We start from the raw sequence: 288,358 nt of genomic DNA on the forward strand, positions 1-288,358 counted from the left end.
AAACAAAATCATCGGGGCTGTTTTCGAGAAAATTAAACTTTTAAAAATTGGTATATGACAGGTACCGTTATTTTTGGTGCAAAAAAATTAATTCTGAAAACCCCTTTTCTTTTGGAGAGTCTCTAAAAAATGCTACATAACAAGTTTGATGTTTAGGCTGTAGCTCCTTACAGATAGACAGACAGGCGGACTTCCGGGACCCACTTTTTATGCACTCTCTATTATAGTAATGTCATGTCTGATTCAATCAGACTGATTGTTATCTCTACTTTTTTTTTGTATACGAATGCATACTTGATATAATAGTAGGTACCTAGACTGAGGGAAAAAACGCAACGTAAAATGTTCAACATTGATTTAATGTTGAAAAAATTAACATGAAACTTCTTTAAAATAAAATTGAAACAACGTAAGAATTTTTTTTATTTTTGTCGGACTTCAGCTTTTATTGCATTTTATCACTCTAATTTTCAACAGTGAGATAGCACGTTGGTAAAGCATTCGCCTAGTAACCCTAGAGTTGTATGTTCGATCATCAGCGGCTGCCCATTTTTTCTTTTTTTTTTTTTTAATAAATTAATGTTTTTTTTTTAAGTTAAAACAACTTTGATTTAAAGATGTTTTTTTAACGGTAACCCACTTTAAACTAACGATGTTCTACTTTGATTTTAAAATTTTCGTCTTCAACGCAAAATCATTCCGAAAAATAGTTGAATCAACGTGGTTTTCGTTGATTTTAAGTTGTTTTTTAAATCAGTGTATGTATATTAGGGTGTGTCAAAATGCTAAAGTATGGAATTTTCAAATGTAATAGCTTTTAAAAGTTGCATTACTTATTAAAAATAACTCCTGCGTTTACAATTTTCATTTTAATTAATATCTTTGGCTCGCTCAAAATATTGGAAGAAATCGAAGAAATTTAAATTTTTAGAGATTTTTTAAATATATGTTTTTTTTTTTTAATTGTGCCGTTTGAATACAAAAACAAATATATTAAATATATATCTTTATAAGAAAAAACTTTTAAGCTTATATTTGTTGGAATTGAACACTTAGTAAAGAAGCTGCGAAATAATATGCGAAAAAAAAAAATCATTTTCTCATATAAAATCGTTTTTTTGTTAACAACTTCAACCGATTTGAGCGAGCCAAAGACGAATGATTTTATAATTTTTTTTTTACATATTATTAAACCTCAAACCCTTATAAAACTTTTGACCACTATTACATTGCAAAATTAGGGTAATTTTTTTCGGTCATACAAAAATGACACACCCTAATGTATATTGCAAGTAAAAATGGGGTTAAGCATTATACAAATACATAGAGATTATTTAGGGACTCTTTTTGGGCTAGTGACCGAAGGCATAAGTTCAAATTAAAAACTAAACATAAGCATTCAAATCGTTAACCCACTTGAATTTTAGGAGGTCGACATACTGCATTCGTCATATTTTTTGCTGCTTAATATTTTCATTTAATTTAAGTTTGGTACCAGTTGCTTACAGCTCGAAATTCAAATTTGGAAAATTAGTATTTATTCGTAGTAAAAGTTGTCACAAAGTATTTTCCAGTCATTGATAACAGATATTTAATATCAAATCTTTCCCATACTATAGCAAAATATTTCTTAAATTAATGTTCGTACATAAATGTCCGATAAATCAAAATTTAACTTTTGTTTTTTTTTTGACAAAATGAAATTCTCCCATATTTGTTGAAATATATGTAATTAATAAACAATTAAACCAAACAGTTAACCCCACCTCTAAGCGTTAAATACTATTAAATAATATATCTATCGTTTTAACTAAAATGGATTGCCTAATTAAAATCAACTATTTATGACCCAAAATTAATGGGCCCGATGTAATCTTAATGCTTTTCGATTATATATGGCGTAATTGATTACATCATAAAGGGTGCAGTTTATTTGTGTGTATTTTACTCAATCAAACAAATTGAATTGAGTCATCATTATCACCATTGAAACTATGTGTATCTTAAATTGTTAAGCTCAATTCCATATGCAACAAAATTATTATTCAAAGAGAATTATGGTTTTACTATTAAAACTAATAAAAAGTCAAACAAATATGTTTCAATATACTAAAATACCGATATGAAGGAAACACAAACAAATAAATAAAACAAACAGGAACTGGATTGAATATCAAACGGATATCGGTGCCAGACGGGAAAAACAAAGAAGAGTTTGTGCAATGCAAAAGTACTTCGATTTATTCAAATTTCCTTGTGGTCGAACTAAATAAATTGTGATGCAGGGGCGGATTTGTCATATGGCAAAATAAAGTCATTCAAGAGCCCTTCATAAATTTGTATGTTTTTTTAATTTGTATTCTTTTATTAGTGTGAGTTTTTTTTAAATTACATTTCAAAAATCAACAAAATCATAAAATAAATCTAACACCAGTGAACTCGAAAGACAAGTGGACCTTCAAATCACTTAGCAACCGATTTTTTTAACTGGCAAATGTAGAAAATAAATAGTTTTATATGGTTACAACAATAAGTAGATCTACGAAATCCATGAATGAGGCTGTAAAATTAATAAAAAATAAAATGCACGACTGGGTCGCACGTACTTGCTCTTGTAGTTCACAGTATCTTTATCTTAAATATCTATTGGAAATTTAAGATTTTGTAGAAAAAAAAAATCAAAAGTTTAAAAATTAAATTAATTTTTTTTTTTCAAAAATGTTCTTAAAAATATTTTTTTTTAACATTTTATACTTAATGATCTCTATTAATTTTAAATAAAATAACTAATGCTTTGATGAGATATATGGACTTAAAAAATATGTCAATTTTTGAAAAACGGCAACGCCATATTTCCGTTCTCCGCATTTTTTGAAAAAAACTAAAAACGCAGTTTTGTTAGAATCAATAAGTCTATTACGTATACCAAATTTAATAAAAATCGTTAGAGCCATTTTCGAGAAAATTGTAGTACCTCGAAAACGTTATATGGGAGATATGCATTAAAAAGGAGATAGTAAAAAAATAAAAAAAATGGGTCTAGGGAATAACGTAAATATCATCTGTACCAAGTTTCAAGCAAATCCATCCATCCGTTTAGGCCCTAGCTCGATGTACAGATGGATGCACAGACGCACATACGCACAGACGCACAGACGCACAGACCGACGGACGGCATGACGAAAACCACTTTTTTGATTGAGGTTTTGATTAAAACCTCAATTTTTTTTTCTACACGAAACCAATACTTGCCCTATAGATACGGTGACCATATTTCTGGAAGCGAAACCCGGGACAGATGAACAATTCGTTGGATCGTTTTGAAAATATTGATTTTTCAAAAAAATTAAATTTTTTTAAATGAGTTTTCATAATTTTTCCTTATTTTGATATCAAGATTTCCAAAACGATTTTATAGGAGCGTTTTTGTTGAAATCATTTAAGTCGTTTACGAAATTAGAAATCAAGAAAATGGTTTTATAATAATATCTGTTAATAACTTCTAAAAAATATTTTTTTAATCAAAATCGGGAGAGCTGTTTTTTAACATTTTAATTTTATTTTAAATGATTTTGAAATTGTATGATCTTTAACACAACTTTTAACATGTCCTTAAAAGTTTTGAAACTTATCTGGGTTCTTTACTCTTCCATATGTTGTTCTTTAATCAAAAACATTTTACCTGGTGTAGCAACCTGACAAACAGAAGCTGGAACTAAATAATTGACGAACATTAAAAAAAAACTAAAGCCTATAGTCTATACACTGAGCCAAAAAACAATGTAAAATCAATCGAAACCACTTTTAATCAATGGAAAATCACTACATTTTTATCCTATTGTGGAAAATGATTGAATCAAAGTAGCACACTTTAAATCTAAGTTGTTCACACATTAAAAAAAATAAAAAAAAGTAAAACTGGCATCTGCTGGGGATCGAACCTGCTATACCTGGGTTGACAAGCTTGTGCTTTACAACTGTGCCATCTCTCTTATAAAAATTGATGGGACAAACTGTAAGTTAACCATAGGACGATTTTTAAAAAATTAATTAATATATTTTTCACCATTGATTCAATGTAGAACGGATTAAAAATTACTATGCTTTTTTTCTCTGGGTGTAGGCGAAACGAAAATTTTCATACAGAACCAGCACAAAATTTTGCTTTTCGTTGCACAATACGCAGCTTAGGTAACGAAATTCTCACCTGTTCTAGAATATATGGAGATTTTTTAATCGTTTGTCACTCCAATTTATTTATCCCGGCAATTTTTTGGGCAGCAAAAATTTTTTGACTTTGGAGACTTAGAAAAATTTTCGTTTTGCTTCAGCAGCGTACTAGGCTTAATATCCGAAAAATTAGAAAAATTTTAATTTCCAGCCACTGTTTTCTTGTTTTCCCTACAAAGTATTTAAAATATTGAATACAAAAATCAGAGAATGTCCAAATACGGGACAATCACGGGGCAAATTACAAAATACGGGACACTTATACGTCCCTGGTTTCTTAAATAAAAACCCGGGACAAGCTGTAGAAATACGGGACAGCCCCGGGTAAACCGGGACGGATGGTCACCGTACCTATAGAGCAAGTAAAAAAAATTTAGGAAATCATACTAAAGACATAGAGGCAGGATATTTTTGTAATATAATTTTAATCTTCGTGAACATAGGTACATAAATTCAAAAACATAACTTCGGTCTTTCATAACTTCGGTTTTTCGTAACTTCGGTTTTGCGTAACTTTGACGCCCGTAACTCTGTCGCACATAACTCTGGTATTAGTAACTCCTTTACCATTTCGTTGAATATGGTTACAACAATAAGTAGATCTACGAAATCCATGAATTAAGCTGTAAAATTAATAAAAAAAAAAACTGTAGGAAATACTAAAGACATAGAGGTAGGATATTTTTGTAATATAATTTTACTCTTTGTGAACATACATAAATTGAAAAACATATTTCCAGGAATTTGAAAAAAGTGATTTCTTTTCTAAGTATTTTTGCTTTCAATAGCTTAGATACCAAATAGAAGGAAAAAAGATGATAGGTCAGTTTAATGCAAGTTTCTCATGAATTAGTATAAATATTTGTTGTGCCCTTATTTCAACCCTTTTCTACCACTGTCACGCTCTTCACCTCTTGGCTTTGTACTTTTCTGATAATATCTTCTCTTGTTCATAATATCTGAGTTCATCTGTCATAATTTTAGCAGAATCATTGTATTTGATACTTATTTATGCATTAATCTACTATTTTGAAATTATTTAACTAAATTTTAAAATTTTGTATTTTTAATTTTTTATTTGTCATGTTTATTTGAAAAAAAAAAAAAAAATCTTTTGTGTAAAATTTACACACTATCCAAAGGATATTTTTCATAAATATTTAGTCAAGTGGCAAATGTATTATTTATCTAAAATAGAGAAGGACAAAGAGTAGGAATATTATTTTTACAGAATGCAATTTGTGTACAGGAAAATTGAAATTGATTTGGATGAGTGCGTTTTGAATTGTGTACAACCTAGAACTAAAACATAAATGGAAGGTGTTTAAAAACTGTTGCATTCGGGTCAGTAAATATTAATATTTTGAACACAAAAGTTTATGTGACATTAAATCTAGTTTGCAGTTTAGTATTTATCATATATTCAATATATTGCTTATTTTAGATGGTTTGTTGATTTGTTGTCTAGTATTTTAACCCTCTACCGCATACTAACCCATATATGGTTTATCGATTTCATATCGATTTATTCTTGTTATATTGCACCAAATGTCAAAAAGAAAAAACTGTAATAAAACTATGTCTATTTTTTTATAATAAACTGGTTTTTATTATCGGTAAGAAAGTCGTGATTCTGAAATAAACTCATTGTTTCAAGAGCATGTCTAAAGTGCAAATCAGTGAATAAAAGTGTGAACTTTTCAAGTCTTTTTTTATAAGAAACAAGTAAGTTGCATCCAATTAAAAATAAGTTTCGTATGAATTTATTATACTTTTATATGTTTAAGAAGTTTGTTTTTTGTTTTTTTAATAATTTTTGTTTTTTTTTGCGTTTTTTCCAAAACACCATATATGGGTTATCATGCGTTGGCGACTTACATTACTGATTTTTGTGGGAATTTTTTTGTTTTTTGTAAAATGAATTGGAAGACTTTCTATAGAAAAAATAAGTGTGTTAATGCTAAAACTGGTGATGGCTTTCGAAGTGATGACGATCTAGCTTCAGATTGTGGCCCTTTTTAACATCAAACAAGCCATCTCCGAGCACTTTTGCAAATCTGTAACACCTAAAATGTCACGAAAAAGATGATGCCCTTCAGCTTTGGCATGTGATCAAAGCAGAGATGGAACAAAACAAAGCTGAGGGAGTTATATACAAGTCACGGAAGTCCAGCCCCATCTAATCCCGAAACTCCAATTCATTCACAACAAACAAGGGCAAAAGCCGTTGAATTCAGTACTAACTGAAAACAGCGACCATATCCCTGAATGGCAAACAAAAACACCAATATATCAAATTTCGGGACTGAAAACGTATTGTGTACATGTAGAAAATGAAGGGGTTTTTCTGCAACAATGATAAAAGAAAGAGTTTGAATAAATTCCATGAATAAGGAAAGTCCAATGTAATAAAAACATATTTTACAAAACATACCTTGAATGCATACTAAACCATATATGGGTTATTAATTGTTTGCTGAAAATTGACTTGCTGCATACTAACCCATATATGAGTTATGTTTCTAAAAATTTATATATATGTAAAAAAATAAAAAATTTTATGTAATACCTTTTTTCAATCCCTAATAAAGCTAAAAAATTTAAAAAAAAAATTTTATTTCATTTCGTTCATAATTCATGCAGTAGAGGGTTAAAAGCAAGCATTGCTTTGCAAGTCCAGCTAGTTTAACTGAATTCTTTTAGGCGTAGTGATTTAAAGTAAGTATTGTTTTTTTTAGTACTCGACGTTATTTTTACTTGCTCTATAAAGTATGGTTTCGTGTAAAAAAAAATTCGATTTTAACCAAACTAATATTAAAATGGGAAAGTTAAAAAAAAGTGTTTTTTTTTGTTTTTTTTTAATACATATCTCATCTAGAACTTGTACCTCCCATATAAATGTTTCGATTTTTTTGCATTGTTCTCGAAATCGACTCTAACGATTTCGATTAAATTTAGTGTGAGTACCTAATGGTCTAAGGACATTTTGCATTTCGTGATGTATTTCGTCTGGCAGGGCCGATTTTATTTAAACTTTACAGATAGATATTTCTTATCGTTCTAAACGATTTTAAAAACTAAAATAAAAAAAAAAAAAATAAAAAATGAACGATATAAAAAATTAAATTTCTTTTAAAATTTTTTTCTGATAAACACAATCGATTAATCACTGTAATAGTTTTTAGACTTATTTTTTAAACAGAGCGGAGACACATCGATTCTAGTTAATTCAAGTGTGCTGAATTAAGTTGTGGCGACCAATTTAAAAATTCGACTTAGGTTTTCGAGATATTTGGAAAATAAAATCTTAGGTCGGGACTTTTAAAATACTGATAATTTCAAATAATTAAGTTTTTTAGGCAGTTTTTAGTTTAGAGAAAAGCTATTCCCGTATATAGCTATACGTTTAACACTATTCCGACCTAGATTTTTATGTTTCGGTCGCTTACGAAGCATTTTTTAAACAAAAACTTCACTTTTTCATGTTTTTTTTTTTAATTTTTTTTATTTTCTTGACTTTCAAAGCCTTTAACATGGATGCAATTTGAGTTTAACATTAATTCGGGATATTTTATATTATTGACATAGCATAGTATTCCAAAAATTAATACTATACTGCAAATTTCACAAAGTTCAGTAATGAACATCAGCGTACTAAGCTAAAAAAAGGTATAAGAAGCCCCGTTTGATATAAACAATTTCAGTCAATAAAATTATTCACAAAGTTAAATTTTGTCAGCTAGGCTGCCATATTGAATAAATTCCAATCCTCCATTAATTTGGAGTAGATTAGTTTCATTTGAAAAACTAATTATTATTTCTATTCGCAATTCATCATAAGCTAATCTTCGATTAAATTGCATTAAAAGAATTTTAAAAGAAAAAAAAAAACTTAATTGCATTTTATTTCGATAAAGATACGTTAATCCTCTACTCTACTTTGGATAATAAAGAAGAAAAAAAAAAGAATTAAATAAAAGTGCGACATGCAAATTGTCATCAAGTTTCGAAATTTAGTCAATTTCTGTACTTTTCCCCATTTTTTTCTTTTCTTCTACTTTCTCTCAACCAACCAAATGGTTTGTATTTATACCAAATACTTCATCTAAAAGAATGTGACGACTTAAAAATGTCCTCGACAAAAGTTTCACGTTCCAAAAGGTCGAGGAAATTTTTATAAAACAAAAAAAAAAAAAAAAAAAAAAAACTAAAAAGTCCTACACAATCGTAGGATCTTTGTCGCTTCCGAATAAAGTTTTTCCCATTTGTATCTTCATTTTCATCTCGAACACATAAATCCTTCAATAGGACTAGTATAAGGATATTAATTCCAATTGATGATAGTTTTTCTTTTTCTTTATTTGCTTTCTCTTTTACTATTTGAAGAGAAATTTGTTGTATTATCTTAGACTTATATGTAGCAAGGACAAATGGGAAGTTTTGTTTGGTTTTTGTTTTATAGCCTTCAGGGGAGTCATCACTATATAAAGTGATGTCCCCTTGGGCGTGTTACCAGGACATTTAATGCGTCTCAGTTTTCATTTCTATTCATTAAATGTATAATTTATGCAACGACAATAAGCTTGAGTTAATTGCTTTCAGCGTTGTCCGTTTAAGCCATGTATGATAGTTTTTTTTTTTTTTTTGTGCAAGCTTGCAAGTTGCATCAGATTGTGTGTATCCTTGCAAAGGGTCATTCGTGACAAATTCAAAAGCCGTCGTGTACACTCCTTCTTTTGTCCTTCTCTGTAGACAAATAGCCAATGGACGAGACACAATGGTGGTATCCGTCGGTCGTCGTCATCATTTTTTTTTTTTCTATGGAATAACTTTGTATTGCTTTGAAATCCTTGCAGCAAAACTGTTATCCTGCCTTCTGGACTTAAAGTCCTTTTCTAAGTAGTCCACTGCCACATTATCATGCACTAAGGGAAGTGCATTAAAATTGAGACATTGTTGTTTGCTAGTCACTCTCCGTTCTGACTCAATTCCCGAAAGAGGTGTCCTTTCACAATTTTTGTTCTATTTTGTGTGTTTGTGTCTGGAAAGTAGATATTTTATTCTCATTTGCATTGCAATTTAAAAGTCTATATCTCAGTCACGTAGGTATATTCTGAATGAAACAAAAAAAAAAAAAAAAAAAAAAAATAGATGAAAAAAGGCAGAGAAGAATGGTCGTCTTCATTTTCGTGGTGATAATGGGAATTTTATGAAAAATGCCTCACGTGATTGGAATTGTTTTGAAAGTAAATATACCTTCAATTGGATGGATTTCCCGTTTTTCTTTTTGTGTGAAAAAGAACATAAATTAAATTTGATTTGTTTGTTTATGTTTTTTCTTTATTGTGTGTATATTTAAGTCACCATTATTTAATTTAACATTTGAATATATAAAATATTTTAAATTGAAAATTGTTTTTTTATTGTATTGATTTGGGGAGTTAAAACACATTCTTTCGAAAGTTCGCTTGGAAGATATCTTTATTTCAAAAAAACGTAAATTGTCAAAAATATGAGTTTTCGAATACCTAGATATGGCTAATAAACCGTCAATGTTACTGAAAATGTTTTTGAGATTGATCTTTTTCAATGACTTATAAGTAAGTTAAACGAAACGAAATTTTCCAAATAAAAGTAATAAAAATAGCACACTGAAATCTTGAACCAAAATTCTCCACTTTTTTTTCCACGAAGATTCACAGAAACGTCAAAGGGTGAAAAAAAATTTGAAAAACTGGATTGACGAACTGCTATAGATTTTAATAATACCTAGAACCTATAAAAAAGTTGAGACATTTTACATATTGAATTTTTTTATCTCCAAGTTGTGCTGAATATACATTAGGGTGGACCAAAAAAAAATCACTTCTTCATTATTTTAATTTGCCCTACCGATAACTTGTTTTCTCGACACAAAATAATGCTACCCTAATTTCTTCAGAATTTTTCGATGATGTTTAGGGGTTGCGCGCACCCCTTTATTAAAAAAAATAAGCTCTTTTAGTTTTTAATTTTTTATATAAAGCTTAAATAATTTTTTAATCGAAAAGCTGTTTGAGTTAAAAGTATTGAGTATCAATAGATCTACACCGAAAAAAAAAACCAATATCAATTTAACATTTCTTAAATATCAGCCGAAAATGCTCTATAAAATGTGTTTTATGATATTTAAAATGTTAAAATAACATTTTTATTATCAGAATGATATTTAAATGTCACATTTTGTAATTTTTTTTGATATTTTATTATCATTTTTTCATATCAATTTCTCATTCCAAATTATTAAAAAATATTAAATACAAAATTCTTAATGTGTACTAATTTAAGGGCGCTTTGTGTTTTTTCGAAGTAAAATGTATGATTCACTGAGAAAATTTGATCGGCACTAAGATTTTACTTCACATAGTTTGGGAGAAAATAACAAAACAATTATATCACCTATATAATAGAAAAAATAATATCACCACTATTTTGTAAAGAATATTCCCTTTCAGTAATGTTTTGAAAAAAGAAAGAAAATTCTTAAAATAATAAAAATAATAAAAAAGAAAAGAAAAGAAATAGGTTTCATTATAACAAACTAAAACGTGAAATCTAGTCAAGATTAATATTTTAATTGTCAAAGTGAAATTTTCACTATCCACTTAAATTTAAAAAAATGTCAAAATGATATTTTAATTGTCAAAGTGAAATTTTCACTGTCCCACCTGAAATTAAAAAATGTCAAAATGATATGATAAAATATCAAAATTGATATTTTAATTGTTGGACGACTTTTGTCACTGAAAAATGTTAATTTGATAGCTGTTATTATCAAATTTTTTTTTCGGTGTACTTACCTCAATTTTTCGTTTTTTCAAAAAAAAAAAAATATTTTTGACTGATTCCCAGGTGTTAGAAGTCGAAATTAGTGATAAGTGCTGGGAAAAAAGCCTTGAAACTATGTTTTACTGTTTCTTATAACGGTTCAAATTATTTTTATCGTATTCCTCATCAAATTTACTATAAAAACCGTGCTTTTATATTGCTCAATTCTTCTTAAATTGATAAAAGAAAAATAATTTTTAAAAAAGATCGTACCAAAACAAGTGAAGGAAAAATGGGGGAGGGTACTATATCTTAGTCGCCGAGATTTGATAGCGGTATTTTGTAGAGGAGTTAAATACGATCATTTTTTACTATGGGAGGGGTGGTCTATCTGCCTCCGTTTAGACGGTAATGGCAATTTTCTAAAAAATGACTTTAAATAATAAAAACAAAATATTAAAAAACAATGGCAACACTTACAGTTATGAATTATACCTTTTTCAAAAGCTAGAACTGTACACTTTATTCTAATTTTGAAGTAAAGTTATTTCAGTCAATTGTTTTTGAAATAATCGATTTAAAAGTAAAAAATTTGGGAAAAAAGTTTAAAAAACACATTAATTACTATTTTTGTCAAGATTGGGGATTACAATCCAAAAAATGGCTGATAAAATAAAGTGTCACAATTGATTCCTTATCAAATACTGAAGTCCATATGTTTTAATACTTTCTAGTTTTTGAGAAAATTGAAAAATAAAAAAAAAAATCTTTTTTATCAGACCTACAACTCGAGATCGTAGTTCTGGTTCCACGAAATTTTATTTTGAAAACTATCCATATTTTTTAATGATGTTGTTGTTAATGCAGCGCCTTATAATATTGAATATCGGATATGTTTTTTGATAGTAGCAAAATATCGAAAATCGATTTTTTTTTTATTTTTCAACTTTCTCAAAAACTAGAAAGTATTAAAACATATGGACTTCAGTATTTGATAAGGAATCAATTTCAAATACAAGGCCTTTTCTGCAGAAGATTGAGTTTCGAATAATTCAATTCAATTCAATTCAATTTTGTTTTATTGAACATACTATATACAATTGACTTAAGCTTAACTTATTTCTAATAAGATACATTGATTGATATAAAATTTGTTGGCACATATGGGGCCTAACCTTATACAATGGATAAAAGATAAAATATATATAAATATAGTACATGAATAGGCTTAATTTTACAAGTCTGCTGACTAGGTTATCCTCGGGGTGTTCCGTCCCGGTTGTCCAGTTGTGGTATTGATAATGGTGGGTTGGGTGGTATGGCATTTAGCCGCGGTAGTAGGCCGATTGCGTATCGGCGTAAAAGTAAACTACTTCCTCGTTGTCGGTTGGGATTATGTGTTCATCCAGAATATCCAAAGCACAAAGGTATCTGGGTTCGGGATGTCGTTGTTGGGTTCTCATGCTTCTCATCAGCTGATTGGGGTGGTTGGCGATGCTTCCGACAAGTTTCTTTGCAGATTGCAGCAGATACTTTTCCAACGTCATGATGTTTGCTTCCTCGTAAAGTCGCTCGTTGCTGTAGTATTTTTGTCGCTGTCGATCGAAGTAAAGTCCGGTGCAGATCCTCAGGATTTTCCTCTCAAAAATTTGAAGTTCCTTCATGGCTGTCTTGGAATAATATACCATACCGGAAAGCTATAGGCGATGACAGGTCGTAGAAGCTGCTTGTAGATCAGGAGTTTCGTTGGTTGGCTTAATCCGTTTCTTCTCTTCATCAGGGGGTGAAGGCGATGGAAGGCGTAGTTGGCTTTTTTCAGGACAGACCTAGAGTGAAGGTTGAACCTCAGGAGCTCGTTAAAGTTGATCCCTAAATACTTCGCGTTGCGTTTGGCTGCCAATTTAGTACCATCAGGTAGTGTAAGTGTGATGCTCCTACAGTTTGCAGCTGACCGAATGCTTCGTCCTCCTGTTCGTCTAAAGCACAGTAATTCCGATTTGGATGAGTTGATCCGGATACCCCATTTACTGTAGAACTCATACGAGTTTCGAATAATGTGTTTAATATCTATGGCGAATACCATTAAAAATAGTCCAAAAAATGTTATTTTATCACACAAATTTTAGTCAAAATTATTAGAGCCATTTTTGAACAAAAATCAGCTTTTGGTTTCCTTATTTTTAGTCCAAAAAAATTTAAATTTCCTCCTTCCATAATTCAATTCCATTGTTTGAACTATGGCATCATCAATCCAGAGTAAGCATCATTTATTATTTTTTATTACACGTCCCTTTTCTAAGGTATCTTTCCTTGGAAAGCCCCACCCTAGCTCTTTTGTACTTGAATTTGCTGAGAAATCAGGAATTGGAAATGCAGTTGTTTAAGGCAAAAACAATTTTTGTTTATGACAAGATGAGAGTTACTTTCTAGTCTCGTTGACTCCCTAGTAAAATTTCCTCTACTTTGTCAAGGGTGGTGAGCTCTAGCATCTAACGCATGTCGGATGTTTAAGCCACTCTGAAATAATTTTTAAATTGTATGCAAACCTCTTTAAAAAAAAAAAAACAAAACTCTTTAAGACTTTTAAGCTATATTATAAAATATCCAAAGAATGACATATCTATAAGACTTTTATTCTATTAGCATTTATTTCAAAATTGAATACTTTCTTTACTTGGACTGTGCAGGGACATATAAAGCCCATAACACTCAATTTTTATTTTTAGAACTTTTGACTCATTTGATAAATTTTATTTCAAATGTCTCTAAAAATCATAGTTCTAAATTTATTTTTACTTTCTCAAAATATTTTACATATTTTCTTGAAATAAATATCAAGTATGTATGTACTTGAAAAAATGAACATCTAAATTTAAATCCCCATCATGCATATTTGCATTTCTGTTTCACTTGGTTTCATTTCCTAATTGGTCGCATAAAAGTTGCCTTTTAAAAATAAACTTCATACCTTCTAAAATGTAATTAACACACTTTAGAGGCTGAAACCAAAAATATATTCATGGCTCGTAAAATATATTTGGCCTTCACCCAAAAAATATAAAAATAAAAATTCTGAACAAAACTAAATTGATTTGACCATGGAAATAAAACTCTTTCATATTAAATTGACAAAAAGTCCCAAAAACTGTTTTGTCGCCAGCATGTCTACATAGCAAAATCATGTTCCCTTTTTTTTTTTTTCAAAAATTTTTCTACAAATACAATCCAAGGTATTAAACAAAAAGAAAACAAAAAAAAAACTTTTTTAAACTTACTTTTTGAAATAATAAAATAGAAAAAAAACACATCTCCCGCTTACTTACGTGCTGACAGAAACTACTTTGTATCCATATTAAGTATAAAAAGGTTACTCATACGCCACAGTGTCAACTTTAACATTTCTACTTTCCGATATCTTCTTTTGTGGTTTACTTTCTTCTTTGTCTGAAGATTTTTTTTTTCTTCTCTAAGTTTGACAAATGACGTGATAAATTTGAATATTTTCTTTCAATTCACTTTTAGGAAACACAAACTTCTCACGCCCATTCAATTTTGGGGGAAAGAAGGAAGAGTGTGCTTGACCACCATATTCAAGTGGGGTAAGCCGAAAATGTGTGTACCGTCGCCAAAAATATACTTTTTCTTTGGTCAGTGTATTTTTAAGATAACGAAAGTGGATTGTGTGTTTTTTTTTTTCTATATTTTGTGTTCATAGTAAAAATAAAAATATATACAAAAAAAAAAAAAACACCCACCCATTAAATTGAGTGAAAAACAAACACACTCTTTAAACGGCGAGTAAATATGTTTTTCATTTAAAATTTCATCTCAATGTAGAGTAATAAATTGCACTTAATGGGATGTTTGTTTTTAAAAATTTAATTTTTTCTCATGTTTTTGGTTCTTTTTTTTTTGGGAAAAAAGCTATAATAAAAGAATAAACATTTATTGTTGGAACAGAAAAAAAAAATAAATACAAAATAAAAACGTAGTAGATTATAACAAACTGTGTGTCATTAATATTTATTTTCCGATTTATTATGATGGAGAGAGAGAGGCAGAGCTGATCATCATCATCATCGGGAGAGAGCGCACTGTGCTGGGATACTTTACTCAATGGGATTGCGTGGTATTCTAACATAATATGTCCGTGAAATTGTGAACATTTGCGTTCGTATTTTTATTGATAAATTGTGTGTAATAAATTCTGTGTTTTTATTATATTGTTGTCGTCATTGTTGGAAATTAAGCTCAAACAACGTGACTAATGGCGCAACGAGAGATTAAACCGAAAATGAAATGAGAAAACCGTATATTTGCCAGCCATTTAATTTACATAACTTTTAAATATGTCTTTCGTTGACTTAAGGATTTAAAATTAAAAATTCTGTATGCGATGCAGAAATTAAATAAAATAAAATCAATTTTTGCAGGAGATAAAAAATATAATTGGATGAAAAGTTTTAATGAATTCAGCTGTGAAAATCTGCTTTTATTATATCCAATTATACAAAAAAAAAAAAAAGTTTTCAATAAGGAAAGACAAATAATTTAAAATAAATAATAATTGTTCGCAACACGGGTCTATTTTTGGTACAAGTAATTTATTTCGTTAGAGATGCGTTACAAAAAATGTCAAAAATACCGGAATTTTCCAGTTTTTGGTTTTGAAGGTATTAAAGACTACTTGTTGTTGAAAAAAAAAACGATGTATAACGGCCTTAAATTCAATAAAATATTTTGTCTATTCTTTTTCTTTTTATGTGACTAAACCCACAGTGTAACAGTTGTAGAATGCACCATGAACGTTTCGTTAATCGTAAAAATGAAGATCTTGAGGTCAAAAAAATTGGTCCCATTCTGTCATTCGGTTTCTTTCTCGTACCATTTCCTACAAACTTTGTAGTTTTTTTAAGTTGAAAACCAATGGAAACTGACAAGTAACAGAAATGGAAATGTTTGTTTTTCTCGAAAACAGCTCTAACGATTTTGATTAAATAAAATACGTAGACTTTGGCAAATAAATTGCTATTTTTAGAATAAAAAATATTTTTTTTTGAAAAGTCATTTTTTTTTAACACTTTAATGAATTTTCTTTAAATTTTGTTTTAATAGGTATATTGTGAATTTTGTTTTGAAAATTGTTATGTTCTATGTATGGCATATGCATGACTTAAATGGCTCCAACAATTTTCGAAAAAAAAGTCCAAAAAATATTTAAAAAAGAAATAGCATACTTTGTTTTGAGGTTTAACAAATTTAAAAAGGTGTTTTTATAATGTTTTTTTTTTATAAAATTAAAGCCTTCAATGTGTGCTTTAAAAAGCTTTGAGCAACTTCACCAACCAATTCAAGTATTTTCTTTGAAAGCATAACTCAGTTAAGGTCTGTGTTTCGTTACTAAGATATCACTTAAAAAATAAACTCCGCGTACAGCTAAATTAAATACATACATAATTCAACTTAAAATGACAAATGTTCCTTTTTTTTAAAGAAGAGCAACCTTCTTAAATCATATAAGCAGGTTAAACGAAACGAAATTTTAAAAATAAAAATATTAAAAATATAGCACACTGAAATCTTGTACAACAAAATTGCATGCGAACTATTTTTCCGGTCGTGAAGCAAAATTCTCCACTATTTTCTCCACGAAGATTCACAGAAATGTCCACGGGTGAAACAAAAATTGAAAACTGGATTGACGAAGTGCTAAAGATTTTAATAATACTTCAAAAATATGTTGTGACTTTTTTTTTTTAATGAAAAAAAAAAAAAAAAAAATATTATGTTTAAAAAACATAGGTTTCTCAAATTAATCTCTTGAACGATAAATTTGATTTTAAAAAATTTTATGGCACTTTTTTCGATACGAGTGATAAGTTTGAAGTACATATTTTCATTTCTTGTATAAAAACGAATTTGTATTATATGTATGATAAATATTGTCGTTTTTTAGAAAATATTAATCATCCCTCAAAAACGAAATTAAAACAAATTATCACCACATTCTCAAAAGAACAATAAAATTCAAATAATTTGAAAAAAAAAAAAAATAAGAAAATTATAATATGCGAAAGTTTTTCAAAAGTTTTCATTGAAATCAGTTAAATCGATAACGAAAAATAAAAAAAGAGTTTTTTTTATAAGTACCTACCTACCTTTTCTTTATTATTCAAAATTTATTATACTTTAAATAGGTAAGTATCTGCTAAGCCAAGGCCATTAATAAAAGTTCAAAAAATGTTATTTTATCACAAAATTTTTGTTTTATATTTCACACACAAATTTTAATCAATTTTTGAAAAAAAAGAGGTTGTCTGTAAAGCCGGTTTACGAACGATGATTTTACGTGATAACGTCGTCAGAAAACAGGTGGTGTGGTTTTGTTTAAAATTAGTCAATTGAAGAGTTTACTTTTTTTTTAAACAATCATAATTTACAAGAAAAAGCTAAAAAAAAATACCTTTTTTATTTTCTCATTATATTAATTTTTTTATTTTAAAAGCTTACAAAAAAAATTATGCAATTTAAAAGCCAAATATTTCTTATTAAGAATAAAACCATTTTTAAAATTTTTACAATGCGCAAAAAGTATAAAAATAATTTATTGAAAACAATCACTTTCATCAAAAAAAGCAAAGAAAACATGAATTTGTATCTTCTCCCGTTATTAATTCCATCCAAAAATTTGTATACCATCTGAAAGCTTATTGCCTTAGCTCAAAATATAAATATCGATCAGGTCTATGAGACATCTACAAAAGAAGCTAGAATTTTTTGAACTCGATCAAATTTTAATTAAAAAAAGCAAAAAAAAACATTTATTTTTATGTTCTCAAGCTATGGAATCAATTTTTTTACTTGACAACCTATAAAAAATTGTATACCATGTGAAAGCTTATTTCACCTTTCAAATGACGTATCAATCTCATTTCAAAGATGCCTACAAGAGAAGTTAGAATTTTTTAAAGTCAACCATGTCAAATTTCCAGACTGAGATTACGGTACTTCCCACACTGGTGGCTGTTCGGGGGACAACAGATCTCCACTGGTGTTTTGAGGTTATTCGCAAGTTTCTTGATTTAACATTGTGTAGCTTGTAGTTAGTCTACCGTTATGTGTGATATACCAAATGAAAGGTAATTGTATCAGGATGCTCATAAAAGTTTAACAAAATTTCTATCTGCTCTTGGTCAAAAGTTATAACCTGTTGAATTCTAAAATTTTATTTTACCGTTATCTCAAAATTGTGTTCACGAAAATGATTGAAACTTCACACACATTTAGTTGTGGTCATGGTCTATCATTACTCCATATACTTTATTCCTGTATCTATTAAAGAAAAAAAAGATACAAATAAAAAACGATGAAAATCGGTTAAAAACGGTCAAAAAAACGTGTTTTTTAAAAATTTGTTTCTTTTCCGTTATTTAGTCAAAACTCACTAAATGATTCCAAGTTTTTGCACATGTATGCATAAAAAACAAGGTGTTTTTCAAAAAATACAAATTTCGAAACGCAGAGTGTTGGAAAAAAATCCGTATCAGACGCCTAATTTTTTTTTTTTTTTTTCATCTTTCACCTGGCATCTTTAGAATTATCAAAAAAAATTTCCTCTATCCAAAATCATCATTTTGTCATAGCCCAAACCCTAGTCTCGTTGACTCCTTTGTAAAATTTCCTCTACTTTTTCAAGGGTGGTGAGGTCTAGCTTATCCATTTGATACTATGTGAGAAGTTAAAAAGATAAAAGAACTCTAATTGTACTTTATTTCATAAGTATCAATGAATCGAAGTATCTTATTAGCTGTGAAATAATTTGTTTAAATTTTTAAATTTGATTTTCAAATGTACAACACGCGCATCATACTTGAAGAATAACTACACGTATCAAAAAAAAAAAATTTTTTAAATATGTTGGCAAAGATACAAAAATTAAAATATGAAATCTCAGAAAACAATTTCGTGTTATAAATGACATCTAAAAACAACCACTGCCGAGGCCACTGCAAAATCTTTTCTCATCTCTCTAAGTTTTAATTTTTTTTTTTTTACCAATAATCATAAACATATTTTATTTTTCTCTGCCATCATACTGACGTTTAGAAAAAAAATATTCAAATAAGCAAAAATCTAAACAATTTTTAACAGAAAATATAGATCAAGTTCAAAAATCAAAGTACTTTGTATATAATTTTCTCTCAGAAAAACCAAAAGATTATATATTTTAGCACTGCAGAGTGTAACCCCCCGCCAACTACAACAACTATCTGAATAGGCTTACGCGCCATGGGGCTTTGCAGATGAAAAAGAATCTCTCAAAGTGCTATGTTTATTTTAATTGGATTGAAATATTTGTTATTTTTAATTTACCAGAATGGATTTTTTTTTTTTTTTTCAAAGATTTGTGTTAAAAGGCAGATGAAATCCAAGAATAATATTGAAACAATTTGGTTGTCATCAAAATCAAAACAAACAACAAAAACGAAAAACCTATAGTCTATAGAGATTGTGTTTAAACATTTCAAGCGGCAGCGTGCTCTCCTCCTTATACAATTGGTTTTTACTTTTTCACCCACGAAATGTTTGTTTGATGACATTTGAATAAGAAATAAATGAAAATGAGAAAAAAAAAAGATAAATTGCAGAGAGTTTTTGGACATTTGCCAGGATTTTGAACTTTATTTAAGAACAAGAAGATGCAAATCAAATTTGATTGAGATTTAAATTGTGTTTTTAAGGACCTTGACCTGATTTTATATAGTTATTTTTTTTTCTGAAATATTAAATTCTTGTGACCAATAATTCGTAATAAAAATAATAACCCAAGATATGCTTACAAACTGTTATTGATTTTGATGGGAATAGTTCAGGGGAAACGGTTCAATGAAAAATTTTAACACCTTGTTTGATATTACGCAATTTTGACAGTTCAATTTCTACACAATTAAGATTATTATCATGCTTAGCAGCTTTAAAGCTAACATATGGTGTTTTGAAATTAGGAACGGTCAGTGTTCTTTGATCCTGTTTTTGTTTACCTTATTGAACGAAAAACAGACCGAAATTTTGTCGAAATTAAGATATTTTGTATGTGATATTAATAATTTTAGAAATGATTTTCAAAAACGAAAAAAATAGCGGAAAAAAACTGTGATTTGTTTTTATTAATTTGGATTGACTTTATCTCATTGCAAAACTATCGTGTTGAAAAAAAAGTGGTTGTCGGACGCTAATTTTACGTGATAATGTTCAAAGAAAACTGGTTGTTTATTATTAACAAAAAAAATGATTTAAAAATAATTTTTGTTTCAACTTACTTGTTAAAAACTTTATAAGATAATAAAACCATCTCATAGTTAAGACTTGACATACATATATATATCAGAAAGCTTACAAACAAATTATAACGCTAAATATTTCTTTCAAAGGATAAAACCATACTTTAATTTTTAAAATGCCTAAACAATAATTTATTAAAAACAATATTTTTTTATGAAAAAAGTGAAAGAAACACTTCCATCACCCAAAAAAAACATTTTTTTTTATATTACAACCTATAATAAATTTTATACTATCTGAAAGCCTATTGTTTCAGCTCAAAATATTCTCATCAACCTTCCTGTACGATATCTACAAAGAGAGCTATAATTTTTTGAACCTAATCAATTTTCGATTTTTTTTTTATATGACAACCTACAATAAATTTCGTATCATCTTAAAGCTTATTATTTCACCTTCAATCATATCTGGACGATGTCTACAAAAAAAGTAAGAATTTTTTAAAGCCAACCATGTCAAAATTTCAAAATGAGATTACGGTCATCGGCAACAGATTTCCACAGGTGTTTTGATAAAAATAAAAACGGCTAAAAACGAATTTTTTAAATTCGTACCTATAATAACCACTTCGCCAAAGGACTTTCATAACTTGGTTTTGAAATTTTCTAGAATTTTTTCAATACCTTTGTCAACCTTACAATAAATTTATCTATCAATTATTAAAAAAAATTCATCTTTCTACAACGTCTCGTTTAGAAAATCGCCATTTTTTGCAATTTCGTTTTGCCCCTATTTACCCTATTTAACAATTGAATTTTTAAAAATTCTTCATTTGTATTCCCTTTTTACTCCAGTCAAAGCGTTATTTGACCTTGCGCACAGAGGCACTGTCAGTTTTTATTTCATGGATCGATAGGGGTATATTTAAAAGGCTTAAAAACAATTTCTCACCACCTGATCATTCTTTTTAGCGGAGTTATTCACAAAAATGCATTTTTTGGGATATTTTACTTCTAAGCTAATATCTTTGCTCCAGATTGTCGTAGACCAAAAAATAAACATACATTCTCTTCCTTATAATATTTTCTATCGTTATATGTAATTTCATTGTATTTGAGTGAGTAAATATAAAATGGCAGCCATTTAAAGTCAAATTCTTGTTGTTAAAAAACACATTTTTGTCATTATTTCGAAAAAAGCTTATGTCATGATTGACATTTTTCTAACCCTGTTCATGTCCTGCATTTTAAAGAAAAAATGAGCTCTTTATCACCAAAGATGGCCGAGCAATTGATAAATGAACGCATGCAAAACCGGTGTGAAAACACCCAAAAATATCGTTTTTTGGGAATAACTCGACTTCAGAATGTCCTACGGCAAAAATAAAGCAATGAATTGTTCGTTACAACATTTTCTATCAATTTAGTGCACATTCTTTTTGTTGAAACAAATATAAAATAAGTAATATTAAGTCAAAGTCGTTTTTTTTGTTTAGCAAACTCTTGCCTTATTATTTTGCAAACGGTTTAAGTATTGGCTAATAAAATATTATTGCAGTCCTTTAAATTATCTACAATTCAAAAAAAATTATTAGCATTGTAAAAATAAACTCACAATATTTCGAAAAAAAGAGCAACGAACGTTAATTTTTTTTAATGTTCAAATGTTACTGCTTTAGGCAAGTTAGGTGTTGCGAAAACGCAACGTAATGCCTTCATCTTAGCTAACAAGCAGGTTAATCATATAAATTACGTCAGCATTATTTTAGAATATAATTTGAACCCTTACATTTCCTTCAGTTGCCATGATTTAGAAAAAAATCCTCAAAATATACAAATACTCGAACTTATTACAATATGGGGAACTTAGTACAATATGGGGAAATAATGGTTTTCGGAAAATTATTATCAAATGCTATGAAACACTAACGCATTATGGAAACTTTACCTTGTTTCCAAAATCTACAAAAAGGATAGATAGATAGGGTGTCCGTTATTACCCAAAGTGATGCTTTCGGGGGGGGGGACACCATCTAGGGTCATACTTTACCCATACAAATTTCTATGGGAAATTTTTAACTCATACATCAAATTTTTTCTCTCGAGTTAAATCATCAACACATTTTTTTTTAAACATTTTATTTCGGTTTTTGAAATTATTAGCTGTTTTCGTAGTTTTTGCTTTTACGTTTTATTTTATTATTCTTAAAGTACACCTCCTATCACACAATTTTTGATGCAGTTTTATTGGCTTTTAATTCTTTTCAAATATTGCATTCAAAAATCTTTGTATAAATCAAAAATTTGAATTTTTTAAATTTTTATTTGAAATTTTTGCCGTTTTTATACTTACGTTTAAATTTATTTTTCTCGAACTACAAAAGATTTGTTTATAATATTGTTAATGAATTTTGTTTAACATTTATCCACCTAAAAAATGACATAAAAAATATTATTATTATATAATTGCAAATAAAAAATATATAGTATTTTATTATATTTATTTATAATTTTAATTTTTTACATTAATTTTAATATATTTTTATTTAATTTTTTTTGCAAAATTCCCATTAATTAGGCCCTAAACTTTCGATCTAGGGGGTGTCTCCCCCGAAAACATCACTTTGGGAAATAACGGACACCCTAATGTGGTATCTACATACTGTCGAAAAAGTACTATAGATTTGGATTTTATACGTAAAATCCAAATCTATAGTACTTTTTCGACAGTGTGTAGATACCACATTAGAGTGTCCGTTATTTAAGGTAAGGAACGAAGCATGAGAAATTCATTTTTGGAATTGAGGTACATTTCACAGTCATGTACATATATGTATCTGTGTAAATATATTCAACAAAAAAATAAGTTTCTTTTTAAAGCAACATCAGTTTCACAAATTAAAAAAAAAACTAAAAACAAATTTAATATTTAATCCGCCAAAATATGTTATGAATATAAAATAGCGTCCTCTTTAGCATATATCGTATTGATTGAATCAACACAACAAAAGTGTCCGCTTAAATTAAATCCAACCATTTTTCCTGTTTTAAGAATAAAAAAATAAAATTTAACCTATAGAAATTATTGCATATAAAGCATTGATTTCCTGTATTCTTCTTGGTTTATACATTATTTGCACTTTTGCTGCTTCTGTGGTTTTTCACTATTTCCGATCCAGTATTTAATAAAAAGAAAAAAAAAATTACAAAAATCATCAATTTGTCAATATCACAAGTTCCATCAGATAGATAATTACCTAACCGCAGGACAATATTCACACCGATTGTTATAAATTACAGGATACGGATATTAATAGCACATTTTCACTACCAACCAAACACACACAATGATAACTATGCATTAAGTGGGTATTGTTGTTTTGGACTTTTTAAAATTCCAATTAATATGACAATAACGCGAGCGTATACTCATTAATGAAACAATTTTCAATTAAACTCACAAAGAGCTAAGTGGTGATTAAATAGATAATTGTATAGTGAAAGCTCAAACTTTGGTGAAATGAAAACGAGATATTTTCATTCAGTTCAATTATTTTTCGACCAAGGATCTGTAAATGAAATATTAGTTTTTTTTTTTCGAACACGAATTCTGTAAATTTATTTTTGAATCATGTTAAAAAATAGAAAAAAAAAATCAAATTCTTTGTGTTATCGTTAAAGAAATCCTTATTTTGGACAAAAGCGTTACTCAGGTAACGCTGAATAAAATTTTTAAAAAGAATCTTGCTTGAGGGAGTTTTAAAACGAGTTGCAAAGTTCAGCGAAAATAAAAACTGTTTCAGTAAATAAGAAAACTAACTATCGCAGTCATAAAATTACCCATAAAATGCATTTGGAGGGAGAAAAACCTCATCAAAATTTCACTTTAAAAACCAATTATTGTATTTTCTCTTTCTGTCTCTTTTTCTTTTCAAAAATAAAACTATTTATTTATCTTAAAAATTCAGAAACAACAGTTTAAAAAAAAAAAATAACCAAATTCCCTAGACCCTTCTTCGAAAAAAAGAACCCCAACAACAACGATTATTTTAGAGTAGGAGCCATAAATAAAAATTAAATTCCCCTAAAAAGTTGACAACGAAACAGTAGGATAAAGTTTTGTGTACAATGGCGGCTAACAGGAGCACACTTACTTTTATACACAACACAACAGGATATAATTATTCAAAATATAAACGCTAAAGGCGAAAAATTTTCATTTCGTTTGCATTTACTATGCAGAAAAGTGATATTGCAAAAATTTTAATAACACTTTGGATTCCTATGCCATCAGCATCCACTAGAAGTTGTAGAAGAGAATGAAACAATTTTTGGTAATAGGGGAACGATGTCGCCATATCGCCATCGTCGTCGTCTTCATCGTGTTGGTTGGTGTTTGGACAAAATTTATTTGGCGAAGGGATTATAATAAATTTAATTAAACAGCACTTCAGAGAAATGGTAGGGAAAAATCTATTAAAATACGAATAATGGAAGACAGAATAACTTATCAAGATGAGTTTGGATATCAATTGATTGTTGGTTGGCTTTTGTATTTTAATAGTTAAAGAATCTTTTAAATAGGGTAAATGAAGTATCAATTTAATGAAATAATATTTGAAGAAATCTTACCTTTGTGTTTCTTGTAGCAATAGAGTCAGTACCTATATTGTTTCATAAGAATCCTTTCAGCAGGGGTATTTTCAATTTGAATATAATAATAAATAGACTACTGAGAATTCCAATAGCAGTTTAAATTCAAAATTTCTACTGTTACCGGTGGAAATCGTGTTTAGAAGTATGAGCCAAAGTTGTAAAAATATCAATTAAATAAAATGCACGACTGGGTCGCACGAACTTGCTCTTAGAGTTAAAGTTGCTTAAATTTTTAAGACTTTTTATATAGAAATTTGGAAAAAAAAAAACAAAATTCGTTTTTTTTTTAAATAAAATAAAATCTGAAATTAAATTGCCCTCCAAAACAAGTATGCAGTTTTGATTGATATATTAACATGCATTTTTAGAAAAAAAATTTTCAAAATCGTTACAGCCGTTTTTTAAAAAACTAATTTTTTGTAAATATTTTTTTGGAAAAAAAGTTTTAAAATAATATTGGTATGTCATTTGGTAGAAATCACTAATCAACATCTAAAAACAAAATTTCAAAAAAGTTCAATGTCCCGTTTTCGAAAATTTGATTTTTCAAAAAAAAATTTTCAAAATTTTTTTAAAAATCCAAAAATTATTTTTTTCAAAATTTTATTTTTGGCTTATATTTAAATTATATAAATGCTTCTCCACAAGAATAAGCAGTTTCGGAGATAATCGGATTTGAAAAAAACGGTTCTATGGCAGGTACCGTTAATAATGATTTTCAAAAAAAAATTTTTTCATTGAAAGATAGACCCTAGCTTAAAACTAACATTTGAATTTTTTAAACAAAATCGTTAGAGCCGTTTTCGAGATATTTCAATTTTACTAAAATCGGTATATGACAAGTACCGTTATTTTTGGTCCAAAAAAATTAATTCCAAAAACCCCTCTGGATAGTCACAGAATAACGCTACATACCAAGTTTGACATTAATCGGTCCATCCGTTTAGGCTGTAGCTCCTTATACAGACAGACAGACAGACTGACAGACTGACAGACTGACAGACTGACAGACAGACTGACAGACAGACGGACTTCCGGGACCCACTTTTTTGGCATTGTCTACCATCGTAATGTCATGGAAAAATGTTATCTCAACTTTTTTTTTTGTACGAATGCATAACTTGATATATAGTACCTATATCGCAAGTAAAAAATGCATTTGAAATTAAAAAAAAAATATTTATTGCAAATAAAAAAAAAATGGATTAAAAACAATACTTTTAGCAACTGGAAAATATTTGCATTAAAAAAAATATTTGCTGTTACTAAAATTATTTTGTTTTAAAAAAAATGTTATTGCAACTAAAAAACATTTGCATTGAAAATAAATTGTTTATTGCAAATAAAAACATTTTACATTAAAAAAAAAAACATTTTATGCTTTGAAAAAAAAAAAAAATAAAATGCACGGCTGGGTCGCACGTACTTGCTCTTGTAGTTCAAAGTATCTTTATCTTAAATATCTTTTGGAAATCTTAGATTTTTTAAGTGTCGAGAAAAAAAAAATAAAAAAAAAACATCGAAAGTTAAAAAAATTCAATTAAAGTTTTGTTTTCCACAACTTTTTTTTTTAACTTTTTTTACATTTTACTCTTCAAAATGATATCTGTAAATTTTAAATAAAATTGACTTATGCTTTGATAAAATATATGAACCTTAAAAAATAAAGTCAATTTTTGAAAAACGGCAACGCCATATTTCAGTTCTCCGCATTTTTTGAGAAAAACTAAAAACGCAGATTTGTTAGAATCAATAAGACTATTACGCACACCAAATTTTATCTAAATCTTTAGAGTCGTTTTCGAGAAAATTGCAATACCTCGAAAACGTTATATGGGAGATATGCGTTAAAAAGGAGATATTAAAAAAATAAAAAAAACTGACCTAGGAAATTACGTAAAAATCATCTGTACCAAGTTTCAAGCAAATCCATCCATCCGTTTAGGCCCTAGCTCGATGTACAGATGGACGCACATACGCACAGACCGACGGACGGCATGACGAAAACCACTTTTTTGATCTTCTCCATGATCGTAATGTTGGTTTTGATTAAAACCTCGATTTTTTTTTCTACACGAAACCAATACTTGCCCTATAGAGCAAGTAAAAAAAAAATCAATGCAAAATGTGTGCACTTAATATATTTTTATTAATATTCGTTGAATATGTTAAAATTTTGACTATTTGGCCTTGCATTAGGTTCAATATTATAGTTGAATTAGCTAATGTATGCTCAAATAGACAAAATTGTAAGAAATTCCACGAATATTAACAAAAAAATATTTAATGTACACATTTTGCATTAATTTTTGAGGTGATAACGTCTTATAAATCGATGAACCATGGCAGCATACACGATAAAGTGACGCTATTTTCTCCTGTTCTGAATGACATTTTTAGCAGTGCATCATAAATTGCAATGAAAAATAACAAATAAACTATGTATTAGAGATACAAAAATCTCCTATATAACTTATTTGAAAGGTAATAATCTGAAAAGTGAATACTAACAAAGGATTTTAAATCTTCAATCACTAAATAGTTTAATTTTTTTTAATCGATAGATAAATTTATTGTTAGGCTGAAAAAGGTATTTAAAATTTTTTAAAACAAAAACATGTGGTAGACCTTTGACAAAGTGATGATTACCTATAGGTATGAAAAGAAAAAAATGTCGTCAAATACGGATTTTTTTTATCTGAAAACACCTACTTTTTTAGGGGTTCTTTTGAGTGGTTTTTTATTTTTAGCAATTTTTCGGAGATTTTAAAAAATCTTAAGCTAAGAAGACATATTGGTATTAATCATTAGCGCCTGTGTGTGTAAATTGGAATTTTAAAATGATTTTTGACTGAATAACGGAAAAAAAAGTTTTTTTTTGCCCAAAGGTTTTTGGTTGTTTTTTTTTTCTTTAACAGATAAATGAATTAAATTTGTACTATAGATAGAGAATAGGCCGGACTATATTTGTACAACATTTCAATTAGTTTCGTATTCACACTTTTGAGATAACGGTAACACGTTAATCTAGAGCAAATAAAAATTTGATTTTAATTTATTGAGCATGCTGGTTGGCTTTAAAAAATGTTTACTTTTTTTTAGGCATTATACAGATATGATTGAAGCATCATATTTAAGCTGAAATAATAAGCTTTTAGATGATATAAAATTTATTATAGGTTGTTATATAAAAAAATTGATTTTCTTGTTTATTTTTATGAAAATAGCTCTTGTTGTAGATGTTGTACAGGCATGATCGTTGTGAATATTTTGAGCTGAAACAATAGGCAGATTGTATACAATTTATTTATTTTAGTGGATTTTTGGGTGATAGAAAAAAAAACATGTTCATGATTGTTTTTAATAAACTATTTTGATACCTTTTGCGCATTGCGATTTGCGAAAATGTAAGTATGGTTTTATTCTTTGGAAGAAATATTAAGCTTTTTAATTGTATATTTATTTGTAAGCTTTTCATATAAAAAACTAATATACGAGAAAATAAAAACGTATTTTTTAGCTTTTTCTTTAGTACATGTAAAATAGTACATAAAATCAACAAATAAAAAAAAATTGTTACACTCATGAAGCTTGGCAAAAAGTTTGCTTTTGGGATAAGAACCAATGATAAAAAAGGCTATACAAAAAAGTGGGGTGGATTAGTGTTTTTTGGTGGACAAGAAGTGTTTTTTCGTGGGTGAAGCTCAAAAATATAGTGAAACAAATTGTTTCTGAAATATCATCATATGACACATGTTTTAAGGTATTTTTTGATGCTGAATCTAATGACATAAAAATAAAGTCAATATACGATTGCTCTAAGAAAAGTTATTGTTGATTTTTTTTTGACCCCAAAAGGTAAAATATAACCGAACCCATGTGAAAAACATGCTACACGAATAAAAATTCGGGATAAAGGTTTTATATAAAGCAGGGACAAAGGATTCATAAAATTCTTAAAAATATTTTTGGTGAAAGGGTGTTTTTTTGATGGGTTAAGTTGTGTGTGAGAAAGTTGTCATAACAGCTGACTTAAATTGTATTAATTTTTAAAACTTGGTGAAAAAGTTTTCGTTGGTATAAGAATTAAGAATCTATAAAGTGTACAAAGTTATTTTGAGTGAAAGGGTGTTTTTTTTAGAAATGATAAAATTCGGAATTAGTACCTCAAAAAGTGGGAAATAATTGTTGCAATAATAAAAATTGGTGAAAATGTTTCATTTATAGCAGAAACCAAGAACCCAAACAGTCTATACAAATATTTTAGGTGATAGGTTGTTTTTTTTTTGGGAAATAAGAAAAATCCGCGATAAGTCAGCAATTATGTTACTTTTAAGATTAGAAACAAGTCTATGTTTTTTTTTAGTGAAAACAAAAATGATGGGTCACCCTAATGAAATATGGTAAAAATAATGAATTTGGGATGGAAAGCAAGAATAAAGAGTTTTCATAAAAAAAAATTTAGGTGAAAGGGTGTTTTTTTTCGAAGAGACAGTAAAATCTGTAATTGGTCCCAAAAACCCAATTTATTCCAACGCCAACGCAAGCTCGTTACAAGTCTTGCCTTGTTTCCATTTTGTTAATCCTGCTTTTCAAAATTTCTAATGTTTTTATTTTAAAAATTACTGCCCTTAGCTTGAACTTATAGTTTTATGTTAAGTTAAAATAAATCTACCTTATTCCATCTTCTTTGGTGAAATTGAGCTGAAAATAATGTAATCAAACTGGATTATACAAAAAAATCTCTTAAAAATATCTACCTCAATGATTATTACATGAAAATTCTTCAAAGTAAAGTCCTTAAACACAAAAACTTCAGTCTTTCAAATAATATCTTTTTTTTTAACACTTACAATAACGAAAAATAAAACTTTTACCAAAAATAAAGTCATAATGATTTTAATTTTTAAATTTTTTTCTCTCTATCTACCTTTCCGTAGTCCTGATTTTATCCTTCCACTTTAACGTAGACTCTTCTTTTTATCTATTTCATTGCAGGATACACAGTCTAGTAGATGAAACATTTTGCGGTGTTGTATTGTGGCCATGTTCTACTAGCCAAACCCGCTGAACACAAAAAAAAGGATAAACTTTGCTAACAAAAAAAAAAAATACAAAACAAAATCTGTGCAGAACATAACCGTGTCCTTTGCCAACTATTAGCTATCCTTCCTTCCACCACCCATATCGCCGCCGGTCTCCGTTGTGTCGATTTACCTAAAGAACATTGTTACCTTGTTCTATGCCGTTAATGAGCAAGGTGCACTTCATAGTCGGTCGTGTACAAGCTTAACTATATATAAATGGGCTTCAACGGTCCACCGATGATGTCGTCCTCTTCGTCGCCCTCATGCCATTCACATAACTTCTATACAAGTGTTACGGGCAAAGTTTGATGTTTTTTTTTTCGTTACTATTTTTCCCCTTTAAAAGTTACACAACTATCGCTTTGTGCTAATTTTCTTTTTTTTTTATATATATATTTTCCCAACAATTTTCCATTGCTGATGATGATGATGGGAAATTGTTATTAAATTAAAATTGTGAAATAAAAAAAAAAATTACAAAAAAAAAAAAAAAACACTCAGTCCCCACAGCAATGAGTGTGATAATTGAGTGTAAATAAAGTGCAAATGTTTTAATGGCGTTACTGAGTTGCCTTTGAAAAATTCAATAAAACGAAAAAATAAAAATATCCTTTGCTGCAGCAAACGACGACAACAACGACACACATCAGAGCAACCCATAGAAATAACGCCGACGACGACGACAGCGACGAGAACGACACTTTGTTTCCGGTTCCTGTGTATTCGATTTTAATTCGATTACATCAGTAACGAATTTAGGGATATTGTCGGTCGGCGGCACTACATTGAGTTGAGGTGAAAAAGTGTCATCCTCATCGTGGATTGAGTAACTGCTGCTGCTGTTGCTCGAGCAGACAGAACAACACACCAACCATCATCACGACGACGACGACGACAAAATACGCCTGGGAATTTCATCAAATTTAGCTGTGAGAATACTTTTTTTTTTTCCCTGATTCATATGAAAAGGTAAGTGGGAACATTTTTTTTCCTATTTGATTTTTTTTTATATATATTTCTTAAAGCCCAATGGGTTATTTTAAAATTCAATTGAATATACATAAATTATTCAAATATTTAGGGTATAGTGTTTGCTTAAAAGGAATAATTGAATACGTACTTTTTTTTTGCATTGAATTGAAATTTGCAGAATTATTTATTGCCATAGGGGATTTTATTTCATACATTTTAATCGGCGGCAGTGGGAATGTATGGCAGATTGAGTTCTAAATAGATAACAATGGTAATGGTTTTGAAATTTAAAAAAGGGATTTTTTTTTCAAATTTAATTTAATAAAATTAAAAATTTATTTTATTAAATTTGATAATTTTTAAATTTTTAGCAGGTAATTTAATTTTTCAATTAGAAATGTTTTTTTTTTTTTCAAACCATTTTTTCGGTTTAATTTTTTTCTCAAAACAGGGATGTTTTGCTGTTACTATGAACAGGATAAAAAGCATTATTTTGTTATAATATTGATTTCCAGTTTTTTGATGATCTCATAACAGTTAGGTAAATCGAGTGAAACTAAACCAAAAATAATAAAATGCACGACTGGGTCGCACGAACTTGCTCTTGGAGTTAAAGTTGCTTAAATTTTTAAGACTTTTTATATAGAAATTTAGAAAAAAAATAAAATTCGTTTAAAAAAAAAATAAAATAAAATGTGAAATTGAATTGCCCTCCAAAACAAGTATGCAGTTTTGATTGATATATTAACGTGCATTTTAAGAAAAAAAATTTTCAAAATCGTTAGAGCCGTTTTTTAAAAAAACAATTTTTTATAAATAATTTTTTGGAAAAAAAGTTTGAAAATAAAATTGGTATGCCATTTTGTAGAAATCACTAATCAACATCTAAAAACAAAATTTCAAAAAAATTCAATGTCCCGTTTTCGAAAAATTGATTTTTCAAAAAAAAATTTTCAAAATTTTTTTAAAAATCCAAAAATTATTTTTTTTAAAATTTTATTTTTGGTTTATATTTAAATTATATAAATGCTTCTTCACAAAAAGTTTTGTTGAAATCGAATAAGAACTTTCGGAGATATTCGAATTAACAAAAAAATGGTTCTATGGCAGGTACCGTTAATAATGATTTTCGAAAAAAAATTTTTTCATTGAAATATAGACCTTAGCTCAAAACTAACATTTGAATTTTTTAAACAAAATCGTTAGAGCCGTTTTCGAGATATTTTAATTTTACTAAAATCGGTATATGACAAGTACCGTTATTTTTGGTCCAAAAAAATTTATTCCAAAAACCCCTCTGAAAAGTCGCCAAATAACGCTACATACCAAGTTTGACATTAATCGGTCCATCCGTTTAGGCTGTAGGTTCTTATACAGACAGACAGACAGACAGACAGACAGACTGACAGACAGACAGACAGACAGACAGACAGACGGACTTCCGGGACCCACTTTTTTGGCATTGTCTACCATCGTAATGTCATGGAAAAATGTTATCTCAACTTTTTTTTTTGTACGAATGCATAACTTGAATACGAATGCATATGTTTTGAATACTACTTTTTTTTTTTTTAAAGATGAATAACTATACTACACAAATGAGAAATTTCAAAAAAAAAAAAAAAAAAAACAAAAATTGTGAGAACTGGACTTATGTTGTTTCTGAAATAAACGATTCAATTTATTGGTTATCGAATTTTATATTCTCGGTTAAAATTTGTCTGAGGTTTTTTGACCCTTTGGGGTACCAGGTCAGCTAAAAGATCATTCAAGGCAAAACATTAAAAAAAAATATCTCATTACATCTATTGGACATTGACGCTTATCGTGCTTTTTGATTTTATCCATAAAAGCAGAAAATCTTGATCTTGTTCAGCCATGGAGGATTTAATCAGCGAATTTGCCTAAAGAGAAGGAAAGTACTACTTTGATAAGTTTTAGTGCAATGAAACTTATTGAAATAAGTGTTTTAGTTAAAAAAAAGCTTTTTAGGCTGTGTCCAAGTCTAGGAGATAAAGGGGGCTCCTTAAAAAAAAAAATTGGATACAGGGCCCCCAAAGGGCTAGCTACGCCACTGAATAAAATGCCCCCGAACTGTCAAACATCAGGAGTTTTAGCCCTTTAAGATTAATAATAATTTTCATGAGAGTACAAATTTTTTTAAATTAATGTAACCGTATCTTTTTCTTGAAAATAGTCATATTAGAGAGTTAAAAAAAAAATAATTGAAAGCTTATAATCTGTGACTTTGTCCCAATTTATTCACACTTCATTAAATTTAAAGCCATTTAATGAAGGAAATTTAAAATTTTTTATACGATTTGACAGATTTCGAATTTTTAATGAGACTTTAAATATAGTGGAGAGTGAATAAATTGGGCCTAAATAAAATGCGAATTTACCATTTAGAACAGAAAATTTAAAATTTCTATGCGATTTGATAGTATTCTTATTTTTGAAGGACACCTTAAATATAAGTTGGGCTTATATCCAAATATGATGCATCACGCATCCTCTTATACCTCTTATCAAAAATAAATTTTCATTTTTTGTTGATTAGGTATTTTGTTTGTTTTAAAAATGAAAAAATGTGTCTAATTCATTTAGTATATTAACCGGATAACATGATTTCTCAGGTCCAATTTTATATTTTGAAGACCCTTATTAGGCCACTTCTTGTTGAGAAACCGTATTTTGTACGGAAAATAGTCGGTGCCACACCAACCAATAATTCCACAGAAAAGTAAAGCAAAATTAAAAAAAAAACTTGAATTAAGGTTTGGCTATCTTTACTTTATAGTTGGCACCTCCGATTTTTGTACCAATTATTGGCACCCTTCATGCAATATAGCATTTCACAAAAACTACTATGCCCAGGAACAAAAATCATGTTTTTTTCATAATCTGTATCAATTCTCTACAATTCTGTATTTTTATTTAGGTCTATTTAATTCTCAGTTCCTTTTAATTAGTAAAAAAGTAAAGCCGTTCTTAGTTCATGAAAAAAGTGCAAAAAATACGGTGTTCCTAAGGACACTGAATTTGGTAACTGTCCGTTTTTGATTATTTTTTGAGTTTTTGGATTTTTTTAGTTTAAATATATAATAAATTAAATATTTTTAATTGTTTATTATATGAAAAATATGCTCAAATTAATTAAAAAGGGGTGTCAATAATTGGTCCCATATAAAGTAGTGGTTTTATTATTGGCAGGGGGTTGCCAATAATGCGTGCTTTGGGACATCAATCGTTGGCACTGCCAATAATTGTACCTTTAAGACTGCCAATAATTACACCGTGTATCCGTTACAAGTTTAAAAAGAGCTCAAAAGGATTGATAGATTTGCCAAAAACTCCTTACAGACAAATTGTACGTGATTTCCTAGCCCGTTTTTATTTTATTTTAATATCTTGTTCTTAACGGATATCTCCTATATAAAGTTTTAGAGATATTGCAATTTTCTCGAAAACGGCTCCAACGATTTCGATTAAATTTGGCGTACGCAATGTTCTAAAAAAATTCTAACAAAAAAGCGTGTTTAGGTTTTCTCAAAAAAATTGTACAGCAGAAATATAACGTTTGTCTTTTTTGCGAAAATGACATAATTTTTAGTTAAATCTAAACTTAAAAAAAATTTAACTTCCAAAAATTATCTAAGATAAAGGTATGTAATTGTAATGTAAGTCGTACATTTTATTTACTTTTTTTTTTTTTAATTGCGTTAAATGAAGATTTTTTGCTATATTAAACTGTTTTTAACTAAACTTTGATAAAAACTATCATGAAAAACACTTGTATTTCTTTCAATTACGCTATTTTACTTTGCATTGTTACAAAAACAATAATTGTAATTTAGAAATTTAAAAATAATAGCGGACTGGCCCAAAAGTTAAATATTTTATTTTTAAAAGGGTTCGAACACCGAAAATTAAGTTTTGAAAAATCAACAATTATCACAAAAAAAATTTCTCAAAAAGAAATTATTAAAATCTTTCCTAATGGCGGACCGGAAGTGAGTTTTCTAAACTTAATATTTAAACACAAATTTACCCATGAGAACCTTTATACCTTTCGCGAACCCACAACTCTAAGCTTCATTGTAGTAGCAGCCGTAACTCTTCTTCCATCTAATCTGTTAGAAGTGCTTATGTTAGAACACTTTTCGTTCTATAAATAAACTTAAGTTTTTTTTTGCAAACAAAAAAGTCCTCAAATACAAAATTGAATTACGAATTTCCTTTATATCATTTCCTTATTATTTAGTTTGGTTCCATTCTTTGAAGATAATTGCTGTAACCGATTCGTAAGCCCTCAAGCTCAAATAAGTCAATTGGTTTTAACCATACCTATACTAGAATAGGTACACTATGTGTCATTCGATTAGTGTCACAAACTGTTTTCCTTATTTTATGCATAAAAAAGCTTACTTACTATCAAATTGCTCCACATTTTTTGATAGCATATTTCTTTTGGATAAAATCGGAAGCCATTTTGCTTTTTTTTAATTTGATTAACTACGCTATTATTAGTTTCAATCACTAAATTTAGACTTTATTAGACTTATTATAGACTTTATTCACTTTTTTGCTATTTGTTTTTATTTGACACTAATCCATCTTTTGAAACAAATATCTGTCCCTATTCTTTCGACTCAGAGTGTAAAAATCATCAATTTATTCCTTCATGTGTCATCGTCGTTTGGTCATTAAATTCAAATAATAGATACATTTAATAGATACATTATATAGATACTTTACGTCTCTTTGAAATTCTATCGCCTCTTTCCTCCGGAAGGATTATTTCCAATTAGCCGCAACAAGGCCAAATCCGTAAGAGGATTACTTATACACCCCAGAAGCAAATTACCATGCAAATGTTATGTGTCCTTCATATATCCCTTTTGCCTTTCAATATATATGTTAGTTTGTATTGTATAAGATACTTTTGAATAGATTCCTTTGAAATCAGGAAAATGATGTCATCGATTAAGTTAGGTAGGTATACCCAAAAACCTATGCCCTCATATACACAAATGTCACTATTACATGTGCAATTATCATCCTGAATACACCCATTTATGACTCTGCAACAGGATGCAATATTAGAACAAGGACACAATTGTCCAACAATGTTATAATGCAAATCGAAAGTGAATCCTTAAAAAAAACCAAAACATTTATTATAACGCCGTCATCACCTCCTACTCTATTAAGGACACTATTCTGTTCTGTGTAAGGACACATTTTAAGCCTAAATGCACAAAACTGAATGGAACCACATAAAAACTATTACCACCTCTTCACAAATTCGATATTTTTTTTTTATATTTTTATTTGAATCCTTTTTTTTCGGGTGAGGAAGCTGCAACATTTCCAGGGGCTACCCAGCAAGCTTCTATAATATGAATAGAAAAGCCATAGCCTTGAAATCATTTACATATTTTATCTACGCTTGAATGCATTTATATGGAGCTCAGCTTTATGCAGAGCTGATGTTCATCGACCTCCAACAAGGTGCAGATGGAGGCCTCTTGATTCCTATGATGATGGTGGCCTATGGCCCACTCGTTTTCCTATAAGGATAACGATGGTGATGACGACGAACGCCAACGGACGTGCATAGCAGCTAATAGTACATGAACTAGTGGTTAGTGCGGTAGTGGTGGAAACATTATAGAGGCCGCAAAAGCATAGGGGTCTCTCTCGATCTGGCAATGTGTTTTGTATTCATGAGCAAAATGCATTTAGGCCACATTGTTCAACTCCGGAACTTGTGTGTATGTTTGATCAAGTCCTCTTTAGTTATACCTTTCGCATAGGTCAAAAGGTGCAATATTCAGAATGTATGATATACAAGAGAGATATAGGAACTCTTGTTATAAGGAAAAGGGCCTGACTTCTATTTGATTAATGGTCAAAAGGAATGAAACCGAACACAGGACTTTTGGCTTGAAGAAGAGTGAAAAATGGTTTTGTGGATGGTAAAAAGGCTTTTTGTGGTGGTTTTCTTTTTTTTTTTTTATATATATTTTTGTAACTTGAATGAAGTGAAGTAGAAACGAGAATGAAAATGAAAAAAAATAGTAAATGAAGTGGTACATACGAGTAGACACTTGTTTGCTTTGAATATAAACCTAAAGTGTCTATATGCATGAGTTTGGTTGTTAATTCATGCATAAAAGAGTCTTTTCAAATGCATTAAAAAAAAAACATTCGTTTCACTTTTTTTTATCAAAGAAAAATTAAATCGAGTTTTAAAGGATGGGCAAAGCTACATATATATTTGCAAGTATTTGTTAGGAACTTTTCGTTTTAAGGTTATGTATGTATATGCCCAGCAAAGGTTTAAAATTGTATATTAAAATTTACGTGAAAATAAAACTAAAAAACTGTCAAATGTTTTTTATTTTATTTACACAAAAAACCATTTCCGGTAAGGTTTCAAAAAATATTTTCCCTTTAAAAATAATAATGGTTTCACAAATGATAAAAGCCTAGAGATACATCAATATTTAAGCAGAACCCATAACGTCGATAAATAAAAAAGTGTTTTATTTTTATTTTTAATAAAAAATATTTGGATATGATACTCAGGTGTTTACCATCAGTTAACATTCTGTCAAACACTGTTTTATACCTCTGTTATTAATTGACTGAACAAAAAAATAAAAATAAATATTTTTCACAGTTCGAATGAATGAAATGTGTATTGCATAGTTGTTGACCACTGACCTATTTATTTTCGAGAAGTAAATACAATAATAATGGTCCTATATTTTCATTGAACTAGTAACTGATGAAAATATAAAAAAATATCTATGAAATTCACAGAATATAATTTAAAAATGTTCATGATGGAATAGAAATAAATTATAATTTAACTCATTCTAGTAGTTAAAATAAAATAAAGTTGTCAAGAATGGTAAACTATTTACAAAACACAGGTATTGTAATTTTGTTTACCAAAAACAAACTTTCTTTTAAAGTCCGTAAGATAACAACTAACACGTGTATAAGCTCTAAAAATAGTAGGTTTTGATTCTATTAATTTAATGACAAAAAAAAAAATACATTTTTTGTTTCAAAATAGATAAAGATAATCTTTTTCAAACTTCAAAGTTGGAATGTGGTTCCCTAGAGAGAAAATTATTTTTTTTTAAGACCAGAAACAATCTAAACAATTTTCAAAAACCGCTCTAACAATTTTGATAAAAAAATTGTTTCTCTTTACTCTATTTTCTGACGTTCTCGTGAACGACCAACCCGATTTCAACAAAAATACAAAATTGTTTTTCTAATTTTTCTATAATCTTTGTATAAAGCAGAATTTAAAAAAAAAATTAATATGAAGAAAAAAAAATCTAGAGGAGTGAGAAATGGTGTATCCCTTTTCGAAAAATTGATTTTTTTTTGTAGAGAATTATCAAAATTTTTGGTTGGAATTTGAGGCGTGTTTTGGAACAACGTCAGAGAAGTAAAAAAAAAAAAACGATTCTGTAGGTACCGTAAGTAAAAAAAACTTTTTTTCACCAAAAAAAAAAATGCACAAAATGCACAGTAAAGTGCAAATTAAAGTTTAAAGTAGGTAAATAGAAGAAGTCGTTTCTGAGATAATTATTTTTTTTTTTCCAAAATATAGTAAGAAAAAATCCAAAAACTTCTTAAAAAGGGATTCCAAGAAATGATAGAAAACAAAAGTTGGAACTTAATTGACTCATCCATTAAGGTCTTTTAAATCCTTTTAAAGTCAAATAATCAATCAGAATTATAGGACTAGATTTTTACTTCGAATATTCGAATATACACTGCCGGGCAATAGAATAAGTTCACCTTATAAACGACCAAGACAACATTTTTTCTCTTGATTTTTTTGCTATAGATAGATGAGATCAATTTATGAATAACTGCATTTAAGCTATAACATTTCGTTTGAACGTTGTACACGTGTTGGGGCTATGACAAAATGATGATTTTGGGTAGGGAACATTTTTTTTTTTGACAATTCTAAAGGTGCCAGGTGAAAGATGAGAGAAAAAAATATTAAGTGTCTGATAAGGATTTTTTTTTCCAATACTCTGTGTTTCAAAATATGAATTTTTGAAAAACAAATTGTTTTTTAGGGGCATTTTTGGATAATTTTTGATTTCTAGCTATTTTTTGGAGCGCTCAAACTAATAGGACATGTAGGTTTTGGCTTTATGCATACATGTGCAAAAAATTGGAATCGTTTATTGAGTTTTGACTGAATAACGGAAGAAACAAGTTTTTAAAAAACACGTTTTTTTTACCGTTTTTAAGCGATTTTAAACGTTTTGTATTTTTATCTTTTTTTCTTTAATAAATACAGGAATAAAATATAAAAAGTAATGATAGACCATGACCACGACTAAATGTGTGCGAAGTTTCAATCATTTTCGTAAACACAATTTTGATATAACGGTAAAATAAAATTTTAGAATTCAACAGGTTATAACTTTTGGCCAAGAGCAGATAGAAATTTTGTTAAACTTTTATGAGCATCCTGATACAATTACCTTTCATTTGGTATATCACATATAACGGTAGACTAACTACAAGCTACACAATGTTAAATCAAGAAACTTGCGAAAAACCTCAAAAAACCAGTGGAGATCTGTATTGCCCCCCGAACAGCCACCAGTGTGGGAAGTACCGTAATCTCAGTCTGGAAATTCGACATGGTTGACTTTAAAAAATTCTAACTTCTCTTGTAGGCATCTTTGAAATGAGATTGATACGTCATATGAAAGGTGAAATAATAAGCTTTTACATAGTTTAAAATTTTGTATAGGTTGTCAAACAAAAAAATTGATTCCATAGCGTGAGAACATAAATGTTTTTTTTGCTTTTTTTAATGAAATTTGATCGAGTTCAAAAAATTCTAGCTCTTTTTGTAGATGTCTCATAGACCTGATCGATATATATATAAGCTAAGACAATAAGCTTTCAGATGGTATAAAAGTTTTTATAGATTGTTAGGGAAAAAAAATGGAATTAATGACGTGAGAAGATAAAAATTCATGTTTTCTTTGCTTTTTGTGATGAAAATGATTGTTTTCAATAAATTATTTTTATACTTTCTGCGCAAAAAAAATCAAAAATGGTTTTATTCTTTTAAAATGCATAACTTTTTTTTTGTAAGCTTTTAAAATAAAAAAATTAATATAAGGAAAAAATAAAAGAAGGTATTTTTTTTAATTTTTTCTTGTAAATCATGATTGTGTAAAATAAGTAAACACTTCAATTGATTCATTTTAAACAAAAGCACACAACCTGTTTTCTGATGACGTTATCACGTATAAAATCATTGTACGTAAACCGGCTTTACAGACAACCTCTTTTTTTTTTTAAATTCAACAAATATTAAAAGAAATATTTAATGCATAAATTTTGCATTGATTTTTTTTAATAAAATAACGGTGACCTAAATTTGTCTAATCAAGAATTTCGAATTTCGTATCTATTCGTCAAACAGATTTATATGCTTTCACGCAAAACTTGTTACTTTCCGTTAACCGTAAGAATTCCAAGATCCCTATAAAAATCTTGATTTCTAATATATAGATTGTAAACTACTATTAAAATTTGTATCGTAGGTGTAATAAGAAAAATGTTTCAATATCTACTAAGCTTAGAATGTTGACCAAGTATAACCAGAAAATTCCTCTTTTTCTTTAAAAAATACATTAACTTAACTTAAAAAGACTTTAAATTTCCTCCAAAGTCAATCATTCAATATGTTTCACAATTTAGATAAATCTGGTTTACAAAAAAAAAAAAAAAAATAGCATTTTTCAAAATCCATCGAGAGACACTTGATAACAAAACCACAAAGTAATTACAAAACATGAAAGACTTTTTTATTTTCAAATTTTTCAAAACCATTTTTCCCAACTTTATCATGTTTCATCTAAAACCCAACTGTGCATATTGAAAATTTTTATGAAAAGCCAAAATTCCCACAAGCCCCTCGACACTCTCTCTCAACTACTCGATATGAGTCCTTTCGAGTGTTGATTTATGAAGATTATCCCCTGGGAAGGAAGAGAAGGAGAGTACACACACACACGGTACACAGGACCACAAAGAGCGAAAATAATCATTTGTTTCAATTAAACGCGCTGCACACAATCCTTCCATTGTGTTGACAGAGGCAAAGAGTGAACAAAAAAAAACAAGATGAAAAAAGTAGAGGCAAAACAATATAGTACGATGTAATCTGCATGTAAACTACGTATGTTAGTTGCATCCTTTTATACCACAAACAGCTTCCTTTTCAAAGAGGAAAGAGAAAGGAGGGGGGGGGGGTTAGGATATACGCTCCCAGCCTCATGTGCGATTATTATTAATCTTAAAAACGTTTGCACGTATTTCCTATAATAATGGCGTCTATAAGGGAAATTCCATACACACACACACACACACACACACACTCATAGTCACATTGGTAGAGAAAAATGATGATGCCGATGGCGGGCAAGCAACAGGGAAGAAAAAGCAGCAGCAAAAATCACTCATTCGAATATTGCATTTTCGAACGAAGCAAATCGAGTGTATCCACATGAATGCATCCATGCAGTGCAGTAGAAAACCACTGTACTCTCTCCTCTCGATGCAAGATTAAGGATTACTCCAAACGAGAAGCCGCAGTTGGAGAGCGCATAGAGGAGTCTATGAGTCATAGCTAGGAGCCAGGAGGCCACTCGTAGCATCAGCAGCAAAAGCATCAACTTCTGAAAGATTACCATTTCGTTTCGTTTCGTATTTTTTTATGTGTTGATGATTCGTTGGAATTGTTCTATCCGTTCGGCTCGCGCGCCTCGACTTGTTCCTTCCTTCTCTTGTTCGTCCTTGGTAGCTTTAAATTTGCATGAATGCGGCAATTGTTGCGTGATTTCTCGATTTGATCATTTTTGGTGCGGAACATGGTTCATGGACACACGACATGGCATCACATATGGACGTGAAATGTGAAAGAAAACGTGTGGGTGCGAGTGTGGCTACCACCGCACATATCGCATTGAAACTGGGAAGTATAGAACGATTATACAGGATATGTTATATGAATGCTCTCCTCTTTCTATACTACTCGGAAATAGTGATGTGACATGAGGATGTGTTCTATGTGATTTTATTGTAATTTCGTTTTTTTTTTATGCGCCCCGGCTGGTGTAGCTGGATGGTATAACTGGAAGCAACTGGCATTCTATTGATGACACACACAATAATGGGGATTTATGAGCGAAGCATTTTGGGGTTAAAAACACAGTAAAGTTGGGAAGAAATAAAGACGATATGATGATGATAATGATGATAATTGGGGAAGTGAATGGAGCTTAAAGTTGAAAATTGATGAGCCAAATTGAAAGCTGGAAACGTTTGCAGTTAACGTGTTAGTGTTTTGAAATATTGACGTAAATTACCTCTTCATTTACTACACCTGAACCAAAGATTCCAGAACAATTTTTTTAAAATGAGGTATGTATATATAAGAGGAAGCATTGGACGTTAGGCAGAATAACTTTTTCCATTGCAGAAATCCAACTATGTTAGTCTAAAAAGTCTAAAAATCTCTTGGTATAAGCTACACCCTGCCTATATTTTTCAAAAAAAGAAAATAACAAAAGAAATGTTTTAAAAAAGAGGTTGTGTGTAAAGCCGGTTTACGGACGATGATTTTGCGTGATAACGTCGTCAAAAAAGAGGTTGTGTGGTTTTGTTTAAAATGAGTCAATTGAAGAGTTTAATTTTTTCAAACAATCATAATTTACAAGAAAAAGCTAAAAAAAAAATACCTTTTTTATTTTCTCATTATATTAATTTTTTTAATTTAAAAACTTACAAAAAAAAAATATGCAATTTAAAAGCCAAGTATTTCTTCTTTCATTTTTAAATTTTTATAATGCGCAAATAGTATAAAAATAATTTATTGAAAACAATCATTTTCATCAAAAAAAAGCAAAGAAAACATGAATTTTTATATTCTCATGTCATTAATTCCATTTATTTCCCTAACAACCTATAAAAAATTGTATACCATCTGAAACCTTATTGTCTTAGCTTATATTTATTTCCATCAGGTCTATGAGACATCTACAAAAAGAGCTAGAATTTTTTGAACTCGATCAAATTTCATTAAAAAAAGCAAAAAAAACATTTATGTTCTCACGCTATGGAATCAATTTTTTTGTTCGACAACCTATACAAAATTTTGAACCAGGTGAAAGCTTATTATTTCACCTTTCATATGACGTATCAATCTCATTTCAAAGATGCCTACAAGAGAAGTTAGAATTTTTTAAAGTCAACCATGTCGAATTTCCAGACTGAGATTACGGTACTTCCCACACTGGTGGCTGTTCGGGGGGCAACAGATCTCCACTGGTGTTTTGAGGTTTTTCGCAAGTTTCTTGATTTAACATTGTGTAGCTTGTAGTTAGTCTACCGTTATGTGTGATATACCAAATGAAAGGTAATTGTATCAGGATGCTCATAAAAGTCAAAAGTTATAACCTGTTGAATTCTAAAATTTTATTTTACCGTTATCTCAAAATTGTGTTTACGAAAATGATTGAAGCTTCGCACACATATAGTCGTGGTCATGGTCTATCATTACTCAATATATTTTATTCCTGTATCTATTACAAAAAAAAAGGTAAAAATAAAAAACTATAAAAATCGGTTAAAAACGGTAAAAAAACGTGTTTTTTAAAAACTTGTTTCTTCCGTTATTCAGTCAAAACTCACTAAACGATTCCAAGTGTTTGCACATGTATGCATAAGACAAAACCCTTCATGTCCTATAAGTTTGAAAGCTAAAAATCAAAAACTACCAAAAAATACCCCTAAAAAACAAGGTGTTTTTCAAAAATTCATATTCCGAAACGCAGAGTGTTAGAAAAAAATCCGTATCAGACGCCTAATTTTTTTTCCTCATCTTCCACCTGGCATCTTTAGAATTGTCAAAAAAAAATTCCTGTACCTAAAATCATCATTTTGTCATAGCCCCAACACGTGTACAACGTTCAAACAAAATGTTATAGCTTAGTTTAAATTTTTTTTAGAATTTTTCCTTAAATGCAGTTATTCTTAATTTAGTCTCATCTATCTATAACAAAAAAAAGTCAACTCTCTACAACTTTGCGTTTAGATTTTAGCCAAAATTTCATCTTTCCGTTTTACCCTTGTTTACCCTATTAAATGACGGAATTTTTAAAAATCCATCATTTAGATTAAGCTTGAGGTTATTATCTTTCAAATAAGCTATAGAAGACTTTTGTATCTCTAATAGTTTATTTTTAATTTTGAATTGAAATTTTTTGCCGTACTGCGAAAGTGCGAGAGTGTAACGTTAGAAAATGGCGTCACTTTTTTGTGGTGGCTGCCATGGTTCATCGATTTATAAGACGTTATCACGTCAAAAACTAAAAATAAAAAGATGTTGGCAAAACACCAAAAATTAATGGATTAGTCTTTGAATTGCTTTAAAAACTCAAAGAGCATAAAAACCCAAATTAAAAATACTCAATATATAACATAAATATAATTTTTAAATAAATAAATGCATTAACTACACTAGTTTACAAGGCTTTATTGAAGAATAAAAAAAAATGCTTATCTGAAGGTTTTCGGTATGTTGAACTCGAATCCGAAGTGAGAAAAAATAAATCAGCTCCCGTTTTAGAAAAATTACAGTTAGAAAATTAAAATTACTACTTTTGACCTTATTCTTTTATGTAAGGAAAATTGTTTAAACAAAAATCCGACAATTCTGTTCAGATTCATACAAGAATCAGAAAAAGTATAAAAACTAAGTTTTTAAAATAACCTTACAACAACTAAGATCTAAACCTGCTACCTACTTTTGGGCTAATTTGAGTTAGATATACAGTTTGAAAGGTCTACGGAAGGCGCATCATCTGGCATGAAAATATTCTTTTAATTCCACCTGGAATATTTTTGTTCTCACGGAATAACATTTTCCCCTGACTGGTTTTTTGTTCTTCACCAAAATTAAAGTGAAAAAAGAGCTGTTTCGAGCTGTTCAACAAAATTGAGGTTCAATTGCCTTTTGGCCCTTGTACTCCAGTCAAAGCGTCATTTGACCTTGCGCACAGAGGTACTGTCAGTTTTTATTTCATGGATCGATAGGGGTACATTTGAAAGGCTTAAACCCAATTTCTCACCACCTGATCATTCCTTTTAGCGGAATTATTCACAAAAATGCATTTTTTGTGATATATTACTTCTAAGCGAATATCTTTGCTCCAGTTCGTCGTAGACCAAAAAATAAACATGCATTCTCTTCCTTATAATATTTTCTATGGTTGTATATAATTTCATTGTATTAAAATGAGTAACTACAAAATGGCAGCCAGTTAAAGTCAAATTCTAGTTGTTAAAAAACACATTTTCGTTTTTATTTCGAAAAAAGTTTATATTATGGTAAACATTTTTCTAACCCTTAGATAAAGGGTTTAATAAGCAGGGTATTTTTCCCAGAATGTATATTCAGACCGAACTTTCATTAATACTTCTGTTATCCAGACTTGGAAGAAAACTGTAACTTGTATTAAACTAAAATTAATTATATTTTTAATTGCAAATATCAAAAGAGAAAAAGAACTTTTTTATATATAAAAGATGGCTGCAAAATTAAAACTAGGACCTTCCAAGATTTATAGCCATAGACCTTTTTTTGACCTTATTAACCGCCATATATACGAGCTAATCTCATTTCAAGTGAGTGATAAAACTATAAAGTGGTTAATTCTCCGGTTTTGTACAGGATTCATTTCATGAAACATTTAATTTCTTAACAAAGTGTGATGATGCCCAAGGTAGCTACTATCTTCCAAGCTTGCTTAAATTTTAATACACATCTAATAGGTTATAACCTTAACTCTCCTTTCGGACAATTTCAAGGACACACCCTTTACCTAATTCATTGAACATTGAAAACCCGATTATCGTTAAAGGTCAATCTAATAGTAATGTTTTCCATCCCATAAAAATCCCATTAACTATCCCAAACTATATATTATAGCCTTAAAACTAGTGTGTGTAAAAAACATACTTTTTCTTTCTTCATGTTTCTTTATAGTACAAAAAAAAAATGTAGAAAGAAGAAAAAAATACATATTCTCAAACAATTTGTGGTTTTATTGACATTGCCTATACACATATTAGAGAAAGCCTTTCGATATTCTCTATGTTGGCCAATAGAGATACAGATTGATTGAACCTTGAGTAAAGTTATGGAGGCCAAGGGTATATAAAAGATATATGTACAACAAAGGGACAAGACGAGGTCGAAGTCATTGTAAATTGGTTTCAAGCGAACTGTGTTCCAAAACAGGCCGGAAGGAACCTCCAGCTTTGTAAATTTCCGATTTCACTAATACAGTCATACACTATCATACACACACACATGTATTCGTGTGTGTGTATGAAAATGATTTTATTTAAAATTCCATTTCTCTGAAACGGAAGTATGGCGCGGGCTTTTGTGTTGCCCTGTAGAAATTCAGGACACAAAAAAAAATGGAAGGATTTTTTTTACCTCTCCTCCCTTCTTTATATCCTACCAAGTTCTTAGAACTTTCCATTTATAGTAAAAATATGTAAATTCTATGCCTGGCTGGTTGGCATACACGAGATACGAGATATAACATCACACCGAGACCCCGAAGTTCTTCTTTCGAGAATTCAAAATGAGATTCATGGGATAGAGGTATGACGCAGAGACCCAAAGTCCTGAAGCTGAATATAAGGATGTTTTGAATTCCCATTCAAATATTCCAGGCCTGAGAGTGGGGTATAGTGAATCAGTTATACTCAATACTTCTCGTCCTCATACATATATAACTGGCTACGGCTTGGTTGGGGATGGCGTATATTATTGCCTGTTTGTGTAATCGAATATGTGATCGAATGTACCTATGGTTTTGATTTGAATGCATTCAGATAGAGTGTATAACGGGATTTCGTAAGTAGGTATTGGCACATAGAGTCAGAGAGGAATATATAGGCATATTTTATTATCTATTTGTCGAACTGGAAGACAAGAGAGTTTTCAAAATTCAAAAATAATTGTATAGATAGGCTGTTGATTTTTATCCATAGAGACAGACAGACACACACAAATTGTTTGCAATAAAGTCAAAGTTGTACAAGATTGCATGAGGAATTTAAACAGAACACACTCGTTGATAGAGAGAGAATCAATTGCTACTCATGTTTTTGTCTAGATTCTGGGAATATCATAGATATAATAGTAAATTTGGGGGGGAGTGAAAATGAATTTGGAAAATTGACTATAGTTTTCAGATAAATTGTTTTGTTAAAATGTATAACAGCATGGGGCATTTGAATGGAAGATAGTTTGCATTTCGAACAAATTCGAAGTCAAAGGAATTTCAATTATTGAACTGACATATGCTCATACATATGGAAAGTATCATTTTTGGTTTATTAATTCCACTGAGACTGATAATGGAAACTATATATTATTTTTGAAAATTGGTTTATTATTTTTAGAGAGAAACTAGGAGTTTTAGGCAGCATTTGGAAATGAGAAAATTTACTAAAAAATTGTAGGTACTAAAAAAAGAAATATGAATAAGTATCAAATATATGAATTTTGTTTAAAAATTTAATGAGAAAGGTGGAATCTATTACTGTTTGTGAAAAAAAAAATAACAATATCTATTAATGCTTTTATAATTCAATGAAAAGGCATTTTTAAGAATAGAATATAAAGAATTGAGAAAAAATATGAACAAAATAAAGTTCGCTGCTCAGCTCTTTTGTTTAATTAAGGTCAATTGTGGTTGCTTGTTGTGTTATTCCGCTCATATATGTGTTTTAAAATTTTAATCATAGATATAACACAAAACACAGTTAAATATATAATTCTCATTGTTTTTATTACTTTTTAGTCTTGATGATTGATAATGAACCAGGATTTTTAATGATACGATGAACTTTTATGCATGTCAGCATCAAAAGCAACTTTTACTGTCTTTAAATAAATTAAGAGTTTGATTATATATTTTTGCTTGAATTTGTAGGTCCAATATAAAATTAGATATGGTGACAGTTTTAGTTGAAAGCTTTGGGAACGGGTCGTTATTCTGTACCTATTCCAAAATTCTGTATGACCAAAATTCTGTATCTGAAGAAAAAATTCTGTATGAACATAATTCTGTATGCCATTATTCTGCTTTTCTATTATTCTGTATTTCAAAATTCTGTAAATCCAAAATTCTGTTTTTCAAAATTCTGCAAATCCGATATTCTGCTTTTAAAAATTCTGTAATTCTAAATCTCTACATTGAAACATGTCCCTTAAGTAAGCAGAGCAAGTACCCCAAAATTATATCAAGTGCTCCCCTACTTTTGGAAAAACTTAATGTTATGCTAACTCGATTTATAGTTAGCAGAGCAATTAGCAGAAAATGCCTTAAACTGTTAGTAAAAAATTCGGGTTATAATATTTAGGTGCCAAACAAAAATTCAAAAAAAAATTTTTTTTTACAAAAATAATTTTTTTTCTGTGATTTTCGAAAAAAATTTTTTTTTTTAAATTATCTTGAATAATTAAGTGCTTAACTAATTTGAGTTAAGTACAAAATTTTAAAAAAAAATTCCGAGATTTTCCATTAAAAAAACAATATTTTCATTTTCCATACAAATTCATGTTCTATTAACTTGAATTTGTTTTTTTTTTTTTTCAAAAAATTCCAATTTTTCGAAATAATTGGACATAAATAATTGAATGTTCGACTAATTTGAATTAAGCGCTCCATTTTCCGATGAATTTTCCGAGATTTTCATGTTCTGCTGGCTTGAACTTCATTTTTCTCAAAAAATTCAATTTTTTTCGACAAAATTCGAATGGAGTTATTAAGTGCATGACTAATTTGAGTTAAGTACCCTATTTTCCGAAAAGTTTTCTGAGATTGTTCATTAAAAAATTTCATTTCATTTCATGATTTGATATTTTCCATTTTTCTGAATTCATTTTATATCACGATTAACGCATAACACTTAACTTAAGCTGTCGAACGCAAACTGCTTCAAGGTTCTGCATAGAAAATATCAAAAATCTGTACTCCAAAATTCTGTAAATGATAAAAGAAAAATTGTTTTGATAATGAAAAAAGTGCGCACTTTTTTCATTATCAAAACAATTTTTCTTTTATCATTTAAAGAATTTTGGAGTACAGAATTTTGGAAATACAGAATTTTGAAATCCAGAATTTTGTGTTTACAGAATTTTAGAATACAGAATTATGAATTTACAGAATTTTTGAATCCGAATTTTGGCAAATACAGAATTTCGACCCCAACCCGAAAGCTTTATTTCCATGTTGAATCAATTGAGTGTAATTTCTTTTTGAAGTTTTATCATGAAATTTTTAAATTTTATTTATACAAATATGTTGTGTATTTATGTATGTATTTCAACGAATTCATAGTCAATTAAAAATGTAGCAACAGTTTTTCTTCATTTTATTACTCGAAAATAAACAAGTCATTGGACACAACAAATCAATATACATTTTATTCGTTCGAGCTGCGAAATATGTACTATATTTATTTTTAACTTTTTTTTGCAGACAATTAATTACATATATGAATACCACAGTGTTTTACTGATTTTTATCTGATGGTTAACAGCTGAGTATCACATATAAATATTAAAAAAAAACAACAAACAAATATTTTTTTTTATTTATCGACGTTGCATGGTTCCACTTCAATATTGATGTGTCTCTAGGCTTTTATCATTCCTGAAGCCATTATTGTTTTTAAAGGGAAATGTTATTTTGGAAAATCTTTTAATCACTGAAACCTTACTAAAATGTACGACGGAGTCACAAGTGGCTACTTGTTCTTATAAAAAAGTTGCTTAGAATATTGAAACTTTTTTCGTAAAAATTAATTAAAAAATATTTTTTAATTTAATTTTATGAGAAAATTAAAAAATAAAAAAAAAACAATACATAATTTAAATTGGTTTCTAAAATATTAATTATTATTTAAATATTTTGAACTCCAAACAAAGTATGCAATTTAATTTCTAGTCAAACAAGGAATAAAATATTTTGAAATTGTTAGGAAAATAGTTTTTTTTTTATAAATAAAAATTTTCAATAAAAATTTTGATTAAAAATCGAAAAGGAAATACTTATTGATCCATAAAAACAATTTGAAACATTTCATTAGTCCTTTTTTGAGAAGTTGAATTTTTCAAAAAATAAATAAATAAAATTGAATCTTTTTACTAAATCTTTAACTAATGAAACATTTTTTTTTTTAATTTCCAATTTAAGACCATAAAGAAACATGGTTAAAAAAAATTGTCACTGTTGTCGACTTGTAATCTTCTTCTTTTGTATAAATTACAAATTTGTGCCATTTTTGAAGAATGCATTTACTTCCAATTCTCATTCCCGCGTCTGGACACATGTGACCAAGTAAAATATTGTATTTACATTTCGAGAAATTCAAGAATTTTATTTGTTAAGAGACTTCAACACACTTCATAAATTATTTGTTGGCTTTCTGATTTCAATTTATAAAAAAAAAAAACAAAAAAAAAAACAGCTACATTTTAATTTTAAAAATTTTAAACTCTTTCAATTATGCAGAAGCAATTTAAATTGTCTCTGATTTGCATAAACTTACACACATCGTTTCAATTCTTTTACATTTAAACCCTGAATCTGAAAACTTACAGCGAATTATACCATCATTACCTGAATAAATGATTGAAAATAAAAAAATCTCCTTTTCCTTGGTTGTTCGTTTAAATGATATACCTACTTATACCCTGAATCTGAAAACTTACAGCGAATTATTAAATCATTACCTGAATAAATGATTGAAAATAAAAAAATCTCCTTTTTCCAGGTTGTTCGTTTAAGCGATATACCTACATTATACATACCAACAAAATAAATAAATAAAATTTTTAAATGTAAGATAAATTGTGAAAATTCATTGATTTTCCTCAAGAGATAAGCCCAATTAAGCCTTCGAACAACTTCACATACAAAATTCATATCCACTTATTGCACTTTTGCTTCATGGTTTCTACCCGTCAAAGCTTTTTTTTTTGGTTTTGTTGTAAATTCATGGGAAAACACCAGAATCACCCACAACGACACCCATGTAATTCGTCTTGTTGCTTTTTATAGCAAGGATGTCAACGAGAGCTTAACTCCTCTCAATTTGGCGCCAAATACATATAACAACATCGCCATTTTGTTTGTTTGTTTTTGTAACTAGTCTTTTATAAAATAATTAATAAAATTCTTTTCGTTCAGGGCCGTAACGAGAAATAAGAGTGCTCGCAGGGCCCTATGATAAATAGGGCGCCCAGTTTTTATTCGATGTTTTTCTTTAAATATTTATATTTGTCAATATTATATTTAAGATAGACAAAGTCGTCGTTACATTTCTAACATCAAAAGAGGCCCAAGTTATAGCTGGTTTAACTCAGGTTTCTGGCGCCCTTTTTGCTCAAGAATCTTTAAGGCTTTATGAAAAAAAAAACTCTTTTTCTATAATTCATGACAAATTTCAAAAATCAAAAAAAGTTTTGGGGGCTTCCAGGCAAAAGGACCCGTAAGATATTATGGCAGTCCGCCCTGAAAATATTTACATAGCCATGTGTGCATATGATACATATATGAAACCGTTCAATAAAACATATAAAGCGAAATGTTACTGTTTAGAGAGATTAGTGTGGTGCCGGAGAATCCTTTGACGTCGACAGACTTATCGGCTCCACTTGATAGTATTTAAGGGAGCTCAATATATTTTCGACTTCTCTAATAAATGTTTAGGTACAGCCTATTCCGCCATTTAGTTTAACGCAAATGAGGGTTATTCTCTTTTCTCCGTTCCCAAGATCTACTTGAGAGGATATGATGCTTCCAATGCGACTCTCACTTTCGTCTATAATAATCTTTTAAGAAGGGTTTGTAGTTGATTCTTTAAGAAACTCACTGTTGGTACAATTAGACACATCCTTCGTGAGGGCTTTATGTGAAGACGTTATCGTAACATCAACTTAGACTATCCTTAAACTTAAAGGCGGTGACGTTTCCCTAATGTACTCAAACTGTCTCTCTCTCTCTCGCTCTTCTCCTCTCTGTCTAACCCACAAAATAATAAGAACTCGTTATTCATGAAGTTGGCAATGTTCTCTGGAGATGTTTATCCGGGTGGATTTAAGCTGATAAGGCAGCAAAGAGTAGGTTAGTTTTTTGTGTGCTAGGAGCTGATGGCGCGATGACAGGGCCTCTCTGTGCTCTTATGAGGTTTTTGCCATTTTTGAGGCATATCAGTTTTTTTTTCTTCTGTCGTTGCTGCCTTATTTTGGTTGCCTTTTTTTGAGAGGCCAATAAAATATACAATATACACATGGCTTCCAGGACTTTGACGATGACAACGAGCGACGTTGTGTCATTGTCAGGGGGTGTGGATGGATTCTATCATATTATTGCTTTTGCGGAGAGGGGAATTGCGGAAGAATCTTTGAAAAAAAAAAAAAAAAATATTCAAATAAAAGCCAACATGCATGCGGAGCCGAAACACCACACAGTCAATGGCTATAGCTAAAGGCTCTGAAAGCGTAAAAGCCATCGAGGACTATTATACAAGGACTATACGATGATGACGATGAGGACGACGCTAAGTCGAAGAGTCAGTTTATACGAATTGGTTTTTTGTGTTATTGGATTTGCGGGTGGAAATATTATGTCGGCAGCAGAAATGTGTGGTTTCGAGAGATGGGATGGTTTCTTCTGAAGTTGAAGTTTGTTTTTATTTTTGTTTTTGTTGATGTGTGTGTATATGTATATCAGATCTATCGATTAAAGTTAGTCGTTCTGTTTTATTTGATTTTTATTTTTTTTTTACTTTTATTTATTTGGAATTTTGTGGGAAAAATACTTCCACGCCCAAAAAGAAAAAAAAAAAAAAAACACACTCGCAAATGGGCTTGGATTGAGAATTAGAAATGGATAGAAATAAATCACAAATCACCACGAATTGTGGGTGGGTAAAAATGGGTGATCAATTTTATTATTAGATGGTTTTTTTAATTGTACATTGTCTATAGTAACTTTTGTGTTATGAGGCAAAAGGATATTTGCAAATTTGTTACTTTAATGTAACAAAATTATTGATTTTTTGTATTCGGAATTACGTGCTAAATAACTCTCTATAAGGAGTTTTTGCGCCAAATATGGAAAAATATTAAAAGCTTTTAAAGCAAGTATTATTTTGACTAATTCAACTATAGGTACTACCGGCTTGCGCGCATTTTCATCTAAAGTTGAAATAATCAATTATTCCAGTATCTACTTAATTTAAATTTTTTACCGTGGTAATAGTACTGTAGTTAAAATTAAAGCTATTAATTTTTTTGTTGTATATTGTATACGTTTTTTCATAAAATGTCACACTCGTTGCAAAAATATCACACCTGTTACATTTTTGAATTGTTTTACACCTTTTTAAAAATTTATTTTGCGCACTCCATATTGAATTTAAAATTCTTGAAGTCACCGAAACAAGCTAAATTGATTATTTATTGTTACACACTTAATCTTAAGAGTGACGTTCCAAAAAATGCTAGCAAAATGTAGTTTTAAAAATGAATTTAAAACAAAATATATATGGCATTAAAGTTATTATAAATACCACATTTAGTAATAGTACACAAATAAGGAACAAAAACTAAGTAACTGTGTCACACCCGTTACGTTTTTGGTTAATTTGACCATACCACGGTATCTAAATTTATTCAAAATTCTCTTTAAATGTTATAATAATTCATAGCGCATTCATGGTGTTATTTTTATAAGAGTCTTTAAATTATTACTAAAACTGCTTGCGTCTCAGAAGGGTACAACATCAGCTCCGTGAAGCCAGAACTGCGACCTCAAAATTTTTGAACCAAATTTGTCTAATTCGTTTGTCCACCATTTGTCCATGTTTGTCCACCCAAAATTTTCGTTTGTCCACCCTTCAAAAAAATTTTAGAGCAAATTCTTTTTTTTTTATAGGAAGTCTGAAAAATTGTCTAAAACGCTCAAATTTTGAGATAGACGTATAAAACCAACTGCAATCGTTTGTCCACCTCGAGTTCTATATACACACCAAATATTATCGTTTTTCAATTTAAAAAACAAATTTTGCAGTGAAAAATTAAAACTCCCCTAAAATCCCCAAAAATCAATTTTTTATCAAAAATTCAAACCGCTGTCGTTTGTCCACCTCGAGTTCTTTACGTATACCAAAAATCATCGTTTGTCCACCCTCTGTTTAGGAGATATTCCAAAAAGAATTTTTTATAGCAACTCTCAAAAAAGTACGCATACACCACAGTGTACCTCTACTGAAAATTAAAAAGTCCTCAAAAATTATTATTTTTCAAAAATTCAAACGGCAATCGTTTGTCCACCTCGAGAAATGTATACAAACAAAAAATCATCGTTTGTCCACCCTACGTTTAGGAGATATTCAAAAAACAAATTTTGTACTGAAAAATCGAACAAAAATATTACGCATACACCACAGTGAAAATTTCAAAATCCTCAATATACAAAATTTGTTTTTTAAATATCTCCTAAACGTAGGGTGGACAAACGATGATTTTTAGTATACGTGTAGAACTGGACAAACGACAAAAAATTTGAAATTTTGAAAAAAGTCAATTTTTGGAGATTTTTTGGGACTTAAATTGATAAAATTATTTATTGCAAATAAAAAAAAAATTTTCATTGAAAATATATTGATTACTGCAAATACAAAATAATTTTACAAAAAAAAAAAAATTCAATAAAAAATATATGCATTCCATATTTTGTTCCACAATATACGTCGAATTCCTTCCAATTTTGAATACTTTGTGTTATTTAGTTATATTTTTGTAGGCATTTATTTTTTTTTTAACTTACTTATTGCATAATATCTGAAGAATGTTTTGTCAAAATTTCAAATTGATTGAATTTACTGATGAAGGTTATATATCTACTAGTTTTTCAAAGCTTTAAAACATTTTTGCCATATTTACGCTTGCAAAGTCCGTGTCACTTATAACTTTCAAACTGATGCTCCCGGTTCATTTGAAATTATCTGAAACTAAATTAAAAAACAATAGATTTATTTTTTAGAATTGATATGGAATAGTCAAAATTTTGATTTTTGACAAAATGGCGGCTTCCCGAAGAAAAAAACTTTTCTTCAAGAAAAAAATCGAAATATAACTGTCAAAAGCTATGGGGTAAATACGAACATTTAAAGTACTGTAAACTAAACGACAAGTGAACAAGAAAACTTCAAGAGAAACTTTCATGTATAATCAGCGCAACTACATGTTTGTAGAACATTTTTTTTTCTAAATCCTACTGTTTTTGAGATAGAAATGAAAAACCCATTTTTGTGACCTTTGACCCATTATAACAGGTTTAACGGACAGAGGAACTTTTAGGACTTGTCACATATTATTAACTACCTCAAAACCAACCTGTGTAACCAAAAATCAGCGTGTTACGAATTTTTTCATTGAAAAAGTCTATTCTTCCTGGGCTATAATATTTTTCGATCATTTCCTGAAAAATCTATCTAAGATGATCTTGTGAAAATTTTAAACCGATCGATCGGTACAAAGGTTTCGGAAAAACTTTCCTCACTGAATTTTTAAAAATACCGTTTCTAGAAAAACGCGTTTCAAGTTTTGGAATCCATTTCAACTAAGATAAGACGTCTTTACAAATACGCTTATTTCTCACCAACTATTTGCCTGATCAATTTGAAATTTCCAGACAATATTCTTAAGTATATGTAAATACATTCAAAATATGCAAATATATATTTTTTTTACCAAGACTAGAAGTACCATTAGTTTTAGTAAATACATTTTAGTATGTCGTCACAAAAAATCACAAAAACATTACCTTCTTTGGTACGAATTAACCCCTTAAATTTTGCTCCATTAAAACTAACGTTTAAAATTTTAAAGTTTTGATTGCTCTTCATAGCTCAACTCAAATAAATACAAATTAAGAGTCAACATTTCTTGAACGCAGTTTTCGCTATGTTATCTAAATAACGTTCCATCAAACTTGTAAGACCATAAAACTCTTTTACTTCTATTTGCTTATGCCACCAAACAGTATAGTTAAACTACATTTGTCACGTTTCTAACACTCTAACGACTTAATGACTTACCCCAACCAATTTTATTTGTGTCAATTTTTGCCTTTATTGTTAAATAACTGCAAATGTCTTGACAAAAAACAAAATATTGTCTCTTTCACCGCGCATCAAAATTAAACTGTTGAAAATAATGCCTTAATCATAAAAGTCATGTGAATCATGAAATTCATTGAACACGCCATATCTAAGAAAGACGACGACGTCAAAGTCTTTAACCATACGAGAATGAAATACAAACAAAAGGACGGAAACAAAAAAAAAATAAAGCCGACAAACGTGCTCCCAATTCTCGTGCTGAATTTGTGAAAACTCACGTAATTTAATAGTTCCACCCATAAAAATATGCAATTTTTTCAATCAAAAAGGCGTGTTTCCTTGACAAGGATTCCGCATGATAAATATTATGTTTTTTTTTCTCTTTTTCTCTGTGTTTTTTTTTTCTCTCAAACAAACCGAATGACACTATAAAAAGTCTCCGATAACACAAAGCAGTTTTTTTTGGTTCTGTTTTTTTTTTTTTTTTTATTATTTTTGCATTTATAGTTAAACGCTTTTTAGGGTTTATTTTAATTTCGATATATTTTTTGTAGCATGTCAAAATGATTGTTCAACTTTTATGTTATTGTGTTATTACCCCCGGAAATATTGCATGCAAATCAAAATTGCTTTAACGCCACACTCCAGTTGTACTCCTTTTGTTTCTATTCACAAAAATGTGACGTGTTGACAGTTGACCTTAAATGCCAGAGTTTGAGTAAATAATCAGGAAACAATTTATTACTGCAACATTTTGCTTACACAGTGTCAGCAATTACTTTTCAAAACATGACAAGTCCATTTTCAACCTTCTTTTTTTAGTTACCCCCTTAAAAAGCTTAGTTTTTAATATAAAACCTTCATTAACAGGTACTTTAAAAATAGAGTTTGATTTTAAATTGTAGCACTTCCTTCAATAAAAAAGTTTAGGGATATATTTTTTGTTGACTGTCATGTTTTGAAAGCAATCCATTCAATTAGAATATCATTTTGTACATGAAGGATACGCCACTTACAAAATTAGCAATCTATCATTTAAGGTTGATTTCATTTAAGCATGCCCTTTTCTTTATAATTAATGGCTGGCAGTTAGTTAGTAATAATATGTCAGGCTAAACACAAATATAACAACCCTATATTGGACTTGAATTGATGGGTTTAATATTTTTCAATGTGCCAAACGAACAGTTGGCGAAAACCCTTTGGATATTTTTTTTGTTTTTTTTTTTTTTGTAGTCCCCAGGAGAGTGAAGACATCTCAATTATCCTTAATGTTATTATTTTCTTTTTTCTTCTTGGTTCTTTTAGGTTTTTTTATTTTCTTTTGAGCAAGAAGAGTGATGAAGATTATATCAACAAAAAAATATACAGTGCTGTGGAAGTTAAAAGAAATATATAAGAGAAGGAAGTTTTAGTCCTTATAGGGCAAGATTGTAATAAGAATTATATCACAACTTGAAATTTGAACCTTTAAGATGCATCAACTTTGCATTTTAAAAGTAAACACTGTGTACATCCAAATCATTGCTAAGGAAATTAAAAAAAAATCAATCTGATAAACTGAGGTTATTGCTAGAATACGACTGTGAAAAGCCTTTCATTTTTTATTTTTTATCCCAGGGTCTCAAGAAGAAAAATTAAATTAATTGAAATAAGGATTGGTATGGAAGAAATGCTAACATAAAAAAATGCGAACATAAATTAATGATGGATACAAGTTTTTATAATTTACTCCTGACCGCATCGAAAAACAAAATTATTGTTTTTTTTTCTTTTGAAAATGATGAGAGATATCAGGTGTGAAAACTAGTTTTCAGTGTAACTACACTTTATAAACCAACTACCCAAAATGGACATTTTTGTTTGAAGATTTCTAACTGTTGTTTTAAAAAATTAAATTAACACCACAAAAGAGAGAAAAATAAACAAAACAGAGTTTTTTTTTGTTATTTTTTGTGACTTACATATTGATTTTATTAAATTTTTTTTTTTTTTTAAGTTGGGTCTTGTACAAGAAATTATTTTAAATGGAAAAAGAAAAACAATTTCTTAAATAAATATTGTAAGGCCTTGTGTGAATTGTGTTCAAATTTCTACCTCAGTTAAAATTTGACACTAGCGTGGTGAATAAAATGGGATAAAATTGATCGAGCTGGGGAGCAGGTTAAACCGGGTTAAAATTTGACGTTTTTTATGGATGAAAAAGAAGTTTTCTTCTGTTTTTTTTTATCAAATAATTATTGAAATAATAGATGAAAAATTAAGAAAAAACTGAGACTAGCAGAAATACTATACAGTAAAAATGTAGGTTTGAAGTCCGAAATTATCAGTGCAAAATAGAAAATAATAAGTTAAACAGAGTTACTTTAGTTATTTTTAGTGACTTTTTTTTTAACTCTGTAAGTTTAGTTTTGAACGATTAATATTATTTTACTTGGAAAAAGAAAAATATTTTTTGTTTAGGAAATTTCTTAAATCATGAAGGATTGTTTATAAATTTTCGCAGAAAAGTTGGTTAAAAAAAATCCTTTTAACGCAATTCACACAGAAAATGACTTGATTTGAACCCTTATCCAGTCAAACGTCAAATTATAATCGTGGTAGAAATTTAAACCCAAATTTTAATGCAAAACACACACAATGGTGTTTTTTTTTTCATGAAGAGTATTCAAACTGCTGTTTGACATTGAAGTCGAATGGAGACGCAAAATTTTTGGTCGACGATTACCGAATTACAGCATAAACATACTGTGAGTTTTAATATTTCTAGGGGAAATCATTCACCAAAATTTTGCGTCTTAGAAAGGGTACAACAGCATCTAACTGATGAGCCCAACTGTTGTACCTGGGGCGAAACGCGTTTTGGACTACAGGTCATACAAACTTTTCAAATTTAATTTTATTCATAAAGTCCACAAATTTATTTTCATGATTTTAGTTTTTTGTTTTCTTTCTGCTCAAACGTAAAATAAGATTTTACAATATTTTATATTTCTAAATTGTTAAACTTCGGTCTAAATCCTTTATTAATAAATATTTCTTTCTTTTTCAGGTAAGACCCATTACAATATGAAATATTAAAATTGTGACACCAATGTTGTTAAATTTAAAAGTAAGGTATGTACAAATAAAATGTACGACTGGGGTCGCACGTACTTGCTCTTATGATAAAAGTAACTCTAATGTTAAAACTTTTTATTCAAGAAAATTAGGAAAAATTTAAAATGTGATATTTTCAAGAAATATAAAAAATAAAATCGGTTTTTATAATTAATTAAACATCGTTTTAAATGATATTTTACAAAAAAACCAAATATCGTCGGTGAAACCAGAAAAGTGTGTAACTCCAAATTTTCTGAAAATTAGATTTGAATGCCATCTGTTAGACAAAACTAATATCTACCGTTCCTTAAACTCAGAATCCCCTTAAAGTTCATAGTTTTTATTTTATTAGCAAATTAGAAAATGAAAACTCATACAAATGCCTTCAAAACGATTTTGTTTTTTTGCTCTCCTATAAAATTTGCTAAAATGGAGTTACACACTTTTCTGGTTTCACCGACGATATGCTTTTTTATTACTTGTATAAAAAGGTATTTTTAGAAACAAAAAATTCGAAAATGGTTAGAACTGTTTTTTAAAATAATAATTTTTTATATATATAAACATTATCCAACATTTTTCAAAATTTTTCAATAACCCGTTTTCAGAAAATTGATTTTTCAAAAAAAAATTTTGACATATATTTTTTAAAAATCCAAAAATGCGATTTTTGAAAAATTTCTAAAATTTTAATATTATCGGGTAAGTTTTGTACGAAATATTCAGAAACCAAAAAAAAACCTTCTATGACAGGTACCGTTAAAAACGGTACAAAAAATATTTTTTTTAATTTCAAAAGTTGGCTCTTATGTGTAATACATACAATAATAATAATAATACACACAAAAAATTTAATCAAAATAGTTAGAGCCGTTTTTGGAAAAAAAATTCCGTTATATGGCAGGTAGGTAACTTTAGTTTTGGTCATACAAAAAATTTCCATTCCCCCTCTAGGGAATCACCAAAAACTGGTAACTACCAAGTTTTAAGAAAATCACTTCCCTCGTTTAGGCTGTAGCTCGAGGTATATACAGACAGACAGACAGAATTGCCGGACCCACTTTTTTGGCCTTCTCCATCATCGTAATGTCATGTAAAATTGTTATCTCGAGCTCGATTTTTTTACGAATCCTAAACTTGCCCTAAAGTACCTATATCGCAAGTAAAAATTAAAGAGTTTTTAAATTATTCATTCTTATCAAAAATAGTTTGTCATCGTCCTTAAAGAACATACAATTTCCAATAACTGGGCTTTAAATCGTCTACATTGGAACTGAGGTTTTAAAAAAACTAGATGATCTTGGACTCTTAAATGTGTCATATTTAATTAAATGTAAGCTCATATAACATATAACCAGTGGATTAGCAAGTATGTTTCAATAATACCTCAATTGTTAAATTATGGTTTAGAAATAATGATGGAACATATGAACATAGATAGCACATTTATTGATCAGACATAATATAACCTTTCTTTTGTTTTCTGTATTCGGAAGTTTACAGAAATCTCCTACAACTTAGCTTGATTTTCATCTTCTTTAAACCTTTTTGGAATATTTGTGACATTTATTTATATCTCTAGCGTTGAAAAAAGTGTTATTCTTAGCAACATCTTTTATTTATACACAGCACTGTGAGTTCAGATTAAATGAGAAACTTTTTTGTTTTATCATTTTTCTTGGTAAGAAATTGCTAACATGGCTTGAATGCCTAAAATGTGTGTTGTTTCCATTTGGGAATAAGCTTGAACTTCTGAGACATTGGATGAGACGAAAAACCAGTACAAATAAGAGTTAATACAACAAAACAAAAAAAAAAGAAAAGGAAAGGAAAACAAAAACGAAATTAAGATATAGAAAGAAAGAGAGAAAAAGAATGAAATTGTAAAACTGTAAGGACGAAAACATCCACAATATAGTGAAATAGCTCAGTTGGGAATAGACATTTCGTAAACTGATTTAGTCACACAAGAGTCACAAGTCACGTACATGGGAGGTTGTAGTTGAACGGCAGAGTTGCATACGAAATCTACCTATATTCTCATATATACATCCACATACACCACTTCATTCATACTCGTAGAAGAAAAATACGAAATAGGAAGATGAAGAAAAAGTAGAAGAAAAAAAAATGTAAAAGGACATGTTCTTAATTTTCAAGTAGTATCTTCTGAAAGAAGGACACAGAAGCCAGGGCTAAAGGTGAGACATCGTACATTCCTTAAGTGACGATGACGACAGTGACAATGACGATGACGATGAAAACGACAAGAACGACACCATGGACATATTCACGCATGTGACCCAATAAAAATAAAAGTCTATCCTGTCCCTCGATTTTCTATCCATTTTTGTCTGTGATGGTTTTGCTGACAATTTCAAACTGATTAACCTTGAGGGGGCTTCAGATCGATTTTTTTGCTTTGAAGAGTGTGTTCTGTTTTTTTTTCAAATGTTGTCCTTGTTTATTTTGATTAGCATGAGATTTTGTAGAAGGTTATGTTTTGATGTGAATTAAGTTTTTTGAAGGATATTTGGTACTCAGAGCTAGAAAACTGCTAATCAAAATCGATTTGCTTTTGAAGCAGATATAACGTAAGCTTGAAAGGTATTTAATGCAATTGCAAACTCGTTAAGTGTATAAACATGCACACATTGGTAAAGAGTTTAGGCCATATTCAGTGGGAATAAAGACTTAAATGCTTATTCTTTCCGCTCAAAAAGCTTTTTTTTTTATTAAGGTTCTTAGAAAAGAGCTGAAGCAAAAAAAACAAAATAGATCTAAACAATTAAGATGAAATAGACATAAAAATGTAAGACAGTGAATTTGAAAATTCTTTAGATATTCAACTTCTTTTACATGCGATGCGTTAAGAACTATAGTGTAAGCAAAGTTGGGACAAAACAAGAAGCTATTGATAAGCGAGGGACTACCTCATCTCGTTTTGGCGGGAAAAGTTGTTTTCTAAAATAAAAAATGATTGAAAAGAATTCACAAATGGTTAGATTTTTATGTCATTTAAAAATTTGTGTACCTTTTTATTTATTTTATCATTACAAAAATTTTGTTTTTTAACAGCATGAAAAAAGTTAACTAAAATAAACAGGATTTTGTTAAACTATAAAAAAATGGATGCTTTGCTAGGTTTATGGTTTTTTTCAAATGAGGCGCTCAGAACTAAATTGGCCTAACCCACATTTTCAAAAAAATCAAACTGAGTACACAGATCGAACCGCAATAAAACAATTTAAAAATATAAATAAAAATACATTCCCATTTCTTTAAACTCATTTTCTCAAAACGAAATTTTTGGAGTTAGGCCGTTTTGGCGGTGAGCGCCTCAAATATATTTATAAAATATTCCTAAGATATAAAAAAAATTTTAAAAATTCTATTTCTGTTGTTACTCTGGTTTTTTGTCTAACTTAACACAAATCAAAAAATTTACTCATGAAGAATTTTCAAAAAATTTTTATAATTTTGCAATAGATAGGTATTGAAAAATAGAATCAAAATTGTATCCCTTTTTTTTAAGGATTTTTACACCAAATTTTAATATAAAAATCAATTTGTTCTTTCATTTCTATCGGCTCAATTCTTCAATGCGTTTCAAAATCGATTCCCTTCGGTTTTCAAGCTTTCATTATTTTGGATCTTTATTCATGAACTCTAGACATGCCTTACACTATTAAATATATTTTTTGAATGAAGAATCTAAATAGATATGTATATGTATATTAGACGGGCCTATATAACATTATTTAAAAGTTTAGAAAATGTAACTTATTAAGAAAAATGTTACGCATACACCACAGTGAACCAATTTGAAAAAAAAATCTATTATTTATATTTAAGTTTGGTTTTTTGTATGTTCGCTAAACGGCCACACCGACTGACTTATTTTCTTAATTTTTTTTTAAATCAAAGAGGCATAAGAGGAGAAGGTTTAAGGCAACAAAAATTTAAGATTTTATAGGGTAAATAGGGGTAACAACACATTGAAAAAAGAAGCTATTTTCTAAACGGTAAGTCGTAAAGAGTTGACCTTTTTTTTAAATGATAGATAAATTTATTCAATAGTTAAAAAAGGTATTGAAAAAATTCAAAAAAATTTCAAAACCAAGTTGTGAGGGTCTTTTTGCAGTCATAGACCTTCGACAAAAGACTAATTAGAGGTTTGCACAGAAATTTGAGTTACACCATAAGAAAGATATTTAAAAAAAAAATTAGGGGTCTAAAACGGATTTTTTTCATAGGCCCTGTATTTTGAAATAAAAATTTTTGAAAAACAACCTAATTTTTAGGGACATTTTTGAGTAGTCTTTTATTTTTTTGGAATTTTTAAAAGTCTGCAAAAAATCTCAAATTTATAGGAAATATAGGTATTAATCATGCGCATGCATGTACAAACTTTTGAATTTTTAAATCGATTTTTGACCGAATAACGGGAAAAACAATTTTTTTTATTGTCCCAAGTTTTTTGGCCATTTTTAACAGTTTTTTATTTTTATCTTTTTTTCTTCAATAGATAAATGAATGAAATTTACAGTGTAGATAGATAATAGGCAAGACTATATTTGTACTATTTTGTAATGACAAATTTGAAATATCGGTAAAATAAAACTCTATTTTTCAACACGTTACATCTTTTGATCTGGAGATTACAAAAATTTGATTTATCTTTATTGAGCATCCTGATAATATTACCTTTCATTTGATATATCACACATAACGCTACATTCACTACAAGCTTCACAATGGTAAATTAAAAAACTTAAAAAACGTTTTTAACATAGGCCACTTTTTTTAAATTTTAAAAGTGAATATTTTTAAATTAATTGGACGAACTTTTCAAGTTTTGATTTCCTTTTTGTATTGGGAATTATGACAAATTACAAAGTCGAAAATAGAAATAAATACAAGAAATGGCGGAACGAAGTCCGCCGGGTCAGCTAGTATATTTATAAAATATTCTTAAGATATAAAAAAAATTTAAAAAAATTCTATTTCTGTTGTTACTCTGGTTTTTTGTCTAACTTAACACAAATAAAAAAAAATCAAATCAAATCAAAAGATAGGTAGGGGAGAGTGGGGCTAAATGTAACAGGGGTAAGAATTAACAGCTAAAAAAAGCGATGTTCCTTTCAATATTAAGAAACGCGTAAAGGAGAAAAATGCTCAATTTTTGCATATCTACCGGCACATTTTCTTCAGATGAAGATTAGACGACAGGGTGAGAAGTTACACTAGTGGTGCCCAAAAAATGCATGTTTGTAACTTTTTTTTTAAATTTTATTTTTGGTCTACCTCTTTACCCGAAAAAGATAGAGTGCTAAGTGTTTTTTTGTTATATGCAACTGTGTTTTGGCTCAAATTGCGTGTATATGTTATGTCTATATCAGTTTCGCTTTTTTTTTAAATTGATTTTATGTGCCAAATTTCATGCTGGGGCTAGTTGTAACATTTTTCCGGGGCAAGTTGTACCATGTAAAAACCTACCTATACTGAAAAATTGTTTACCTAATATAATTAACAACCCTGAATATGAATGCTTGTAATTGAATTTGTATTTATTTTGAAATTGGAAACACATTTTTGAACCACCACTTGAATTCATAAAGCTTATAAAACAATTTATGAATTCGAATAACTTTTATTTAAGACTACTGTCAAATTTTCTCTGGAAATCTTGGATTTGCTCCACTTTTTACAAATTTGCACCAAAATTTCATGACTGAGGTTTGTTTTTATTGTTATTAATTAAAAATTAATAAATATAAACAAATAAAGGTATTTTTCTCTTATTTTTAGTTCTTGGTACAACCAACCCCGGTATGTGTTACACTTTGCCCCGTATGTGGGGTAAGTTGAAACAACACGATTTTTTTTTTGGAAGCTTTATTTTTCAACATTACCGTTATGTTTTGCTAAATTTGTATGATGGATCTTGGAGCTAAAACATGGGTCTTTAATTCAAAAAAGGTCTGGTTGGCCCACTTTCAAATTTGTAGGAGAACCATCGATTTTAGAAAAAAGTGTTACATTTGGCCCCACTCTCCCCTATTGAAAAATAGAATCAAAATTTTAATATAAAAGAAGTATTTTTACAAGCTTAAATATAAAAAAAATATATTTTTAAAACTTTTTTTTTTAGGATTTTTACACTAAAGTCTGAAAATCTTATATATAAAAATGAGTTCGTTTAGTGTGTGTGGCCGATAAACTAGCGTGTGGCTGGTCCGATTTTGGTAATTTTTTTTTGTTTGAAAGGTATAAATATGTAGATGGTTTGTATCAAAAAAAAATAATACCTTTTCTCGCATCTTTACATAGCTGTCAATTTGTACGAGTAAAAAAACACTCTCGCTTTTTAAAAATTTTAACTAAGCTTAATTTGTAAAGCTTTCAAAATAATTAAAAAAGCCTGATTTTGAGTGAAAGAAATAATTATTCGTCTTGTGACAATAAATCCACATATGGACTGCACAAATAAGATGAATATTCAATATCTGATCCTCATTGAGGACACGTGTTTGATTATTGCGAGTAAAGCATTGGCACAGTTCGGATTGGTTGTTCCAAATCGACCAATGTTTCGAAGTTAAACGATCAACAAAAGTATGTGTATGACACCATTATGCAAGGTGTCATCAATTAGAGTTATGGTTTGTATCTATTATGTATATTTCTCCTATGCGTTTGTTTGTGACCCTACTCCTTCTAAACGACTAGACAGATTTTTCTGAAATATTGTGTGAAATGTATGTGAAAAGGTCCATCCGAGACAGGTTTTGTTTTATAATTGGACCCGGTAGGTGGCGCTGCTGACAAGTTATAGCAAATTCCATATTTTGGGTCGAATAACTGGACAGATTTTTGTGAAATTTTGTGTATGTGATAAAGTATATCCGGTACAAGTTTTGTTTTATAATTTGATCAGGCAGGTGGCACTGTTTTCAAGTTATAGGCAAATTACATAGGTGGGGTTGAATGACTGGACAGATTTTTGTGAAATTTTGTGTTAAGACAAGGTTCATTCGAGACAAGATTTGTTTCATGATTGGACCCAGTAGTTGGCACTGTTGTCAAGTTCTAGGAAAATTGCATATTTTGATTGGACAGATTTTTGTGAATTTTTTTGTGTCGGATAAAATTCATTCGAAACATGCTTTATTTCATAAATTAGACCCGGTAGGTGGCGCTATTGCCGAAGTATGTATAGACAAATTTCATATTTGGAGTCCGAAAGACTTGACAGATTTTTGTGAAAGTTCGTTTGTGTGATAAGGTTCATCCATGTTTTGTAAATTATAATTGTATGCGGTAGGTGGCGCTGTTGTCAAATTATAGACCAATATTCCATGTTTGGAGTCCGAATGGCTGTATAGACTTTTATGATGAGGTTCATTCGAGACAGGTTTTGTTTTATAGTTGGACCTGGTACGTGGCTCTGCTGTCAAGTTATAAGCAAACTCAATATTTGGAGTTCAAAGAGCTCATGTTCAAGGCTAAGAAAAACAAACTCTTAAAAATGTTATTTCCTCAAATAAAATTGTTTAATTTTTTACCACTTAGCTATCTCACAGTTGAAAATTGGTGTGATAAACTGAAACTTAAAATTTGTTTGAGTTGTTTCAACTCCCAATTATTAATACGATTTCCGCATTAATTTAAAATGATTTAATTTTTTTAAGAAAATATTTTAATATTTAGACGTATGCATAGAATTAAGACGGAATCTTTTCACTTTAAGTCGGTTTTTTTTACAATTTACAAAAAAAAGATTGCTACTTTTTGAATTTCCTAAATAGCCAAAAAATATCAAATTTTAATAGCGATTGCAAGCGATTGAAAGGAGTTCGAAACACAAAGATTTTGTTTTTTAAAACATTTTTTTTACTATTTGCACAAATAACCCGTGCCAATAACAGAAAAAAACAGTGGCATGCATACACCATACATATCGCGTGGGAAAGCAAAATTATTGTAACTGCATAGGATCTGTTAAGGACATAGCACCATTTTGCTTTCCGTTAAATATTTATGTTGTTATACCTTAATAATAATATTAATGAAACTTCGTACAATGGTTTGCTTTTTTTAATACTTTATACAATTTTATGTTTGTGCTCCACATATCAAGTTTTGGCCCGATTTTTTTGTATTGGAAAAGGTTAACACATTCAAAAGCCAAAATTGGAAATAAATACTGGAAAAATGCGGAACGAAGTCCGACGGGTCAGCTAGTTTTAATATAAAAATCAATTTGTTCTTTCATTTACAAAATAACAAAACTTTGACTACCTGTACCTATCGGCTCAATTCTTCAATGCGTTTCAAAATTGGTTCCCTAAGGTTTTCAAGCTTCCATTATTTAGCACAGATTCACTTTTTCATGACAATGATACTGTTGGAAGATTTGTCAATTCCTCGCAAGAGGTAGTACCCCTGAAAAAAATCTTGTTATTTATTGATGGATGCTAGGAATCGAACCTAGACCTCTGGTGTCATAAAAATTGCTCCATGGAGTTCCGTATGAGAATTTTACCTCCTGAGAGTTTTAATATTAAAAAAAAAAAAAGAATATATTTGCTTTCTGATATTTTCAGATCTATTCCGATCTCTTTGGATCTTTTAAATTTCTTTTTGTGAGAAAAGGAAAAGTAATTACCTATGTTTTTCCGATCTGTCACAAATAAAAAACATAATTTAAAGAATTATAATTTTCGGATCGTGAGAAGATCGAAAAATGTGAGAAGTATCGATATTTTTCAATTCCCGAATAATACTATACGAACCCTGCTAGTTTTACTGAATTATATTAGATTTGAATAAACTTTGGATCTTTATTCATGAACTCTAGACATGCCTTACACTATTAAATATATTTTTTGAATGAAGAATCTTAATAGATATGTATTTATTAGACTGGCCTATAACATTTTTTTAAAGTTTAGAAAATTTAACTTAAAAATTAAGAAAAATATTACGCATACACCACAGTGAACCAATTTAAAAAAAAAATATTAAAATAAAAACAAGTTTCAATTTTTACCGACTTCCAAAAAGAAGGAGGTATTTAATTCGTCTGTATTTTTGTTTTTTTTTTTTGTGTTTGTTACCTCATAACTTTTGACTAAGTCAACCAATGATAATTCTTTTTGTATTGGATAGCTGGTGGCTGCGTTTCAATTTCGTTCAGTTTTAGCCATGGGAACTATAAGAAAAACCATTAAACCCTGTTTTGATCCATGGAAGTCGGTTTTGTTTTTTGATAAAAAAGATTATTCTTTTATACTGTTCGATACAGTTAGTCTAAATATTTGCTTGAAACCAACTGGAAGCCTACAAATCAAACAACATACATGTTGGTAAGTTATTTTCTTATTTACATTCACTTTATGTTTAAATCCTTAAAATCCTTAGAAAATTGTGTAAGATACAACCTCAATAAGCATCGAAGGGGGTCACTATGACGTATGAGTAACATTTTTATTTTTGAACATTTATTGGATTTGTAAACGTTTGTTTGGTGATTAATTTATCAAGCCAGTTACTTTAAAAAAAAAGTTAATATAAAGTGCGTATTCTTAACTAAACTTTTTTCAATGGAAATTTAAAACTGAAGAGGTTGTTTCAAAGGCTTCACAAAATATCCTGCTATCTTGTCCAGAACATAAATTTATTTTGGTTTGTGTACATTTTAACAAAAGCATTTGACTGTTAGTGCATATCAATCATCATTTAACCCAAAACAAATAACAAAAACCAAATTTCTAACCACAAATAAAGTTTAAACTTATTTGTTCAGAATCTTTACTTTCATCTCAAAATGCGTTCCAAAACATCAAATCAAATTTTCTATGTGTTCATCCTTTTTTTGTATGCACTTGAATCTAACTACCATTTTTGTGTTCCTCGTAAAAACACTTAAGGATCTTTCAACGTCAGTGATGGTTTTTGAATTTCCCCTGTGTGTGTGTGTATGAATGTGTGTAGAAATATATTTATAAAATGCTGTCAAGAACTAGTGATATATATATTTCACATTTATATAAACAAAAATCCACATCCTTGAATAAATTTCCCATTATACCAATACAAAACAACCACTTCAACTTGGTTTTAAAAGTTTTTTCCCCAACATATAAAAACATATACAAATGCAAAGTAATTTGAGCCGATAAATCAAAACAAATATCCTTTTTTGGTGAGTTTTCCAAAATTTCAAGAAGAGACAAAAGATATTTTGAGAGTTTTCTATTGTATGTATGTGTGTGAAGGATTCAAAAACTTAATCCTAAAACTGCATGAAAACAAAACACAAACAAAATCTAGCTAAAGATTAACATACACAAACTTACACATGGTGAACATAGAAAAGAGGGATAAGGTGAATTCCGGCTCCAAGGCACGCCTCATAAAACTCCTTGTCACTCTTAAAAACAATTGCTAAAGGTGTTTTTGGCAACAATAACTTTATGCATAATCTGAAAAACAATGAACGAACACCAGAGCACACATAATCGAGGCAACACAAAAAAAGAAATCACATCAACACACAGAAAATATCATCCTGTGCACATCTATATGACTTGGATATACCCTCTCTCGTTATTAAGTCCTTACAAAAGGATCTATACTTAAACTGCATGAGTGTGCCAAAAATTTTTGTATTTTTTTACTACTTTTTTTTCAACAAAAAAAAAATTTTCTATTTGATGGGCTGATCTGACGGAAAGCCAGGTACACAAAGCTTCCTTCTATACTTTAAAAAGGAACAAAGCAATTTGTTTCGTCATTCTTGCCTCATTTATATTCCTGACACCTTGAATGTCGTTGTTGTCATTATGAGAAGTACAAAATCACCCCTTTCAAAAGGTTCAAAACTGGAATTTTTCCCCAACACTAACATTTCTAGCAGAGGCCATTATTACCCGGAATTGTAATCGCTGTACTTAAAAATCGTTTGTAGTTACTCGTATATATTGTTCTTTGGTCGTTGCCAAGAACCATAGCAGTCAGGAGAGAGGACAATTTAAAGGGAAATTATCGCTTCTGTCATAGAATTTTCGTCCTTTTTTTGTAGGTATAGATTTTGTAAAGAAGAAAACGTAGCCATTTTGTTTGAAGGAAATGTACAGAAATTTACATGGCGCCGAAATAAAGTGACACAACACAACGACGACATGGCCAGACCATGTGCAAGCTTTGAGGTCGAGTTTTGTTAGGTTTCTTGTATATTTTTCTTTTTTTACTTGCGTATTTGGTGGTTTTCATAAGGAAGGAAGGAAGCTTTTTTCATATTGGCAAAAGACTCATGTATTTTGTGAAATTCTCGAAAGAACATCAAGAACATCCTGCTGGTTGTTCGTTTAATTATATTGCTTTTGGCATTCAATGTGAAGAAAGTACCCTCAAAGTCATGAATATGCACTCTGCTGCTTTTTCTATACAAAACATGCACATCACCTGCTGGGAGAGTTGTCCTTTTTCACTTCTGTATTTTCAGCAAAACCTCCCACCGTTGCATCGTCGTGTCCTTGCTAGGTCATATATGGCACAAGGAATTTCATCATGTTAAAGGACTAAGTTCGATGCAATTTATTATGTTGAGGTTATCGTGTATGCTAAATTGGACTGCAAATATACTACTCGTATATACATATCAAGAGAGAGAAGAGGTGTTAATAATATTGTGGCTGAGATTGGAAGTCATTTATAGTTCCTGGAATCACTCTTGTCTCGGTCTCGTGCAATGATGATCCCAACTAACAATTTTACTTCCACAAGGATCTAACGAAGCTGTTTCGATTTTAGAAATATTGCTTGTATACGACCATAGAGAAGCCCATCTGGCCCACCCGAGAAGCTTGATAGGCCTTAGAAGAGTCATATGCAAGTTAATTGGAGAGACTCATAACATGTCTTTAATGCCTTATAGAAACAACCAACATTTGAAATTTGAAAATGTGTATTATTGTTGCAGGCTTTTATTTTTATTTAGAAGCTCTGAACAGACTTGTGGAATGATAGTGAAAGTCTAAACGAGGTATATCCCAAATAGAATAGAGAAAAAAAATATTTTTTTTTTCATTTTTTTTTGTTACCTATTACATTTTATTTTTTCATTTTCTTCTTTGTTTTCCATCCAGACAAGTTTTGCTTCTGAAATTAAATTTCCAAACACAATTATATTAAGAAAAAAACTTTTACTTACTTGACGAATTTTGCTGGATTTGAACCTCGTACATCCTGATTGAAAGTCCGGTACCTTACCCATCGAGCTACTCAGGTATATAATAAAAGAGTTTCAAATTTGGACTAGTTGAAACCAGAACTTTCTAAGGGCTTCGACTGAATTCCTGATGAGTTGCACTATCATAAAGAATATGGTGACCATTTGTGTTTTTTTTTTCAAAGTTATTATTTTTGGTTAGGTATTTTCTGATTTTTTTTATCTTGTAAAAAAATATTTAATAAAGACTTACCTAATAATATAATATTCTGATTGTCAAATCTTATCATTATTGTGAAGATGAAAGAGAATAACTTTTTACTCAAGAACAATTTTTCTGAAGAAGAAAAAAATATCTGAAAAATTCGGTTTTTTTAGACTTTAGAGGTTTCACCCGGATGCCGTCAACTTGCATTTTTCCGAAGCAGAAAAAAAATTTTTATTTTTTTGGGCTTTTGGCTTTTTCTTAAAAATAAGAGAATTAACTTTGTTTTGAACTTAGGTAAAAATCTAAAATGTCTATCAATATTTTATAATTAAATAAGTGGAGAAGATTAAAATCTTGTTTTCCTTTGTTCTCTACTTACTTGAATATTAACTCCAAATTGGTCAGTGAACCATTTTTAATATCACTATTTTAAACCAATTACCGATATGAAAAGATTCACTTTTTTATTTATTTCTTTATAACAATGAATAAAAAAACCAAAAATGGTCACCATAATGGCACTTATCCAAATATTTCTTATTCTCATGAGTTTGCCTGACAGTTTAAAAAATTTAGCTTGTACTCACTTTCACAGGGCTTCTAGAAATAAAATAAGTTCGCTTAGGCAAACTTATAAAATTAAATGCTTTTTACAATGTTTTGCTTGTACTTAAAGGATCTCTACAAATATAAATAAATGTCCCCTAACTTCGCTAAGGCAAACATATAAAACTAAAAGCTTTTCGCGCATGCGCCTGAAATTGAACTTCTTTTTTTCTCATACAGAGATACAAAATAAACATTTATGTAAGTCGTTATTTTTGAAAGTAATATAAAACATACTTTGTAATATTTTCAATCAAAAACAATGATTCAACAATTTTTGAATTCAAATATTAGAATGCAGTAACAATAACACATCTATTTTGTGGAATATTTGTTTAAAAAGGCAAAACCGTTTAATGCGGTTTATTTGAAATTCAACGTAATGTTTTTTTTTATTTAATGAATATCACGACTCATATACTATTGACATACACTCCGCTTCAACTGAATAAGCACACAAATTTTCAAAGCTATTTTGTCCATTTTTTTTTTTTTCGATTCACAAACTAAATACAAGCCCTGTAGAGATAATAGCTGCAAGAAATTAAAAATCTTAACCTCGTGGAAGTAAAATTGTTAGTTGGGATATGCATCAGATGATTGCGATTTTGTTGGGCAGGATGCATAAATTATTATATTTTGGTTTTGGGAGAAATGTTTGATTAATATTTTGTGGTTGGCTGTTTGAGGTTTTATTAAAACATTGCAATTCAGGAGTTTTGAAGGGTTTGAGGTTTTAAGACTTGTATTTAATTAGCAAAATGGTGTCAAAATGGTATTTCCTTAATAAATTAAATTCATATAAAGAAAGTTGGAAATCAATTAATTTTCAATAGAATAAATTACAACAAAACTTTTTCCTGAAAAAAAGTTAGAGGTATGTTAAATCAATAGTATATATAATATAATAATATAAAGTGTCCCGAACGTGTCCCGAATGTGTGTCGAACTTGTCCTGAACGTTGCCCGAATGTCTCCCGAACGTGTACCGAATGTGTCCCAAACGTGTCCCAAACTTGTCCCGAACGTGTCCGAATGGGTCCCGAACATATAGCGAACGTTTTCCGAGTGTGTCCCGAACGTGTACCGAAAGTGTCCCGAACGTGTCCCGAATGTGTCCCGAACGTGTCCCAAATGTGTCCCGAATGTGTCTCGAATGTGTGCCGAACGTGTCCCGATTGTGTCCCGAATGTGTCTCTAATGTGTCCCGAATGTGTCCCGAACGTGTCCCGAATGTGTCCCGAAAGTGTCCCAAATGTGTCCCAAACGTGTCCCAAACTTGTCCCGAACGTGTCCGAATGGGTCCCGAACGTGTAGCGAACGTTTCCTGAGTGTGTCCCGAATGTGTACTGAATGTGTCCCGAACGTGTCCCGAATGTGTCCTGAATGTATCACTTCGGCACATTCCACCTAAATACTATGATTCAGTAACAACTTAAGTATGTATGTAACTTTGGCAATTAAAACAAGTACCCACTTGTGGCCCAGTCTTAAACATTGTTAAAGAGTTTTGCCATCGCTATTTAAAATGTTAAAATTAACCCTCCAACCGTCACGCGATTACAATTGTAGTTTATATAACGTGTCATTGCTTGTATCATTTTTCAACAGTTTTTTTTTTTTTTAACGAACATATTTCTCTTTGGTGACCATATCTACTCAACCTAATAGTCTATTTAATAGACCGGAGCTCCAGAGCAAAAATACATAGAACAAAGTCGTTCTAGAGTTTTTACTGCTGAATATGATTCCAGCCAAAAACGCTACTAAATTCATAACATTAGTTATTAAAGATTTGAATAAATTTTATTTTTGACTTTCTCTGTTTCGTAAATTTCACTCTTACAGAAATATGGTCACCCTAAAGTTTCATTTCAACCTCATCTAGCATGACAGTGTATAATGTTACGTGTATATCAGTTTCAATGGAATTTTAACAAAAAAATCGTTTTAATTCACAAAAATGTATTTGGGTGTGATTACATTCTGATTTTGTTTTTTTTGTTTTTTTTTTTTTTTTTTCATTTTTACTTTGTTGGAAATGCAAGATTGTATCATGAACCAAACTTTTGTTGCAAGGATATACCATATACGTGTGGTGTTGTGGTAAAAGAAATGATTTTAGAGCATATCATTTCAACATTCATTGTGAATTTTTTTTTTTTAATTTTTGAAAGAAAAAAATTGGATACATATACGAAGGATTATTTTTTGTATGGTTACACAATTCGATATCCTTTTGTTTTGTATTTCTTTGTTTTCAAAAATTTTTCTCCTTTTTGTAGAGGAAAAAATCAAAGCGAAGTTTATGAATGAATTGCAGTTGCAGATATATTTATATATCTGATTCTGGTGAATTTATTGATTGTTTTAATATCGATGATATGGAGCCTCTAGTACTTTAAACAAATAGCTATGGGGGTTTCGTGTCTCATTCTAAAAAAAAAAACCGATACGTTAGGGAACCGGGACGAACAGCTTCGATTTTGATGATCTTTTATTTTTAAACGTATAGTGAATTAAAAATACTTTAACCTCTCTATAGGTTAAAATTGACTCTATTGCTGCATTAATTTTATATTTCAGAAATAAATTGATGCCAAAAGATTGTCTAGAAAATTAAAGGAAACAAAAATTTTTGTGAGTGAGTTACAATTTTCCATCGTTTAAGCGATATATGCAATTTTCTCACAAATTGACTTCAAACACAAAAAAAATTATTCGAATACAACGGCAACACCTACAATATTTGAACATACATTTTTTATTAAACTAGAAACTTATTACTATTTGTAAAATTGAGTTAATTGAATGCATCGTTTTAGAAAAACAAGTCATTAAACTCAAAATTTTGAAAAAAAAAAAACGTATTGAAAAATTTTAACATATCGTTTTTAAAACTTTTTCCTAATAAAATATGCACTTACCTCTTTTAAAAAAATTTTTGCCCTTATTAATTTTTATTTGAATTCATAAAAGGAAATATCAATATATGCATTACAGTTTATGAAAAAAATTTAAAAGTATTTCATTTTCGAAGAACATTTTTTATGAAAGTTTTTGAAAAAAAAGGTTCAACATTTAAATACAAATTAACTTTTTCTTCTTATTTTTGAAGTTTTTACCGAAAGTTGGAAGGTCTTATTTGTCAAAATCTTAGAAAAAAAATAAATTATTTCGTTACAAAAATTCAGTTTTCATCAAAAAAAAAATCCAATGAAATTGAAGTAGGTAATTTTTAATTTTTGTTTTAAAACGTTAATATATACCTTTTACCTTTTCCTCTTCGGAATTTAAATAATAATATCTTTGGCCAAAAAATGTTTAAAAATAAATTCATATTTTATTACAAAAAAGTTTGAAGACCATTTTGTCAAAAACTCTTAAATAATTTTAGTGGGTTAAATTTTACAGAAAGGAATGAGCTTTTGGATTTTTTTTAAATGTGTTCGAACCCAAACTATGAAAATCAATGTTAAAAAATGTTTTTTTTTCAGTATTATCGTGTCAAAAACATCACAACTAAGAAATATGAATAGCAAAAAGTTATGTTCCAAAATAATAAATAGCAAAACTAATGTGTTATTCTCATGTTACATGTAAGAAACATACACTGCCTATGACCACCAAAAAAAGTCGGACAACTGAGAAAATAACTTTTTATAGAACAATAATGTATGCTACTTCTTCTAAGCCAAAACACAAAACACTTTCTGGATTAAAATTTTTTATTTTTTGAAGTGAAAACTTCTTTAGTATCGTAGTGATTTGAAACAAGATGAAACGAAAACGCGACACGACTTCAACTTGTTATAACTTTTTTGTTTTAATAGATAGATAAATGAAATTTGTACTGTAGATAGGTAATAATTGTACAAAATTTCAATTAATTTCATATTCAAAATTCGGAGATAACGGTAAAAATGTGTTCTTTTCCAACACTGAGAACATAAAAATAAATGTTTTTTTTGCTTTTTGGATGAAATTTCGTCGAGTTTAAAAAATTCTAGCTCTTTTTGTAGATGTCTCATACACCTGATCGATATATATATTTTGAGCTAAGACAATAAGCTTTCAGATGATATAAAATTTATCTATGTTGTCATATAAAAAACATGGATTTGAAGGTGATAGAATAAAAATAGGTAAATTTGTTCTATTTTTTTTTTCCAAGAAAAATGATTTTTCAAGGTTGCACTTCTACCATGTGTGAATTGCACACATGATTTTTTTTTTTTTCAAAATTATGACCATACCTATATGGTCATTTTTTTGCAAAAAAAAAAAATATGGATTTCAGTCCCTTTTTCGATAAAAAAAATTTAAAATTTGATATTTGACTGTCTTTTTGTACTAATCCAGTAACAAGGCATTATTATCTTTCAATTAAGCCATCGAAACCAAAAAAATTGTTTGATGGAATATTTTTTTTACGAATTTTTAAAGATATGGTACATGAGAGTAACGCTGGTACCGAAAGGGTTAAATATTGTAGGTGTTGCCGATGTGTCAAAATATCGCTTAAATGATGGAAGATTATCACTTACTCCCATATGTTTTTTTTCAATTAAATTTCAAAGTGAATGTTTTGGTACTATTTAATTCAGAAATTGAAGCAAACAAATTGGTTTTGATAAAAAAAATTTAATTTTATTAAAAAAAAAAAAACAAACAATACTGCAACATCGGCAATTTTTAACCTATAGAGGTTAAAGTATTTTTTATTACCGACGTATAAAAAAAAGATCATCAAAATCGGAGAAAATCGGTTTCCTAATAATTTACTTTAGTTACTCCACTATTGTTTCAAAATTGTATTTTAAATTCAAGCCTTATAAAGATAGTAAGATCTTCAAGTTAGTTAAATCAAATGATATTTTTTTCAACTCAATGTTTACAATGTTTAAGGTCAAAATATCATCAGGCTATATGTATAAGAAAAAATCTCTTCCTTTGTAGTTGTAAATTAAAGTAATACATAAATTTAAAAATAACAATCCAGGATATTACTACACATCATACCTACATGTACATTACATAGAGTTACCCACGTACCTACAGATAGATTATATGAAAATTATGTCGTAACACATGGTATCTGTTGTTGCGCCTGTAGCATCACACCATATGTATGTATGTGTGTGCGACCATTTAATTATTCCATTTTAAATATTAAATAATTTATAGCACGTTCATTCCTCATTCCCAAGAACCAACCATTTTTTTTTACAGATTAAAATGTTAAAAAAAAAGAGAATTAATTTAAAATGTATACCACTCTTTTGTTCATCACCAGAATGTGAATGAAATCCATTCATCTGTAATTTAAAGTTACATCAGATCCTTAAAAAAAAAACCATTTAAATTTTTAACATTTTTGCAGAGTGGTTATTGCCATTTGTTCTCAGTTACAACAAAAGCTGTCGTATCCTTTTTTTAATGATTTTTTTTTTTATATATGAGGGCAAATTGAGGGTTCGTACAAAATTAATTTTGAGAATTCATTTACTCGTACATACTCGTATTGTCTAGTTCACATGCTTTTTCAAAACTTTTTGTGTTATGGAATTTTTAGCACCTTTTAAGCAGTGGTAGAGAAATAAATATGAACGTTTTTTAAGGTTTTTTTCTCAGTACCTGTTTTCCTAAAGACACAATTTTGTATGACTCAAAAACAAATTATAGCCGCAATATGCCACCATTTTCACTTTTGCGAAACTAATTTAATATATCAAATTTAAGAAGGTCCTTAGAAACTCATCCTCCAAAACAATTTTTGCGAAACAAAAGTTCGTCAGACAAATTAATAACAAAAATAATAAAACAAATTAATTTTAATATCCACAGTCCACACTAATAAATCCAAAACCATATAAATGCCTGCTAACTAACCAAAAATATATTGCTTGACCATTTGGACTAAAATATTAATTTCCCAATTTTTCAAAATCAATCATCCAAATCGAAACGTGTCGTCCTACCTATTTCATATTAATAACAACAAAAAAAAACTAATAATAAAATTTATTGCATCACCATATTTCGTTATTAATTTTTCCAATCCCATACCAAAAAAAAAAATAACAAAGTGTTTTTGGGGTTTTATGACGATGACGCTCTTGCCAAAGAACCACACGACCAATTGATTTCGGCTTAGAGGCCATATTATCGTGTTGGACCAAACTTTATGGTCATAATATATAATTTTACGACACAAACACTCAAATAGTTTGTTTCAGGGGATTTGAATTTATATACCTATTTACCCCCCCCCCCCCTCCCTTTTACCCCTAGAAACTATTGCCAACATGATTATGGCCGCAAAATTCGATTACTTGCACATTGAAGTGCCAATAAAATTACTAATACCTGTTGGCCATCCCATAAAGGCTAGCTGAAGGCTCTGCCTATTCTATAGACATGAACTGAACACCATATATGAACAAGGGGGGGACATGGCTATTTGGAGATCCATAATAGAAACCATCAGGAACTGATTTGTCGCCTTTTGCCTCCATTGCTCAGGACAACTAAGTCAACAAGTAGTGTACTATTATTCGTGCTCTGAATATAGTTGAGGAGTATAAACCTCGACAATGAAGTGCAATGTTTTGTCCATAAATATTGTGCATCAGTTCCGAATGGATTTATAAGTCCCATTTCGAAGCGAGGCATACAAAAAAAAACACCATCCACTATTACCCCCTGGGGTTTAGTTTTTGGATTCTATAGAACGGAAAATGGGCTTTTTTTTTATTGATATTTTTTTTTGTTTCTTTCGTTCTCTCTGCAGGAAGTCATTATTCTTTGTTGATTTTGACGACATGAGAAATATGTTTGCACAAATTAGAGAACAGCTATAGTTTTTCACTATTTCAATGTCCTTGTTTTGTTGACAAAAAAAAAAAAAAAATAACATAGAGAAAGCCTTTAGATCTACAGGCGGAAAAGTATACTCACAAAAAAAAAATAGGAAAAAACTTAAATAAAGCGCTCTTGGCTTAGAGAAAACAATGACAGAAAGTACGACATGCAGAGAATATATTGCCATGAGCTTCGACTGGACAGAAATAAAAACGAATTAAACCAACCGTGCCAAACTGTAAAATAAACGGCAAATAGCTTTCAACTTAAATTTATTAATTGAAGAAAAAAAGGGAAAAAAAAGAAGAGAAAATTTGTTTGCATTTTAGATTTGCAATTAGGTATAAGCAGGATGGTGGTAAAGTACTTTTTTTCTTTCTTATGTTTAATATAAAAAGTATTGGACCACAGCTTTTATGCTAAAGGTAACTTCACTTTCCAAACTATTACAAATTTTTTGGATTTTTTTCAAGTAATAGATTGGATGACCAGCAAAGCTGAAAAATTATTGTTCTTTTGACCATGAATACAAAGAAAACCATTTGCAACAAAAAGTTTCAATAAAATAAATTTTTTTCGTACTAAGTCAGAATAAAAGTGAGCAAAAAAAACATAGTTAAAGAAAAAAATTAAAAAAAAAAATAGTTTAATGTTTCGTAATGAGCACCGAAACCGAGTAATTAATAAAGACTTTATATAAATGTTGGTTGGGTAATATGTTCAACTTAATGCACAGAGAAAAATATGACCCCCTAAAAACTAACAGATTGCCACATTGTTTTACTGTCCATACATTTTATAAGGAAATATAATTAAAAGCAACGATTAATAAGGTTTTTTTAAGAAGATTTCTTATTATTTTTATAGAGAAAATCTTATTAAAATTTTTTCAACTTGGCACTAGAACAAAAATAGCGATCAATATTTTTATAGCAGGTTGGTTCAGGTGGTAAGGTGGGCGACTAATAATTTGAAGTCTCCGGTTGGATTCGAGGCCTGGTCGTCGTTTTTTTTTTTTTTTTTTTTTTTCTTCAAAACCCTACCCTTTGTACAGCTTCCTTAACTCATTTGAATATAGTGCGCATGGAATACACGGTACAATCATGGTACCTACATGATTTAAGTTGTATACCGATATCGATCTATTTGCGGTTTCAATAACTGACAGAAAAAACATTTCTCATTTTAATCCATTATTTGGTTAAAAATGGTGGTTAGATTGCTTCTACAATTTGATTACAATACCGATAAAGGGCTTATTTTAAAGATAATTTTAAGGTCCATAATTCATTCTTCAAGAATCACCTAAACAAATCAAAAGTTTATCAGTTATTTGAAAAAAAAGTCATTTTGCCCTAACCTTGCGATACAATCCTGATGGATTTTGACCAACTATAAAATTGAATTTAATTAACTCATAGGAATTCATTTGTATATCATTTTTAAGATCATTTTTGTTGTGATTGTGTCTGCTGTTGAAGATTTTTGGTTAAAATGAATAAAAATAGAGAGATTGAATAAAAACAGTAACAACCTCTTTTAAAAGATGGCGGTTGCTCCCAACGCGACGCACACTGGGGCAAGACGATTGAATTCATGGCATTAAATCAGCCCAGCTAGGAACCTGAAATTTCACATGTAGGCCTATGAGACTCTTGCAAAGTGATGTCAATTCAAATTAATACCACGCCCACAAAAACGACCACTTTATAGCTCTTCATTTTTGAATTGATAAACAATTTCTCCTATTTATCAGCATGAAAGTATATGAAAAGGCTAAAAAGGCGTAAGAGTATATTTTTTTGTATTCACATAACTACTTCTTACCTATACCTACTCTTTAATGCAATCTTCATACCTATAGAAAAAATAAATTTTTAAAAACATTTTTTTTTTAAATTTTTTTAAAATTATTTTTGTTTTTTATGAAAACAGTGAACAGTATTCACTTTAAGTTAATCAAAAATATCATTAGCACTATCTTCATCAAAAATGTTAGCTTAGGGGATAATAGCTATATTGTTTTGCTCGTTGTAACAGGATCCGAAGTCAGTTTTACTCGATCACCTTAGGTTTTCTAGTTAATCTCAAAAAGTGTTCCACAGATACCCTCAAAAGAACTTCTTTTTTTGAGGTTATTTTGAAAACCTGAGGTGATGAGGTGAAATGGACTGCAGATTCATTTTCAGCGACCCGACAAAAAAAGATTTATTTAACATAGTCGCACCCTCAAATCAGAACTTTTTTTTGTGTGACTAGGATATTTTTTTAAGGTTATCTCGTAAACTTAAGGTGATGGGGTAAAATGGACTTCGGATTTGGTTTAAGAGACCCAAAACACATGTAATTTATAGGTATATCCGCACCCTTAGGCACAAACAAATTGAAAAAATTAAAAAAAAAAAAAAAAAAAATGGCGGTTCAACTGTACAAAAGTATATACAACACGATAAATACAAAAAACCGGCACGATTTTTGAAAGAACCTCGAAATAGACATACATCGCATATGGAAAACACATAAAATACCTATTACTTTATCGAACCATGTTCATAATTAAAAGTCTATGGATTTAAGAAAATCTCTAAAACAGAACTTTCTAAAAAGAGATCATATAACTTTACTCAAACTTTACACATAATGTACATATATATATATATTTTTTTTTTGTGTTTTATCATAGTTAAATACCCCAAGTTGAAGGCTCCATACTTAGATTAGGATGAAAAACAGCTAATTTTTGTTCTGATTTACAGATTAACAATCAGACTTAAAGATAAATTAATTGTGAAGAAACGGAAGGATCTATATACAAAATTAAAAGCACTTTTTAAAAGAATGGATATTGCTCTATAAGATAACATACAAAAAATAAAGATACTCTCAATTTAGCTTTATGAATTAATTCCAGCTTTTGGGTCTTTCTGCCCCAGTGTGAGACGTCCTATTATCCCAAAAAATTGAACAACACCCGTACACATTTTGAGTAATTTGCCTGGGCTAATATGAAAGGGGAAAAATCAACGTTCCAAACTTGTTAAAAATTAAAAATTGTTTCGGTAAATATTAATTGAAAAATATAGTCCGCTCAAATTAGACTAAATTCCCTGGGAATTTTTGTTTAGAATAGTTCTGAATATATACAGGTGTCTGATATAGAATGGACAACCCTAAAACGGCTGATAGCTACACTTATAATAAATAATAATAAATAATGAAATTTCAAGAACTTTTCAGATGAAAATTTTTTTTTAGAATAGGCCTGATTATGACGATTACAACTCAACTTCAACTTTTTGAATCGTTATACCTAAGTAAACGGTGGGTCTTAGGAAAAAAAAGTCATGACACTTTTTATATATAATAATCTGGTCTACAATTCTTGCATTGAAAATTTTTTGATAAGACTTACTGTTTTGTGACCTTTGACCCCAAGCAAAATTTTTTCCAGGTCTCGGATCGATGAGGACTTTTTAGATAAAATGTATGATGGTGTTTCCAACAATCCTGCCAAATTTCAGCTTGCTGGGAATTAATGTAACCTCGGATGTCTAAATTGACCGGACTAATAGGCTATTTTTTCAAATTTAATTCATCGATAAAAATAAGAATTATAATACATTTTGCAGAAAAAAATATTGAAAATAGGTAAAAAACATAAAAAAGTAAGTTTAAACCAATTTTTGTTAAGATCTAACTATTTTTGTGATAGAGATACAAATATTAAACCAAAAAGTTGCAGTTTTGCATTTTTCTTACCTAATATTTTTGAGTTTATATGCAAGAATGGTTCTTTTTATTATCTACAACTTTTGTAGTTAAGTTTTTTTTTTCGATTCCCACTCCACTTTTTCGCTCACTGTTGTTTATGCAGCTATTAAGGTTGATGGGTGATGACTTTGAAAATAATTAATCTTAACTCTTCATGGTAACTCAAGTTCGGACTGTCAACTGTCATTTGCAAAATTGGTGTCGTTGAATATTGCGTTATACGTATTAGGTAGTAGGGTCTTTTGGTTTTTGAGCGATGTTGTTGCTTCTTCATTGTTGGTGTTAATGACTTTTTAAATTAGTGACTTCTGTCTAACAATTCGGTTGGTGTTTTTGAAAGCATCAGGCCCTGGCTTAATTGGCTGCAGTCTCTTTTGAAACTATGTATTGTTGAAAGGTTGAATGAAGTTACGCAACATGATGTTGGTTCACTGTAGTTCACTCCACAGGGTGCACTTCCTGTATTTCATGCTTTCAGTAATAAAAACTCTTTTTCGAAGTCCTTAGAAGCTAAAAATGTTAAATTTATTTCAACTTTAAAGATATTTCTACCTATCTACCTTAATGCATTTTTAACGCAACCAAATTGCAACCTATTGTCATCCATACACACAAAAGGCTCTTTAAAAAAAAAACTACAAAACACCTCCCTTCATTTTCATTATTAAACTCGTACCTAATGGACACACAACGCCTCTTGAATATTGTTTGTGTCAACTTTTGAAGTTTTCAAAAGACTGAATTTAACAGTGTTGTTGAGTTGTTGTTCTACTATACGAGTACAGAGTTGGTACACACAGTATACACTCCTTCAATCTGTTCATCAAAAGAATTTATATCTTCTCAAAATAAAATAAGAGAAAAAACTAAAGAAAAGAAAAGGAACAAAAAAAGACATCCTTATTCTCTGAACATCTGTTCTTTGTGCAGTGGAGCGCTCTTCTTCTCTAAATTCATGCCCCAACATTATTATTTCCCCGACCACAGCGATGAATCCTTTTTGAATTTTGTTCAAACACGAAACGGAACATAGAGCTGCTGCTCCTGGTGCTGGCTGGTGCTAGTTCTTCTGGTGCAAACAATTTTCCTCTAGTGGTGGTAAACAATTTGTTCTCCTTTCAATGATGGCAACGAGACAAAAAAAAAAAAGTGGAGACGAAATAAAAAAAAGACCAGAAAACAAGTGCGCAGAGAAAGCAGGCGTTCGTTGTTGGTGTTGGCCAAGCAGACAGAACCAAGAAACCGACCGACCCACCAGCAGCCTCAGTTCTATAGCACCCGGCAACATCCTGCAATTAGTTTAAAGTTTGCTCTTATTAAATTCATTGCAAGTGCACATCCTTGCTTCAAGGATGTGGTTTCCAGTGTTGGACGTTGTTATATATGCAATGTGATGGGAACTCCTGCTGATGCGAATGCGAATGGTGCTGATGATGATGATGATGCGACGGACGACCGGTTTGTATGATGCTATGTACAGTGCTTTTGGTTATGGCCCAAAAGAGTATCTCGGTTATGAGGTTATTTCCGCCACTTTGATGTATAATTTCAACTCGGAAGTTCGTGGGTGTATCCTTGACAATGGCGATGTGTAATTTTTTGTTTGCCATCAAAGTTGACATCATTTTTTGCGGTAAAAATTTTTATACGCCAATGCCACAAATATAATGATATTCCAAGCATCACTGTCTAATTAATATTTTAACATTCATGAAGTCACATAATTGTGACTGAGACTCTATTTGGCGAGGAGAGTTATTTTCAAGCTTGGCATGTCAACATCATCAACAACATCAACAAAATCAACAACGACAATAATAACAACAACAGGAGCAGGAGCAGAAAGTAAAGGCAGGCGTAAAATTTATTTATTGCCAACATTCAGGTGCACACACGTGTGACAACATTGCGTGTATTGTCGCTATTACATATTCATGTGACAAAAGGACCTATAAGGATGTTAAATTCCATAAGCCCCCCCAACTACAACAGGCGATGATGGTGAATAAAATTAATATACACTCTGAGTCGGTTAATTGGGGTCATAATTTTTAATGAATAAAAAAAAAATATCCTTGAGAATGGAAGGATTCTTAAATAAAATTCATAACGTCCTCAATCTTATTAAGGATTTTCTAATTAGTTTGGATAATTTTTGTAATATATGTTTTTTTTTACTGTGGCCTTAATCAACTAACCTAGAGTGTAAATTTAACACGAATATGAATGTGTTTGCCGGAAACAGGAGCCATTCAACCTCTTACACGCATCCAACCCCATTTGACTGACTTAATGGAAGACATCAGCAGGTGAAAAGAATGATGGTGTGTGTGGAAACAGTAGGTATACCTATACTCTCAACACATAATCGAAACGAGCGGAATCTACCGGTAGAGCGTCCTGCCATCCTGATGATTTATCTCGTCCTTATTTTGTTCGTTTTATTTTTTTTTTTTATATTATTCATCCGCTTTCATTAAAATCGACCAAGGAAATGGAATTTTTAACGAGATTTATGTATTTTTTTCTTCTTATTTTTTGTTTTGTTGGATTTTTTTTTTTGTTTTTTAATTTAAAATTTTTATTTTCCTTGTGGTGTCACTTGAGTTAATGAGTTTAATTACTTTCACCTATTTGTAAAAAGAGCAGAGTCTGCTGTGGAAGGGTTGTTATATTAAATATATTTTATTTATTTTTTTTTTTTTGTTAATTAAGTGAAAACATTAAAAGAATGATTTATTTTTTTTTTTTTAAGAAAATATAAAAGAAATTTTTTAGCAAGGAAGTGATTTTCTGACTTCTGGTTTTTCTTTTGAATTTGTTTTTATGGAAATGATGTTCTTAAAACCTAGAGGATATAGTTCTTAGAAAAATTTTATTATGTTGAAGTAAAAATGGGAGTTGGTTAAAAAAGTTTTAATTTCTTTTGTTCTTTTGGCATTTTAATTGTTTTTCTTATGTTAATATTTTGGAAAGAAAAAAAAAATGGATTCTGCTGACTGTTGTTTTAAATTTACTTATTTTTGAATTATAAACGTTCTGTGTTATAAAGTCTGTCTTGATGCCTTTTTGGTTTTTTAACTTTTTCAAATGTGACTGTTATTGTGGAAAAAGCTTTCATTAACTCGCAGTTATTTGGTTTTAAACCATATAGCCATATTACGTACAAGCCAACATGGACATATTTCCAATCAAAAGTAAATTTCTAAAATGTTTTCTTTCACTGTTAAATTTAAATAATTCCTTCTTCTATTTATTTCTGATTTTAAGAAAATTTGGGGAGTTATGTATGAATTTTTATTGATTTTGAGCTCTTTCAAAAACAATTTTTTAATTGAAACCAGATAGTGGAAACAATTTTTCATTTAAAAATAATCCAGCATCGAAAATTTGCTCATAAACAAAGTTTAAAGTTTTTTTTATCGGTTTTTTTTTTTTTAATAATTATTATAAATTTTTAATTTACCTAATTTTCAATTAACGGTTTCTCAAACGCTTTTGCATAAATATTTTCACTCAAGTCGATTTAATCGTTGTTTATAAGTAGGAAGTTACTTCGGAATGAAGAAAAGGGTTTTGTAGCACTTCCTGTTAACAAGGGATGAAAATAAAAGAACATTCTTGTACTACATTATTCATTACTTTTAAGTGCTTAGTCGGTTTCTTAATCAGTACGAAAATGTATGAAAGTGCAAACACTACAACGATTAAGTATTAGCCGATCAAAAAGTTTGTTTGATCGAAAAAAAGTTTGTTTTGCTTCACAACTGCCTTCAAACTAAAATATTTCCTAACTAGAAAATTCTATTTATGTGTATAGAGTAGTATGGCGCCCATACAACGCACCCGTATTCAAGAATTGGTCTGACAAGAGAAACATAAAGGATTTTGGTGAAAGGGTGTTTTTTTCGAAGAGACAGTAAAATCTGTAATTGGTCCCAAATAGCCAATGATTCGCGTAAAACGTGTAAGAACTTATTTATAAATGTTTAAATTGTCATCAAAACCATAAATAAAATGAATCCTTGGCTTTTTGGGACCAATTACAGATTTTACTGTCTCTTCGAAAAAAAAAACACCCTTTCACCAAAATTTTTTTTATGAAAACTCTTTATTCTTGCTTTCTATCCCAAAATCAATGTTTTTACCAAATTTCATTAGGGTGACCCATAATTTTTGTTTTCACACAAAAAAACACCCTGTTAACCATGATATTTTTATAGGCACTTAAGATTCTTGTTTCTTATCTTAAAAGTAACATAATTGCTAAATTTCAATAGGGTACCACTAATATTACTCTAGTAATACACACTTTTTCAAATACACCCATATTTTCTTTACTTCTAAAAAAAACACCCTTTCACATAAAAAAAATTTATGGACTTACATTATTCGTAATTTCCATGGGAAAGAGAACATATTTAATGAATTTCGTTAGGGTACCATTTATACCATTGATTTTATCGGACTTATCGCGGATTTTTCCCTATTTCCCAAAAAAACACCCTTTAACCTAAAATATTTATATAGACTGTTTGGGTTCTTGGTTTCTGTTATAAATGAAACATTTTTACCAATTTTCATTGGTGTAATAATTTTTTCCTAGTTTTTGTGGTACTAATTCCGAATTTCATCATTTCTTAAAAAAAAACACCCTTTCACTCAAAATAATTTTTTTACTTTTTATAGATTCTTAATTTTTATACCAACCAAAACTATTTCACCAAGTTTTAAAAATTAATAAAATATAAGTTAGCTGTTATAATACCTTTCTCACACACAACTTAACCTATCAAAAAAACACCCTTTCACCCAAAATATTTTTAAAAATGTTATGAATCCTTTGTCCCTGTTTTATCTTAAACCTTCATCCCAAATTTTGTCAGTGTAACATGTTTTTCACATGGGTTTCGGTTATATTTTACCTGTTGAGGTCAAAAAACAAGCACCCTGGTTTTTAATCGGAAATAACTTTTCTTAGAGCAATCGTATTGACTTTATTTGTATGTCATTAGATTCAGCATCAAAAAATACCTAGAAAACATGGGTCATATGATGATATTCAACAAACAATTTTTTTCAGTATATTTTTGACCTTCACCCCCTCCCTCTTGTCCGCGAAAAAGCACCCTTCCACCCAACTTTTTTGTATAGACTTTTTTTGTACTTTTGTACTGTTCTTATCCCAAAAGCAAACTTTTTGCCAAGTTTCATGAGTGGAACATTTTTTTTTTTATAAATGCCTATTTTACCTGTACTTTGAAGTTAGATCAAAAAATATTACAATTTTAATTAAACAAAACAGGGATTTTGAAAGCAAAAAACAAACAAAAATAAACTCATTTTTTAGAACTGTTGTTTGTTTATTTCTCTCTCTATTTTTGTTTTGTTATTTTTTTTGCTATTAGTGAGGCGGCTTAGCAACAAAATCGTGCACTTTGTGATAAAAGCATGAAATTTATATCGTTGGTAGTTCTCAATATAAGAGTTATTTTGAGATATTAGGCCACCTTGTATTCCATCCAGGAGGGTAGATACAAGAGCTTTTCTGTGTTGCACCCGCATTATTGCATATCATAGTATAGCTAATGAAACCTTTTTATTAATATATAATATATGATTTCGATGTAATTTTAAACGCCCGATCGAATAAAACCAATAGCAATGTGCCTGGACCGTCATGTAAAAAGTTGTTGCACTCTTTATAAATAGTCATTTACTTAAAGAACAAAAGCCAAAATATTACCAAGTACTCCTTGAAAATAAGTGGTAGGCTGATGAAATTTTGTATGCACGTTAACTATACCATAGAAAAAAATAATGAAATATGCTCATCAAAAAAATATTTCGGGTTAAAGGGTTTTTTTTAGTGAGAAAGAACACTTTCGAAATGGTACCATTGCCCCACATGGAAATTTTTTACATTTTTTTGAACCGCATATATATTTTATACATCGTATGAGAATCAAAAATTATCAAAAAATGAATTATATTTACCATGGAATATTGAATTTAATTAAATTGTTAAATTGCTTGCTTGTATTTTTTTATTAAATTTTCATACAAATTAATATTTTGAAGGAGTGAGGTGCAAAAGTAAAAGTATGAAAAATAATTGTGCAGTTTGTGATAAAAGGATCAAATTGATAGGATTGTTAGTACCTGCAATATGTAACCCTCATTTAAAGATATTGGGCCACATAATTCACCTATGAGGATGTTTATAACGATGCACAGAAAGCAATTTAAATGCAATTTTGTGAAATTTGGGATTATTAGATGGCTCGTGTACATCCTCATAGGTGAAATATTGTTTCAAACCTTTTAAAAATTTTATTTCAATAATTTATGTATAATTAAATGTAATTTAAATTTTTCTAAAATATAAAACAATATTTACATTTTAAGTCCTTTATTAATAAATATTTCTTTTTTTTTAGGTAAGACCCATTACAATATGTGATATGAAAAATTGACAGCAGTATTTTTATATCCTTAAAAGTAAGTTATACATTTCAATTATAAATAAGTAAACAACAAACATTTTTTTCAAAATCCTTGTCCATACAAATAATATTTTCTCTATCGACTTTGATAGAAGATAGTTGTGATAAAAAGCAAACATAATCTAAAAACACACAAAACATTCATCAATTTCTCACTGCTTTAAGAGATGCTTCAATTCGATATTATGTTTACATACAATAAAAAAAAAAAAGAACGATGTTGCGAAGTATTGAATGTGAATTGAAAAGTAATATGACATCTATTTGTCATCATGATTTCAATTCGCACTTTAAAAAAAATAAAAACAAATGTTTACCAATAAGACCATTCACCTAATGGGTAGCTTCCGTTAGAGTCTACTTTTTTTTCCTTTTGGTTCTCTTTTTTCTGGGAAAAGACAAAATGCTTTATTTTATCTTTATGACATGATTTAAATTGTTGCAATAAAAATAAAATAAAATAAAATTTAACGAAACAAATAAGTGAAGAAGTAAATTGATGAAAAGTGATTTTTTGTATTAACACGACTCGATTGTTGGCAGTTGGAATCAATCGATAGTGTGATGAGTTTTTGATTGGTTTGCTATCAACACAATGTCTTCATTGACTTTAAATCTTATGAAAATAGATTTTTCTGTATTTTATTGGTGTTGAATTTAATACTAAATAAACAAGTTTGAGTATTTTTTGTAAATGGGGAAAAAATAAAAGATTTTTTTAAGAAAAACTCATTCAACTTAAGGACTCAAGGAATTAAGGCACATAAAACTTGTGATAAAGATCATTGTAAACTTCTTTAGTTATCTAATTTTTTACCACATAAATATAACATATGACATTCATTATGAACATCAACAATGAAAAAGAAACTCTCAAACATATTTCATACATCCTTTAAACTTGTTTATAACACACACAAAAAAAATTCAAATTCAAATATCAAGACTTCAAAAAAAACTATATTACCCCGTTATACGTCCAACGAGAGTATCTAGCTTGACTTTATTTAGACAAATTTATCATACAGTTCCCATGCAATATCTTTCACATGAGAAGCTAAATATGAACATATCAGAAAAAAAAATCTACATACCATCAGTATGACAGGATATACTCGTACTCGTATACACACTCTGGAGACTGGACAAATAAGTTAGCTGCTGCTGGTGCAGTGTGCATGAAGCAAAGGCAACATATTACACACATACTCAACTCAACTACTTGTATATCCTTGGAGACATTTTCATATGTTTTATTATATTAAATTGTGTGGTTGTGCATTTGCAACGAAGGAAACCACAAAACGGGAACGACATCATGGCTTACCGGGGATTCGCCTCAAAGCTGAGGATATATTAAAAAAAAAAATAACGTCTGGAAATATATATGAAAGTTAAGAGTACATCTAATTTGTTTAGTTTTCATTTTTTTGTTGGTAGCTTTTGGAAAAAAAAAAATGGGTGTATATTTTTTCACATTATTATGAATCTCAAGTGTGTACTATAAGTTTATTTACATGTCAGACACAGTTTTTGATAAGAAGCGAATTTATTATAAAGTTAGATTGAAGTCTGTGGCAGTTTGATGGTTAATTTCGAACTGGGGCCAGCTCTTTATTGATTTTTGTAATACATGTTACGTTCATTGTAAACTACCAAAAATTAATCATAAAACGCAAATTACCTATGTACCTACTTGAAAAATTGTTCAAATTCTTCAACACGAAAAAATGTTACGTATACACCACAGTGTCTCGTGAAAAGGGTAATTTATGTCAATAATATAATCTGTAATTCGGGTATTTCTCTATCGATTACACTGGTTTACAAGGGTTTTGTTGCCGAAACAAAAATATACTTTTCTTTTTGAAACAAGATTGATATTGGAATCGATAGCTATTATACCGAAAAAAAATTTGATAATAACAGCTATCAAAGTAACATTTTTCAGTGACAAAAGTCGTCCAACAATTAAAATATCAATTTTGATATTTTATCATGTCATTTTGACATTATTTAATTTCAGGTGGAATAGTGAAAATTGCACTTTGACAATTAAAATATCATTTTGACATTTTTTTAAGTTTAAGTGGATAGTGAAAATTTCACTTTGACAATTAAAATGTCAATGTTGACTAGATTTTACGTTTTAGTTTATTATAATGAAACCTATTTCTTTCCTTTTCATTTTTATTATTTTTATTATTTTAAGAATTTTCTTTCTTTTTTCAAAACATTACTGAAGGGGAATATTCTTTACAAAATAATGGTGATTTTTTCTATTATAGGTGATATAATTGTTTTATTATTTTCTCCCAAACTATGTGAAGTAAAATCTTAGTGCCGATCAAATTTTCTCAGTAAATCATACATTTTACTTCGAAAAAAACACAAAGCGCCTTTAAATTAGACACATTATGAATTTTGTACTTAATATATTTCAATAATTTGGAATGAGAAATTGATATGAAAAAATGATAATAAAATATCAAAAAAAATTTCCAAAATGTGACATTTAAATATCATCTTGATAATAAAAATGTTGTTTTAACATTTTAAATATCATAAAACACAATTTATAGAGCATTTTTGGCTGATATTTAAAAAATGTTAAATTGATATTGGTTTTTTTTTTCGGTGTAGCTATTACAAATATATTAAAGTAATACATACAAACAAAACATGTTGAAAATCTACAACTCAATATACGGACACTTAGAGGTCATAACCGTATTTGATGTTTGAAAAATATTTCTCCAAAATCGGCATGAAAAGCATATAAAATTTTTATGTTGCATATTAGAAAGAAAACAAAAAAATATCCTGATTTGTATATTTCCAATCTTTAACTAAGCTTATTTTTTTGGGCTTTTTTGTTTTTTTTTTTTTTTTTTTATTAGAAAATAAATATAATTTTTATATTTTAATGTCATAAAAAACTAAATTTAAAAAATACTTTTTCCAGGACGTTGAACGTCTTATAGAAGGCTCATTGAACAAAGTGAATATTTTTTTCAATATACCAAAAAAAAAAAAAAAAAATAAGTGTAAAAATTGTAGACAGATACACAAAAAATTTGTATTAAAAAAAATTGGTATCTCATTTTTAAAAGCATTTAAAACAATTTAACGTATTAAAACAAAAATTGAAAAATCCATTAACCAGTTAAAAATAAAAATTTGAATGCAAAAATTAGTTGTTTTTTTTTTAAATTGTATGGTTTCGATATCACTGAGGGAAAAAACAACTTAAAACCAACGAAAACCACGTTGATTCAACTATTTTTCGTAATGATTTTGCGTTGAAGACGAAAATTTTAAAATCAAAGTAGAACATCGTTAGTTTAAAGTGGTTAGAGTGAAAAAATGCAACAAAAGTTGAAGTCGGACAAAAATAAAAAATTTCTTACGTTGTTTCAATTTTATATTGAAGAAGTTTCATGTTAATTTTTTCAACATTAAATCAACGTTGAACATTTTACATTTTACGTTGCGTTTTTTCCCTCAGTGTAGTTAAACACTTCTATAAAAAAATATTGTTGAAATTGAGTTAGTCGTCTAAATAAAAACCAAAAATGAAAAAAATGTATGCCTGATGTTGTAAGTAACGGTTCACAAAATATGGCACCCAAAATTGTTTTTTAAACTTGGGTGAGGGGAAATTAAAATTTTATTTTTTGAGCCAAAGTTAACGGTATGACCAAAAAGCTTGTTTTTTCCAAATCGGCTCTAACGATTTTGATTAAAAAAATCAATAGACTTTGGAAAAAAGGTCCTATGTACTTTTAAATAAAAAAATACTTATATTTTTTTGTACCATTATACAGTAGTCCCTCGATAATGTGGACTAATTAATTAAAACAAGGCGTTTTCGGATTTTAGAGGGATTCACATTACTGGAACTTTTTCCAACTGTCATTTAACTGATTAAAACATTCTTTATAACCAATGAATATTACAGAAAATATCTATTTTAAGCTCAGTCTAAGCATTTATTAAATTCATAAAAAAATCAATAAAATACAAGTAATAAGGAGTACACTCCATTTCAAAAACTGAAAAAAAAAAAAAATCATAAGAACCTTTAAAATCAATCTTTAAAATCAATTCTTCATAAAAAAAACGTAAAAAAAACTTCATAAAAAGATGTAAAATGCTAGCACAAAAATCTCCAGCCTATCCATAACATAACAGTTATGCATTTTTCAGACCTGTACAAAAATTGCGTGCAGGAACGAGAAAAACATGCAAGCTTTTGCAAAGGAAATTCACATTACAGAGTCTAAAAATTTTCGAAATTTACATTATAGAGATGACAATGAAAATTTTTGGCGATTCACATTTTAGAGAAATTCGCATTATCGGTAATTCACATTATCGAGGGACTACTGTAATTAATCAACAAAAATATTTTTGGATTTTTTATTATTTTTTTTTTTTTTTTTGAAAATTTTTCTTTACACAAAACTATTTCAAAAACAAACTACTCTGATGATCTTCAAAGAAAAAAAATCTGGGGGCTTATCGGAATCCCGATTTTCAATGTCTTGTTTTCTGAAATCCCAAAAAAAAATGTTTAAGATCCCGTTTCTAAAGTACCTACTGTTTTTTTTTTTTTAATCGCGCTTATAATAATCTTGTTTAAGCAAACTGGTTGTTTGGGCAAGAGAAATATTTATTATTATGATTAAGTTTCGAATATTCATGTGCAAGTTCCTACAAGTTTATTAAACTCCCGTTTTTATAACCCAGCTTTTGGAATCAACAGAAGGTTATTTTTTTTTTTAATTTAAAAAAAAAACCTTGTGTTGATTCCAAAACTGGGGTTATTAAAAGGGGAACTTAATAAACGGGATGTTAAAAGACGCGATTTTAAAAGCGAGATTTTAAAAAAGCAGGATTTTAAAAAACAGTATTAAAAAAAACCGGATTTTAATGGCAGGAAGTTAAAAACCAGGATTAGAAAATCGGGATACCGAACCCAACCCGATTACGTGTTCTATTTACACCAACAGTTTTTCGATTCGTTACTTTTTATAGGGGTAATTCTTTTACTTTTCTATTTTTTTGTAAGGTTGTTACATCTAATGCTTCTTGTATAATTTCAGCTAATCTCCGAATTTATCACTTTGGCTCACTGATTTGTCTACTTCTGTAGCGAATAAAAAATATCCTTTTTTTCTAGATACCTGATTAACTTTTTTTCTCTTTTGCATAAAAAAATCTCTTCTTTGTTCTTTTTTATTCAGAAATGTCAAATTATTCCAACTGGAAATATTTTGCATTCTTTTTTTTTGTAAATTATTCGGAATGCAGAGAATTAAAACAAACTTAATCCTCAGGACATACCTTTGTATTGTATGTAAGAGTCTTAGCCATTTTCTTCTCTCAAGCAACTACTCAAAAATTCCTTAGCTTTGACACGTTTTCATTTTACAACAAACCTTCTTCCATCATCTTATGATGATTGTGAAATCGTCCTTTTCCCTGAGCAACGATTTTATCGTGTTTTTTTTTACATTTTTGCTTATCATCTACAACACGCCCGTTGTCATACTTTTGCTTATACTGCAAACAATGCTCAAAGGAATGAAACTTTATCCTTTTCCTTTTCCCCCCTCCTCTACTCTTGTAGCTTATTTCATCTCTCACACTCCATTTCTTCTCTTCCAACTATGCAATCCTTTAATTTCTTGCATTTTCTTCCTTCATTTAATGTACAGTAGAACACACCTTTTATGCCTCCGTCTTCTTGGGTTGGTATCTGCACGTTGAAATAGTTAAGGGAACTTGCAAATTCTTAAGACTACTGACTTTTTGAGTGAGAGATCCTTGTTTACGCAAAGGATAAGTTCCTAAACTAACACATTCACACACACACACACATCCAATTCTGGGGTGCTCCTTTTCTAGCATAGAGAATATACCCAGTTTTCCACTTGGAATATCAAGTTGTGATGTTCTTGAAGTGTGTGCGCCCTCTAGCGTCCTCCATCTGTGGGGACAACAATTAAAAACTTTGCAACTTGGCTTTAATTATATAAATTAGTTGGCTAAATGTGAGAAAGTTGATAAAGTAGCACTGTTGTATTTCCTTGAATAGGAAAGATGGAGACAGGAAGGAAATAGTTTTCTCTTCTATTCTTTTCTTCTTATTTGACTTCATCTTTTTTTTATTGTTTGGTGTGTAGGAAAGGAAGAACTCCAGAAATCTGAGGGCAATCTTGAGGAGGAACCTTAAATAAAGATGGTCAAGTAAGATGGCTTGCTGCATTGTTTGATGCACTTTAACTCCATTAAGTTGCTTTATAGAAGAAAAAGGAACTTAATAATGTAAAACTGTTAAACTTTAAAACGATTGATGATCCCAAAAAAGTTTCCTTCCATCTCGTCTCTATAGGTTCGCAGTTGATTGCCAAGTAATTATGGAATATTTATTGCTTGAGAAAGTTTTTCAATATTGTTTGGATGAAGTTGTTATTGGAAAGGACCTACAACCACCACCGCATCGACCATGCTATGCTATAAAAATGCCCGGTTAATGGTTTTTTAATGGTTTATTGGGATTAAAAGCAATCAATAATAATGTCTTGGGTGTAAATTTTGACAGTTCATAATTCTATGAGTTTTTATGGCTTTAGATGAAAATTAATGAAAAAAAAAAAAAAAACATATAAGTTTTGTTGAAGATTTATAAATAAAAATAGTTTCATTATGTATATTCTCTTTATGTAATAAAGGGTTAAAATATTACTTTTAAGATGACGTAATTTTACAATCTCATCTTTGTAAAAGGGATTTTGTAACTGAACACAGAAAAAAGTACATTTTTACTTCTTTTATAGTTCATGGTCATAATTTGTGTTTATGTCCATGTCCATCAACTAGGAGTACCATAACATTTTTACAACATCCGCAGGAGTTTTTTTTTTTTTTTTTGATAGTTTATTAACAAGGACAATATGTCTCGAATATGAAACAGACATTCATGTTTTATAGACATGATAGTTTGATGTTAAAAGGATGCGTTTAAGTTTATCTTTGCAATATTGAAGGATTTACAACTTTGTTGCCGATAGGGTTTACTCGTACCTATCGAAATATTAATGTAGTGTGTAGACTCTTTGTAAAAAAATAAAATGCACGACTGGGTCGCACGTACTTGCTCTTATAGTAAAAAGTACAGAAAAATTAGCTTAACAAAGAATTTTAACGTAGAAATCAGAAAAAAAATATTAAAAAAAAATTATAATACAAATTTCTTCCATTTTTTTAGCCGACTTCCAAAAAGGAGGAAGTTATCAATTCGTCTGTAGTTTTTTTTTACATTAGTTACCTCATAACTTTAGACTAAGTGAACCAATTTCGATAATTTTTTTTTGTATTTAGAAGTTAATGCTTGCAGTGTGGTTCCATTTCGTCTAGTTCCATGGGAAAATTATAAATCCAAGTTTCGATCCATAGGAGTCAGTTTTGTTTTTTTTTTTTTGATAAAAATGATTATTTTTTTGAAAATTTGAAAAAAAAAAACACAATCCTTTTAAATGATAAGAAATATCTGTGTGTCCGGTTAAAATATAATTGGTCCATCCTTCAACGAGATATGCGTAAATACCCAAAATGTCGGTTTTCGCAAAAAATGATGACGCAATATTTCCAATATCCGGATGTTTAGAGAAAAATTAAAACCGCACACGGTTAAAAATTCTGGAGTATTTTTTAATACATTAATAATATTTTTTGTATTGAAAATTGCTTTAATACAAGATTAAAGCAATTTTCAATACAAAAAATATTACATTTTAATACTTCCAAAATATTAAAATTATTTTTAATCTTTTTTGCATTAAATTTCAATATTTAAGTATTAAGTTCACTACTTGTAATACAAAAATGATTGGAAAATAATCTCCGTGGGTTAAATTCTAATCTTGTATTGAATTTTAATGCCGCTGTATTACATTTTAATATAATTGTATTAAAATATAATACATATTTATTAAAAACTAATATAAAAAGTATTAAATTGTAATACGAGAATATTAAATTTTAATCAAACGTCAGCAGCCACAGTACACATAATAAGGTAATATATTCCGAACGCTGGCTGTCAAAATTTGTTTGTCAAAAATGGGCACCAATCTGTCAGGTCGGCCTTTAATTTTTATATTTCAATCGCAGTTAACAGGAAATTTGTTTTTGTTTTAATTTATAAAATGTCATTTGGAAAAATTATAAATTAAAAATAACAAATTTTCATGTGTTTCTTCGCGGAAAATGGTGAATAATTGTTAACAAATAAGTGGTGTGCGTGGTTTTTCGGTTTTTGTGCGGTTTTTGTCGGTAAATAAAAGAAATAAGATTACAGTAGCTGACATTGGTCGCCAAATTGTCATGTTTTGACAATTTGGCGACCAATGTCAGTTTGGAAAAAAAATCCATTGTTTGAGGTACCTTTTCTAAAAAAAAAATTAATTAATAATTGTAAATTTGTACTAATTTGAAAGCGCTTTGTGTTTTTTCGAAGCAAAATACATACATTGCAGGTGAATTTTTATCGGCAATAAGATTTTACATGCCAAAGTTTGTGAAACAGATAAAATAGAGACAATATATCACCATTATTATATTATTTATGATTAATATTTATTTTCAGTACCGAATTTAGGAAAAAAATACATATTATTAACTTTAAATACATTTGGTATTGAATTGAAATATTTTTGTATTATCTTTTAATAAAATTCTTATTAGAAATTAATATGAAAAGATTCAATTTTAATATGCAATAATTGAAATTTAATACACTTGGCATTAAATTCTAATATAAACTCTATAATACAACTATATTACATTTTAATACATTTTTTATTAACTAAAAAATTTTAATATTTTTCTTGTATTAAATTTTAATACATTTCTGGTGTAGACCTATATGTAACCCAAAAAGTATTAAAAAATACTCCAGAATTTTTAACCGTGCAGTTTGTTTAGAATAGCTTAGATCATTATGTACATACACTAGACCGAAAAAAAAACCAATATCAATTTAACATTTTTTAAATATCACCAAAAAATGCTCTATAAAATGTGTTTAATGATAAATAAAACAATATTTTTACTATCAGGATGATATTTAAATATCACATTTTTTATCAATTTATCATATCAATTTTTCATTCTAAATTATTGAAAATTATTGAATAAAAAATTCTTAATGTGTACTAATTTAAAGGCGCTTTGTGTTTTTTCTAAGTAAAATGTGTGATTTACTGATAAAATTTGATAGTCAATAAGATTTTACTTCATATAGTTTAGGAGAAAATAACAAAACAAACAGAAAAAATAATATCACCACTATTTTTTAAAGAATTTACTTTCAGTAATATTTTGTTTGATTTAAAAAAAGAGAGAAAATACCTACTTAAAATAATAAAAATAATAAAAAGAAAGAAATATCGTTATAATAAACTGAAACGTAAAATCTATTCAACATTGATATTTTAATTGTCAAAGTGAAATTTTCACTATCCACCTAAATTTGTCAAAATGATATGATGATCATATCAAAACTGATATTTTAATATTGTCACTCAAAAATGTTAATTAAAATGTACATTAAAACGACATCGTTAAACCATTTTCCAGAAAATTGCAGTAACTCAAAAGGTTTGTATGGGAGTTACACTTATTAAATGATTTATTGAAAAAAATTAACCAACAAAAAATCTTCTGTACCAAATTCAAAGAAAATTGGTCCAAACGTTTAGTCTGCAGCTTCACAGATTTAATTGATAACGCACACAGACGCACCGACACGTACAGACCGACGGACGTCATGACGAAAACCACTTTTTTGGACTTCTCCAATTTTTTTTTATTAAAACCTCGAAATCTTTCTTGACACGAAACCAATTCTTGCCCTATAAAGCAAGTACAAAATGCTATCGAAATTGAAATACATATTAAGGTTGAAAAGGATTTTTGGTATTTGAAGGAAGCGGTGTGATTGATCGCAAACTTATGACGAATCCTCGCAATTGTGCAAAAATCACGCAAACCAACATTTTGCATTTGCAAATTTCACTAATAGACCATTGCCGATGCCTTCAGAAACATTAAAAAGTACAAAAAAAGCATAGTAGGATGAAACCCATTCTAAAAGGAGTTGAATATTATAAAAATGAAAGGAAAAATAAATTACGGGCGAACCAAGTTCGGGAAGTGGATGGGTTGAGTTTTTAATGGTAAAAAATGGTATATCTCGATTTCCGGCAAAACTTCAAGTCCTAAGTTGTAGGTAATAATAAGATCTACAACTTTTGTATCAACAATTTTTTCACATAACCTCAAAATTTATGTGAAAAATTCAAAAAACCGAGTTTTTGGTTTGTTATTTTTATATTTTTAAAAAACAAAAATTTTTCTACGTAATTTGGTGAAAACTTACCTTATTATGTTCCAAATACACTGTAATTTATTTGATTTAAAATATTGATTTGTTCACCTTATTTTGACTTAATACAAAAAAAAAACACCCTAATTTTCAATCGAAAATTCACGTGTCAAAATATCAGCTGTTTTCAAAAAGTTGGTGGGCATTTCGTTCGTCAAAATGTCTATTTTCTGATGGTGTAAAAAAAAATTTACATTAGTATACTATAGAACATGTTCTCGTAAAATGCAAAAAATGCAAAAAGCTTGAATTCGAAAATTTTTTTTTATCATTGTTTACAATTTACACTCAAATTTACTCAAACAACGTAAGATTTCATGTAACATTGATAATTTCAAGGTCAAATCGCGAAATGGAGATTTTCAAAATTAGCAAAAATAGGCTATGGTATTATATACACATATGATACATGATTTCAAGGTATTTTTTAATGCTGATTCCAAAAAATCTAAAATCAAGACAATCTGACGTCTCTGGAAAAAGTTATACCTGTTTTTCATCTGTCAACTCATATTATTATAACAATTGCAAACTTACTGCCGAAAAACCCTTAAAAGTTATGGTAGATGAACCAAATTTTGCATGAAGATTTTAGAATCCATCATTATTAAAAATCAAAACAATCCATTACAAAAAATATATATACCTACGAAATAATGGTATTTTTTGATGGAGGGGCAAATTTTAGGATATGCACTAAAGAAGATTCTTCTTCATCTTAGGAATAAGTGCTAATAGGCTAATTTTTTCATTTTAATCTTTGTTTGGATATTCTTTAACTACCCTCAAAAATCTAAAAAAATCTCATGTCTGCAAGTCCTAATTTTCTTGGTTTGAAGATAAGGTGCAGATTTGAAAAAAATTGAAAAACAACACTTTAGATATTTGTGTCAGATCAACATGAATAAGGTACATTACTTTTCAGGGATGGTCATATTGATTTGTTTGTGGGTTTTGTTGGAATCAGCGTTAAAAAATACCTTGAAATGATATGAGTTATGTTGGCATACATATAAGAATCTAAAGTCTTCTTATTATTTTTTTTAAATCTGCACCTAACTTAGTTTAACCTGGAAAATTAGAACTTGCGGACATGAGATTTTTTTAGATTTTTGACATAAGTTATACAATATCCAAACAAAGATAGAAACAAAAAAATTAGCCTATTAGCACTAATTCCAAGATTGTACCTGGATGTTTTTTAGTGCACATCCCAAAATTTCCCCTTTTCTCAAAAAATACCATTTTGTCATAGATATAAATGTTTTTTTTTGCATTGCATTGTTTTGATTTTTAATGATAATGGATATGAAAACCCTCATGCAAAATATGATTCCGCTACCATTACTTTTAAGGGTTTTTCGGTAGTAAGTTAGCAACTGTTATAATAATATGGGTTGAAAGATGAAAAACAGGTATAACTTTTTTCAGAGACGTCAGATTGCCTTGATTTTAGATTTTTTCAGCATTAAAAAATACCTTGAAATCATGTATCATATGTGTATATAATACCATAGCCTATTTTTGCTAATTTTGAAAATCTCCATTTCGCGATTTGACCTTGAAATCGCGACAAGGGGACTTGAGATTTGTCTAGACTTTTGAGATATGTTATAGAATGGCAAAAGGAAGATATTGAGCAAAAAAAATTTCTACTAACATTCATTCCGAGGTTAAACCCTTATTTGACTGGATTATTGGGTTTTCATTGATTTAACGTTGTTTTATGGTGACTTTTCCCTCAGTGTATGTATGAACATTTTCGTTTCGGTTTAGCAGCATACTAGTCTTAGCAATACATAATTTTTTTTTGCACTAGCACTTTGCACCTAGCATTTATTCAACATTTTGCGTTGTTTGTATGATTTGTTTTGTTTTTTTTTTTTTTTTTGATTTAACATTTTTTATTTTATTTACATAAGTTCCCTAAAAATCGTTCTGACAGTTTACTTGGTTTAAATGGTTATTGCTTTGTTTACAATTTTATTAGATAATATCTATTCCAATATTTTCAAGACTTCAACACTTATTTATCTGAAATCCCAAGAAGGTAAAAACAGAAAGAAAAAAACATAGACATAAATATCTTATGATATCATACTAGATAAAAACAAACCCACATTATGGTAATTAATCAGATAAATCAGTCCCGGTTACACCCCATTTTACTCGTTCTTAAATACACAAGTAGTCATAACTTATAGGTTTGAGTCTCTATCTCTAGGAGTAAAGTATGTACATATCTTCCATATATTAGAGGGAAACATATATGGCCGTAAGCAGTTTAGGCCAAAAAGCATACAAACATCAGCATTATATAGCACAAGTATGTGTATAAGTATCGATTTCAAGACGACCTATCCTATCAAGTGGTGGTGGTAGCGTTATCTTAAGATATCATCCCCCTAAAAAAAAATTCTAACAAAATATCTGATAAACATCTTTCTTAAGGTTAATGCCATCATAATAAACAAATGTTGTTTATCGAAAAGTCGAAGAGAAAAGATGGTAAACATAAACACCAACTTACATACATGCAAAAGTATATCTCAGGACATATTAAACTGGGATACACAGCAAATCGTCATAAATCCTTTCTACTACGGTTGTATCCTTTAAGGCAGTCTCATAAAAGTAATAAAAATCATATGTTTTTATATATTTTTTTCTCTCTCTCTCTCATTTTCCGTCAAGTGCCGAGTGTAAGTGAATGTGAATATTGCTTTAGAATGTAAACAACATAAATTATTTATTTATTTATCTGGAACGATACAAGAAAAAAATGGAAAAAAATCCTTTTGAATCCAGTTATAAATGATGATAATGGCACAAGCTGCGTCCAATTGTCTTTTTAATCTCGAAGAAAGGCAATAAACAGCACCATTTGAACATAAGGTTATACTGTTCTACTGTTAACGTTTACGATAGGACTGTCTTGTTATAGACTGAAGTAAATTCACAGCCAGTTGGCGAGGAAGCCAATTTTTTGAAAATTGAAATGTTTTATTCTTTTTTTTTTTTGTAATCTTATGACCACAAGTTCTATCCTAACCATATATGCAATTTCTTAAGCGCAGATGAAGCAAAATATAAATATTAATAGTTCGATAATTTTATAGGGACAATCATATCGAATAATAGTGCCTTGTTAACAGTCGTCTACAAACAATGCGATGAGGTCGAAATGGATTGTGAAATTTCTGTTGTGCTTACTACGAAATATAAATAAGGGATCTTGAATATTTTCTAAAAGGAAATGTTAAAAAGTTGTTGTTGTATCTGTTTTATTAAAAACTTCAATCTTAAAGATAGAAAAATCATTGTGAAAGATACAGCATATTTTGTTTAAGTATTGTCAAAGTGATCACTGTGGCGTATACGTAATATTTTTTTTCTATACAAAAATGTCTACACCAAAAAAAAAACCAATATCAATTTAACATTTTTTAAATATCAAATTAACATTTTTTAAATATCAGGCAAAAATGCTCTATAAAATGTGTTTTATGATTTTTAAAATGTTAAAACAACATTTTTATTATCAGGATGATATTTAAATGTCACATTTTGGAAATTTTTTTTGATATTTTATTATCATTTTTTCATATCAATTTCTCATTCCAAATTATTGAAAAATATTAAATAAAAAATTATTAATGTGTACTAATTTAAAGGCGCTTTGTGTTTTTTTCGAAGTAAAATGTATGATTTACTGAGAAAATTTGATCGGCACTAAGATTTTACTTCACATAGTTTGGGAGAAAATAACAAAACAATTATATCACCTATAATAGAAAAAATAATATCACCATTATTTTGTAAAGAATATTCCCTTTCAATAATGTTTTGAAAAAAAGAAAGAAAATTCTTAAAATAATAAAATTGAAAAGGAAAGAAATAGGTTTAATTATAATAAACTAAAACGTAAAATCTAGTCAACATTGACATTTTAATTGTCAAAGTGAAATTTTCACTATCCACTTAAACTTAAAAAAATGTCAAAATGATATTTTAATTGTCAAAGTGAAATTTTCACTATTCCACCTGAAATTAAAAAATGTCAAAATATTATGATAAAATATCAAAATTGATATTTTAATTGTTGGACGACTTGCACCCGAACTTGGAGGGGTAAAGACTAGGTACCCTTTAAATATTGTTCAATACAGTGTGAACATTAGAAAAATAGAAGGGGAAATTTTGGCCACATCCAATATGTGGGCGTTCGCAATAGGTGGTCAGTAATTAACACATCGAAAAAAAGAAGTTGTTCAGTTTCTTTCAAGCAAGCGGTGTTAATCTAAAATCGACGATTCAGACGATTCTTATGGAATTTGGAAAGTTGTTTTTTTTTTTTTGTTTTAATATCTCCCTTAGACCGTGTATTTTGTGCAATTTTTGCAAAACGGCACAAACGATATTGATTAAGCTTTGCACACGTAGGTAATACTCACTTAAAGAAATAGCAATGCATTTTTAGTTTTTCTCAAAGATCTCATGTAACTTAATAAAGTGCAACACAATAGTGCATTTAATTTTTTGTAATATTAATATCTTCACTAAAAAGAATCTCGCATATATCGCTTTCGAGGTATTGCGAATTCCTAGAAAATGGCTTCAATAATTTTAGTATGATTTGGTAAACGTAATGCTCCACGTGATTCTAACAAAACTGTATTGCACAACTGATTCGTACAAATATGCTCTAAGAGTTCAAGTTGCTAAATTTTTTAAAACTTTTTAAATATCAAAAAATTTGTAGAACAATTTTTTGTATCAATGTAAAAAAAAAGTCTTAAACACTGAGCCAAAAAACAACGTAAAATCAATCTAAACCACTTTGAATCAATGGAAAATCACTACATTTTTAGCCTAAAGTGGAAAATGATTGAATCAAAGTAGCACACTTTAAATCAAAGTTGTTCACACATTAAATCAAAATTGTTCACACATTAAATCAAAGTTGTTCACACATTAAAAAAATAAAAAAAGTAAAACTGGCATCCGCAGGGGATCGAACCTGCTATACCTGGGTTGACAAGCTTGTGCTTTACCACTGTGCCATCTCACTTATAAAAATTGATGTGACAAACTGTAAGTTAAGCATAGGACGACTTTTTAGAAAATTAATGAATATATTTTTCACCATTGATTCAATGTAGAACGTATTAAAAATTACTATGCGTTTTTTCTCTGGGTGAATGAATTTGAAGTTCAACAAAAGGATGCAATTTGATTCCTTTTTTGAAGATGCATTAAAACAAAACAATTCAAAATTGTTAGAGCCATTAAAAAAAAAACAATTTTTTTACAAATATGTACTTTTTTGAAAAAATAAAATTAATTTTAATAAAATTTTGTAGCAATTAATAAAATCAACGTTTAAAACTAAAATCTCGAAAAAATTCAATGTAATTAAATTTTTTTTTTTAATTCAAAAATTATTTTTTCAAAATTTTATTATTTATTTGAGTGGTTTTGTTTAAATAATGTTCTTGCAATAAAACAAATCGTTTTTGAGAAAATCAGATCCTAAAAAAAATAGTTCATTAAAAGATGGACGTTGTTTAAAAATTAATAATTGATTTTTTTGACCAAAATTGTAAGAGCTGTTTTTGGGAAAATCAAACTTTTTCAAAATTTTATTATGACAAGTACCTACCGGTATTTGTGGTCATAAAAAAAATAATTCCAAAAATCTCCAAAATTACTCAAAATTTGCAACAGAAATTTCTTAAATTTTCTTTTTTTTTTTAATTTTCTAAAACAAAATATGGAAAAAAAATGCGAAGTAGCATTGGATTTCACTCAATCCGAAATAAGCATTGTTATAATGTTCCTGCTACACTTCCGAAGCACAGTACTTTCATCTTCTGTTTTCTGAAGAAAAACTTGTTTCCGTCGGCAATTTATTTTAAGTGACGACCAATTTTTTTTTTTTTGCTCCACACTCTTCAACAAAATTTCAAAAACACCTCCTTTTACTTCTATCAAATTGATTGTCACGTAATTCTTTATTTTACTTTTCAATAAATCTATCGATTGAGACCTGATAAAGTTCTTCTTTTTTCTCAGAATCACAAGATGTAAGAAAAACCTTAAAAAAATGCACATGATGGTATTATACTACATCGTTGCAGGTGGCAATAAAATTTTATTCTCTATCTTTATTCTGAGTCTGACACTTTTGCGACACAAATCCCAGTTCGTGTCCAAAAACTTTTAAATTGCCGCCCGCGTGCACCATTACAAACTACAAAATTTTCTATGATAGAAATTATTCATGTCGAATTGTCGATCCCAAAAGGACCTCTGCAAATTCTTACATTTCTAGAACCTTCACGTATTCACAACGCGAGTTGATTGATAAAATAAAATAATGGAGAACACAAAATTTCGCTTCCAACTGTCACCGAACATGTTCGGATTGCAGATTTTCTTCTTTCAGTACGTTCTCTCTATGACCAACTTCTCACACCCCTTTTTTAGCTTAAGACCTTGAAATCAGAACAAAGAAGAAGTTAGAATTGCACAAAGAAAGGTTCCGGCAATACTGCCTTACAGAAAGTTGTCCATATTGAAGGGAATGATTTTTTTTTGTTTCGTTGGTAAATTGGGATTACACGTAGAAAGTTCTTATCGGTTCGACGACGGCATATTCGGGTAATAAAAATGTTATTCAATAGCTACGAAGTTATGGTAATGGGAAAAGTTATAATAGAGATGATGTTGTAAAATTGTACTCCCCAACTGGCTTATGTACGGTAGACGTGCAGGCAAGTTGCGAGAAGCGAGAAAAGTTTTTGGTGTTTGCTTCGCCAGTTTGTTGTTTGACATAACCCCCAAAATGTGGTCTGATGGTCGAGTTTGGTTTGAATGTAGAAGTAACAACCAAATTATGTGTTTCAACTTCTCTATTGTTTTTCGGAAACAAAACTTTTTTTTTTTCTAGGGCAACATAATTTTGACCTGGAATTATATATTCAAGGAAAAGGTGGAGGGAAAAAAACAAAAATGAATGTTTTCTTGTAAACAGAATTTAAATTTGTTCTACTCCTCTGAGGATTTTTAGATCTAATGGAGAAAATAATGTAATGTCCAAATATTCTACGCAATATATTGATGTAAATATAACTAAATGAGAAGCTTAATTTCTAGAGTTTTTCGAGAATTGTCGCTTCAATTTTTAATAACACCATCAAGAAGCTAAGCTATAAAACTTCATGTACAGACGCATCGAGATTTGACCATTTTAGATTCCATGTGGAAGAGTATAGATAAAGGATTTTTCTATATTGCCCCTAGGTATGAAACTTAGCTTCTTCAATTTGTCTACCGCAGATAAGTTTGCTCAAATAAGTTTGATTAAATCCGATTTTCAGTGACGGAAACGGAATTGTTCAATATTCCAATTAATTCGCCTTTTTGGCAAACACCAATGATTTAAAAAAGTCAAGAGGACGTTAAAATCACTATTTAAGTTCAAGACATTGGACGCCCAATTAAAAAAAAGAGGTTGTCAGAAAACAGGTTGTGTGGTTTTGTTTAAAATGAGTCAATTGAAGAGTTTACTTTTTCAAACAATCATAATTAACAAGAAAAAGCTAAAAAAAAAATACCTTTTTTATTTTCTCATTATATTAATTATTTTTATTTTAAAAGCTTACAAAAAAAATATGCAATTTAAAAGCTAAGTATTTCTTCTTTTATTTTTAATTTTTTATAATGCGCAGAGTATAAAAATAATTTATTGAAAGCAATCATTTTCATAAAAAAAAGCAAAGAAAACATGAATTTTTATCTTCTCACGTCATTAATTCCATTTTTTTCCCTAACAACCTGAATTCCAAAATTTTATTTTACCATTATTTCAAAATTGTGTTTTTAAAAATGTTTGAAATTTCGCACGCATATAGTCCTGGCTTTATTCTATTATTATCAACCCTTCATATACTTTATTTCTCTATCTGTTTAACAAAAAAAGATAAAAATCAAAACGGATCGGTTAAAAACGCTCAAAAAACCTGTTTTTATTTAACTTATTTTTCCTGTTATTCAGTCAAAAATTTTAGAACACTAATTTTTTGCACATGTTTGCAAATAGCCCAGGCCTACATGTCCTATAAATTCGAGATTTTTGAACGCTCCAAAAAAAAGCTAAAAATAAAAAAACTACCCAAAAATACCCCTAAAAAATAGGTGTTTTTCAAAAATTCATATTTCGAAAATTCATATTGGAAAAAAATCCGTATTAGACGCCTAATTTCTTTTTCCCCATCTTTCATTTAACATCTTTAGAATTGTCAAAAAATATTTCCCCTTCCCATAATCATCATTTTGTCATAGCCCTAACACGTGTGCAACGTTTAAACAAAACGTTATAGCTTAGTTTCAATTTTTTTTTTTTAATTTTTCTTAAATGCAGTTATTCTTAAATTAATCTCATCTATCTATAGCAAACAAATCAATTCTCTACGACTTCGCGTTTATATTTTAGCCCAAATTTCATCTTTCCGTTTTACCCCTGTTTACCCTATTAAATGTCGGAATTTTTAAAAATCCTTCAAATGTATTTAACTTTAGGTTATTATCTTTCAAATAAGCTATAGAAGATTTTTGTATCTCTAATAGTTTATTTTTAATTTTTGAATTGAAATTTGTGCCGCACTGCGAAAGTGCGAGAGTGGAACGCTAGAAAATGGCGTCACTTTTTTGTGGTGGCTGCCATGGTTCATCGATTTATAAGACGTTATCACGTCAAAAAAAAAAACGACTTGGTCGCACGTACTTGCTCTTATCGTAAAAGTAACTGATGTTACAGCTTTTTATTGAACAAAATAAGGACAAATGCATGTATTCACTTCTTTAAAGAATTTCATAAGATGTATCTAATGTAAAAAAGAACCAAACTTGTTTTTATAATTATTTAAACACAGTTTTAACTGATCTTTTCTACAAATCCAAGTATTCCATTTGAATTGTTATACAAAAGGGAACTTTTAGAAAAAAACGTTGAAAATCGTTAGAGTCGTGTTTTTTTTTTAAATAATGCATATAAACATTTTAAGAAAATAATATATTCAACACATTAAAACGAAATTTATTTTTCAAAAAAAAATGTTTTAATATTTTTTAAAAATCAAAAATTGTGTTTTTGAAAATTTTGTAAAATTTTTATACAACGATTACTTTAACGTTTCTAAATTTGACCTTTAGTACCTTATATGTATTTATATTGCAAGTAAAATCACTTCGTCTCAACAAAGTGTATGCTTTAATCTTTTTTTGAAAATCGCTGTAGGTACCTATTTTTTCACGATTTTGGCAACATGGCTAAGCTTTTAATGATCAATTTTGAAGGCGATTTTTTTCTCTTTTTTTAGACTTTGTACCGTACTTTGGAAATAAAAAATATTATTTGAATGGTTATTAACGGTACCTTATATAGATCTTGATTTAAATATTTGACTTTCTCGATTAGGTATAACAGAAAATTTGTTAAAAAATATTCAGTTAACTTAAGAAATGTTATAATTTATAAAAAAAAAATAAAAATGCGAACTTTAAAAAATGTTTAATTTTATTTTAAAGTCAATTTAATTAAAACAAAATTATGATTGTTTTAAATACTTAAATTTTTATATGCGATTTAATATTTCCTTTTCAGTGGAATAAAAACTATTTATTTTTTAAATACGACTGTAACGATTTTAAAATAAGTTTTTTTTTCTAAAAATTCATTCTTAATGTAATGTTTCGAGGTTAAAACAGTTCAAAGGTAGGTTTTTGTAATTTTAAAACGATTTCTTTTGTATTTTTTTAAGTATAAATATATTAAATTTCTTATGAAATAAAATTAAAAATATTGTTTTTAGCCCAGGGAAATTAGTAATTTAAATCGCATTTTTCGCGGGACAAAATTTTTTTCATGGAATGTGTTCGGGTGGTTGTCCTTATCATAAAAGTCAATTTGTTGGGAAAATTGGAGGTTGGGAACAGCCGCCATCTTGGAAAAGAGATTGGTAGCGTTTTTATTGAATAGCTCCATTGTTATTCATTTTAACAGAAAATGACAAAGGTAGGACTTATTAACAATAAAATTATCTAAACAATGATATACAAAACAATTCCGTGAGTTGATTAAATAAAATTTTATAGTTGGTCAAAGTGCGGGTTTGTTTCGCAAGGTTGGGACAAAATGACATTTTTTCATATATCTGACGAACTTTTGATTTGTTTGGATAATTCTTCAAGAATGAATTATAGTACTTATAATTACCTATAAAATGAGCCCACAATCGTTATTGTAACCATCGTATTGTAGAAGTAATCTAACTCCGAAACTCTCCATGTACTAGTCAAAAGTGAGAAAAAAGCTAGTTTTTTGCTAGTAGGCCGAGAAAATTTTGGGAGTAGAGGTATAACCAAAATATAAGTACGCAGTTTTGTTGCCATACTCGTGTTAATGTCGATTTCAAAGGTCAGACAACTCTAATTTTGGGCTTTATACGGTTTTTGGGGGGTTAAATAACGTAAGGTTTCTAGTTAACGTGAATGGGCTAAATTTATACTATTTGAAATTATAAATATACAAGCTGATTCCCTATTATTTTTCCTAAATCTAGACACCCCAATCTTGAGGATGTGACCAATAGAACTCAAGATATAAGCCGTTTATACGATTATGTTTTAGAGGCTTTTTTGTTTCGATTTTTGTTTGTTTATTTGAATTGAAAAGCCTGATATGGTTAGTTAAAAAACCTTACATCGTGAGTTCTATTAACCCCATAGCCGAGATTAAGGTGTCCAGATTTAGGAAAAATAATAGAGCATCAGCTTGTATATTTATAATTTCAAATAGTATAAATTTAGCCCATTCACGTTAACTGGAAAACTTACGTTATTTAACCCCCCAAAAACCGTATAAAGCCCAAAATTAGAGTTGTCAGACCTTTGAAATCGACATTAACACGAGTATGGCAGCAAAACTGCGTACTTATATTTTGGTTATACCTCTACTCCTAAAATTTTCTCGGCCTACTAGCAAAAAACTAGCTTTTTTCTCACTTTTGACTAGTACATGGAGAGTTTCGGAGTTAGATTACTTCTACAATACGATGGTTACAATAACGATTGTGGGCTCATTTTATAGGTAATTATAAGTAATATAATTCATTCTTGAAGAATTATCCAAACAAATCAAAAGTTCGTCAGATATATGAAAAAATGTCATTTTGTCCCAACCTTGCGAAACAAACCCGCACTTTGACCAACTATAAAATTTTATTTAATCAACTCACGGAATTGTTTTGTATATCATTGTTTAGATAATTTTATTGTTAATAAGTCCTACCTTTGTCATTTTCTGTTAAAATGAATAACAATGGAGCTATTCAATAAAAACGCTACCAATCTCTTTTCCAAGATGGCGGCTGTTCCCAACCTCCAATTTTCCCAACAAATTGACTTTTATGATAAGGACAACCACCCGAACACATTCCATGAAAAAAATTTTGTCCCGCGAAAAATGCGATTTCATGCCCATATTTTGACTAATTGCCCTGAGCTATTTATGAATTTTTAAAAAGCTATTATAATCTTAAAATTTATATCATTAAACCAAGTACGTGCGACCATGCTGTGCATTTTATATTTAACTAACTGGTGCAATATCAGACTTTTGCAGTACCACTAAGTAGTTTTTGAATGAAATATTTGGTAGGTATAACTTTAACCAATATAAGTTTGAAATAAAATCTTTGCATTGCTTTGCAGGAACGTTTTTAAAAATATTTTTAAAAAAATGCATGTCTTGCTTCATGTTCAAATAAATTGAAATTTAAAACACAGTGTGTGTATTAAGAGAATTTTTTTTTGATAAATTTAACAATATTCAAATATATGCGTTAATATAAATTTTTTATTTAATCGACATTATAATGTAGTTATGCTCATGAATAGTTTACGAAAAAAAAAAAAAATCTGCCAGATAAATCAGATTAAATTAAGTTTAATGAGACTGATGGCAACTAGTACCCGCAAAATAGTAATTAATTTAAATTGCTTTTCCACCTTAAAACCAAAGCTTAATTTGAAAACAAACCAAACAAAAACAAAAAATAAAAACAATAAATTTGCATAAAATAACTAAATACAAATTAAGTTTATATAGTAGATATGGTATCATGAATATAATGGTTCTACTCCCTGTCATTGAATTATAATTTAGCAAGAGCAACACAAATTTGCTTCTAGCGGCCGCAAAAACTAATGCAATTTATGCAATCCATTATCTTCCCAAAAAATACTCCTCCAAAACCACACACAAAACTACAGAGATACTAATTTTTTTTTTCATTTAGTTTCTAATTAAGTGGTTGATAGTGTTAGATAATCATATAGTTGGTAAACATTTTAATCGTTTAAAATTTAAATGGATAATTTAGCTGACGCCTTTCCAAGTTTTTTGTTTTTTTTTTTTTCCTTTTGTCTCTATATAAAATGTGGTTTGGCCTGGAATATTGCTGGCTAATGCAAAATTCATCGCTTGCATGACTTTAACCTCCTACACAATGTTATCATCATTATTCGCATAATCAACCAAAACACGACCAAAATAACATTTACGCCCGAGAGAGTTATGAGAAATTTCAGCTCCAGCCAAGCCAAAACCAAAACCTAACCTGAATCCGGATCCAGTGGTCAATGCATTAACATGCTGTGCTTTATTTAGTGGGAAATACCTACTCCTGTTATCAGGTGGTGGTGTGCTTCGTAACTTAATTTTATGGCTTGATTTTGAATGTGTTTTGAATTATTATCAAAGTTATAATGTTGCTGTCAATTTTTATATTCAGTGCATTATTGATGAAAATGACATAAATTATGAGATATTAGGGTGGTAAAATGTGCCAGGGATGATTTAAAAACAAAATTAAATAAATAGGAACATCCATATAGCTTAATCATATTTTGTAGATATAGTCTTTGAATGCTGTATATGAAATTTTAACAGATTTGAAAAGAACACCTTCGAAAACATACAGTGACGAGCAAAAGTGGTCAAATGTTTTGCCTTTTTTGAAAAAGTTGTTTAAAACTTAGTGTTCTTTACATAAAGTAAATCGTTTTTATTTTATTATTTTTCTATATTATGCCACCATTAATTTTCCTGATTAAAATTTTAAAAAATGCTTCATTGTCCAAAAATGGAGAGTATCATATTGGTATTTGGACTTGACCAATTCTGCTCGTTTTGGAAAAAGTCTTTTGTTTCAATATATTGAGTGTACTAGAATTAATTTTTACCACTTTTAACCACTTTTAACAATGCCTCGAGATAGGATCTATCAATCTGTGAAGAAATAATTTTAAAATTCGGTCGTATTTCAGCTTAATGGAAAGCTCAAAGCTCATCGCTTTTAGACTTGTGTTTTTTTACTGCGCTTACAATTTCTTCAAAAATTTCAACAGATTTTCAGCCAAAATGGGTCAGGGCCTTATGCTGACTACGCAACTGTCTTAAATTTCTGATTTCCGAAGCAATATTTGACAATTTTAAAGGTTTTGGTGGGGTCTTCATGTAATTGAAAAATGATATCACACGACACGGAGTCTTCTTTTGCCAAAAAACTTGGTAAATTGTTTTGTTTTATATCAGGATAGGTTCGCTTGTTCATTATTTTTTCAAAATTAGCTAGCAATCCACAAGATAACACCGGAAAATATTCTTGAGTCCATAATAATTTATGTCCGTTCTATAAACTTGATAGTGCTGAAATGTTTTTTCCAGTTTTGGATAGTAACTAGATTTGCATTCTATTTCTTCTGTGTTCTCGTCAATCCAATCTACTTTTCCCATTGGTTATTGATTCCTTTTTGTGGTTATAGTTAAAGTTTTAGTAAAAATTCATCTAACCTAACGATTTTTGACTTGAAAAAAGGTTTGTTGATGTTCTGTTTGAGTTTTTGGGGGGAGTTCCCGACCTTTGATAAAATTTGAAGATATGATGGAGAGGAAAATCTATCCTGATATAAAACGGTACAATTTAACAAGTTTTTTTTGGCAAAAGAAGACTCCGTGTCGTGTGATATCATTTTTCAACTACATGAAGACCCCACCAAAACCTTTAAAATTGTCAAATATTGCTTCGGAAATCAGAAATTTAAGACAGTTGCGTAGTCAGCATAAGGCCCTGACCCATTTTGGCTGAAAATCTGTTGAAATTTTTGAAGAAATTGTAAGCGCAGTAAAAAAACACAAGTCTAAAAGCGATGAGCTTTGAGCTTTCCATTAAGCTGAAATACGACCGAATTTTAAAATTATTTCTTCACAGATTGATAGATCCTATCTCTAGGCATTGTTAAAAGTGGTTAAAAGTGGTAAAAATTAATTCTAGTACACTCAATATATTGAAACAAAAGACTTTTTCCAAAACGAGCAGAATTGGTCAAGTCCAAATACCAATATGATACTCTCCATTTTTGGACAATGAAGCACTTTTTAAAATTTTAATCAGGAAAACAAATGCTGGCATAGTATAGAAAAATAATAAAATAAAAACGATTTAATTCATGTAAAGAACACTAAGTTTAAACAACTTTCTCAAAAAAGGCAAAACATTTGACCACTTTTGCTCGTCACTGTATGTAAGACTGCATGCCTAAGTTAAAAAAAATGCAATTTAGCGTATACGGCACTAAAATACGATGAAATGTTTTTAAAACCATTAATTCTTTTGTTTTGCAGCTTAAAAAAACAATTTAGCCTCGTAAAAAACTAATCCCACAGCTAAATAGGACGGTAAACTTTTCGCATTTTATCCTCGGCTAAATATAACCCAATTAAATAACCATATAGGTAACTTAAAATTGGAGACTTTGAAAATTTAAATAAAAAATTAGGATATTTTATAGACCGCACCCCATTTTGAATCTCAAGAATCAAAACCTTGTTCTTCTAAGACTCTTTTAAAATTTTCAAGACTTTCGTTTCATAATATTGGGGAAAAAATTTAACATGATTTCACCCATGAAGTGAAGTTTTGCCTTAAAATAAATAGTTTGGAATACTTAAAAAAAAAAAATCCGTTGACACTTTTGAATCTATGTGATTTTCGATCTTGAATTCGTCAAATTTTTAATTTTTCATTCTTAAATCATTATTAAGACGCAAAAGTGAGCAAGTTTTATATTTCTGAAATTCGAAAAGGGAGAGATTTTTTTGTAATTTCGTAAACTTGTTTTTATCTTTCAAAGTCTCCAATTTTAAGTTATACGGTATTTAATTCGTATCAATTTCAAAAGAGACAATGTTGATCGAATTAAAAATAATTTTTTGAGAAAAAATCCCAAAGTTTTTTTTTAACATTTTTGAAAGTGATTTATTTAACAATACAAATATTACGACCTTAATGTTTAAAAGCTGAAAAAAATATACCTAAAAACTTTAAAAATCGAAAAAAAAATGATGCAAAAATTTTCTTGTTTTCGTCCCTCCCCTTATTTTTTAAACATTAACTTTGGATTCCAATTTTTTCAACATTATTAGTAACAACTTTAAAACCGGGGAAAACTTTCAAAAATTCAATCATCGAAAAATATGTATCTACTTTAGGGTGGACCAAAAAAATCATTTCTTCATTATTTTAATTTGCTCTACCCATAACTTGTTTTCTCGACACAAAATAATGCTACCCTAATTTTTTCAGATTTTTTCGATGATGTTTAGGGGTTGCGCGCACCCCTTTTATAAAAAAAATAAGCTCTTTTAGTTTTTATTTTTTTTATAGCTTAAATAATTTTTTAATCGAAAAGCTGTTTTAGTAGAAAGTATTGAGTTTCAATAGATCTACTTACATCAATTTTTCTTTTTTCAAAAAAAAATATTTTTGACTAACTACCAGGCGTTAGAAGTCGAAATTACTGATAAATGCTGGGAAAAAAGCCTTAAAACTAAGTTTTACTGTTTTTTATAACTGTTAAAATTATTTTTATCGTATTCCTCATCAAATTTACTATAAAAACAGTGCTTTTATATTGTTCAATTCTTCTTAAATTGATAAAAGAAAAATAATTTTTACAAAAGATCGTACCAAAACAAGTGAAGGAAAAATGGGGGAGGGTACTATATCTTGGGCGCCGAGATTTGATAACGGTATTTTGTAGAGGAGTTGAATACGATCATTTTTTACTATGGGAGAGGTGGTCTATCTGGCTCCGTTTAGGTGGGAATGGCAATTTTCTAAAAAATGAATTTAAATAATAAAAAAAATATTAAAAAACAATGGCAACACTTACAGTTATGAATGATACTTTTTTCAAAAGCTAGAACTGTACACTTTATTCTAATTTTAAAGTGTAGTTATTTCAATCAATTGTTTTTGAAATAATCGATTTAAAAGTAAAAAATTGGGAAAAAAAGTTTAAAAAAACACATTAAATATTATTTTTGTCAAGATTGTGGATTACAATACAAAAAATGGCTGATAAAATTAAGTGTCACAATTGATTCCTTATCAAAGTCCACATGTTTGAACGCTTCCTAGTTTTTGAGAAAATTGAAAAATAAAAAAAATTCTTTTTTCAATAATTTTAACCGTTATAAAAAACAGTAAAACTTAGTTTTAAGGCTTTTTTCCCAGCATTTATCAGTAATTTCGACTTCTAACGCCTGGTAGTTAGTCAAAAATATTTTTTTTTGAAAAAAGAAAAATTGATGTAAGTAGATCTATTGAAACTCAATACTTTTTACTCAAACAGCTTTTCGATTAAAAAATTATTTAAGCTATAAAAAAATAAAAACTAAAAGAGCTTATTTTTTTTATAAAAGGGGTGCGCGCAACCCCTAAACATCATCGAAAAATTCTGAAAAAATTAGGGTAGCATTTTTTTGTGTCGAGAAAACAAGTTATCAGTAGAGCAAATCAAAATAATGAAAAATAATTTTTTTGGTCCACCCTAATCTACATATGTAGGTAAAAAAAAACGAATTTTTACCCCTAAAACATCCATTTTCGAAAATTTTTCGAAAAAAATTTTAAAACGTTCCGGAACTAATCAGGAATAATTTCAAGGGATTTGAGTGTGCTAGTTACGTAGTTTTATTAGGCTTAATGTCTGATAACACTGGTCTGCAAGGAAATCCTCCTTTAAATAAAACTATACTTTTCTAAAGGATTACGAGTCCGAAGTCAGAATTGTACGAGCACGTCACGTTTTTTTTAGATATTCCTGTTAGAAAATCTCAAAAACCCATTTTTTTTGCTGTTTTCGAAGAAATATTTTGGCATTATGTAATCTTTTTCAATTAAAATTAATACGGTTTATAAAAGAACTTATTTTATTCTTTCAAATTCAGTTCCAATCTTCTCGCTTTTCTTCTCCGAGATATCTTAATTTAAGCAAGTTTAGTAGGTTTGACATATCTTACCATTAAGAAACTGATATCTAAAAATTAATATATCTTTTTCTCTAGAACAGAAGTATATTTTTTTAATGGACTTTAGTGTGCTGATTTTGAATCCGAACTCAAAAAATTTCGGTCAGCTCTGGTTTTTGAGATATAGTAGTTTTTTTTTGAGATTTTCTAAGAAAAACTTGATTTTGTGATCCTTTAATGCAAATATCTCAAAATCCTGACGTAATAGAATTTTTGTGACTTCGGTTTCTAACTCAGCACATTAAAAACCATGAGATAAGTATACTTTTGTTTCTAGGAGAAACAAATCTGAAGCTTTACAAGGCAGTTTATCGAATGGTTTATTACAAAAAAGATATTTCTAAGTAGAAAAATAGTATACCTATAAAATTACAAAACACGAAAAATTTTGTTTAATGTATTTTATTATAGTTTTATTTAGATACCTATTTTACTTTTTAAATATAATGGGCGTTGATATTTTATATTTTCCTTAATTAAGGTGTTTTTGTTCATGTAGGAGTTACTAAAAAGTGAAGGATTTCGATATTTCTGCTATTTTTTGTCAATCAGTATTTTAAAATATGAGTAAACATTAATTTAAAAGGATATATTTGGTATCATCGATAGATCATATTATGAGGAATAACTCCTCTAAATTTGAGCTCAATATGACAAATAGTTTTAATTTTATACAAGTTAAAATGAATTTAAAAGGGTGATTCTTTAGAAACTACCCGCATTTTTCAAAAATCATTTTTACAAAAATCGTACCTGATAGTATTTTTCTGAACTCAGATTTAGATTCAAGAAAGTCTAATCTTTCATAATATCAAAAAATTATTTGAAGGAGAAAAAAAAAGATAAATTTTGCAGACCAGTGTAATTTAAATTGTGCTAAGATTTAAAAAATTACATGTACAAAAAAAATCCATTTTTGAATGACGCTAATTTTTGGCACCAATATTTCTCAAATTCCATTTGCCACTGAAATACTCTGGCAACACTAACCTCACCTACTTTTTGTTATTCGCTGAATGATGTACAATATTCTTTTGAGTTTCTCTCTTTGAAACTTTGAAACTGCCGTTGTTATTTTTCAAATGTTAAAAAAAAAACCTTAAAACCTAAAAAAATGTAAAACATACTCAATTCACAACTTGGCACTGGAACATTATAAAAAAAAAAACCTTCAACCCAATATCCTCATTGTCATCAAAATTGAATATCACTTTAATATTAATAGCATCTCACAAAACATCCATCTCACAAATTGACGAGCATAGATTTATGAACGAAAAATTGAAGAAATAATTCATACGAACAAAACCCAAAAAAAAAGAAAATGAAAATCCGTTTAACACTGCAGATGCAATAAGTGCTGCAGAGTACTTTTCTATACTACAAGGATCTATACCCAAAAATAGTACTCATCCCTTAAGCAGACTCTATACTGCCTCCGCATTCATATAACATTGAAGGCAAAAAAAATTTATATTCACACAAAGTCGAGAAAAATGTATTCAATCCTATCAATCATAGGAGAAGTGAATAAATTAAAGTCAACTTGAAGCCCGGGGTGGTAATGACGGCAACCTGACACAAGAAAAAAAAAACATATAAAAAAAAAAAAAAAATCAATAATTCCAATCATCGATGCAGAAGATTCAATTCCATTCCATCATTCATGGCATTCTTTTTCCTTTTAACACGCTCCAATGCCTTAAATCATTTCAAATTCCGATTTACATAAAAATCCCTAAAACCTCAAGCCCTAAGCCCCTCGTTTTCATAATGCAAATTATGGTGCGCCATCAGAAATATACTCGCATCTCGAATCTTTTTCAAAATTCGGTCCATTAACGTTCTTATAGTCTTGTTGTTGTTGTTGGCCATGGCCATCATCAAACCCACCTCAATTCATTTCGTTCCCATAGGGGCCCAAAAGGGCCAAAGTGATTTTTCTTTTTTAACATCAAGGAGCTTCCAGAATAATATCAATCACTTTGAATTAATTTCTTTTTTCCTTTCTTCAATTATCCTGACCTAGGTATGATTTGTCTAACTGATAAAGCAACAACAACCAAACCCGAGTGAAGCCCGCTGGGAGGAATCCTCACAAAATCATTGAAGAATATCTTCTATGGTGTGTATTGAGAGCCTTTCAGAAATGAGGGAATTTGAATGTATCCCCTTGCTCTCGCTGTCCCCAGTAGGCATATCTACAAAATGTCAACGAGGCTAGAGTGTTTTAATAGTGGCAACCGAGTATAGGGGTAAGGGGGATCTAATAGTGCAACATAACCACCGTCACACCCTTGGCACATAAACTCAAGTCTAGTGGGAGTAACTCTTAAGGGTAACCCTACATAGTGGTGAAAAATCTTTTAATAGCACTTTTAAGTGCGCTCATTGAAACAATCTCAATGCGACACGATGATGGGGGCTTGAGGTGGGCTGATTTTTTAATTTTTTCTTTCTCCTAAGGCTAATGGAACTCATGCCGTTACCGCATTTCTTTATTCTATAACCAACATTGTCGTCGACGTTGCCATCGTCGTCGTCGTCATTGTTATTAAATATGTATGTATGTGTGGGTGGGTGAAGTTGGTTGTATTTGCTTAGATTCAACTCTCAGGTCGTGTTTGCGGAAACTCTTTAAGCTCGGTGCGACATAAGAACGAAAGGAGCGGATATGGAATTTTATCTAAAGAAATAGAGAAATGCAATGCAAATAAAAGAATCATCTAAGCGGTTTTTAAAATTAAACTCTCCATCCATTTTTTTTTTTTTGCATTTAGGAGAGATAAAAAAAAAGAACTAATTGAAAAAGTGAATCAAGCTGAAGAGTGGGACAGTAAAAGGAGGGAGTTTAAGGAGATTTGGGGTGGCGATGGAAATTGAGCACAAGTAGATGGGAAATTTATTTGCTCATTTAATGGTCAGTTAGTTAGCTTTTAAATCAACGATTTTTACCTATACATAGGTACTTTGGAAAACTTTTTTGATTTTTTGTTTTTTTTTTTTTGAAGAGGTTGATGAAGGTAGGTAAATAGCAAAGTATAATTTGATAGTAAATAAAACTAAGTAATGTTTTTTTTTAGTAGCTACTAATAAATAAAGCTAATAGGTATAAATCTTGGGAATATATGAGGTCTTTTCATGTAATAAAAATGTGGATTTCCTGAAAGATTTATGTGTTGGCATTCAGAAATTAAAGTGCAATTCAGTCTTTTAGGTAAATAATTTCTTTACTACCAACAATCAATTATTTAAACTAAAATACGTATCAGTTATTTTTTTTTTTTATTTGCCACCACCGGATCATTAGTGTGAAACAGATTCGTGCAAAAGCTATGATAGACCAACCTTACCATTGATTGAAAACAATAACCCAGACTCCGCAGTTTTAGGCAGATATTATAAAATTTTTAGTTTTCGTTCAAATTCTAAGTCCGACCTGATGAAGAAGTTAATAGGATCGGATATGGAATCAGCGGATTAAAATCCTTATAAAATTGCAAAATAGTGTAGGGAAACGAATTAAAAACCATGTTAAATTGTTTGCAAAATAGATTAGATACAGATTAGGGTGGGTCAAAAAAATCGAAATTCTTTTTTTTGGTTTGGTACTCCGAAAAATCGATTGCTAGACACCTCTAGAATATACACACCAAATATGAACTCTTTATATTAATGGGAAGGTCCTCCGCTTGCAATTTTCCATTCTTACATCAAGCTTCTACTAAAAAAATCATTTTTTTTTTTAAATCGACTTTTTAGCAAATTTCTTTACATATTCTTGTGGGAAATTGAACGCTCTACAAAAAAGGCCTTGTACACTTTTTTAGTTGATCTAACCGTTTAATAGATATTTCAGGTCGAAAAATTGAGAAAATCTTTAAAAATTCGTTTTTTTAGTTCTTAATTTTGTAACAAATTGAAAAATTATAATAATCAAACGCGCAAGACATATTCTTATAGGAAATAGGTTGCTCAACAAAAAATGTCTTAGTAACTTTTTCCATTAATCTAACCATTCTAAAGATATTCGAGGTCAAATTTAAAAAAATATATAAAAACATTTTTTACTTTTCAAAATTTTCTTATTCACTGAAAATTCATTATTTTCAAATTCGCAAGATGTAGGTATTCTTGTAAGGGCTTAAACGTTCTACAAAAAATTCCTTGGAATCAAATTGATTGCTTCAACCGTTTAAAAGATAATCGTATCCAAATCGCAATGCATACAAGTCATAAGAAAACTACTGAAATCAGTGGGCATTGGTTTGGATACGAATATCTTCTAAACGGTTAAAGTAATCAATTTGATTCCGATAAATTTTTTATAGAACGTGCCCCTACAAGAATATATCTTGCTAATTTGAAAATATAATCCAGTCAAATAAGGGTTTAACCTCGGAATGAATGTTAGTAGAAATTTTTTTTGCTCAATATCTTCCTTTTGCCATTCTATAACATATCTCAAAAGTCTAGAAAAATCTCATGTCCGCTTGTCGCGATTTCAAGGTCAAATCGCGAAATGGAGATTTTCAAAATTAGCAAAAATAGGCTATGGTATTATATACACATATGATACATGATTTCAAGGTATTTTTTAATACTGATTCCAAAAAACCTAAAATCAAGACAATCTGACGTCTCTGGAAAAAGTTATACCTGTTTTTCATCTGTCAACTCATATTATTATAACAGTTGCAAACTTACTGCCGAAAAACCCTTAAAAGTTATGGTAGATGAACCAAATTTTGCATGAAGATTTTAGAATCCATCATTATTAAAAATCAAAACAATCCATTACAAAAAATATATATACCTACGAAATAATGGTATTTTTTGATGGAGGGGCAAATTTTAGGATATGCACTAAAGAAGATTCTTGTTCATCTAAGGAATAATTGCTAATGGGCTAATTTTTTCATTTTGATCTTTGTTTGGATATTCTATAACTACCCTCAAAAATCTAAAAAAATCTCATGTCCCCAAATCCTAATTTTCTTGGTTTGAAAATAAGGTGCAGATTTTAAAAAATTAATAAGAAAAGTTTTAATTTTTATATGTATACCAACATAAGCGACATGATTTAAAGGTATTTTTTAACACTTATTCCAACAAAACTCACAAACAAGTCAACCTCACCATCCCTGAAAAGTAATGCACCTTATTCATGTTGATCTGACACAAATATCTGAAGTGAAGTTTTTCAATCTTTTAAAATCTGCACCTTATTTTCAAACCAAGAAAATTAAGACTTGCGGACATGAGATTTTTTTAGATTTTTGAGGGTAGTTATAGAATATCCAAACAAAGATCAAAATGAAAAAATTAGCCCATTAGCAATTATTCCTTAGATGAACAAGAATCTTCTTTAGTGCATATCCTAAAATTTGCCCCTCCATCAAAAAATACCATTATTTCGTAGGTATATATATTTTTTGTAATGGATTGTTTTGATTTTTAATAATGATGGATTCTAAAATCTTCATGCAAAATTTGGTTCATCTACCATAACTTTTAAGGGTTTTTCGGCAGTAAGTTTGCAACTGTTATAATAATATGAGTTGACAGATGAAAAACAGGTATAACTTTTTCCAGAGACGTCAGATTGTCTTGATTTTAGGTTTTTTGGAATCAGTATTAAAAAATACCTTGAAATCATGTATCATATGTGTATATAATACCATAGCCTATTTTTGCTAATTTTGAAAATCTCCATTTCGCGATTTGACCTTGAAATCGCGACAAGCGGACATGAGATTTTTCTAGACTTTTGAGATATGTTATAGAATGGCAAAAGGAAGATATTGAGCAAAAAAAATTTCTACTAACATTCATTCCGAGATTTACCCCTTTTTTCTCCTTATTTTACTGTATTAAATAATGAATTTTCCGTAAATTAGAAAATTTTGAAAAGAAAAAAATGTTTTTATAAATTATTTAAATATCTTTAGAATGGTTAGATTAATGAAAAAAGTTAATACAAATTTTTTGGTGGAGCAATCTATTTCCTACAAGAATATGTCTTGGGCGTTTGATTATTATAATTTTTCAATTTGTTACAAAATTAAGAACTAAAAAAACGAATTTTTAAAGATTTTCTCAATTTTTCGACCTCAAATATCTATTAAACGGTTAGATAAACTAAAAAAGTGTACAAGGCCTTTTTTGTAGAGCGTTCAATTTCCCACAAGAATATGTAAAGAAATTTGCCAAAAAGTCGATTTAAAAAAAAATGATTTTTTTTTAGTAGAAGCTTGATGTACAAATTGAAAATTGCAAGCGGAGGACCTTCCCATTAATATAAAGAGTTCATATTTGGTGTGTATATTCTAGAGGTGTCTAGCAATCGATTTTTCGGAGTACTAAACCAAAAAAAAGAATAGATATAGATTTATAGTAAGAATGGATTGAGAATTCACAAGCCCAACATAGTTTAAGATATAGATTAAAAGTTTTAGGCAAAAATCTTAATTTTTTCAACTATTGTAGGTACAGTAAAACATGATATCCATACTATACCGTATATATGTAAATTGAAATGTATTTTTTTCTTAATGGTATCAAAAATATACTGGATAGCTTAATTACAGAAAACATCAAATACAAAAATTCAAAAAATGAACACAATTTTTTAAAGTTTTTACCAAATTGAATATAAACTTTGAAAAAAGATATAATTAAAACAAAAAGGTTGTTCTTCACTTAATTCAAAATAAAAAAAAAAACGTTTTTTTAGCGTGTACATGTACAGTGTACACCCGACTGAAGTTATACTTCTCACTCACTATATTAATTGAATTTCATTTGGTATTTTTATTATTTTTGTTTTATATTATTATTAAAATAATCAAACAGCGTATTTTTTAACAATCTCAGTTTATGGTATTCTTAGGAAATTTTTGATGCTATCTCCGTACCTTAACCCAAGACAATGACTTGCCTGAATATAGTTATGCATGAAAAAATCTTTATAATTGGAAATTAAGAATTTTCATACCAATTTCCGGGGCTAAAAATTTGAGAAAAAAAAATTAAATTGTGTCAAGTTTAGTTTTAGTCTATGTTATTTTCTTTTACTTTTATTTATGAGTATTTACGTTTTTGTTTTTTTGTGGCAACTTGCCCCATGCAACTTGCCACATGCAACTCGCCACATGCAACTTGCCACATGCAACTTGCCACATGCAACTTGCCACATACAACTTGCCACATGCAACTTGAGCCATGCAACTTGTCACATGCAACTTGCCACACGCAACTTGCCATATGCAACTCTCCACATTTTGCATACTGAATTCCACATGCCTCGTGCCTAATAAAATTGAATTGAATTGAAAAATTTAAATGAACTTGCCACTTGTTGTGTTTTTTTTTACCGTACTACGGCGTACTGCATTTTTAAATTCATTTTTAAATCGCGTCATAATCCCTTTGACATTCTTGTCAAAAAACAAATTTTTATACCCACCGTCATATAAGAAGTATAACTTCAAAAAAAAAAGAAGAAAAAAACAGATATTTTCTACACCGACCATCTTTTGAAAATATATGTTTAAGATATAGGTACATAAACAATTTCTTCAAAAAAACTACTTTCGGGTTATTTTAAGAAAACATAAAAGAGAGTGGGGTTCAAAGCAAAGTAACAGGTAAAAAAAACAGGGTTACTCCCAATATAAAAAGATGCTCATTTTTTCCATATCTACGTACCTACCGGCACATTTACTTCAGTTGAAAATTGGACAACCCTGTTAGGAATTATACTAGTGGTACCCAAAAAAATATAGTGCTAACATTTTTATGAAAGCAGTTTTAAAGCATTTACCTACACCTACATTAGTGTGGTCCACGTTATAAGGCAAAAAAATAAACCATATAATTCATTAGTTCCCCACGCATTATTTTGCTTCAGACATCAATACCAACACATGCTGAAAGTTTTAGCCCTCTAAAGTAAAAGGAAGAGGGCGCTCATCAGCTTTGGAATATTAGACTTTGTTACCCTTACCTTACCCTTAATATCTGATTATATTGTATTAGGACTTGGCTTGAGGTTGGAATTTGGCTTAAACATGATAAGCACGCATGTTCCCGACAACCATGTAAATGATTTTCATGTTTCTTTGGTTTTGAGTCACTAGCTCGTATTTCATTGATTAATTCTGTTTTGTTAACTTTAAGCAAAAAATACTTACAGACGAATTTAAATGAACAAAAATTATTATCTGTGAAAATATCACTTAACTATTGGTTTTTTATGAAAAACTTTACCACATCATAACTTAATCCACTTGATAAATCAAAACAAGAGTTAATTACTAGGCATGAGGACCCAGCTATAACAGCATGTGAGCAAAAACTTTGATCTTGTTGAGCGCCCACTTACACTTCACCTAAAAAGCTGAAATTTCACGTGTGTAATACAAAACACATATGCAACCAATTTTTGAGTGGGGAACAACAGAAATGTAAAAACCAAAAAATTGGACCACCCTAACCTACATAGACCTCAATTAAAATAAATAGCTTAAAAAATAGAAAGATCGGCAGAACTAAGCAAGCAATTTTTTTAAGAAACAAAGAAAACTTCGAGAAACCATTATTTAAGAGTATCTTACGATTTTTTTTTAATTACACTTCAAAAACATACACAGGAAACTTTTTACTGTATACCACATTGCTTTCAATAAAAACAAAAATCTAAAAAAAAAATCATATAAACAAAGAGATATTAATGAATTTGTTTATATTGTTTTTTAAACCTTTCGTACTTCTTAATTTTATATTAATAATTTTTTTGTAAATCGTAGTCTCAAAAAATTGCATAAAAGAAAATATTTTTCAACTCATATAATTTTTTAAGATATGAAGTTTTATTATTTTAGATTTTCAGGAGTTTTTCAGGGTTTTCGGAATTATGATATCTACCCTTTTCTTCAACTTCCAAAATTATTCAGTTTATCCAATAATTTCAAGTACATAATTTGTACATAATTTATATATATTTTTTTGACAACTCAAAAAAGTTTTGAATATTTTTTAAGAAGTTCGCTGAAATTTAACCTTTTTTTTTGATAACTTTTAAGTGATATAAAAACTCTCCTTATCGTAAAATATGTTTGAATTTGAATGCATTAAAAATAATCACATACAAATGTTATAAAAGTCTTATTTTTTTATCATTTTCAGAATAATCGTTTGCCATCGATGACTCTTGTGGACAGCATCACAAAGAAAATACTCCAAACATGGCGGGCGAAAATCAATCAAGTAGTGGTGGTGGTGACCCATTAAGGGCAGTTGATGAGGGTCCTCCTCACAAATAACACAAAATTCCACCACCACCACCCTAAAAAAAAAAATTATGTAAAACTTTTCACCAAACAAAAAACACACACAACAACAAAAAAAAAACAAACTACTATAACAATTATTAAAAAATTAAATTATAAAAAACTTAAGAAAATAAAAATCAAGGACTTACCTTCATATTTTCAATTCTCTTCTTAAAAAAAAAACTCAATCAAAGACTTAAAATTTCTAACAAAAAAATTAAAACAAATCTAAAAATCAAAAATCTACTTAATCTTAATCAAAATCAAAAAAAAAAAGAAAGAAAATCTAAAATTTTCCACAGCAAGTAAACGAATCTTCCAGGATTATACATAAATTAAAAAAATTGAAATCTTACAAAAATACTTAGAAAACCAAAAACTAAAAAAAAAAGATTTAAAATAAAATTATTCTAAAAATTCATTCAAAAGTGAAATGCATGCAAATGCGGGTGCGGATCGTGGTGGATCATGGCGTTTACCACCCGATGAAACCCTCCAAGTTCAAGATCCAAAACAGAAAAACGAAGACTTAGATTACGACGAAGGTCATAATTGGCGTAGCATTATCTTTTCATTATTAGTAATAAGTTTTGTAATAGCCGGTATCATAACAGCGATCTACCTCTTGGGGTAAGATTTTTTTTTCTGTTTATATTCGAATGAAATGTATTTTTAATAAAATTTTATTTGCAGGTACGTCGATGAACTCCTTTATTGGTCAGGCCGTCGTATGATACTCGATGAGTACCTGCAAGGCGATCTAACGCCGAATCGGCTGCAACCAGCTTGGGTGACAACACGAAAGTATGTCTTCCAATCGGATGACGGAGGACTAGCCGTACTGGACACTGCCACGAACACTGTTCAAACCCTCGTTACAAATCACACCCTTAGACAATTGAACGTCCGGGGCTACCATTGTTCATATGATCTGCGATACGTTCTATTTAGGCATAATGTAAAGAAGGTAAGATATTTTATTTTACTTAGCCTTTACAAAAAATTAAAGGGTCAATTTAAAAAAAAAAAAAAATGGGTACAGGGTGTTCTTCAATAGGACCTCGTAGAAATATAACAAAATGGAAACGATCGTACTTAGCATATTTCTTTTGTAGTGGAGTAACGAAAGCTCAAAAAATGGCAATATTAGGGAACCCGGCCCAACAGTTTTTTTAATTTTACTGTTTATTTAGTTTTCAAAAATGTTGCTTAAATTTCATAAATTAACTTATGCCAAAAAGATTATCTAAAAAATTAAAGGAAAAAAAATTTGAAACCGACGAAGTTACGAATACCAGAGTTACGGGCGACAGAGTTACGAGCGTCAAAGTTACGCGAAACCGAAGTTACGAAAAACTAGAGCTACGAATTCTAAAGTTATGTTAAGCTATGACATGTGATTTTTGGGTTGGCAACAATTGCGAGGAACGATATGGAATTATGGAAATACAAACAAGAGATTAACATTTTTCTCATTGGTCAGAACTAAATGAGTAAAGCGAAAATGGATGTTATTTAAAATTGGTTTTTGTTTGATTTTTAACTTATCCTGTGTCAAATAAATAAACAAGGAATAGGGTTGTTTTTTGCATAAAAAGATTAAACCACACCCATTTTCGTTAAAATCTATTTAAATAACCAATGAGAATCGATATTCTCTTATTTATGTTTCCATAATTCCATATCGTTCCTCGCAATTGTTGCCAACCCAAAAATCACATGTCATAGCTTAACATAACTTTAGAATTCGTAACTCTAGTTTTTCGTAACTTCGGTTTCGCGTAACTTTGACGGCCGTAACTCTGTCGCGCGTAACTCTGTTATTCGTAACTCCGTTACCATTTCAAAAAAAATATATGGGAATCAGGGGCAATCTTCCATCGTTTAAGTGATAAATGCAATTTTCTCACAAATTGACTTGAAACAAAAAAAAAATATTTGAACATAAGGGCAACAAATACAATATTTAAATGTAAATTTTTAAAAAACTAGATACTTATTCCTATTTTTAAAATTAAAATTATGCAAATTAATAAAGTGTTTTTTAAAACACTCAGAATTTTGAAAAAATAAATGTATTGAAAAAATTTTAACATTTCTTTCGTGATAAATATGCATTTATTATTCAAAATGTGTTAACAACCGCGAAAACCTTAAAATTTACGATGAAAGACTGTCCCTCACTCCCACATATTTTTTTCCTTAAATTACTTAGACAATACTTGGTATCATTTAATTTATGAAACTTAAGCTAAAAAAAATGGTTTTGTTAAAAAATATATTGTTTTATCTTTAAAAAACAATAAGGCAACATCGGCAGTTTTTAACCTAAGAGGAGGTTAAAGTATTTTTAATTACCACCGTATGAAAAAAAAAGACCATCAAAATAGGAGCTCATCGGCCAAATTCTCTAATAATTTTCTTTAGTTACAATATAGCTAGACATTAATTTCTCATTTAAATTATGTTCCTATTTCAAATCCCAATTAAAATCAAATCATAAAGCTTTATTATGAATTTCTTTTCATAGAACCTTATCAAATCAAAACTCCTTGCCACTAATTTCAAAACTTAAACAAAAAATAAAAGTATTTATAAATTTTTAAATTCGTTGTACAATAAATTAATCTCACTTTTTGCTTGAAAACCCTGAGGAAAAATTTCAATTTGACTGATTGCCAGAACCTAAGTAAACAGTCATTTATTTAATGTCTCTCTCTCATTCTCCTCAAAATAAAAAAAAATATACAACTTTAAGTACGTACTTCTACAGCTATACACCAACACCTTATAGTCGTTTACCAAAAGTTCACAAGAAGTTCCATCAATTATCCCATTACGTTCAAGTACCCAACTAGGTATGAAATCACATGAAATTTCCACATTCCTCTTCCAAAAACTCCAATTCAAACTTCTCATTCCATCAGTTTCTCCTTGCCACCGTCTCCTTTGACTAAAACTTACATACCTTATAAAGAAAAATATTTTATAATAAAACAAAAGTCTGCCATCATAACGCCCTCCCAAACCGCTTATCAAAAAAGATGGAAAAGTAACGAGTATAGTAAACACACGCGGTATAACAACAACTTTTCATATAAAAGTTTTTCAAGAACCCCTATTTTCTTGCCACATTTTAATGTTTTACCTTTTATTGTTTCAGCTCAGGTGCATTCTTATAAAAAAAAATAAAAACAAAAACAAGGAAAGAGAAATAAACAAGAAGAACAAAACCATATAACTTCACCCACTCACACCCATACACCATTAAAAAGGATCAAATTTGTTACTATTAGAAAGAGTTGCAAACCATGTAGTTTATTTTTTTCTCTCTCTCTCTCTTTCTATTATTTTATTTTTTTTTTATTTTGACGCCCATAAGTCTACTTCCTCTATCAAAAGTTTCAAAGCGATACCGCACACACAACACATTTATTATTGTGTTTTGTGTGTGTATATAGCACTTGAACCGGAAGAAGAGAACTTAAAAAACAATTTTTGAAAGGAAGGAATTTACTTGTTCATGGGCCTCAGCCATTCTTAATCTAATTCAATGGAGTTTATAAAATGTTTAAGACCTTATCTGTGAAAATAAGCAGTAAAATAATGTTAATGCCTAAATTTTCCCTTGATTAAGGCCTGACTCGTCATGAAGACTTTTTTCTTTTAAAGTTTCGCATCCTTAAAGAGGTCTTAAGTTCACACTTTTTTGCTTCCGAGAAAACTGATTCGTCATGAAGACCTTTTATTTCATTAATTCGCATCCCTAAAGAGTTCTTGAGGTCATACTTTCTGCCTCGTGAAGTCCTTTTTCGTCATGAAGACTTTTTTCTTTCAAAAATTTGCATCATTAAAGAGGTTTTAAGGACATACTTTTTGCTTGGTGAAGTCCTAATTCGTCATGAAGACTTTTTTCTTTTATAAATTCGCATCCTTAAAGAGGTCTTAAGGGCAAACTTTTTGCTCGGTGAAGTCCTAATTCGTCATGAAGACTTTTTTCTTTCATAAATTCGCATCATTAAAGAGGTTTTAAGGTCATACTTTTAACCTCATGAAGTCCTTATTCGTCATGAAGACTTTTTTCTTTCATAAATTTGCATCATTAAAGAGGTTTTAAGGACATACTTTTTGCTTGGTGAAGTCCTAATTCGTCATGAAGACTTTTTTCTTTCATAAATTCGCATCATTAAAGAGGTTTTAAGGTCATACTTTTAACCTCATGAAATCCTTTTTCGTCATGAAGACTTTTTTCTTTCATAAATTTGCATCCTTAAAGAGGTCTTAAGGACATACTTTTTGCTTGGTGAAGTCCTAATTCGTCATGAAGACTTTTTTCTTTCATAAACTCGCATCATTAAAGAGGTTTTAAGGTCATACTTTTAACCTCATGAAGTCCTTATTCGTCATGAAGACTTTTTTCTTTCATAAATTTGCATCATTAAAGAGGTTTTAAGGACATACTTTTTGCTTGGTGAAGTCCTAATTCGTCATGAAGACTTTTTCTTTCAAAAATTCGCATCATTAAAGAGGTTTTAAGGGCATACTTTTCACCTCGTGAAGTCCTTATTCGTCATGAAGACTTTTTTCTTTCAAAAATTCGCATCATTAAAGAGGTTTTAAGGTCATACTTTTCACCTCGTGAAGTCCTTATTCGTCATGAAGACTTTTTTCTTTCAAAAATTTGCAGCATTAAAGAGGTTTTAAGGGCATACTTTTCACCTCGTGAAGTCCTTATTCGTCATGAAGACTTTTTTCTTTCAAAAATTCGCATCATTAAAGAGGTTTTAAGGTCATACTTTTCACCTCGTGAAGTCCTTATTCGTCATGAAGACTTTTTTCTTTCAAAAATTCGCATCATTAAAGAGGTTTTAACGGCATACTTTTCACCTCGTGAAGTCCTTATTCGTCATGAAGACTTTTTTCTTTCAAAAATTCGCATCATTAAAGAGGTTTTAAGGGCATACTTTTCACCTCGTGAAGTCCTTATTCGTCATGAAGACTTTTTTCTTTCAAAAATTCGCATCATTAAAGAGGTTTTAAGGGCATACTTTTCACCTCGTGAAGTCCTTATTCGTCATGAAGACTTTTTTCTTTCAAAAATTCGCATCATTAAAGCGGTTTTAAGGGCATACTTTTCACCTCGTGAAGTCCTTATTCGTCATGAAGACTTTTTTCTTTCATAAATTTGCAGCATTAAAGAGGTTTTAAGGGCATACTTTTCACCTCCTGAAGTCCTTATTCGTCATGAAGACTTTTTTCTTTCAAAAATTCGCATCATTAAAGAGGTTTTAAGGGCATACTTTTCACCTCGTGAAGTCCTTATTCGTCATGAAGACTTTTTTCTTTCAAAAATTTGCAGCATTAAAGAGGTTTTAAGGGCATACTTTTCATTTCGTGAAGTCCTTATTCGTCATGAAGACTTTTTTCTTTCAAAAATTCGCATCATTAAAGAGGTTTTAAGGGCATACTTTTCACCTCGTGAAGTCCTTATTCGTCATGAAGACTTTTTTCTTTCATAAATTGGCAGCATTAAAGAGGTTTTAAGGGCATACTTTTCACCTCGTGAAGTCCTTATTCGTCATGAAGACTTTTTTCTTTCAAAAATTCGCATCATTAAAGAGGTTTTAAGGGCATACTTTTCACCTCGTGAAGTCCTTATTCGTCATGAAGACTTTTTTCTTTCATAAATTTGCAGCATTAAAGAGGTTTAAAGGGCATACTTTTCACCTCGTGAAGTCCTTATTCGTCATGAAGACTTTTTTCTTTCAAAAATTCGCATCATTAAAGAGGTTTTAAGGGCATACTTTTCACCTCGTGAAGTCTTAATTCGTCATGAAGACTTTTTTCTTTCATAAATTTGCAGCATTAAAGAGGTTTTAAGGGCATACTTTTCACCTCGTGAAGTCCTTATTCGTCATGAAGACTTTTTTCTTTTATAAATTCTCATTCTTAAAGAGCTTTAAAGGGCATTCTTTTTGCTTCGTGAAGTCTTAATTCATCATGAAAACTTGCCAACAATGCAGTACGCAAAAAGGCCACTAATTTTTATTTCTTTTGTTCTTGGTGAGTCTTGTTATTTAGATAAGTATTAGATCTTTTTCCTTCGTTGTTTTGATTTAATCACATAATCTTCCGTGAGGCCCTGTCATCCATCGGGGGCCCCGGTACACTGCCCCTGCTGCCCCAATGGTATGTACGCCCTTTTCTGTCTTCTTTGTTTTTATATTATATATGAAATTTTTTTTTTTTTTTTCAAACATACGAGTTACTTCCCGATTTATCATTATACAAGAAATTTTTTTCGCCATCTTATAGTTTTTAAATCTCTGTATCTTTTGAAGACGACTTTTCATGTTCAACGAAGAAGTTTTTCGCTGTTTTTGAGCGATATAAATGAGATTTCTACCACCACTAAACGAAACGAAAAAAACTTTAAATAACCATGAACCTATGTATGTATAAGCTAAGACTGAAACTGGCATGAACCGAACTCAAAAGTTGATAGTTCAAAAAGGGCTATACAGAAAAAAAATACTTCTAAAAGTTACAAACTTACGATACAAATAATTCCATCAGCTGGCATTGCTCCAAATGACGTATTGGTAAAAGTTACTTGCTCACTAGAACTATACACACTATTGAGCAAAGAACGAAACTCAAACGTCATTCAATTTTTTTGTATAGGTCTGAATGGTACTCAATTCACATTACTCACAAAAAAAAAAAAAAAAATAGTCTTAGAGGTTATGTTTGTAATAGATGGAGATGGAGGCGATAAAATAGCAAAAGTTATGAAATTATTCTTCACAATCCAAAAGATACTAAATCCCAAATACAAATGAAAGAACAAAAAAAACTGAAACTGATAGAAAAAGAGATGAAAAATTTATAGATTTGAAAGTTTTATTCAATGTTAGATGCATACATACCTCCATCCAAATCTGTATGTGTTATACAATTTTCGCCTATAAAAAAACTATTTTAGGATGAAATTGAATTATTAAGATTTCAATCTCACTTGGCATTAAGAGGATACGAATTTTAGTACAAAAAATGAACTAAAAGCGTTCTTCAGATAAAGTTAATGGGCACGTTCTGAAATAACTTAAATTCCTAGCAAGTGAAAGTGCATGCAGTTGAAAAAAGTGCACAGTTAAAAGAATTGAGCATCAAACTTGAGTTTTTTTTCTGATACCTTGTACTCATAACTTAATTGCATGCGAACTTATGTTGCAAAAAATGTGTAAAGATCATTTTTGTCCTTGCAAAATAGATAATATAGAGCGATTTTAGGTTTCTTGGAAAAAATCGAACACGAGATACCTAACAATCAGAAATGACATTACGATGAGAGAGAATGCAAAAAAACCTTGGCCCCTCAATTATATCTATCATTCTGTTTGTATTTCAGTCTGTCTGGCAGTCTGTATCTATTTTCAATGATTGCAGCCTAAACTACTGGAGTGATTTTCTTCAGATTTGTATATAAAAAAGCAAAAATTTGTAAAAACAGAATTTTCGTAAAAAGCTAAATCTTGAAAACCAGAATTTTTAAGTCAGAATTTTTAAACGCTCTATTTTTGACTTTCTCGAAAAGACTTAACTGAATTCAACAATTTTTTTTTTTTTTTAAAGCTTCTTAATGTGAAAGCTGGAAAAAATTCAAAAAAAAATATTATTTAAAAAAATTTTTTTTTTTAATTTATTTCTTCATAATGGACCAAAAAATATTCATCTCAATTTACGTTAAAACCTACAGTCCTGCATTTGCTTCATTGTTTTTATTAATTTTTTAGAGAACTTTCGAAAAATTAGTTGGAAAAATATTGATTGTAAGACACTTGATAACCCCTAATTTCATGGGAGCTATGTACATTTCAGGCCATGTTTTAGAAGTAGTCTTTAGAATATTTGAAAATGATGACAAGGAATTTACCCAAGCCACCATTTTATGGTGGATAAGTCACGGGTTCAGAGATCCAATACAATCGGACTCGATTCGATCGAAAACCAATAAGTGCTTTTAAAAATGTTTTCGAAAATACGCAATCAATCAAAGGTGAATTCAATAGACTTTGTCATGTTATTGAAAATATTTAGACCACTCAGACGACTCGGATTCATAAATCTCAATCAAATAATACCAAATATTTTTGTATTGAGAAACAATCTACCTATCTTAAAATCCAGTCATCTTCTTAAAAAAAAAAAAAACAATTTTCTCAACAACTGGAAGAGAAAGTATAGAGTTACCAATATGGTGAGCGCATTATCTCTATATCAAAAGCAAAACCGAAGAATAAGAAATCAGAGAGGCAAAGGTCGCGTTCAGGAATCAGGATAGTATAATCCAATATTTGGAGAAATGATATCAGCTGAAAGACCAAGCTACAACTGTATCGCTCAATTGTTGATTGCAATATGGATGAAGCGCTCAGGAAGTTACATCAACTGTCACAAGGCAGCTGCAAACCCTAGTAAATAGATTACAGAGTATCTTTAGTTTTTCCTAGCCCTTTCAACTTCTTAGAAGAACAGGTTACTAAATAATTTTAATTTGTACAAGAAGACGTAAGTGGCATGGGATTGCACGAATACTTTGAAGAGGTTTGCATTGTTAGTGAACTAGTTTAATCCAAATGAAGGATTTTTAAAAATTCAGTCATTTAATAGGGTAAACAGGGGTAAAACGGAAAGATGAAATTTGGGCTTAAATCTAAACGCAATGTAGTAGAGCGTTGATTTTTTTTTGCGATAATAGATGAGACTAATTTAAGAATAACTGCATTTAACGTTTTGTTTGAACGTTGCACATATGGGTATTTAGTAAATTTAGGCGGACAAAACACGAAATTTTAAACTGATCCAAACATAAAAAATCAACATCCTACTAAAAGTAGATAACTGTCTTAGCATTTTCTTATAGTTTTAAAATTGATTATCACTTCAGGTGACCAACAGCAGCGGTCTAGAGTTCAAAGTTTTCAGCCCAAAGATAAAATTCATTTTTTGTTTGTAATTTATCGACTGTGCTTAAGTAAGTACTTTTTTTTTAAGTGGATGTAGAAAAAAGTTTTTATGGAATATTGATAAGGAGATACGCAACTGTCTACTAGATGTTGTATCTAAATGTTGTTAAAGTAATATTATAAATAAAAAAGTGTTATGTTGAATCTTAATACAAATTAATCGTAAAAAAAGTAAATTTCTGTGTTGGTAAGGAGATAAGTTATACAATTTCAAATTATTGTGTGATAAAATTAAATGTTTTCTAAAGGTTAAATTCTTATCTAATTGAATCTGTAAAAAAAAAGTGCAACTAAGTGCAACTTCGACACATTTGCCCTACTTAAAGGTTTTAGGTTTTGAAAAATGGTTACCTTGTATTCAGCATCCATATTTTAAGTTTTTTTAAAGATTCAACTTCTTGAATTACAGAACCTGAATCCTTATGATTTTTCCTAAATTTTAAGACCTTAACGTTGGCGATACCATTAATAGAACTCCATTTATTCTTGAAACTTTTTTGTTGATCAAAAAGTGGTTTAAGAAGAAAAATGTTTTCATTGAAATCAACACTTTAAACAGTTTATTCCAGTACTAAGTACAAGCTTTTACCATGTTGATGAAGATAAACCGGAAAAATAATTTTGTCCGCGTAAAATTGGCAAATACCCCTATTTGCGTTGTAGACGTGTTGGGGCTATGACAAAATGATAATTTTGGGTAGTGAAATTTTTTTTTTGACAATTCTAAAGGTGCCAGGTGAAAGATGAGGGAAAAAAAATTAGAGATCTAATACGGATTTTTTTCCAATGCTCTGCGTTTCGAAATATGAATTTTTGATGGTATTTTTGGTAGTTTTTGATTTTTAGCTTTTTTTTGGAGCGTTCAAAAAATCTCAGTTATAGGACATGTAGGCCTTATGCATACATGTGCAAAAAATTGGAACTGTTAAGTGAGTTTTGACTGAATAACGGAAGAAACAAGTTTTTAAAAAACACGTTTTTTTTAACCGATTTTCATCGTTTTTTATTTTTATCTTTATTTAGATACAGGAATAAAGTATACATAGTAATGATAAACCATGACCACGACTAAATGTGTGAGAAGTTTCAATCATTTTCGTAAACACAATTTTGAGATAACGTTAAAATAAAATTTTAGAATTCAACAGGTTATAACTTTTGACCAAGAGCATATAGAAATTTTGTTAAACTTTTATGAGCATCCTGATACAATTACCTTTCATTTGGTATATCACACATAACGCTAGACTAACTACAAGCTACACAATGTTGAAAGACCTCAAAACACCAGTGGAGATCTGTTGCCCCCCGAACAGCCACCAGTGTGGGAAGTACCGTAATCTCAGTCTGGAAATTCGACATGGTTGACTTAAAAAAAATTCTAACTTCTTTTGTAGGCATCTTTGAAATTGATACGTCATATGAAAGGTGAAATAATAAGCTTTCACATGGTATATGGGTTGTCAAACAAAAAAATTGACCTGATCGATATATATATTTTGAGCTAAGACAATAAGCTTTCAGATGGTATAAAATTTTGTATAGATTGTTTGGGAAAAAAATGGAATTAATGACATGAGAAGATAAATATTCATGTTTTTTTTTTGCTTTTTTTGATGAAAATGATTATTTTCAATAAATTATTTTTATACATTTTGCGCATTGTAAAAATTTAAAAATGGTTTTATTCTTAAGAAGAAATACTTGGCTTTTAAATTGCATAATTTTTTTTGTAAGCTCTTAAATTAAATACACTAGCCCAAAAAATTAAGGGAACAAAAAAAAATCGTGATTTTTTTAGTGATTTTCGATCGGCCTTATCTCCGTAAAAAATAATCGCATCATGACAAAATAAAACGCATGTAAAAGCTCTATTCTTCTAGTTTAAGGATTAAATTTTAAAATATTTTCTTTCTAACGGTAAAATAGCTAAATCGTTGGAACTGTAAAAAAACTAAAATTTTCCAATTTTTGACTTTGACTTTGACTATCAATATCTCAACAACGGATCACTGTACAGAATATTCAAGGACACATTTAAAAACTTCATTCAATTCTCTACAAAGAAATTAAGATGCATTCCGCTTTTTTTATTGGTAGGTACCTATATAGATGCGAAAAAAATCTATAGTTTTCCACCTCTATGATCTTAGCCCATAAAACAATTTTGTATCACCTTTCACAATTATAATGAATTGAATGAAATAATTTTACACATTTCAACTGCTTTTAGTGGAAGTATAAGGGACAAGAAGAAATATCCACTTACTTCTTCTTTATCTTACTAAAGAAATACCTTCCAGACTTGTATTTTCGCCTTATTACAATTTTATAATTAAAGTGCAAAATGAATGCACATCAAAATATTTTGTTGCACTTCACTCAACTCTGGTATACCTACTGCTCCTACAAAAAGGACCCCATAAACAAAAAGAATACCAGAAAAGATAGTAGAAGATAATAAAAAATCATTAAGTTAGCATTTTGAATTTCACGAGATGGAGAAAGAAGAAGAAGAATCAGGAATTTTCATTTAAAATTTTTCAGGCATCCACTACTGAAGAAGGGGACTAAATCCGAAACCGAATCAAGAATGAGAGAGTTTGAGTTGATGGGCGTGAAAGGATATTAAAATTGTTCCGCCATCGTCCACATTTTGTGTGTCACTTTCGTCGGTCGGGTGGTAGCCATCAGCAACAAGAATAGCAGCAGCAGCCAACATTGTAGCGATAGCGACTATTTAAATTGTATTTTCGCTGTCGTCGTTTTCGTTGGTTGTCGAGGACATCAAGTGAAATATTTTGAACACAATAATTTTTTGGTGGCAACGACAGCAATATGACGATAATGATGACGACTGAGGATGACGTTGGCGATGGCTATGGCGATGGTAGCGACATAATTCAGTCGATGAAAAAAAAAAAAACGAAAAGGCGGACGATGGCAATTCATGGAAATATCATATAGCAGTTGGAAATTTTATCCTCTTTCTCTCGTTGATGATGAAAATGATGGCCATAATAATTTTTTTTTTCAAGGATTTTCGCTATCAGTTTTTCAAAGTTTATTTTTTTTTGCAATAAGTTGGGATAAGGGTAGACGGAGGAGATTGGTGGAAAATTAAATAACTTGTTGGTGGACAAAAAAAAAATGAGAAGATAAGAAGATACAAATTGAAATCACGATGCGACAGTTGGTGCCGTGAAATAACGCCGAGCGAAATAACGCCGAATTCCAAAATTCGGCGTTATTTCACTTTACAAAAGCGAAATAACGCCGAATTTCAACATTCGGCCTTATTGCGCTTTGTCAAAGTGAAATAACGCCGAGTCCCAAGTGAGAAATAAGGCCGAATGCTAGAAATGTGAGCATAGAAGTGGACCTAAGTTAACCAGTATATTAAAATTCTAACCTTTTTTATTTTCAAAGGCATATAAGGCCCTAATTTATTAAGGCAGAATGGCCCCAATACCAATTTGGGACTTATGTCCATCCAAGCGAGGTATAGGTTCCAAAAAAGTTTTTTTTCTTATGTGCCTCTTATTTATTCATTAACAGATTAGTCTCAAGAAGGTACAAAAACATGTCGCAGGGACAAAAGGCCCAGGGATATAGCACCCACTTTTTATTTATGGGAGTTATGTTCCACTTGAGTGGGTTGACATTTAATTTAAGAATTATATCCCACTTGAGTGGGACATAAGCTCCATATATTTTTCATTTAAGTGGGACATAAGCCCCACGCTTTTCGAAATATAAAACAATAATGAACAATTATAACTTTGGTATATTTTATTCGCGTTTTGTTCCAGAGTCTTTAAATGCAAAAGAAACTTTGAATAAAATAATGATAAGAAACAAATAGATCCCACCTGTTTTAATTGGTGGAAAGCAAAGCGGACACAAATTTCTTACATGAGAATCTATTTAATTTTTGGAACCCAAACGCGAAGCGGAAAAAAATTTTGCCCACGGGAGAATCAATTTTGAGGTGTGAAAATAAAAATTCGCGCGAATTTTTATTTTCACACCTCAAAATTGATTCTCCCGTGGGCAAAATTTTTTTCCGCTTCGCGTTTGGGTTCCAAAAATTAAATAGATTCTTATGTAAGAATTTATTTTTCTCTTCGCGTTTGCCAAGTTATAACACAAACATATCTTTGTTGTTTGGTATACACATAAATAAAACAATAAAACCCAAGATACTTAGGTTTATAAACAGTGAAATATTTTTGGAGGCTGAGAGCATGCTGCTCTGCTGCAATCCCCTTGATTGGATACACTATTGAATCGGCTTATTTGCCAATAAGGTGGGACATAAGTGCAAAATCGAATTATGTAACTATCCCAAATACAGTTATTCAGTTGGGAGATAATTTTATAATTTGTAAATTCTTTGTTAGTGAGACATAACGCCCATCCTTTATTTGTGGGTCTTTTGTCCAACCTGAGTTTGACATAAGCCCCACATTTAATTTGAAACTTATGTCTCACTCAAGCGGGATGTAAGCCCCACAATAATAGTGGCTGTTATTCCATGGGCCTTATGTCCCTGTGCCAAAAATATGGCATTTCAATACCAAACTGACTGCAGGTGGTTACATAGAAATTTTTCCTAAGCTCCACTTAGCAAGATTTTCCTCACTGAAAAAGTGAAATAACGCCGAATCGGCGTAATTTCACTTTATCATTGTGAAATAAGGCCGAATGTTGAAATTCGGCGTTATTTCGCTTTTGTAAAGTGAAATAACGCCGAATTTTGGAATTCGGCGTTATTTCGCTCGGCGTTATTTCACGGCACCGCGACAGTTGGCGGTGGTCTTGTCAAATTGTCAGATTGTTTAACGCAAAATGTCTTTTTTTTGTATCTTTTTCGATGTGAAAATATATATACTCAAGTGCAAAAACAGCTACTCAACATTTTTAAGTGCAGAGAACTGAGGAAATGCTACACAGATTGAGGATTTCAAAATGAAGCCATGAGAAGTGGGGTTGTCGAACTCATTTCTTCATAAAGTTTTCCGTTCTGAGAGTTCTTAAAAAACCTTAAGGTACTTCCAGAGGCTGTGTGCGCTTTCAGTTGGGATAGGATTAAGAATGGAATCCATTATCGCCACTCAACTCGAACTTTTTTCTCAAGGAGAGAAGAATTTTGTGAGAGAATGCTTATAAGTTAAAAATTAAGCAAACGCTTTGGTTTTATTAACTTTACGAGTAGATCAAGCTAACTAAACCTTACTTAAACGTTCATTTTAGAAAAAAATCGACTATAAATTCTAATACATAGAACTAACTTAGCCCACGACGCCTTGAGATAGAAGAAAAGCTGACAAGGAAGTTTTCTACTAATTATTCGAGAAGACGCATGCAATGTGTTTTGAGTAGGTACATTATGATAGCTTCAATAATTTAAAAGGTTAGAACGGAAAGTAGTCATCTCTTTTTTTACGTTCGGACGGAAGACATGATTGATTTTGTCATGGGGCGAAATGTCATCATGTCCAGCACTCAATTCCAAGGCCTCTATGTAAACAAATTGTCAATCAGTCAATTTTAAGGCTCAGGCATTTTCCACTTTTAGATGTCCGTACATTTAACTAAGTTAATTTTTCCGAAAAATAACTATAAAAATGTGTGTGTAATTTAATAACCAAACAACTTTAAAATACAAAAAAAAGTGTTGAAGCGTTATTAAAGGTATTTCCGTAGAACTTTTTTTAAATTCTGAATTTCTTGTAAACGACTTAGCTGATTTAAATGAACAGTTTTGTACAGAAGCGTTTACAATAAAATTCATTGCATAACTAAGTACACATATTTCCTTTTATGTTATAACAATAAGGGAAAAAACGCAACGTAAAATGTAACATGTTCAACGTTAATTTATTTTTGAGAAAAACTAACATTAAACATCTTTTAATTAAAGTTCAGGCAACGTAAGAAAATTTTTGTTTTTGTGTGACTTCAGCTTTTGTTGCATTTTATCACTTTTATTTCTTCCACCAGTGAGATAGCACGTTGGAAAAGCATTCCCCTAGTGTTTTATAACGGCAAACCACTTTAAACTAACGATGTTCTACTTTGATTTTAAAATTTTCGTCTTCAACGCAAAATCATTTCGAAAAATATATGAACCAACGTGGTTTTCAGTGATTTTGAGTTGTTTTTCCCTCAGTGAAGTTGTTTAAAATACTAAAGCTATTTAAAATTCATAAATGAATATTTTTAGTTTAATTTTATAAGAAATTTTATAAAAACCTGAAAATACTATAAAATTTGTATTTAAAAATAACAAAAACATGTCTTTAAGTAGTTTTGACCTCCAAACGAAGTATGTAATACATTTTTTTTATGCCAAAAGGATTTTTATATATTTTTTTTTTTTTTGAGATTCTTCAGAGAGGTTCTTTTGCAGATTAAAAAGTTTTTCCTAAAAAAAAAAAAATTAGTATGCCAAAAAAAAAGAAAATACTATTCACATTAAATATATAATTATATAAAACAAAGATATTTATTGATGTTTGGGCTTAAATGATCCGTTTTATAGATGCAATTAATTAAATAAAAAAATTAATTCATATTTTACCCAACGTTTCGCTAGTAATTTCCAGCTTCTTCAGGGGTTAATATTTATTATCTTTAAAAACAAATTATAAAAATTGTGGTTTTAGTCTATTATTATGAAATCAGTTGAAAATATTTTAATTATTTAAATGGTTAATTATTTTGTCTATAGCACTTACTTTTTTTAATGAATTTTGAGATTTACATTATTTTAAATAAATTAACATTTAATAAACAACACATTAATAATTTAACATTCATTGGACAACAAAACTTAAGCCTAATATCACTTCTTATCACAGATCAATTGTTGTTACTTATGGCAACACTATATATCGAGCTGATATTGTCTAGGTCTTCTTTATGATTCATTGTTGTTGTTGATTTTTGTTGTATTCGCAGACTTTCCAATGTATAGCGAGTGGTGGTGCGGTTTTCTTTATCTAATATTGTTACATTGTCAAAGTCTGCGAGATGATCATTCTCTATCATATGCTGCGAGAGTGCTGTAGCTGATCTCTTCTTTCTTATGTCAGCTTCATGTTCTGATAGTCTTACTGCAAGCTTACGTTTTGTTGTACCTATGTATACCATGTTGCACATGCTGTTGTTGTTGCCTTTGCATGGTATTTGATATACTACATTATGCTGATCTGTTTTTTGTGTGGGTGGTTTTGTTTTTGTAAATATTGAATTTAACGTGTAATTAGCTCTGTGTGCGAAACTGCATTTATCTCTATCAATTGGCATTGTTTTGTTAAGAGAGCTGTTATCAGTTAGACGTGGAATATATGTTAAAGAGTAATATCTAGGGTTGCCAGATTTTACTTTTTGTGTTATTATTTGGTTATTTTTGTTTTGTATTAGGTGAAGTTTATTGTTAATTAGTTCATTGATTATTGTGTTCGGAAAATTGTTCATTTGTAAAATTGTTTTTATTTTTATGATGTTTTCTTTATGGTAGATGTTGTCACTTATATCTAACACTTTGTTGATGAAATTGGTTGCTGTATTTATTTTGTATTTTATTGGTTGGTACGACATATAGTTAATCATTCTTCCTGATGAGATTGGCTTGGTATACCAGTCAAAAAAGATGTTGTTATTATTTCTTATGAGTTTCATTTCAAGGAACGGAAGTTGGTTGTTCATTTCTGTTTCTATGGTGAAGTTTAATTTCGTATGGTATTGGTTTAGGGTTTCCATTATTATTTCACTGTCTTTCTTTTTGATGATTGCAACCATATCGTCAACATATTTGGCTATGAATTTTATTTTTATGTTTGATTTTTTCAATTTATCTATTGTTTCGTCTAGTAGGTGGTCAAGTACAATGTCGGCAATTGTAGGGGATAGTGGGTTTCCCATAGGCATACCGAAAGTTTGGCTATAGAGTTTTTGATCGTATTTGAAGTAATTGTTATCTGTTAAGCAGAATTGTAGGATTTTTAGAAAATTATTTTTAGGTATTTTAGTGTGGGTTTTAAGAGTTTCCCAGTTTTTCATTATTATTTTTATGGCTGTGTATGTCGGTATATTGGTGAATAGTGATACTACGTCGAATGATACTAAGATATCTTCTTCATCCAATGTTACTTGTTTGATTTTGTTTTTTAGTATAAATGAGTTTTTGACATTGTAATCTTCAGATACCAAAGTTTTCAGGATCTGACCAATGTGTTTAGATAAATTATAGCACGGAACATTAGTTGATGCTGCTATTGGTCGTAGTGGTATGTTCGGTTTATGTATTTTTGGAAGTCCGTAGAGAACAGGAGCTGATGCTACAGAACAAAAAAGTTGTTCTTTTTGTCTGGAATCAATGATGTTTTGTTTAAATAATCCATTCACTATTTCATTGTTAGTTTTTTGCAAATTGGTTGTAGGGTCAGTCCTGATTGTTTTATAGGTGTTTTTATCTTCGAGGAGTAGTTTCATTTTATGGTTGTAATCTTGTTTGTATAGGATAACTGTTTTATTGCCTTTGTCTGCATTTGTAATGATGATCTCATTTTTATGTTTTTTGATGATATTTTTAGTTATTGTAAAAGTTTTCAAAATAAATTTTTCTCTTTGTGTATTTTTTATTTTTCTTTTAAAATTTAAAATTCTGTTTGATAATGTAGATCTGGCAACCTCTTTCTGTTTACTGTCTTCTATTGTTTGTATGTATTGTTCGATCTCGGCAACTATGTGAATTGGTGAGAAATTTTCATTAGATAAATACACTTAATGAAATAGAATACAATACGTTCGTATCAAGGCAATCACAAATATACCAATACACAATAACAAAAACACAATCAATACAACAAACTAAATTCAATAAACTAAAAGAAAAACACACCATCAAACTAGGCCTCATATATAATGAAAGTTGGTTTGAAAACAAAACAAACGTAGAGTTTCCAATAGAGAGCAAATGGTTACTTTCTCTAGGGAAAAAATTCGCTCTGCCGATAACTAATGAAAATTTCTCACCAATTCACATAGTTGCCGAGATCGAACAATACATACAAACAATAGAAGACAGTAAACAGAAAGAGGTTGCCAGATCTACATTATCAAACAGAATTTTAAATTTTAAAAGAAAAATAAAAAATACACAAAGAGAAAAATTTATTTTGAAAACTTTTACAATAACTAAAAATATCATCAAAAAACATAAAAATGAGATCATCATTACAAATGCAGACAAAGGCAATAAAACAGTTATCCTATACAAACAAGATTACAACCATAAAATGAAACTACTCCTCGAAGATAAAAACACCTATAAAACAATCAGGACTGACCCTACAACCAATTTGCAAAAAACTAACAATGAAATAGTGAATGGATTATTTAAACAAAACATCATTGATTCCAGACAAAAAGAACAACTTTTTTGTTCTGTAGCATCAGCTCCTGTTCTCTACGGACTTCCAAAAATACATAAACCGAACATACCACTACGACCAATAGCAGCATCAACTAATGTTCCGTGCTATAATTTATCTAAACACATTGGTCAGATCCTGAAAACTTTGGTATCTGAAGATTACAATGTCAAAAACTCATTTATACTAAAAAACAAAATCAAACAAGTAACATTGGATGAAGAAGATATCTTAGTATCATTCGACGTAGTATCACTATTCACCAATATACCGACATACACAGCCATAAAAATAATAATGAAAAACTGGGAAACTCTTAAAACCCACACTAAAATACCTAAAAATAATTTTCTAAAAATCCTACAATTCTGCTTAACAGATAACAATTACTTCAAATACGATCAAAAACTCTATAGCCAAACTTTCGGTATGCCTATGGGAAACCCACTATCCCCTACAATTGCCGACATTGTACTTGACCACCTACTAGACGAAACAATAGATAAATTGAAAAAATCAAACATAAAAATAAAATTCATAGCCAAATATGTTGACGATATGGTTGCAATCATCAAAAAGAAAGACAGTGAAATAATAATGGAAACCCTAAACCAATACCATACGAAATTAAACTTCACCATAGAAACAGAAATGAACAACCAACTTCCGTTCCTTGAAATGAAACTCATAAGAAATAATAACAACATCTTTTTTGACTGGTATACCAAGCCAATCTCATCAGGAAGAATGATTAACTATATGTCGTACCAACCAATAAAATACAAAATAAATACAGCAACCAATTTCATCAACAAAGTGTTAGATATAAGTGACAACATCTACCATAAAGAAAACATCATAAAAATAAAAACAATTTTACAAATGAACAATTTTCCGAACACAATAATCAATGAACTAATTAACAATAAACTTCACCTAATACAAAACAAAAATAACCAAATAATAACACAAAAAGTAAAATCTGGCAACCCTAGATATTACTCTTTAACATATATTCCACGTCTAACTGATAACAGCTCTCTTAACAAAACAATGCCAATTGATAGAGATAAATGCAGTTTCGCACACAGAGCTAATTACACGTTAAATTCAATATTTACAAAAACAAAACCACCCACACAAAAAACAGATCAGCATAATGTAGTATATCAAATACCATGCAAAGGCAACAACAACAGCATGTGCAACATGGTATACATAGGTACAACAAAACGTAAGCTTGCAGTAAGACTATCAGAACATGAAGCTGACATAAGAAAGAAGAGATCAGCTACAGCACTCTCGCAGCATATGATAGAGAATGATCATCTCGCAGACTTTGACAATGTAACAATATTAGATAAAGAAAACCGCACCACCACTCGCTATACATTGGAAAGTCTGCGAATACAACAAAAATCAACAACAACAATGAATCATAAAGAAGACCTAGACAATATCAGCTCGATATATAGTGTTGCCATAAGTAACAACAATTGATCTGTGATAAGAAGTGATATTAGGCTTAAGTTTTGTTGTCCAATGAATGTTAAATTATTAATGTGTTGTTTATTAAATGTTAATTTATTTAAAATAATGTAAATCTCAAAATTCATTAAAAAAAGTAAGTGCTATAGACAAAATAATTAACCATTTAAATAATTAAAATATTTTCAACTGATTTCATAATAATAGACTAAAACCACAATTTTTATAATTTGTTTTTAAAGATAATAAATATTAACCCCTGAAGAAGCTGGAAATTACTAGCGAAACGTTGGGTAAAATATGAATTAATTTTTTTATTTAATTAATTGCATCTATAAAACGGATCATTTAAGCCCAAACATCAATAAATATAACGTAAAATATATGATCAAATAAATAAACTAATAACAAAGATATATAAAACAAAGATTAAAAACAATTCATCGATCCTTTTTTCCAAAAAAATGATTTTTCAAAATAAAATTTTGATAAAAAAAAAAAATTACAATTTCTTAGAAATGCATTTTTTGAATTTAAAAAAGCCAATTTTTTCTTTGAAAACGGATCTATGATTCTTTTTGAATTTTGTTTTTTGTGGGTTAACATTTTCTTAAAAATGGGTAGTTCCCAACTATTAACAGAAATTAACTGTATGTTTTAAAGGGTTCAGTAGATGCTTCTTTCAGTACTCAGAAGAAAGAGACTCAAACAAACAACCATATGATTCGAAAGAATACCAACTTTTTAACATTTTGACACACATTTTCAAAAATATTTTTGAATTTTGTGTTATATAAACTGAAAATCCTTAATAGTAGAGTAACTAAAGCAAATTATTAGGGAACCCGGCCGAACAGCTCTTAATTTGACGATTTTTTTTTCAAACGTAGGTAATTAAAAATACTTTAAAGTCTATAGATTAAAAATTGCCGATGTTGCTGTATTGTTTTTTAAAATTAAAATTAAATTTTTTTTGAACAAAACCATTTTTTTTTTGCTTAAATTTCATAAAACAAATGATAGCAAAACATTCTCTAGGTAATTTAAGGAAAAAAAGTATAAAGGAGTAAGGGACAATCTTCCATCGTTTAAGCGATAAATGCAATTTTCTCACAATCTGACTTCAAACACAAAAACAAATATTTTGAAAACAACGGCAACACCTACAATATTTTAAAATACATTTTTAAAAAGCCAGAAGCTCATTTTTATCTCTTAAATTTAAATCCACTAAATTTAATGAAGAGTTTTTGAAAAAATGGTACTCAAACTCAGAATTAAAAAAAAAATGTTTAAGAAAAAAATTTTAAATGACTTTTTCCAAACTTTTTCTAATAAAATATGAATTTATTTTAAAAAAATTGTTGGCCATAAATAGATATTATCAGTTGAATTCCGAAGAGGAAAAGGCAATATCTATTAGGTACAGTTTAAAAAAAAATTAAAATTACTTCAATTTCAATGGGTTTTTTTGATAAAAACTGAATTTTTGCATTGAAATAATTGATTTTCTTTGGTAAATTAGAACTTTAAATTTTTGCTATTTAACTTTCAACAGTAAGGGTTATTAAATTAATAAAAAATAATTTTATATTTAGAAGTCGAGCTTTAAAAAAAAAAAATAAGTTAAAATGTTTTCCAAAACTTCTATTCAAAAAAGTTCTTCGAAAATGAAATACTTTTTAATTTTTTTCATAAACCTTAATACATATTGACATTTCTTTTTATAATTTCAAAACATAATAAATGTGGCCAAAAAAATTTGAAAAAAAAATGCATTTTATATTACGAAAAAGTTTTAAAAACCACATGTTAAAATTTTTTCAATAATTATTTTTTCAAAAATCGGAGTTGAGTTACCATTCTTTCAAAAGCCCTTAATTCAACTAACTTAATTTTAATTTTACAAATATGACTAAGCTTCTAGCTTTTTAAAAATGTACATTTAAATATTGTAGGTGTTGCCGTTGTGTTCAAATATTTTTTTTTGTGTTTGAAGTCAATCAATAAGAAAATTGCATCTATCGCTTGAACGATGAAAGATTGTCCCTCACTCCCATATATTTTTTTTCCTTGAATTTCCAAGACAATCTTTTGGCATCAATAATACAGTCAAATAAGGAGAAAAAAAGGGTAAATCTCGGAATGAATGTTAGTAGAAATTTTTTTTGCTCAATATCTTCCTTTTGCCATTCTATAATATATCTCAAAAGTCTAGAAAAATCTCATGTCCGCTTGTCGCGATTTCAAGGTCAAATCGCGAAATGGAGATTTTCAAAATTAGCAAAAATAGGCTATGGTATTATATACATATATGATACATGATTTCAAGGTATTTTTTAATGCTGATTCCAAAAAATCTAAAATCAAGACAATCTGACGTCTCTGGAAAAAGTTATACCTGTTTTTCATCTGTCAACTCATATTATTATAACAGTTGCAAATTTACTGCCGAAAACCCCTAAAAGTTATGGTAGACGAACCAAATTTTGCATGAAGATTTTAGAATCCATCATTATTAAAAATCAAAACAATCCATTACAAAAAATATATATACCTATGAAATAATGGTATTTTTTGATGAAGGGGCAAATTTAAGGATATGCACTAAAGAAGATTCTTGTTCATCTTAGGAATAAGTGCTAATAGGCTAATTTTTTCATTTTAATCTTTGTTTGGATATTCTTTAATTACCCTCAAAAATCAAAAAAAAATCTAATGTCCGCAGGTCCTAATTTTCTTGGTTTGAAGATAAGTTGCAGATTTTAAAAAAATAATAAGAAAAGTTTAAATTTTTATATGTATACCAACATAAGCGACATGATTTAAAGGTATTTTTTAACAATTATTCCAACAAAACTCACAAACAAGTCAACCTGACCATCCCTGAAAAGTAATGCACCTTATTCATGTTGATCTGACACAAATATCTGAAGTGTAGTTTTTCAATTTTTTAAAATCTGCACCTTATCTTCAAACCAAGAAAATTAGGACTTGCGGACATGAGATTTTTTTTAGATTTTTGAGGGTACTTAAAGAATATCCAAACAAAGATTAAAATGAAAAAATTAGCCTATTAGCACTTATTCCTAAGATGAACAAGAATCTTCTTTAGTGCATATCCTAAAATTTGCCCCTTCATCAAAAAATACCATTATTTCGTAGGTATATATATTTTTTGTAATGGATTGTTTTGATTTTTAATAATGATTGATTCTAAAATCTTCATGCAAAATTTGGTTCATCTACCATAACTTTTAGGGGTTTTCGGCAGTAAGTTTGCAACTGTTATAATAATATGAGTTGACAGATGAAAAACAGGTATAACTTTTTCCAGAGACGTCAGATTGTCTTGATTTTAGATTTTTTGGAATCAGCATTAAAAAATACCTTGAAATCATGTATCATATATGTATATAATACCATAGCCTATTTTTGCTAATTTTGAAAATCTCCATTTCGCGATTTGGCCTTGAAATCGCGACAAGCGGACATGAGATTTTTCTAGACTTTTGAGATATGTTATAGAATGGCAAAAGGAAGATATTGAGCAAAAAAAATTTCTACTAACATTCATTCCGAGGTTAAACCCTTATTTGACTGGATTACAATTAATTTATGAAATTTAAGAAAAATTTTTGAAAAAAAAAATTTTTTGTTCACAAAAATCTTCAATTAAATTTAAAAAATCAAAACGGCAACACCGGAAATTTTTAATCTATAGACCTTAAAGTATTTTTAATTACCGACGTTTGAAAAAAAAGATCATCAAAATCTAAGCTGTTCGGCCGGGTTCCCTAATATTGCAAATTTTTGAGCTTTAGCCTTGTATATATAAACTATAGTACTATCATGAACGTGAATTTATTAGGTCCGCTTCCTTTAACTAGGGTGCGCTGCGATAGCTTTATTCCAGCTTAGAAAGGTAGAATGAAGGAATTAAATACGTGTGTAAGAGGGAGAAAAATACTTTTATCAATTTAATAGGATAAAGAGAAAAAACCGAAATCATGTGTTTGAATTTCGACAGCCTGGAAATAGGGAAGGAAAAATGTAAACAAAAATATTTTTTTTTAAAACGCTTTGTTCATTTCTTGTTTCCTAGGTGATAGTGATTTGAGTATTTTTGAATCAAATAATTTATTTTTGCAAATTTGAATAGATTTTTGTTTTGAGACTTTTATTTGATATATTCTAAGGCAATGTTGCAACATTTAATTTATCTTATATTGCTTATTATTTATTATTGTTTTTACTTTATAATTTAAATTGATAATACATATTAAAACGAGCTTTAAACTGCATCATTTTGAGCTACAAAGTAAATAAACCTAAAAACTAAATAATAAAGGGGAGGCAGATGAAATTCAAAGGAAGGTTGTTAGTTTTTGATATAACAAAATGTTAAATGTTTTCTAAAATTGTATTATTTTTGTCAAGTTTTAAACCTTTTATTATAAGAAAACGGTTAAAGACTACCTATATATGTACCACAATACCAACTTATTAATAAAAAGCTTAAACATTGAACAAAAATCTTATAATAAAAAAAAAGTTCGAAACAACATAGGTAATTACAAATTTTTTATTATAAAAATTAACATCTCTAGAATCAATTGTAGAGTGCCCTGTAATTAACAAAACAAAATCTTTTGTTAGAAACAAAGGTTATAATGATATAGCATAAATTGCTCTATTATTATATTAATAAAATAAATTAGAGTTAAGTTAAATGTTGCAACATTGCGTAAGAATAAATATCAAAGAAAATTCCAAAACAAAAATATATTCAAATTTTCAAAACAAAATATTCTATTCGACAGCAATCACCTAGGAAACAAGAAAAAAATATTTGAAAAAGAAGAATACAAAAAAAAAAACAAACATTTCCAAAGAAGAATACAATTTTAAATTTTAATTCACACGTGATTGCCACATTCGTCAAATTTAACTAAAATATTTAAGTAGATTATTATCATTTTGCGAAATACATACATTTAAATACAGTCATCTATATATGTCACATGCACTGCAAGTATTGACGAAATGTTTCGAAATCACTTTTTAAATTTGATGTTTCATTATTTTGTACATATGTGTTTAGTTTACAACGCAATTACTTGAGAAGATGCGAATAAATATCAAGAAAAATTGAAATCTGAATTAAATTAAAAAAATATTAAATGTTTCTCGACATCATGTTCCGATGGGAGAACTTTATAACTTTTTTATATTTTCCTTGTTTTTTTTTCGAAATGTGTATTTAATTCCCCATTTTTTATTTTATTTTAAAACAAAATAAGTTCATAGAAATCTATATTGTTTAATTACAAAAAAAAAAAAATTTTAACTTATGGGTAACCGTGGTTGTACGTTTTTGTTTTTTTTTATTATTTTTAATAAACAACTTCCATTTCTGCTTATACATCTTCCTATCTCTCTCTATCTACAAAGCTAAATAGTGACATTCCCCCCAAATTGAAAATTTAAATAATATTCCAATATTTAAATAATATTCCAATATTTTGGTGACTCCTTCATTATCTGATTATTCTTAGTCCCCCACTCCTGCCTAAATCATTCCAGAAATAGGTCCGCTCTCTTGAACCAGACGGCGCTTCAGTCGATTGAATTCATGATAGTACTATAGTTTTTATATACAAGGGCTTTAGTTACTCCACTATAAATAAGAAAAATTTTATGGATATTGTATTAAAAAAAAAAAATGATTACAAAAAAAAAAATTAAAAAAAAAAAATTCTAATAAACTTAATAATCCTTAAATTTGCCAACTCTACTAAAATGATGTTTGTTTTTGACCGTGAGTGTAATTTAAGTCGTTTAAAAAAAAAAAAATTAATAAAATATTATATTGAATGGCGAATTTGAGAACTCATTAAGCTGATATTGGTTGATTATTATGGACAAGTTAATTTTTGCTAAAGACTCTTATTTCTGTAAAAATACGAAGTAGACATTATTTTTTTTTTTTTTATAAATAAATTTAGCACTTCATTATAGACGTTTCCTTAATAAGTTTCTATAATAAATTCAAAATGTTGCACAGAAGAAGTGTTATTAGTAAAAATATTCTGCTATCAACATAATATTTCTCAACAAATTGGTTTTATTCTTCGTTATATAAAAGACATTTGGCAAAAGACTCAGCATAAATACCCTCAAATCAACCCAAATTACACTGGTCAACAAAATTTGACTTTTTTTTTGCCACAAGAACCAAAATATATTTTTCTAGTATTTTTCGGGGTGCTGAATCCGAATCTGAAGTCAGAAAAATTTGATTGGCCTCCGTTTTTGAAATATTACCGTTATAAAATGCTAAAAAACGTCATTTTGGCTCTTTTCGAGGTTCTGTTTTTATGTGGGGTAATTCATTAGAAACAAATTTGTAACGGTTATTATAAGAACGGTTATTCTACTTTCAAAAACTGTTTAAATTTTCCCGATATCTCTTTTATTGCTCGAGATATCTTAAATTTCAGTTAATAAGCCAAAGAGAAATTAAACTTAATTTAAAGATTAAGTCTCTGATCACAGAATTTTTGCCACAAGAACCAAAATATACTTTTCTGAAGGTTTTTGGGTTGCTGAGCACGAATCCGCAATCAGAAAAATTCTATTAGCCTCCGTTCTTGAAATATAACCGTTATAAAAAAAACCTTTTTTTTTGCACTTTATAACGGTAATATTTCAAGAACTAAGGCTAATAAAATTTTTCTGATTGCGGATTCGAGCTCAGCAACCCAAAAACATTCAGAAAAGTATATTTTGGTTCTTGTGGCAAAAAAAGTTTAATTTGGTTGGCCAGTGTTGTTTTTGATTCAAAGACCGCTGCTTAAATTTTAAATATCTCGGGCAGTAAAACAGATATCGGAAAGATTTAAACATTTTTTGAAAGAATAAAATCAGTTCTTATAGCCACCGTTACAAATTTACTCACAATGTATTACCCCACAAAAAAACATAACCTCGAAAGCAGCCAAAATTACGTTTTTTTACATTTTCTAACGGTAATATTTAAAAAACGGAGGCCAATAACAATTTTCTGACTTCAGATTCGAGTTCAGCACATCAAAAACTACTAGAAAAGTATATTTTGGTTGTTGTGGCAAAAACCTTGTTGACCAGTGTTATTTAATTCGTTTTTGTGTTATTTTACTTTCACATGCCACTCACTTTTCGCTATGGTATTATGTAGCTATCCCCCAAAAGAAATAAAACAAAACGAAAACCCATTGACCAAGAAGGGTGTAAATTCGTTGAATACCACGACCGACGCGGCTTGTGAGAACCAGAAACGGAAGCCATTAATCTTTACCCCTGTCACAAATGGCGACCAATGGGCGAATATTAGACATAATATTCAAGTTAATTTTTTTTTTTTTGGTCATTCTCTGTTAAATGGTTTAAATAAAATAATTGAAATATTAATTAAGATAACAGAATACTTTGACTTTTTTGAGGAACAAAATATGTATTAAGGACCTGATTTTTTAAAAATTTTTTTTTTTTTTTTTTTATTTAACTTACATAAATGTACAAATTATTACATAATCAATAAATAGGAAATCGTACTCCTTTATCGTTGCATTAAGGCTGATCTTATCAATCATTGACTTAAACATGATTTGAATTCCTAATTCCCTTGACCATTTTCTAGATTTCTTGAAACACAAACTTCCATTTTCCAATGACAATATAATTCATATTCCAAGGACTCAATACTATGAATCTATAATTTAATTGAAATAAATGCTGACTTTTTAAATTTTCTCGCAATTTTCAAAAAATGAAAAAAAAAAAAAGAATAAGAACTGTAAAGTGATTAGTTAAGCTCTCACAAAGTATATTATTAATTGAGCGTTATTTCCTCTTTTGTATCTCCTTCATTTTTCAAACTTTTTTTTTATTATTTCTTCTCCCAGGATCGAGAACACTGCCAAAATGTTATTATATTTCAAATAATTATTTGAAAGAAAAAAAAAAAAGAAAACGAGACGAAATTTTAATTTGATTAGGCTATCTATATGTAAGGCTTTTCTGTGCTCACAGAAACCATCTCATAGGATTATCACATTTCAAGTGGAAATAATGTGCCTTCTCTCTTTTCTCTTCTTTCCTTTTCACTTTGTCCTTTTTTTTTTCATTCTTTTTTCTTTTTTTCTCTAATAAATTTATACAAAGCCGCACTTGAGAATAAAATGAATATTCTTGGCAAAAGTTCTTCGTCTTTCAATTTTACATATAGATTTTTTTTTGTTGTTGTTGTTGTAGGCAATTATTGCTTTTAGTAATATTAATATTATTTTTATTTTTATTTTGCTTTAAAAAGAGTACTCAATTTGCTTAAAGAAGCAATTTCTTGCCTTGTCACATCGTTGATGTTGATTCAACATTTCAATCTTTAAAACATAAGAAAATTCAACAGCTAGTCTGCGTTGGCAGGAACAAGATATTTTTTTTTTCTTTTTTGCGGATGTGTTAACAAAAAAAAAAAAGGATTTTCAACTAAATCCTGGGATATATTCAGAACAATGTACACAATAAAATGAAAACTATACAAAAAAGGATTCGAATTCATTGTTGCATAAGAAAATATACTTGAAATTCAATGTAACATGAGAAGTTCAAAAAGTACACTCTAGTCTAGAGAAAGAGATGAAAAATAAATATGATTTGAATGAGAAAATGAAATGTGGGTGTTTTATGTACTTGTTCTTAAGCATCCTGAAGATGTTGTGGGTTTAAGCTTTAATTTGTTGTTTCCACTAAAAAGCAATACGATTAAAGTTATTGGTAATGTCCTTTTTAATGTAAAGAGGTCATATCTTACAATTTTCTTTAATCACAATTTTGATGAAAACATTTAAAGCTTTTAACTTCTTAAATTTTTTTTTTTTAAATTAAGCTTTTTTTCAACGAGCCCTTAAACTATCTTTAAGTTTAAGTTAGAAAATGAAATCCTTTGATATGTTTACCAGAAGTAAAAAAAAAAAAAATCAGCAGACCATGGAAGAATAGTTTCCCAAAGGACTATGAAGACTTAAATCTTTGCTGAACGGTGAAAATAGTGTTTTTTTTTTTTTCTTTCTTTTTGTGGATCCCCATAATCCCATCGCAGGAGGATTTGAAGCAGGATATTGAGAAATTTACTTGAAAATGTGCTGTATTGAGGGGTCTTTAAGTAGTTTTTTTCTTAAGTCCTTTTCTTTTAGTTTGGCTTACTTATGTATTTTCTCGACCCATAGTTCTCCCTTTACTTCAATTGTATTGTATTGAACAATGATTGTTAATTCTTTTCTTTTTTATCTAAAAGGTTGAAGGGGTATTGAAGAATATTGCTGATTCTTTTGCTTGCAAATATGAAAAACAGTATTGTTTTTTTTTTATATTTAATCCTGATTTTTCTTGCAATTACTGTACTGTGGATCAGTATTTTGAAAAAGAAAGTCAGATTATGGTAAAGGATTGTATTTTATTAAATAAACGAAATACTTTAGAATCATTTATTTGCATAATAAGAATTTGAATTTTGTAAGAGTAAAAAATTCCTTTATTATGAAATACTTAAAATTTTAAATATGTACGCTGTATAATAACAAGGTGCTCAAAACCTTATTGCATAAAGTGATTATACTAGGATTTTATTTCATGCTTCTCTAAAAATATTGTAATAATTGGAGTTTTTGAAAAGTTTTGAAAAAAATACTATGTTGTTATTATTTATTCACAATGAAGTCAGGATCCAAGCAGCATTTATAAAAATTGCAACAAAAACAACGTTCCTCGAAAAGCAATTCCTATGCAATGTTTTTTCTTAAAAACTGTTCAGCCTACGTAGTTGATTTTAGTCTCAAATCATCGGACATATTTTATAGGTAATCATTTTTAAAAAATCTTTAAAGACGCACTTTTCCCCAGCACCCAGAAAAGTGATTTTTTCCCTTCCTGGGTATGATCATCAGCATACTTGGCATACTTTTTAACACTGTTGCATTCGACACTCGTGTCCAAAAACTTAGGATGCTCATTGAGTCATTGCATACAGAAATAAATAGAAAAGTTTGTAAAGCAGCCTAGTGTAGATATATCAAAATTTGGTGCTTCAGAATGTTCGTAATGCTTTTGTTTAGGGTCACTGTGGTGTAGGTATGTGTAACTTTTTCGTATGATAACATCTAAAAGCAAACTGGTCTATTTTTTAGCAATTTCACAGACAAATTGATATTATTTGACCATTATGTGACCTTTTAAGTGGTATTCTCGGTATGGTTCAACTATTTTGTACATAAATAAAAAAAAAAAAAAAATAACGTCATTTTGTAGTTGATAACAATTTTTGATTGATAACAACGACAACAATTAAAACGGTTTTAAGGTTTGAATCACAATTGAAATAAATTACACCACTGAGTTGCACATAATACTCTCATGGTAAAAGTGTTTATTAAAAAAGGAAAAAATATAATTTGATTTTTTTAGGGTTATTCATAAGTAAAGAAAAAAAAAAAGTCATGTGTGCAATTCACACGTGGTAGAAGTGAAACCTCAAAAAAAAAAAAAGAAAAAATCTGTCTATATTTTTTATTCTATCTCCTTTAAATACATGTTTTTTATATGACAACCTATCTACATTAATTTTATATCATCTGAAAGCTTATTAAGATTGTGTAACTTGTAGAGCTCGTACAGTTAATTGTGATATATCAAATGAAAGGTTTTGTTATCAGCATGCGTATTAAATTTAAATCAAATTTGTATGTACTCTAGATCAAAAGATATAACGTGTGCAGAAAAAGAACATATTTTTACCGTTATCTCAGAATTTTGAATATGAAATTAATTGAAATTTTGTACATTTATTTATTTAATTACCTATCTACAGTAGGTACATTTCATTTAATTATCTATTAAAACAAAAAAGTCATAACAAGTTGAATGTTCGTGTCGCGTATTCGTTTCATCTTGTTTCAAATCACTACGATACTAAAGAAGTTTTCACTGCGTTGGAAGCGGCTTGGTCGTTTACGTATACATCCAGAAATAAAACATACTTTTCATGGCAGATAACGTTAATAACGACCCAAAAAATATTTTTACTTGCTCTATAGGGCAAGTATTGGTTTCGTGTAGAAAAAAAATTCGAGGTTTTAATCAAAACCAACATTACGATAATGGAGAAAATCAAAAAAGTGGTTTTCGTCATGCCGTCCGTCGGTCTGTGCGTCCATCTGTACATCGAGCTATTGCCTAAACAGATGGATGGATTTGCTTGAAACCTGGTACAGATGATTTTTGTGTAATTTCCTAGGTCCGTTTTTTTTTTATTTTTTTTAAATCTCCTTTTTAACGCATATCTCCCATATAAAGTTTTCGAGGTATTGCAATTTTCTCGAAAACGACTCCAACGATTTTGATTAAATTTGGTGTGCGTAATAGTCTTATTGATTCTAACAAATCTGCGTTTTTAGTTTTTCTCAAAAAATGCGGAGAACGAAAATATGGCGTTGCCGTTTTTCAAAAATTTACATATTTTTTAAGGTTTAAGGTATTTTATCAAAGCATAAGCCAATTTTATTTAAAATTTACAGATATCATTTTGAAGTGTAAAATGTAAAAAAAGTTAAAAAAAAGTTGTGGGAAAAAAAATTAATTGATTTTTTAACTTTCGATGTTTTTTTTTTCTCGACACTTAAAAAACCTAAGATTTCCAAAAGATATTTAAGATAAAGATACTTTGAACTACAAGAGCAAGTACGTGCGACCCAGTCGTGCATTTTATTTTTATTTCAAAACATTGGTCTTATTTACATGCAAACATTTTGATTAAAATTGTTCGAACCCTTTTTGTAAAAAAAACTAACATTGCTTTTTCGGTAACCTACATGAAAGGTACCGTTAGTTTTAGTCCTAAGAAATATTTAATTTTCCCTCAAGAGAATCACCCAAAAAAACAGATCTCATAGGATTCAAACTGGATGAAATTTCGATTAAACTGATTTTTTTACCGAGTTGCTGTAGTCGGTTTTCAGTTTTTGAACTTATTTAAATTATTAAATTATTTTGAGGTAATAAAGTGTTTGAAGTATCGCTGTAATGTAAATATAAGAAAATTTATCAGTTTATAACTTAATAAAATGTAAAATAGCTTTTAACCTCCTGAAGAGCAATACTATTCCAAAAAATTTCATTTGTCGAAGTAGCATAATAGCTAAAAGTTTATGATGGAACAGATGAACACATATATTCTTACCTTTGCCACATTTATCAACTCTCAGCGTTTTTTTCTTTCAGTGCAATGTATTTTTTTGAATCATTAAAGTCATTTTTAGATTATGTATCTGAAAAAAAAAGAAATAAAAAAGCCCTTGATGCTTGATAGATCGTTTAAAAAAAAAAATTTTAGTGTAAAATGCCTCTGCAAAAATATAACCACAAAACTCTTTTTAACAAAATGACCAAAAGCGTGTTGAAAACACAATTTTAATACCTCCGTTTTTGAACAAAAACAAAATTTTTACGGCAGTTTTGCAACCAGACATTTTTTCACCGACAAGACACGCAAAACTCTATTAGGTACTCAAGAAAACAGTGGACATCGCCTAAAAGTTATTTGAACCTATTAGTTGTTATTGATTAGAAACAATAAATATTTTTTCCAAATTATTGTGGCATTTGGCAAGTGGGCCGTTTTGTATCCAAATTAAAAATCATTTCCCAATTTCAACTTTATCTACCAACAGAACAAAAAGTCAAAAATTGTCCGACACTATTTTCTTTACATATATTATTACTCCAGTGAAAGCGTCGGAAAAAAGGGCCTAACCCTGCGAACAGAGACACTGTCAGTTTTTATTTCATGGATCGATAGGGGTATATCTGAAAGGCTTAAACCCAATTTCTCACCACCTGATCATTCTTTTTAGCGGAGTTATTCACAAAAATGCATTTTTTGGGATATTTTACTTCTAAGCTAATATCTTTGCTCCAGTTTGTCGTAGACCAAAAAATAAACATGCATTCTCTTCCTTATAATATTTTCTATCGTTTTATGTAATTTAATTGTATTTGAGTCAGTAAATTCAAAATGGCAGCCATTTAAAGTCAAATTCTTGTTGTTAAAAACACATTTTTGTCTATTTCTGTTGTTGTTGAAACAAATAAAAAATAAGTAATATTAAGTCAAAGACGTTTTTTTGTTTAGCAAACTCTTGCCTTATTATTTTATAAAAGGTGCAAGTATTGGCTAACAAAATAAAATACTGTTGTAGTCCTTTAAATTATCTACAATATAAAAAAAATTAGCTCTCTACGACCCACGGGAGCCGAGTTATTATAATTTTAAGGAAGTATCATTCCATAAGAAAATTTAAAAAAATTTCCCTTGTTTATATGTCGAATAATAGTTCTCAGTGAGAAGGGTTGTTTTCATTGTTTCTTGTTATAAGAGGATTTGTCTCATGTTTTTCGTTGGTCATTTGGAACTTTTTTTAAAAATTAATTAATGTGGGTCGTAGAGAGCTAAGTTTTTTTTTAAATTGTAGATAATTTAAAGGACAACAACAGTATTTTATTTTGTTAGCCAATACTTGCACCGTTTATAAAATAATAAGGCAAGAGTTTGCTAAACAAAAAAACGATTTTGACTTAATATTACTTATTTTTTATTTGTTTCAACAAAAAGAATGTGTACTAAATCGATAGAAAATGTTGTCACGAACAATTAATTGCTTTATTTTTTGTCGTAGGACATTCTGAAGCCGAGTTATTCCCAAAAAACGATATTTTTGAGTGGTTTCGCACCGGTTTTTCGTGCGTTCATTTATCAATTTCTCGGTCATCTTTGGTGATAAAGAGTTGATTTTAAATTAAAAAATGTAGGAAATTAAGATGGCTACAAAATAGGTTAGAAAAATGTTGAGCATAAAATAAGCTTTTTTAGAAATAAAAACGAAAATGTGTTTTTTAATAACTAAAATTTGACTTTAACTGGCTGCCATTTTGTAGTAACTCACTTTAATACAATGAAATTACATACAACGATAGAAAATATTATAAGGAAGAGAATGCATGTTTATTTTTTGGTCTACGACAAACTGGAGCAAAGATATAAGCTTAGAACTAAAATATCCCAAAAAATGCATTTTTGTGAATAACTCCGCTAAAAAGAATGATCAGGTGGTGAGAAATTGGATTTAAGCTATTTAAATATACCCCTATCGATCCATAAAATAAAAACTGACAGTGCCTCTGTGCGCAAGGTTAAATGACGCTTTGATTGGAGTATATGCACAATAGACGTTTTCTATCTATGAAAATAGTATAAGCTGCTGTATGCCAATTCCAAACTGACATGACAGGAATTGCTATACTCACAGTTTTCAGATTTGTCTTGTATCGTAATGTCACATTTCCTTATCTGAAGTTCTAAAATTCCTTTCAACCAGGACCTTAAAATGTAAAAGTATGTATGAATGAATGAATGAATGAAGTAACGAATCACCCTTAAAGTCTGTTTGAAATTCAGTCTGCAAGGCAGCCAAATTTAAAAACTGCAAAATTTGCAAAAAAAAAAAAAAAGAATCAAAAATCAGCTCAAATGAAAAGGATTTCCGGTTTCTTTTTTTCTTTCGCATTTATCAAAGAAAAAAATCCTGAAATCAAATAATTAACCAAATTGGCAGTATTTCAATTTATCAAATTGCTATACTCTCAATACTACTTTTTGTTTAAATTCTCTCAAAATCAGTCTATAAATACCACAAATACAATCAATCTTTTATTCACCTACACTCATGTGTATGTAATGATTCTGGTACCAAACAATGTCATCGAGTCCTCATTGAAAACTTGACAAAAAAAAATCTCAACTCCGGAAGCAACTGACCAGTTGTTCTTCAATAGCATACTCGTATACTTCTGACGTACAATTGACGTACATACACGATGTGTATAACTATTGAATACAAAAAAAAAAAAAAAATTTTTATTCACAATGACAAATCGCAGTCGTCCTTAAAAGTCCTTTCCCTTGAAAAATTGTTATATTTTTTTTAACATTCTTTTCTTATCTTCGCCAATGATGTTGTTGGTTGGCAGTATATAGTAGTTGTTGGTAGAGTCAATTCATTCGTCCTTCGATAAATATATATAAATTCTATAAATAGCGACACTGGGTATTGACCATAGCACCAGAACTCAAGTATACCAGATAAAAAGAGCAAGATAACCTTTTCATTTTTTTTTTTCAGTTTTTTTTGCTGAAAATAATTTTTGAAGTTCCGATTTCATTCCATTCGGATTGTTAGCTTCTGTCGCCTTTTTTCCTTGCTTCCTTTGAAGGTCAAATATTTTTTTAGCTTTTTTTAAAAATTATTATTATTGCGGTTAAAGTTCTATCGTTTTTATGAGAAGGAAATTGAATTGAACTGAGTTAATTTTGGACTGTTCGTTTTTTTTCCGTCGTCCTTTTTTCCTATTTTTATTCGTTTCAAATAAAATTCTGAAAGATAAACAGACAGTTTTTTTTCTCTATGTTCCCTAAATAAGTAATAAATTTTGTAATGATACCAAACGAGAAACAATTTAAAAACGAATAAATTTACAAAGTATCAGAAGTGGGATAAAACCAAAGAGAAAAAACTCTATTCCCATCTTACATAGGATCCTATTTTCTAATTAAATTAATTACAACTTTCAATTCTTTAACTCCTTTACTTTGTATTTTAATAGGAACTTGTGTGTAAATAAAACTTAGAATTACATGGTATCAGAAGTGGGATAAACTCCTTCCCAACAAAAAAAAAAAAAAAAAAAACTATTTCTATTCTTATCCGAAACAAGATTTAATTTTCTAATTAAAATTAATTACTAAGATCCTTTTTAATTTTGGATTTTTATTTTTTTTTTTTGTAGATTTTTCAACGGTCCTTTACCGCATTCTATACGATATATGATGTTGAAAATGACCATCACATGCCAGTGAAACTGAAGGACTCACCAAAAGTACAAAGAACTCGTCTACAGTACGCCGCATGGTTGGGCAATACAACATCCCTAATTATTGTAGCTGACAACGATATATATTTAAGACAATCACCAGCAGAGGAAGAGGACATCCGTATAACGAATACAGGATATCAGAATGTCATTTATAATGGTATTCCTGACTGGTTGTATCAGGGTAAGGTTCACAACATTTTTTTACTTTGATTTACTCTCATCTCAAAATTCCTCTCAGTTGGACAATTTGTGGGGGGCTAGAGATTATTTAAAAGCTTTTATAGAAGTTGCTTTTATTCACATATCCTGTCAATTATTCACAATTTATTACCAATTTTACTATAAAAACGCAACAGATTTTTTAATACTGTTTCCTCTTCTTTTTTTTTTGTTTTGTAATCCAATTTTCACAGAGGAAATCTTTTCAAAACCCGAAGCGATATGGTCATCACCGGATGGCAGCCAATTCATGTATGCCTCGTTTAATGATACGAACGTTGGCATCATGACGTATCCGTGGCTGGCATCGGGAGCGATTATAGCCGCTGGTGCTGGCATGAGTTCGGGCAGTTCGTTTCCGGAAACAAAGAGTGTTCGATATCCAACGCCGGGCACCACAAATCCAGAAGTTCATCTGTGGATAGTTGACATAAGTAATTTGACGGATATCCAGAGGAATTTAGTGAAGCCGCCGCCATCACTGGACGGACAGTAGGTATTTTTTTTGTTTTGTGTGGGTGTGAATTATATTTATCAAAAAAAAAAAAAAATTATATACACAAACTTACACACACACACAAACAAAAATATTTTTTATTTTTTATTCCTTACTATTAATCAAAAGGACATTATTTTTGTTTCTCTTTTTTGTTGTTGTTGTTGTTGTTGTTGGAATCCAATTTATGAGCCTCTTGAATGTGCAATTTGAATTTGGATAACACATTGAGTTATTCAAAATACTGACAGGTTGATTGACATCTCCAGGTGGTTTGAGGTTAAAGAGAGCAGTTGGATGACAGTAACCATTCAATAAAGTGGGGGTGGGGAGGGAATAGGTACTTTTGGAAAAGTCATTTACTATGGACAGACAACAGAGAGGTTGAAATGATGATGATGTTGGATGATGATGACGATATTTCCCCTCTGGAATATAGGTTTAACAATTTCAATTATTTGAGTTAACAGAAACTTTGGTATTTGATGCGGCCGGCGATGGCAGCATCAGGCATGTGGCTTAGACTTTATACTCTCATATATAATTCTGAATTTGACAGGTGATGCGGTATAGGATATTTATTGGTCCATTGGGTATTGTTGTATAGTGAAAATTGTATGTAAGTTCATGTTTCCATGTGGTTGATCAAAATAGTTTATTTTATGTGTAACAAAAGGATGATAGTTTTTAGTTTAAGTTATTAATACTCAACAAGGTTTAGCATTTTGAAGCCTTTGGGTATAATCACCATTAAAATTTTGTGTGTACATTATACTCGATAATTTGCAAACTATTTAATTGATACTTTTAAGCGCTATGAGGTTTCAAGTTTATATTCAATATAATTCGAAGTACCCATCGAAAAAAATTCGTTGACTTTTTGTACCTTCAGTATTCTGACTGACTTATCTAGGGTAAGAAGTATTGACATGTTTTCAAATAAGTTTGGTACTGTGGAGGTTGTTCTTTATTCAAATTCAGCCTTCAAAAACCCTCATAGGTATAGTATAATTGTTATGAAAAAGTGCATATCTTCTTATGACTCGACGACGACGGTACATTTTAGTTCCCTTCCATTCTTTCAAAATAAATACATACATACTACATTAGGGTGTCCGTTATTTCCAAAAGTGATGTTTTCGGGGGAGACACCCCCTAGATCGAAAGTTTAGGGCCTAAATAAGTTGAATTTAACAAAACAAAAAATTGTTTGAGGTCATTCTCATTAACCCATGCCTCTAGGGTCATACTTTCCCCATACAAATTTGTATGGGAAATTTTTGACTCATACATAAAGTTTTTTTTCTCTCGAGTTAAATCATCTTTTTTTTAAATGTTTGATAATTCTGGTTGGAAAATAGTTACTTTAAATTTCCCGTTAAAATTTGTTTTTATATTTTATTTCGGTTTTTGATATTACATATTAGCTACTTTCGTAGTTTTTGCTTTTACGTTTTATTTTATTATTCTTAAAGTACACCTCCTATCACAAAATTGGTTTTTAATTCTTTTCAAATATTACATTCAAAAATCTGTGTATAAATAAAATTTTAATTTTTTAAATTTTTATTTGAAATTTTTGCCGTTTTTATACGTTTAAATTTATTTTTCTCGAACTACAAAATATTTGTTTATAATATTGTTATTGAATTTTGTTTAACATTTATCCACCTAAAAAATGACATCAAAAAAATTGCAAATAAAAAATATAAAGGTAGGTAGGTAGAGATGGCGGTCAAGGCAAACCATGTTTGATTGACCCAAATAGCGCCGGATGCGCCGTTTCGATACCAAAACTTATGAAACCTGTGAGTGATAATTGGATTTATTTGAAATACATTTTTAATTGTTTTTAAAAAAGGGAAAAACAAGTGTTAGGCAGTCCTAAATCCACTTTGTTGCATTTAGGAACGAGATCAAGTCTTTGATCTTTGATTCTGAGATGTTATCTATGACATTAAAGAATTCGCTCCCCAGAGAGAGAGTGCTCTATTCCTAGCAAGGGCGGGACATTGACATAGGAAATGGTAGACGGTTTCTTTTTCTTGCTGGTCCAAGCAGCTGCGACAGTAGGTATTGTGCGGTATACCCAACTTTGCTGCATGTTCCCCTATCGGCCAATGTCCTGTGCACACCGCAACGATTCTGCTAATATCTTTTCTGGGTCTAGAGATTAGGTCATATGTTTTGGATTTATTATAGGTGGGCCAGATTTTTCTGGATATGACGCAGCTAGTCAAGTTGTGCCACCTATTGTTAGCTTTTATTAGGTATTTTAAGAAGATATCGCCCTTCATGACTCCTATGGGAATGTTAACTATTTCTGCTAGTGACTCATGAAGGGCTGATCCTTGCCTGGCCAGTTCATCCGCCTTTTCATTGCCTTTAAAACCACTGTGACCTGGGATCCAGATGAGAGTGATTGTGAGGCTTTCACTCAGCAATGAGAGTTCCTCTCTGCACTGCTGAACCAATTTGGAGGATGTCGTGACCGAAGCAATTGCTTTTATAGCTGCCTGACTATCTGTTAGTATAGCTATATTTTGGTTTTGATTTGGATATACTCTAAGTAATTTGCAAGCTTCTTTAATTGCCAGCAATTCCGCTTGGAATACACTGGCAAAGTTTGGTAGTCGAAAGGATTTTGAGATATTGAGGGATTCATAGTAGACACCCGAACCGACCCCACAGTCCATTTTTGAGCCATCAGTGAAAATGCAGGTGTCGAAGCCTCTCGTCACAATGCCCTCTTCCCAGTCTGATCTCGACGGGAAGCTGACCTTGCAATTCATTACAGTATTCAGAATAGGGGTGCAGTAGTCTGTGGGTGTCAGAAGCATATCCGATGGTATTAAATTTGTTGTGTCACTGTGACCAAAAGATTTTGCCTTCCAACTACCTGTTTCTTTTAGCCTTAAAACGCTACAAGAGACCTGGTATTTGATATGAAGGTCTATGGGTAAGAGGTGCAAGAGAACGTTTAGAGCCTCCGTGGGGCACGACCGGAGGGCTCCAGTCGTCCCTACGCTTGCTGTTCTCTGGATTTTCTTAAGTTTGTTGATATTATAAGCTTTACTGAGTGCAGGCCACCAAACAATGGCGCCGTAGGTAAGAATGGGTCGTACAACCGCTGTATAAGTCCATAGAATCATTTTTGATTTAAGACCCCATTTTTTCATAAAGGTTTTACTGCAGGCATAGAAAGCAATGCTCGCCTTTCTAACCCGCTCTTCTATATTAAGCTTCCAGCTCAGTTTAGTGTCCAAAATTACACCTAAATATTTGGCGCTAGAAGAAAGTGATAAGATTTGGCCGTTGAGCTGAGGTAGAGGGAAGACAGGGATTTTGGTTTTAGTTGTAAAAAGCATCAGTTCCGTCATACTTTGATTAACTCCTAGGCCACAGCTTGTAGCCCAGTTGCTAACTTTTCTCAAAGCCGTGTCAGTCATTTCACTGATCACAGGTAAAAACTTTCCTGATACAAGTACAACCAGATCATCCGCATATGCCACTGCCTTCACTCCACTTCTCTCAAGCTTCACGAGGATATTGTTCATGACAAGGAGCCATAAAAGTGGGGAAAGAACGCCATTCTGAGGCGTACCCCTATTAACACATTTAAAACAGTTTGAAATTCCTAAGCTTGCTTGAATTCTTCTCTCTTTTAGCATTGAAATAATCCAACTTCTGATATAGTCTTCTACTTCAAAAGTCACTAAAGCTTCGAGAATAGATTCGGTTAGGATATTGTTAAAAGCTCCCTCTACATCCAAGAAGGTAGCTAGGGTATATTCTTTAAAGTGAATCGAGTTCTCAATTGTTCGAACGACTTCATGGAGGGCTGTTTCCGTAGATTTGCCCCTCATATAAGCGTGCTGCGAACTGGCTAGAGGACATCTTTTAAAAATGTCTCTAATATGAGTTTCTAAGATTCGTTCTAAGGATTTAAGTAAGAAAGATCACAACAAAAACATTACTGTTAAAAAAAGAGCCAAGTTCTCTTATATTGAAATTATGCTGGCACAAAAAGTACTGAGATGTAAAAGTGTACCAAGTTCTAAAGTTTGGGTTCAAATTCGTATCAATAAAATTTTGATTGTTCTTTTGACAATTTTTCTTAACTATCGATTTTTAAAGTTATTTCAAAAATTGCCAAGTAAACAATCAAAATTTTATTGATACGAATTTGAACCCAAACTTTAGAACTTGGTACACTTTTACATCTCAGTACTTTTTGTGCCAGCATAATTTCAATATAAGAGAACTTGGCTCTTTTTTTAACAGTAATGTTTTTGTTGTGATTTCACTACTTTTTGCAAGGTATGGCTGTAGAATATAAAATCTCTATATTTGATGAAAATTCAGTGAAAATGGGTGGTTGCCACGCCCCCTGCCTGAAATTCTCAAACTTAAAATTTTTTCCTTTGTGTAAACTACCAGCTCCACCATTTTACCAAATTTCAAGATTCTACGACAATCAGAAGTGCTCTATAATATTTGATGAAAATTCAGCGGGAATGCCGGTTGCCACGCCCCCTGGCTGAAATTCTCAAATTTAAAATTTTTTCCTTTGTATAAACTACCAGCTCTACCATTCTACCAAATTTCAAGATTCTACGACAATCAGAAGTGCTCTATTAATATATGATGAAAATTCAGCGGATATGGGCGGTTGCCACGCCCCCTGGCTGAAATTCTCAAGTTTTAAATTTTTTCCTTTGTATGAACTACCAGCTCTACTATTCTACCAAATTTCAAGATTCTACGACAATCAGAAGTGCTCTATAATAATTTATGAAAATTCAGCGGAAATGGGCGGATGCCACGCCCCCTGAATTGAAAATCCCAAATTTTCGATTTTTTCCTTTGTATACACCACAAGTCCTATCACCGTGTAAAATTTCAAGTTTCTACGATATCGGGAAGTTCTAAATAATTTTGATGATCTGTCAGTGAGTGAATCAGTCAGTCAGTCAGTCAGTTACGGTTTTTGCGATTTTTGAAGCCCTATATCTCAGAAACTACTCATCGTAGGACGCTGAAATTTTGTGAGGAATTTGGTTTTTACGAGCTCAACAAATGTAGTGAGTTTGAATATTCTGGCGTCTTTGGTGTGGAAGTTAGAGGGGGGTCGAAAATGGCCTGAGTTGTTTCCTGTAAATAAGGGTGTAGTGCCAAAGTTGCTAGAGAACTTGGCTGGGCACTACCGTGCCCCTTGATGTTAAACTTATTGGCCGGAAATCCTTCGCGGATTCATGTCCTCTTTTGCCCACTTTGGGTATGAAAACCACGCTAACTTGTCTCCAAGACTTGGGCACATGATTAAGAAGAAGGCAGCCTTTAAAGATTTTTTCAAGCCATGGAACTGCTATCTCTTGCTGATTTTGCAGCATAATGGGCAGAATACCATCAGGGCCTGGGGATTTGTACGGAGAGAAAGTGTTAATAGCCCAAGCTATATTTTCTTTTGTTATCAGGAGGTTTACTTGCTCAGTCGTAACTGATAGCAAAGTGGGATTTATGTTCACTTCAGAGGTGCTATCAACGCACCCCGGAAAATGAGTAGTCATTAATAATTCTAAGGATTCAGCTGGAGATATTGTCCAGGATCCGTCAGACTTTTTAAGAAACGAGGGATTTGTGTGTTCCCTCGATAAAACCTTGCTAAGCCTGGCAGAATCCTTAATATCTTCTATGGAGTGACAGTATTCCTCCCAGCTTTCCTTATAGGGTTCATAGAATTTGTGTTTATGGCAGATGTTGAAGATTGTTCTAGTCATTTTCCTCAGATTAGACAGGTCTTCGTTCCACCAAGGGGGAAATATTTTGCTACTATGTCTCACCGGACAAGAGACTTTAAAGGCAGTGATCATTGCTCGTTCAAAGGTCATTACCTTTGATTCGAGCTCATCCACCGAATCTGTATTTATATTGGGTATATTGCGTAACTTTGCACTAAAAACTTGACCGAAATTCTTCCAGTCAGTTCTTTTGGGATTTCTATAAGGGGGTGGGATTTTGGTTTCAAACTTAAGTTGGAACAGAATCCAACTATGGTCTGAAAAGGATTTTAAAGGGGATACTCTCCAATTTTCAACCTGCAAATTGAAGTTGCTATTTGTAATAGTGATGTCTAGTACATCCTCCCATCCTTCATAGTTCCTTGAACTAGGAAACGTGAATGTTGGAGTAGTACCTCTATTGCAAAGAGTGAGGTTATTTTCAATGATATAATCAAATAAAGACTCACCTCGTTCATTGATCTCAGAACTACCCCAAAGAGTATGACGTGCATTTGCGTCACACCCGATGAGTAGGCTTGTCTTCATTGTACTGGCTTGAGTTGTCAGCCTACGTACTTCCTCCGGCGGTGACTGCTGGTCATGTGCCATGTACGCAGATGCCAAAAGTAGTCCATCAGTATTTGAACCCTCTAATTTGACAGCGGTCAAATCAGAGGTGCTAAGATTGGGACACAAAAAAGCTTTTAAGTGTTTTTTAGCTAAAATACATGTTCTTGGCTTACCTGGGCTCGAACTGACGGGCTTGTAAAAAAGGTCATATTGGCTGTCTTGGAGACCTCTCACTCGGAGGCCATTAATCCAGGGCTCTTGTATGATGCCCACATCAAAGTTTTCCTCCCTTAGGAAAACTCTCAGGTTATCTGAAGCACATTTAGAGTGCTTCAGATTAACCTGAACGACGTGCAGCATGTTTTTAATTTATATCGGATTTTGCATCGTCAGTTACCAGCCTCTCGCCGGAGAACCCTGCCTCTTTGGGGGTATCGTCATCCTCGACGATATCCTCAACTAGGTTAGGGTCCGCTTCCTGACTTTGCAGAATCTTTATTTTGGCATTCCTAATGCCAAAGCGGAGTTTAAAGTCGGCTTTTTCGAGAGCCCCACGACTAACCTCGCAGATCCTCAGAAGGTAAGACGCGCTGTTCTTTTGCGGCTCTTCAGTCTTAATGACTGCCCAGTCATGCATCGGAATCAGCGGGTTTAACCTCTGGAGACTGCGGATCAGCTCCGTTCCACTTGGCTTGATACTCATGAGGGGCAGCCAAATGCGAGCCAGTGGTTGTTTAGGAATCTCCTTAGCTGGGATAAGCTTGAGCTTCAAACCATCCCATTTAGTGCTGATCTCATCAACACTTTTACTAAGGAAATCCCTAGAAAACCCATCCTCGCACTTAATTACCCTGTATCCCCTGAGCATCTCACCAGAGTCGAAACTAGGGTAGGGACCCTCATTTGCCGATAGGGTGTAGAGAAAGACCATCTCAGAGAGTTTGGCCTCGATGGAGTTCCACACTGACATCAGACCTTTGTTGTCAGTGGAGAGCTCATCTACAATCGCCACTTGAAGATCGTCCCTGACGATCTCACTTAAAGTGCGCGATTGCGCCGCTCCCTGAGGTGGCCCTTTCTTTTTGGTGCCGCCGGTTTTAGCTTTCTTTTGAGGAGGGTTACCCTCCTCAAGAGATCTATTTCTCTTGGCGGTCTTTTCGGGATGAACAAAAAGATTGTTGTACTCTTCAACAATTTTTTCGTACCTGATTTTATCAGCGGCATCTTTTTCGTGTGGAGTTCCAGCTTCCTTATTTTTAGCAATCTTGCTAAGAAAGAAGGTAGCCCTCTTGAAGTCCACTCTACGATGCAAACTCGCTGTTTTGAGGTTTTTGTCGGTAGCACTGCTACCCGACGGATTTATTTGGGCTTTATATGGTCGAGGCACAGAGGTACTACTTGTACCAGCTGTGCTTCCGGGGTGTGGAGGTTGCTTAGGAGCGCTAGCACTTCTAGCGGTCTCCGAGCTATCCACAATGGTCTCTTGGCTTGATGCCAAGAGTTCATCCTCTAATTCGGATGTTGTTACGTCTGTCTTGTCTCTGTCCATTTTAAAAAGATTTGAAAATAAATTAAGGTCCCACGAGTAGGTCGGAAAGAAAAGGTCAACCCCGGCAGAGCCGATTACCGGGGCAAGGCAAAAATTATGACGGATCCTTCCAAGGCATCCGAAAGAGCTCGTTCACGACTGGTTTATCCCCCAGCCTTCCATTTCTTCGGCACGGATTATGTGCACGCTCACCCCACCACTGAAAATTAGGAACCTTGTATCGATGGTAAAATTGCATTTCTGATTATTTAACTATTGAGGAGTTAAGAACAATACAGCTATGCAACCTGACCTTAGCTGATCACCATCTTGCCAAAAACGTACAAGATAAAACTGTGGTGATCATTACCGCCCGGCAACCACTAGGAGGGTTTGATACACGGATATTTTATATTATTTATTTATTATTTTTTGCTAAATTCAACTTATTTAGGCCCTAAACTTTCGATCTAGGGGGTGTCTCCCCCGAAAACATTCGATAGAGCATTGGCTAAATATCATTACCCTGATTTTTCTCACTAGTGAAATTTACCTTTCGCCGCCATCTTGAATTTTAGTTTGTTTTAAATATCTCGATTTCTATTTATCCTACATAAATGTTGTGTATTCAAAAAACCTAGAGAATTAAATTGCCCGTCTTTTATGTTACGCACTTTTTTTTGGATATTTTGAAATCTGAATATTTAGCAAAAAAACAAAACCTACTTAAATGGATCAAAACTGGCTTTTTTGGTTTGTCTCATAGTTTCTATAGCCAGAACTGAACGAAATTGAATAACTTTTGTATTTATAGCGATACAAAAAAAGTTTTAGAACAGAGTTGTAGAAAATTTTAAGTTGAACAATCTTTTATCGGAAGGTTTTTTTCATAATTTTGATAAAAACTGCTCAAAACTTAAAAATTTTCTTTTTTTTTAGTTTTTTGTTTTACTTTTTATCGCTTGTAACATTTTTAATATACAGAATATCGAAGAAATGTTCTTAACATAAGAGTCACGAAATTTAACTGACTACGCTTTTGGTATAGCCAACTTTTAACTATAAGATGAACAAAAGTCGAGATATTTAATAAAAACTAATGTCCAAGATGGCGGCCAAAAGGTGAATTTCACGAGTGCGAAAAATCAGGGTTAAGGTATTTACCCGATTTTCTATTGAATGAGCAACAAAAATTTGGGGGTGGTACAAACTGCGGGGTCAAATTATAAATGCACTGCACTGACCTGGTAAAGTTAAAATTTTACCTTTATATCATATAAATGGTCACTTAGAATACCTAAGCCAAAAAAAAAGTCATATCTACTTATATTTTTTTAAACCAATATAAAAAGTTCATTATCCTCAAAAACTAATTTAGCAATTTTTTGGGGCAAATTTTTGAAATAAAGAGGTGTTTGTATTTTTGGTCACGGTACCTAGACCTACCCTGTTCTTGATATAGACACAAGGCATTTTTTTGAAACTTGGTTTTATGTTGGGTTGATCAATAACAATTTTTTGAAAAATAATTGAAAATTTTTGGATGTAAGCCAATGAAAAACATTTTTAAAACAGCTCTAGAGATTAAAAGATGTTGTTATAATTTTAAAAATATGTAAGTTCAAAATTTTTTAGTTCGCTTCTCCTGTTTTTTTTTTTTTTTTTTAAATTTAAGGGGTTATATCTAGTTTTAAGTGCGAAAAACGTTCTTTTTTGTGGATTTTTTGTTTTAAACATAAAGAATACATGTACTTTATAGCAAATTTTATGTATATAAAAAGAATTCGGAGTGTATTTAAAAAAATATTGTGTTCCGTTATTATCGTAGTAGATCTTCTAGACGACCTCCAAAAAAAGGGGGCAAAATCTCTGATCCAAATCACCTAAAATTTAAAAAGCCAAAAGATTCATTTCCAGGATAGACGAATGCAGGTAATGAAAGAAGGACTAGTCAAAATTTTGATTTTTGACAAAATGGCGGCTTTCCAAAGAAAAAATCGGTTTTTTTCACGAAAATTTACACTTTAAAATGGCTTAAAAATCGAATTATTGTCAAAAACCTTATTCCTTCGTTCATTACCTGAAAAAAGTATCTAAGAAAATTGTGTAAAAATTTCAAGCCGATCACTCCAGCCGTTTCGGAGAAATTTTGCTCACCGACTTTGAAAACACAGTTTCGAGAAAAATGCGTTTAAAAATGTTGGGAACCACGTAAACATACTTAAAAAGTTTTCACAAATACGAATTTACTTGGAAATTAATTGCTGTATCAATTTGAAATTTTTGGACAGTTTATGTACATTCAAAATATGCAAAAAAAAATATTTGATTTTTTTCAAAATTACAACTAGGTATAACCCCTTAATTTAAAATACTCATTTATGAATTTTTATATACCTACCTAAATTTTTTAACATTCTAACCAACGTTTACCATGATAGCATATTTATTATGCTTACGATTACAAAAATCACTTAGAGTAACATTGAAGAATTCGAAACAACAATTTTAAATTGAAAAAAACCTATTACGTAAGCTTGTAGTGGATATGCGATAGGAATTTTGTTTAATATAGCTACATCAAATTAATAATTTAAATCTAAGTTTTCTACTTGACCGATATAAGTATTTCATCATAATACCGAATTTGTATTCACAATATAGAAGTTGAGCTTTTTTCAAAAACTTAATCCATAAGATACGGTCCACATAACCACTTCTAACTTGAAATTGGTTACGTGAAAGAGAGAATCCTCCATCGTCATCATCAGCATCAGTGCAAAATAAAAAAAAAAATAGTTAAGCAGATTTCATCATTCACAAATTGCATTGCTACCTCTCGGATTATATATATGGGGTTACACAGCAGTAATTTAATCTTGAAAAGATGTCTGAGTACCAAGGATATAATTGGATGATGTCAAAGAAATCTGGATTAATTTTGTTTGTATTCTTTGTAACTCGTATACCTTGTTGAAAATTTTTAAATGTCAAGAGGTGAGGTGTGCTATTCAAATTCAACTCGCTGCAGTCTTATTTTTCAGGTCATGTCTGAGCAAAGCTCATTATTTAAGTTTTTGTTCATTTTTTTTTTAAGTCACAAGTCAAACACGGTAAAAATGATTATACACAAGTTTTTTTCATCTTTTCTCATATTTTTTTTCATTTTTTTAGAGATTATTATCTTACCTCAGCCGGTTGGGTTACACAGGGTAACCATCAAATCTCAACAGTTTATATGATGAGATCACAAAATTACAGCATTGTGGCAACGTGTTTTGCACCAAATTGGACATGCATCGATGTAAGTTATAAAAAATGCGCATTTTAATTTGAATTAAATAGAATTTTTTATAATTTGTAGACGCATTCCGAACGTGCACCGGAAGACGAATGGCTGGATATATTGCCGCATCCTGTTTTCTCGCCAGATGGCGATAGTTTTCTTATATTAGCCAGTATACAGGAATCTGGTACTGAACACTTTACCCATATCAAACATGTGACGATAACACAGCAACGGATATCTGTGATCTCACACGGACGTTATGAGGTAAATTTTCTATTTTGAATTTGTGGTTACTTTTTTGGGAGGGTTTTTTTTGGGATTTTTTTTGGTTTATGATATTGACGAATTTATCTATAGGGTGGGTGATGCAATGCAAAGTCATTAATTAAAAAAATTTCTGAAGGTTTAAGTAAATTGATATCTTAATAAATTATTTGACTATAATTGAATCATACAAAAGGATATGTGAAAAACTTCAACACATACAAAAATTTTCGAAGTTTTGAAAATAATTTTGTTTTTATTGAAAAAATTTTCCATGATGATAAGTTTAATTTACCTACTATACTTTATTGGAGATGATGTTGATATGTAATTCTTCTTTAGCGATTATTATTGATCAAAATAAGAAAATAAATGTTTTCCTATTTGTGCTAAATATTGAAATAATTTAACAATTAAACGTGCGTTGTCTATAATACACAAATATTTTGGCGCTTAGAATTAATTGGCAGTAAGGGTATGTTGTTTAATGTTTTATGTTTAAACAGCAGTTTTGCCTGGTTTTTGAGTCACCAAATCTGAAAATATTAACAACAATAGATTTGATTGGCATCCAAACTTGCAGCTTTTTAAAAACCATTAAACTCCATAGACTTCCCTCAACAATTTTTTTGTTTTTCTAAATTCCGCAACCAAGACTGTAATTAGTAAGTAGAAGAAAACTATTTTTTATTTCCAAAATTGAAGCAAATTAAATGAAAATTTTTAGCACAAAAATCAATTTTGAAGCTGCCCTCAGTCATTTCTAATTTCAATTTGAAGTTTTAAAAGTGCTATTCTGGTTTCCTCAGTCAAATGGAAAAATTTAAAAAAAAAAATAGTTTTATTTTTAATTTTTCTTTTGTCAGCACTTGTAACACTTTTTCAAAGTTAAAACAAAAATGCGAAATAATTTTTTTTTTGCAGAAATTTCGAGTCTAAATTTGGATGCGAGATATTAGGCGTTACTCATAATCAAATAAAAGCACTGTTTACATGAGAGTAGGGTTGCCAGATATATTTAGACGAAACTAGTAATCGAGATGCAAAATCCCGGACTTTCCCGGACATATAAGGACAAAAAAAAGAGTACAAAACTAGGACAAAAAGAATGCATAATTATACTAAAAAAACGGAACAATCTTATTAAGATTGAAGTAAAAATCACATTTTAAACCCTTGTTCCTGTAGCATTTTTGTTTCTTATTTTTTCTCAAAAAAAAAAGAAATAAAACAAAAAAACCTTGAGACAAAGTTTGGCATTCCCGGTATAGTTTACTATAGTAAACATTTGCGCTAATATTACAAAAGTTGCAATGCAATTCCAGTTAAAAAAAATTTTAAAATTTAAATTAAAAACCAATTGCACAAAATTTTAAACGATTAACGGCCATATTATTCACTAGTTTAAAAAATACATCTGGATGCAAAGAAATTGAAAAGTCAAAAATAAATCCAAATCTATGATATCACTATCACACAGAGAAAAAAATAGTCATTTTTAACTATTTTTTAACTATTTTCATAGTTAAAATCGGGATAACTATTTTGGATTTGGATTTATTTTTGACATTTGACAATCTTACATCCAGATGTATTTTTTAAACTGGTGAATAATATGGCCATAAGTGAAATGCTAATAGCCTTTTTAGTAAGTTACTAAGTTAAGAAATGGTCTTTTTTGACTTAGCAACTTACTAAAGTGTCTTTAGATTTTTGTTAATCGTTAAAAGTTTTGGGCTTACAATAAGGGTTTATTAAATTACTAATAAAACTTTAAAAGTAAATCTTCTCACAAAAAAAAGTTAACATAGTCTATAGATTAGAACCATTACAATAGTTTTCTTTCAGTGTTAATTTTGTAGCTCTAAGCTTAAAGTTACATACCAAAATCGGAAGACCCCCAGAAATACTGTAATTTTAAATAGAGAATTCACTAAGCAGTAGCTCATACGCTAATGTTTGAGTTTTGATTAATTTGGAACAGAATATAAAAAAGAATTGAGCAGATAAATACCCAAAATAAAAACGCCTCGCTTTTAATGAACTCGATTCGGTTTTTTGAATGTGGAATGAATTAAGTAGTGAGATACTTAAAGGATTGAAAAGAGTACAATCCCGGACAATTTTTAGAAACTATCCCGGACGTCCCACACACAGCCAAAAAAGAGTACATGTCCGGGAAAAACCGGACGCATGGCAACCCTACATGAGAGCAACCAACGAATGAGCGAATGAACGAACAAATAAATTTTTTTGTATTTTTAAATTAAATTTTTTAACAAATAGGTACTGTGTTAAACAATAGCAAGCTAACTAGTGCTTAATTTTTCAAAAGAAAATTATAACATTTCAATTTCAACTTTTATTCGTTTTGGATTTCATATTTTTCTTTTTATACATAATAATTGAAAATGTAATTTTTTTTGAGAAAAATTTGAACTTTAGTTAGTTTTTTACTGTTTAATACATTAAGTTTTATTTTTTCGTCCATTCGCTCATTCGTTGGTCGCTCTCATGTGGTAAGTTCTTATAAGTGATTAGGTTGAAAGAAAACCTAAAGATTGTAGATAATCCGCATACTAATAACGAATTTAATCTCCAGTTTAATTGTTAGCAATTCATCAAAATACACGGAAATCCAAGTTGAGGACCAAATAAAAAGTGACTTTGTTCTTGGTTTGCACATCAATTTTGGACACGAAACCAGATTACAAAAACAACAAAAACGAAGATTTTTTGGTTTTTTGAACAGTTTATTTTTTTTTTTTGTCCAAAATGTTCAACACAAAAAAGGAAGCCTAAAAATCACAATTGCTTTCGAGATCTACACAATGCACATTGCAGATTAAAGTCTTTAAACAATTGTAATCAGATTAGTGAACGAATTTTACATAAAATAACCAGAGTTTTGCCGAAAAATCAGGAAAAAAAATACAAAAACATTTTCACATTTGATTTAAAAAATCGAAAAAAAATTCAATACCTTTACTTCTACTTTTAAATGCTTTTAACATATGAACGCCGCAAATATTGATAGTGTTTTATGGTCTTAAAATGGAGCTTACAATTTACAATCCCACCTATCATGTGCCCATGACTAGGGCTGTAAAAGTAACGACAAAATGAGTACCCGCATGTATACGTTACTTTTGATACTAGTACCCGCATCAATAATATCGTTACTCGTTACTTTTGTATGCTTCGTATATTTCGTATGCTTCGTGTGTTTCGTATGTTTCGTTACTTTCGTTACTTTCGCATGCTTCGTACTTTTCGTATATTTCATGTATTTGATACGTTTCGTATGTTTGGTATTTTAAGTATGTTTCGTACGTTGGTATAAGAGTGAAAAAAAATTTTTTTTGAAAAAAACCAAAAACAATTTGTATAATCTAAGCTACATTTTAAAGCCATAAACATTAATTTAAGTTGCGGCGTTCTCATGTTATAAGAGTTTGAAGGTAGCTATACTGATTTTTTTTCGATTTTTTTTTAATCAAACGTGGAAACTTTTTTTTATTTTTTTCTATTTTTTCGACAAAACTTTGGTAATTTTTTGCTTATATTCGTTCAGTAATCTTATCACAATTCTTTAGAGACCTTTATTTCAAAAGTATATTGCGCAGATCTCGGAATATTAACACTTTAATACAACCATGTCGAACAATTTTTCATTTTTTTTTCTATTGACAGTGATTTTCAAACCTCGTTTTCTCGGCTTTTTTTTAGTTGAAAATTTTGCACTGAAAATAAACAAATTTTTTCAAAAACCAAAACACTTTTGTACATTCTTAAGCTACATTTCAAGACCATTAACAAAAAGGTCATAAACACATTGGTTTCGGCATGGGTATATTTCGGGCACATAGAGAAAATACTAAAACGTCTCTTTTGATATTTCTGTATAAATTATTATCGATAACTCAACTATACCTTGGCACTACTGTTTTTATCGAGACAAAAGTAAACTCCAGATAAATTATCTAGAGTTAGCATTCTAACGATATCGAGATGCGAAATGCGACAAATTGAGTGTATCACTTCGTTTCGTATCTCACATATCGGATGATTTAGTACCTATTAAAATTGGAATGGGGTCGTTGCTCGTATGTTTCGTATCTCGTATGTTTCGTTACTTCAGTACCCAGTAACGAAACATGCGAGTAACGATACTGTTTAGAAAGTAACGTTTCGTTACTCGTTACTGAAGCAAATACCCGCATTTTAGTAACGAATACATGCGATTTGCTACAGCTCTACCCATGACCCTTACCACTATTTAATATTTTTACTTGCGATATAGGTACTATAGGGCAAGTTTAGGATTCGTAAAAAAAATCGAACTCGAGATAACAATTTTACATGACATTACAATGATGGAGAATGCCAAAAAAGTGGGTCCGGCAATTCTGTCTGTCTGTCTGTCTGTGTGTCTGTCTCTATCTGGAGCTGCAGCCTAAACGAGTGAAGTGATTTTCTTCAAACTTGGTGGTTAGCAGTTTTTGGTGATTCCCTAGAGGGGAAATTGAAATTTTTTTTTAATGACCAAAACTAACGGTACCTGCCATATAACGGAAATAGAAAAGTTAATTTTTTTCAAAAACGGCTCTAACGATTTTGATTAAAATTTTTGTGTGTAGTACTACACATAATAGCCAACTTTTTAAATAAAAAAAATATTTTTTGTACCGTTATTAACGGTACCTGTCATAGAACGGTTTTTTTCGTTTCTGAATATCTCGTACAACATTAACCCGATTTAAATGAAAATTTTTATACAAAAGTGTGTAAGTAAAGATAATATTAAAATTTTAGAAAATTTTCAAAAAACGCATTTTTGGTTTTTTTTAAAATATTTCAAAATTTTTTTTTTGAAAAATCAATTTTTTGAAAACGAATCAATTTAAAATTTTGAAATTTAGTTTTTATGTGTAAATTAATTATTTCTTCAAAATGGCATACCAACTTTTTTTTTGAAAAATGTTAAAAAATTTTTATATATAAAAAATTATTTTTTTAAAAAACGGCTCCTACAATTTTCGAAAATTTTTTTCTAAAAATACCTTTTTATACAAGAAATAAAATGGCATATTTTTTATTTTTTTAAGATAATTTAAAACGGAGTTTAATTAATTATAAAAACAGATTTAATTTTTTTATACTACTTATGAAATTTCTTCAAAATATCAAATTTTAAATTTCTTGAATGAAAAGCTTTAACATTATAGTTACTTTAAGCATAAGAGCAAGTACGTGCGACCCCAGTCGTGCAATTTATTCTTCTGTGTAAAAACAAAAAATTGAACTCTGATGGAAATTCTTCACTTCATTTCTTTTGTTCACATTTGTAGTAGATTTTTTAATAGATTATAGAGAAAAGCTACAAAGCTTGGTTTGTGCGAAAATTATAGTATTTAACTTGGTACAATTTCTGAGTTTTTTTTTTTTCTTCCGCCACAAAGTGTCTGCCAAAGTAAAAGGAGTAAGATGAGTTTTGAAAAACAAAATGTTTTAAAATATCACAAAATGTTTAAGATTGCTTTATTTCGTAAAATTGGACCATTTTAAATATTTCATGTCTTAAGTTCATCTACTGTAAGTTGCATTTCAACAAAGTGAACACAATTTAGAACTGAATTCTGTAATATTTGTTGGTCTAAATTTGAACTTTTACATATTAATGTTTTTGGGGTTTGCTACATAATTTAACAAAATTGAACTCAAAATCAAATAAAATAAGCATAATGATTTTGCATCATCACCCAATAACAATTTTAGGGTTATGAAATAAACAAATTAAAATATATACAAACAAACTACACACTTTTACATTAATTACACATTTTATGTAAAAAAGAAAGCAATAAATAAAAACAAAATGCGTAAATGTGTAACACTTTTTGTGTGATGAAATTATATTTTTTTATTGTTTTAGTTAAATTCTCATTTAATTTATTATTATGTTTTGTAAATTAATTTTGTTTCACCATTTAATTTATTATTAATTTCTTTTTATCATATTTTTTTGTTTATTTTCATAAAAAAAAAAAACATCTATAAACCAACACAATATAATGTGTTCTTCATAAATTGTAATAATTTGTAATTAATACTATCGTTTATTTTTTTGACTTTGTTTCTAAAAAAAAAATCGACTATGTGAATTCAAAATCAAATTTAAATTAAAAAAAATCGCACGAATGTATCTTCTCACAATCAAATCTGATCTGCAATCGAAAAAATGAATTGAATGAATGTGCGCTGCTACCATTTCAATAAAAATCAATTCTTAAAATTTAAAAACGAAAAACTAAAATTTAAAAATTAAAAAAAAAAAATATAAAAAAAAACAACAAAACTTTCTTCAATGTATAATGCGAATTAAAATTAAAACAAATGCCCATAAGTATAGCAAGTTGCCGTTATAACACATGACAGAAATCAGGTGAGATTTCGATATGGAACAAAAAATTAAACTAAAAACTAATGTTTGTGTTGTTTGAATTAAATATTTTAACATTTATACAAATAAACTAAAAACAAAATTGGCCAAACAAAAATAACCTGCATTCGATATTAACTAACCGCATGGGTATAAATGCATAAATTGAACTTCTAAAACTTGATTTTGTACATCTAAATAAAATTAAATTAATTAACTTCTTTATGTATACTTAAATCAAGCTTATGTGTTGTCAAGGATTTTGATATATTATAACGAGTGCTATGTATATTTGTACGCTGTATATAATGTTTTATATATAACCAAAGCTCAAAAGAGAGCTGATCTATTCTTTAAAAAAAAAACTCCATACAAAATTTAATTTAAATGTAAAAAGAATCTGTAAGTACTAAAACATTTATCTATAAAAGCACATCACACGTTTTTCTATTTTTGCTTTCAACATTGCAGTGTTTGATTGGTATTTGTATATTTGAACAACACATTTTGCACAAGGAAAGAGATTAGGATCGTTGAAATAAGCCTTTTATTTTAAAAAAGTAACGACTTTACGAAGATAGGGTCACTCATTTAACTTTATGTTTTTTTTACAAGTTTCAAAATTTCACTTCCTGTTAATAAAAAAAAAGTCTAAAGAAAAAAAAATCATAGGTACAAAATGTTTTAAATCAAAACAAAAATTAATTTCTTTTATGCTAATGACACTTTTAATATCTTAAAAACTAACCTTTTTTAAGATGATAAGACTTGGTTGGAATAAAAAATAAAAATATTTTGAATAGGATGGAATCAATTCTAATAATATGAAAAGTGTTTTCCAAACAGATAAAAAAAATATCAAAGTGTTAATTTTTTTTAAGATAATAATATTACAATTCACGGGCTTAACCCCGAAGGGAGTGCATTTATTTTATTATTTTAATACATATACATACATATTATATCTATACAAATCTTATATCATTATGCAGTAAAGTATCATAAACAGTTTCGGAACCTTTTTTTTCAAAGTCTTGGAAAAACTTGAAAAGTGGGTATATCGAAATGAAGTTCTCCACCAATTTCAGCTCTTTGCTAATTACTTTCACGTTTTGCTATATTTCAATAAAATTTGATTTGAATAAAGTTCTTGAATTTCATCTATTTGCAGATTTTGCTCCAAATTATTCGATTTCCATTATAATTAAAGTCTTCATTTAAACATGCAAGATTGTCTAATCACATACAAATTTTAAAATTTCCTCTTAGAATTGGCGAAACTTTAATTAATGAAGGTTAAATAAATTGGGACTTAAAGTTACAAACATACATTTTTCTAGGACGACTACAAAATTGTAAGTAGTTTTATGCTAGTAAATATTAAACAAAAGAGCTGAGTAGAAAACTTTTTTGTAAGCTTTCGCTTTTAAGCGATGAACAGTCAAAATTTAATACAAAATTTAATTGGAAATGTATAACTTTCATGAACCAACCATTCTTTTTTGAAATGGCAAGGGTTCGAACCTCGGTCATGAAATTTTGGAGCAAATTTGAAAAAAGTGGAGCAAATGCAAAATTTACAAAGTAGATTGGAAACAGTATAAAACCATTATTTTCAGAAATTTTTTTTTAATACATATAAACTAATAAAGTCTTAAATCAAATTCAATTTGATTCATAAAAAGAATTAATTTGAGAAAAATTCACTTTGGACCAATTTATATTGTTTTATAAAATTCATTAAATGCAAGTGGTGCTTCATAAATGTGCTTTTACAATATCTTGAAAAAATCGGAGCGCTGCGCTGGAGTAGTTTGTTTTTTTTTTTTTTCATCAAATTTGGAGCATATTTGCTCCGATCGGAGCAAGGTCCGAACCCTGCGATGGCTCATATTTTAGCCAATAGAACTTCGAAATTCCTTGTACCAAATTTCTCTGCAAACGCCCATGCAGGCTCTTCTGAGTTAGACATTTACAAATTTTTTACTTCTAATTCATGTTGTTCAAAAATTACCATGCTTGGAGCAAATATGCATTCGACCTTTTTCATGAATTTGTTAAAAAAAACTGTTGATTATTATATACCTAATTCCATGACACATATTTGTGTATGTTTTTCGCTCTTATTTCTTTACCTATTCACAAAATTAAATGATCCTGAACTTTGCAGACAATTTGTCTGCTGAGGTTTGGACAGCCACCAAAGTCGCAAAACTCGTCTGGTTTTGAAAAATTAAACGCCAATCGCTTCGTTAAATAAAAATTTAGGGGCAATATTTTTTAGTTTTTTTTATTTATCTTAACAAAAAAAATATGGCCAAAAAACGCAAAAAACATAAAAAAATTAATTTAAACATTTTTGGACTTTCGTCACCGCTGTAATAATGGACCCATTTTTATGAAATAAATGGTAATCGCTTCGATTAATCAAAATCTAGGGGCTGTATTTTTTAGTTTTTTTTTTTATTTGTCTTAACAAAAAAGTTATGGCAAAAAAACGCAAAAAACATCAAAAAAAAAATTTGGACTTTCATCACTACTGTAATAATGGACCCATTTTCATGAAATAAATGGCAATCGCTTCGATTAATCAAAATTTGTAGGTATACACATCGAAATAAAATCTATTTTATAATTAGGTAGCCTAAAAAAGTTCGTGTTGCTATGTAACTATGTTATGTAATCAGTGTTTCAAATGATCACAAAAAAAAAATACTAAATATTGTCAAACCCAAAAAAAGAACTTAAAACCTCTTTAAAGATATTTTTACCATATTGTTAAGTTTCGTTCGGTATATCTTTTAATCTACATGTTAATAACTCTTTCAAAGCATAAATTTTTTGTTGTTGAAATGTTAAGTTTTTTGTTTTGTGTCATAAACATAATCTCGCTTTCGCTGTTGATTTTCTTCAAACATTTAATACCATCATTGTACATTTTTCTAAATTTGTTTATTTGAAATATTTTATATTTTTTCGTTTTTAATTTATTCCAATTTTTCTTCTTATTGCTTTTAATGGAATAACAAAACTAACAAAAAAAAAAGAAATATATTATAATCAATAAGCTTAAAATAAATGACTGTGTATAATCTGCTTATATGAGTGATGCGTGCTGTTTAATTGCGATAACGCCATATAACTTATATCCACATTGATACTAATCAAAGAAAAAAAAAAGATACTCAATCAATTTAAATTTAGCAATTTTGCAAGTTGTATATTAATGGCTCTTTTTTGTCTTTTCCTTTTTTTCTTTGTAATTACTTTCCAGGTCCTTAAGATTCTGTGTTGGGATACGGCGAATCATCTCGTCTATTATCTTGGAACCCAAGATAAAAAACCTGGACAAAGACATTTGTATGTTGTCAAGGATCCAGTTAGCGACGATAGTCGAAAGTAAATTTTCAACAAAAAAACTAAAAACTATTTCTTCACCTCCAACTTAAATTCTTTTGATTTTTTTTTTTAGAAGTGAACCTCAGTGCATTACCTGTGATCTAGGCGAAGCGCTCTGGAGTAGCCGCTATTACTATGTAAACTGTTCCCATTTTGATGCCTTCCTAACTCCAAAGTCTTCCATAGCAACAGAGCTCGGTGTCGATTTTTATATACTCGAGTGCCTGGGACCGGGTCTCCCAGTATCCGGAGTGCATTCGGCTAAAACGCACAGTCTGCAAAAAATCCTCTTCGACACGCGACCTTACTACACAGAACGATTGCAGGCATTGGCTTTGCCAACTCAACGTTCTTTTGAAATCCCCCTGCCGCATGGGAGTAGGGCTCAAGTGCAACTACTCCTGCCGCCCAGTTGGCGAGAGGAGCTAAGGGATGCCGCATTTCCTGTGCTTGTCGAAGTGTAAGTATCCCTAACACACACACACATACACATCTATACCATATCCTTGCATTTTTGCTGACTTTCCTCTGTTATACGGATATGGTGTGGTGGCATTGGTTATGGTGACGACATTTTTATGAATTTCCTTTTTCTTCCTCGTTTTTCTCTACCTCATTTTTGTATATGATTCCTATGGCAGCAATGGGCGACCAGGATCCGAATCTGTTTCGGAGAAATTTCGAATAGACTGGGGGACGTACATGTCCTCACGAAATGATGTAATATATATTCGGTTGGATGTGAGAGGCGCCAAAGGACAGAGTAAAAAATCACTGTACCGGCATTTGGGTGGAGTGGAGGTGCAGGATCAAATTTCCGTTCTAAGGTAAGTTTAATTGGTTGATGAAGGTGGTTTTCACAAAGTTCCCTCTCAAATATTTTGATATTTACTCTGTGACACAGTGAGCCTGAACAAGTTTAAGGTTGACCTAAAATGACGACAAAAACTAAAGATGAGGCTTTGTTCCTGAAGGCCTCAGCAATAATAATCTGTTTTTACCAAAATCGGATTAGCTTCCTTTTTCGAGATACCCCCCGTAAACGTGTTTTTTTAGAGAAAAATTCATATCAACGCAAGGCTTGAGTACGATAACTTAGTCGCCGAGAATTGAAAACGGTCTTTAGTAGAGGTATTCAATATAATCGTTTTTTGTTTTGGGAGGGGGGGTCTATGTCCTCCCCTTTAGGCGGGAGGGGCAATTTTCTAAGAAATCATACAAAAAATTATTATAAAACAATGCCAACACTTACAGTTATGAATGATACTTTTTTTAAAAGCTAGAATTGTACACTTAATTATAGTTTTTAAATCAAGTTATTTTAAACAGTTGTTTTCGAAATAATCGATTTCAAAGTCATCAATTGTGAAAAAGAAGTTTAAAAAAATACATTGAATACTATTTTTGTCAAGACTTTGGGTTTCATTACGGGATAAATTGATAAAGTAAACTACCTCAAAAAATTCCTTATCAAATACTGAAAACCATATGTTTCTATGCCCTCTAGTTTTTGAGAAAATTGAAAAATAGGAAAACTACTTTCTTTATCAGGCTCACTAATGAGCGTTCTGGTACCACACTGGTAAATTTTATTTTTAAGATCCAATTATAAATGGAAATAAAACAAATTCATGGAATCGAAGTAGTTTAAGCACAGTACTTTTTAGCTTTCGATTTTTGATTATGGCAGAGCAAAATAGCTAAGAAAATAAAAATAAGATAAAGAAAGTAGTTTTCCTATTTTTCAATTTTCTCAAAAACTAGAGGGCATAGAAACATATGGTTTTCAGTATTTGATAAGGAATTTTTTGAGGTAGTTTACTTTATCAATTTATCCCGTAATGAAACCCAAAGTCTTGACAAAAATAGTATTCAATGTATTTTTTTAAACTTCTTTTTCACAATTGATGACTTTGAAATCGATTATTTCGAAAACAACTGTTTAAAATAACTTGATTTAAAAACTATAATTAAGTGTACAATTCTAGCTTTTAAAAAAAGTATCATTCATAACTGTAAGTGTTGGCATTGTTTTATAATAATTTTTTGTATGATTTCTTAGAAAATTGCCCCTCCCGCCTAAAGGGGAGGACATAGACCCCCCCTCCCAAAACAAAAAACGATTATATTTAATACCTCTACTAAAGACCGTTTTCAATTCTCGGGACTAAGTTATCGTACTCGAGCATTGCGTTGATATGCATTTTTCTCTAAAAAAACACATTTACGGGGGGTATCTCGAAAAAGGAAGCTAATCCGATTTTGGTAAAAACGGATTATTATTGCTGAGGCCTTCAGGAACAAAGCCTCATCTTTAGTTTTTGTCGTCATTTTAGGTCAACCTTAAACTTGTTCAGGCTCACTGTGGTGAGGCTTTCTATGTGTGTGTGTCTGTGTGTATATCCGGGCACATGTGTTTCTGTTGGTATATAGTGTTTGTGTTTTGTAATATTTGACTTAAATTGAGTAGTCCTGGTCATACTAATAAAATTTTATGTGAATTTAGGAATATTTTATAGAGATGTTTGTAGAGAGGTTGGTTTTTTGAGAGAGGTTAGGAAATTAGATTTTATACTATGCTGAAGTTGTTTCAAAATGTAAATTTTTATTTTTGAAAAAAAGATGAAAAGTCAACTATGTACGTTCAAGCATATCAACACCTATAAGCAGGAAGCTTGACGATTGAGAAATAAATCGATACTAATAGTTAGGCGAAAAAGTGAAATTACTTTATAGTACAGGTAAAATAGTACATAAAATCAAGAAATAAAAAAAAAATTGTTACACTCATGAAACTTGGCAAAAAGTTTGCTTTTGGGATAAGAACCAAGCACAGAAAAAGTTGGGTAGAAGGGTGTATTTTCGTGGACAGGTGAAGGTCAAAAATCTACTGAAAAAAATTGTTTGTCGAATATCATCATATGACACATGTTTTCAAGGTATTTTTTGATTTTGAATCTAATGACATAAAAATAAAGTCAATACGATTGCTTTAAGAAAAGTTATTGCAGATTAAAAACAAGGGTGCTTGTTTTTTAACTTCAACAAGTAAAATATAACCGAAACCCATGTGAAAAACATGCTACACTGATAAAATTCGGGATGAAGGTTTTATATAAAGCAGGGACAAAGGATTCATAAAGTTCTTAAAATTATTTTTGGTGAAAGGGTGTTTTTTGATGGGTTAAGTTGTGTGTGAGGAAGGTATCATAACAGCTGGCTTAAATTTTATTAAAAAACTTGGTGTAAATGTTTTGGTTGGTATAAGAATTTAGAATCTATAAAGTGTACAAAATTATCTTGAGTGAAAGGGTGTTTTTTTTTTTTAAGAAATGATGAAATTCGGAATAAGTACCACAAAAACTAGGAAAAAATTGTTACACCCATGAAAATTGGTAAAAATGTTTCATTTATAACAGAAACCAAGAACCCGAACAGTCTATACAAATATTTTTGGTTAAAGGTTGTTTTTTTTTAAATCAATGGTATAAATCGTACCCTTACAAAATTCATTAAATATGTTCTCTTTCCCATGGGAATTACGAATAATGTAAGTCTATACATTTTTTTTATGTGAAAGGGTGTTTTTTTAGAAGTTAGGAAAATATGGGTATATTTGAAAAAGTGTGTAATATAAGAGTAATATTAGTGGTACATTATTGAAATTTAGTAATTATGTTACTTTTAAGATAATAAACAAGAATCTAAAGTGTCTATAAAAAATATCATGGTTCAAAGGGTGTTTTTTTTTTTAGTGAAAACAAAAGTGATGGGCCACCCTAATGATATTTGGTAAAAACATTGATTTTGGGATAGAAAGCAAAAATAAAGAGTTTTCATAAAAAAAATTTTGGTAAAAGGGTGTTTTTTTTCGAAAAGACAGTAAAATCTGCAATTGGTCCCAAAAAGCCAATGATTGATTTTATTTATGGTTTTGATGACAAATTAAACATTTTTTAGATACGTTCTTACACGTTTTACGCGATTGCAGATTTTACTGTCTCTTCGAAAAAACACCCTTTCACCCAACTTTTTTGTATAGACTTTTTTTGTACTTGGTTCTTATCCCAAAAGCAAACTCTTTGCAAAGTTTCATGCGTGTAACAATTTTTTTTTTTTTTTTAATGCCTATTTTACCTGTACTATTGTAAAAAAGTTGGAAACTGGGTTGTTTTGAATTTGTTATTTAATTTTTTTTATTGAAAATATTTTTCTATGTATAAGTAGGTATACAATATCCCAGTGCTTGAATTATTTTAACGGGAATCAATTAGGAGCCAAGAAAAATATCACTTTATCGGAATATGAAAACTTATCATTGATTTTATTTAAAAGTAAGATTTAAAGAAGAACATTTATGTAAGTTATGAAGAAATAAAATGTTCAGTTTAATTTTACTTCTTCATTTTTACAAAAAAAAAATTTCCTTGAGGTCTTATTTGGTAAGAAGGCAAATGCTTTCTTTGAGCGAGTAAATATAAAGAATTTCGAAAATATTTTGAATTTTATCGTTTTTTTTTCGATTTTCTGACACAAGTTATAATAGGTGTGTTTTTTATTACCACCGGGCGTAACTGGACAAATAAAACGCAGTCGGGGCTAAGCAATTTACATTTTAAATACAACAACACCTTAGCCCAGTGGGCTTACTTGTTTAGCCCGGAGATTTCTCTGGGCTTAACTTTTTGAACAGTTTTAAATCTGTGCTACCAAACTATTTTTTTCAAAAATTGTTTAGAATTTGTTTAAAAACGTGAAAACTCACTTTTGGAATGACAAAATGTATTTAACTAGTTTTGCTAGCATACATTTTTGTGTCTCTTTGTAAAACATACAAGAAAAATACAAGAAAAACCCGAAAGCGAAAATATGACAACTCTAAATTTTTGTTGTGTCTGCTGTTTTCGAAACATTCAATATGCAGTGCTGCCAAGATTTCAGGTTAAGCCCCGAGGCGTTTTTTTTGTCCAGTTAAGACCGGTGGTAATAAAAAACACACCTAATATCACAATACCAACTTCATCACATAAAAACTAAGTCAACAATATCGAACTTTCAGTTTATATGTACTGTACATATATAAGATCTGTGATCCTCGTATGTGAATCATTTAAAAAATAAAAATTTATTATACAAAATCAATTGCTTCGTTAATTTGGTTTACATTTTCTAAAGAAAAAAATGTCACGCATACACCACAGTGACCCTCTTTGAAAGTTCTCCGTACATTGTAAAAACTAGGTTTTATTTAACCTTCGTTGTTGTCACACTAAATTTTTCACAAGTAGGTCAAATTGACAAACGACAAAATTTGACCGTTCACCATTTCAGTAAATTAATTATTCGTCATTTTTAAGATTTAACTTAAAAGGAATATTTTTTTTTCTAATTGTGGAATAATTAAATCGAATTTTCAATATTTCTAACGAAAGGTGCAGTGATAGGGCGACATCTATATAATACTATACATATAAGAAAATGACTCAAATTTTAATGCATATTATAGGCATAGTAAAATTTCTTATTTTTTTGGTCCTTACTACAGATTTCAATAATCTGAATTCTAAAACAAAAGTTTTTTCGTGTTAGTAAAAGAACTCGCCATAGGATGTCCTTCCTAAATCGTTTTACAATTTGAGAGCTATATTTTCCTTAAGGTAGTGTCTAAAAAAAAGTTTGCATATGGGTTGCCATCCTTTAAAGTTAATTTTTTTCGTTTTTTTTTAAGAAAACTTGCTTTTCAGAGAAAAGTTATATTCTGTGGAGCATTATTAATAAGATCTAATTTTTGTAAATATTTTTTGATCTGTTATTAAAGGTAACTTGGAAGTTTATGGATAAAACCGTTTTTTTTCTTTGAATTCTGAATTTCTTGTAAACGATTTAGGCGATTTCAACAAAATGTTTACTATGAAGCAATAAGAATAAACATGTTATATTTTAAAAAAAATGTTAAATAAGTTCTGGAAAAATAATTTTTTTTGAAAATAGGTCGGTGATTTTTTTCAAAATATCGAAATATCGTTGGAAAATTTTGATTAATATTTTCATAAGAATGGCAAACAAACTTTTTTTGAAAAATTTAAGAAAATTTAAACGATTTTTAAAAATGTTTGTATTTACCTACAAGAAATTGAATGGCATAGGTCTTCTTTTTATGGTCAAAATTATTAAAAAACTGTGTTTTAATATTTTATTATTCAATAAGCAATTGGCAGACTTCTTGGATTCAGCATATTAAAATCCTCGAGTGAGCCAATTTTTTTTAATTTTCAAAACATTAGGTCCTGGAACTGATTTGTGCAGCAAGCCTTCAGGCTGCGTAATTTGAATTTTATTTCAAGTTATATTTTTGTATCCGACCACCATTCAAGTCTGACTTTAAAATTTAAATCTTTCATGGGAAATTCCAAAAGGTCAACTATGAACATTATCATACAAAATTACTCAAGTTTTTGTGAAGAAAAAAAGTACACATACACCGCAGTGACCCTTGAAATTTAAAATGAAAATGAAAAAAAAAGTTACGTATACACCCTAGTAAACAAATAATCAATTAATATAACATTTATTCTCTTTGGTATATGGACCTACATAAAATTGGAAATATTTTTGTATACCTATAGGATAAAATAAGTAGGCTAAAATTTGAAAAATTTATAACATCCCTGACAAATAAAAAAGCTTCAATGCTTTTTTAAGCTTTACTTTTACATTCCTAGCTCCATCTATTGGAATGTTGCTATACTTTAAATACGAATTCAAATAAATTCTTGTATTCAAATATTCTTCTTTTACTTTCAGCTATTTACTAGATACGTTTAGCTTTCTAGACGAAACTCGTGTGGGTGTATGGGGTTGGGGTTATGGTGGTTATGTCACCACCATGGTATTGGGCTCGCAACAAGAAGTTTTCAAATGTGGAATATCCATATCACCGATAGCTGATTGGTTATTTTACAGTAAGTATACACCTTGGAAATGTTAAAGCATTCAGAAGGAAACAAAAAGGAAACCATTTGTTTTATTTTAGATTCAGCCTTTACAGAACGAATCCTTGGCCAGCCTGCTGAAAATTATAAAGGCTATGTGGAGGCCGATGCAACGCAACGTGCACGGCACATAAAGTCTCATTCGTTCTTCCTAATGCACGGTTTGGCGGACTCGACGGCGCCGTATATCCATGGTGTTCAGTTAGCGAGGTCTCTTACCGATGCTGGAGTTCTCTATCGATATCAGGTAAAAATTGATTGATTTTGAATATACCTATAAGATTTTCTATTATATTTTTTTGAAAATATTTTCCAAAACCATGCTAAAAATGTTTTGTAAATTTTAGACATATGCCGATGAGGGTCACGAACTAAGTGGTGTCCTCGAGCACGTCTATTCATCGATGGAAAACTATTTCTCTGACTGTCTAAGCTTAGATCCTGACGATACAAAACCAACGGTAGAAAAAATCGTTCCGCCTGACTAATAGTGAATATAGTTAATTTAATTTTATATTTAAAATGTAGCCTATTAGGAATAAGAATTAAAGTTTTAAGAAAAAAAAAATTAATTATAGTCTTAAATATAAGTTTGGAATTTTCGTTATTAAAGTCATTTTTTTAAAAGACATAATAATATTTATTATAATAAATAAATTAGTTTTAGTTGTTGTTTTGTTTTTTTTTTAATTCAAATTTTATTTTTGTAAAATAATTTCCTTTTCGATTGGAATGTTAACAGCAAGTGCATTAAAAAAAATAATTATAAATGTAATTTAATTATATCGAATTAAGAAAGAAAAAAATCAATTACAAAAAAAAAACACAAACTCAAAAAAAAAAAATTATTTATTCTAAATTCATTTCATCCTTTGCTATAAAAAAAAACTTGTATTTCAATGCTTCCCATTTATTATTAAAGATTTAAAAAAAAAAATCATATAGAAATTACTTAATAACAAAATAAATCTATAGTAGATAAAATAAAATAAATCGTAAAAAAACATTTTGTACATTTTCAACATATCATTAACTAACATTTCATTACTATAGTATCCCTAGCATAGCTTAATACAGACAGAAGAAAAAATCATTACATAAAACATTAAAATTAAAACAAAGATTATAAGAAATTTTCTTAAAAAAAAAACATGTTATAATTTTTAACACACACGAATTAAATCTTGCATCGAAAACTATCTTAACGCTTTCTTACATCGACAAAATTATGAGAATTTTTTTTATATTATTTGAAACTTTTGGTATCAGAAGAAAAATTTAAAAATATAGAGGATATTTTCATTGTAACGGGTGTGACACAGTTACTTAATTTTTTTTTCCGGGCTTGTGTGCTATTCACGTAATACCTAAGGTATTTAATAGCTTAAACACTATATATATTTAGTTGTTACTATGTGTTTTAAATAGCATTTAGCTAACCTGATTCAATTACGTTGCCAGTTAGCATTTATTTAAAAAAAAAAGTTAATGAAAAAGTGAGGTTTTATAACAATTCAAAAATGTGACGGGTGTAACATTGGCATATCTTCGTAGCGGGCGTGACACTGTAAGAAAAAATGTATTCTTCAAATAAACATTAAAGAAAAAATCAATAACTTTAAATGTCAAATATTTAAGCACTATTTACACAATAAAAAATAATTTATTTGGGTCAAAATCTCAGCAGTAGTCTATTTTTGGGGTTTTAAAACAATGCTTGAAATTAAAACTTTGAATGTTGATTTTTCCCATATTGAAAAAAAAAAATGAAAAAGGTACCATTAAACCTTTTTTTTTTTTTGGTATCGCTCGTCACAAGATATTTTTTTTTTTAAATGAGTTTTCACTGTAAAATTGTATTGAAGTATTAAAAACTACTCGTTTTGATACTTTTTTTGGCTTTGTCCAAAGGAACCCCTCTTCTAAACTGCAACCTCTCCACTAACTTAAAATCATTAAGAATTTTAATTTGATTTGTATTAACCAAACCATTTTTTTTTTTTTAAATATTACCATTTAAAAGTGCCAGAATAGTTTTACTCTATAAAAAAAAATTTCCAAAGTTTTTTATCCTAACCACGAACATTTTTTAATTTTAAAAAACTTGTTTGTACATATTTGATAATTATTTCAATAAATTTTTCTTTTTAACACCAAAATCTCGCTTTTACATTTTTATTTTTTAATTTAATTCATCAAATAAATTTTTAAAAATAATTCATTAATAACAAATTACTCAATAATTTTACACTAAAATCTAAGTGCTTTCAAAAAACGAATCTAAGAAGTTATCGCTAACAATCAATTACTACACTCTTACATTAAGATCTTTCTTAATATACAAAATACATACATACAAAAAAAATTATTCAAAAATATTTTAATTTTTTTTTCATTTTGTTTGTACATACATAAATTTAGATAAGATTTATATAAATTAAGAATTTAAGTAAGAAAAAAAAAATTGTAAATATAAATTTTCTAATAAGAAAAAAAAAATATTGAACCGAAAGTCTTCGTATAGTTAAAAATAAAATAAAATTTGAAAATAAATAAATTAATTTACGAAAAATAAAATAATAATTCATGTGTGTACATTATAAAAAGTTGCGATTGTTAAAAACAAAGATTAAGTAAAAAATAAAAATAATTATAACTACAGGAATTTTGATTTTTAAAAATAAATCAATAAAGACAAACAAAAATATTATAACACATTTTTTGAATAAAAAAACCAAAGGAGTGTTATTGTTTTCTTTTTTTTTCTTTTATAGGTAATTCATAAAATTAAAAAAAATATATATTAAAATCGGTTATTATTTGTTTCGTTAAAAACTAGAATTTAAATTGAGAAAAAAAAAATCAGATAGCCAAATGGTTGTGAAATTCGCAATTAGAGCTTAGGATTAAATTTAGGAATTTGAATTAAAACAAAATAAAACAAATAAAGTATATACGTAGGAGTCGTCATAATATAATTATGCGAAACCTATTATAAAAATTTGTTTAAATTTGATTAAAGAAATAAAATTGAAAATATAACAAAAAAAAAAAAGACAAAAGAATCAAACAAAGTTTACGATCATCAAAAATAAAAAAAAAATCTTTTGCAATATTTAAAAATACAATAAAATAATAATAAATAAAACAATCTTCCGAAATATTTAATGTACTATAGATTTTATGTAAGTCATGTAAAAAAAAAATATTTTAAATCATCAATTCAGAAAAAAAAAAACAAAATCCAAACAAACAAGAACTACTAGGATAGGCAATAAATGAAATTGACAAACAAAAAAAAAAATATAAAATACTAACAAAAAAAAAAACCAATCAACAAATTTGTTAAAATAAATAATTTTTAATAGAACAGAAAAATGAAAGTAATAAAAAAAAATTGTTCTAACGAATAAAATTTATCAATCAAATTATGCCTTGATAGTTAAGAAATAAATATTTAATGAAAATAATAATAAAACAAAAAAAATAAAATAAAACTAGTTAACTTAATATGTAGTTAAAAATTATTTAAAATATGTTTTTTTTTTTCAAAATGTTTTAAAAGTTTGTTTTTAATTTGCTACACATTTTTGGTTTCATTAAATATGAAAATTTTAAAAAAGTGTTTTATTTTAGCGTATTGCATTAAAATTTGCATTAAAATTTTTTTTTATTGAAACATAAAATCCATTTGTCGTTTCACTCAATGATTCATTATTATTTTAGGGCATCACGTACTTTTTTCCTCAAAGAAAGAGATTACATTTACATATATGCTTCGCATGCATCCCGGTATTAACATTTAATTAATTTGCATATAGGGTCAATGTGGGTAAATGTAAACAGGGGTAAATGAGAACATGGCTCATAACAAGCTTCAGTTAAATCTCTTTGACGCAAACATAAGTACAAATCGCGGACGCATGTATCTTTTAACTTATACTTCAAACTCATTGCTGTCAAGAGAGAATTCATTCGACGAGCGTATTTTCCGTGAAAGATAATTTTTTAAAGTGTCAAACAAGTCGTTAGTCTTTCAGAAATATTAAAAATTTATGCAGATTCAATTAAGTCAGTACAATTTGCAAATACTTTTTAGTTTCGAATTTTGATGTAGATTCTATGTGAAACAAACAAATTTTAAAATACAGGACATTTATGTCGATTTGCATGTGTTTACATTTACCCCAGAATATTTTTCATGGTGGGAAAATGTAAACAACGTATTCTGGGAGTAAATGTAAACATATATTTTTGCTGAAATTATTGGTTTTAATAAAAATAAAGTAGTTTTAGTCAATTACTATTGCTAAAGTGCCACGGAGTCACACTTTAAAGTAGCCAACACATCGTTTTCAGTGAATGATGTTGCAAAATCGGTCATTGACGTAAAAAAAATAAAAATATGACGTTCAGAGCTGCTCAGGATGCATATTGGGTGCCTATATAAAGAATCAAAGGAAGAAAACAAAAACTTTTATTGGAATTGGAAAAAGTTTTTTTCAAATACCTTCTTGAACGTTTTTCAAGTCGTTATCCATATGATAAAGAGGAAATTCTCAATTTTAAACCACTGTTTACATTTACCCCAAATTTGTAAAAAAACACAAACATGGAGGGGTATTTGTAAACATGCCATATTTGACAGCAATTTAAACAATTTGGTTAATATTTGTTTATATTTATAAAAAAGAATTGCCATCATTTCATATTTGCATTTGAAGATACCTGTCAAGTTGTTCCGTAAAATCATATTAAAATCTAAAGTCAAAAGAAAAAAAAGACATGAAATTGTTTACATTTACCCACATTGACCCTAATAGTGCACATTTAAATTTTTAATTATGAGACAAGAAGGTTTAATCTATTTTTTTTTTAACATTTTTCAAATTTGAATTTAAAATCAATTTTAAAATTAAATGCATCTCTTATATTGTATTTTACATACATACTTCATAGGGGTAGCAATCCGAATGAGAAAAGAAAAAATTAAAATGTTCATAAAATAGTTTTTGAAATAATTTTGACTGTATTCTATAGGGAAAATTTTAAGCCTTGGTTGTTGGTTCTACAGGAGAAATAAAATGTATGACTGGATCGCACGTTCTTGCTGTCTTTCTCTTGTAGTTCAAAGTTCATAAATATCTCGATCTGGTTTATCAGAAAAAGAAAAATGAAAAAAATGAATTTATAATAATTATATTAATTTTTGGAAAAAAGGCCATAGAATTACTGGCAGCATTATTCCCTACAGCAAATTTAATCAAAATCTTTAGAGCCGTTTTCCAGAAAATTGCAATATCTCAAAACCGTTATATACGTGAGGTATAAAATAAAAATTGACAACTTTGGAAGTTACGAAAAAATCAAATGCATCAAATTTCAAGAAAATCAATCAACCCGTTTAGGCTGTAGCTTTATGAACAGATGGACTCATGGGCGAACCGACAAGCACACGCACAGTGGTGCCTCGGTTGATTTTAGGCGATTTTCGCCATGAATTTATTTTTTGGTAAACCAAAATATTCTATTCCAATACAACGTCCGACGTCGAAAAAATCTATGACCTCGCGTTTTGTAGATAAAAATTCATTTTGAACTTCTTATATCTCAAAAACTTGACGTAATAATTTTTTTTACTTCAGATTTGAATTAAAAATATTATAATCTATTAGAAAAGTAAATTTTGGTCTACCGAAAAAATATATCTCAGTTTTATTGAACATTCCAATTTTTCATTACCATAATGTTTTCTTATATTTACTTTAAAACATAGTTGGCAACCATATGGGTTTATATATTCAATTTTTGTATGAAACATAAATAGAATTAATATCAAAATTGTGCTAATTTAAAAAAAAAATCCATGAATTAGCGTAAAAAGAGGTCTAAAATGTGTTTTACTAATTTGGCACTTTTTGGACTTTGTTTTAACAATTTTTGATTTTTTTATGGTTGAATCTATGAATCTTGAATCTTAAATCTAACACTTTTTTGACATGATTTTAGCCAAATTTCTAGCTTGTTTACTATTTTGAAAAAGAAAATCCTATTTTGGAGCCTCCATTTTGAATTCAAAAAAATGTTTGCAGCTTTTTCCATACAAATATCCTTCAGTGTACCAAATTTCATGACACGACGGACGTCATTACGGAAAACATTTTTATAGATTTCTTCATCATTGTAATGTTAGTTTTGATTAAAAACTTGAAATTCTTTTACACAAGAAACCAAGTTAAAATAAGTATGTAACTAGTCCTGTATTTTAGAAAATTTTACGTTCTATTCCTATTTTATATCAAAAATTTTCAAAATTTTAATAAATGAGGTGAGGAAATTGTACTGAAAGGCAAAACAAAAATTTGATCAAATTTCATGTTTCGTGTCATTTTTTATTGGAGAGAATTTAAATTTTTAAATGCTCAGTCTATTAAGAATATCTGAACCACATACATTAGAAAAGAACATCAACAACTTGTTCCAAGACGTATGCAATCGTGTTTGACCCCAAATTATACCAACGCATCTGATTATCTTCTTTTATCCCATCATTTCTTATTTGTTCCTAAAAATTCAACCAATTTATTTATTAAAAGGATAAATTGCTCAGGATGCTCGAGGCAAAGTTATTTCACATTGTAACGCTTACTTTCAAATTTGTTATGGAACCGAATAAATTTTATTAATTTCTTCAAAATAAAAGAACTTCTTGAACCTTAAAGAGAACAATAATACATTATTCGTCTAGTCTCTGTCGATTTATGATGTGTGCGGCTTACTTAATATAATGCGGTTACCATTTTAATTAGAAAAATATTTAATTTTTTTTAACTTTAATACTAACTTAAAAAATCAATTTAAACTGAAATATTTCTAAATCTTAAGCTTAATAAAGATAAAAAAACAAACACCAATTAAATAATTTCAGTTAATATATTTATACGTAGATAGATTCTAATAAAAAAAAATACATTTTCTGAAAATCATTAAATGTAAAATCAGTAAATCTTTTACGATAAATTCATGCTTATTTAAAAGAAAGCAAAAAAAAAACAAAATAAATAAATTTTCATTATAAAAAAAAATAAAAAAGAACATAACAAAAAATAAACAAAATCAATTATTAGTTATATTTATAACAAAAAAAAAAAAAAAACTTATGTTTGTTGACGTTTAAATATTAATTCAATAAAAAACAAAATGAAATTAACTCTGAATGTATAAAAGTACCTAATTATGTTAGTCTCATTAAAAAAAAAAATTATATAAGTATACCTATATAATACATTTTAATGGTAACAAAGTGATGTTATTAAACGCTTATAATATTAGTAAATTGGTTTTGTTGTAATTTTTTGAGTTCAATAAAAATAAAATTAATTAATTTATTACTTTTTTTTTTATTATTATTATTATTATTAGAAATAAACATCACACTGTAAATATTTTATATAAATAAAAATAATGTTTAATTTGTTAAATTTAATTTTGTTACTAAGTTTTAAGCATAATATTATTATTATTTTTTGAATTGATTGTGTGTAGCAAACAAAAAAAAAATAGTGTTCGAAATTTTCTATAAACAAAAATAAATTAAAAAAAAAAAAAAAAACATTAAAATATATAGGTAAAAAGTTCAATTATTGCTAACCCTGAGAGCGAAAACGTGGGCTAAAACTTGCGATATAGAAAATCGAAAATAAAACAAAAAAATAAAATAAAATGAAAATAAGTTTTATTTCTGTATTATATCAAAATTTTAAAGAAACAAAAAGTATTGAAAAAAAATAATAAAAAAAAGGATGTGCAAATAAATTATACATTTATTATTAAAATAAGTATTCTATTTTGTTTTGACTTACCTTAATGGTTATTCTACATAAAATATTGGAGTTTTCTCAAGCACTAAAGAAATGAAAAAGGAGATGCTTTAGCAACTTCTGAGAAGCAGCATTGTATCAAAAACATCGAAATACGTTTAAGTACAGAAACTATAATTTTACAACCGTTAACAAAACGTTTTTAATTTTTTTTTGTATGTAAGAATAAATGTAACAAATTGTTGCTGACATTTATTTATAATTGTTGTCAGAGAAATCTTTTTGTCGTTTAAAGTTTTTCCGGGGGGCAGTTACAGATTTTACAGTCTCTTCGAAAAAAACACCCTTTCACCTAAATTTTGTTTATGAAAACTCTTTAGTCTTGTTTTTTATCCCAAATACAACGTTTAAACCAAATTTCACAAATGGGAAAGACAATATTTTTTGAATAAATTTCGTAAAGGTAAATTTTATACACTTGATTTTATAGAACTTATCGCGGATTTTCCTAATTTCCCGAACAAACACCCTTTCCCTATAATATTTGTATAGACTGCTTAGATTCTTGGTTTCTGTTATAAATAAAACATTTGCACCAATTTTCATTGGTGTAACATTTTTTTCTCAGTGTTTTGTGATACTAATTCCGAATTTTATCATTTCTTTATGTAAAAACAAAAACACTCTTTCACTCAAGATAATTTTGTAGACTCTTTAGATTTTTAGTTCTTATAACAAACAAAACTTTTTCACCATGTTTGAAAAATTAACAAAATTTGTCAGCTGTTGTGATACCTTTTTCACACATATGTAAGTCAACCCATCAAAAAAACACCTTTTCTCCAAAAATATTTTTAAGAACTTTATGAATCCTTTGTCCCTGCTTTATGATAATGGGCCTTTTTAAGGTCAAATTGAAGCACGTTTTTTATGACGTATGTGGAATATTTTTGTTCACAATTTATGGTTATTAAAGAAAAATTCTTCTTCAAAAAAATAATGTCACGTTCTAGTCCAAGCCACACAGACTCCCAAAATATACAAAACACATACCTAATACATAAGTCAATTCAAGTTTTATATTATATTTTATTTTATATTTTTTGACGAATATACATTTCGAATACAAAAAGGACGGATTATATTTTATGAATTGATTTTTTTCGGTTCTAAAGGTACTTCAATTATTACAAATTGTTCTTTTAAAAAAGTGCATAGACTAAGAAGGATGGTAACAACAAGTAGAAAAAGATTTAAAAAATTCATTTCGTATATTTTTTCAAAACCAATTATACCTTTATTGTACATACATACATTTAAGGCAACAATTTTTTTTTGTTATATATATATATAGTATCCGTATTCTCTATGCACTTTTATTTCATTAAAATTGAATAAGTATAAAAATCTTTTTCTTAAAGATACAGACTTTTTTGTTTTAATTCTAAGGCAAGAAATTTAATTTTATAAACTGTTTTTTGTTATACATTTTTCATTTTTATATTTAATTTATTTTATAAATATTCTTTGGATTTATTTGTATACAAAAAATGCTTTGTTTTCGAAAATATTATGACTTTCTAATGATAATAATTTTTAATGATATAAATATGATGATTAGTTAATAATTTTGATATGATTTCATTTTCTTTTACAAATAAAAGTTAATAATAAATACGATAAAAATAAATTTAAAAATAAAAATCAGTTCGTTTAAATTTTAAGTACTTGGTAAATTGTTAAGAAAATTTGTGATTTTTTTTTTGTTTGCTTTAGCATTTGACTAGTTTATACTTTGAGTATTCTTAAATTTGTTTGTATTTTTTTTTTTTGTATTGAACGGAGCATTGAGCATTCAGTTTAACAAAAACAAAGGATTAAAGTTTTTTTTCTTCATTAACAGACTGAGTAAATGCAGACAAGACCGAACGGTTTACGAGCATACAACATAAAAATATACATACTTAAATCTTTGGTAACAATATTATATGACTAAATGAAAAATAAATAATTTAAATTGATTTTGTAACTTTGAGCTACAAAATAAACTAATGAGATACTTATCGTCATCATTGCTAGAGAGATTGTTGATTTTGATGACTTGCTGTAAATTATGCAATAAGGACACTGAGAACTTCCACACACTTCACAGATGTTTAGGAGATATGTTGGCAGTGCATCAAATATAGTTTCGTTAAATCGTTCTACAATTAAAAAAAATAATTTAAATAATATATTTTTAGAAAATTTATAAAAAGTAATTTTACCTGGTGCATAGTAATCATAAACTCGAATTGGTAGATATCTTGACATATTGGCAACTGGGAACCACCGTTCAACGGTGAAATTAAGGCAAATATCCGTATTATCAAGCTTAATATGGAAGAAATTTTTAAACATTATTTACAAAATAGGACTTTAAAAACAACTTACATAATCAAAGTAGAAAACGATTTTTTTCTCCATAAATTTAGCACGACGTAAATTTCGAACACTTTTACCAAGGACATATGAATCGAGTTTTTGTTGTTGAATATAATATCCTGTTGGAATTGTTACATCGAGAATTGCCATTCCAGATCTTTCAGATTCGTTAAGGTGGGTCCAACTTTAGAAAAAAAAAAAAGAAATATTTCGAAAATATTAAAAAAGAAGTTGAATTTCTAATAGTTTCAACATTATTTTATTTTAACGATAAATGGAGAATGTTTGATACGAATGAATGATACGAATTCCATTGAACAAAAACAATCACAAAATACGCTCGGAATGGAAAATTTAATGCAAATTGTGATTACACACGTATTTTGTGAATGTTTTTATGGGATTCGTAGAAAATTTCGAATACGAATGGATTTCGTGATAAGGCCAATTATTTACTGCTGGGTTCTTTTTACAGGCAAATTATTATAGTTATGTTGGACCTAAAATATGTTTATCAGAGCAAAGTGATTCAAATTTAACTCCGACTGGCTATTTACTTAAACCTATAAAGCTCATAAGAGGAGAAGGAATTTAACTTATTTGGAGCACGGAACTGGTAGCAGTCACTCATGGACTGAACTGGCTAGAAAGAGCTGTTTGGTTGATTAATAAAAACTTTCAAAATGATTTAAAAAATAAACTGACCAAATTTTCGCACAAACACCTACTGACAAAATGTTTAAAAAAAATACGTCCAGTTTTTTGTCACGAGATTACTAGTCCAGGGTTCTAATTCGAGTTTTTCTGTGTGTGTGTTTCTCTGCCTTGTTTCTAAAGCAATTTACACGTTTTTTTCGTGTACACAGAGGAATTCACTCTTGCGGAATAGGGATCTAGGTTAATGCTCGATAACAGCTATTTGATGTTCATTGAGGTTTTTCTGTCTTGAACTTTTTAAGTTTTGCTCTTCATTGACGCTGCCTGGAACAGTTTAGAACAGGGTTATCTGTTCTTGTTTAAACGTTACTCACGAAACTGTTCTGTCCTGTCCTCTTCTGATATTACTATTTTTAGTGAACGAACTTTCTTTTGTACATCTTCTACATGGCTTTCACCCCAAGTTGGAAACGGAGGAGAGACATTTTGATTTTGTGCTGCATAAAAACTTTTCTACTCGAAACTCCATAATTTGAGTTTATAATTTAAGTATATTGGTTACCTCCCACGCAAGAAATCGTTCGACTCATTTTGATACTAGCCTTTCAAACCATGCAACGCAAGGTTTTGAATGAACAACAACAACTTGTGTGTGTAACCAGCAAGTTCATAGGCTGGAGTTATGACTATTTCACGGGGACCAACCCGACAGGCAGCATCACTGCAAATATGAAAAAGCCATACAAAAACCCCCTTCTAAAATTATTTTTAAATTAAATTTTAAGATTTTAACAAAACCCGTTTCAGTATTTAAGCAATTTTTTTTTTTTCAATTTGGCCTTCACGATAAACACGAAGAAGATAAACTCTCCAAAAAGTTTTTTCTTGTTTCGGTTTAACTTACACGCTAAGTATGTTTTGGCACCGTTTACAAAGGAGAAACATAGAAACATTTATTTCATTAACCCTAATCGACTTTTAAGACTTTAATGCCTGTCAAAAATCCTTTAAAAGTGAGAAAGAGAACACATTTCCGTTGTAAATAACTAAATTTAACCGCTCATATATTTAAACCCGGGGACATTTTACAGAAATTTCACCAAGAGAATTCTTGAAAGAAAGTTGCTTACCTTGAAGTAAGCCTTTTAGTTCGATGAAGCTTTGAAAATTATACTTTTCTTGTGTATTGTTAAGCATAATCTTGGGTACAGAAAAGCAGCCCTGACAAAATACTTTCCCGATGAACTAGCCAATGTCTCGAATTGTGACTAAGAATTGGGTACAAAATTCAGAATAATTATGTTTTCAATTATTTCTTCATCTAATATATCTGTCTCATGATAGTGCGGTTCGACAGAGGTAATGCAATTTGCAGTGTCACAATTTCTTGCATGTTACCTTAACTTGCTTAAAAAGGAATAAGAAAGTTTAGTTTTCTTTTAAGAGTTGATAAGATAGTGATAGCAATTTTAAGAAAAATTTGATCTAAAAAAAAAATAGATAAAAAATTGATTTTAGATCATTTTGCACTATTTGAGTGTCGTCTTGAACTTTAAGTTTTTGTTAAAGAAATATAGAAGATTTCATATTAAATTTCGAGGACTATTCCTTTCAAACTTAAGATTCGAATGTTTTCAAGAAAAAAAAAGAAGAAATGTCGGAAAGGAAATTCCAAATTTGGTAAAAACATTGACCAAATCTATTTATTTTTAACATAATCTTAAAAATAAAGTTCATACCTCTGACAACATTCATAAGAAATGTGTGAATGATTTCTTCCCTGGAACAGAGCATTTGTTTGCAAACTAAAAGCTGGCACTGGTGGTTTTGTTTGGAATTTTGGATTGTCAACATTATATTGAACGTGCAGTTGTAAAATTGCATATCCGGTTCCTTTGGCTTGAACTTTAACTGTTCCCCATGCATTTGGAATCTAAAAGAACAAATATAATGAAATCATAGCAATTATAAATTTTATCAATGAACTTACATCAACACTTTGCAATTGAGCCAAATTACTATCATCTATGAATAATGACTTTGTTTGATCTTGTAGTGAAGTCGCCTCCAATGATATGGACAAAGCTGAAACATCTCGAATACGAGTGTAAACTGTATATTCGATAAGGGCTTTCAAAGCAGCTCCAGTGTCCTAAAAAAGACAGTAAATTACTGTCACAATACGAAGAGGTAACAAAAAACTAACCTGTGTAGAAGCCCAACCACCATCCGTCAACCTTTGTGCATTTAACCATTTCACAATTGGATCCACCATAAATTCTCTCCTCTGGACATAAACCAACAATGCATACGCCGTAGTTTCGATATTCATCGAATCAAATTCATACGGCAGTCGGGGCAGTGAGAAATATTTCTGATTTTCTATTTTACTTGGCGGCGATGATAAATTATCCCTTCCCCAATAAATATACTCGCCAATAGTCTTGGCGTGTTTTCGCAATATTGCAAATGCATGTTCTGCTATTGGTGCTTTGCACAATTGTAGAGCATACGCTGTTATTGCCACATCATATGCCTCTGGAGTCTTTTCTAGAAGTTGCATATTCCTCTCGATCCAATAGAGTGCTCTTTGCTGAGCAAGGACTACTCTTGCTCCTAAACTTCCTGAAAGATCCTTAACAGTAGCCAGTGTAATCAAAACATGAGCAGTTAAAGATATATTGCGATTTGCAATATTCGAATGATTCATTTTCCGATCTGGCAACCATGTGACCTCAAAAAATCCACCTTCAGGTCCTTGATGCTGCAAAAGCCATACAATTCCATTCTCAATTACAGTCGGATCGATGTAGATGTAATTTTCCCATTCGTAAAATGCTGCCTCCTGGAAAGTTCTCACACAATAGGCAGTCAACCAAACTGATGATTCCGAATTATTCCAATCAGAACGGAAGAGTGAAAAAGAACCGTCATCACGCATGAAACTGAGTTGTCTCTGATATGCAATATTGAGATGATGGAAGGCATTTTTCTCGATTGTTTTGTTTCGCTGATTAATCAATCTCATATACATGACGGTATATAGATTTACTGCGAAGCTAAATGCATTTTGCTCGGCACATTCCATGGGTAGATTCAGCAGAGATGTGGCATTAACTGGCATTGTTGGAAATATCGGTCCAACAACATCACCAACAACCGAGATCTTAGCTGAATTAGATCCATAGACAAAATACCGGTCCACTTGATAAGGGATTATGGGTGTTTCTGTGATGTTCAAGTGCATGTACTGGAATAGATAAGCCCGATTGCTAAGATCGAGTAGAATCGACTGATGTCGATATTGAGGCAGACCATCTGGTTCGACTTTTAGACGTCGTGTAACTTGATCTGTTCCGAGAAGAGTTGCAGCATGAATTGTTACGTCGATTTCTCCTAATCTCGTCGGCACAATTGGAACATAGACAATGCTTGAGCTCTGAGCCTCAAGATACACAAAGAATTGTTGTTCACCGAATGAAGTCCTTGGGTTATAGGCTGCCACAACGCCATCTTCCTCCACATGAACGAATTTATATTCATGAGAGGCATGTAGAACCACAGTAGCTTCTATTGCACTGCATCTGTAGTTGAAGACAGTCACTCGAATACCCACTTGTTCTCCCTGTCTAGACTCCAATGGCATTTCGACATTAATATAGAATGGTTGTTCACCAATATACTGAACTGGCTTATCGACTATTCCAAATCCTCTTGAAGGACTAACACTAAATGCCGTTACCATCCAGTATGCTGGTCCATCTGGAACACTAACAGTGAATATGAATCGACCATGAGGCCCAATGTTGACATCTTTCCACAACCAAACATTATCATAATGTCTTTGTACTCGATTAAAACGATATTTACGATATGACATCAGCTCTGATTTATTTTGCTCTTGGTCTTTCACATCGCTATCATAAAATGACCATGCCGGTTCCCATTTTCTAGGGACTTCAGCATCAGTAAATATTAGCAAATCACACAATTCAAAAGTTCTATTGGGATCTATGCCAAACGATGTCGCTGAGTATGAAACCAATTTATCTTGGAGTCCGAAGAAGGTGTGACTATGGATTCCACTACCTCGGCCATCAAATGTTGTCATTTTTTCCAGAATTTGCATTTTATTCAAATCACCTTTTAGTGTATTGTCTATGGCAGAGAGACCAACAAATGAACCTGGTTCTCCATAAACAGCAACTTCGACACGTTCACCGGTACGAGATTTTCGATTGTTGATGTGTAAGTTAAAGTTATTTCTGGACAGGCCATTAACTGGGAAACTTAAGGAATCAGCAACAACTTGGCCTTGTTGGGTAACCTAAAAAAAAAAAAAAAAAAACAAAATAATAAAAGTTGAAATCTATACAGTTTTGACATTGTTTCTTAAAAAGTAAAATGTTAAAAGCATGCCACTCAATGGTTAAATTTGAATGTACTTATGCCAACCTCAACACCTGCATAGGACATGTTAAGTTGATTCAAATCTACTTTGAACAACTTTTAAAAGTGCATACAAAACTTTTTTTAAAGTTAAAACAATAAGTACCTAACACGGTGGTAGCATTTGAAAGTTCTATACAACTTTTTTTTTGTTTTCTATTGTATTAAAACTTTTTATAATTTTATATGCAAGCTTTCCATACCATACACTTTTGTGTTTTACGTTGTGATTTAAAGTTAAATAATTTTTGTTTTCGGAGAGGTGGGAGAACTATTGAGAGATCTATGAAGGGCTTTGTTCAATGGTAGATTAAAGTTCAAACTAAATTAAAACAATGTATAATTTTTAAACCATACAGAAGCAACGATTTGTCATTAAAAGACAGTGTTTTTTCAAAGCGAATTTTACGTGATTCTTGAGGTGATGACATTTCGTGGTTACTAGAGGCCTATTTCAAAGCAAAATAAACTACATCATCGATCTCAAAAATCATTAGGTAATTTCCTTTGAATCTTGGGAAATACTTTTTATGGTCTAAATAGTGTAAACTTCTAAAATGTGCTTTGAGAAGTCCCATGCGCCGCATCTATTGATGCTTAAAGCCGTTGATGTAGCTATGTGTTTCATCTCAAAGATGCACATCTTTATAAGTTATCACCCTTATTGCGAATTCCAACTACCAATTAATAGTTGATAAACATTACGATATCATATTACTTGATTCACAAAATTTTGAAAATAGAGAAAATGAGCTTTCGCTCATTAATTAAAATGTAATTGAATAATTCCATTTAAGATTTGACCAGTTTGCCCATAAATGACACTTAAAAAAAAAATTCCAGTATTTATCAACTAAAAATTGATACTTAACAATCGCAAAACGGTTGTACATACTGGGTGTCCCAAAAGTCAACGTCGAAACGAAAACGGTAGATAGGGTAGGTGGTGACAGTTATCAGAAAAATAATAAAAAAAAATCGCAGCCATATATTTTGGGAGTTATGGGCATTTGAAAAAAAGTCGAAAAAATGGTCGACATGTGACGGTTTTTCATGTGCCGTGACTACAAATCTTAATTTTTCTAATTTTTTTTTTTTTTGTTACGGAACCTTGAACAACCTTTTTTTTCTTAAGAAATCCGACTTTTTTATGAGGTAATTTTTCCATATTAGAATAGAATAGAACCTTTCAGAATATAAAAACTTAAATAATATGGAAAAATTACCTAAGCAGGGTTATTCAAGGTTCCGTAACAAAAGAAAAAAATGAGAAAAATTAAGATTTGTAGTCACGGCACATGAAAAACCGTCACAGGGTGACCATTTTTTCGACTTTTTTTCAAATGCCCATAACTCCCAAAATATATGGCTGCGATTTTTTTTATTATTTTTCTGATATCTGTCACCTACCTGTCATCACCTACCCTATCTACAGTTTTCGTTTCGACGTTAACTTTTGGGACACCCTGTATATTAGTAATGAACAAGTGGCATTAAAATATTTTAGAGAAACTTCGATACCAAGTTTGCAAAGGAAAATTTTATGGTTAAGAGATTCAGGAAACAGACAGAGTAAGTTAACGGCAGCTGAGATGAAGATGGTTTGTATTTTAGGATAGTGTTGTACTCAAAATTAACTTTAATTGACCATTTTGACTACATTATTAAAAAATCTTACATGACTTTTGGTTTTATCAAAAGATTTGCTCGAGAATTTTTTGATCCTTATGTTTTGAAAACTCTTTATGTCTCATTCGTAAGATCCATTTTAGAATATGGTTGCGTTATATGGGCGCCATATTATACGGTTAAAATAAATAGATTGGAGTTCGTTCAAAGAAGATTCATGAGATTTTGCTTAAGATTTCTACCATAATCAAATCGAATTAACTTGTTACCTTACCGCTCTACGTATTAAGCTAATAAATCTTCCATCTCTTACTAGTCATTGAGCGTATCTACAATTTTGTTTTATTGTCGGGATAATCAATGGATCGATTATAGCTCCATTGATCCTCTGTCGATTGAATTTCATTGCTAGTCAGTATAGTTTGAGAAGACAGTTGCCAATTTCTAACATTTACAGTAGATCAAACTACGGTGCTAATAGTCCTTTAAATCTTTTAATTAATATTTACAATAAAAATTCAAAAATAAATAACTGCAGCAAAGAAAATGTAAAATCACTAAACTTTAGAAAAATATTCTTAATTCATAATAATCCATAATTCTTTTTCTTTTGTAATAATGTAATGTATACCAGTTGGTATAACTATGTTCAAAAGAGAGATCCTGAGAACCCCGTCAAAAAGGCAATATCATACAATGTTCCAACACGAAGTAAAAAAAGGCTCTGCTTAAAAACTCCTGGTACAAGCAAAAGCAAAAAACACAAGCGGCTTGCCGCCGATTTTTTAGTTCAACCCGGCTAATAAAGCACTCATCATCTCAGATTTTGTGTACGGTGAAGAAAGATGGGCTCACTTTCGGGCGAATGAAGCCCCGCGTTATCGAAACGAAGTCCGACGCCGTAAAGTCTCGCGCCAGCTGAGAGACTGCGAAAAAAAAGAAAACCTTATCTCGATGAAGTGATCAGACAAAAGGAGATTTTGACCAAACAAAGCGAATAATGGAAACTGATTATCTGCTTTAAATAGCATTGTATTGGTAGGATAAAATTGAATCAAAGAAATGAGAATACATACATATTCCGATTCATAAACTCAATTTCTATAGAAATGCAGAAAATATGGCAATAGCCCTAATCCAAACTTATCACTTTAGTGGTGCTTTTTTTATAATAAAACTAAATAAATATTGTGTGCGAATTGCTTTGAATCAGGGATAGCATATGAAATTTATGATATAGCGCTCAAGTTTTGTCTGTTTCAATAGATTTTTATTCCACCGTTTATGATAGTTTTTATTGGGATTTAATCTAGCGTGATTTGTAGGTGTCAGTAAGGCGGTTTTAAGCTCATTAAAAAATGTTACAAAATGAACATGAAAGAATTTTCAACACCTGACCAATAGAGATATGTATAATTGCTTTTTTTTCAATAGAATAAAATTATTATCTTTAAGGGTACATCAGTTTTGAATGTTTAAATAGTTAAATGTTGATTAAAAATTTATTTAAATCAGTTTAAGAAAAATTTAAAATTTCGCACAAACAACAAATGACTCGTATGAAAAACTTCATAAATTCTACCATAACAAAATCCTGAATCAAATTTTCATTAAAAAAAGGATACATTTTCTTACCTTCCACACGATAATTGTTGCAACTGGTGCCATCTCTGCACACAGCGTTACCGCCATCGTATGACTTCCCTCTTCCATTGTTTCCTCATCGCTCAATATCACAACTCCTTTCGACACAATCAAATAATTAAAAGATCTAACAAAGAAATTCGTTCGAATATGAAATATAATGTATTCTCCAACTTCTGGATCCTCAGTACTCGTTGTCACACCAATAAATTGATTCCTTGGCGAATGATGTGTAATGAGAAGTAATTCCGCTTTAACATCACGATAACTAGCTTCCAATTTCATTGTTAGAACACCTGATAAAAATTCTTTCTCCAAATCCATATCAGTAAGAAGATCAATTTTTAAATCCCATATACCGACAGTTTTAGACATTTGCAACTTTTGCAATGGATATTCCTGAGCACCACTTTTACTCTGAATACTTCCAGTGACAATCATTTCGGTATTATCCAGAAATTCTTTCCCTAATGGCGATTCATCTTGATTCTCGACAACAATATGTGCAGTAAATGCTATACAAGGTTTAAAAACTTGAACTTGTCCACCCAAAAAAGCCGCCTTCAAAGTTGGACTATAAAGTCTAGTCAAAGAGTAACCAGATATTATTTCATTATAAAATCTCTCTCCAACTGTTGCTATAATAAGAAGTTCCATTCCATCTAGATTTTTCGTCATTTCTTGTAATTGAGTTAAAGGCAACTGAAAATCATAAGTTCCATTGAAATATCTTAGATATGGCAAAAGATTTTCACCCGAATCAGGTTTACTCAACCAAAATGGCCATTTTTCATCGAATGTGAATGTATGTTCCTTAACATCTTCCAATGACGCATTAAGAATACTTTTTGAAGTTCTACCAACACGATACTGTTCATTTAGAGCTCGGTAATCAATTGATCCAATTGGAGCTAATATTGCTCGAAGGGTTAAATTTCCCTTCACTGGAGCACCACTTGTGAAATTTGCCATCACTTTTCCAGCTATAAATTGTTTGGAAATAAGAAAACTCTCTGGCATTGTAACATTGACTTCAAATCGTGTTTGATAGTATTCCTCTACAAAGAATGGGGACTCTTCTACTTGTCCCTGAGCTACAACGCGAACTGTCCATTCTCCAAATACCGGTTGATCGGATAATTTGTATTCCAAACTCACACTTCCAAGGTAAGATAGCCTTGATAACCATCTTCGAAGAACACGCTTCTGCGGATCTAACATAAACACATCAATTGCTTTGTCATATCCCTTTAGTTCAGTGCTAATGGGAATCGTTCGAAATCGTACTGAATCACCCTGCCTATAGAATGGCTTATCCATTTCTACAAATATCGTCAAAGATCTCTGTGAGAAACTCAAATTAGTTTCATTGAGAAATGCCAAATTCTCTGATGGATGAATATTCGCATAGAAGCCCTTGACCCTCAATTTGTAGTCGCCATCTGTACTACTTGTGGGAATCCTCATTAACAGATTTTCGGGAATTCCTTTTTTGACTTCCTTGGTATCACCAGAAATCTCTACACCATTATGGGAAATGCTGGCATGAACTGTTATCGGATGCTTTGCTTCCAAAATACTAACTGAAACCTTGTAGATGATTCCAGGACGTACCAGTTTCGAAGCTACTATAAAGTGGGTAGCTTGTTTCGAGAAAATACTATCTCGGAATTTTGCAATCGGTTGATGGTGGTATTGTGATTTTGTTCCTTGGACATCACTCAGATCGATTTTGTTGGATTTTTCAATGTCGTTGCGACTGTCGGTCTTGTAAAGTGTCTTACCAATTCGGTCTTGGTGATGTTGGTCGTTCGTAAGTTTCGTAGCACTTTCAATGCTGTATTCGAGGATGCTTGATTCGGGATAGCTATCATCGGAGGAGAAGTTTTCAGTGATTGGTTCTATAAATTTTGCTTCTTCCGCATTGATTGTGATCAAATGTGTAAAGGCAATAACAAGTAATCCGATATTGCTCATCATTTTGAAAGGAGTTTCTGAAAAGCAAAACATTTATTTAATTAACATCTACATATGTATTATTAAAGCTGAAATAAAATGCATTTTTGAACTCTTTTTCGAGTTGATTGATAGAAAATGCCAAAGGGTAAGACCTGAAACCAATTAAGAAATCCCCAGACACACATTCGAAAACATAACAACATAATTTTCGAATGTTATTTCCTCCTAAAAACACCTATTTTGAGATAGAGAGAGAGAAAACAATTAATTTTATTTGTTGTTTATGTTTTCTTTATAAACAGAAAACAATAATTATTATCAGTGGGAGTGTGTGGTGTTAATATTCCATTTGAATTCTTTTCTTCCAATTAATGCTCACACATTATTCCAATTTAGAGAAAATGTCTGGTTGTGTGTTGATTTTGAACTTGGGATTATTGGATGTAAACAAAAGAAGAAGAAAAAAAATCTTTTTGGGTAAATAAAAGAAAACAAAACACAAATAGACAGGGAGGCAAATCCTCTTATTTGTCGACGACTAATCTCACATGTGGGAGGGTGGTAGAAGATGGATGATGCATTTAATACCTATTCTGCCAATGGACAAATAAATATTTCGGATATATGGATTAATTAGGAACCGGACCGGGTGGCAGTAAGTGAGGATGTCAATGACACATCGTGAGTGTTAAAGAAGTCGTAAGTCCTAATGATGTGCTCCAATTCAAAAAGCTTTAAATCCTATTGAAAAAAAAAAAAACATAAGCAGGGTGATGATTCAAATGATGAAATCTTGTTATAGCCCCTCATTTCGAGTTACAAAAGGAATTATTATTTATTTGTCAGCTTTTCGAATTGAGTAAACAGTTAATTGCTTTCTTAGTTGAGTGGTGTTTTTGATACATGGTTGATTTGTTTGAGAAATTTTAATAAAAAACAAAATAAAATAAAAAAGGGCATTTGTGCAGTAAAATTTTAAGTTTTATGACTTGAAGAGTGTTTTTTTTTTTATTAGAGTAGTTTTTTAATGCGTCGATGGAAAAATGAAAAAACAAATTTAAGGAGTAGAAAATAAAATATAAAAATATTTAATACAATAAAACAACTTTTGAGTAGGTATTTATAGTTTTTTTCGAATTTTTTTTATAGCTTTTTTTAATGTCATCAAACTTTAAACTTTAAATGCAGTCCTGTAAAAATCAACAAAACTTATATCTATTTGATTCTTCTTCATGAATCATTGTCCTCCGTTTATCCTTTTTAAATTATTTCAAATTTGTATGGTCAGAGATATCATTTTTATTCAATTTAAAGTCTTAAACATTTCATGCCTTGAATCCTGACTTTTGAAAGGGAACTGCTTTTATTGCATCGTTGATGTAAAAAAAAAATATTTTTAGGAACTTTCCCGCTTCAAAATGTTGCTGAAAATTGTTTTTTCTTTTATAGATAGGTAAGTATAAGTACTATATAATTAAAAGTGTTGTAAATGAATTGTTATGCTGATATTAATAACACTGGCCAACAATTTTAATCTTTTTAAAATTTTTCAGAAAGATTTATATCAAAGGAGAAAGGGCAAATTTGTATGGAACGTGGACGTTGCGCGGCCATTGATGAATTTTTTATTTTATGATGTTATTAAGTCTTACATATGTTTTGCAGGAGTTTTATCCTTGTGAAGTACTTAAGAAACGAATAAAATGCATTTTTGCATTTAACTCTTAATGCAGATTGTCTCTATGTTGTAACTTTAATATTTATTTTAAGTGCATATTATGATACTCTGTCATTTTCTCTAAGCCTGAAGGCCTTAATCTTGAATATCCAGCCACTAGAACCCAAACTATCAGCTTTTTTAAACAACAATTTCAAGCCTATTTTGAGAGTTTTGTTGTTCAATTTTTTGTTAGTTTGGATCGTTTGAAAAACTGTCGAACAAAAACAAAAGTGGTTGGCTTAAAAATCTTGTATTATGAGTTCTATTGGTCGGATTTTCAAGATCAATGTCTTCAGGGTCAGGGAAAATGACAGAGCTTCATATTATATATTTAAAATAAAAATCTAATTAAATTTTTCCTTTACACATTAAGCGATGCATTAACAATACAAATATTGCAATATCTTGCATTCTTAAAGTTATACCGCGAAACTTCCAATGTAAAAGTTTTTCCTAAGATATAGCTCTTTCATTTGATACCAATTTCATTAATGGCCGCTCAACGTCCAAAATGCCCATTCTCCTTTTATGGATTTGGGTTCAGTAAACTCAAAAATCGTATTGTTTTTTTTAGCAGCTCTAATTTTTGAAATTTTAACTTTTCCATATTTGAGGGGATGTTCACACTAATTTTTAAGTTTTCTTTAAATTAATATTTTATTTATTGATATTTTCCACAAAAATTTTTAGGTATATTAAATATGGCCAAACATTTTAAACGTTTACGTAAATTGCTAAAGCCATTTTAGTAAGTTACTAAGCCAAAAAGCATACGGATTTTTAAATTTAAGTGGACCACCTCCTAATCGGACCACTTTTCTTCGGTCCCAAGGGTGGTCCAATTAAACAGGTTTTACGTATGTATGAAAAAAAAAATAAAAATTCGTTTTTCAAATGTTCTTCAAAAAAAGAACTCTTTAAATTGAATTGAGCTCCAATGCATATTGATTTCTTTTATAAAGATACATTTTTAGAAAAATAATTTTCAAAATCGTTAGAGCCGTTTTTTAAAGAAGTAATTTTTTGAAACAAAAATTTAAAAATAAATTTGGTATGCCATTTAATAGAAACCTTTTATCAAAAAAATTCAATTTTACGTTTTCGAAAATTTGATTTTTCAAGAAATTTAGGGGATTAATAAAGTCATTTATTTATTCACATTCAAAAAACCAAAAAGACCAAAAGAGCCTAATAAAACAAAATCAATAAGAATTTACAAAGAATTGGTCACACAGATACATCAAAAAAAAATTTTTTTTTTTAAATCCAAAATTTATTTTTTTCAAAATTTTGATTTGGATTTATATTAATGCAATATATAATATTTTAAATTCGTTAACATTTAACTAGTAATTGGGAAGATAGTTTGAAATTAAATAAAAACGGTTCTATGGTAGGTACCGTTAATAAGGATTTATGAAAAAAAAACTTTTTTCATCAAATGATAGACCTTATTTAAAAACAAATAGGTACTTCATTTTTTTTAATAAAGATCGTAGGAGCCGTTTTTAAGATCAATAATCTTTTCCAAAATTGGTATAGGAAAGGTACTGTTATTTTTGTTTTAAAAAAATTAATTCCAAAAACCCCTCTGTACAGGATCCAAAAACTGGTACATACCAAGTTTGAAGTACATCTGCTAATCCGTTTAGGCTGTAGCTACTTATACAGACCGACAGACATCCTAACAGACTGACATCCTGACAGACAGACGGACTTTCGAGACCCACTTTTTTCGCATTCTTCATCATCGTAATATCATGGAAAATTGTTATCACAACTTTTCTTCTTAACGAATGCATAACTTGATATTTATAGTACCTATATCGCAAGTAAAAAATTATAAGTTAATTAAAGTTCGCCCTACGAATAGTACAATCTTATTCATTTTTTTTTTTTAATCAAATGGAACATGAACAAAAAACCATACTATACACCACACCAAAAACATACTTCTAATGAACTGAATACGATTTTCTATCAACATTTAAACAAATTACCTAATTTGCATATAAAATAAAAACACTTCAAATAGAACACGAAAAGAGATAATGACTGTAACGTATTTTTTTTTTTTTTTCGAAAAACCACACAGCACACCAAATAGAATATATACTTTCAGTTTGCATTTCCGCACTCAAAAACAATTAGTCTTCTATTCTTTTTCATCAAACCAACCAACCACCAAAAAAAAAGGAGCCGTTAAATATTTTAATACGCAATAATATTGCATGCCCTTTCGGCTTTTCAGTTTAGTTTACATGCAAACAAAGGACATTTCAATCCTTTAGAGAATGAGGGTTATAATGAGCTGAACTATAAAAAAAAAACGAATAAACTAACACCAAAAACATGCAATTCACAAAACAACAACTATACAAAAACCCAAACAGGATATCTTAAAGGACTCCAAGGGACTATTTATCATTCTTGCACTATTCAAAGACACGGCTGACTCGTGTTAACAAAAACATTCACTCACGCATATTGACGACATAAAGAAGAAGAACCTGCTCCTCTTTCAAGGGAATTATGCTCGTTTTTATGCTTTTTTTGTTTTTATTTTTTCTCTGAAAAGGATACAAGCAGAAAACCACTTAAGGGTAAAAACAAAAGACTCTTCTCTGTTCTTTCTTCTTTTATATGAGAAAATGAATTATAAAATCACTTTAATCGATTTTTTCCACATAAAAGGGAATTTAACTAGTTTAGGTATAGGTACTTTGTTAGCGAGATATGAGAAATGGGAATAAAAGTGAATTGAGTGTCGGTCAAAAAATGTAACTCAATCTTTAAGTGAATGAACTATAAAAAAAAAAACCATCTCTGGTTACCGGTCAAATGGGTTTGAACTTTGAATTTTGGCTTTATTTTGAGTTCAAATAAGACAATATAACTGCCATCATTTGGATAGGACAAAACCACAATGCAATTTTTTAAAGGAGAAACTAAATAAGGTTGGGAAGGAGAGTTTTTTTAATTACAAAAAGTAGCGCGTGCCTTTCGTGTTATTTGGCAAATATCATTTCCTGGAGTACTTTTTATTCTTAAATTTAAACAAAATACGGAAGATTATTGGAAGAATCTATCAAATTTCAACATTGCATAAGTTTGTACTTTTTGTAATGAGAAAAAAGAATATAGGCCCGTCTAACAATAATTTCATTCGGCCGAGGAATTAAGAACAAATGATTTTTTTTCCTTCTTTCTTTTTTTTTCAAATGGATATAAATAGAACCACCGACGACGACGACCACGTCCAAACAACACACAATCATTCACTGCGGAACTAAAAAAAATTATAGACACTATACAGAGAGAATTTATACAGGAAAAGAAACCAAAACCATAAACAAAAAATACCAAGACTGGAAATTTTCGTACGTCTTTCCCCCCGAAACCCTTTTGTGTACAGTGCTGTCTGTGAATATATGTGAAAGCCACCACGTTGGTAAATGACGTTAACACGCACACATTTATAGATTCACGACATTCACCACACATTTGACACGAACACAACGATAGGTTCACGACATTCACCACACCTTGCAGCTTGTAGGCAAACGTCAGTTGACCGCCGAGTTTCCAGTCTTGGTATTTTTTGTTTATGACCAAAACCACCTACTCCGACTCCAATTAGAATAGAAACTGCCGTGTTGAGTGGCAATGGCAAAGGCATAGCTGCTAGCCAGACGGGCATTAATGGTGCATACTTTTTTTTGCTTTTTATTCTTTATAAAAAGAAGAAAAAAAAACTGCAGAGCAACGAAGCATAAAGTTTACTTGGGATCTTGGGAATCGGGGATAAAAAAAAAACTCTTCGATATTACTCAGGTGTGTTCTAAATTGAAATGAATTTGTGAAAGAGACGCAACACATAATAAATCTTAATGGAATATTATTGAATATTTATTTATGGATTTTTTTGGTTGTTTCATTCAGAAAATGAAGGAATTTTGGGAGTTTAGTTCAAGTGGATTTTGCAGGCAGACGCAAAAAAAAAATACTTACCCTTGGATTTGTTTTGTTGTTTTTTATGAGGAATTGCATAGAATTCACAATTGAATAAATTTAAACAATAATTTTGGAATGCATTATTTGAATTTTAATTAAACAAAATATAATAAATTATTAGAAATAAAATAGAATAAAAAGTAAATTTGTTTGTTATTTGCCGGTATGTGTCGTCCTCGAGTTAAGGGTGCAAAGTAAACAAAAGAAAAAAAGTATACAAGTGCAAGTGACACTTGAGAATATGACAGTTTGTGAAGGGGCGGTATTTCTGTCACTTGCACAGGGTGATACTAATAAAATTTCTTTTGCAATGATTTTTTTATAACAAAGGTCGGCAACGAAAATAGAGCTTGAACCAAAACCATATTTGTATAAAGGATTTTTGTGTTCTGATTCCGAATTGGAAGTCAAAATCTTACTTGCACGTCATGTTTTCGAAATTTTTGAATATTAACAGATCAAAAACTCTTTTTTTTTTGGTACTTTTGGCGTCGAATTACATCACCGTTGATTTTTCCCAACTAACTTTTCAGCTTCGTAAAAGGTATTACAGAACCTACATTTCAGCTTCTTTTTAACTTTAGTAAGGTTGTTGGGCATGGAAATAGGAGATTGTTATACAAGTTTGAACCTTTATAAGAATATACTTATAAAGGTCTATAAGAAGCTTAAACGAAGCTTTACCGAAGCTCTACCAAAGCTTTGAGATTTGACAGATAGCTTCGGAAGAGCTCATATAGCTCTTTAATAAATGTCTTATAGAAATTTAAAAACAAAAACCTATAAAAACAAAAGAGAAATTTTCTTTTTCAATTAGGTCTGATTTGATTTTAAAGGCTTAACTAAATTGGCTCAAAAAGTAAAAAAGTACAAAAGTGAAAATTTTCATACGCATTTTTGTATAGTTTTTCGGGCTGGAAAATCAAAACAAATGATGCAGGAATCTTATTTTTTGGTCTAAAAAACAATTTGTATACTCTTTTTCACAAATAAATTGCACTAGCCAGAAAAAAAATATTTTCACTTTTGTACTTTTTCAAAAAGTGGTGTTTGTAGTTGTAGTTAAGCCTTAAATCATGAATTTTATCTTTTAATCTGAAATTATAAATAGAACCCGAATAGTTTTTAGCATATCTATTAATAAAAATTTTAAAAGTATATACCTATGTATACCTATAATTTTTTTATCCACACCCAGGAATCGAACTTCGTATCTGCTTGGTGGCAGTTCACCACTCAAAGTTCACCAGTTCAAAAGTTCAGATGTCAAAATAAAGAAATGTTCAATGTCAATACCAAAAACTGTCCGAGCTAGATTTTTCAATATCAAAACCAAAAATCAAATACAAAACTTTGTAATTTCTGGAAAGCTTCTATAAATTCACTAACCTAGCTAATTGGAAAAATAATCTTTCTTCGGTTAAGTTTCTTTTACAGTATTTAAACAACTTGTTAGAGATTGTTAAACAAGTTCGAACTTCTATAAGCAATCAAATTCAGAAGAAAGCTCAACACAAGCTGTATAAAAAGTAGTACCTTCGAGACTTCAATTCATAAAAGGGCAGTATTTCATAGATAATACATCACATACATCATACATTAAAATTTTTTTCATACATTACATACAATTTTTTGTTTCATAGATTTCATTGGAAGTAATGTATAAAATCTATTCTGTTGTAGTTGATGTATTTATTTGGACATTGCGTTCGAATGAATTGTGGGGTTGTTTCTTTGGAGTGTAGGAATTTTTTTTAATGACTTAAGGCTAGAACTACATACATCGAAACACAAAGTCAAAAAAAGTATAAAAAGTAAACAAAAGTACAAAATAACAAAAACAAAATTTATTGATGTAAAATTTAAAAATATAAATTATTTGAAAAATTAGAAGCTTTTTTCTACTTTTTTCACTTTGTGTTTCTATGTAGTTCAGGCTTAACCAAAACGAAAAGTAAATTGCGTGTCCTGAAATTTAAAAATAAAACAAGAAAAAGACAATGAATTATTATTTTCTTTGCAAAAACACAAAATATATTATGTGCATATTTCTTAAGCCTTAACTACATTGGCTCAAAAAGTGAAAAAGTACAAAAGTGAAAATTTTCAAACGCATTTTTGTATAGTTTTTCGGGCTGGAAAATTAAAAAAAATTATACAAAAAGCTTATTTCATGGTCTAAAAAACAATTTGTATACTCTTTTTCAGAAAAAAATTGCACTAGCCAGAAAAAAAATATTTTCACTTTTGTACTTTTTCAAAAAGTGGTGTATGTAGTTAAGCCTTTATGATTAAATTATGAACACAAAACTCCCATTTTTATACTTTTATTAAGTAAATACATTTTGCTTACATCAAAAAGAAATGTATGAAAAATTCACACTCTAAATGTATTCACTGAAAAATTCAAATGCAGCCCTATCGTGAGTTTTACGTGAACAAAACTCCAAACGAAAAATTGAATTTCACTTGTTACTTCTGAGTTGCGGGCGAAAAGTTGTTTATGTTCGGGAAACTAGCCGTATTTTTAACTCTTTTTCAGGTAATTCGAGAAGTTACCGACATCTGTTAGCTCAGTTTTATTTTGGCTACTGGTGAAAAGTGAAACTTTCAATACCTGTTAAGATTTCGGGAGAAAAAAATGATGTGAAATGACGTGGAACCGAAGATAGAGCTCTTTTGTTTTTTTTTTTTTACTATTGAGCTAATTGTTTGATTTGTGTTGTAGTAATATATATTTCTGTGATTTGAATGTTGTTTGTATATTTAAAAATCTACTGCGGTATATTGCAATCTACTGCGCTTTTTCATGAAATATACTGCGCTCAATTATCTTTGGGGTGGCAGCGCTGGCTCTAAATTATTTTATTATGAATAAGAATGTTTGGCAGTGAACCACCCTGTCGGCAAATTATTTCACAAACACAGCCAACTTCACCCAAGTTGTTTTTTCTGACAGGTTGAAACAGTTTTAGGAGTTCTGTGGCAGGTGTTTGTACAACAGCGGCTGCCAAACTGTTTTCAGTTACGAATTTGAATTATGTATTTAAAAAATAGAGGGTAATTATGTTGTTTGTGTGTACCTACTGGAAATAATAACGTGAGTTTGAAAGGGGGTGTAATGTACTGTACTTTGTTTCATATTGATATGTTTAATGATGATAAATTATTATAAGCATCAAAAGAAGTAAGGTTTATGATAGCTATTTCCATTTTATAAAGTCAAGTAATATTAGTGGTCTATTGGTTAGGTACAAGGTACAAGTACCATGGGTTATTTTCAGATAACAGTAGACTTATTGTACCTTTTTTCATAAGCGCTTAGTTATTGTTTTAATGAGAGGGAGATTATTGGTAGTATGTATGCTTCAGAAATAGTTTTATATTTTTGTTATTTTAATGCGGGTACAATTTTAACTTCCGGAACTCAATGTCCATGACCGGAGTTTATAGAAGTTTTATGCAAATTTTGGCGAAATTAGCAAACAGTATAGAAAGGGGTTATTTAAGTACTTGTGTGAATTTGTTCAGCGAATATAAATTGAATTTGTAACATTAATTGGTCTGTATGGGTAATGGGTAAAGTAGGGTCATTTACCTACATATGCAAGGAAAAGTGATGTGAAGGAAGGTGAAACCTGAAACGTGTAGTTTGAGATTTGAGGACAAAACATAATTGGAAAGAAATTTACCTCCTTCAAATTTATTCGATATGAAAAATAAAAAATAATAAAATAAAAATCATAAACAAATTGCTTACAAACAGCAAATAATATAATAATACTTTCAAAAAGAAGAATTCTCAATTCGAATGTGTTTTTTTTTTTTTTTTTGTTACCTCAGAACTTTCGATTGGGTGAAGCAATTTTGATGATTCTTGCAGGTTGCAGTGCAGTGTGTTAGTGTGTTCCCATTTGGATTTGGTCCAGTTCTGATTCGGGCAACAATAAGAAAACCGTTATTTAAGTTTTGATCGACAGAAGCCTTTTTTTTTTTGTTTTTGATAAAACTGATGATTTTAGGTCATTCTTTATTTTTCTTATCTAATCAAGTTTTTTTTTATAGTGCGTTCAAATTAGAAAACTAAATTACATTTTAGCTTTTCCATTAATAACTCAAAATTCCTGACTTTTCTTTCAAGTAAATGAGCGATACGTACGTGACTCTAAAGCAAAAATATAGTTAACGTTAACGAGCTCCTTTTCCATTTTACTATATAAAGAAAATCATAAAATCATAAAGAATAGAATGACACACTATGCCATTTTAACCGAGTGCTAAGTAGGTCATTTTGCCTTTTAAAGTTTTTTTTATTTAAGTTCTTTTAAAGAAAAAACTGAAACAATTGTAGGCAAAATTATTTCAGTACCTAATTTTTTAAGAAACACTTCATGCTTTTATAAAGCAACTGCTTTCAACAAAATTCAATGGCTTTTATAGAGTTTTTTTGTCTACCAAAATTTTCACAAAATTGTAGTGGATCTACTCTTTAAGATGATTGTAGACAGTTTGACCAGTCAAATTTCAAATAATTGCTTGAAATTGCTAAAATTTCGTATATGCCAGTGCAGCAGAATTGTTTTCACCAACCTTCTTATTCTGTTTGATTCTACAATTTCTAACCTTGGTGGTCCATTTTATTTTAGTGGGCCATTTTAGACCAATTTCTCTTATCGATAACACAACGATTTTTTTAGGTATTAGAACTTTGAGACTACTGTTTTTACCGAAATCTGGAGTAAGCATAATATATCTGTTTCATTGTTGTGGAAAAGTACATCACAACAAAAACATTACATTACCAAAAAAAGAGCCAGGTTCTTCTATATTGAAGTTATGCTGGCACAAAAAGTACTGAAATGTAAAAGTGTACCAAGTTCTAAAGCTTGGCTTTAGATTTGTATCAATAAAATGTTGATTGTTCTTTCTTTAAATTACGGATTCTTAAAGCGATTTGAAAAATTGCCAAGTAAACAATCAAGAAAATGGGCCGTTCCCACGCCCCTTGTCTAAAATTCTCAAATTTAAAATTTTTTTCTTTTACCAAATTTAAAGGTTCTACTATAGTTAGAAATGCTCTATAATATTTGATGAAAATTCAGCGGAAATGGGCGGTTGCCACGCCCCCTATCCAAAATTCTCAAATTTTAAATTTTTTCCTTGGTATAAATTACTATCTCTACCATTCTACCAAGTTTCAAGATTCTACGATAATCAGAAGTGCTCTAAAATATTTGATGTAAATTCAGCGAAAATGGGCGTTTACCACGCCCCCTGAATTGAAAATGTCAAATTTTCGATTTTTTAATTTGTATACACCACCATCAACGTGATAAATAACAAGTTTCTGCGATGGCGGGAAGTTCTCCATAATTTTGATGATCTCTCAGTGAGTCAGTTAATCAGTGAGTCAGTTACGGTTTTTACGATTTTTGAAGCCCTATATCTCAGAAACTACTCATCGTAAATTGTGATTAGTTTGGTTTTTACCAGCTTAACAAATGAAGCGAGTTTGAAATTTCTGGCATCTTTGATATGGAAGTTATAAAGGGATCGAAAATGGCCTGAGTTTTTTTCTGTAAATAAGGGTGTATTGCCAAAGTTACTAGAGAACTTGGGACTTGGCTGGACACTACCGTGCCCCTTGATCTCTCCTCAAAAAATTCAATATTAAAAGACAAGATAGTTTTTGATAAAATAACTATTATTCTTATCATTGTTACTTTAACAAACAGAAGTCTAAAACGTCAAGACACAACTATATCAAAATCTTAAGATTTCTGATTCCTGGTGAAACCAAAGGACTTGTCTATATTAAAGTATGTTAAATTGTACCCCCTTTTCCTACTCAGAAAATTTTCATCTTCTCATTAAATACTTTCTTCATTTAATCTCACCTTCTGTCGACATCATCGTGGGGCGGGTGACATATGTAATGTATAGTTGGTAGTTCAGTTGTCAGTTCGAATCACATCGGTCACAAATCCAAACAGATAATTTTTCCATTCAACATGACTTCTTAGTGGGTTCTCCATGACAGGTGCAAAATGTAAAGAGGAAGAGATTTATCCCAGACACGGTTGAGTGGTTAGTTTATGTATCATACATGAGCGAATACCTGAAAAGTTTATCAACGTTAAACTATACAAACCACTATGCTCTATATAGTTTATATTCATCTGGATTTGATTGTGTGTCCTATAAAATAAGGACTTTATCTTTGGTAAAGATCTTAGAGAAGTGAGTCGTCTTATACAATATTGTGAACAGAGTCTAAACCACAAGATTACCCTAACAACGTTTGTTTTACACAGGGCCGGATTGAGTTCTGCGAGAACTAAGCAAACGATTTTAATGAATAATCAGCGCCATCTTTTGGAAATAATCAAGCTGTATTTCCACTTAGTTATTATTATTTTCCGCTTAAATGATTTACTTGGTGTTTAAACACGAATTAGTGAAGTTTTTAGAACTGAAGTCTTCCAAGTTCCAACAAATAAATTTTTTAGGCGTAAAGCCATTATCCTTGAAGTTATTTTCTCTAGAAAACAACTTAATCCCATGGTATAAAAAGACAAGGTATGATCATTAGAGCCGCCATCTTACAAAATGGGGTAATAAGGTTTTGACGTTTGGCATTTGGCAAAGTCAAAAGCAACAACAATTTCCAAGACAAATTTGTTTACAACAACAATTTCAATGGGCTGGGCTGTCAAAACCTTAAGTAGCCATAAGTTTTGACAGTTCTCGATACTGAGTTTTTTCTAATGATCATACCTTCTCTTTTTATACCATGACTTAATCCAGCCTTGATTTTGCATGTTGGTACCTATGTATAATGATAAACAGAAGAAGAAGAAGAGAAATTGTATTTAATCTGTCAAGCCATTTAAATTGTTGGAAAACTTTAACAAAGTCACAAAGTCAAAAGTCACCTTTTGACATAATGTATACATATATTTATAGTTGATGAAGGACCTTAGCTAAGTAATTGATGCTCATGGAAACTTTGAAGTTTCATTTGTTAATTTATGCAAGTGCTTTTTGTCCTCTCTCTGCTTCTGTCTCTGACACCATTACCACACGCTAACCACATTATATATCGTGGTCTGGTTTTGGAACTATATTATGCCTATATACCTGTTCAAGATGATATTAAATTTACCTTGTAATGATGCTCAATAAAACTACAAACTACTATGCAGGTCAATTTCAAGGATAATTGGACTGCGTATCTATTATAACTATGTGATGGTTTTAGAGTCAAACGAAAAGTTATAAAATTTGGTACACTGAATGATAATAGTATAGAGAATAAGAAAAAGCTGCCAACTTTTTTTATTCAAAATGGCGGCTTCAAAATGGCGGAAAGAATGGGCGTTTAAATAGAATTTTCATTTTCAAAACAGTATATAAGCTAGAAATTGGGCTAAATTCATAACAAAAAGGTGTCAGATCTTAGATTTAGGATTCATAGATTCATATTCTTTGAAAAAAAAATCAAAAATTTTAAAAACAAAGTCCAAAAAATGCCAAATTAGTAAAACACACTTTAAGACCACTTATTACGCTATTTCATGGATTGTTTTTTTAAATTAGCACAATTTTGAGATCTCTTCTATTTATGTTTCATAAGAAAATTGAAAATATTGCGGTTATATGGTTGCAAACTATGTTTTTAAGCAAATATTAGAAAACATGATATAATAAAAAGTTTCAATGTTAAATAAAACTGAGAATTTATTTTTTCTGTGAACAATCTAATAGTTTTTAATGTTCTAAATTCAAATCTAAAGCAGTTGATCGACAAGTAATTTTGAGATCTGCTTCCAAATCGTGTGACTCTGCGGCAAAAATCAAACAAAAAACTGGTGTTACTGCAAGTGTTTCAACCATTTTTTTTTGTGTAAAACGTCTAAGAACTAAAGTAAAAACGTTCAATTTGTCATCAAAACCAATGTTACAATTGGGACCAATTACAGGTTTTGCTGTCTCCTAAAAAAAAACACCCTTTCACCTGAATTTTTTTTATGAAAACTCTTTATTCTTGCTTTCTATCCCAAATTCAACGTTTTTAGTTTTTACCAAATCTCATTAGGATGGCCCACATTTGTATTAATTTTCATTGGTGTAACAATTTAGTCCCAGTTTTTGTGGTGCTAATTCCGAATTTCATAATTTCTTAAAGAGATGTTGTCTGTAAAGCCGGTTTACGGACGATGATTTTACGTGATAACGTCGTAAGAAAATAGATTGTGTGCTTTTAAAATGAGTCAATTGAAGCGCTCATTTATTTCACACAATCATAATTTACAAGAAAAAGCTAAAAAAAGTTAAATTTTTTCTTTTCTCATTATATTAATTTTTTATTTTAAAAGCTTACAAAAAAATTATACCATTAAAAAGCAAAATGTTTTTTCTAATTAATAAAACCATTTTTAAATTTTTACAATGCGCAAAAAGTATTAAAATAATTTATTAAAAACAATCATTTCTTATGAAAAAAGTGAAAAAATCATTTCCATCACCCAAAAATTCATTTTTTTTTGATATAACAACCTATAATAAATTTTATACCACCTGGAAGCTTATTACTTCAGCTCAAAATATATATATTGATCATGTCTATTAGGCATCTACAAAAAGAGCTAGAATTTTTTGAACTCGATCAATTTTTATCATAAAAAGCAAAAAAAAAAACAGATAATTTTATGTTCTCACGCTATTGAATCAATTTTTTTAGACAACCTATAAAATTTTATATCATGTAAAAGCTTATAATTTAACCTTTCATATGACGTTTAAATCTTATTTCTGCGATGCCTAGAAAAAAAGTTAGAATTCCGCACCTTTGGCTGTTCGGGGGGCAATAGATCTCCACAGGTGTTTTGAGGTATTTCGCAAGTTTTTTAATTTAACATTGTGTAGCTTGTAGTGAATGTACAGCTATGTGTTATATACCAAAGGTAACATCATCAGAATGCTCAATAAAGTTAAATCTAATTTGTATTTGCTTTAGATCAAAAGATATAAAATGTTGAATAATAAAACTTTAGTTTACCTTTATCTCAAAATTGTGACTACAAAATTGATTGAAACTTTGCACAGATATAGTTCTGTCTATTTATCTATCTACAGTATAAATTTCATTTATTTATCTGTTGAAGAACAAAAGATAAAAATAAAAAAACGGTTAAAAAAGGTAAAAAAACTTGGGACAAAAAAACCTTTTTTTCCGTTATTCGGTCAAAAGCCATTTTGAAATACCAATTTTTTGCACATGTATGCGCACAGTCATAGACTACATGTTCTATAAGCTTGAGATTTTTTGAATGCTACAAAAAATTTAAAAAAATTAAAACTCACCCAAAAATACCCCAAAATAAGTGTTTTTTCAAAATTTGTTTTTCAAAAATTCATACATATTTCAAAACGTAATGACTTAAAAAATAATCCGTATCAGACCCCTAATTTTTTTTTTATATTATCTTTCGAATGACGTTTTTCAAATTGTCAAAAAAAAAAATTCCCTTACCAATAATCACTACTTTATCAAAAGTCTACCTCATGTTTTAGTTTAGCTGCCATGGTTCATCGATTTATAAGACGTTATCACGTCAAAAAAACATCCTTTCACTCAAGATAATTTTGTAAACTCTATTGATTCTTAGTTCTTATAACAGACATTAATTTTTCACCAAATTTAAAAAAATTAACAAAATGTATGTCAGCTGTTATGACACCTTTCTCACACACAACTTAACCCATCACAAAAACACCCTATCGCCAAATATTTTTAAGTTTCTGAATAGTTTGTCCTTGCTTTATCTAAAATCTTCATCCCGAATTTAATCAGTGTTGCATGTTTTTCAGCTGTTGATTCTGAAACAAGCATCCTTGTTTTAAATCGGCAATAACTTTTCTTTGAGCAATTGTATTGACTTTATTTTTATGTCATTAGATTCAGCATCAAAAACTACCTTGAAAACATGTGTCAGATGATGATATTCTAAAAACAATTTTTTTCAGTATATTTTTGACCTTCACCCTCTCCCTCTCGTCCGCGAAAAAAACACCCTTCCACCCCACTTTTTTTTATAGACTTTTTTATCCTTGGTTTTTATCCCAAAAGCAAACTTTTTGCCAAGTTTCACGAGTGTAACAATTTTTTTTTTTTAAATAACGAATCGAAATCACCCTTTTTATCAAAAATTTTTAATTTATTAAAAATATTTCACAAAGCATCAACTAAAATAAAATTAACTTCTAATTGTGTGTTATATTCAATCCATGATCTCATCCAATTTCCTCGATCATTCCAAAACTTTAACATTGCTTTCGGATCTTGATTGTTCCATGGTTTCATATATGGTTTATCTAATTTTCCACTATAACTAAAGTCTGGAAATTCTACATGACCGCCAACAGACAATCCAATTGTAAAATAAAACTACAAAAATTTATTGTAAAATTATAAACATTCAGTCATTAGAAATAATACTGGCAACCATATTAAAGACAAAAGACAATACTTACCTCTCGATCAAAAGGCGCCAAAATGCTATCACTTTGCCATGCATTTGAATTTTTATACAAATATGATTTTGAAAATCCTCCTTTAATAATTCCATATTCGTGATCATCAATTTTAAATATGATACTGTCCTCTGTCCAAGTTAGGCTAAAGTTATGAAAATCATGTGAAATTTGTTCATCAGAATCATAATGACGAAATGAGGCTTCATGTAAAGATCCTCGATCTTCCAACACAACGCCACCTGATAAATGCCGACTTGATAGATCTTTATTATCAGGCGACTGAAGATGATCATTTCCCCGCAAACTTGCAATTCTTATTTGGCCGGATGCATAGTTTGAAGAGCCATAGTAGTTTTCCATTGGGTCCAAAAATAACACTGTCTCGAAATGAAATAGACAGAATTTTTAGATTGACTTTTCGATAATGATGACTTACTTGGCATTGTCCAATCACCACGAGGCATTTTTGCTCCAATTACTATTTTTCCATACCGAAAGCTGAATGAATGTTTGGTTCGAATTCTTGCAGAAATAATTGGAGGCAAGATTTGTGAGAATTTAGCTTTTTTTAAACACTCCTTTCCGATTCCTGAACAACTGGAAAACTAACATTATTTATTGTCATTGAGGTAAAAAATATTGAGAAAAGAGTCTACTTCTCAATATTCAGAGTCCCAGTCTTCAACAAAGTTTCATTGACACCTGGAGTACAAAGAAATTTTGGTTTAATACGCAACACACCGTTACGAGCGTAAACAACTTCGGGATCATTTTGAAATGACACAAATGGAGAGTCTTCCGTATCCAACGGTATTCGAGCATCAATTTTCCACACTTTCGCACTTAAAAAGTTGAAATCTTCTTCGAAGATTCGTACTCCCTTGCATACTCGTTGCCCTCGGACAGTTGTTACTGACAGTTCACAGTCTTCACTGATTTCATAAAGTTTCGAACATTGTTCTTTGCTTGGAGACGTAATGTCGATAGTGTTGTTAGGAAATACAGTATCTTTTCTTACTTGTTTCATTGGTTTATGTGTAGTATTGAAACTATATGGATCTTCAAAGTAGTCAATGTGGTATGAAATCTTCCAACCGCCTTCAACACGAACATTGATATTATCATAAATCCATTGACCATAATCACTTTCAGTAATGAGAGCAATAAAATCGAAAGGTCCTTCTGGTTCCAGTGTTTTATTGATCTTCACTTTGAAGATCGCATAGGAAATTCGGCCATCGATGATATCTGCGGGAATAAGAGTTTTAGTAACTTTTGATTGTACTTTAAGAAGTTACCGAAATCACTCTAAACAGAACTTCGTCTCACAAAACACATGAACTTTAAACTTACAATCTGATGTCTTAATGCGGAAGCCCTTTGGATTGATTCGTTCTACAACTTCACCGTATGCAAAAGAAAACTCAACTAGACTGAAGACCAAGAAGATTATAAGTAGAATAAACCTCATTGCAAAAATGTTCTAAGCAAACTATTAAAATAGGCAAATAATTTTATTAAAATTATATTCATGTTCAATGAGTGACCTTTAACCGTTTGTTTTGATAACCTTTAGAGAGCGAGAGAAAAGCTTGGACAAATATTTTGATGCATTTTATTATTTTGCATTGCGGTTTATCAGTATGAAAACAAACTTGATGGTATTTTCTAGTTTTGATTGTTAAGTTCTTAAATAGTTCATAAATTGGTTTGTACAAAATAATTCTGTCTCATTAAATAGCTTTTGTAAGCTGTGTGTCTTTGAGACTATGAAATTTAACACAGAGTCGAAAAATAAAGCTTCAACCAAATTATTTTTTTTTAATCATAAGTCAGAATTATTACCCCATGAAGTCCTCATACGACATGAAGACTTTTTTGCTTCATAAAGTCGCATTTTTAATGCAGTCTTTTTTCAACATAAATTCCGTACTTTTACATCACGAAGTCCTCATACGATATGAAGACTTTTTTGCTGCATGAAATCGCATATTTAATGAAGCCTTTTTACATTATAAATTCAATCTTTAAACGCGATGAAGTCCTCATTCAACATGGAGATTTTTTTGCTGCATGAAATCGCATTTTTAATGAAACCTTTTAACATCATAAATTCAATCTTTTAACACGATGAAGTCCTCATTCAATATGAAGTCTTTTTTGCTGCATGAAATCGCATTTTTAATGAAGCCTTTTTACATCATAAATTCAGTCTTTTAACACGATGAAGTCCTCTTTCAACATAAAGACTTTTTTGCTGCAAGAAATCGCATTTTTAATGAAGCCTTTTTACATCATAAAGTCAGTCTTTTAACACCATTAAGTCCTCTTTCAAAATGAAGACTTTTTTGCTGCATGAGATCGCATTTTTAATGAAGCCTTTTTACATCATAAAGTCAGTCTTTTAACACCATTAAATCCTCTTTCAAAATGAAGACTTTTTTGCTGCATGAGATCGCATTTTTAATGAAGCCGTTTTACATCATAAAGTCAGTCTTTTAACACGATGAAGTCCTCTTTCAACATAAAGACTTTTTGCTGCAAGAAATCGCATTTTTAATGAAGCCTTTTTACATCATAAAGTCAGTCTTTTAACACCATTAAGTCCTCTTTCAAAATGAAGACTTTTTTGCTGCATGAGATCGCATTTTTAATGAAGCCTTTTTACATCATAAAGTCAGTCTTTTAACACCATTAAGTCCTCTTTCAAAATGAAGACTTTTTTGCTGCATGAGATCGCATTTTTAATGAAGCCTTTTTACATCATAAAGTCAGTCTTTTAACACCATTAAGTCCTCTTTCAAAATGAAGACTTTTTTGCTGCATGAGATCGCATTTTTAATGAAGCCGTTTTACATCATAAAGTCAGTCTTTTAACACCATGAAGTCCTCTTTCAAAATGAAGACTTTTTTGCTGCATGAAATCGCATTTTTAATGAAGCCTTTTTACATCATAAATTCAATCTCTTTACGCGATGAAGTCCTCATTCAACATGAAGACTTTTTTGCTGCATGAAATCGCATTTTTAATGAACCCTTTTTACATCATAAATTCAATCTTTTAACGCGATGAAGTCCTCATTCAACATGAAGACTTTTTGCTGCATGAAATCGCATTTTTAATGAACCCTTTTTACATCATAAATTCAATCTTTTAACGAGATGAAGTCCTCATTCAACATGAAAACTTTTTTGCTGCATTAAATCGCATTTTCAATGAAACCTTTTTACATCATAAATTCAGTCTTTTAACACCATGAAGTCCTCTTTCAACATAAAGACTTTTTTGCTGCAAGAAATCGCATTTTTAATGAAGCCGTTTTACATCATAAAGTCAGTCTTTTAACACCATGAAGTCCTCTTTCAACATAAAGACTTTTTTGCTGCAAGAAATCTCATTTTTAATGAAGCCTTTTTACATCATAAAGTCAGTCTTTTAACACCATGAAGACCTCTTTGAACATGAAGACTTTTTTGCTGCATGAGATCGCATTTTTAATGAAGCCGTTTTACATCATAAAGTCAGTCTTTTAACACCTTGAAGTCCTCTTTCAACATAAAGACTTTTTTGCTGCAAGAAATCGCATTTTTAATGAAGCCTTTTTACATCATAAATTCAATCTCTTTACGCGATGAAGTCCTCATTCAACATGAAGACTTTTTTGCTGCATGAAATCGCATATTTAATGAACCCTTTTTACATCAAAAATTCAATCTTTTAACGCGATGAAGTTCTCATTCAACATGAAGACTTTTTGCTGCATGAAATCGCATTTTTAATGAAGCCTTTTTACATTATAAAAACAGTCTTTTAACACCATGAAGTCGTCTTTCAAAATGAAGGCTTTTTTGCTGCACGAGATCGCATTTTTAATGAAGCCTTTTTACATCATAAAGTCAGTCTTTTAACACCATTAAGTCCTCTTTCAAAATGAAGACTTTTTTGCTGCATGAGATCGCATTTTTAATGAAGCCTTTTTACATCATAAAGTCAGTCTTTTAACACCATTAAGTCCTCTTTCAAAATGAAGACTTTTTTGCTGCATGAGATCGCATTTTTAATGAAGCCTTTTTACATCATAAAGTCAGTCTTTTAACACCATTAAGTCCTCTTTCAAAATGAAGACTTTTTTGCTGCATGAGATCGCAATTTTAATGAAGCCGTTTTACATCATAAAGTCAGTCTTTTAACACGATGAAGTCCTCTTTCAACATAAAGACTTTTTGCTGCAAGAAATCGCATTTTTAATGAAGCCTTTTTACATCATAAAGTCAGTCTTTTAACACCATTAAGTCCTCTTTCAAAATGAAGACTTTTTTGCTGCATGAGATCGCATTTTTAATGAAGCCTTTTTACATCATAAAGTCAGTCTTTTAACACCATTAAGTCCTCTTTCAAAATGAAGACTTTTTTACTGCATGAGCTCGCATTTTTAATGAAGCCTTTTTACATCATAAAGTCAGTCTTTTAACACCATTAAGTTCTCTTTCAAAATGAAGACTTTTTTGCTGCATGAGATCGCATTTTTAATGAAGCCTTTTTACATCATAAAGTCAGTCTTTTAACACCATTAAGTCCTCTTTCAAAATGAAGACTTTTTTGCTGCATGAGATCGCATTTTTAATGAAGCCGTTTTACATCATAAAGTCAGTCTTTTAACACCATGAAGTCCTCTTTCAAAATGAAGACTTTTTTGCTGCATGAAATCGCATTTTTAATAAAGCCTTTTTACATCATAAATTCAATCTCTTTACGCGATGAAGTCCTCATTCAACATGAAGACTTTTTTGCTGCATGAAATCGCATTTTTAATGAACCCTTTTTACATCATAAATTCAGTCTTTTAACACGATGAAGTCCTCTTTCAACATAAAGACTTTTTTGCTGCATTAAATCGCATTTTTAATGAAGCCTTTTTACATCATAAAGTCAGTCTTTTAACACGATGAAGTCCTCTTTCAACATGAAGACTTTTTTGCTACATGAAATCGCATTTCTAATGAAGTATTTTTACATCATAAAGTCAGTCTTTTAACAACATGAAGTCCTCTTTCAACATGAAGACTTTTTTGCTGCATGAAATCGCATTTTTAATGAAGCCTTTTTACATCATAAAGTCAGTCTTTTAACACGATGAAGTCCTCTTTCAACATGAAGACTTTTTTGCTACATGAAATCGCATTTCTAATGAAGTATTTTTACATCATAAAGTCAGTCTTTTAACAACATGAAGTCCTCTTTCAACATGAAGACTTTTTTGCTGCATGAAATCGCATTTTTAATGAAGCCTTTTAACATCATAAAAACAGTCTTTTAACACCATGAAGTCCTCTTTCAACATGAAGACTTTTTTGCTGCATGAAATCGCATTTTTAATGAAGCCTTTTTAAATCATAAATTCAGTCTTTTAACACCATGAAGTCGTCTTTCAAAATGAAGACTTTTTTGCTGCATGAGATCGCATTTTTAATGAAGCCGTTTTACATCATAAAGTCAGTCTTTTAACACCATGAAGTCCTCTTTCAACATGAAGACTTTTTTCCTGCATGAAATCGCATTTTTAATGAAGCCTTTTTACATCATAAATTCAGTCTTTTAACACGATGAAGTCCTCATTCAATATGAAGTCTTTTTTGCTGTATCAAATCGCATTTTTAATGAAGCCTTTTTTAATCATAAATTCAATCTTTTAACGCGATGAAGCCCTCATTCAACACAAAGACTTTTTTGCTGCATTAAATCGCATTTTCAATGAAACCTTTTTACATCATAAATTCAGTCTTTTAACACAATGAAGTCCTCTTTCAACATGAAGACTTTTTTGCTGCATTAAATCGAATTTTTAATGAAGCCGTTTTACATCATAAAGTCAGTCTTTTAACACCATGAAGTCCTCTTTCAACATGAAGACTTTTATTCTGCATGAATTCGCAGAGTGTCAGTATTTTTACACCATAAAGTAATCAAAGGTCATGAAAACTTTTTGTTTCATAAAATTGTATTTGAATGAAGGCTTTTTATAACATGAAGTAGGCCTTTTTGCACCAGGAAGTCGACATAAAACATGAAGACTTTTTTGCTACATAAAATCACTTTTTTAATGCAGCCTCCTTACATCATAAAGCCATTCGTTTTACACCATTTTTAGTGAAGCCTTTTTACATTATAAAATAAGTCTTCTTACATAGTGAAGTCCTTATACGACATGAAGACTTTTATGTCCAACTATTTAGAAAGTCTTTTTTTTATAGAAGATTTCAATTTGTTATAAATATTTTATATCTATATTTATATTGAGGCTCTAGAAAGCATAACATTTTATGTGTCACAAATTTTTGGTTTAAATAAGTTCATTTTTAACTTAATGGTAATGGGAATAGGTTCAGCCTTATAAGCTTCCTTATATTAAATTCTATTCGCAACTTACAACATTCGAAAACCTCCCCTTGAAAATATCTTTAGAATCTGAATCCAAAAGATTTTATATTAAAAATTTTCCTTAAAAAAAAAAACCCTTATATCTATCGCAGTTAATTCCAAAATTGCAACTAAGCCATAAGATATCTTTTAAATCCAAAAAGCTCCAAGTCTTCTTCCCCGAAAGTGCTTTTCATTGTATTACCCAAATAAATCGTCTTCATTGTCTATGAAGCTGGTACAGAGTTGGGAATATTGAGGCAAATTATATTAAGTCCAAGCTGATGATGATGATGATGAAGAACTGATGATGAGATGAGATTTAGATAAAATGCAAATTGTCATAATCCATGGGACTATCATTGTTTTGTGTGAATGTCCTTTTTGGAATATAATATTATATCCGTTTATGAAACCACCAGCTGCTGCTACTATTGCTGTAAATGCTAGCTGCTGCTATGATGTTTATCCCCCTTCTAAGAAGAAACACTTGACGATTTAATACAAGCATCTAATATAATTTCAAATTGAGCATAAAATTATATTTTTTTAGTATTTTTCATTTAATTTAATTTTCAATGAGATTTGATGGAAATGAGGCTTAAGAGAGAGAGGGAAGATTTAATTAAATATATTTAAAATGTTCATTTTAAATATGGAAATCCCTTTTTTGAAGTGAAAACTTCTTTAGTATCGTAGTGATTTGAAACAAGATGAAACGAAAACGCGACACGACTTCAACTTGTTATAACTTTTTTGTTTTAATAGATAGATGAATGAAATTTGTATTGTGGATACGTAATTAAATAAATTATAATTGCACAAAATTTCATTTTATTTCATATTCAAAATTCTGAGATAACGGTAAAAAGATGTTCTTTTTCTACACACGTTATATCTTTTGATCTAGTGCTTATACAAATTCGATTCAACTTTAATACGAATGCTGATAACATAACCTTTTATTTGATCTATCACACAAAACGTTACGTGCTCTACAAGTTACACAATCTTAAATTGAAAAAATTGAAAAATACCTCAAAACACCTGAGGAGATCTGTTGCCGATGACCAGCCACTTTACAAACTTTACAAAAATCTAACTTCTCTTGTAGGCATCTTTGAAATGAGATTGATACGTCATATAAAAGGTAAAACATTAAGCTTTCAGATGGTATTAAAATTTTATAGGTTGTTAGGGAAAAAATGCATTTAATAGCGTGAGAAGATAAAATTACGTGTTTTTTCGCTTTTTTGATGAAAATGATTGTTTTCAATAAATTATTTGTATACTTTTTGTGCATTATAAAAATTTAAGTATGGCTTTATCCTTCAGAAAATTTTATAAGCTTTTTAATGGTGTAATTTTTTGAAGTGAAAACTTTTTTAGTATCGTAGTGATTTGAAACAAGATCAAACGAAAAAGCTTCAGGAAAAATCAATTGATTATAACTTTTTTGTTTTAATAGATAGATGAATGTAATTTTTACTGTAGATAGGTAATTAAATAAATTATTATTGTGCAAGATTCCATTTAATTTAATATTCAAAATCCTGAGATAACGGTAAAAAGATGTTCTTTTTCTAAACACGTTATTTGGGCACATGACAATTTTATTTAAGGGGTTATATCTAGTTGTAAGTGCAAAAAAACCTACTGTTTTGTGGATTTTTTGTGAAGAGGCATTTAATTATATAAACATAAAGAATACATATCCATATAGCAAATTTAATGTATTAAAAGAATTCGCTGTGTAGAATATTGGGTTCCGTTATTTTTGTAGTAGATCTCCTAGGGGACCTCCAAAAAAAAGGTGTCTGGCGGTGAGCAAGATATCTCTGATCCAAGTCACTTAAAATTTAAAAAACCAAAAGATTCATTTTCAGGATAGACGAATGCAGGTAATGAACGAAGGAATAGGCAAAATTTTGATTTTTGAAAAAATGGCGGCTTTTCAAAGAAAAAAAATCATTGTTTTCCACGAAAATTTACACTTTAAAGTGGCCTAAAAAATCAAATTATTGCCAAAAACCTTTTTCCTTCGTTCATTAACTGACAAAAGTATCTAAAAAAATTGTGTTAAAATTTCAAGCCGATTACTCCAGCCGTTTCGGAGAAATTTTGCTCACCGCCAGACACCTTTTTTTTGGAGGTCCCCTAGGAGATCTACTACAAAAATAACTTAACCCAATATTCTACACAGCGAATTCTTTTAATACATTAAATTTGCTATATGGATATGTATTCTTTATGTTTATATAATTAAATGCCTCTTCATAAAAAATCCACAAAAAAGAAGGTTTTTTTGCACTTACAACTAGATATAACCCTTTAAGTTTAATACGCTGATAATATTAACTTTCATTTGATATACCACACATATCTTTAATTTAAAAACGTGAAAATACCTCAAAACACGTGTGGTGATCTGTTGCCGATGACCAGCCATTAGTCAGTGCAGGAAGAACCGTAATCTCAATTTTAAATTTCGAGATGGTTGGCTTTAAAAAATTCTTACTTTTTTGTAGGCATCGTAGAAACATGATAATATGTGAAATAAAAAGCTTGCAGATTAGATGATATAAATTTTATTATTATTTAAGTTATTAGGTTGTCATTTAAAAGATATGGATTTAAAGATGATGGAATAAAATAAGGTAAATTTTTACGATTTTTATTTCTTGCAAAAAAAATAATTTTTAAGGTTTCACTTCTACCACGTGTGAATTGCACACATGATTTTTTTTTTTTTTTTCAGACAGGCTTCGAAATAATTTATGGGGTTTTATTGAACTGACGCACTGTGGTAACTTTTTTATAGTTCATTGATTTATTATTTTTAAAAGGCCATTCAACATCTGGGTAAAAAATGCATCGAAATAGAGAATAACATCTATTATTGTTTGTTTTGATTTTATTTTGAAATAGCAACTCGAATTCATTTCAAAAATAGAAACACCTGGTGGATTGTGAATGAATGTTTAATTATTCTTGTTCCTAAGAAAACAAAACTGCTTTTAATTTCGACATTAAAGTATTTTTTTAAGTTTTTTTTTTTAGCTTTTTTAAACCCTATTTTTCATTAAAACTTGTGTCGTCGATAGCTCAATTACCTACCTTCTTATATTCAGTGTTCCATAATATGAACACACGTCATATTAATTTCACTACAAAACAAAATTCAATTATTGAAGGATTCGTTAAATTAATTTATAAGAAGAACGTTCTACATTATTAATCTTGCATAATTCAAAAAAACAAAGGAGACAAACTTCAAAAAGTTTATATCTCAAAAACTTTTTTAAGTCCTTGATGGAAAATTATATAAATAAAAAAGCAAACCTAACCTTGTGGTTAAAATTTCCACCTCATTTCAAATTTTAATTGGACTCTTTTTCGTTCTTCGTTGAAGCCTGAATGCGAATGAATGAAGAAAACAGAATATCAAATAATAATTCAATTAGTTAAATCAGGCACAAACTGATATAAAGGAAGAACAAAAAAAAAAAAAAAAAATAAAAACTTTTCAAGTATTTTCATTCATTTAATTAATTTAAAATACATATAAATGAAAACAAGATTTCTTCTTGCATAATTGGCTTTTCATTAAGTTTAATTTTTTTTTTTAATGATAATTCGAAATTTGAAACAGTTTGAAGGTAAATAAAAAGGATACAGATTTTGTTAATGGGATCAAATTGTTAGAAACGGAAACGATGACCATATTTTTATGTGAAATGGGAAGACAGATTGATAAGATGCATGAAGTACTCACAGTTTGCAGATTTGATCGAATAAGTATGTAAATAACGAATAGTTGGCGTTTAAAGAACTCGTTGAAGTTAATTGACACATGTTTTTTTTGTTGTTTTTGATGAATGTACTGAATGAAAAAATATGAATGCCGATTTAATGCAAGGTTTTTTTTGTCTACAACATGAATATGAGTGAAACCCATTTGAACAACGTGATACACTGATGAAATTCGGGATAAATGTTTTAGGAAGGAAATTCATTGAAAACTTCTGGTGAAAGGGTGTTTTTTGTATGATACTTATTCTAAATTTCATCTCTGTTCTCAGCTCTTATATGAAACGAAACTTTTTCACCAAAGTTTAAAAAAAAATAAATTAAATGTATGTCATTGGGTATTAAATCTGTCACACACATAACTTTCAAATTCTTAGAACTATTTCTTCAGAAAACGAGTTTTAAATAATTTAGTATCGATCTATTTTTGTATGTAAAAAGCTAGTTTCTAAAATAAAACTATTCTTCTTATCCGTCAATTTTAAACGTTAAGAAATGACTTTTTGCAAAATTAAAGATTGCTTTATTCCGATAACTTCTGCATTAATAACTCAAAACTCGTGATTTTTGAATTATGGCAGTATTTAGGTAAATGAGCGATATGTTAGCTCTGTAATGCATTGATTCTCTTTGACAATGTAATCCAATGAAGTAATTTTTAAGAGAATATCAAAATAAATTTCGGTTGGGGACTATATCGTTTTGAATAGTTTGGAAGGCCAATTACGGCTATGTGAAGTTGGCACCCCCAAATGCAATTTTTTTTTGTCAAACCTATCTGATTCGATTGCCCAAGATTTTTTTCGCTTGCCCAACCCTACTTCTTAAAATTATAACGGAATTACTTTTTTTCACCTCAAAATTCACAAAAAATATTTTTTTTTTAATTCAGTGTAAAATTTGTTGGTTAGCCCAGTATGGTCCAACTTTTTTTTCTTAATTCCACCATTTTTTCAAAAGATACAATAAAAAAAAACTTTTTTCAAAAACCTTTTATTTTCGCTATCCTATCCTTATAATAAAAATTATAGAAGTATTATTTTTTATTCACCCCAAAAACCATAAAAAAATTTTTCAGTGTAAAATTCGTTCACTGTGGTTCGTTTGCCCAAGGATAGTTGGTTAAAAAGTCCAACGAGTTTCCTTAATTTTTTTGAAAAAAAGTACTCATACACCACAGTGACCTTTTTTTTTAAAATTTATAATTTCGAATGAATTAAAACTTTTTCTTTACGGTAAAGAAAAGATCAAATAGATAAAGCTTAGAAAAAGTTTTAATTCATTTGAATTAATTTTTGTTTTTCAAAACTATTTTTGTTTTTTATTCGCTCAGTTTGTTTATTCTTTTTTAATTACTTTCAGTATTCTTTTTTATGAAATTTTTTTTGAGACAATAAACTGGGCTTAAATAATACTCATTACTCAATTACGTGTTTTTTTTTTTTTTAATAAAATGATATATATAAAAAGAAAAAAAAGTCATGTGTGCAATTCACACGTGGTAGAAGTGAAACCTTAAAAAAAATTTTTTCTTGCAAAAAAAAAAAAGAAAAAATCTACCTATTTTTTATTCTATCTCCTTTAAATACATGTTTTTTATATGACAACCTACATTAATTTTATATCATCTGAAAGCTTATTGTTTCAGCTCAAAATATTTATATCGTCCATGTCTGTACAACATCTACAAAAAGAGATTATATTGTTCAAACCAACTCACTTTTCATCAAAAAAGCAAAAAAATCACACCATTAAATATGACGTATGAATCATATTACTGCCATGCCTAGAAAAAAAATAAGAATTTTTTAAAGCCTACTAAGTCGAAATTTCAAGCTGAGATTACGGTTCTTCCTACACTGGTCATCGTCAACAGATCTCCACAGGTGTTTTGAGGTATTTTTCAAGTTTTTCAATTTAAGATTGTATAACTTGTAGAGCTCGTACAGTTAATTGTGATATATCAAATGAAAGGTTATGTTATCAGCATGCGTATTAAAGTTAAATCAAATTTGTATGTGCACTAGATCAAAAGATATAACGTGTGTAGAAAAAGAATATCTTTTTACCGTTATCTCAGAATTTTGAATATTAAATTAATTGAAACTTTGTACATTTATAGTTAATTTAATTACCTATCTCATTCATATATCTATTAAAACAAAAAAGTTATAACAAGTTGAATGTTTGTGTCGCGTTTTCGTTTCATCTTGTTTAAAATCACTACGATACTAAAGAAGTTTTCACTTCAAAAAAAAAAAAAATTAAAAAAAACAAAAAAAAAAAATTGGGTTTGATGCAAAATTGCGGAGTAACGGTTTTCCGCAGAAAACAAGTTTTGGTACAAACTAAAACTTTGATAAATTCTTGATTGGTTGGACATTGTTTGGCAAAGATAAAGTCAGTTAATGGAAAAGAGGGCAAAAACCATAAAAACCGTCATAACTCAAAAAATGGTATTCTAAAACCTCAATTCTAAAATCTTAAGCTTTGGTTATTAAATTCTAATTGAGGGCTATAATTTATTTTAAAATACTCAATTGTATAACTTTATCTTAACATTTTTTTAGGGTTAAGATTTTCTCAAACTTTAAACTCAAAATTCCTCAAAGTTCGCTTTCTTTTCCAAAATCCTTAAGGACAAATAAAGATAAAAGGTCAATATGAAACTTTTCTTTTTATAGAATCTTTATAACATTTACCACACAAGCAATTCAATACTGACCCTCTGTTCTACCCCTTGGGTCTTTATGTCAAAAACTATATATATAATTTATTTTAGCAATTGCTATTAAGAACGAGATGGATCAGCTGCTGGGAAGACTATTTTTTTCGATAATCATTTTGTTTGCAGCCCAAGGCAAAGCGAAAATCGACCTTTTTTTTGTATAAGAGGCAACATTCATGTGAAACTAATGTACAAATCTCATCTTTATTACGCAATAAGTGCATGTTTTATGAGAAAACATTCAATTTCTCATATCGAAATGACGACGAAGAAACAAAACCGTAGTACTCGTTGAAGACACAGTGGGGCCAGTAAGTTTCATAAATTGGTCTAAATAAAATCTAGCATCGGAGTTGTTTTAAAAGATTGTTGTCTTTTTTTGACATTTTCGTCAGTTTTGACAGAAATAAATCTAAATTCGTTTCAAGAGAAAATGGTTTTTACGCTTATACGGAATACATTCTCTTCTTTTCATAAGAAAAATTCAAATGACAAACTTTAAGACTTTTGTTTGAAACTCTTTGAAGTGAAATGTCTAGTGTAACTGTGCCCCACTGTACAATAGTAATAAAGTTTGCAATCGACTTGAGTATGTGTGGTGTAGTAATAAACTAACAAAAAGGATAACTCGCTAGAAGGGTTTTTAACACTGGAAAGGGAGTGTTTTTGTTGCAATAAACAATAAAATTAAGAACAGAAGAGAGAAAATATATACATATAGCGAGCAATATCATACAAACTTGATGTGTGTGTAGATATATTTTTGTGTTCACCCTTAAGGAAAATGAAATTCCTTATAAAGTTTTTACTATGTTTTCATATCCTTGAAAAGTTGTATTAATAAGTTACACATAGAAAAGAAAGTGCAAAATTTGTCATGGTTTTTAAAGTTTTCAAGTCTCTGGTTGCATGCAGCTTAAGATATTTGGAATGCAAGAGAACTTAACAAAATTATAAATGTTATTATTATAACTTTTATTTACACACTTCAGTATTGGTGTTTTAAAACAAAAGGATTGTTCTTTTTTGAAGTGAAAACTTCTTTAGTATCGTAGTGATTTGAAACAAGATGAAACGAAAACGCGACACGACTTCAACTTGTTATAACTTTTTTGTTTTAATAGATAGATGAATGAGATTTGTACTGTAGATAGGTAATTAAATAAATTATAATTGTACAAAATTTCAATTAATTTCATATTCAAAATTCGGAGATAACGGTAAAAAGATGTTCTTTTCCAACACACGTTATATCTTTTGATCTAGTGCACATACAAATTTGATTTAACTTTAAAACGCAAGCTGATAACATAACCTTTTTTTTGATATATCACACATAACGTTACGTGCTCTACAAGGTACACAATCTTAAATTGAAAAAAAAATTAAAAATACCTCAAAACACCTGTGGAGATCTTTTGGCGATGACCAGCTACCAGTGTAGGAAGTACCGTTATCTCAGTCTGGAAATTCGACATGGTTGACTTTAAAAAATTCTAACTTCTCTTGTAGACATCTTTGAAATAAGATTTATGCATTATTATACAAGGTGAAACAATAAGCTTTCACATGGTATAACATTTTTTATAGGTTGTCAAACAAAAAAATAGATTTAATAGCATGAGAACATAAAAATAAATGTTGTTTTGCTTTTTTTTATGAAATTTCATCGAGTTTAAAATTCTAGCACTTTTTGTAGATGTCTCATAGGTCTGATCGATATATATATATTGAGCTTAGACAATAAGCTTTCAGATGGTATTAAATTTTTTATAGGTTGTTAGGGAAAAAATTCATTTAATAGCGTTAGAAGATAAAAATACGTGTTTTTTCGCTCAGCCTTATTTTGAGACTCGAACGAATAGCTAATTCGATAGAATGGATCTATTCATTCGAATGAAATTAGTATATTTGGACATTCGAACGAATAATGTTCATTTTCGAATGTTTCATAAAATGAACCTTAATGAATTTCATTTTCGAAATCAGCTGTTTTTGACATTTATATTAGGGTTAGTGTGACAAAACTAATTTTTTCAAAGAATTTTATTTTTGTTAAAAGGTGGGTTGGAAAATAAATACTTTATTAGAAAAAAAGATAATAATATAAATAATATTGTGTTAAAGTGCTTGTAAATTTAATTATTTAAAGACAAAAATAACTTAAATAATTTTAAAAAAATTTAAATTTGGAAAGCGGATGGACAAGTTTATTGACATGAAAAATTAACAAAATAAATTCAAAAGTTTTGAATAGATGAGTACTAGTTTTTTTGAACATTCATGTCAATTTTAGTGTGATAAAAAAAAAAAAGAATGCAACTTCAAAGTTTCGCTTTACTTATTACACACCTGGTCACACTTTTCAGTTCTGAACAAAAAAAAAAAAAAAACAATTAAAATCAATTGCCGGAATTTTTTCTTTTGTTAGAATTTTAAGTTTTAATTTTCAATAAATGGCAATTGTTTTTTTTTATGGGAAGTGAAGAGTGCGGCAAAGAGCAGATATGAAGGAGAAGGATAATGGATGCATCAAATCAATTCGAGCTGGAAAGTTCAAAGTAAAAACTGATTCCTTCCAAGCGCCTAACCCATATATATATCTTTTTTCTTTGAAGATAAAAGTGTCTTTAAGTACGTGTTGGACGAGCTAACCACTGAAGTTCAAAGACGCACATCTTTGTCTATTCCTCCCATCATAATTCTAGCGACAACTTTGCGGTTTGTTGCAGAAGGTGGATATCAATTTGGGGTAGGCAAAGATCGCAATTAAACTGTCCCAATCATCTGTGTACAAAAATTGATATCTGTTTTGGAAGCAAACCTTAAATTAATACGCCAACAAATAAATGTAAATTTATTTTCGTTATTTTTCAACAAAAATATCTGAACTTACATGTGTTTTCGTTTTTATTCGACACAAAAATTTTAACGTCAGATAAATGACATTTGATTCGAATGATTAGAAAGTCAAAATTTGCTTGATTTTCAAAAGATAAATGAACTTTCGAATCGTTCGAAACTGAAAATGCGAATCTTTCGAAATCGAACAACTTTCGCACGAAAGCGAATGTCAAAATAAGGCTGGCTTTTTTTATGGAAATTGATCGAGTTCAAAAAATTCTAGCTCTTTTTGTAGATGTCTCATAGACCTGATCGATATATATATTTTGAGCTAAGACTAAAAGCTTTCAGATGATATAAAATTTGTATAGGTTGTTATATAAAAAAACATGGAATTGAAGGTGATAGAATAGAAATAGGTAGATTTTTTCTTTTTTTTTTTTTTTTTTCAAGAAAAATGATTTTTTAAGGTTTCACTTCTACCGCGTGTGAATTGCACACATGATTTTTTTTTTTTTACAAAATTGGATGATTTGGACGAAACTCCTCCGGAGATTTTGCAATATCAGATATCAGATACTCTTGGAACATTTCAATGCTAAGAACTTTTTTTCAAGACAGAAGACAAGACCTGACAATCCAAGTTGGGTTTTCCTGTCACCCTGGGTAACTGTCCAGCCAGGAAAAGGAGGAAGTCATGGAACGACGACAAGTTTTGATGACTGACGAAGTAACTGATGACGAATCCTGCAAATAAAATAGGGACAACGAATTTCGGTTATGCACGTGAACGGTTCTGCAGCTCTGAAAAACTAATGCATTAGAATATTATCCGACTCAAGAAGAAAAACTTGAGTTTAAAGCACCTCATAATGATACGTTTTAATTCGCCAACAAAACCTTGTATACGCATACGAAATCATAAAAGAGAAAAGTGACACAAAAAATAGTATTTACGAGCTCCTGGATAAGAACCTTCTATAATTTCATAGCTACGAAATGAAAGTCATAGGTGATTTTAAATTCAAGCTAAGAAGAGAAGGCATCTTTGGAAGCCAAACGTCCCGCCATCAAAAGTTCCGCTATCTCAAGAAAATTCTATGAGGCAATTAATATAAGCAGTGGCAACAACCGGAAATTCCACCACAACGAAAACGCCTCTAACGATTTCGATTAAATTTGGTATACGTAATGGTCTAAGGTATTCTAACAAAACTAGTTCATAAAACACCATATTTCTGCAGCTTTAAATGACTTACTTCTAATCACTTTTTTATAAGCAAAATCAAATTTTGTTGAGTTAATTTGAACATTTTATTAAAAAATACCTATCGTTTAAGTTTTAGATAAACCGAAGAAAAATCAAAAATTTTTAAAATTAGGAAAAATATCCAAAAATTGTATAAAAAGTTTTTTTTTTAAATTTAACTTTTTTTGAAAACTTTAATTTTTTTTTCTTTGGTTTATTTTAAATTTAGCCGATATTTATAATAAAATTAACTCAAACAAATTTGATTTTGCTTATAAGAAACTGATAAGTAGTAAGTCATTTAGAGCTGCAGAAATATGGTGTTTTATTTCATCTCAAAAGGTCAAACCCTCACAACAGAAAAACTGTTTGATGAATAAATCTGTAACTTTGCAAATTAATTTCAGGTATCTTTAGCTTCAATAAATTAAGCCTCAATTTAATCTTATCACCCATAGATATAAAAAAAGCGGTACATTTTCTAAAAAATCGTAAAAATGCCTATTTTTATAGCTTTTCTTAATTGATTTCAGAAATAAGAAAACGTTTTTTTAACAGAGCAAATTAAATATCTTTGTATAAAATTAATTAAATGAAGTTTTAAAATATAACCTTGAATTTTCTGTGAAATGATCCGTTGTTGTTAAGATATTGATAGTCAAAGTCAAGATTATGGTTTTTGGTTTGACGACTGATATTCTAGTCTAAAAAAATCGTAGAGGTTTGAAACAAATAGCTACTTAAAACAAAATAAAAAAAAAAAACATTTATAAAAATAATAATAGTGGAGTCAAATTAGCTTTATACCTCGGAATCCAGGGAAAGTCGATGCATCTGAAAAACGAGTATAGGGCTACATTATAATAGGGTCAAATAAGAAAGTTAAAAAAAAAAATTTCACCGCTCTCGATTACAACAGTTTTTATAGACCGTTTACTGTCATTCCGTATGCAAGCGTCAATCGGAATTGCTGTCTCATTTTAGATTTTGATCAAACTTTGTAGGGATGTTCTCTAGGAGTGTAAGGAAGCAAATCCATGATGATTTAATTTTAAGTTGCGTGGTTTTCCCGCTACCCGCATTCGAACTTTTTCAGAAGGTCATTTTTATGTTATTATAGCTTTGCGTCTACTAAAGATATCTTTTTGTTTGAAACGCCATTTTAAAGCTTAAGAGTAGTAATTTTTGAATATATATTAAAAAATTACGTAATAATTATCCCTGAATTAAAAATAATTTTTGAAAAACTGGTAATTTTGCTGATTTTTCATGGTTTTTGACTGCCTCCAGAACCTTGGCTATTATATGTAGGAAGCTTATACTTACCAAATATTAAATATAAATATTTTTCAACAAAATAAATCTAAAATGAACTCGATGGCTGTACTCCTTATGCAAAAATTTTAAGTTTAAAGTTTTGAGTTTTTTGAAAAAATATTTTTTTATACTATGATTTTTTACGATTTGACTAAAGATAGAAACATGAAACTAACAGTGTGTTAAGTTGAAACTTTTAACTTTAAGTCCTCTAAATAAAATTGTGTTATTTTCATATCTTCTTAGTGTACCGCTTGTTTGAAAATTCGCAAAAATGCTAAAAATCGAAAAAAAAACCCTACTTAAGGCTATGATTGCACTATGTTTGACATAAGATAGAAGCATGAAATTAATAGTATATTCAGTTCGTACTCTTAGCTTAACACACTGTAAGTTTCACATTTCTTCGTTTAGTCAAATCGTAGAAAATGACAGTATAAAAATTAGCTTTTTTAAAATACTCTATACTTTGAACTTAAAATTTTTACATAAGGAGTACAGCCATCGAGTTCATTTTAGATTTATTTTGTTGAAAAATATCTATATTTAATATTTGGTAAGTATAAGCTTCCTACATATAATAGCCAAGGTTCTGGAGCCAGTCAAAAACCATGAAAAATCAGCAAAATTACCAGTTTTTCAAAAATTATTTTTAATTCAGAGGTAATTATTACGTAATTTTTTAATATATATTCAAAAATTACTACTCTTAAGCTTTAAAATGGCGTTTCAAACAAAAAGATATCTTTAGTAGACGCAAAGCTATAATAACATTAAAATGACCTTCTGAAAAAGTTCGAATGCGGGTACCGGGGAAACCACGCAACTTAAAATTAAATCATAATGGATTTGCTTCCTTACAGTCCTAGAGAACATCCCTACAAAGTTTGATCAAAATCTAAAATGAGACAGCAATTCCGATTGACGCTTGCATACGGAATGACAGTTAACGGTCCATAAAAACTGTTGTAATCGAGAGCGGTGAAATTTTTTTTTTTAACTTTCTTATTTGACCCTTTTATAATGCAGCCCTATACTCGTTTTTTAGATGCATCGATTTTCCCTGGATTCCGAGATTTTACAAATTTTATGTCTAATTTGACTCGACTATAATTATTTTATCAGAAAAAATTTCCCACTTTTTTAAGAGAAAAGTAAAAACAAAAAATATTTGGAAAATTTTGGTTTGTGAAAGGTTAAAATAATTTAGCATTTGAAATAAAAATTAAGTCATAAAATCCTAAAAATATAAGAATGTAGATTTCACATGCTTTTTGTTTTGTCAAGATGCGATCATTTTTTATTGAGATACAGCCTATCGAAAATCACTTAAAAAAAAAATCACGATTTGTGGTTTGTTCCCTTAATTTTTTGTGCTAGTGTAGAACATGAAAAAAGCTACAAAAAAGCTTTATAATAAAATTTTCGTTTCTTGACAAAAAAAAAAAGAGGTTGTCTGTAAAGCCGTTTTACGGACGATGATTTTACGTGATAACGTCATCAGAAAACAGGTTGTGTGGTTTTGTTTAAAATGAGTCAATTGAAGAGTTTACTTTTTTCAAACAATCATGATTTACAAGAACAAGCTAAAAATAAAATACCTTTTTAATTTTCTCTTATATTAATTTTTCATTAAAAAAATTTCATTATAAAAAGTAAAAAAAAAAAACATTTAGTTTTATGTTCTCAGGCTATGGAATCAATTTTTTTTTGTTTGACAACCTATAAAAAATATATACCATGTGAAAGCTTATTATTTCACCTTTCATATCAACGTATCAATCTCATTTCAAAGATGCTTACAAGAGAAGTTAGAATTTTTTAAAGTCAACCATGTCGAATTTCCAGACTGAGATTACGGTACTTCCCACACTGGTGGCTGTTCGGGGGGCAACAGATCTCCACTGGTGTTTTGAGGTTTTTCGCAAGTTTCTTGATTTAACATTGTGTAGCTTGTAGTTAGTCTACCGTTATGTGTGATATACCAAATGAAAAGTAATTGTATCAGGATGCTCATAAAAGTTTAATTAAATTTATTTCTGCTTTTGATCAAAAGTTATAACCTGTTGAATTCTAAGATTTTATTTTACCGTTATCTCAAAATTGTGTTTACGAAAATGATTAAAACTTCGCACACATATAGTCGTAGTCATGTTGTATCATTAATCCATATACTTTATTCCTGTATCTATTAAAGAAAAAAAGATACAAATAAAAAACGATGAAAATCGGTTAAAAACGGTCAAAAAACGTGTTTTTTAAAAACTTGTTTCTTCCGTTATTCAGTCAAAACTTACTAAACGATTCCAGTTTTTTGCACATGTATGCATAATACCAAAACCTACATGTCCTATAAGTTTGAGAAAAAGCTAAAAATAAAAAATTACCCAAAAATACCCCTAAAAAACAAGGTGTTTTTCAAAAATTCATATTTCGAAAGGCAGAGTGTTGAAAAAAAAAATCCGTATCAAACACCTAATTTTTTATCCCTCACCTAATTTTTTAAGCCCATAGCTTAGTTTTAAAGTTTTTTAGAATTTTTTCAATCAAATCAATTCTCTACGCGTTTAGATTCTTGCCCAAATTTCATCTTTCCGTTTTACTACTGTTTACCCCATCAAATGACGGAATAATTAAAAATCCTTCATTTGGATTAAGCTTTAGGTTATTATCTTTCAAATAAGCTATAGAAGATTTTTGTATCTCTAATAGTTTATTTTTAATTTTGAATTGAAATTTTTTGCCGCACTGGGAAAGTGCGAGAGTGTAATGTTAGAAAATGGAGTCACTTTTTTGTGGTGGCTGCCATGGTTCATATAAGACAACTTCAAGTCGAACTTTTCACAAAAAATTTTGCTTTCTCGGTTCATTTGCATTTCCAAATGTTTATAATGACTGGGTTACTGGTTTTATCATGAATGCCAGCAAACACAATGCAAACACAATGCAAACAAAAAGTTTTCATAGCAAAGCGTGCTGCAAAGAAGCACACTAGGACCTATCAATGAGCTCTACAAACGAAAGAGAACAAACGATAATAACCTATCAAAGAAAAGAAAAACTATAGATATAATTATAACAAAAAATCAATACCAAAATTCCAATTCCAAATCAATTCTCCTACATCCCAACAAATGTAGGACTCAAAGTTAAAGTTGAAGCATCGAATATTCCATAAAATTAAAAATCATCCAGCATCATTTTCTTTGTTTCATCCATTGATTGAGTGTATCTTCTACAAAAGAAACAAAAGAAAAAGTATGGTTTGTATACCCTTGATTTCGAAAGCGTTTTGATTTCCTGTATTCCCACAACACCAATTAAGTGAATTGTTTTTTTTTTTTTTTTTGTTTATCTCTCTCATCGGTTGTTACAAGTATACGTGCCTTTTTGGCCGAACATTCGTATATTATTGCTTTTGAATTGCCTGCTAACATTGGCTGTATGTACGAGTATAATCGATTGTTAAAAGGAAAGCTGGAGTCATGATAGGGCAAACTATCGAAATAGGAAAAGCTTTTTATAAAAATTCATATTGTTTTGGGTTTCATTTAAAAAAATTCTTAATTACGTACAAAACGCGAATTAAATGTAAAGACAGAGGAATTTATTTTGGATAAGACTTTACGAAATTAAAAGCCTTTATGAAACATTAGGATTTAGGACCTAATAAAGTAAAAGTTTGACACCCTGGTGTAAGTCGATCAGCATTTATATGAATCTGAATCTCTATTTTAATTCACCACCATAAAGAAATGAAAAATTTCATCAAACCAATCTCTTAAAATAAATTTGTAGTACTTTACTACTTACCCATAAACTCGAATTAAAAAAAATAAAATGCACGACTGGGTCGCACGAACTTGCTCTTAGAGTTCAAGTTGCTTAAATTTTTAAGTCTTTTTATATAGAAACTTGGGAAATGTTGGTATATAAAAAAAAAAAATAAAATTAATTTTTCAAAAAAATAAAACAATATCTGAAATCAAATCGCCCCACAAAACAAGTAAGCAGTTTTATTTGATATATAAAGGTGCATTTTTAGAAAAAAAATTTTCAAAATCGTTAGAGCCGTTTTTTAAAAAACTAATTTTTTATAAATAATTTTTTGAAAAAAAAGTTTAAAAATAAAATTGGTATGCCATTTTATAGAAATCACTAATCAACATCTAAAAACAAAATTTCAAAAAAATTCAATGTCCCGTTTTCAAAAAATTGATTTTTCAAAAAAAAATTTTCAAAATTTTTTTAAAAATCCAAAAATTATTTTTTTCAAAATTTTATTTTTGGCTTATGTTTAAATTATATAAACGCTTTTGTATAAAAAATTTCGTTGAAATACAATAAGTAGTTTTGCAGAAAATCCGATTTGAAAAAAGCGGTCCTATGGCAGGTACCGTTAATAATGATTTTCCAAAAAAAATTTTTTCTTCGAAAGAAAGACCTTGTTAAAAAACTAACACTTGAATTTTTTTAACAAAATCGTTGGAGCCGTTTTCGTGAAATTAAACTTTTCCGAAATTTTTGTATGACAGGTACCGTTATTTTTGGTCCAAAAAAATTAATTCCAAAAACCCCTCTGGAGAGCCTCCAAAAACTGCTACATAGCAAGTTTGGAGTCAATCGGTCCATCCGTTTAGGCTCTAGTTCCTTATACAGACAGACTGACAGACTGACAGACAGACGGACAGACGGACTTCCGGGACCCACTTTTTTGGCATTGTCTATCATCGTAATGTCATGGAAAAATGTTATCTCAACTTTTTTTTTTTGTACGAATGCATAACTTGATATATAGTACCTATATCGCAAGTAAAAACGAACAAATCAAGGAATTCCAACAACTGACTTACAGAATATCCCAAAAGTAATTGCATTTCAAAGTTGATGGTTTTACATAAACTACTCAGATAGAGAGAGAGAGAAGGAAATTCGAGTTTAATAAAATGCGAAAATGCATTACTCTGAAACGGCTCGTTTTCGAAAGTGCAATACAAATGAATTCTCATAAACTTCAACACATACATATACACATTCATTGCTGTTGTGGGGGTAATAAATGTTTAATAGCAATGCATGCTGCTGAACATAGTGAAACACTTATTTTTCAGTGAAGGGATATTAATGTATGCAGGGATGCGGGTGAGCTTGAAGTTGTCTCCGTTAAAAAAATTTAAATCCAAACTATAAATTTTTGATTGTGTTGAGATTCTGAGGATATATACGAGCATAAAGAAAGTAAATCACTGGTTTCACTGAGGACAATAAAAATGTTTGAGTGATGATGTTGATGAATTTGATTATATTCGCTGGATTTTATAATACCCTGCGACACGGTGGTGGTCTTATCCTTTATTGAAAAACAATGTAAGGGATGCAAATATAATTAACGGCTATTGGAAAAAACGAAATGTATTTCGCTTTGCATAAATAAGAGTAATTATTGTAATTTGTAATCACAAACATTTTATAGGAAACTGAAGATTAGTTGAAGAGATTTTTATATAAAAAAATTGTAAATGATCTTCTAGAACTTCATCTGAAGGAAGGACAACTTAGTAACGCAAAATGATGCGGTCGTGATTTGCTGAATAATTTACGTAGATTGACGGCTATTTTCTTCACTCAGAATTTTGAGTAGGGTTGTAAAAATATCAATTGAAAAAAAAAAGCATTTGAAATAAAAATAAAAATATTAATTACAAATAAAAAATTTATTTTTCATTAAAAATAAATATATTGCAAAAAAAAAAAATTCTGAATTAAAATAAAAAATCCAACTATAATATTTAAACTAATGTAAAGCCTAATAGGCAAAATTGTAAGAAATTCGACGAATATAAAAAAAAAATATTTAATGCACATATTTTTCTTTTGAATGCAGAATTTTTTTTATTTTCAATACAAATTTTTTACTTGCGATATAGGTACTATAGGGCAAGTTTAGGATTCGTAAAAAAAATCGAACTCGAGATAACAATTTTACATGACACAACGATGATGTAGAATGCCAAAAAAGTGGGTCCGGCAATTCTGTCTGTCTGTCTGTCTGTCTGTCTGTCTGTATATACCTCGAGCTACAGTCTAAACGTGTGAAGTGATTTTCTTCAAACTTGGTAGTTAGCAGTTTTTGGTGATTCCCTAGAGGGGAAATTGAAAATTTTTTTTTATGACCAAAACTAACGGTACCTGCCATATAACGGAAATAGAGCCTTTTTTGAAAAAAATTGACTTTTCTAACGATTTTGATTAAAATTTGTATGTGTAGTAAAAAAACATAAGAGCCAACTTTTTAAATAAAAAAAATATTTTTTGTATCGTTATTAACGGTACCTGTCATAGAACGGTTTTTTTGGTTTCTGAATATCTCGTACAAAATTAACCCGATTTCAACTAAAATTTTTATGCAAAAGCGTTTAGATAAAAATAATATTAAAACTTTAGAAAATTTTCAAAAAGTGCATTTTTGGATTTTTAAAAAATATTTCAATTTTTTGAAAACGGGTTGGTGAAAAATTTTGAAATTTCGTTTTTATGTGTAAATTAATTATTTATTTAAAATAGCATACCAACTTTTTTTTTGAAAAATGTTAGAAATTTTTGTATACATAAAAAATTATTTTTTTAAAAAACGGCTCTAACGATTTTGGAAAGTTTTTTTTTCTAAAAATACCTTTTTATGCAAGTAATAAAATGGCATACTTGGTTTTTTGTAAAACATAATTTAAGGCGGTGTTTCTTGAATAAAAAGCTTTAACATAAGAGTTACTTTAAGCATAAGAGCAAGTACGTGCAACCCCAGTCGTGCATTTTATTTTTAATGCAAAATATTTTTATTCGCAATACAAATTTTATTTTCAATGCAAACAAATTTTTTCCAGTTGCAACAAGTTAAAAAAAATTAATTTTTACAACCCTACTTTTTAGGAACCATGGATTTTTCTGCGTCATTTTTAATTGAGATATACCACACAGAATTGCGATGCTTACTTTTTATGCATTATCTAATATCTATAGTTCGATTTCTTGTTGAATACTTATAACTTATCCTATACTATACATATGTGCCCATGATTATGAAAGTGGACTAAGTCACTTTTTGCATTGTTTAAAGAAAAACTTACATAATAAATTTTTTATAACGATTTAATTGTATTTCTTTTATGAAATCACTAGAGAAGCAATACAAAAGTTTATTTATTGCAATTTCGCTTTCAAATAAACCATACCCCTTGAATAATAATTATTTTAAGGCTAGATTTGAGGCCATTTTTTGGAGTGACTTAGTCCACTTTCATAATTAAGGGCACATATGTACATATATCAAGTTAAATATTCATTACATACGCTCAATTAAATACATAAAAGAAGTTAAAAAAGCAACGAAAGATGATGAGCTTAAAAATTGTTCAAACTACTTTTTCAAACATTTCGATATGACTATTTCTAACAAAATTGAAAAATCATTAAAAATTCTGAATATTTATTTTGCATCCTTCATTTTTTTTCCACTAGCGTATTAAAGTGATTCTGATTTGAAACCTTTACTTAATATTGTATTAAGAAATATTTAAGGAATTTTTTCTAACCATGTTGTCACAAAGCGGCACATTGTATGATTTGCGGGTCACTGTGGTGCATACGTAACATTTTTTTCCAGAGCCATTTTATATTCTAATATTGCTCCCAAAATATAATCTTGGTTATTTTATTATTTCAATCGAAACATTTTACCAATTGTAACCATCCTTTAATTCACAAGAAAAAAAGATAAGTTGATAATGAAAGCATGAATAAAAATTATATTTTCAAAGCGAAAGAAATTTAAATTACCTACTTGAATTTTGTATGCAATTTATCTGTTATTGTTTTTTGGGAAATACTAACCCTATTCACATAATTTATGTTGATTAAAGCCTGTACCAACTATCCTAGATACCGTACAAAGCGTATTTATATGTTTCTTGACCTTTCGCGTTAGTTATTCAATACGGAAAAAGAAAAAAAGATACAAATAAATTCATAAAAATTCCGTTCATGTTTCTTTGAAAAATATATTTCATTTTACGAGAATCAAAAGTACCAAACCTCACACAAAAAAGTTAAATGAATGAAAAAAAAAAGAAAACAAATCGTTTTCAAATTCGTTAGAAATGCAAATAAAACACAAAATTTGAAATCTTACAAATCATCTATTCTGAACCGAAAATTCATCAGAATTGTAATTCTCATATTCTGTCAAGACCTTTTGATATATGATGGGACTATTCACTATGGTTTGATGAATCAATACTTGCCTATACATCATATATCTACCTATTTGAAATACCCTGCAAACTGCAGATAAAACTTTACTTATTATTAAAAACCAATTACTCTCTCAAACGAAGACAGGTAAAGTCAATTCAAAAGAAATGAATCAATCATCGAGAGTCTCTCTCTGTCTCCCATCTTCATCAGTAGAAAATATTATATTCTTCTAAATAATAAATTTTGTAATTTTATGAAAGAAAAATCAATAAATTCAATAAGAACATGATTGTTGTTAGAGATTTTGTATTTTCTTTTATGTCCTTAAAGCTCCTTATCAGTTTAACAGTTTTTAGATTGGAATTGTATGAATTTTTTGAAATGGAATATAGTTTTTTGTTGGTAGTAAAATTCAATTTATTTATTTGTTATAAAGGTCATTGAAGTCCATATTAAAAACTGTGAAAAAATGAGTCACACATGAAATCAGATTAAAATATGTCCTAAAATGTTTTTTTTTTTCTTGAACCTTAAGCTTATGTCTTCCTAGGTTTTCAGAGAATTTTGTCTTTTCAATTTTACAACTTTACTTGCATAGGTCAAGGTATGTCTATTGAATATCAAAAAAACATCCCAAAGGAATTTTTATTTATTTTTTGATGAAAATCTATAATATAGGCATGTATTCATATTCATATACCTAAAACCTTATGACACAATATGAAAAAAAAAGTAGCCTATCGATGTCCTCTTAAGAAATATGATCCCTTGAGTATTTTTTCATTTATTTAAACCCCAAAAAAAAGGACAAAAGCAAACACAATCGAATAGAATATTTTCCAGGAAAATTTCAATAAAGCTAAAGTGTGCTATTAATTAACTACCAAATCCTTATTGCTTTGGGGTAATCCGTAAAAAGTAATACAAGATTAAGAATGTATATTTAATACAAAAGGGTTAAAATGACTTAAAAATATAGTAGGTTTTAAAAATTCATAATTTTCGAATCAATAAGTATTTTTTTTTCTATTATTTTCACTCAAAGCCTTTTTTAAATACTAATAGACCATTGGTTTTTTAATTAAAGAAAAAAACTAATTTGTTTCCAAAATCAGCTACTAAGATTTCAATAAAGAAATTTATTACCGGCGTTAGTGCTCTCTGCACTGCGGTTAAGGCGCAGTGCAGTGCATAATATATTGAAGGCAATTTTCGAGGATATGAAATTTACTCACAGGGTGTTTCAGAAATTGGTGGTAAGGTAAAAAGTTTTAACTAAGGTGTAGTACAAGTCAAACAGTCGAAAAAGATAAAGGTAATAGAAATTAACTTTAAAACACTACCTTTCTTGAAAACTTGAGAGTATCTTCTTTCAGGCCTTACATATCGTTGAGAAGAACTAAATGGATTTGATGAGGTTGCAAGCATTTTAGTTAGATTTTCCTTCTGCCGAATTCTTGAAACTTAAAATGTATTTTTTTTATTTTTAAGCATTAGGGGAGAGTGGGGCACATTTGAACACTTTTTGCTTTCACAGCTGCTTGAACGAAACATTTTCGTTTTCTTGATCTGTAAAGTTTACTAACATTGAACAGTAACATTGAACTTCGATTTCAAATAACATTTACATAGTTAGTTCGACGAAATATTTATATTAAATTTTGATGTTTAACCAATATAGGCTATTATGTTCAAAAGTGCCCCAACACACTTGTTCAAAACTGCCCCAACACACTTGTTCAAAACTGCCCCAACTGTGTCAACGACCTAAAATGTTGAATAAATATTTAACATTAATGTATTCATTCAAAAATTCACCGTGATTTAGTTTTAAATTTACTAAACACTAACAAAAATTGTATTGCGTTTTGAAATCGAGCACCAAATTTTTTTTAAACTCTTACAACTAAAAAACTGAAATATGAGATATGGTGTTGACGGGTTCAAATAACGAATAACTTCTAAAAAAAATTGATAAACTAAAATTTTATATGCAGTGTTCAAATGTGCCCCGTGTTCAAAACTGCCCCACTCTCCCCTATTCAATAAAACACTACGTTTATAACAATTTTTTGAAGAAAATTGGCCTTCAAGTAAAATTTAAATGTAAATGATTAGCCTTTTAAAATGTATATCTGAGAAATGAAAAAAAAATATCGACATTTTTTAAACGAAGAAAAACATTTTTTTCAAAAAATTTAGACCTCCAATGACTTTTTTCCCATTTGTAATAACAGAGAAATCATCATTAACATGAGTAAAGATATATAAAAGAAAACGTTTTCTTAAACCATCATTAAGTGGTACCAACTTTGCAAATAGAACGTTACTGTGAAACAATTTTTTTTGAAGTTATACTTCTTATGGGAGGGTGAGTATGAAAATTTACTTTTTGACAAGAATGTCAAAGGGATTATGACGCGATCACCCTGGGTAGCAGGGCTGTCGTTTCACCTTTAGAGTAGGCAATACTTTAGTATTTAAAAATGCAGTACGCCGCAATACGGCAAACATAAAACACACAACACGTAGCAAGTTACATGTTTCATGTGGCAAGTTGCATGTGGCAAGTTGTATGTGGCAAGTTGCATGTGGCAAGTTGTATGTGGCAAGTTGCGTGTGGCAAGTTGCATGTGGCAAGCTGCGTGTGGCAAGTTCTAGTGGCAAGTTGCATGTGGCAAGTTGCATGTGGTAATTTCCATGTGGCAAGTTGCCAGGGTTGCAAAAAGCTCACATTTCAGCTCAGCTCACAGCTCAGCTCAAATTTGAGCTAGGTACCATAGCTCAGCTCATTTGAGCTGAGCTGAAAGTGAGCGCCCCAACTTCCAACGCCTATATCTCGGAATTTTGAAGAAAATAGAAAAAAAATTTTTTGATGCCAAAAGGTAGCGGGGACTCTAACATACATTTAAGTACAACTCTCATCCCTGTAGGTCCACACGTTCTCAAACCGGGAGAACTTAAAAGTAAAAAAAAAAATACGCACGATTCTGAAAAAATAGGCATGATGTGGTGGTTTAACATGGAAGGCGATTTTTTAAAAGTCTGACAATGTGCAAAGCGTAGGCCCATGACACAAGCTATCATTTGGCATCACTCCCAAAAATTGCTCTCAAACGGTTTAGCTTCCAGGAGCGTTCAAAGATTCGGGGATTTTTCGAAACAAAATTTTACCCCAACTTTCAAAGGCGATTTTCTCGGAATTTTGAAAAAAAATCGAAAAACCGGATTATACCACTATCGGGTAGCTGAGAATATAAGCTTTCATATGGCACCACTCCCCTGTCTCTAGATCAAAGCGTTCGAACGCCTATATCGCGGAATTTTGAAGAAAATGAAAAAAATTTTTTTGATGCCAAAATTTAGCTGGGACTCTAACCTACATTTGGGTACAACTCCCATCCCTGTAGGTCCACGCGTTCTCAAACCGGGAGAACTTAAAAGTAAAAAAAAAATTAGGCACGATTCTGATAAAATAGGCATGATGTGGCGGTTTAACATGGAAGGCGATTTTTTTTAAATCTGATAATGTGCAAAGCGTAGGCCCATGACACAAGCTATCATTTGGCATCACTCCCAAAAATTGCTCTCAAGCGGTTTAGCTTCCAGGAGCGTTCAAAGATTCGGGGATTTTTCGAAAAAAAAAAAAAATTACCCCAACTTTCAAACGCGATTTTCTCGGAATTTTGAAAAAAGTCGAAAAACCGGATTATACCGGAATTCAAATGAGCTGAGCTATGGTACATAGCTCAAAAGTGTGCTAGCTCAAAATTTGAGCTGAGCTGTGAGCTGAGCTCAGCTAACTTTTGAGCTTTGTAGCAACCCTGCAAGTTCCATATTGCTACTACTTGTGCTGAAGCACACACAATTCTCATAAAATTACCATTTCGCACATTTTATGCGCAATTCATTTACTTTAGTTAACCATCAACCGTATGTTCTGAACCGCACAACATGAGTAAATTTCACAGAATAAATTAAAACTACATGGACGCAAGGAGGATGAAAGAATTAATTTATTGTTCACTTGATAAAAATGTAAAAAAAACTAAATGTGGATTATTTACTTCATAATAGAAATTAAAAATATCAAATAAAATTAATTTACATAATACTGAATGAGAAGTATAACTTCAGTCGCGTGTACATATACACACACTCTTTTTTTAAATATACCCACGAATTACAAAATACACAAAACAAAGAACTTGTATTTTTGAAGATTTTATTTTTACAAATAAAAAAAGAAAAGAAAAAAATTTACTTGCTTTATCAAAAATGACGCAACAATACAAAAATTGATATAGCTATATATTTTTTTAAAATTTTCGATCTAAATATTTACAAAGCTCTTGGCAGACCCTTTCTTAGTTTTTACATAAAAAAAAAAAAAATTGAAAAAAAATCTTTTTTTCATCATATTTTTAATTTATATAATTATCACAAAATAACTGCTCTCTTTGTTACCTCAAACAGAGTCTTAGAGAAATGTTTCAGGTAATATTGACTTGTCAATAGAAATGCTTATGACCAATTATTGCATCAATCAATATAAGCAAACACAATAAACCATCCTCTATGCCAATCCAAAATCCCCAACATAGTAAAATTTCCTCAACTAGAAAACATGCTAGCTCCAAGGTATACGTAGAAGAATTGAATAGAAAATGAGATCTATGCACAAAAAAGTCAAAAAAGGATATCACATGGCCCCAAGCCTGTAAGCACTTCAAAACATGATATTCCACTTAGGGAAAACTTTTGATTTTACTTTAACAAATTTTGATATTTTAACAAACAACATATACATACGACGAGTACACTTCGCTGCTATCACATACCGATGCCAGACAGCAAGAGAGTTTTCAAGTCCTTTGTGTCAGATTAATGCCAATTTGAAAGTAGGTACCTACCATTGAAAAGGTTTGTGTGTATGTAGATGATGATGATGATACAAACGCCAAAGGATAGAATATTATGCTCTTTTCCGACCTTGATGGTGGAAGCAAAATTGATTCCATTTCCGCCGAGAGTCATCAAATGGAAATTGGTTACAACGTAAAAAGTAAGAGTAACAACTGTTTCCGTGAATGGTGCTGGAGTTGGCGGTAGTTTTGTTGCACTATGACAGGCACCAAAGTAACGACAATTTGTGTAATATCCATCTACTATTCCCTAATCAAACGACAAGTAGGTTTCTATGAGTATTTTGGAAGAGCACAGTGCACCGGAAAGTGCAGTTGCCGTTCCCTTTTTTATGTGCTCCCTTCCTAAAGTTTTTTTTTTTCCTTTGTAATTTTGCAATATAGACTTTAGAGCTTTTGAAGTTTCTTAACTCTTCACGGGACATGAAACGATATTATAATTTTGCCTTTGAAACTGCGGCGCTTAGTTGGTATTCATTATCAATGATGTTGGCTAAGGACTGTTAGGAGAAAGTTTTTCCTTAAACTACTTGGGAAGGAACATAAATTTATAATGAAGTTAGCGCCAACCAACGTTGAAAAAATGCTGAATTCTTTGTGAAGGATGCTGGCTTATTATGAAGGTTACCATATATTAAGAAATGTAAAACTTAAAAAAATAACAAATTCAAGGTCTTAATGAATGCTTAGAAATTACTTTTTCAAAGACAGATTTAAAAATGAATCGAAGTTTTAATGTTTCTCACCAAAAGATAACCAACATTTCAAAGAAGAACTTTTTGTTAAACTCTTTTCAATATTTCTTTGTGTTGATACATATTTCCCAAAACAGAAGAATGGTAACCACAAAAACCTTTATCGAAATTTACCAAGCAGTCTAGATCTTAAAGTTAAAATCTTTTAAATTGGGTTTCTCCTTTTTTGGATGCTGCCGGAGAAAGTTTATTTAAATTTACTTTCAAATTATATTTTGAAGGCAAGAATTTGAAGATTATATTGGAACTAACATTTTCTATGTGTTAAAAAATTCGTTGTAAGAAAGTTTGTTTTTTTTTTTTGTAGAAAAGATTTTTAGATTAAAAAGAATTAAAAGAAACTGCATCATCTTCAAGATGAATATATATGTAGTAGAAAATATTTTAAGAAAGAAAAAGTTGTGATGTTTTGAAAAGATTTTTGGGGAAAACTGAGATAAAATTTTCAATTGTAATGGTCTTTTTGTTTGGTTGAAATTGGTTGAGATTGTTTGATTTATAGAATATAAAACTTTTAAAGCTAGTCTATCTTATTTTTAGAATCAAGTTTTAGGTGATATAGAAAATATTTTAACTAAGAGTTATAAATCTTTGAGTGCCCTGAATTTCTATAACAAGAATTTCTATGTAAAAAGAGGTTGTCTGTAAAGCCGGTTTACGGACTATGATTTTACGTGATAACGTCGTCAGAAAACAGGTTGTGTGCTTTTGTTTAAAATGAGTCAATTGAAGCGTTTACTTATTTAAAGCAATCATAATTTACAAGAAAAAGCTAAAAAAAAATAAATTTTTTATTTTCTCATTATATTAATTTTTTTATGTTAAAAGCTTACAAAAAAAATTATGGAATTTAAAAGCCAAGTATTTCTTCTTAAGAATACAACCATTTTTAAATTTTTACAATGCGCAAAAAGTATAAAAATAATTTATTGAAAACAATCATTTTCATCAAAAAAACCAAAAAAAAACATGAATTCTTATCTTCTCAAGTCATTAATTCCATTTTTTCCCTAACAACCTATAAAAAATTTTATACCACCTGAGAGCTTATTGCTTCAGCTCAAAATATATATATCGATCATGTCTATTAGGCATCTACAAAAAGAGCTAGAATTTTTTGAACTCGATCAAATTTCATTAAAAAAAGCAAAAAAAAACATTTATTTTTATGTTCTCAGGCTATGTAATCAATTTTTTTTGTTTGACAACCTATAAAAATATATACCATGTGAAAGCTTATTATTTCACCTTTCATATGACGTATCAATCTTATATCAAAGATGCCTACAAGAGAAGTTAGAATTTTTTAAAGTCAACCATGTCGAATTTTCAGACTGAGATTACGGTACTTCCCACACTGGTGGCTGTTCGGGGGGCAACAGTTTCTTGACAATTTCTTCAACAAGTTTCTTAATTTAACATTGTGTAGCTTGTAGTTAGTCTACCGTTATGTGTAATATACCAAATGAAAGGTAATTGTATCAGGATGCTCATAAATGTTAAATAAAATTTCTATCTTGTCTTGGTCAACAGTTATAACCTGTTAAATTCTAAAATTTTATTTTACCTTTATCTCAAAATTGTGTTTACGAAAAAAGTTGATACTTCCGCATACTTTTGTCATGGTCATGGGCTATCATTATTCCATTTACTTTATTAATCTATATATTGAAGAAAAAAAAAACGATGAAAATCGGTTAAAAACGGTCAAAAAACGTGTTTTTAAAAAACTTGTTTCTTCCGTTATTCAGTCACACTAAACTAAACGATTCCAATTGCACATGTATGCATAAGACCAAAACCTACATGTTTGAGATTTTTTGAAGTCTCCAAAAAAAGCTAAAAATCAAAAACAAGGTGTTTCTTAAAAATTCATCAGACGTATCAGACGCCTAATTTTGTTTCCCTCATCTTTTACCTGGCACCTTTAGAATTGTCAAAAAAAATGTTTGCCGCGAGAGTGTAACGTTAGAAAATGGCGTCACTTTTTTGTGGTGGCTGCCATGGTTCATCGATTTATAAGACGTTATCACGTCAAAAAAAAAAAAAAAATAAATACTTAATTTATGAAGCCAACATATGTATGTATTAAAAAGAAATATATGTGTAGTGGAAAACTTTAAACAATAAAAAAAAAGTGAAATAAGATTCTCTGTATAAAGTCTTTTAAGCTTGCAGCTGCAAATATGCAATGAGCTTTAAACTAAAACCAACACACAAAATAAATATTTGTAATAAGACTTACTTATGTAATTTTTCAAATTTAAAATAAAGATATTTATCGAATTTAAACTTATTTTGTAACCAGATTTTTTCAATTTATTTCTGAATTGTTTTATTTCTACTGGGCCTCATTTAGTTTTTTTAAGGCTTTAATAGATGCATATTCTTTTTCTTTCACTAAGAGGTATGCATACAGTGCATTCAATACTTTAACTGGCTATTTTTTGAAATAAATACTTTTTTTGGAATTTATAAAAACTAGTTTGATCTTTTCTTTGCAGCAGAAATTGTTTTTAGATCAACTTGATAAACATTTTAAAGAAGATATGTTGATAATTGATGTCGACTTTTTAGTTTTTTTTTGTTCTAAATGTTTGTATTGAAAAATATAAAATGCAGGACTGAGGTCGCACGTACTTGCTCTTATGGTAAAGTTTCTCTAATATTATTATATATTTATTATGACCAATATTAGTTTATATTATTAATAAAATACCATTTTAAATGATCTTTTACACAAAACTTAGTATACCATTTGATTTCTTGTATAAAAGGGAGTTAAAAAATAAATTCGAAAATTGTTAGAGCCGTTTAATACAAAGTTGGCATGCCATTTTTAAGAAATTATTATTCAACACATAAAAACGAAGTTTCAATAAAATTCATCAACCCATTTTCAAATAATTGATTTTAAAAAAAAAAAAAAAAAATTGACATAGGTATTTTTTAAATATACCTACAATATAATTTGTTTTTTTTTGAAGATTAAAAACAAATTTTCTATAACGTTTATTTTAACGTTTCTGTATAAAAATTTTGGTTGCTTTGTCGTTTACGAAAAATTCATAATAAAAAAAAAAAAAACATTCTATGGCAGATACCGTTACTAACGGTAAGCTTTGCACATGATTTATAGAAGAATAATTTTAAAATTAAATCATTAATTTCATAACAATAATGATTATAAGTATTAAAAGTTGTTTTTCAAATTACGAAAATATGTTTTCAATTTTTTTTTAATCTTTAAATGAAGTATGATTACTTTTTATTTAGCTACCGTTAAGAAAGAGTAATTGGAAATTTGTTGTTTTTTGAAAATCGTTGAAGCCATGAAAAAAATAATTGTTATACCATTCAAAAGAACTTATTTTTTCACATATTTAGATAAAATTTGAAGAAAATCCTTTTAGTTTAAAAAAAAAAAAAAATTAAGTTTTTCATAAATCTAAAATTGATATTTTTGAAATTTTTCTCAATTTTCAAATTTTAGTTACTAAACGGTTTTTGTGCAAAAATGTTCGTTGGAACCCTTTAAGTTGTTAATAAAAAAAAGATAGAAATCAAGAATTTTGAAAGCAAACGATTTTGAAATATAAAAATTTAACGATTTTATTATCATTTTTCACCACACTCAGTTTTTGGATTAAATGATTTTGACGTGATAACGTCTTATAAATCGATGAACCATGGCAGCCACCACAAAAAAGTGACGCCATTTTCTAGCGTTACACTCTCGCACTTTCGCAGTGCGGCAAAAAAATTCAATTCAAAATTAAAAATAAACTATTAGAGATACAAAAATCTCCTATAGCTTATTTGAAAGATAATAACCTAAAGCTTAATCGAAATGAAGGATTTTTAAAAATTCCGTCATTTAATAGGGTAAACAGGGGTAAGACGGAAAGGTGAAATTTGGGCTAAAATCTAAACGCAAAATCGTAGAGAATTGATTTTTTTTGCTATATATAGATGAGACTAATTTAAGAATAACTGCATTTAAGAAAAAATTCTCAAAAATTTTAAAACTAAGCTATAACGTTTTGTTTGAACGAAGTAAACTTGTTGGGGCTATGACAAAATGATGATTTTGGGTAGGAAAAATTTTTTTGACAATTCTAAAGATGCCAAGTGAAAGATGAGGGAAAAAAATTAGGGGTCAGACACGGATTTTTTTCCAACACTCTGCGTTTCAAAATATGAATTTTTGAAAAACACCTTGTTTTTTAGGGGTATTTTTGGGTAGTTTTTGATTTTTAGCTTTTTTTGGGAGCGTTTAAAAAATCTCAAACTTATAGGATATATAGGTTATACATACATGTGCAAAAAATTGGAATCGTTTAGTGAGTTTTGACTGAATAAAGGAAGAAACAAGTTTTTAAAAAACACGTTTTTTGACCGTTTTTAACCGATTTTCATAGTTTTTTATTTTTATCTTTTTTTCTTTAATAGATACAGGAATAAAGTATATGGAGTAATGATAGACTCCACGACTAAATGTGTGCGAAGTTTCAATCATTTTCGTAAATACAATTTTGAGATAACGGTAAAATAAAATTTTAGAATTCAACAGGTTATAACTTTTGACCAAGAGCAGATAGAAATTTTATTAAACTTTTATGAGCATCCTGATACAATTACCTTTCATTTGGCATATCACACATAACGGTAGACTAACTACAAGCTAAACAATGTTAAATCAAGAAACTTGCGAAAATCCTCAAAACACCAGTGGAGATCTGTTGCCCCCCGAACAGCCACCAGTGTGGGAAGTACCGTAATCTCAGTCTGGAAATTCGACATGGTTGACTTTAAAAAATTTTAACTTCTCTTGTAAGCATCTTTTAAATGAGATTGATACGTCATATGAAAGGTGAAAGAATAAGCTTTCACATAGTATATATTTTTATAGGTTGTCAAACAAAAAAATTAATTCCACAGCCAGAGAACATAAAAATAAATGTTTTTTTTTTTGCTTTTTTTAATGAAATTTGATCGAGCTCAAAAAATTCTAGCTGTTTTTGTAGATGTCTCATAGACCTGATCGATATACATATTTTGAGCTAAGACAATAAGCTTTCAGAAGGTTTAAAACTTTTAATAGTAATACAGTAAAATAAGGAGAAAAAAGGGGTAAATCTCGGAATGAATGTTAGTAGAAATTTTTTTTCCTCAATATCTTCCTTTTGCCATTCTATAACATAACTCAAAAGTCTAGAAAAATCTCATGTCCGCTTGTCGCGATTTCAAGGTCAAATCGCGAAATGGAGATTTTCAAAATTAGCAAAAATAGCCTATGGTATTATATACACATATGATACATGGTTTCAAGGTATTTTTTAATGCTGATTCCAAAAAATCTAAAATCAAGACAATCTGACATCTCTGGAAAAAGTTATACCTGTTTTTCATCTGTCAACTCATATTATTATAACAGTTGCAAACTTACTGCCGAAAAACCCTTAAAAGTTATGGTAGATTAACCAAATTTTGCATGTAGATTTTAGAATCCATCATCATTAAAAATGAAAACAATCCATTACAAAAAATATATATACCTACGAAATAATGGTATTTTTTGATGGAGGGGCAAATTTTAGGATATGCACTAAAGAAGATTCTGGTTCATCTTAGGAATAAGTGCTAATAGGCTAATTTTTTCATTTTAATCTTTGTTTGGATATTCTTTAACTACCCTCAAAAATCTAAAAAAATCTCATGTCCGCAAGTCCTAATTTTCTTGGTTTGAAGATAAGGTGCAGATTTGAAAAAATTGAAAAACTACTCTTCAGATAGTTGTGTCAGATCAACATGAATAAGGGACATTACTTTTCAGGGATGGTCATATTGATTTGTTTGTGGGTTTTGTTGGAATCAGCGTTAAAAAATACCTTGAAATGATATGGGTTATGTTGGTATACATATAAGAATCTAAAATTTTATTATTATTTTTTTTAAATCTGCACCTAACTTAGTTTAACCTGGAAAATAAGAACTTGCGGTCATGAGATTTTTTTAGATTTTTGACATAAGTTATAGAATATCCAAATAAAAATAGAAACAAAAAAATTAGCCTATTAGCAGTAATTCCAAGATTGTACCAGGATGTTTTTTAGTGCACATCCCAAAATTTCCCCTTTTCTCAAAAAATACCATTTTGTCATAGATATAAATGTTTTTTTGCATTGCATTGTTTTGATTCTTAATGATAATGGATATGAAAACCCTCATGCAAAATATGATTCCGCTACCATTACTTTTAAGGTTTTTTCGGTAGTAAGTTAGCAACTGTTATAATAATATGGGTTGACAGATGAAAAACAGGTATAACTTTTTTCAGAGACGTCAGATTGCCTTGATTTTAGATTTTTTGGAATCAGCATTAAAAAATACCTTGAAATCATGTATCATATGTGTATATAATACCATAGCCTATTTTTGCTAATTTTGAAAATCTCCATTTCGCGATTTGACCTTGAAATCGCGACAAGCGGACATGAGATTTTTCTAGACTTTTGAGTTATGTTATAGAATGGCAAAAGGAAGATATTGAGCAAAAAAAATTTCTACTAACATTCATTCCGAGGTTAAATCCTTATTTGACTGGATTATAGGTTGTTAGGGAAAAAATGGAATTAATGACGTGAGAAGATAAAAATTCATGTTTTTTTTTGCTTTTTTTGATGAAAATGATTGTTTTCAATAAATTATTTTAATACTTTTTGCGCATTGTAAAAATTTCAAAATAGTTTTATTCTTAAGAAGAAATACTTGGCTTTTAAATTGAATAATTTTTTTTGTAAGCTTTTAAAAAAAAAATTAATATAATGAGAAAATAAAAAAGGTATTTTTTTTTAGCTTTTTCTTGTAAATTATGATTGTTTGAAATAAGTAAACGCTTCAAATGACTCATTTTAAACAAAAGCACACACCCTGTTTTCTGACGACATTATCACGTAAAATCATCGTCCATAAACCGGCTTTACAGACAACTTCTTTTTCTTAGAACATGCACAAGAATTATTCTTTAAATTTACCTTATCTTATTACGATGCACCCTGTATTTGTATCGCTATATACTAGCATAAGCTTTTTTAAGCTACAGGAAAAGGATATCCGATGAATTGTCAAATCTAACCCAATTTTCAAAGATTTATTACTCTAGTTCAAAATGTGTCCTCGGTTGGATATTGAATTTGTATCAATACCTACAATGTTCAATCATAAATTCTTTCCTAAATTGAAAAACTAAAATCTATGAAACTAAACATATGAGTATCCTATAGGGAAGCGATTACTAAATTTTTTTCTATTTACATTCGAAATATTTCTCTCTTGATAGGAAAAAAAAAAAATTCCCACGGGTATTTTCAAATTCAATTTCCAACTATAATTCCCAGTTTTCCAATTGTTTATGAAATATACCTTCAAACAATGCGCGTTAAACTTTTTTTTTTTTTATTTATTTGTAACAACTACGAGTATTGTGCGCTCAACAAATAATAATGAATAAATAATAGCTAAATGTCACGATTTTTTTTTTGGAAGGTAGGATGTTAGTGCAAACTTCCGCTTGAAGGTATTTGTACAGTGTAGGTGCAATTCTACCCACCTTTATATTTATAACCTTCTCACAAGCTTCAAGTTATACTCCCACGCTGCTCGATATCTATATGAAAAGATCTAAAATCAATTGGTTGTTATCGAAAAGCAATTTGTTTATTCAACAATAAGAATAAAAATGTTTTCACTGCAATAACCATCATGTGAAATCGATTGATATTATGTGTCCCCACGCAAGCTTCAATAGAATTGTACATCAAAATGTTTTGTTTTTTTTTTTTCTTACTCAGGGCCGTGTAGCAAGTTAAGAGACTACTTTTTGTAGGAGTTCCTCAAGGCTCAACAGTTGGACCATTTCTGTACAGATTTCTGACCTCATATCTGCATAATGTTTGATTTGTGGAACTATCAGGTATTCGTTCAGCTGAAAACTGTAGAAGCAATCATACCCTTGACCCCCTTTCCCCCTCCACTGATCTACGTTTCTGAATTTTGTTTTGATGTTGGGTTAGGAATTCATTGGAATGCATCTATTATTCGGAGGCCAATCGCAATGATCATTAAATTTCTCATGAAGTTGGTTGGAAGGACCTGATACTGTTATAGAGTGGTTTTATACAAAACCCACTTTCATTTAACACAAAAAAGGGCAAACGAACTGCGAATGACCTGATGACCATTGTGTTGTGTGGTGGGGATAAAATGTTAGGAAAAAGGTTACAAATCGAGATAGCTATATCTTTTATCAATCGAATTCAATTCAATGTCCAAGACTGACACTTAAATCGGTTTTTACCCATTTAATAAAACCAATTGTCTCCTTTTTTCCTATTGTTGTTCGTTTCGATTGGTTGATGGTATAAAAATGGTAATTGTCACGCACTTTGTTGATTTAATTTAATGAATTTATTTGATAAAATTACATTTTTTTTTCTTTTTTTTTTATATCATAGGATTAGCTAATTGAAATGTGACTTAATGGAAACAGGAAGACGATGAAAGGAAAAATAATATTAACTTTCACTAAATTATTCATTATAAATACTTAACTGAAAATGAGTATTAGGTTCATAAAAGTCGTTTCATTTAATGTTTTTTCATGTTAAATAAATTATTTAGCAATTATATTTAATTTAGATCAAAATGAGCAGATATTAAAATAATTTGCTTAATAAATAATTTCTTTAAAAGTTGTAAGAGTAAATGTTGTAACATTTGGAATTCAATTTGCTTCAGCGTACTTACAAAATTAAAGTTAATTCAGTCTGAGTTGACTAAGTGAATATTTAGAGTTCCTAATTTTAATTGATTTTTGGGTACAAAATTTCTGTCTCAAGGAATTATCTCTTAAAGTTAGTCAAGAAAAAGAAAAGGAGTATGATTTAATTAAAATATTATTATATTTGACATAATTATCCAAAAAGTTAATAATAGGGTTTTTTTCAAAAGTACCCATTCTTATCGAAAAATATTGTATTTAAAAATAATTGTAGTTAATTATCTCTTAATTAATTAAAAGATCTACATATGTATATAATTTTTATATATTTATAATATAGCTTAAAGAATGCTGAAAACCCAATTTCTCTCGTTTTATGTTAATACAAATAGATAAATTTAGGTAAAATATTTTGTATATCAAGGTTTTTTTTAACTTTATATAAGCTTAGATTTAAAAGCAAAAGAATTTTTATGGGAAACAATTTTCAACATAAAACGTTGAAGATGAATGTTTAAACACAGCTATTTTTTTTTTTTTTTGTTATTATTATTATTTCGGTGTAATTCTTCTAAAATACGCAGGAGCCAAAAACTAAGTCAAATCAAAAATTTGACAGATACGTGTCAAGTTATTTGTTTTTGCTCTCTAATAACATAAACATTATGTCAAATACCCTTTGTGCTGATTTTTGGGGAATTTTTTTTTTCAAACATCGAATTTCACGGTTTTGACTTTTAAACGTCCATATCTCGAGTGGCAGGTTTTTTACATTTTTGGTTTGTATCTGTGATTATATAATCCAGTATCAATTTTTTTTCTATCACTTTTTGTTAAGGAAATAGCTTTATGTCCTTTTTTCTAAATATAATTCAGTTTCCCCTTCTAAAATATCAAATTTCTAAAAATCCTGAATATGCAAATTTTTAAATTTAATTTTCTCTGACATAATTTTTTTACACCTCTAACACTTACAGTGGCGACAAAATAAATAGCACATGTACCCTAAAATTTCTAAAATGAAAGTTTTTCGCACTTTTTTAACTTAAAAGAGCTGTTTTATTAATAAGGAAGTAAGAACACAAATATATTTGATTCATTAAAAAAGAAATTAAGTACATTGAATTCTTTAACAAAAAATAACAACAAAATCATTAATACAGCTCAAGTTTTTTGACAAAATAAATAGCACACTTCCTAAAAACAAAAACAAATAAACAAAAATTTTAACACAGTTAAAAGAAAATAACTAGTATTTGGTTGGGTAACCTTTATTATTTATCACAGAATAAAACTAGCGGTTAATAGACGTAAAAAGACTCCGAAATCGTTCAAAAGGTACTGAGTACCAAGCTCGTCGAAATTCCTGCCAAAGTTTGTCTAAATTTGAGGTATCAGACCTATTAATCGCTTTTCCCACATCACTCTACAAGTCCTCAACAGGATTCAGATCTGGGGACTGGCTTGGCAATTCCATAACACCGATTTTTTGGACGGAAAGCAATTGTTTCACAGACTTAGTCTTATGTTTTGGATCGTTATCCTGTAGAAATGTCCACTTTAAAGGCATTTCCTTCTCAGTAAAAGGTAGAATAGTGTCCCTTAGGACACCTTGTACTTAAGGTGGTCCATAATACCCTCTATCCGATGAAATGGCCCCACACCATGCCAAGAAAAACATCCCCAAACAAGAATACTAGCCCCACCATCCTTAGCAGTCTATATTTTATACTGCGGGTCACATTTCAACTGCCCCACGCGGGGAATTTCCGTATGGGGCATTTGGAAATGTGGACATTTCTACAGGATAACGATCCAAAACATAAGACTAAGTCTGTGAAACAATTGCTTTCCGTCCAAAAAATCGGTGTTATGGAATTGCCAAGCCAGTCCCCAGATCTGAATCCTGTTGAGGACTTGTAGAGTGATGTGGGAAAAGCGATTAATAGGTCTGATACCTCAAATTGAGACAAACTTTGGCAGGAATTTCGACGAGCTTGGTACTCAGTACCTTTTGAACGATTTCGGAGTCTTTTTACGTCTATTAACCGCTAGTTTTATTCTGTGATAAATAATAAAGGTTAAACAACCAAATACTAGTTATTTTCTTTTAACTGTGTTAAAATTTTTGTTTATTTGTTTTTGTTTTTAGGAAGTGTGCTATTTATTTTGTCAAAAAACTTGAGCTGTATTAATGATTTTGTTGTTATTTTTGTTAAAGAATTCAATGTACTTAATTTCTTTTTTAATGAATCAAATATATTTGTGTTCTTACTTCCTTATTAATAAAACAGCTCTTTTAAGTTAAAAAAGTGCGAAAAACTTTCATTTTAGAAATTTTAGGGTACATGTGCTATTTATTTTGTCGCCACTGTACCATATAAGCAGGGTGGCGTTGTCGAAAAAACTCAAAATATGAACTTTAAAGCGTGGCAACACTATGCCTTGACAGGATGTCGCCAGGCAATTCATGTGCAAACTGTTTCTTTAGACACTACCGTTAGGAAAATATAGCTATCAACTGGTATAACGACGGGTATAGGTCGCGTCGTCCTATGGAGTGATTTTCTCCTTTAAATATGAAAATTATTTAAAAAATCGTTCATTCTGATTTTTGGTGAATTATTTCTCAAATATTGAATTTGAGTGTCAAAAAGACTGTATCTCGAGTTGTAAATTTTTTACATTTTTTATTTGTATGTGAGGCTTTCATATATTTATAATATCTATCGATTCCAATTTCAATTTTATTTCTATCACGTTTTGCTTAGAAAATAGATTTTTGCCCTTTTTCTAAATTCACCTTTGTTTACCTACTCAAACTTCAATATGAGAGATTATTTTTTTTTTATCTCTTAGGCTTGCCATATAAGCAGGGACGCGTATTCAAAAATATGCAATAATAAACTTTAAGGCTTGGCAACCCTATGCCTTGACAGGATATCGCTATTCAACTTATGTGCAATTTATTTCCTTAGACACTAGGTACCTTTCAGAAAATATAACTCTCAACTGGTATAACGATGAGGGTAGGTCATCCTATGGCGGGATCTCCTACTATTAAGACAGCTGAAGAATACTGTCCAAAAACCGAAACAACAAAAAACGTATTTCGGATCGATTTTTCAGTAAATATTAGTAATCAGGTGATTTATAATGTTTAACCTTTTTTCCTATTTAAGCCACTTTTAACATAAAAGCAAGTACGTGCGACCCAGTCGTACAGTTTTTTTTACGAATCCTTAAGTTGGCCTTTATTAACTACGAGTATATCATAACTTAGAACAGAATTAATTGTTATTCATATTTATAAGCAATATTCAAATACAAATTGTATTATAGAAATGGGTCAATGGGGCGTATGCGTACTATTTTAATATTTTTAATAGAAAACAATTCGGTAGAATAGAAATATTTAAAATAGTATTTTTTTTTTTTTTTTTTGAAAATTATGTTCTTTTTTAAGAGTCGATGGTGTTAAGAGTGTTAGTTAGCAGCAAATTGATTTTAATTTCATTTTTCAGGTAAATATCGCTCATTTACTTAAATACTGTCATAACTCAAAAATCACGAATTTAAAGTACCTACTTAATGTAAAATAAAGTTATTTTTACTGCAACAAAAACTCATTTCTTAGCTTTTAAAAACTGACGAAGATGGAGCACTAGTTTTTTTTTTAAGAAACTTACTGTTTACATACAAAAATAGATCGATACTAAATTAAAAATCTCGTTTCCTGAAAAACCAGTTTTTTGAGTTATGTGTGTTCAAGTAAATTTACTCATTTACTTGAGATTTATCAAAAACGACTAAACCAATTTTTTTTGCAAATTTCGTCAACAAGTTTATATGCAATTTTTAAATAATGTTGCATTAAAAATTTTTTCATAAGTGTTTTAATTACCAAAATGAAAAAAAATTTCTTTGAATTTTAACAAATTTGTATTGTATTTATAAAATCAAGTTCTTGAAATCTACACTGGCATTTTTTTAAATACAGCCATTTAATAAATTTTTTTTGAAAATTTGGATTTTTTGTATTCCTTAATTTTCCCAAAGTGTATAGTAGACCTAAATCAAATTAACTTAAAACATATTTTGTTCAAGAGTGCCTCCATAGGGGATGAGTTTATTTCGAAAATAACGTCAAAAAAGCATAAAAAGTTCATGATCCTTCATTTTCATCCTTCAATATTAACAAAAAATAAATTCCCTATAAACACAATTAAATTTGAATATTATTGTTGTTAGATGTCAGTGGACACTATTTGTTTTTTTTTTAATTCACCAATTGTTCCAATAAACAGGACACCTACCACCTTACTACATATTACTACATAAAACATGTTTCGAAAAACCAACGCTATTTCAATAACTAACCTCGTTGTCCTCGACATATGTATGCCATAATTAAAATCCTCTTTTGTATGAAAACAAATCCAATTAGCATTGTGTTTACCACAAAATTCCAGAAGCGTAGATTTTTGTTTAGAATAAGCTTTTTTGCTGTCCATTATATAACGGACATTGTGTATACAGTACACAGGATACCGCATTTAGGCAAGCCTGAATTCTCGGTATATTTAAATAAATCAAAGGTTGAAAGCCGAACAATGTTCAAATAGCCCACACTTGCCTCAGAATTGGAACGGAACTCATGTAGAGTTCCTCCTCTGGCCATACCTTAACTTCATTGGTTTTTGGGGAATGTGAAGCCTATAAAACATTTTGGTGCTTGCCATGCAGTCTGCAGATGGTTATAATAGGTTTTTGCAAAATAATATTTTAATGCGATTTTCTTGCTTTTATATAAAGTCCTGCTACTTTATATGCCATAGATTGTTTTTTTGGGTTTTGTGTTTTTTTGTCTCAGATGAGCACTATCATGAGAATATAAATAATCCAGTCAAATAAGGGTTTAACCTCGGAATGAATGTTAGTAGAAATTTTTTTTGCTCAATATCTTCCTTTTGCCATTCTATAACATATCTCAAAAGTCTAGAAAAATCTCATGTCCGCTTGTCGCGATTTCAAGGTCAAATCGCGAAATGGAGATTTTCAAAATAAGCAAAAATAGGCTATGGTATTATATACACATATGATACATGATTTCAAAGTATTTTTTAATGCTGATTCCAAAAAATCTAAAATCAAGACAATCTGACGTCTCTGGAAAAAGTTATACCTGTTTTTCATCTGTGAACTCATATTATTATAACAGTTGCAAACTTACTGCCGAAAAACCCTTAAAAGTTATGGTAGATGAACCAAATTTTGCATGAAGATTTAAGAATCCATCATTATTAAAAATCAAAACAATTCATTACAAAAAATATATATACCTACGAAATAATGGTATTTTTTGATGGAGGGGCAAATTTTAGGATATGCACTAATGAAGATTCTTGTTCATCTTAGGAATAAGTGCTAATAGGCTAATTTTTTCATTTTACTCTTTGTTTGGATATTCTTTAACTACCCTCAAAAATCTAAAAAAATCTCATGTCCGCAAGTCCTAATTTTCTTGGTTTGAAGATAAGGTGCAAATTTGAAAAAATTGAAAACCTACTCTTTAGATATTTGTGTCAGATCAACATGAATAAGGTACATTACTTTTCAGGGATGGTCATATTGATTTGTTTGTGGTTTTTGTTGGAATGAGCGTTGAAAAATACCTTGAAATGATATGGGATATGTTGGTATACATATAAGAATCTAAAGTTTTGTTATTATTTTTTTTAAATCTGCACCTAACTTAGTTTAACCTGGAAAATTAGAACTTGCGGACATGAGATTTTTTTAGATTTTTGACATAAATTATAGAATATCCAAACAAACATAGAAACCAAAAAATTAGCCTATTAGCACTAATTCCAAGATTGTACCTGGATGTTTTTTAGTGCACATCCCAAAATTTCCCCTTTTCTAAAAAAATACCATTTTGTCATAGATATGAATGTTTTTTGCATTGCATTGTTTTGATTCTGAATGATAATGTATCTTAAAACCTTAATGCAAAATTTGGTTTATCTACCATAACTTTTAAAGGTTTTTCGGCAGTAAGTTTGAAACTGTTATAATAATATGAGTTCACAAATGAAAAACAGGTATAACTTTTTCCAGAGACGTCAGATTGTCTTGATTTTAGATTTTTTGGAATCAGCATTAAAAAATACTTTGAAATCATGTATCATATGTGTATATAATACCATAGCCTATTTTTGCTAATTTTGAAAATCTCCATTTCGCGATTTGACCTTGAAACCGCGACAAGCGGACATGAGATTTTTCTAGACTTTTGAGATATGTTATAGAATGGCAAAAGGAAGATATTGAGCAAAAAAAATTTCTACTAACATTCATTCCGAGATTTACCCCTTTTTTCTCCTTATTTTACTGTATTAAAAGTATTTTAAGGCAGTTTATAGAAACAAAGGAATACTAATAAATAAATTGAGTTATAGGAATTTAATTGAATTCTTTTTTATATTTTAAGGAATAATATGAATTTCATTTATTACAAGTTAAACTTAAAATTTAAATTTGTACGCATTTCTATCGATTTTCGTTAGATTGTTTCAGGGCGCTTATGATATGAATTCTTTTTTCTAAAAAATTTTCATAAGTGTTTTAATTTCCTTGTAAAGAATTAAGGAAATTAAAACACTTATGAAAATTTTAAGTATGCAAACATTATTTTATGTTTGGATATGAACTTTTTGACGAAGTTTGCACACAATTGGTTGATTCGTTTTTGAAAAACCTAGAAAAAAAAAACGTAGTAAACGTACCTACTAAAAAATGGGTTTCGTTTTTAAACCCAAATTACTAGAAAAGTATATCTTGGTTCTTGTGGCAAAAAAAAAAGTTCAATCAATCAGTATTAGTTTACCCAAAAAAGTCATAATTTCATTTATTTTGAACTTTAAGTGTGAATAACTTCAAATGGGTTCACTCCATGAAAAAATTTTCTAATAGATCTTTTGTAGAGCGCTCAATTTACTATAAGAATAATATTACAGTTAATTTTTACAATGCCTTATTGTAAAGTTAGAAAAATTAGAAAAAAGAATAATTTTTTCCCCATGTTATTTATATTATGGGTTTTCTCATGAGACCGACGATATGGAAAATAGAAAATTAGAAAAAGGCAGCTCTAAATATTAATATTAAGAGCTAATTTTTTGAGAGACTATTTGCTTCATATTTTCGAAAATATTGAGCCTGTTTTTTATTTGACAAACGAAAGTTGCCTCAAAATGGCACAGCCTAATGCATATCACTCAAGATGTCATTAAAATGATGTTTCTGTTCTCGTTTTCACAAACTCAAATTAATTCAAAATATTAACTCCATTTCTATTAGATCCAATTCAATTCTTGGTTGATGGATAAAGAGAGAGAGAGAGAGTCGAAATAATTAACCGATCCCTTAGTTACAAAGATTCTTTAAATATCTTTAACAATTGCAAAAAAGATTCATATGATCTGCTCTCAAAGGAATAGGCTGCGGCGTCCTAAGCAAAAAGGTCGTAAGAGGAAAATTCCAAAATTGAGTTAAAGTCATATTTGGCAAACTGAAACAATGTCTCATCTGAAATGAAGATAGCGCATTTCCAATTCCAAGAGGTTCAAAATTGAACAAATTGTGCAAATGAAGATTTGCACAACGACATTATACTACTTAATAGTAAAATGCATTTATTTCTAAGTTTAAAAAAATAAAATTAGAAACGCATTTGGGAAGTTTAATCAAATCACCATTAAAATTTTTGTGTAAACTAAAAAACACAAGTTTTTCTGTTGCAAGTTAGGTACTTAAAATCCGTTTTGAAATTGAGCACGTCTATACAATTATTCTGAACTGTGTCCCTTGTCAGTAAATTGCATTTATCTCAAAACTACACAAATTAATACATGTACTACGCTTCAAACAATAGTATCTATATCTTCATTGTTAAATTAATCAAAGGTACCATTGACTCTTAGCATAAACACAAAACCGCACAAAAAATATATTAGGTACCTATCTCATTAAAAAAAAAATATTTTCCAAAAAATACTACCCTTAAAGATTTATTAAAAAAATATTACACATACACCACAGTGACCCATTTCGATAACTCCCTTGATAATGCTCTAATTTTTAGATTGAGGTAATAAAAATGAAAATAGAAAGAACAGCTTTTATTCCAAATTATACTTGAGCATTCTTTGCTATTTAGAATAATTGGCAATAAATTATATTTTTACTTGTTGTTATACTCGTTGAATGTAGACGGAAAAACATAGTATTCCCCAAAACTGTGTGAAAATTTTTTGTTAATTTTTTGTTTAGTCTAAAACTGGCTTGTAAAGTCATTTGTGGTTTCATTACTTATCTTCTTTCATGGCTTCTGTCACTTGGGATTGTAAATTTTCTATTACCCGATTGTTAACGATTTTCTTATACAAACAGCTTATTTCTTATTTATTTGAGATTACATCATTCGAAGATGTTTGAAGATTTATGTACACAATCATATTATTCAACATTTTATGAATTCAAAAAGCCGCCAGTAGTGAAACAAAACAATAGAACAATACTGCAATCTCTGCTTTCGATTATAGATGATGATGGTACTCAAATCGAAATGATACAATGGGGAATAGACAACACATATCAAAATCATGATACAACTAAACAACAATCACAACAAATGTTAATAGGATTGGGATACATACTACGAGAAACTTCCACAAATCCTCTTTCAATTATTGTGCAATTAAAGCAGCATTATTACCAGTTAAAGCAAAAGCAAGATACAAAGAAAAAACAAGGCAACGTTTAAGCTATATTGTGATATGGTAAAAGCTCTGACTATTATATATATTAAAGTTTGGTTTTGTGTACGTTTTTTTTAAATCAAAGAATCATAAGAGGAGAAGGTTTAATACAAAAATTTAGATTTTATAGGGTAAATAGGGATAACACGACATTGAAAAAAGACGCTATTTTCTTAACGGTAGGTAGTGAAGAGTTGACTTTTTTTTTAAATGATAGACAAATTTATTCAATAGTTAAAAAAGGTATTGAAAAAATTCAAAAAAATTTCAAAACCAAGTTGTTAAGGTTTTTTTGCAGTCATAGAACTTCGACAAAAGACTAATTAGAGGTACGCAAAATTTTGCACAGAAATTTGAGTTACACCATGAGAAAGATATTAAAAAGAAAAATTAGGGGTCTAAAACGGATTTTTTTTATAGGCCCTGTATTTTGAAATAAAATTTTTTTTAAAAAACAACCTAATTTTTAAGGACATTTTTGAGTAGTCTTTTATTTTTTTGGAATTTTTTAAAGTCTGCAAAAAATCTCAAACTTATAGGAAATATAGGTTTCAATCATGCGCATGCATGTACAAAATTTTTTTGTCCCAAGTTTTTTGTCCGTTTTTAACAGTTTTTTATTTTTATCTTTTTTTCTTCAATAGATAAATGAATAAAATTTACAGTGTAGATAGATAATGGGCCAGACTATATTTGTATTATATTTGTATTTTCAATTAATTTTGTAATGACAAAATTTGAAATAACGGTAAAATAAAACTCTATTTTTCAACATATTACATCTTTTGATCTGGAGCTTATAAAAATTTGATTTATCTTTATTGGGCATCCTAATAATATTACCTTTCATTTGATAACACATTTTAAGCGTGAGAAAATAAAATTACATGTTTTTTTTTTTGCTTTTTATATACCTATATATTAAAGTTTGGTTTTTTGTACGTTCGCTAACCGGCCACACCGGCTAACTTACTTTGCTTATTTTTTTTTTAAATCAAAGGGGAATAAGAGTAGAAGGTTTTAGGCTAAAAATTAATGATTTTATAGGTTAAACAGGGGTAACACGACATTGAAAATAGAGGCTATTGTCTAAACGGTAAGTTGTTGAGAGTTGAATTTTTTTTTAAATGATAGATAAATTTATTGTAAGGTTGAAAAAGGTATTGCAAAAATTCTAAACAAATGTCAAAACTAAGTTGTGAAGGTTTTTGTGCAGTGAAAACATGTGGTAGAACTTCGACAAAAGGTTTATTTAAGGTAGGGAACATTTTTTACGGAAACTTGAGTTACACGATTGGAAAGACACTAAGAAAAAAATTTAGGCGTCTTATACGGATTTTTTTCATAGGCCCTGGATTTTGAAATTTGAATTTATGAAAAACAACTAATTTTTAGGGACACTTTTGAGTAGTTTTTAATTTTTTTGTAATTTTTATAAGCCTCCAAAAAATCTCAAGCTTATAGGAAATATAGGCTTTAGTCATGCGCAAGCATTTACAAATTTTTAAATTTTAAAATGATTTTTGACCGAATAACGGGAAAAACAAGTTTTTTTGTCCCTAGTTTTTTTGGCTGTTTTTAACATAGGCCATATTTTTCATAGGCCACTTTTGCTAAAAGTTTAAAAGTGAATATTTTTAAACTCATTTTACGAACTTTTCAAGTTTTGATTCCCTTTTTCATTTAAAATGTTAACTAATTATAGAGTCGAAAATTAAAAATAAATACAAAAAATGGCGGAACGAAGTCCGCCGGGTCAGCTAGTGATGGTATAACTTCAACAGGAATACCACCAAAATGTAACCAAAATATAAGTCGGTTCCAGTTATTGCTACAGGACCTGCTTAACCACGAACGTAAAATCCATTTTGATCGATTTGTGCCACTGACCTAATAATAACTTGAATCTGGCTGCATTCTGTACTTGACAAGGCCAAAATCTTCCCTTAGACAATGTATGTACGTAAAGTAGTAGTCGCTCGTATTAAAAATATTTATACCTATACCCTTTATAATATTTTTGCAATATATGGCGCTTCGCCTCTGGGAGAGTTCACAAGTCAAAATTTTTAATCAAAAATCTTAAAATTCCTATAATTTAATTCTTAACCTTCTACTGAATATGCCAATCTGTTCAAAGTTCAAACAAAAAATTAAAAAAAAAGTTAAAAAACAAAAATCGATTAAAATTTTAAAAATTTCATTCAACTTCATTTATGTTACCTTTAAGTAAGTATATGAAGGTACTCACTGGGAAATGATACACATTCAGGTGGAAATATTCAAACAAAAAAAAAAATTATACACTTACTATGTAAGAGCATATAAATATACACCTGACTTACATACATGTATGCGCCCTTCCAATCTTAAGGGTGTCGTTCTAACAGCTTTTTCGTTCTTCGTCGTTCTATCAAAAACTGAAAATGGCAGCAGTCAAGTGTGAGATGAAAGTCACAACAATTTTTTTTTTTTTTCATAAACACACACACTCCACATTTACACACACACACACATTGAATTGGTATGATGATGCCTTGAAATGAAAGTACACACCGGGGACTCGTTCCTAAGCCATACAAACAACTCTGAGGGATTTGCTAAGATTTTATTTTTTTTTCTTCTTTCTTCCTTTTGCAAAGGATGTTTTTGTTTATTTGTTTGTTTAAAATTTCATCATTGTAGGTTTGTACGCATATATATGCTTATGATGACATTCTCAAGATATTATGATATTTTCTCTTTGTATTTTCGTGTTGATTTGTTAAAAGACTTTAGTTGACAAAAAGAGGGCGAGTTATTATACCATCTCATCCAAAGTTATTTCATCTGTATCATTTGTATGCTGGCTTACATCTTCTTACAATCACGTTTGCCTACCTCAAGGAATTTTCTTAGATTCATCTGAGATGATGATCCCCGTCGTTATAGGATATATTGTCAAACCAAGACAAGTCATCCCATTTTTTTATAGTTCACTGTTTTGACATTAAAGAAGTTTCAAAAAGATAAAAAAGAGGAAGTTATCCTTTCTATTTAAGGTATGGAATACAAAATTTATATCAAACATAGCAAATCAAACGGATATAGCCAAAAATGTCTTAGAGTCAAATTCAACCGATTACAACTTCATACAATTTTTTTTTGTCCCTCAGAGGAAAAACTACTGTCTTTCAAAAAATAATGTGCAAGAACTTTCCCAACTTCCATTTAAAAAAAAAAACGAAAGATTCTATTTACGAAAATTCAATTTAAAAATTAAATCTCAACGAAAAAAAAAGGAAAAGGCTATAACGACAACCCTAGAGTAAAACTAAAAAGGATAACTGATGGTCTCCGTATGGAGAGGTATTTGTTTCCTTCTCTCTCTCTCTCTCTCTCTCTCTCTCGTTAACAATGAAAAAATGTGCAATCATAAATTTTGTCGTCCATTGTTAAAAGAAAATGTTTATATATTCTGAATGAAAACAAAAAAGAAAAATACCAAAAAAACATTAAAAAAAAAGTCCTTGTGAGAGAGAAGAAATGTAATAGTCCCAGTTTGGGTTGTATTTCAATCCCTAGTAGCAGTTCATGGAAGAAAAATATAATGTATAAGGAAAACAAAACAAAAATAAAATCGAAAAGGGTCAAAAAGTTTTAAGTTTAAAAGGACAAAAAAAAGGATAGTTGAATTGTTTGTATTATATTATCATTGTTATCAGGTTATCTAAAGATTATACGAGTATATGGTATCACTTGTGATTATAGTTTGTGAAGCAATGGATTAAATTTTATTGAAAAATATGCAGAGAATACTCAAATCGGATTGTAGGTACTTAATTCCAACACTTTAATATAAACAAGCGAGTTTTGTGGTCCTTGGATCAAGGACAATTCAATTAAATTTGTCATTTTCAACTAAAATGACAAAGGCAAAACAATATACTCAAAAATTATTCCCATGATTCATTTTAACATGAAAATTCTCTTATTCGCCACATTTTTAACTCTTGTTAATAAGGTTTTAACTTTTATGTAATAGATCCAGTAAAATACCTTAGCATCTTGAAATAAAAATGTAATCGAGTGAGTAAAGTGGGTCCCGCATTTATGTCTGTCTATGTATGGATCGAACTACAGTCTAAACAGTTGGTGCTGGAGCGATTTTCTTTAAACTTGGTTGTTAACAGTTAGGGGTCATTCCTTAGAGGGGAAATTTTTGAAACACTTTTAACGGTACCAGCCATATTATGGTTATATTTTTTTATTTTTGAATTTCTCAAAATGAATAAGCTGACTTTAGAGAAATTTTTTCTACAAAAACGCTCAAGAAATGAAAATATTAAATGGAGTTTGAAAAAAATATTACAATTTTTGTTTTTTGAAAAATCCATATTTTCAAAATGAGTCAGTGATTTTTTTTTTTTTTTGAAATTTCGATTGTAAGTCTTTGTTAATATTTTCCTATTTTAATTTATATAGTTTTATCACAAATTATTTTTTGAAATATGTTTAAAAAACTCTATACAAAAAAAAAAAAACGTCTCTAACGATTTTCGAAAAACTCCTTTTTATACAAAAAAGCAAACAGCATACTTGACTTTGTTGTCAAATGTATATAAAACGATGTAGTTGTAATTATAAAAACAAATTTTATATATTTTTGCATTTTGTTCTGTTCCAAGAATTATCTAGAAAAATATTTTTTTTTAGAAAGATAATATACCAAATGGTAGAAATAGCCTTTACAATTGGTTAAAATAACAGATATGCAAAACTAAAAAAAAAAAAAAAAAAATACCTAAATAAATAAATACAACGAATCTCCAATAAAAATACCTTACTAAATGGTACAGGTAAAATAGTATACATAAAATCAAAAAATAAAAAAAAAAAATTGTTACACTCATGAAACTTGGCAAAAAGTTTGCTTTTGGGATAAGAAGCAAGTACAAAAAAAGTCTGTAAAAAAAAGTTGTGTGAAAGGGTGTTTTTTTCGCGGAAAAGAGGGAGGGGGTGAAGGTCAAAAACGCGATAAACGTACTGAAAAAAATTGTTTGTCAAATATCATCATATGACACATGTTTTCAAGGTATTTTTTGATGCTGAATCCAATGACATAAAAATAAAGTCAATACGATTGCTCTAAGAAAAGTTATATTAAAAACAAGGGTGCTTGTGAAAAACATGCTACACTAATAAAATTCGGGATGAAGGTTTTAGATAAAGCAGGGACAAAGGATTCATAAAGTTCTTAAAATTATTTTTGGTGAAAGGGTGTTTTTTTGATGGGTTAAGTTGTGTGTGAGGAAGGTATCATAACAGCTGACTTAAATTTTATTAATTTTTAAAACTTGGTGTAAATGTTTTGTTTGGTATAAGAATTAAGAATCTATAGATTGTACAAAATTATCTTAAGTGAAAGGGTGTTTTTTTTTTTAAGAAATGATGAAATTCTGAATTAGTACCACAAAAACTAGGAAAAAATTATTACACCAATGAAAATTGGTAAAAATGTTTCATTTATAACAGAAACCAAGAACCCAAACAGTCTATACAAATATTTTAGGTTAAATGGTGTTTTTTAGGGAAATAGGGATAAATTCGGGATAAGTCCGATAAAATCAATGGTATAAATGGTACCCTTACGAAATTCATCAAATATGTTATCTTTCCCATGGGAATTACGAATAATGTAAGTCTATACATTTTTTTTTATGTGAAAAAGTGTTTTTTTTAGAAGTAAAGAAAATATGGGTATATTTGAAAAAGTGTGTATTACTAGAGTAATATTAGTGGTACCCTATTGAAATTTAGCAATTATGTTACTTTTAAGATAAGAAACAAGAATATAAAGTATCTATAAAAATATTATTATTATTATTAGGGTGTTTTTTGAGTGAAAAGAAAAATGATGGGTAACCCTAATGAAATTTGGTAAAAACATTGATATTGGGATAGAAACCAAGAATTAAGAGTTTCATAAAAAAATTTTTGGTGAAAGGGTATTTTTTTCGAAGTTACAGTAAAATCTGCAATTGGTCCCAAAAAGCCAATGAATCATTTTATTTATGGTTTTTATGACAAATTAAACATTTATAGATAAGTTCTTACACGTTTTACGCGAATCATTGGCTTTTTGGGACCAATTGCAGATTTTACTGTAACTTGGAAAAAAACACCCTTTCACCAAAAATAATTTTAAGAACTTTATGAATCCTTTGTCCCTGCTTTATCTAAAACCTTCATCACCACAGTGGTCCATTTGATTATTTCACTGTTTGAGATATTAAATGAAGGTAGAAATAATAGGCTTTATTTCAACATCTTTTCGAATACTGTTCAATTATACGAATAAACTAGCAGACCAGTGCTCGCGTTGCTTCGCATCTAACAGAAACTGTTAACTTGATTCAATAATAATTGTGAGAGTCGTTTGTTTGTGTGCCCAAATAAGGATTTCTTTTTTTTTATACTCGAATGAAAGTTTACTTCCCGAAATCTCAAATATGTATATAAACGATTGCAAAAGTAAAGAGTTTTAAGTTCCATGTAACAGCAGAAAATATAAGTGTATTTAGATGATGTAGTTAAAAAAAAACTACTTCGGGGTAAAAAATAAACGAAAATTAATACTGACAAAATTTTCGAATGCTAACTCAGATTTTGGTTATACCTATACTCCCAAAATTTACTGGGGTCTCTCGGTCTACTACAATTTTGCTTATATCAAATCAGTCTTTTTAAAAGATTCTTTTAAAAACAATAATAAATAACTTGAAAAAAAAAAAAATCCAATTCGGATATTTCAAAATAGAAAATAAAGTGTCGAAATCCATGAATAATATTTGTAAAAGTTGCATCTTTATTTTATTTCTCACATTATCATAAACTCAACAAAAATATTCTTTGGCTTCAAAATCATAAATCAAAAACAGATTTCTTGGATACTTTATAGTTTTTTTGTTTCCCATCTTCAGTCAGCTGCTGTTGAAAAGCATCATGTATGAAACATAAAAGAAAATAAGCTTCTTTTAAAAACTTATCCTTTCACACACATAGCCAGATTATATGAGTTAGCGTAAAACATATTTTACGACACAATACAAGTCCCATATGGAATAAAATCAAATCTCGTGTCATTTTTTTACGACTTAACTCGTTTAAGACAGACACACTAGCAGCATCAGTGATGGTTTAGAAATAAAAGTAAAAAAAATAAAAAGAAGAAACAGAAAAAGAAAATCCCATATACCAGGAAATAGAGTCATGAAACCGTTGATAATAAAGGATTCAATGGTTTCTTCACTTAAAATTCAGTTCAAAAACAACAACAAATATTCCAATAAAAAAAAGAATCCCGGATATAAAATATCGATATAATTTTTGCTATAATAAAAAAAAATTAAATAAAATAAAATTATCTTCTTAAACTGACATAATTAAAACTGTCTGAAAAGTCTCTGAAATTAAAACAATCATTTTTATGACATTGACCATAATTGATATGATGGTATTCTTCTTCCTTGTTCGCTGGAATCCCTTTTTCATTAACTAATGGTTGATTAAAGTCAACACACAATACAAAGATTGTTGGAAACAAACACACACACACACCCATACCAATGACAAACAATTATTATAAAGGACGACAGCAAATGACAGATTGCTTAAATGTTCATTCATTGCAAACTTTTTTTTTTTGTTCTACCCCCATTATCAAGTTATATTCTGTTTGAATTGTGTTGGGGCAAAATGGAAGAAATTATTGGGTTTGTTGACCAAGAAAATGAAGGATGTTGTTGGGTTGATGCTTGAGCAATTATTTGACCACTGATTTTCAACTTCCAAAGAAAAATGAAAAAAAAAAAAATTAAATTAAAAGAACTCTGATTAATTAATCTTTAAATGAAATTTTTTGATGCTTTTTTAATGAGATACAAATGAGGTCGTTTTGCTTGTGTTCAAGGTTGATCGGAAGTAACATTTGGACTTAAAGAGTTTAAATATCAACGGTTAAACTTCATAACCTCGTAGGTTAGTCGTTTTTGCCTTTTTACTTGCTCAATAGGGCAAGTATTGGTTTCGTGTCCAAAAAAGTGGGTTTCGTCATGACGTCCGTCGGTCTGTGCGTCGCACATAGGAGTATTGTCATCAAAAACCTGGCCATAATTATTTTTCGTGTTTTTTGTTATTATTTCTGTTTAAAATGAGTATTCCTACAAGAATATACAATATACACCTAGTTTTTGTTATTTTTATTTTTTTACCAAAAACTAAAAAAATTGATTAATGTTCTCCGCCTGTCGACATTATTTTTCTCAAATTCTTATCTCTAATACGAAATTCTCAGTTTCTTTTCCCTTTTCCCCAACCTTAATTAAGATCACCCAAAATAATATACACTAATAACATCAGTAAATTTAATTTAAAAATAAAAAACGTTGCATAAAGTAAGGAGTATTTTCTATTAGAAAGTGAAAAACTAATTGACCCTCGATTCTCTAAAGAGCACCTAAGAGCACCCAATTTTTGTTGCATTGTGTTAAAGAATATATAAACTAACTCATAAGTTTCAATCCATCGCAGAATAACGGGGTATACTAAAACAAAATCATTAAAGTTCAAATAATAACTTACCAAAAATATCAAGTTTTTAGATACTAGTTCTAAGCCTAAAATAGAAAAAACCATTTAACATTTTCAAAACTTTATTAATATCGTTAATAAATAATTGAAGAAGAATTCTCCAATTAATTTGTTTTAGATTTCTATCACAACACTTCGATATCGCATATAGAATAACACTTACCAAAATAATTCGCATTCAAATAAAAATGAGGTAGATGTAACAGTTAACTTTGAACTCATTTTTTAACAAGACACGATCGAAAAACAAAAAAATGAGTGCAGCATATTGACACATGTTTATTTTGCACCCACTTTGCCAAACTTTTTGGTGTCAATTTTGATTTTTAGAAAATCGACTTATGATTAGGTTTTTACTGCAAATGCTCCTATGTGCGTCGGTGCGTCCATCTGTACAAGTAGCTACAGCCTAAACGGGTGAACGAATTTTCTAGAAATTTGGTATAGATGTTTTTTTTCGTAATTTCCAATGTTGCTTTTTTTTTTTAATATCTTGCTTAGAGCGTATAGCTCCCATATAAAATGTTTAAGTTATTGCACTTTTCTCGAAAACGGCTCTAACGATTTTGATTAAATTTAACACACATAATGCTGTACAAAGTTCCAACAAAACTGCGTTTTTAGTTTTTCTCTAAAAATACGGATAATAGAAATATAATATTTCCTTTTTGTTAATCACTAATGTCGGCTCTTCCCTTAAATCTTAAATTAGTTATTGCAATATTTAGGTAACAAATTTTAGTTTCAATGTCGGCTCTTTCTCTACATAAACCAAATTTCTTAAAAATATACCTACATATATAGCAGCAAGTAGACTAACATAAAAGTGCTTTGAACTGCAAGAGCAAGTACGTGCGACCCCAGTCGTGCATTTAATTTTTTTTAGAAATAGAAAAAAACCTCTTAAAACAATTTTAAAAAATGAAAGAAATAAAAAATAAAATGCACGACTGGGGTCGCACGTACTTGCTCTTGCAGTTTAAAACACTTTTATGTTAGTTCACTTGTAGATTTCAAGAGCTGCCTCTATATAAATTTAAAGAAATTTTGTTGATGTTGGGGAAGAGCCGACATTTAAGTCAAAATTTTGTAAAATGAAAAAAAAAAAATATTTTTTTTATTTCCCTTTTTTTTAAGAAAAAAAATGCA

At 29.6% G+C, this 288,358-nt stretch overlaps 3 protein-coding genes across 5 annotated transcripts; 1 reads left to right on the forward strand and 2 right to left on the reverse strand.

The window, feature by feature from the left end:
• Positions 1-30,082: 30,082 nt before the first annotated feature.
• LOC129905381 (inactive dipeptidyl peptidase 10) lies at positions 30,083-192,381 on the forward strand. 2 transcript variants are annotated; one of them, XM_055980857.1, is made up of 14 exons: positions 30,083-31,030; positions 126,710-127,485; positions 127,549-127,822; positions 162,752-163,019; positions 163,252-163,549; positions 174,609-174,738; positions 174,799-174,987; positions 181,400-181,432; positions 184,704-184,828; positions 184,902-185,288; positions 185,470-185,655; positions 191,633-191,790; positions 191,862-192,067; positions 192,168-192,381. In XM_055980857.1, exons 2-14 carry the CDS (start codon positions 127,289-127,291, stop codon positions 192,306-192,308), a joined length of 2,592 nt encoding a protein of 863 aa, XP_055836832.1. In that variant the 5' UTR covers positions 30,083-31,030; positions 126,710-127,288; the 3' UTR covers positions 192,309-192,381. The 2 variants fall into 2 exon arrangements, with proteins under 2 accessions (XP_055836832.1, XP_055836833.1); XM_055980858.1 differs by lacking the exon at positions 181,400-181,432.
• An 8,387-nt stretch (positions 192,382-200,768) lies between these two features.
• On the reverse strand, positions 200,769-218,337 carry LOC129905380 (CD109 antigen-like). 2 transcript variants are annotated; one of them, XM_055980855.1, is made up of 8 exons: positions 218,134-218,337; positions 210,435-212,437; positions 204,928-207,048; positions 204,712-204,873; positions 204,461-204,654; positions 202,074-202,248; positions 201,908-202,013; positions 200,769-201,844 (listed from the first exon to the last, which is right to left on the reverse strand). In XM_055980855.1, the coding sequence occupies exons 2-8, from the start codon at positions 212,421-212,423 to the stop codon at positions 201,633-201,635; spliced, it is 4,959 nt and encodes a 1,652-aa protein (XP_055836830.1). In that variant the 5' UTR covers positions 212,424-212,437; positions 218,134-218,337; the 3' UTR covers positions 200,769-201,632. The 2 variants fall into 2 exon arrangements, with proteins under 2 accessions (XP_055836830.1, XP_055836831.1); XM_055980856.1 differs by lacking the exon at positions 218,134-218,337 and adding an exon at positions 216,957-217,033.
• A 10,001-nt stretch (positions 218,338-228,338) lies between these two features.
• Positions 228,339-230,155, reverse strand: LOC129921405 (beta-1,3-glucan-binding protein 1-like). The gene is made up of 5 exons (XM_056003213.1): positions 230,029-230,155; positions 229,332-229,923; positions 229,112-229,272; positions 228,673-229,052; positions 228,339-228,586 (listed from the first exon to the last, which is right to left on the reverse strand). Exons 1-5 carry the CDS (start codon positions 230,144-230,146, stop codon positions 228,371-228,373), a joined length of 1,467 nt encoding a protein of 488 aa, XP_055859188.1. The 5' UTR covers positions 230,147-230,155; the 3' UTR covers positions 228,339-228,370.
• Between the last annotated feature and the right edge of the window lie 58,203 nt (positions 230,156-288,358).

This window comes from Episyrphus balteatus, chromosome 1 (assembly GCF_945859705.1).
Source record: "Episyrphus balteatus chromosome 1, idEpiBalt1.1, whole genome shotgun sequence".
NCBI classification, from domain to species: Eukaryota; Metazoa; Arthropoda; class Insecta; order Diptera; family Syrphidae; genus Episyrphus; species Episyrphus balteatus.

What these genes read in the sequence shown, in the direction of transcription:
- LOC129905381 (XM_055980857.1), top strand. Translation starts at nt 127,289, where the DNA reads ATGCATGCAAATGCGGGTGCGGATCGTGGTGGATCATGGCGTTTACCA. An exon ending in TTAGGCATAATGTAAAGAAG is followed by an intron (nt 127,823 to 162,751) that starts GTAAGATATTTT and finishes TTTTTTTTGTAG; the next exon opens with ATTTTTCAACGGTCCTTTAC. An exon ending in GAGTTCTCTATCGATATCAG is followed by an intron (nt 192,068 to 192,167) that starts GTAAAAATTGAT and finishes TGTAAATTTTAG; the next exon opens with ACATATGCCGATGAGGGTCA.
- LOC129905380 (XM_055980855.1), bottom strand. Translation starts at nt 212,423, where the DNA reads ATGATGAGCAATATCGGATTACTTGTTATTGCCTTTACACATTTGATC. An exon ending in CAACAATTATCGTGTGGAAG is followed by an intron (nt 207,049 to 210,434) that starts GTAAGAAAATGT and finishes TTTTTTTTTTAG; the next exon opens with GTTACCCAACAAGGCCAAGT. An exon ending in TTATGATTACTATGCACCAG is followed by an intron (nt 201,845 to 201,907) that starts GTAAAATTACTT and finishes TTTTAATTGTAG; the next exon opens with AACGATTTAACGAAACTATA.
- LOC129921405 (XM_056003213.1), bottom strand. Translation starts at nt 230,146, where the DNA reads ATGAGGTTTATTCTACTTATAATCTTCTTGGTCTTCAGTCTAGTTGAG. An exon ending in TGGTGATTGGACAATGCCAA is followed by an intron (nt 229,053 to 229,111) that starts GTAAGTCATCAT and finishes ATTTCGAGACAG; the next exon opens with TGTTATTTTTGGACCCAATG. An exon ending in TGGCGCCTTTTGATCGAGAG is followed by an intron (nt 228,587 to 228,672) that starts GTAAGTATTGTC and finishes AAATTTTTGTAG; the next exon opens with TTTTATTTTACAATTGGATT.